Source organism: Equus quagga, chromosome 18 (assembly GCF_021613505.1).
Source record: "Equus quagga isolate Etosha38 chromosome 18, UCLA_HA_Equagga_1.0, whole genome shotgun sequence".
Classification (NCBI taxonomy): domain Eukaryota; kingdom Metazoa; phylum Chordata; class Mammalia; order Perissodactyla; family Equidae; genus Equus; species Equus quagga.
The window spans coordinates 12823172-13111529 of NC_060284.1; the positions used below are offsets into that span (position 1 = coordinate 12823172).

General features: G+C 37.6%; 4 protein-coding genes and 3 non-coding genes across 8 annotated transcripts; 6 read left to right on the forward strand and 1 right to left on the reverse strand.

Annotated features, from left to right (window-relative positions):
- Positions 1-76095: 76095 nt before the first annotated feature.
- ACADM (acyl-CoA dehydrogenase medium chain) lies at positions 76096-106816 on the forward strand. The gene is made up of 12 exons (XM_046645391.1): positions 76096-76246; positions 78736-78823; positions 81375-81472; positions 81588-81657; positions 82305-82405; positions 83038-83118; positions 88511-88641; positions 91161-91269; positions 95343-95483; positions 96255-96350; positions 103811-104059; positions 105800-106816. The coding sequence occupies exons 1-12, from the start codon at positions 76217-76219 to the stop codon at positions 105869-105871; spliced, it is 1266 nt and encodes a 421-aa protein (XP_046501347.1). The 5' UTR covers positions 76096-76216; the 3' UTR covers positions 105872-106816.
- A 10387-nt stretch (positions 106817-117203) lies between these two features.
- Positions 117204-126705, forward strand: RABGGTB (Rab geranylgeranyltransferase subunit beta). 2 transcript variants are annotated; one of them, XM_046645733.1, is made up of 9 exons: positions 117204-117244; positions 118349-118456; positions 119965-120162; positions 120774-120879; positions 121724-121776; positions 121860-121970; positions 122600-122725; positions 125337-125486; positions 126134-126705. In XM_046645733.1, exons 1-9 carry the CDS (start codon positions 117242-117244, stop codon positions 126272-126274), a joined length of 996 nt encoding a protein of 331 aa, XP_046501689.1. In that variant the 5' UTR covers positions 117204-117241; the 3' UTR covers positions 126275-126705. The 2 variants fall into 2 exon arrangements, with proteins under 2 accessions (XP_046501689.1, XP_046501690.1); XM_046645734.1 differs by lacking the exon at positions 117204-117244 and adding an exon at positions 117276-117540.
- LOC124230142 (small nucleolar RNA SNORD45) lies at positions 118081-118159 on the forward strand. Its single transcript, XR_006886082.1, has one exon. It is a non-coding gene; the product is annotated as a small nucleolar RNA SNORD45 (small nucleolar RNA).
- LOC124230140 (small nucleolar RNA SNORD45) lies at positions 118781-118864 on the forward strand. The gene has a single exon (XR_006886080.1). It is a non-coding gene; the product is annotated as a small nucleolar RNA SNORD45 (small nucleolar RNA).
- On the forward strand, positions 120312-120383 carry LOC124230141 (small nucleolar RNA SNORD45). The gene has a single exon (XR_006886081.1). It is a non-coding gene; the product is annotated as a small nucleolar RNA SNORD45 (small nucleolar RNA).
- A 1829-nt stretch (positions 126706-128534) lies between the features above and the next one.
- MSH4 (mutS homolog 4) lies at positions 128535-211189 on the forward strand. Its single transcript, XM_046645116.1, has 20 exons — positions 128535-128772; positions 133962-134144; positions 139809-139969; positions 141512-141622; positions 144343-144458; positions 145579-145752; positions 158237-158409; positions 163706-163773; positions 180651-180725; positions 183485-183549; positions 184666-184835; positions 187231-187367; positions 188357-188460; positions 189540-189664; positions 191553-191753; positions 193327-193445; positions 195048-195176; positions 205747-205921; positions 207327-207415; positions 210998-211189. Exons 1-20 carry the CDS (start codon positions 128535-128537, stop codon positions 211187-211189), a joined length of 2805 nt encoding a protein of 934 aa, XP_046501072.1.
- Positions 211190-218291: 7102 nt separating this feature from the next.
- On the reverse strand, positions 218292-226867 carry ASB17 (ankyrin repeat and SOCS box containing 17). The gene is made up of 3 exons (XM_046645155.1): positions 226467-226867; positions 221070-221349; positions 218292-218498 (listed from the first exon to the last, which is right to left on the reverse strand). The coding sequence occupies exons 1-3, from the start codon at positions 226865-226867 to the stop codon at positions 218292-218294; spliced, it is 888 nt and encodes a 295-aa protein (XP_046501111.1).
- Positions 226868-288358: the final 61491 nt, after the last annotated feature.

A 288358-nucleotide genomic window follows, 5' to 3' on the forward strand; every position in this document is an offset into this window, starting at 1 on the left:
AGTGACGCCACCCACTTTTCTTAGTTGTCTATAATTTTTTTGCTCCTACACTGTGTTCTAGCTATCCTGACATCATGGTAATCCCCAACATGTGAAATAACTCAAGGAACAGTTCACGGGAAAACAGTGCAAAGTTTTTCCAAATATGCTTGTGTGGGGACCTGGAATTGGCCACCCCAAGATATGTCTCTTTGGCATCAGGATTATTTGAGGCTCATTGCTTTTGATAAACTGGGACAGGCAAGGAGGCTCTGAGGAATGGAACTTGCCCTTTGTTAGGACACGTTTACATTTGTAAGGTAAATCTCTATCTGTAAAAGTTGCCTCCCTCTCTGTACCAGAAAGAAGAAAGGCCTTCTCTCTAGAAAGAAGAAAGGCCTTCTCTCTAGAAAATCTTAGTCAATACCAAGGCAAGGACTTAAATCTGCATTTTATTGTGCTTCTCTGGTAACCTCCTGTAACTGACTTCCTTCCCCCTCCCAACATTGGCATCTCCTTAAAGATTAAGCATATTTCTTTAGGCTGGGAACGGATTGCGGCGCTCCTCTGTGACCCCCCACCCCCCAGGCCGAGGCAACACACCTGCCACCCCGCAGCGTTCACTGGGACAGCAGACCTATCTGTCGTTTCCATCAAGTTCTGTGCTGACAGAGCGGCCTTGTGACTATTGTAAAAGGGACATTTCAATCACTTGTGAAACACCCTGTTTGGGGGTATATAACCACTATGTGCACCCCACTTCTTCGGTGATCTTTCGGGAAGAAAGGCCCCGGGCCATGGTTCCTCATAAAGCTTTGTTTAATTTTCTCTTGCTATTCTGTCTCATGTGAATTTAATTCGTTCTCCAGCCAGACGAACCCACATTTGGGAAGAGGAAATGTCTTCCTCCCCTACACTTGTATATTGTATTTCAAATTTTTGTCTGTTTTGAGATTATTTAGTTTGGGTTCCTTTCAACTACTGAAACTTCTGTTTGTTATTTTTCCTCTGCAAAGGACAGTAACTAGATTCTGTGGAATTTGAAATATAGATTATATATATCTTAATATCATTAAGATAGTATAGTTTAGTTTAGCAGAGTATCGTTTTATACAAGAACATTTTGTAAAAGGATGCAAATAAATGAATCCTTGCTTTGGTAGAAAACGAAAAGGATTTTGGGTGTAAATAGAGTTTCATAGTAAAATCTCAGCATAGTTTTTGTGGGAGATGTAAAACTAAGTCAAGCAGTTACTGAGGTTAACAATTTAGGATCAGTTTCCTCACTGACTCAGTAATGCTGAGGAAAAGTATAAGATGATGATGATAAGCGTAGATGAGTATTTTTTAGATGAATGAACATAGCACACTGAACAAGAAGGGGCCTTATTCAGAAACCATTTTCTGTAAAGGAAGTAGTTTATACCTTCTACCTACTCTGAACTCCAAAATCTTGAATGACGTTTTCTACTGTGTCATCCCAGGTCAGACACTATCTTTAATACTATTTGGAAGAATTGTTTTTATATAATGTTTAAAACAATAGCCAAAAAGATTGGTTAAGAATATTTGAACCAATAGTGTAAGATAAATTATATAAACTATATGTATATGTAGCTAAACAAATAATTTAGAGTACGGTTTTATACGAGTCTGAAGGAATTTTAAAATCTCTTCTGCAAGACAAGCCAGGGTCATGGTCTTGGCATCAAATGTAGGAGAAATGGTTATATTTATGTGAACTCATCATCTTAAGAACTGAAAATAACGTAGTTGTTCCATTACATTACATATCAAGGCATTTGACTGTTTCAGTTTTCATACAGGTGTCTGAAAAATCACACAAACGGGTTATGATTTCCAACTCTGTTTCAAATCAAATCGTAAGAACTGTCTTCAGAAAGCTTGACTGGAAAATATTCAAATTGGTAATGAGAACAATAAGAAAAAAACTTGAATTCTACTACTGAAATTTAAATTCTGTACCCTGTAGCATATAGAAAGAAAAAAAAGACTGGTTTCTTACCCTTACCCCTACACGTTTAAATGGTGAAGAAATTATATTAAAAGACACTGGCCATCAAAGACATCAAAATACTGTCCGAGTACACACTGGCTCCTTGTTACCAGATGTAACATGCCAGTCGACTATCTTGACCCAGGAACAGCATGACAAGTATTGTAATCTACTAACACTAAACCCAAAGAAGTAGTACTGACGGCCTCTACAGGAAAACTGGAGCTTTTTCTCCTGTTGGGAGAATTAGTTTCAAATTAACATCTAATTTTATGCAGAAGTGATCCACTTGGGTGGGGGAAGAGCATGCTCGGTTTTCAAGCATCAGTAGGCACTAGCAAAAGCTTATCAATTTGGCTATGAGGATTTTGTAAACGGATCACCTTCTTCTCATAATATCCCCAGGAGGAATTTCAGCATCTGCAAGTGACCTGAAACCATTAATTTTGAGAATGAGAGATTAAACGATTAAAGATTATTTATAAATTATTGCCCATTACATTTATCTGCAGTCTCTACGTCAGGTTAAACCTTAACAAGGTTGCCTACCCATCAGCATGACTAAGCCAGCCCCTTTTCCCAGACCGTAACTGGTGAGGGAGTCTTTCCACCTATTTCCATCTGAATAGTCTCACATTAAATTATGCTGAAAAAAAGCATTCACATTATTGAAAGGATGCAAAACACTGATTAGCTCATCCTCAAAATGTTTAACAAGATCTCAGCAGGAGATTAAGGGAAGTCTAGAGAGAACAATCAAGCTATTGCTAAATAGGAAAATTCACCTAGCCTCAAAAAATTGCCATTAATGTACAAAGTTACAACAGCAGTGATTATGGCCAGTGCTGTACTCTCACGTATGGGAGCAAAAGTCAGAACTAAGATGTATCTACGTCAGAGTGTTTTACATGAGTGGGGTCATTCTGTAAAAGGGTCAACTTTATGTTAATGTTTGCCATAACGAGGTCCAGCACTTTTCATATTAGAACTTGGCAGGACTATCCTTCCAGATGGTCATAGCCATTTCCATTTTCGCTACACACATTTCTTTCTGTTTCACTCCAGGCAGGAAAGTGGAAAGATAGACAGTCTTTGGTGTCAGATCCAGGTTCAAGTCCTTGCTTTGCACTTACTAGTTTGCAAGTCATTTTACCTCTTTGATTGTCAGTTTCCTCCCCTATAAAATGAGGGTAATAATTCCTACCTCCAGGAGCTATTATGAGAATTAAATAATACAACTTACCCAAAGTGTCTGGCACTGGAAAGTCACTAAATAAATACGAGATGCTTTCCCTACCTGGCATGGTTAGTGTTTCATAAGTAGTAAAGTAGCATTTGAGTTTTAAAAAACAAACTCTTAAAATTTCATACAATTCAAATTGGCTTCCAAATTTAATATTGAAGGTGCTATTTTCCACACTGATGCATTATTCAAATATGAAAAAAAAGAAAGAAAATATTGCTGTCTTTAAATAGTATACATTGCATTTCAGGCTATCTGTTCGTGACAATGAACTAGGAATATTACGCAGTAACGAAGCACTTCTGAAAAGAGTGTTTGAGGAGAGAAACAGAATGCCACAGCACCAGAAGTGATTGAGACTCAGTGCCTGATGACTAGAGAACCAACCCACACAAAATTCACAGGGGTAGAAGTTATCCTGGTACTGGTTATAGTATGATAAAATATACATGATAGTCACCTCGAGTCTACTTGTAACAACCAAACTTCTTCTATGAGATTCAGAAATCATTTTGATAGAATCAAATTTTCCACAAAAATGTCTTTATTTTTCAAGGTCTCAGACTGAGTCTATGCAAAAAAGGTCAATTCTAGCTGCAGTTAAAGCAGAATGTGTGTTGTTTTTCTTACCATAAGCAGTCATGTGAAATATATCACTGGCCCCAAGCATGAATACATGTGTATATGTGTGATGTTACATGTGAAATGTGTAAATTATGTTACTAAGTTAGTTTGATACAATACAGAGCACAGCAGAAAGATTGCATTCAGAAAGTTGGATGGACCATGCATCTCTTTGACTAGAGCCAATAAAAAATTTTAGCACAAACTTAAAGAACCAGTCCTTGCGTGTTCTGAAAGTAACAAATAACATCAGTTTACATTTATTTAATTTTTAAGATATTCCAGGTACCTTATGTAATCTCAACAATTCTATGGTATATTATTAACATCCCAAGGGTATTATCCCAAGGGTAGGGTATTATTAACATCCCAAGTTTACTGTTGGGATGATTAAGGCAAAAAGAGGTTAATTAACCTTTCCAAAATCACTTAATGGTAAGTGGAAGAGCTAGATTTCAATGTCTGACTCTGGATCCCACACTTTTAGCTTTTACATTATGTTGCTCCATCTCTACCTCATATTCTCACTGGTCAAGTCCTGGATGGGAATGCTGAGCGGATGCAAAGGTGGAGTCTCAATCTGCAGGATCTCTTTCAGGCTCCTTAGCCTAATGGTTATGTGATCTTGGAAGTGGATGAGTTCAGACAGAGTCACACAACTTCTGCAGGTATTCTCTATCCCTGGTTTCTTCAAGATGTTGCACTGTTTTCCAAAGCTAAATGTGGAACAGAAAAGGCGCTACCTTCTTAAGTACAGCTCCATTCCCTATATGACAACCTCAGAAGTTCCCCAGGAGATGTACGTCCTGCCCTTGTATTAGAACCTTTTGCATAATTTGCTAAGCAGAAATATCTGACAGTAACCTAGCAACAATATTCTAATTATATTATTGTAGATTATAAACAATGATTTATTTGTTAAAAGAATAGGTGAGATTGGAAGAAAAATGTTCTTCGAGTACCTGGGGACTTTTGAGGAATTGCTCATACCAAAATCCTAAGAAGAGAGCAGAATTCCTATGGGGTAGCCTGCATTATTGGATAACAAAAGAAAGGGAAAGAACTTTCAGAGTAAATTACTAATACGTAAAAACATGGAAAACAAGAAGAGTGCGACCCCACTTATACCAGTTGCTAACAGAAGAGACAGTGGGAGGTGACCTTGAAGGGACGTGTGAAATAAAACAAATGCTTAAGATTTAGGGTCTGAAAGAGCAACTAACGTGCTAGAATAATGCTAAATGTTGCTTAATAAGGTTGGAGAAGGGGAGCAATAGCCCATTAAGGGATGATTTAAGCTTTCCCACTTCTCTGAGACTGTTGTTTTCTGAATTAATTTTATTCCATGCAGGTATCCAAGGGAGATGAAAAATAAAACAGAGGCTACTTATTATTGGTGGAGCAATTTCTCTAAAATAGTAGCTCATAACTTATTAATGTGCAGCTACAGCTACCCTATAGCTGCAGTAATGAGTACAGTCTTTCCACCATGTAGTTAAACACATGTAGCTAGACACGGGGTGTCCTTCCCCACTAATAATGCTAACTTATGGATTGGTGCCTGAGAAACTGACATTGTGGGAAAGCAGTAGATTCTGTTTTGTACTTTTTCTCCATCAAGAAGCCTTCACATGGAAATCAGCAAAATAACTGTTGTGACTACAGCAGTAAATCAGTTTTAAATAGGAACTCTAACGTATAATTTGAAGGCTCTAAGAGTCTTCCACTTAAGCTCAAGACTTTATTATCAATGAAGAATGCATTACTTTCTATTTTTTAAAATTGTCCCCATTGAGGGGCTGGCCCCGTGGCCGAGTGGTTGAGTTCGCGCGCTCTGCTGCAGGCGGCCCGGTGTTTCATTGGTTCGGATCCTGGGCGCCGACATGGCACTGCTCATCAGGCCATGTTGAGGCAGCGGCCCACATGCCACAACTGGAAGGACCCACAACTAAGAATATACAACTATGTACCGGGAGGCTTTGGGGAGAAAAAGTAAAAAAACATAAGCTTAAAAAAAAAAATTGTCCCCATTTAAACCTTTAGGGAACTGGTACCAAAAAAATTTTTTTTTCTTTTCAAAATAAACCCAAAGCTTAAGCTTCAATAAGTTTATACAATTCCTCACCATCTCTTCTGGAAGACACAAATGGTTTGAAATGGTGACAGGATAAATAGAAGAAGCAGCAGATTTCCCACCAGAAGCTATCCAGTCCACCTTCTCCATTCTCACTGGTCCACATACAGGTCTTTCTCTTTTTAACTCTCTAGTATCCTAACCACTTTGAGAGACTCCTAAGAGTTGGATGTCTTCTTTTGAGTTTTTTCTTGCTTTCCTGTTTTTCATACTTCTGTCTGCTTTTTCTCCCTTTGGCAATTCAGCTTTTTTTCCTCATATTTCTCAAATTAGCTCTTAGATTCCTCATTCCACAGTCCTCCACAATGATATATATTGAAAAACCGCCACCCACCTGCAAAGCCTCTTCCTCCCCTCCGTTCACTCTACTCCCTGCAAGAATAAGACATTCTCCCTTAAAGATGTTTTTAGTTTCCCTTCACAGAGGAATCTGAGGGCTCCCATTTGTTCCCCACATCAAATCCAAGTTCCTAATTATATAAATAATTATCACCAATCTCCATCAATATTCATGTCTCCCAACAACTTTAATTAGTTCACTAGCTATATATATCTAGAGAGAGAGGTCTGTGTTTTCATATGTACTCATGTTGTTTACAGGACTTTGTCCTCTCTCAGGAAGGGACAGCTTCTCCTGAGTCATCCATTCCACTTCACGTGCCTCTTGATGAGGGTTTGTGTTCATTCTGTTTTCTCCCCTAGGAATGCCCAGCCCTATCATTCTGCTTTCAAATGGGTTTCTTCTTTACCCACCTCAAATCTCACCTCCTCCTGAAGTCATCCCTAATCGCCCATCTGCAAATAACTTCTCACGCTTGCTAAGTCCCGTGACACATGCATCTCAACCTCTCTTAACAACACTTAAAACATTCTACTGTCTGGATTATCTGTTCCGCAGAACAGAAGCTCCTTGCAGGTAGAATTTATGTGTAATTCATTATTCTATCCCCCACCAGTAATGCCTGGCCCATGGTAAATACACAATATAATACTGATTAATCAAGTTCAAATTCAAAATAATAAAAGAAGTGCTCAAAGTTATCTGTTCTTCCACCCAAGATTTCATTAAAATTATAATAAAGGGAAAAAACTAACGCATGATATCTCCATTTAGGTTCCTCAGAAGCAGACTCTAGATATGGATTTGAATACAAACAATTTATGTGAGAGGTAGTCCCAGGAAACTTTAATAGGGGAGAGGGAAAGTGAGTTATAGTATAGAGGAGAGCCAATAGAGGGTGCATTATCAACTGAGATATGATCAGCACTTGGGCTCAATCCTGCTGGCAGCTCTGGAGCCCGTGCAGAACATGCACCTCAGAGTTATCCTAACAGAGGGGCAAGGGAGCTGGGGTATTTACTCACCAACTCTTGTTAGCCATTGGGAGGAGGCTGATGGGAGAGGATCTCATGGGAGGGCAGAGCAAGCTCCTACAGCCAGACAGAAGCCTCATGCTCAGAGATGCAGGTGCTGGCAGTTGAAAGATGGAATGGGTACTGGAAAATTGGAAGCGATGAGAGGATAATACAGGTGCCAATGGCATCTACTACACACAGTGACAAAAAGAACAGGGAGGGAGCCACAAGTGGACATGAATTTTCAACAGCCTCTTAGAAAACAGAAAGCAGATGGAAGGCTAGTACTGAGAAGTCAGAGAAGAAAGAAACAGCCCAGAATACACAGGGAGAAAGGCTAAAGCTCAGGAAAAGTGGCAGGTGGGGGATCCCAGATAGGATTGAAACTCAGAAGTTGAGAGTGAAACATAGGGCTGAAAACAGAGGGATTAACCACAGGTCTGTTTTGCAGGGGTTGGCAAACTACAGCCTATCACCTGTTTTTGCACAGCCAGTGAGCTAAGAATGGTTTCTACATTTTTAAAACATTGTTTAAAGATAAAAAAAAAAAAACTATGTGACAGAAACTGTATGTGGCCCATAAAGCCTAAATATTACTATTGGGCCTTTACAGAAAACGTTTACTGACTCCTGATTTATAAAACAGTTAATAGATGTATGAGCTCCTCCCCCATCCCAGAAAGCCAGGCAGCAACCCTGCAAAAATCTCTGAACTACCTTCTCTAACCATACTAGGAAAAAGTAAGACCGTGAATGTGTTAGTGTGCTGATTCAAGCGTTCCCTGGCCTGGGAATTAAGATTCCCCAGCTTATTGTCTGGTGCCCCAGGCATGAACCAAAAATCAGAGGATGCCAGTTAGGGAGCCATCTTGTCACCCAAAGCCCCCAGTCAGTTTCCTTCTTCTGGATGAACAGCCCACCAAAATCACCAGACATTTGAATAAAACCTTCAATATTAAAGAAGAAAGATATACAGAGGAACTAGCAGAAAAAAAGTGATCCCACAAGAACAGTGATAATCCAGGGGATTTAGGAGAACTTTTAAAAACCTCAAAATACTATTCTCAGAAAATGCCGAATCTGTAAACAGGAAGAAGATACCGGGGGAAAAAATGACAGCAAACAGGAAAGTGCTCTAGATAAAAAATATAATTCAAGAGAAGTATTAGAAGATAAAACCAGGAAATCTCCCAGGACATTGAACAGCAGCACAAAGAAACGGAAAATATGGAATAAGGGAACAAGGAAGATAAATCCAGAAGGCTCAATATCCACTAATAAATTTTGGAGAGAGAAAGAAGAGGACATAGAAGGGAGAAGATTATCAAAGAAATAATATCAGAGACTATCTTAGAGCTAAAAGTAAATACACACATACTTAAATTGTTCCATTGAAACACAAAGGATACAGAAAAGATCCTAAAAGATTTGAGAGGAAAAAAACAGGTAATCAACAAATGAATTAAAATTAGCCCGACATCATATTTTTTCAACTGCAAAACTAAGTATTAGAAAACTGTGAAGCAATGCCTTCAAAGTCCTGTAAGCAAATGATTTTCAACCAAGAATTCTATTTCCAGCCAATGACTGGGTTAATTAAGCATGAAAGTAGAATAAAGACTTACTGGTTTACAAGATCTCATTCATTTTACCTCCTGTATACCTTCCTTAGGAAGTTAACTTGAGGATGTAAGCCAGAAAGAAAATATAAGATCTAAGTAACAGTGCTGTTCAGGGGAGAGTGAAAGTAAGTCTCAGGATGACAGCTTTGCAAAGGCCCCAGAGAGGAGCCACTACAGACCGGACCCAGGGGATGCGGTGTCCCAAGAGGGAGGTCCCCAGGGAAAAAAGGGAATCGTATGGATTGAGAATTCTGATAAAGGTAAGAATATGATAATGTTGAATGGTGGGATGTTTAAATACATAATTTATTGAGATTTGAAGCTAAAAACATTCTCCTCTGAGTGGCAGAGAAATCCCAGCCTTAGACCTGTAGAGAAGGAAGTATAATACCAACACATGATATACGGTTCTACAGTAAAGAATATTCATCTGGTCATATGAATGGGAATATTGTTTATTGACTTGGAAGATTGGCAAGCAGAGGGTGAAAAGAAGTGGAGGAAGGAATTAGAGTTTGTCTCACAAAGTAGGGAGTTAAGAGGTACCATCCATGGTCAATGGAATAAGAAATAAAGAGTTAATTACCTTTTTTAAGTACCAAAGGTAACCTGTATGAAAACAGACTATTGAGATAATTATATGCAGATATAGTGGAATGGGGAGGTGAAGAGCAGTATAAATAAATTCAGGGGCTGGCCCAGTGGTATAGTGGTCAAGTTCACATGCTCTGCTTTAGCGGCCCAGGGTTTGTGGGTTTGGATCCTGGTTGTGGACATACACACCACTCATCAAGCCATGCTGCGGTGGTGTCCTACATGCAAAATAAAGGAAGATTGGCACAGATGTTAGCTCAAGGCCAATCTTCCTCACCAAAAATAAATAAATGAATTCAGTTGTAATGTAGCATATCAAGAAGGAAATTAAAGGTAAATCAAGAAATGGTGGCGTGTTTACATATAAAAATAAAAAGCCACAATATCCAGCCACATCCTTCCCTACCGCAGAGGTGACCAACTTTTAATGGTTTCTGTTTTGATTCTTCTAGTATGAACCACTGTGTCTCTAAGATATTGTGGATTTTTATTATAAATTCTTCTGTATTGCTGGACTTAACCACATGCATTCATTATTTCAATAAAATGTAATGTTTGTTTAATTTATCAACATATGGATAAATGAAAATATTCCTAGGAGTGTCCCCCTTGCAAGTAATATAAAAGGAACATGCTCACATGTCGCTGACTGTGATCCTCACTACTAAAGGTGAAAGTGACTCTACATAAGAGGAGTGACCCTACCCCGAATGAGCCCTACTGCCACAAAATGATGCAGGCGTAGGGGCCAGCCCAGTGGCAGTGTGGTTAAGCTCGTGCACTTCGCTATGGCAGCCAGGGGTTCGTGGGTTCAGATCCCAGGCGCAGACCTACGCACCGCTCATCAAGCCATGCTGTGGCCACATCCACATACAAAACAGAGGAAGATCGGCACAGATGTTAGCTCAGCGACAATCTCCCTCACACACACACAAGAAAAAGATGCAGATTTATTTTACAAAACTAACAGAGGCTGCTCCAATAAATATCATGTAAATTAGAATAAAATGGAGTATCATCCAAGTAATGAAGCCAGAAAAGAGTTTCCTTCGTCTTCCTATGAGAGTGTTCATTGCTTTGAGAAATATGTACAATGTTTTCACCATATTGAGGTTCAAAAATAGTGCTTGTATCTTCTACCTGGGTATAATGTTTATGGCAAAGACAATTATGTACTCCATGCACTGGTGCACCCATTGCATCAACAAATATGACAAATCTAGAGACTGTCAGCAAAAGTCTCAACTCATTTCAGTCTCAGCAGAATAAACTTCATGAGGCAGCATTTGGAAAAAGACAACAAGGGAAGAGAGCAGAAGACATCAAAGCTGACACCTTGAATTGCACCTAGGGGTAAACTGTGGAACTAGAAGACAAAAACAAGTTCTCCCCGTGGCTTAGCCTATTAAGAAATCAGGCCTCGCTCGTTTTCTGAGTTGCATTTTCAAAGTTGCTCCAGGCAGACCGCACTGCAGCGATGGAATCTCAAGGAAGCCTGGACAGAAAACATACATTGATATTGTTTAGCAAAGGATGAAATAGTGCCACCTGGCTTTGGCCTACCTGACTCGAGAAGGAATATCCTAATAGTAAATTATTATCTGTCACTAAACTTGAGATCTTTTCTTCTTCTGTGTCACCTGAAATTTATGCAGTTTTAAATAACAGATAAATCTTCATGAAATACTGAAATGAATAAATATTCCTGATACTAAACTATAACCCAGCAGTGCCGATAAAACAAACTGCTTAATAATATAAGAGAAGAAAGAGATCTGGCTTTTAGGCAAAACTGTGGCGTAAGTAGCCCTCAGTGACCCACCTCTATTGGCGCCTCACTCCCACAAGCTCCCCATAATCCAACACCTGGCCCCCTCGAAATCAGCCCAGTGCCGCTGCTACCCTACAGATCACATCTCTCCTAGACGTGGCTCCGTCCTCTCTTAGGTCCAGTCATTAACAGAAGCATTAAGCCCATATTGTGAGACTCTAAGTAACACAAGCAAATTATTTAAACAATAAAAGATATAGAAGGTGACAGACTGATTTTATGAATATTTATATGTAACATGCTTGAGAACTAATAGGAGTCAAACACAAAAGACCGTAAGTGAATGGCAGCACTACACGCTCCTTCAGGGTGAAAACAAGGACAATGAAGAATGAGGGAAGTCTTAGTGAGGGGACTCTGAAAAGCATAGTCCAGGGAAAAAGGGTGCTATCACTCCTATTTTATAGAGAAAACTTATAACATATTAAAATGCTTACTAAAGTTTACAAAAGTAGAAACTCCAAAAACCATTTCTTTTCCTAAAACTACTTAACTTCTATACCTTCCACCTTTTTTTTTTTTTTGGTGAGGAAGATTGGCCCTGAGGTAACATCTGTTGCCAATCTTCCTCTTTTTGCTTGAGGAAGATTGTCGCTGAGCTAACACCTATGCCAATCTTCCTCTATTTTGTATGTGGGATGCCACCACAGCATGGCTTGATGAGCAGGGTGTAGATCCACACCAGGGTTCCAAGCCTGTGAACCCCAGGCTCCAGAAGCAGAGCGTGTGAACTTAACCACTATGCCACCAGGCCAGCCCGGACCCTTCCATATTCTTAATAGTTAATCAAGCTTCTTAACTGCAAGTCATACATTGCTTTGATGCAGCAGAAGATCAAATTCCCTCAACAAATTACGTTGTTTCACTAAATGCTTCCAGTTACATGTATTATTATTTGTAAGTATGGAATATAATGAGTTCAGACTTTAACACTTTGGTTTAATCATGCAGTGATACAGCATGCAACGTAGGAAGGAAAAAATTTCACTTTTTCAAGTATTGTACTTATTCTGATGAGACCAACCACCAAGTGACAAATGAATCATGTTATTGACTATGCACTACGTTTGTATTGATTTGGTGACTGTATTGCTGAATAGTTAATGGTATGTCTGCCATTCATTTACAAATACATATTTTCAGGGATGTCATGCCAAGATATAAAACTTACAAGCTAGTAGGGAACTTAGTCCAGATCATAAGCAATTTTTTTAACTCCACAATTGTTTGGACATTAATGCTATCCTACTTAATACAAAAGGAGTATATTTAAATTTTAATAATGTGTGTTGCCGAGCTATATAGTGCCCAGTGCAACAAAACTGGGCTGGGCGTGTATGGCGAGATTAAATGACAAAAGGATACCTAAACAGCTGCCATGTGGTAAGTTAAACAATTATAAGTACATTGGGCCAAATGGAAGCATAAGGATACACTAACCCTGAACAATGCCATTAGCTCCAGACTCCTAGGAAACCAGAATGTTGGGTCAACCAACATTTAGGAAGTAATCAGGAAATGCAGGAGCTTCTTTGAAGCTAAGATACTGGAGAGCTTGAGATGAAGGCATAAATACAAACAGTACCAGAAATGTTATAGTGATCAGAATAGGACCTGTTGCCCCAGCTATTTAGAGCCATGTAGTATGGAAAACTTTCCCACTCCAGCTAGACAGGTATGGAGAAGTAGCTCTCTAGGATAAAGGTAAAGAGGGAGAGAAATAGACATAGAGGTAAAGATGGAGTTGGACATGTAGCTAGACATGGACATAGCGCAAATCACTTAAGTTTTCATAAATGGTCCTTTAAAAGGAACCATTTTAATCTAAGCTGCCAGATGCCCTAGATCTGATGGGTAGTAGGACTTTTTCATGCGATAATTATATATAACTCAACATGACCATATTCATTTCTGAATTCCTTAGATGTAGACCCCTCTGTGTTTAAAACCAGGAGCTGTGGAGCTGTGGTACCAGGCTGCCCAGGTTTGAATCCTGCCTCCATTACTTTGTGAGGGAATAAAGAGAACTTTGCCTTTCTGTACTGATACTTGTCTGCACAAGAGGGACAATAATAGTAACCATCTCACAAGTTATAGTGAGGATTCATCTACTTGGATGACTAACAGGCATCTCAAATTCAGAATGTCCAAAACTGGATTCCTCATCTTCCCCTTCTAAATCTGCTCCTTCCACAGTCTTCACATCTCCATCGCAATTTTCTCTTTTCATTGTTCAGGGCAAAATCTTGAGTCATAATTGATTCTTCTCTTGCTCTCAGACACCACATCTTATCGGCTCTACCTTCCAAACATGTCCAGAATCCAACCACTTCTCCCTGAGCTACACAACCCTGTTCCAAGAACCATAATCTCTGCTTAGACTATTCCGCCAGCTTCCTAGTTCATCTCCTCTTCCACTCCTTGCCCCCCCACACAGAGTCTATTCTCAACATGGCAGGTAGAGGAATCCCCTTAGAATGTAAATCAGATTGTGTCACTTCTCTGCTCAAACTCTTCGTTGGCTTTGCGTCTCCCTCAGAATAAAAGTCCAAGTCTACATGATCAAGTCCCTCATTACCTCCTTGACCTCACCTCCTGTTACTCCCTCCTCGCTGCTCGTTCCTGCATCATGGGCTTCTCTGCTGTACCTGGAATGAATGTGTGAAGCTGGTCCTGCCTCAGGGCTTTTGCCCTTGTCCCCTCTTTTTGGGCCTTTCTTCTTCCAGATGTCCAGATGTCTTTAGCACCTATTTCAGATCTTTGCTCAAATGTCACAGTCTTAATGAGGGGGTCCCTGACCAACCTTTTTAAAACTTAAGAACTCCCACATTCACTCACAAATGCTTTCTTCCTTAACTCATTTATTTTTCACCGTAAAACGCACCACCATACAACACACTATGTTTTACTTACTAATTTTGATTATTGTGTGTCTTCTTCCTCTAGAGTATTAATTCCCTGAAGGCAGAGCTTTCTTTGGTATATTATACAGTATACATCCCCCAGAGCCTAAACTATTACCTATCGCAGAGTAGGTACACAATAAACATTTATTAAATAACTGAATTCAATAAGTTAATAAGTACAAAACATTTAAAAGTGTGCCTGACACATACTAAGCGTACCACAAGTGTTGGCTATTGTTTACTCAGGGTATTCTTTTATGTAACCACTTCTAGTTTCTTAAGTCTGCTCAATATATACTTTGATCATAGATTATATGTTTTGAATGGTTTATTATTTCTTAATGTTTTGCTTTTTTGTCTTCATCATGCAATTAATCTAGCATTAAAAACTCATTATTATAAAGCTCCAAAGATGATAAGTTAAAAACTAGTCTTTAATAGCCTTTAAATACATATTTTTATCCTCTTTAAACAGTCCCTAAATACATTTTTCCCTAAGTATATTTTAAGTAAGGAGAATTATAAAAATTCCTAGTGATATATAATTTATATATATTTCTCTATTGATTTTCTATGATTTCTTAAAGGTTATGAGCTAAATGAGTTTAAACAATTAGTTAAAAGAATTTTACTCAAGCTCTGTAATAAATTACTGAAATAGCAAGGAAAAGAATCTAGCATACCATGATCTTCCTCTATTATTCTCTTTATCTCTTTTTAAATTCCATATATAACAGGATCATAAGTCAAAAATATGAACAGTACTCAGGTGGCTGTCAGGAATGCAACATAACCAGAGCTCTCTTAGTCAGCACCTCTCTATATCTACAGCACAGTGATAGCAAATGCTCATAGTAATTATTCTGACTCACTATTAGAAAGCCTTGATTGTTTTGCATAGTTTTAGTGGTGTAGATATTTTATTTCATTATAATTTTTGCCAAATTAGTTATTAATTTATAATGCTTATACAATAATCTTCCAAATATTTTGTTTTCCAAATGCCTCATTCTCCTACCTAACCAATTATATAGGTATATTGTACCACCTGTATTTTTATAGAGTACTTTAAGTTCCCAAGAAAAAAATCATCTATGTTGCCAAATTTCAGCGTTTAAAATATATAAAAGTATTAACATACAAAATCTACCATATGGACTAAAATAGTAGAGATTATTATAAATGTTATAATCAATAATAGTAATATTGATTAAAAACTGGGATCTTCGGTGTTAAACACTCATTATAAACCAAAGAATTAAAATCTACAGTTTATGGGGGTCGGCCCCGTGGCTGAGTGATTAAGTTCGCGCACTCTGCTTCGGTGGCCCAGGGTTTCACCGGTTCGGATCCTAGGTGTGGACATGGCACGAATCGTCAGACCATGCTGAGGTGGCGTCCCACATGCCACAACTAGAAGGACCCACAACTAAAAAAAACACACAACTTTGAACTGGGGGGGCTTTGGGAGAAAAAGGAAAAATAAAATCTTTAAAAAAAAAATCTACACTTTAAATTTCTGAAAGTAGGGGTTTCAGTCAGGAAATGAAATGAACTCTGAACTATGACCATTAATCTACCTGGAAAAAGAGTTGGGTGTAATCGAGAAAGTGTTACATTTAGATGATGGTAGAAAGTAAATCAAAATGAAGGGCAATGCCTGGACCAATCAGCTAGATTTGGCCAGCATACATAAATTTAAGTCTAAGGCTGTAGAGTAAGAATAAATTGTAGGTCCCTAAGCAAAATCTCTTAAAGGGTCTCCTTCACCCACTTCCCTACACTAACATATTCCTCTTCATCATGAATTCTAAATGTGGATACCCTTTTTCACGGACCCAGCGTATTTAAGAGATGTCTTTCCTGCTAATTACACCTCGTCAAGAGTCATATATAGTGGGCTAAGACCCAGGAATGCTTTTGAAATGACAGAAGGTGAAAATAGTTTTCTCAATAGATAGGGTTTGGAGAAGAATGAATATACGAGAACAAATCTGAAATGACTCTATAGACCTTTCTTTAACAAAGAGAAAACGTTGAGAAGCCAAAATTCAATTAGTTATCCACAGTAAAAAAAAAAAAAAAAAAAAAAAACAAAGATAGTCAACCTATCTCAATCTGCTAGCCAGGAGGGAAAAAAGCGGAAGAATTCAAGGAGGTAACACAAAAGGCTAGCTTTTAAGATCTCAAGTCAAGCTTTTGTAAGTTTTAATATTTCAGCTTGTAAGGAGTGAGTATAGCATTTTCCATGTGTATTTTTACTGGTTGAAAATTGGAATCGACCTAGTGAGCATGTTTCTGTGGTTGTACTCACATTATTTAAGCATCTATTGCTAAAAATATTGAAAGTAGAGAGTCGTATTCAGGCACTTCCAGAAAACAAAAAATAACTATCTAAAGAAGAGAGTAAAAAAAATTCTATTTCTAGGGTCAAAAGACGCAAATCTAGGTCCCAGCCATAATACTAGTATTATAAGAAGCAAAAAATGAAAAAGGCAAAATCCTAAATGAAGCCTTAAAGAATATTTATGGACAGTTGTAGGATCTGTGAACCTGGGCAACAAGAAGCAAAATTTGCAGCATCCTGAATGAGGAATTACCATTCTCTAAAACAGAGAGGGTGAGCTTCTCTCATGACCAGTTCTAAAACTTGTGATTTGAGAGTCACATGCAAATATTCGTATTTTCTCGTGTTGTCTTAACCATGTGGTACATAATCTCTTGTCCAGGAGAGGAAATAGACTACAGTCTAGATAACCAGGCTTGTTAGCAGAAAGGGCCATGACACTCTAAAGTTGGTTCTGCTGAAAGATTTGTAGGACCTAGAGAGAATAATGAGTTAGGACCAGTACATTTAGAACATTGCGCAGAGAAAATTCTTTTTTTAAAGCAAAACCTACAAGATAGGATTAGTGCCTATGGAGAGAAAAGAATCTTTCTCAGATAACTCCTATCTATGACCCCTAACTATAAGTACATGTTGAAAAGTTAGAAATCTCCTAAGGCAATGAAATTTTTAGAAACAAATGGTGTTATTCAATTTTGCCCATTTAAAACTCAGGCCAAATCCTGAAGGCTCCTGAAAACGGCCAAATTCAACATATAACAACTCCAATGATTTAATTCTTTCAGTACTGAAAGAGAGTCAAGGACCATTAGTGTTAGTAGATAAGGCTTGAAGAAAAAGAAACTGGAGGGGGCTTGGCACTTATAGGACAATATGTGATCAAGCTTTTTCAAAAACCAAAGCTCATTGTTTAAAAATTGATCATGGAGTCTATCTGTTAAAATGTAAAAATTCTTCCATGGGATCTTGGCTTTAAAGGAATGATGGAGCTAGCTAAATGAACTGGCCTATATTCAAAAGGCTTGGTCCACTGGCATAAAATAATAAAAATGCCAGCTAGTTAATACCACTATTAGAACCAACAATTTAAAAGCTGCATTGTCAGCAACCAAGAGTGTAATTTCAAAAGTATAATGAAAACTCTCATATAATAACTCATAAAAATGATGTATAAGGAATATAACGATATGAGAAAGATAGACAGTATTCCAAAAATAATATTTGAGCCCTGGTTATATACAAAAGCATATTGAGAGCTGACATATTATTCTTGGCCACAAACTACTAAAAAGTCACACATATCCCAAAAAGGTATGGGTTTCTGAAGCCTAAAGTCATCAGGGAAATGATCTAATTTATCCTCCCATTTAAATAAAGCTTTCCTATATAGTACTTTTCTAAACTGTTTATAATTCGAAAAGCAGACTCCTCTCCCATGTTTTTCTTTTCCTTACAACGTATTTGTTAAAGAAGCTGGGAACTTCATTATCCGTTATTGCACGAATTGGATGCAGTGGCAATCAGGAAAGAGCTTCATTTTTCTCCCATCACCGCAACCGAACATTCTCTGTCAGGCCTCCTCCCCTCTGCCCTTGACAACATCTCTTTCCGATTTCTTTTCATAATAGTTTTGCTATCAGGTATTGAAAAGTTCAGTCTTGTCTAAACCGAAGCATTAATCTCATATTCAGTTTGGAGCTTCTCCCCTCCTGCCAGCTCAAGAATGACTGCTGGTTTGTGGGAAGAGGAGAAGCAGCAGGAAGATATACAGGAGGGCTCTATTCTGTTCTCATACGCTCCTTCCTTCCCTCCCCACCCCAACCCATCTTTGCCCTGTGCATTTCTGGATCCTGGGAGATGGCAGGAATCAAAAACAGAAGTCCTATTTATAATTCTCATTTGACTGTTAAATGCACTCTGCGTGGCAGGCTTCCAAATATGGGATCTCACAAGATGCATCTGTGGAGTCTTGGGAGACCCTCGGCAGGGTCCTGTGGCCGACATGTTTCCTATAGTGGACAGTGAGCTCTTCAGCTGCCCTGTTACAGCCAACACCATGCTCTCTCTTTCTGCTTTGCTCCAGTGGGCAGCCCTCTGAGATAGGGTCCACTTGGTCACAAGAACTGTAGTGAAGTGCAGGTTGACAAACTAACCCCTTACCCCTCGCCCTGCAGTCAAGGGCAGCTCTACTGAGCTTTCTGTCCTCAGTCTTTCCCAGAAGAGAAGCAGAGATCTGTTATTATCACACTTTGCTCCAAATTATGGGGTCCACAGTGACAGTTTCTCTCAATAAAATGCTCACACTCTGTGCTAAAGCCACTAGTTTCTGCAGTTTTCCAAGCATCTAGCCAGTGGGCTGAGAAGCCGATCCACCATTCCATAGGTAATGCTAACTTTTACAAGCAGTGCTTTCAGGTTCCCCAACACTTGACTGGCGGGTGAGGGAAGCACCTCTCTTCCCTCCCTGTAAAGGAGAAAAATGCCACAATGCTCTCTACTCCTATGAATTCCCTTCAAAAAGCCTTAAATGAACCTCAGAGGCAAAGAACAGGATTGGTGGTCTGAACAACTTTCAGTAACTCCTGCAGGGCTGTGTCTGGCCCCTCTCTGAAGTGTGGAGGTAACTTTCACCCAATGTCCTCGACTTTGAGGTCTCAAATTTTAAGACAACAGAAGATCTCCCAATCCGTGTGTTGTTATAAAGGTAGAGCGACTTTTGAGTGAGGCTCCTTTAATGAGAGCTTGTCTTTCTGAATTGCCACCCAACTACCCTGAAAGGAGAAATTAAAATAAAGAGCTGAAGGCCCTCACCCTAATTGGTTCCGTCCCTTTAGAAAGAAACTGTCCCTTTATTGAGCTGCTTCTGTGATCCAGCCCAGGTGGAAAGGGCATAAGGCAAAGGTAATCAAAAGGGTCGTGGCATCAAGAGCAGCACAACTCTATCCTCACTGCATTCTTACTGCTATAAATAAGTCCACCTGCGTCAGTCACCGCACTCGCAAACTAGTCCAGGAACCATATCAGACCAGAATATAAAGCCCTATCATAGTAAAATTGGTAAATGCATTCTGAAATAGCAATGAAATAGGACACTTTAGTATATCTATTAGCTAACTAGAAAATCTAGGGGGCCAGTCCGGTGGCGCATCAGTTAAGTTTGCACATTCCACTTCTCAGTGGCCCAGGGATCACTGGTTCTGATCCCGGGTGTGGACGTGGCACCGCTTGGCAAAAGCCATGCTGTGGTAGGCGTCCCATGTATAAAGTAGAGGAAGATGGGCATGGATGTTAGCTCAGGGCCAGTCTTCCTCAGCAAAAAGAGGAGGATTGGCAGTAGTTAGCTCAGGGCTAATCTTCCTCAAAAAAAAGAAAGAAAGAAAAGAAAAGCTAGAGTCTTCATATTTGAAAGATGGATAAGCCACTGACACTTTCTTTAAATTTTAGAAAAATAAAATCCAACCAAAGATGCTATGCTAGTTTTGTTTTGTTTTTATAATTTCTAAGTAAATTTATTCATCAGGAAGGTAATTAATCCTGCAGTTGTCACATAACTAGCTCCCCTAATCTAACTTTATACATAAATTTGCAGTTAAGTAGTAGTGGGAAAAAAGCTGAAATTTAGAGTCAGAAAACCTGGATTCACTCCTGGCCTCAGGACTTGCTGGCTGTATAATTCTAGACAAATTGCTTAATCTTATTCAGCCTTGGTTTCCTAATTGGTAAAATAGCAATGATAATAACACTGCAAGGTTGGTATGCTTTGTAAAGGAACTGTAAATCACTTTGCAAATATTAGCTTTCTCTCTCTTTAAAAAAACATTTTTTTCTGATACATCACATAAGCAGAATTTACCTGAATGATTAGGAGCACAGTCCTTGAAGTCAGACAGCCTCAGTAATCATTCAATGTCAATAAGCATTTGCTGAGCAAATAATGAAAAACACTTGTTCAGCCTCATCCTCTGTCAGAACCCCTAGTCAAATTACGTATTCTCTCCAAAACTCAATTTTCATGTATATAAAATATACAAATAAGAATACCTACTTCTGGGATTCTCAGTCACAGTGCCTATTAGAACCCCTGTAGTTTCGGATTCAGCAGATCCGAGGCAAGGCCTGGATAACTGTGTTTAAGCTCCACAGTACTTGGAAGCTAGCACAGGGCTGAGAACCACGAAGCTCCCTCTGAGGGCTGCTGTGGGATTAGATGAGATCACGTATAAAGGTACTGAGCACATGCTGAATTTATGTAAGTATAGAGATTATATCCTGCCTTTTAAGAACATTAGTTTATATATATTTATTCATAAAAATTATTTTATATAACACATTTAAGAAATAATCAGTGCATTATTAAAGCAGTGGTTCTCCAACTTCAGCATGATCCCAAGGTGGGAGGGGGAGCTTGTGAAAAAGCACAGATTGCTGGGCCCTCCCCCAGAGTTTCCAGTTCAGTATGTCTGAGGTGATGCCCAAGAATTTGCATTTCTAGCATGTTCCCACGTGATGCTGATGCTGCTGGTTCAAAGAAGAGACTTTGAGAACCACTGCATTAGAGGAACATTAATCGTATCTAAAATTTTATGTATGTATAAAATAAAAACAATAGGCAGAAAATACAGTATCAAAATTTTATAGTTTAGATGTCAGTGAGATTGATTTTGTTTGATGACTTGAGATATAGTCTCATATGGTTACTACTTCCTCAGTGAAGCCTTAACTGCCACCTTTGCCCTAGGGTTAATGGGAAGGTCACAGCTTTGCAGCCTCATCCATCTTATATTGACTGAGATATATCATTGCACTTAACAGCTTTGTATGGAGATGAACAGGCATTACTTCCTCCCTTTAGTAGAAAGCAAGTTCCTTGAAGGTAGGGATCAAGTCATACTTATCCATGTACCCCAGAGCCTAGCACAGTGCCAGCAGACATCCAACAAAATGCTTAAAGAATGAATGAAAACTCAATTTGGAATAGAGTAAATTTTGTGATTTTTTTTGTCTCATGGTAACTCCACGGGAAAGTCTAGATGTCTATAGACAATGATCATCCTTTCCTCTCTCCTTCATTAGTGCCGTGGTTTTCAAAAAGGAAGAGGGGGGTACCCCTAGAAGACATCTGGCTCTGTTGGGAGACATTTCTGTCTGTCACAACTGGAAAGGGTCCTACTAGCATTTAGTGGGCAGAGTTCAAGGATGCTGCTAAACATCCTACAAAGCCCAGGACAGCCACCATAGCAAAGAATTTTCCAGCTCAAAATGTCAAAAGTGCCTAGGTTGAGACATTTGGCATTAGAGGCATCCAACCGAGCTAATTAAGCAGGGCTCCTGAACTCTCCCACTACCCTCCTAAACAAGTTTGGTCTTAAACCAAAGAAAGAGTAACAGCAGCAACAATTTACAAGTAATATACAACAGTCTGATTTACAGATACCATTTTACAACCTGAGGTCTCAAGGTCACACAGGTAGTTACTGGTCGATTAGAAATAAAATACAGTCTCTGAGCCAAACACTCCTGAAGACTTTATTAACTCTTGGCCAACTGATCCATCATCTAATCCCACCTCACCAGCAGCTGCTTGACCACTGACTGCTCATGATGGCTCACTTTCTGTGTCTAGGAAAGATCGCCTATGTCAAGAGAGACCTTTCCTTCAGATGTTGTGTTGATAATAATTTAACTTGCTTTGACTATTTTCTTTCATTCAGTTATGGGGCTTCAGACTAAGCCTGTTTTAAATATTAATTCTAATCTTGGATAGAAATATTTTGCAACATAGCCTGATTGAAAGATAATGAAACAGCATCCTTAACAGTCAAGAGCAAGAAAAACAAACAGCTGTGACCTTCCCCTTTTGCTTATTAGCCATCCCTGAATGTCATTCCAAAGACTGTGCTCCTGGAACAACTTTCTGCAATCAACACAACCTCTTGGAGTTTTAGTGCCTCTGGCACTTCCAGATTGCCCTGTGCTCACTCACTCCCTTTTCTGTACCTTGCTATGGAATACTTGTTGACCATCTGGCATATGGCAGAATAATTGGATTTCAGGCAAGCCAACGAGGGAAACAGAAGGTAAACTTGGTCAGTTGTGGGTACAAAAAGGGCAGAGAAAAAGAAGTGTGAAAAAACAGAGGCTGACCTGGAGGAAAGCTGGGCTGGGGGTAATTTACTGGGTAGAGCATCTTTGCTATAAGAAAAAGCCAGCTTTAACCATGATTCTAATTTTCTGTAGTTCTCTCATTTCCAGAAATGGGAAAGTAGGAGAAGAAAGGAAGAAAGAAAGGAAGGAAGGGAGGGAGGGCGGAAAGAAGGAAGGAAGAAAGGAAGGCAGGAAGGAAGGGAGGTAAAGACAGAGGGAGCAGAGAGAAAGAGAGGGAAGGAGGTAGGGAGAAAGGGAAATGAAATGAGCATTTATTCAATACCTACTACACATACGATGGTATGTACTTTGCCATGTGTTCTGTTATTTATTCCTCACACTAGTTCTGTAAGACAGGTAGTAGTCTCCATTTCTCAGATAAGGAAAGTGAAGTTCAAAGAGGTTAAGTAACTTGCCCAAGATCACACAGCTAGGATTCAAACACATGTGTCTGACCTCAAAGTCAAGAAAAAAAGGGGGTTGGCTCCAGGAAGATGTTGTTAAAAATGTTAAGAAAAATCATTTTGAAAACATGTGACCAGACATAATAGGAAACTAAATTGAGATATGGAATTGTTCTTCCTAAAACAGGATATCTGATCCCTATACCTACTCCATGATGTTTTCCTTTTTCAAAAAAGATACTGTTCATTTATTTCCTCAACAAATAATTGTGGAGCACTAAGTGTGAGTAAGGCACTGTGCTTGTAGCCATCAAGGGTACACCTGTAAAAAGGCATGAAACTTATGGTCTAGTAGGTAGGAGAGACAATTATACATGCAGTCAAAATACAGTTTGAAAAGTGCTGTAGCAAGCAAAACCAAAGAAAGTATGGGACACATTAAGTATCGGCAAGGAGGGAGGTCAGACAAAGCTTCAAGTTGAGACTTAAGGTATGGGGCAGCAAAGGTAGCACCTTTCTTTAACTGTTAACACTCAGGTTGGAGGAACCGCAGTGAACACACACACACACAACAATACTCTAATTCCAGGCCATAAATGGAAGACCTCTGTTGCTCCATCAGCCATATCATCCGTAGACAATAGAGTCAATTCCAGAGCACATAGGGAAAAGCAAGATTGGACTAAAAGTAAGGTCTGAATTTTAATTTAGTCTTGTCCAAGTTCTGGCTGTGTAACTTTGGAAAAGTAATTTAACCTCTGTAGCTACCCCTGAGACAGGAAGGGTTAATAATCAATGGAACAGGCTTGCCAAGAAACTGTGAACCAGAGGTGAGAAGGCCGGTCAGCCAATGACGGGTAAGACCTCCTGGGGGAAGCAACCTAAGACAGGCACAGTCGCCTGGGGGCACAGATGGAGACACGATATCCATATCGGGAGCAGGAGGGGCCGTTGCCTAGGAGATCTTGCCTGCTCCAAGATAAAAATATATGAGCACAGCAATAACATGATAATATCCAAACAGAGGCCGAGGGAGGGCTCCTTGAGAAATCACTAAGATTTCTTGGCATTCGCTAATTACATTGTCCAGAACACCTGTGTATGTTTAACAGCTGTAAGCTATGTATTTACTGAAATGCTGGTTATAATAAACTCAGAGTGGCCATCAGCCCTCTCCACATCTATCCTGATGTGTACATTGGATTGTGACACTGACAACCTCCCTGAGTCTAAGTTTACTCATCTGCAAAGGGAGTCAAGCTAAATCATTTGTAAAGTTTCTCTCACTTTTAACACACTCTGGAGTTTTAACTCTAATGACTTCTAACTACCTATCACAGCTTGCTAATCAGAAATTGGTTGAAAACTACCTTTGAACTTCAGACTTCTATAGTGATGACTATTTTAAGTTACATTATTTTAAAAATATGCTGAACCCCAGTCACATGAATTTCACAATCAATATTAAAGAAGGTAAGAAAACTGTCATCATGAATGGAAATATATCAGCTTTTGAAAAACTGAAATGAAAAAATGAAGTTCTAAAAGGGAAAAAAAGAACATGTTTAAATATAGCATAAGCGTCTTCTGAGCCAGGTCCAAATGTCATTAGTGTCTTCAAATGAAATGTTAAAAGATAGAATTTTTCTCATCTTCTATCATAATATCTGACTGCCTACAGAATAGAAAAATAATAAGACTAAAAGTTAGGAAAACTGAATTTCAGTCAATAATATTTCATTCATAGGTAAACCCTTTTAAAAAGTGTCCCTACGTCAAGTGTAGAATGACATTCAAAATTATAATGAAATCATCGAGTGATATGTAAATCGATAGTATGCAACAAAGATTCCATGCTTCCTCATCTTTAACAAAGGGAGAAACAACACCTGCAAATGCTCTCTGCCCCTTGAAGATTAAAGAGTTAACACTTATAAAGTTTTAATACTTTGAAAGAAAGCTAACAGTGCAACAGAAACAGGCAGAAGGAATATGATATCTTTTTTAAAAAAATCATTTCAGTAAAAAAGAAAGATTATTAAACTCATGTTTAATATTAAATACTAATGACTTAAAAATCAAGTTGATTTTTCAAGGCATAATATTTTGCCTCAGATTTTAGTGAAACATATAAGATGGAACACAAATATATAAATTCATTTGACAATCCTTAAAATTATACTTGGTATTATATATCTGCAGTTTTTAATGAAACCATTTTCAATGAATTACTTTTTGTTAACCAGGACTAACCCAAAAGAAGAAAATAATTATAACAAAGGAAGGAAAGTAAGAAGGGAGGGAAGAGAAAATATCTCTACAGGTATTTCAGAAATAATTCTAGAGTAATGAAATTTAGAGTTTCTGAATGAGGAAAAGTCATTTATTAGGACCTAACTGAAGACTATCTCTAGGTGACAGTGATGCAGCCTCTGGAAAAGACACTGCCTACAGGCAGCCTTTCATACTTTATTCACCACCCCCCATCCCATTGTCTACATTTTTAAATCAAAATTTTTCTGTGCAAGCATACCAGATTTCAATGTTTCAAAAACATCTCAAAACCCCTGACCCAGGAGTTACTTATTTTCTGTGGATCATGAAACAAACATTTTTTTACAATAAAAAACTTTTAGACTCAGATGCTACTGGATCTCTTTAACCTAAAGAGTTAGTTCAACACAGTATGCAAACACACACACACACACACACACACACACACACATTTGTTAGTCCATTATATTTGCAGAGAAAATCTAGAAAATTCAGTTAATTGTGCTAGTTATCTTAAAACAATGCAATTGGACATTATCAAACCATTAAAATTAAGATTACAGAGTATATAAAAATACAAAGAAATGTATATGCTTGATTCATTCAATAATATATTCATTTAGTATCTGTGATATGCCCAGAATTATACTGGATATTTTAGATGAAAGGATAAATATCACACAATCAGGACCCTCAAGGAACTCATAGCCTAGAAGTGGGTATCTACGGAGGGACCTAGACAAGTGGAATGCAAACAGGCACCTGGCAAACCTCATGCACTGAGGGAGCAGTCTCCTGTTGCAATCCCATAAACTCAGGTCCAATTCCAAGCTACACAGCCGGGTTTGGTCCAGGAAAACTGATCTGAGACGCAGAAAGATTGGAAGTAGCCCTAGGAAGGTGGAAAGTTTCTAGCTGACTAGCTTGGGAATAGGGCACTGTTCTCTCAGGCACCAAGCACAGACTGGCTGGCCTGAAACTGCCCAATAGCGTCACCAGAACAATAGGAGGCGGGAATAAGCTACAGTGACGCTTTGACCCTAGGATGTTAAACCACTGACTGATTTCCTGCCAGGCTTTTGGTTCCTTTTGCTTCAGGGCAGAGACAGGACTGAAGGACCACAGGAGGACTGAGAAAGGAGATAGAGAGTAAACTCCACATTTTAAATCAATAGAGGAGCACTAAAAGACATATGTACAAGATGTAATGGGAGCAGCAAAGAGGAAGTGCTTAACTGTGCCAGCAGGGATGGGAGCAGTGTGGAGAGTGTCAGAAGGGAAGATGGAGAATGTTTTACATACAAAATAGCGACAGTTGTGATAAGGCTTAAAGGGTAAAAAGGAATTTTCAGCATTACAAAAAGAAAAAAACGGCATCACCAAGGCAAAGAAGCATAAAAGAATGTGTGTGGCCCCCCGTATTAGGATGGTGGGATCATTAAGCTTAGGATGGATGTGGGAAGTGGTGGTAAATAAGCATGAAAGGTAATCATTTGTCAGAACTTAGAGAGTCTTATATACCTTGCTGTGGAATTCTGATTTGTGTCCTGGGTAGTTAATGGAGAGCTACTATTGGGTTTTAGGGGTATAAAGTGATCAAATTTGCCTTTTAGGAGTATCATATTTGCAATAACGTGAAAAATAAATTGAAAGCGATTTAGGCCTAATGCAAGGAGACCTGTCAGTGTGTAAGTGGTTCTAATCCATACTAGAAATGATGAGCACTGAATTATACCTGTGGCCGTGGAGGTAAAGAAAAGTAGATATTTGGGATCAATAGTGGTGACTGACTTAATCAGGGTTGAGCAGAGGCCTGGAAAAGAGAGTCAAGGATAACTCCAGATTCAGCTTGTGCAACCAGGTGGATAAAGACGCCATTAAATAAAATCGCAGCTATGGAAAATTGTACATGAACAAAGACTAGATGGTAACCTGCAAATAAGAATTTGGGTTAGGATGGTAGGATCATTTGTTTCAATGTTCTATTTTATGCAAAAAAAAAAATTGTTTAGGGCTACATCTCAGTTTAAATGCGGGCTCTGCAAATTACTAGTTTATAATTTTGAGTAGATCATTTGATCTCTATGAATTTAGGCTAAGCCAGTATTAATTTGTTTATAATTCATCTTGTTTCAAGAAGATTTAAAGTAGTTTATAAAAATACATAAAATTCAACATAACAAAGTCTATAAAGAAACAATGAGGGGAAAAGAAGAAGAAGGATAGGAAAAATTAAATTAATGCACAAGTGTACGACTTATGAACCCACAGTCTTGTGCAAGAAATGGGCTCAGACGCCATTCCGAGCTTTCTAGCTGTCTACCCACAGTGGGAAACACAGTAAGTGCCGTGATTGACTTTGTCCATTGTTCTGTAGTAACATTTCAGAGAAGCTTCTCCATCAGGTACTTATAACACAGATATTTTGTAAAATGGTGATCAGCACAAGAAATAACATCCTTGAACTTAATACTGTGTTAATTTTCCCAGTGCCGGTCAGTGTTACAATAGCTGAGCACAAATCAGCAAAAGCACTTCTCCCAGAGCCAAATAAAACAAGCTGGATAGAGAGCGCCTCAGGATCTGGCTGATTCCAAAAAAAAAGCTTTAGCATATCTAAAGGAATGAAAAGACTGCATGTTTTGTTCAGAAAATCCCTCATAAAGAGCCCTCCCATAAAGTTACCCAAGGATACCCACTAAGAACCTTCCTGCCCCCAGTGGTCTTCTTAATGGTTACTGAGACACTGGTCTGACAACGGCAGTTTTCAAGATTCTTCAGCCTCAATACACACAAAAACCCAGTTTTCAGAAATACAAGATGCAGCATCAAACCTCACTAAATAGGGCCAACTGAAGGAAAAGAAGTCTAGACACATGAAAATTCTAAATATTCAAAAGATATTCCAGTCCTTTAACATAATATAAACAATCAGCTAAAAATATTGCCCATTAGCATTCCTCAAAGACTTGCTTTCATGAGCTATGTCTTATTAATATGCTTTTCTACCATTTAATCCTGCCAAAAACTTGAAAATGGTTTGGTTCCCAAATAGGTTAAATAGGTCACATGCCTCTTTTGACTCATACAAACTTATGTATAATTAATTTGCTTGCTCTTTGTCCTACCAAAGCCATTAATTTAGAATGAGGTAGCAAGAATTTGTAGAGGTTAAAACATAGGAGTCTTGATCTTAGAATTAGGCACATGAAGCATATGTCCTTTTGTCTTTGTGTTGTTTCCATAGATTACTGAATGGAGTTTATTTATGGGAAGTGTGATAATTATACAGGGCAGAGTTCCCATAAGGTTTTACAAAGTATACATTTTAATGTAAGTCTCTCTTAATGGTTGAGAAGGATGAGGGGAGGGGAGGATCCCAAAGCTATTCTTTGTAACTTCAAGTCTATCCTACCTCACACAGCCGAGATATCCCTGGACATATTTATTTATGACCAAAGATTTTTTTAAACAACATAATGGTCCTTCTTTAGTCACAGATATTCTTTCACTACAGTAAAGGTGTTAAATCAGCAGAATCAATGTCATTGCCATGGGAAAAGAATGTGATAGCATTCTCGTGCAGCCAAACAGAAGAAGTGTGAATAAGAGGATGAGAACAGTGAATAAGAAGAAAAAAGAGCTTAATTCAAAGTGAAAGATACTGTTAATACTAGAATTCATGAAGTATGAATGTCCATTAAGCAGCTTTTACAGTTTTTTTTCCATTTTATGACTTTGAATAGTTTTAAACTATACTTACAAAATATATATAACCATACGCTAACTTTAAAATGACATTTGAAATTTTTGTAAGGCAAATCTGGAGGGATAATAAATTTTTAATAAAATTTTAATGTCAATTTAAAAATCATATTTTTGTCTCTGGATTTGAACATTGAAACACAATCCAGTGAACTATAGAATTTACATAAAGAACTTATCCTTCAAGTTTTTAAAATGCATAAATTTTAAATTTCTTCTTATAAAGCTGGATTTTTAATTTTTGATCCTACAGGAAAATTTTCACTCAACAGGCACTTAGGAGCAGTCCTGACTTTTCTCAGTCTTCCTTATCAGATACAGCACACCTTGAAGGTAGGGTTATTGAGAGTGAAGCTCTCCTCTGAAGTCCTAATGGCTAAAAGAAGCCACAGAAAAGATGGCTAGCAGGCCACCTGTCCTTTCACATTAAAAAGCTGTCAAGCGAAAGCTTAACAATCACCCTGTCCTTGATCCTTTCTTTCACAAAGTCATCAGATGGATGCAGAATAGGAATCAGCCATCGGAAAGTGTGGTTGCTCAATTGAACCAAGGATTTCTTACTTTGACTTTAATATTCCTCTAACATCTTGGGCCCTAGTGGGAAACTACCCAAGTTTATCAAAACTGTAATATATGATGGGAACCAACAGAAAGAAAGAGAAGAGAGGGGGCAAAGAGACAGGAAAGGCCAAAAAAGAAATGTCTTTATTTTGAACACTAATTATTCATTGAAAAGCTGTGCCTCATCTAAAGATAGAACAATGGGTTGGGTAGAGCAGGTTCTTTTGGATTCCTTTTTCAGAGGTAGCTTCCTAGCTTCTCTCTGGAAGAATGGAAAAGTGATGCAGCTCGCCAGAAGTTCTCAACCTTGGCATTACTAACAATTCAAGCCAGAACATTCTTTGTTCTGGGGGGCTGTCCTGGGCATTATAGAATGTTTAGTAGCATCCCTGGTCTCTGCCCACAAGAGGCCAATAGGACCACCCCAGTCATGGCAATCAAAAATGTCTCCAGACACTGTAAACTTGCCTCCGATGGAGAACCATGAGGCAGCCCCTACATGAAATATTTCTTAAGTTTTCTTTCCTTCCTTCTGAGCTTTCCAGCTGAGAGAATGGACTGCTACAGCCAGCAACATGTTGACTGACAGACTTTTCTTTCCTGGCAACTTTCTCCTATTGTGACATATTTTATTAAATATTCTGTCAGGAAGTCCATTTCTACACCTCTTTTAATATTCTATTTAATATTCTTTAAAAGCCAATGTATTTAATGAAATAAAATACAGATTAAAAAAACAGCCTTATAACCAAGTGATATAAAAGTATTCTACACTAATTCCTTACCTCCCTAGGAAACTATCATAAAAAGCTGCCAAAATTTAAAATAGTGAAAGAGAGGATAAAGACCACCTCAAAAAGCAATTAGTAACAAGCATCAAGAAATGAAATCTGCTATTATTTTTCCCATCTTAAAAAAGCAATTTTTTTCTCGACTCCTCCTCCCACTGCCAGCCTCAACACCATTTCTTTGCTCTCTTTGCAACAAAACCCTTCAAAAGAGCCGACTATGCTGTCTCTAATTCTTCTCCTCCCGCTTGCTCTTAACCTACTCCATTCAGACCATGGCTGCCACAGGCTACACGTGCACTGCCCTTGTCAAAGTCTTCAGTGATCTTCACATTAATAAATCCAGTGGTCATTTCTCAGCCCTCATCTCACTTCACCTATTAGCAGCATTTGACACAGCTGATTATTCTTTTCCTCCTAATGCACTTTCTCCCTTGGCTCCAGGACCCCGCACTCTCTTGATTTCCCCCCTTACTCACCAGTTGTTCATTCTCAATCTCCTTTACTGATTTCCTCCTCTTCTTCCCCTTCCTCTTAATAATGCAGTAACCCTGGGCTCAGATCATTTATCTCAGTCCGCCCTCACTTTCTAGTGAGTCATCTGGTCTGCAGCCTCGAATACTACCTATCTGCCAATGACTCCCAAATTCATATCATCAGTCCCAGCCTCTCTCCCAGACTCCAGACGCGTATCGCCAACTTCCTACTTGTAATCTCCACTTGAATATCAAATAAATGTTTCAAACCCAAGTGAGCCCAAAACTGAACTCCTAATCCTTCTCCCTGAACTTGCCCCATCCATAACCTTCCAATACCAGTTGATGACAACTCCACCCTATTAGTTGATCAGGCCAAAAATTGTGGAGTCGTCCATGACTCCTATCTTTCTCTCACTCTCCACATCTTGTTAGTTCAGGAAACCGTATTAGCTCCACCTTCAAAATATATTCAGTACCTTCCATTTCTCATGTCCTCTATTGCCACCACCCTAGTAGATGCCACCATCACCTCTCAACTGAAATATTGCAAAGATTCCTTACAGGTCTTCCAGCTTCTCTCCTTGCCCCTACTCTCAACACAGTAGCCACAGCAATTCTCTTAAAATATAAGTCATATCATATCACTCTTCTATTTGAAATATGCAATGGTACCCCAGTTCACTCAGGATTAAAGCCAAAGTCCTTAAAACTGTCTAAACGGCTAAATATGATCTGGTCTGCCCTCATCTTTCTGACCCCCTTTCCTATTTCTCTTCCCCTCACCAGTCCCACTCAGCATCATTTCTGTTCATCAGCCATGCCAAGTATACTCTCGCCTTAGGGTCTTTGCACTGGCTTTTCTCTTTCTGGAAAATTCTTCCCCTTCCATAAATAACTATTTCACTTCCTTCAATATTACCTTTTTAATTAGGTCTACCTAACCATTCTGTTAATACTTACAGCTGGCCCTCCCCTGTCATCCCATTGCCCGTGCTCCAAATACCCCTAACCGTGCTCCATTTTTTTCTCATAGCACCTTTGAACTTTTAATATCAGTAATGTAAATGTTTATTATGTTATTATTCGTTGTCTGTCCTCCCTATCTAGACTGTAAACCTCACAAAGGCTCCGTTTTGTTCTCCGATGCATCCCGAGTAAACTTAAAATAGTGCCTACCACAGAGTAAGAGTTCAGTTAATCTTTGTCAAATGGATGAAGGAATAAATGAATGAGTGAAATATAATGGACTAACATCGCACCCTGGGATATCTTTCCCTTTATCCTCTTTCTCACTCTCCTGGTTATACATCAAAAGACTAGTTGGGCTGGGAGGGAAAGGGATACTTCAGTATAGAGGAGTAGATAAATATAGTTGGAGAGGCTTTTATTGGAAGATTTTAGGTTTTAAGGGACTTTTTCTCTTTTCAGTTTGGGAAGACTGTGAAGTCCTGGGCTGTTGGGGGATTTTAGGACTTTTGTGGGGTTTTTTCTCTCTCTGATTTTTAGTTTGGTGGGTATCTCTTTGGAAGTTACCTTCTAAACTAAGTGAATAAAAGGGGCTAGGAATGAGGACCAAAAGAGTGGAGGAGGAAATAAGCTGCTAAAAGGAACTCAAGGGAAACAGGAAAAGAGAACTTCAGCCCCTTTCACTCCAACTCACTAAAGTAGGAAAGAGGTCTCAGCTCAAGGACTAGTGATGCAGATTGGGAATTACAGTGTTCCTTCCATTCTCAGGAGCCTGGAAGGGGCAGGCAGGGTGCAGGGGAAACCCTAAAGTAATTGTATAAATAAGTAAATTAATTCCAATATGGGGGGGGCATTAAAAATATTCTTTCACACACAAATTAGTCTCCCCTAATATTTACACACCAATGAGAGGGTCCCTACCTCCCAAGATAGAGGTGCAAAAATAATGAACCACGGATGTATTCATTATCTAATGCTATGTAACAAATTACTCCCAAAATTTAGTGGCTTGAGACAACAGTAACCATTTATCATCTCTCACAGTTTCTGCAATAGAGGAATCTAGAAGCAGCTTGGTTGGGCAGTTCTGGGTCAGGGTTTCTCATGAAGTTCAATCAGATGTTGGCTGAGGCTATGATGACTGAAGGCTTAACTGGGCTGGAGGATCTGTTTCCAAGCTAGGTCACTCCCATGGCTGGCAAGATAGTGCTGGCTCTTAGCAGGAGGCCTCAGTCCCTGCTCAAATGAGCCTCTCCACAGGGATGCTTGAATGTTTTCACAATGTGGCAGCTGGTTTTGCCCAAAGTATGCAGTATAAGAAAGCAAAGGATACACAAGACCAAGGTGGAAGCCACAACGCCTTTTATGTGCGACGTGGCCTACTATTGTACTCTACTGGTCACACAGGACAGCCCGGATTCAGTGTGAGAGGGGAGTATGTAAGGGTGTGAATACCAGTGGGTGAAGAACACTGAGCCCATCCTGAAGGCAGGCTACCACAGCAGTCAAACGGCCTACCACATGAATGGCAAAATAAGCCCAATCCACCTCGGCATTGACCCAGATGCGGCTTTTCCTGCTTATACCAGCTCAAGAAGTGAGAACATTTGTTCCCCTTGTGTTGCCTCCCTATCTCTAGAGAGCCCTGAAACCTCTACACAATATCATCTTAGCAGGTGCGAGCAGTTAGCCTACATTTTGTTAGCAATGTATTTCTAATTTTAAAAGTGGATCACAAACAATAAAATTCTGATACTCCTGATGAAAGTATTAGATATATCATCCTCTGAGTCAACAGGAAAAAAGCTGATGATCTACCTTTCTATGTTAGACTTGATAGACCCTGAGGAGTGAGCGGATATTAGAATATTGGATGTAGACAAGGGGAAAAGAGTCACGGGACTTGGTTAGGCCTCCATTCACAGTACATAATTTATTCTTAGACCTCGAGAAAGTACCTAATATCTCTGTATCTCAATTTCCTCATGTAAAATGCAGATATTACAATGCTCACATGTATAAAGTGTGAAGTCTGAATATAAGTTGGGAGCTGAGCTATATTTTACATATATCAAGATATATCTATATATCGAGTTATATAGAATATGTCTTTACAAATAGTACACTTGACCAAATTCAAGGTATATATATATATATATGTATACATACGTATAAAATCAAGATGTATATCTTCACTTATATAGACTATGTATTTACAAATAATAAACTTGACCAAATTCCTTATCGACATAGACTATTCGTATCTGGCAGCATCACTCACCTCTTACTATATCATTCCTCCAATAACCCTATAAACACTGAGCATTCCTTCTAACTGTAACATACTATGACTCTCAATACCATGAAAAAAAGCTGATGTCATAAACACATTGTGTCACAGTATCACTAAAGGCCAGATCCATTCCTAGTCACATATTCTCTGAGGTATTACCAACCTTGCCAGCCTCAACAGAGACACTTGGAGTACAAAGAAAGAGGGGAGGGTACTCAAGAAAGCCATGAGGCTACAAAAGTTCTCAGTCTGTTTTTCGTTATTAATCCTTGGCAAAGAAGCAGGTTTGGAGGTGAGAGAAGGCAGTGGAGAGCTTTAAAATGATTATTATATGTATCGTCCCTAAATATCATGGCACTTTCTAGTCACAAATGCTTAGGGGGCAGAAAGTCATCCAACAGACCCCACTTCCTTGCTGCCAAAATCTCTACAGTAAGGTCTGAGACCCCCAAGAGCACAATTTCCTTGCTAACTAGCTGTCAAGCAGCTACCTCCAAAATATGGCAGTTTTTCTCTTAATTTTTTCGTGCTATTTTCATCTGTGAGCTCTGTAATCCATACGAACAACCTAATAATGATTAAGTAAAATCAAACAGATCTTTTAAAAACCGGTATGCTTTTATTGCCATAAATGCTTCACAAGTAGATCAGTCAAGAGCATAAAGGTGCCTGATTTGAACTGCCTTTGTGCTTGAACTATAGTGTTTCCGTGGAACACTCTCACATCAGGCTTCTGCTCCTCTTGGCAAAATCTTGAATTGGCTGATGTTGTCTTAGAGGCTTTCCCATGTCCCCTTTCCCAGCATCCTTCTTCTTTCATGGACCCCTTTCCGTTACCTAGGAGCCCCTCTGCTGCCTTCCACATTCCGCCCACTGCACAGTCATGTTCCATTCTCTTTATAGTCCTTCCTTCTAACATTACAGGAGAGGCTTTGAGAGGCTGGCCAGGTGGGTGCCTAACCCCATCACTTTTACTAAAATGTTGAGTTAATCCTCATTCTCTTTAGAATTGTTTTTTAAGGAGAGATTCCTAGAAATGCTATCAACATCTCAGCCCAAAATATTGTAGGTGTTTTGATGAATAGTAAGAGGGGATTCTGAGTATAACTAGACCTTTTAGAAAAGTCAAATCCATTGAGTGGCTTTACTAGGGCTAGGGAGCTGAGGTAGGAAAGCTGCTCTCCCGGAAATCTTCCCCCAGGATAGGAATGTAACCCCAAACATCCAACGAGTATCCAGTTGGCTGCCTATTGCACTTAAAATAAAATCTAAACTCCTTAGGGTCAAAAAGATCTGGCCTCTCCGTATCTGTCTCTACCACACACACTACACTCCAGCCAGACTGGCCTTCCTTCTGTACTTGAATGTGCAAAGCTCCAACCCCACTCTTGCCTTAAAGCCTACAGGCTATATTCCAGTTCTTGCTATGCAAATTACCTCCTCATCATTTGGTTCCCAGCTCAAATGTCACCTCTTCAGACAATCTAAGTAACCCCACAGTCACTTTCTAGCACATCATCCTATTTTGTTTTCTTCATGGTCTTAACCACTGTGAAATTTTCTCATTCCTGTATTTGATTACCTGCTCTTCCCAGGTTCCCTCCTAATGCACCCTTATCATCTATCTTATTCATCACTGCATCCCTACTGCACTGCACATAACCTGGTGTGCTGAATGAATGCATAAATAAATGAATCCAAGCACAGCTTAACCTTTAAACTTAAGTGAGTAAGAAATCCTTGTTGTAATAGTATTGGAAAAGTGGGGGGGGGGGGGGGGGGGGGGGGATTACATCACTATAGTTAACGTAACTAACTTATTGATCATGGACTACAGCATTTTTTCGTGAAAATATTATAAACATTGGATTGATAAATATTCCATCTGCCTTTGAAGAGCTGTCCTTTCGATGTGGTGTCACAAATGAATGCTAGTAACCCTTGAGAAACACTGCCAACTCATCTTACTCTTCTGTCCATATTAAGAAACTGCATCTCCCTTTGGCCAATTTCTAGCTGTTGTAGGTCTGTAGTCTCTGCTGCTAGGACTTCAGAAGCCAATGAGCAACTTGCCTGTCACATGCTCCAACGAATGATCTCTCCCCACACGCTGTGTAGCTAAGCAGAGCAGAGGCTCTCGTAAGAGGATAACCAACACAGCGCGGAATATTGCTAAACCTATGGTTTATTATCCAGCAAAGTTCAGCCTAGCAGCCTGCCAAAAAGAAAAAATAGCTTAGCAATTTAGCAATTTGGTTTTCTACCAAGCGGTCCCAGTCTAGTTGGTAGCAGCTTAGAAGCAGATGTCTGAGAGCAGTTCAGTAAGCCTGCAGTAAGATGATTTTGTAGAGCTCTCCCTTTAAAAGGCAGAATTGAGGCAAGTCAATGGAATACTACTTCTTGAGTTTGCTTTTGTTATCTGTAAAATATCACAAGTAATCCTGCTTTGCTAAAGTGAAACTACAAGGATTAAAAAAAAGATACCATTCCTTCCAAGAAATATTACATAAACTGCTTAAACAAACTGAACATTTGTAAATAGAGAGAGAAAATACATAAGTCAGTAAGAGCTAAATAATATAACTTTCCCTTTAAGAAAAACATGTAGCATGAGAAAACCTTATTTTGAAAGAACTAAAATGAAATTTCTTGAGACCACGTGTCCTAGGAAATCTTGATTATTAACTCTTCCAGAGGAACTGTTAACATTTAAATGACAAAACTCTATTAACTACCATTCTTCAATTATTTCACTATCAAATTTAAGAAAATACATATCCACAATCCCGTTGTGGCATACAAAACAAAAACTTCTTGGTGTTTTTTAAGGGAGTAAAGAGGAGGTGTCTTTTTCATCAAACCTCCTATGCTAGTTCACTTCTCATTAATTTGGTCTCATTTGTCTCTTTCTGTGCTTCTGCCAAGATTAATTTCAAGGGTAAGACTGTCTCCAGCTAGCGTGTACTGTAAAACTGTAAAATTTTTTCCACTCTGCACGGACCATTTACAATCTGCAAGGTTTGGGGTGGGTATGAAGTGTATTCCTGCCAATGGATAGCCACATCAGCAGTGCTGAAAACCAATCCTTCTGTTTCGCTCATCGTGCCATATGGTTCCATAAAAAAGGAGCGAACCAAAAGTGCAGCTAATGCACCTTGCCAATCTCGGTTTAGACTAATTCTTTGATATTATAGCGAGGAAGCTGTTGGTAGATGAATATATTTTCTCCTTCTTTCTCTAGTAGTCTACCACTATAAACAGGTACTAATTCATTGAGAGGGAAAAAATTAGGTTTAAAGCCTCTTCTAATTTATAGGAACTGTAATATTTTTAAGGAAGTACATTACAATAAAATTATTATACATATATGACAGTTTCAAACAGAAGATCTCAGGTGTTTTGTAGTAACGTCTCCAAAAGATTAAGAATCATGGTGTTCAACCCTTTCCAATAAGTGATTTGAGTACCCCAGAGAAATTAAAAAGCAAGCGGAAGCACCGAGATAAAGTTGTGTCCCCCTAGTGACCTCTAGAGTGGAGCTAAGCTCCCACAAGCAGGACTTGGGGAAAAAAGCAAGCACGCCAAAGCCAAGCGCGCTTCTGTAAACCAAGCTGATATATTCAATTATGCACCCCCTCCCATCTCAGAGTCCTGGTCCTATTTTATATAACCACAAGGTGCAAGGAGTCTTCGCCTCCGGGACCGTTAGGCCCATTGGGTCCAAATCCAACTTCAAACGCTGCCCCCTCCTCCTCTCCACAAGGCTCGGGTCCCATTCCGGGCGCTCAGCGTTCCTGCCGGCGCGCGGCGTGGGGTCGGCTCCCACCCCTGCGCAGCGCTGCGGACGGCCTCTTGGCCACCGCTGTTTCCCAGCGGGAGCGCGGGAGCCTGCGAGCCGCGACCTCTGCGAGTCCTCGCTGCAGGCGCCGGCGGCCGGTGCACCTGCTCCCCGCGCGCCCAGCTCTGCGCGTCCTAGGGACGCCCCTAAGCTCCAGGCCGCCCAGGAGGCTCCCTCCTAGACTAGCTCCGGACCACGCAGCGATGCCTCAAGTCACCCCAGCCACAAGCTCTTCCTTGTCCTCCCTGCCACTGCGTCTCCCCCTCCTGAACTTTCCAACTTTGGAAGCCCTTGGTTCCAAAGGAGCAGCGGGGACTGCTCATCTAGAGTCACTGCCCGCCTTCGCAGGTCGGGAATGGGGAAACAGCCTGCATGGACCCGGCCGGCAGCAAGTCCTCTTGGCGATCGGAGAAAAGGAGAGCCCGACAGCTCCTATCTCTTCCTGAGAATGGAGGTTGGGAAAATGGATGCAGAACTTGTCAGCCTAGGGATAAAGAGGCGGAGGGAGGGGGAGGATTGGGAGGAGGGAATAGAAGAGACCACGAAAAACTCTCCTCTCTCTCAAACACACGCGCGCACACAGCCTGATTCCAAAAAGGATGAGACACTAGGAGGCAAGAGTCGCTTCCCTCCGCACTGACCTGCGGGGGGGACGGGAGAAGGGGGCTGGGGGGAGGTGCAACAGATATCCAAGCTCGTGGAGTAGGAAAGGGGTGGGGTGAGAGAAAGAGTCTCCAGGTAACAAAAAAGGGACAAACTCCTGTCAGAGTCTCCCCGGAGGCAAAGGGAGGTGCAGCAGCGCCGAGGTGGCCCCACCTCCCGGAGAAGGCAAACTCTTCCCCTCAGGCAGCCTTCCGCTTGGTCTAGCCTGGATGTAAACAGGCTGGCCCGAGGGGCGGATGGGTGGGAGGTGGGATGCAGCGAGGCGGGAATGGAGCAGCACTCACCCTTGATGCTGGGGGGCTTTCTCTTCTTGGCCATCTTCTGTCCCCTCCCCTCCCCCAGACCCCCCACGCGCTTCCTCCCGCTGCCGCCCAGCTCCGCGAGCCCGCGCCGTGGCTTCCAGGCCAGCTCCCGCCGCGGCTCTCAGCTCAGCGAGCTCTTTGTTGCTGTGATGGCATCTGCGAGGCGGCGGCGGCGGCGGCCCGGCTGCGCGCTCGGCTCCGCTCGGCTCGGCTGGGGCGGGCGCCGCCGCCCCTCTGCTCTCGGCCGCGCCGCGCTGCCAGCCTCGCGCTCGCGCTGCTGCGGCCGCTGTGGCTGTGGCGGCGGCTGTTGATGCTGCTGTGCTGCTCCTGCTGCTGGAGGGGGCAGCGCTGGGTCCCCCGAGCGCCCGCCCAGCGCTGACCTCCCCCTTTCCCACACCCTCCCTCCCCCACTCCCCCACCCCCCGGTGTCCCGTCTGAGCTGCCAGCTCCAATCCAACCAGTGACGGCGCCGTCACCCAGCAGCCGCTGCTGGGGAAGGCGGCGGCGGTGGCGGTGGGGGGCTGCTAGGGGCAGCGTGGAGCCCACGGCCATCTGGGACCGGGGAGGAGAAAGCCAGGCAGCCCGACTCTGGGGGAGCCCGAATTCTGCCTGCCTGCCTGCCTCTGGACCTCCGAAGCCCCCTCCAAGGAGGCAAGTCGCGATGTGGGAGGCAGGGTGGGCCCGCGAAAGGCACCCGTCTCCATATGCCAACAAGAACTCCGCCAACTGCAGGACAGGCACCGGCACTCGCGACCGGGCCCCGCTGCCGTCCTCCCCAAAAAGCCTCCTCCCGGGCACCAAACCCGAATTCCAAGCGGGCGATGAGCCTTGGGGCACGCGGCTTCCTCTGCCCCTCCGGAACCGAGAAGGGAAGAGGGACACTGGAGGCTGGTGGAGAGCAGAGAAATTAAATTCCAGAGGCAGCCCGCCTCCAGACACCTGGAAGAATGACCTAGTTCAGGCCCTAAACCTCTTAATAGCGAAGACGGCACAGCTCCCTTGGGGCTGTGGGAAAAAAGGAAAGCAAGTTCGCGTTCTCAGATGCTGGAGGAACTGGGACGGGGAGGAGTGATTTCTTGCCCCCAGTAGAAACTTTGTTCCAGTGGCCGAGTTCTTTCTTGCTTTGATTGAGGGTTTGAAAGTTTTCATTTTGCTGAAGGAGCTGTCCTCCCCTAGCGTGCTGATCGGAGAAGGAATCTCACCAGTGTCCCAGGACTGCGAGGACATGCAAAAAGTTTAAGACACATCTGAGAACGTAAAGGTAGTCACCGGGCTTTAAAAGAATGGCAGAAGGGGTAGGGTGGGGAGGGGGTTTCCAGTGTGAAGGAAGGATGCAAAATCATTTATTTTCTTTATAGGAGCTGAGGTTTCCCCAAAAACCCACTTTCTAATTCACAGCGATCTCATTAACACCTCTCCTTTCCTCCTCCTATGTTCCCAGCCCAGTCTGATTAATAAACATCCAATGACTCGAAACAGCACCACCAGCCAGAAGTCGCCCCAGTATCAACGTGGCACAGCAGAAAGAACCCCGGAGTCCAAACCCCTGGTATGAGTTCTGGCCCTGCAACTTCATAGCTTTGAGAACTTGCAGAAGTCCTTTAATTCCTCTGTTCTTCTGTTTTCTGGTTTGTATAATATCATCACAAAGATTCCTTCCAACACTAATAAACATCCTGAGTTATTCTAGTGACAAAATCTTCACAAGTTATTTTTTTCACTCTCTAAATTTTTTATATGATGTATTATACTGAAGTAAGTAATCTGAAGAACATGAGAAACCCCCAATTCTTCTCACAATAGAGGTATGCATCAGAAATAAAACACAAAAAGCAAGCTTATTTCAACTAAGAAAATAGGCCCATTCTCAGATGGATGGCCAGAAATCAGACTCGATCAAAATGTTCCTCTTCCAAAAAGCTGTCTCTGATTTAACTCAAAACTACTCTGTCATCTCTTCCAACTCTTAAGGTGTGTAAATATTTGGTTTGTAAATAGTCTATTTTATATGTTCATATTTTATCACTAAGTACTTATTATTGCCTATATTAGGATAATGTCTTACAGTTTATTCATTGCTTTCACTTACTTTATGTCATTTGATCCTGACCACAAGCCTGTGAGTTCAGGGGGCAAGTCCTGTCTTCCATGTTGTATGACGAGGACATAAAGTTCACGGCAGTGCAATGACCTGTGCACAGCTCCCAGGACTTCTGTCCCAAGCAGCTCTTCTAACTCAATACCAGGCTTTTCCCATCAAGCCAGCTGCCTATGACACAGAATATTTCTGCTTCAAATGGGACAGGACAGTTTCCTTTTTTCTATCTATTCCTTCTGCAATGTCAATACTGTTTTCAGCAGAGGAAACTCAAAATTTTAGTTGACAAATTATTTGTATTTTTTTGTACATGGATATGATTAACCAGTTTTTACACCTGCAGTACTTCAAAGTGTTTTCACATGCATTTTCTCAATTGAAGGTCACAGCTATCACAGGAGATCATTAGAAGAGGTTTATTCAGCCCCACTGAACAAATGAGAAAACAGACTCAACGACATGACAGTTACAACCACCCAGGTCCTGGGTTCCCAGGTCTAGTACTTCCTGAGTAGCTCACACTGCATGTTTCTGTTTAAGGGTTGAAAATAGAATGCCTGTAAGGATCAGTAAGCAAAATATATGACACAAGCAATATAAATATGCATGTTGTGCTTGAGTGAAGGGTAGACCCTACCGGGAGCTGGGAATACACCCACCGCTACACAGCCCCAGGTTGCCTTGTGGGAATGGAAACCTAGGGATGTAAGAATTCTGATTTTTCAAAGGGAGTCAATAATCCAAATCTTCAGGCAAAATATCCTTTTTGATTTTGGTTACCACATAAAGCAAAACAAAACAAAGCCAAACATGGCAGGCCTAACAGAACACATCTGCCAGTAATAATGCAGCATATGCGCTGTGTGTCTGCATGTCTGTTTTTACATCCCATCAATTGAGTTTTATCACCACAGAGCAGGGATTGAACTGAATCCTTGAGTATAGTTCTGATTCTGATGCTATCTGTATGCCCTTAGAATTGGGGATTGTCAAGGCTTTGGGTCCAATTATTCACAATTTCTAAAGATAGATTTCCAGAGATTGGTGTCTCTAAATTTCTGGCTTTTCTTGGAGCTACCCATGAGAAAGACCACAGTAAATCGAATGATTTTTAAGTCACATGTGACTCTGCTGGGCTTGAGGAAACTTACACACTTTATTTGATGATGATGACAGAGTATTGATGGTGATGGTGATGACAAGGACAAAATTGGCCAAATCTATTTCTTACGGAAAGGTTCCGAATGAATGCTTTCAAAAAATAGCCATGGTGTTAAAATGGTAACTTTAGCTATGTTTACTCTAATCATTCTTCTTAGATTATGCTAGACCTGTCAGGACTACCTATGGAGTAGAAGATAATCAGAATGGAGAAAAGGAACACATGTTCCTCATGTGGAAGTATCGAGCAAGCTCAAGAGGGAAAATGAACTTGTCATACAAATTATACTAAAGACTAAGTGGAAAATATAATTCAAACTACACAAAGCGTGATTGCCATTAATTGTATGTTACTGCAAATGCAGTAAAAAGGTTGAAAAATATAACCCTCAGAACAGTACTTTTGGTTGAAATATTTTATATTGAATGCCTATTCATAAATCAACTATTGTAGTTTAGAGAAAATGAAAAGAAAAAACAAAAGCCCCACTGATTTTAATCATGTTGATATCAAAGGATGACAAAAGAATCTGAACTTGCTCCCCATTTAAAAAACACCTAGTATTTTAAAATTTTACATGCAAAAACAATCATAATACACAGCTCAGTTGAGTCTTTTAGGGAACCTACAATTTTGTGACTAGAGCCAAAAAAAGATGAAGAGAAATGATGATGGGAAGAGAGTGGGATAGTCAACTAGTACATTAAAAAAAAAATTCCAAGGCCAGACCCATGGCGTAGTGATTAAATTCAGTACACTCCATTTCTTTGTCCAGGTTCACAGTTTGGGTCCAGGTACGGACCTACACCACTCATCAGCCATGCTGTGGTAGCAACCCACATACAAAATAGAGGAAGATTGACACAGACGTTAGCTCAGGGCACATCTTCCTCAACAATGGCAACAAAAATTCCTGCAGCATTTATACTCCAAATCAACATGTGAAGGAGTGGGGAAACTGAGGCTGGCTTCTTCCCCCATCGCACACAGCACTGTGGAGGCATGAGGCCTTCAATAGAACAATAGGCCTTCAATAGAATCTTCCCTTTCTCTCTGATAACCAGGCTGACACAGATATTCATTATTAAAAAATTTCACCTGAATTTATATGGAGGATCCTGGACTGAAAGCTTATAGAAATCTTTGTCTCTTTACCTCCTTCTGATTCTCCCATTGATGACCCTGACCTCAAGGAACGTAATTTCACTTATGTATGTTGGAATTGCACAGAAAGACGTGAAATTTGGAGACATCATTTAGGGGCTAAAATGTAAATTCTAGGTTTCTCAGATAAAACTTCACAAAAGGACTCCTTCACACTTCACTACTTTCAGAGCAAACTTCTCCTACAGAGATGGCTGCCTTACCTGTGCCTCTCCAATCACTGCTAACAATTGAAAATACCATGCTGAATCTGTGCCAAAGAAAATTTTATTTAATTTTGCTAAGTTCAATTTACCAGCTGTCACCTAACTTCTAGAACCATGTTCCTCTAAAAGGGAGTTAATTAACAGGGAACTTTTTTTGCACCCACAATGAAGTGTATACTTATTACAGCTCAACTCCACAGAAATCCAAGAGGAACAGAAGAAGGCAGTTGGGAGGCCCAGAAACCCTAAAGCTAGGCCTTTGCTCAAATTACCCAGAAATTCCCCTGAGGGAAGTGACACAGACCTGGCTGGGTAAGGTGGAGTGTGGATAGAAGGATACATTACATAGAGCTAATCTGCTATGTATGAGCCACAGCTAAACTCTCAAGATTTTGTGGAACATGTATAAACAAATAAAATTGGTTTTTGATACTCCAGTTGGTCTGCTCAAGGATAGAATGTCCAATCTGACCTCTGCTAGCTTCCATTTAATCAGTTTACCCCAAAAATGTTCTCAAACTGTCTGCAGTATCCTCCTTCATTACAATTCTTATTTATCACTTTGTTCCTTTACTCAGTCTACCAATCTACCAACTGATTCCCTCATATGTGAGTGAGCAATTTACATGCAAAATAAATGGCATACCAAACATTTAAATGTTTCTGAGACGTTTTTGACAGTGGACCAACTTGTATCCTCCATCCTTTTCTGCTGTTTTCTATTCCTATTTATTCTACCCAACATTTATTCAACAACTATGTATTGAGTAATAGTATGTACCAGTCTCCTGTTCTAGGTGATGGTTATACAATGGAGAAATAAAATAACACGATATTTACAGTTTTACAGAGGAGACAGAACTAATCTGTAAATTCCTCATGGAAACAGCACATCCTAAGGCCTCCATTAGGAAATTCAGGATTAGAGCAGTGGTTTCCAAATTTTAAACTGATCCGGCATTTCACCAATTAAAAAGAAATTTGCTCACACAACTCCAACTATATTTATTTGGTTATATTTACATTGTGTGTACTATTGTATTAATATATTGTATACATTATAAAATATACACAAAAATTTGAAAGTTTTAAAGGATTAGGTTTTTACAAATGGACCATTTTGGCAACCTCCAGAGACTGTTGTATGAGAGGAACTGAAGGAAAACCTGTGTGGCTGAAGTTTAGCACATAATGATTTTAAGCAGGGAAAATATGATCTAATTTACATTCTAAAATACCACTCTGATTCCTGTATGAGTAGCTGGAATAAGTCTAATAAATTAATTATATAGTTATGGGGTTGGATGAGAGTTAAATTTTCACACTAAGGCTTAGATGTGCTCTGGAGTCCCTCATTGGGCCTAGAAGCAATGCGCTCCATAGCAATGAGCACAACTGGCACCCAGATCTTGGCTTCTAAATGCCACTTTCCACTTAAAAAAGACAGAGATCCTTGGAGAAATGACTCCAGGTCTGTAGCAGCCAAAGTACTAGGGGAACTTGGAACATCTTGATGTGCCAGAAAGCAGTAAAGCACTCAAAGACTAATGAGGTCATGCCAAAAGGAAAAAGGAGTCAGCCTGAAGTGGTTGCCTACTGATCAAATATATGAAGACTTGAGCCTCAAAAAGAATAATGGCGATGATGAATTATAATACATTGGATAAAATAAAATTTATAAATCCACAGTGATAGCCGCGCACAAGAGAATTCGAGCTTTTTTTCCCAGAAGAATTGAGCTAGTAAGTGTAGAATAAATGATAGAATCAAAAAATCATCATTTGGCAACCTCCAATATAATAACTAAGGATCATCAATGGATGCTAAAGCCTTTGCATAAAAGGTTGTTGGGAATATAATATTCATATGGTCTCGAAATATTATCCCATATTTTAGTTATTAATTAAAAAGGGAAAAATGTATCTTTATAGTGGAGAGTTTGTGTGGACACCACCTCAATCAACTAAATGATCAAACTTGCATTACCAATAGTTGAACAATGTGCCACGTGTCTCCTCATAGGACTCAATCAGAAGTATGCAATGTCACCTATGTAGTATTCTTATCAAAACTGTTTAACCTAAATCTAACCATGAGAAAACAAGTCAGATAAATCCAAAATGTGCAATTCTACAAGACATTGGCCTGGACTTTTATCAAAAAAAAAAAGTCAATGTCCCGAAAACAAAGGGACTGTTCTAGACACTAAAGAGTCATAAATACCAAATGCAGTGCATGAACCTCAACTGGATCTTGGGCTGGGGTGGGGAACATGAATCACCTATAAAAGACATTTTGGGCAACTGGAAAAAGTTAAATATGGCCTGTATATTACTGAATTAATGTGAATTTTCTAATGTGTTCGTAGTTGCTGTTGTGGAGGAGAATGTCCTTATTCTTAGAAAATGCATACAGAAGTGTTAAGTTAAACATCCAAAAATCACTACATATCAGCAATTTCATAAGGTTAAATCTAATATTTAGATATGAACTCCATGATGTCTGCAACTTGCATTCAAATAGGCAAAAAATTAACAGATGATACATAAATAGGTAGGTAGGTTGATCAAATAAGATAAAATGTTAAAAACTGATGGATATTGTGAAGGGACATGAATGTTCACTGTAATCTTTCAACTTTTTTGTTGGTCTGAAAATTTTCAAAATTCAAAGTTGAAAAATGGGGGAAAAAGTGGAAAACTCAGGCTTTCCCAATTAAAAGTAAAACAGTTTATTTAGGACAAACTCAGTCTTTTGGGGAGACTAATGCTCAATTTTTCAAGGTTTTTCCCCTCTCATTCTTAGTCTTCCCCTCTCATCTTTTGAGGTCTGGGCACAGAAGAAGTTCATGTAATATCTTAGCAATATAAGTTTGTGTAATATCTTAGCAATAGCACAGTGGGAGTGTTGTCCTTCTCTCCTGGCACCCATATGATGTCTAGTTGATACATAGCTTGCCTCACCTGGGCTCTGGGCACTGGCCTATATACTTACTGTGACCTCTGCTGAAACTGGTGTTGCTGAGTCTGATCCCTTGGCATGGGTAATGCGTGGTGATTGCTCTCAAAAGTCTCAGCCATCTCCTGCTGATCAGGCTGTCTACACTGATTTTCACTGATGCTGCTAATCCTCTGAGACTTAGCAATATCTTCCATCTAGGCCTAAACTTGGAGTTGCCCACTCACAGCTACCACTATGATGTTCCTTTGAACAGAGACCTCTCCTGAGAATTCTCTGCTATGACTCTCTGACAAGTACACTAACGCTTATTTCTAAATTACTGTTTATATTTCTCAAAGTTGCTCAGGAACCTCTACATATCTTCTGTGACATGCACTCGCCATAGGGAGTGAGCTACTGTGGTGCCTAATACACCATGCCACCATTCTTATGCTCCTGTGGCCACCTCATGTTAGCACAGGACTTCTCTCAGAGGCTTCCAACCTCTTGGTCAGTGATGTTCCCAAATTCCCTCCAAAACTACCAACCCACTGAGTTGCACAGTGAATAAAAGACGCTGTCTTACCTTTGCTCACTCGTCTCTCACACACACCTCTTAAGTTTTTCCCCAACACTTTCTATGTTTCACATGGTGGGACTTCTCTTGAATTATATCCTCCATCCTTTCTCTATTGTGGCTCATTGTAAAACTCTATTTTCAAATAACTAACTTTCCTTTTGGTTTGTAAAGAGACAATTTTGGAATTTAGGTGCCTCTTTTTCCTTTCAAAAAGCCTGGATTTCAAGACAATTGTCTTATAAGGGGTTCAAGAGGGTTTGCTCTGAGATTCAAAACTAAGCAAAGATCCCTTTTCTCTAGGAGGATTTTGTCTTCCCGGAAGCGATGAATGCTGCTGCTTCAATGTGCAAGAAGTCACAGGACAAACAGTTCATGAGGAATTAAATATTCATTGGTTTCCTAGGCCAAAAACATTACCTTCATTAGGATTACTGAAGTATATTGAATTAGGAAATCTGAGTTCTAGTCGCAACTTGTCTACTGATACGATTTGTGACTTTGGATAACTCCCATGATAAAAAAAATTACTAGCAACAGCAACAACAGAGCTCCTGTTGTGATGGCCAGTGAAGCTGGGCCATCAGTGATGCTGGGTCTTCTATTTATTCATTTTTTGGTACACCTGTCCCAGTCCCTAAATTGCTATCCTAAGTCTTCACTATTCCCCTCTAGTCTCTGGCCCCAACATTTTTACAAGAATTCTTCTGGTTTAAACCGCTGTTGTGCTTTCCAACATTTGCAGTCACATTCCTAACTGATACGAGGTTGAGGGAGTATAGGTGCAGGTAAGTTTGTAGATACAGTGGCAGAAAGTTGAAAAAGTTCCCGTCTAATGGCTTCTACTTTCTCTTTGAAGTGAGAGATCTGCTGAGTTTGAGCAAGTAGATTGTAGAGAACATCTGAGAAGAACAGAATGGTTTGATTTACCTCCTGTGGAGAATTGGCAAAAGAGGTAACTAAGGAAACACTCAAAGAATCCTGGGCATTGTGGAGGGCAAGATGATGTTGAAGAGTTTGGCTTTATGGTAGAATCAAGCTGGGAATTATTTTATTTTACTCAATGTATAGGACTAGAGAAGGCAGGTGATTGGATTGATCTTTAGTGTATGATTTATAGGTAGGCTTTGAGAGAAGGATAACAAGTTGAAGAGGAAGCAATGTATTATGGAATCTAGCCAGAACAGGGATGGTTGTGACGGAGGGAGGAGGCAGTTCATCTCACTCTTCTGCTAAAATCCCTGCAGTGAAGTTCCACTGCTTATAGACAAACTTCCCAAATCCTCAAGATGGCTGCCCGGGAATGATCTGACCCATGACTACTTCTGGCCTCCTCATGTGTCACTCTTCCCTTTGCTCTCTACACTCAAGCCATGCACAGGTGCACAGGAAGAAAGTAATCCAAGTATAGAGTTTTCAATGAATTCTATTTCCTTTCTTTCCCATGGGCATCCCCTCAGCCTGGCTTTTTAGCCAAATCTTTTTGGCTTCCAGGGGCTTATTTCGTGTTAGCCTCGCCCCTTTTCTCTGTCACTACAACCCCATTGTTGATTTTTCCTCATTTCTTTTATTCTTGAAGCTTATCTGTTCTCTCTGCCTCTGTTCTCTCACCTCTCTAATCCATCTTCATATTCACAGATGCCTTGGTTATCTCCTTATTACACTCAGCAAAGCACATTATTCTTCAACTCTGAAAGCCTATATAATAAGGCACGAGCCCCCTCTGCCATGCAAAGTTCTCCACTATTTGGCCTCAACTTACCTTTCCAGCCTCTTCTCTTCTACTCTTTGCCCTAAACACTCTATGTTCTATTCTAGTCAAACTGGACTCTTCACAATTCCTCACGTATGTCATGTATGTTCATATTTTTGCTTTTATTCACATTGTTTCTTCTACATCAAATGCTCTTCTTCACTTCCCATCTCCACCTTTTAAAGTCCTATTCATCCCTTAAGGCCTGGCACAGATGATATTCACTTCAATCTCCTGCTCTGAATTAACCGCTCCTTTTGTGCATGGCGTAGCATGTTGTTTGTGCCTTTATCATTAATATTTATTTTATTTACCCTATATCCTGGTACACCATGTGGATGTCTGTCTCTCCATTAAACTAGATGGTCCATTAGGGTTGAGATTTTTGTCTTATCCATTATAATGGGAGCTTAGTTCCTAGTTTACTGATAAGTAACTTCGTGGCTACAGCAGTGAGGAACAGGACTGAAAGACAAGATACTTTGAGATCAGGTTAGGGAGTGCCTGAATGTCAAGTTATGAAAAAGAAAGGACATTAGTATATAATAGATATTTAATAAATATTTTTTCATTGAAGAGCTGTTAATAACCCAAATATCTTCCTTTGCATTTGACAGGTTCTAACAGGTTTTTCCCTTTGCATAGGGGAGGAAACTTTTCCTTTATTTTTTAGAACATCATTTATTCATTCAATTTTTCTTGAGGGTACATTATGTTGAATAAGAGTAGTGAGAGTGGGCATCCTTGTGTTGTTCCTGATATCAGAAGAAAAGCTTTCAGCTTTTTACCACTGAATATGATGTTAGCTATGGGTTTGTCATATATGGCCTTTATGATGTTGAGGTATGTTCCTCTTATACCTAATTTGTTGAGTGTTTTTATCATGAAACAAGGTTATATTTTGTCAAAAGCTTTTTCAGCATCTATTGAGAAGATCTGATGATTTTTAGCTTTCATTCTATTAATCTGGTGTATCACATTTATTGATTTGCATACATCAAACCATCCTTGCATCCCAGGGATAAAGCCCACTTGATCCTTGTGTATGATCCTTTTAATGTGTTGTTGAATTTGGTGTGCTAAGATTTTCTTGAGCATTTCATCAGAGATATAATTTTCTTTTCTTGTTGTATCCTTATCTGGCTTTGGTATCAGGGTAATGTTGGCCTCATAAAATGAGTTTGGGAATGTTGCTTTCTCTTCAATTTTTTGGAAAAGTTTGAGAAGCATTGGCATTCATTCTTCTTTAAATGTTTGGTAGAATTCACCAGTGAAGCCATCAGCTCCTAGGCTTTTCTGTGTTGGAAGCTTTTTAATTACTGATTCAATCTCCTTAGTTGTTATTGGTCTGTTCAGATTTTCTATTTTATCATGATTCAGTCACATATGTTGTATGCTTCTAGGAATTTATCCATTTCTTCTAGGTTGTCCAATTTTTGGGCATATAATTATTCATAGTAGTCTCTTATGATTCTATGTATTTCTGTGGTATCAGTTGTATTGTCTCCTCTTTCATTTCTGATTTTATTCATTTGAGTTTTTTCTTAGTTAATCTAGCTAAAGCTTTGTCGATTTTGTTTATTCTCAAAAAACCATCTCTGAGATTCAGTGATTCTTTGTACTGTTTTTCTGGTCTCTGTTTCATTTATTTCCACTCTTATCTCTGTTATCTTCTTCCTTCTGCTAACTTTAGGCTTAATTTGTTCTTCTTTTTCTACTTCCCTGAGGTGTAAAGTTGTGTTGTTTATTTGAAATCTTTCTATTTTATTAACATATGCATTTATCACTATGAACTTTCCTCTCAGAACTGCTTTTGCAGCATCTATAGGTTTTGGTGTGCTGTGTTTCCATTTTCATTTGTTTTGAGGTTTTTTTTAATTTTCCTTTTGATTTCTTTTACACATTGGTTGTTCAGGAGTGTGTTGTTTAGTTTCCACACACTTACAGATTTTCCAGCTTTCCTCTTCTTGTTGATTTCTAGTTTCATACCACTATGGTCAAAAAAGATGCTTGGTATGATTTGAATCTTCTTAAATTTGCTAAGACTTGTCTTGCGGCCTATCATATGCTCTATCCTGGAGAATATTCTGTGTGCAGTTAAGAAGGATACATACTCTGCTGCTGTTGGATGGAATGTTCTATATATGTCCATTAGGTCCATTTGGTCTAATGTATGGTTCAAATCAATGTTTCTTTGTCAATTTTCTGTCTGGATGATCTATCCATTGCTGAAAGTGGGGTATTGAAGGCCCCTATTATTATTGTATTGTTGACTATTTCTCTCTTTAGATCTGTTAATATTTGCTTAATATATCTAGGTGCTCTGATGTCTGGTGTGTATACATTTATGGTTGGTATGTCTTTTTTGATGAATTGATACTTTTATCATTATATAATGATCTTCTTTGTCTCCTGTTATCAATGTTTGGCTTAAAGTCTATTTTCTCTGATATAAGTATAGCTACTCTCACTTACTTTTGGTTTCCACTTGCCTAGAATATCTTTTTCTATCCCTCCATGAGCCAGCTTTCGAGTAAGGGAAGGTGTGGATTTAGCATTCAGAGCATCGGAGGTGCCCGTGGGCCACGTGGGGAGGATCCTTGAGTATCTCCCAGCAGCTCATGGGTGGGCTTCCTGCTAGAGTTCTGAAAGCAGTCCACAGGAACCACATCCCTTTAATGCCCTTTGATATTTTTATCTGCATCTTTCCCCATCTCCTCACTTCCCTAGTCATGCAGACCCTGCCCTAACACTGGGTGCTGCAGGAGAGAAATGAGCTTCTCCAGCAGTTTCTTGCACAGCTGGGTTAGCTGGGCTTTCACTGCTCTCCCTTCCCTGCCAAGGGATAAGTGTCCCCACCCCCAGTGCAGCTCCAAGCTGTGCCCCTTTAGGGGAGGGGCAGCGCTGGCAGAGTCTCTCTTACCCTCTCCAGGACATGCAAACTTCTATTCTTTTGCATTCCAGTGGAGTGCTAGAATCTGTCTTTGGGTGTCACGAACTTCTATAGTCTCCCTCATCCTTGAGTGTCTGCCCAGTCAATACTCTCCTGGTTTTCTCCAACCAGGGTGAGAAGGGCTGTGGCCAGTTCACAAGCTCCTGCTGGTCCCTCAGTGGTACCAAAGTCTGCCTGCCATTACTGGATGCACAATGGGCAAGACTTCTGGGTCCCTTGGCTTATAGTGGTGGATCCTGCAACTCCTTCAGAGGTACTTTTGCTTGTGGATGGATGCCAAATTCATTGTTAAAAAATAAAAAAGATGAGAAGCTTTTCTCCCTTGCATTACTTTCTGACTCAGAGCTTTCCTACTTTAAAACAAAATTCTTACACAATTGAGTGTGTGATAGACAAATTGATGGTACCCTAGAAACCTATGAGGAAAAAGACTCTAATTACTCAATTCAAAACTCTAACATATGAAAGAGGTTCCTCTTTACCTCAGGCCCTCATTGCATTATATCTGATTTTATAAAACCTTCCTAACTTGTTTCACTGCTTTCGTAATTCCCTCTGTGCAAATTCATCCCATATATTTCCATGAGACAACATGCTAGCTTCCAAACCTGAAATGAATGTTTCATTTCATCAGTCACCTATTTAAAAATCTTGACTACTCTCCATTGATTTGTCAATGAAAATAATCCATAACCAAACTATAAATGAAAATTTGGGTGAATTTATTCTGAGCCAAAATGTGAGGCCCATAGCCCAGGACCTTCCTTCTACAAGGAAGGAAGGGCACCAAAGAAGTGGGGTGCACAGAATGGATATATACTCTCAAAGAGGATGTTTCACATATGATTGAAATGTCCCTTTTACAATAGCCATGAGACTGCTCTGCTGGCACAACGATTGATGGACACAGCAGGTAGTAGGTCAAATCTTAACCACCTCCCTGACCACCTTGCGATATGGGAAAGAGATTCAGAGAGACATTGGGTAGCCCTTGAAAGAGACAAAGAATTTTGCAAGAGAGGAAAAGTGCCACCAGAACCACCTTCCTGTCCTACCAGAAAAGGGAAATATTGGGACTCTCTATTTTGGTGTCTTCCACCTGAGAGAAAAATGGAGAGGATAGCAGAATAGTCATAAACACTCAGCATTAATTATCTCCAACAATAGTGATTCAGCAGACAGGAAGAAAGAAGAGAAAATAATTAGAACAAGAGTCTCTAGAAGAGGGAAAGTGGAGAAGAGGTATGCTTAATGCCTGAAGGGAAGCAACCAACGCATGGATTATTGATACAGAGGCAAATCCTTCCATTTATTATTCACCTTTTCCCCAGAGGAGGAAAGAGTTGGAGTTGAGAGGAAGAGAAATTACTGTTGGCGAGAAATGGGTGAATGTGAAAAGGGAAAATCGGTAACATTGAAGCAGAGAATCCTATAAACCAAACAAAATAAAATTTTCGATTGCTTTCTCTAAAGGAAACAAAGAACCCAGGACTCCATGATGATTAGAAGCAATAATCAAAAGCCTTATAATATTCTTAGTGAGATGAAGATGAACTTCAACAGATAGAAAGAGTTTAGCACAGGAAACATTTAATACAATCGCAGGAGCAGAGCACAAGTCCTCCAACCAGGGCTGCGCATGGCAACGCCTGAGCTCTTCCCTTCTCCCTGAACCTAAAGTAACAGAAAAGCAGGGACAATTCACTCACAGAATAGCAGAGGAAACATAAGGTCTAGACAAAGCTGCCCGTATGCAACATAAAAAAAAGATAAAAAGAAAGCGCACAACAACCTTCCAAACACGTATCAGCAAAAATAAATAAATATGAGAGAGGATAGTACAGATGAAGGAACCATTCTGGAAGTAATAAGAGCCCCACAAAGAAAAAAATTCCAGCAAGTACTTCATAATATAGATGTTAACGAGAACAAAAAAAATCAATTCTAAAAGTAAGATATAAAGCAATATTAAAGGGAAAAAGGGGAAATGCAAAGCTAAGAAAACAAACTGAGAACCATAGAGCACTATTATAGACCTGAAAAATTAGAAAGTACAGAAATATAGGTCTGTCAAATATAATTTCAGACTCCAAACCCATTCAAATTTAAATTCCTCCTATCCCCTCACCTATGTGGGGTAAGAGGACAAAATCAGATTTTTTTTCTCTTCCTGGTTCCATCTTCCCAACTTGTTAGTCACTGTTTCTCGTGTCTGGAGGGTGGGAGGGTAGGTGTTGGGGAAATGGGGCACAGTTTTTGTGACAGGTATGGTTGTACTTTTGCGGGATCAGAATTGGCCACCCCAAAATGTGTCTCTTTGGCATGAGGACTGATTTGGGCTGGTTACTTTTAAAAACTGCACACAGGGGAGAAGCACTGAAAAGTAGACTTTAACCCTTTGCAAGAGATGTTTACATTTGTAAGGGAAATCTCCATCAGTAAAGGTATCTATCTCCCTCTCTGTACCAGGAAGAAGGGTGTGCGGATGACATTTCTCTAGAAACTCTTAGCAATGCAGAAGGCAAGGACATAATAACCTTAGTCTTGTTAACTGTGCTTTGCTAGTAATCTCCCATAACTGACCCCCCAACATCCTCCTTTGTTTTTAGCTAAAGATGATACTTAAGATGAGAGCCTCTGCCATTTTGGCGAGTTGCTCAGTTTTCCTGAATCTCTCCCATGTATACATGTTATAAAGATTTGTTTGACTTTCACCTGTTATTCTGTCTCACGTCAATTTAATTCTTAGGCCAGCCAGAAGGACCTAGACTGGGTAGAGGAAACGTCTTCCTCCCCTGCATAATCCACCCGCAGCGCCCTCTAGGTGAAATTCACAACTGCTGCTCTATGGAGTACCTTTGTGGGTTCCTCATGAGTCACCTGTGGTCGCCTGGTCTGCCTCTTTTCTGTCTGGCTACATGACGACTGGGATGGCCCTCTCTTCATGTGCCTCAGGCAGCATATCTGGTTAGGATCATTTCAGCTGGATCCTTCTCAAGTCTCAAAAACATGCACTTTACCCCGCCATGGGAGGAAGTACAGCCCAGACCTAAAGCAGCCACCGATGTATTCTGCCACCAGACAGGGCCATTCTAGCCACAGCACCTCACCTTTAGACAAGTCACTGGCAAGACCCTCGAGTCCCTAGAGACACACATAGAGGTCTCCAAGTGCCCCCTGGAAAGGTCTCTCCTTGACTTGAGAAGAGGGGACACCTACCATATTCTCCCTTTTATTATTATTATATTATTACTATTATTATTGTTATTATTATTATTATTATTTATTACTGGGCTATTTGTCTGGTCCAAGTTCAAAGACAGGTGAAAACATAGCTTGGCCTCTATACAAGGTTGTTTTTATCTCTATTTACTCCCAAAGCAATGAATAAGCTGCTGTTGATAAAAATAAAATAAGAAGGGGATCAATGGATGCAGCCGCCCATGCTTTATGTACATTCCACAGAAACCCATGAAGTTCAGAGGCATTGGCAGCCTGCCCATTCTGCAGGTGAGAGAAAGATGTAGACTCACCGTCTTCCATGCCCCCAGCTACAGCACTACCCAGAAACAACTTAGAGCACCAACGTTACGCAAAACTCTGCTACGCAGGAAGCCATATTCTCCAGGCTCTGAAATTATTGCTGTGCCTGCACTGGAGCAATCTCCTCCTCTCTGAGCAAGCTCTGCAGCACCTAGGAGCTTCCATTTGTTTCTATTAGGGGATTTCTACCATAGGAGAATATATCTTTCTACTTCCCCTTGGAGAAGGATAATAAGGTGGGTGAAATGCAGTATTCTGTCACCACCTCACCAAAGAAACCTCTTTCTCTTCAACCTCAGCTTTGTACATAGGCTGGAGATGGGTGAACAGCTAAAACTGGCAGAAGTAGTTTAGGGCCATCAACGTGGAACGTTCTACATGAATGGTCTGGCACCTCTTGAGAATGAGACACATATATTTTGTTGTCAGCTTTTGAGGCCTCTAATAGAGTGTTCTGTTATTTGCCTACCATATCCTGACATATTACTGCTGAGGGATTTGTGACTTCCTTCAAGCAGGGACTGTGTCACTCATTCGTACTTTCTCTGCAGTGCCAGGGATGGCGCCTTGCTCACTGAAGACAGCTTATAAATGCCTGGGAAATTGAATTTAATTTTCAAGAAAGACCAACTTTCCCCTTCATTTCTACCTATGCACATGCTACTCACCTTTCAGTACTTTCCCATTCCCATTCCATTGCAGCCCCATTAATTTCTCCTTGTATCCGAAATCCTCCACAACTTTGTTAATATGATGTTTTATATCACCATTTACATTTTTATCTATCTTGCCTCTTCAGTGAGACTCTGAGCTCTTTAAGGATACAGATCATCTTACACTTATTTCTTTAGAGAAGTTCTTAAACATTCAATAAATATTGAAATAAATACCATGTTCAATCAGATAAAAATAATCTTATCTATATATATTTGAGAAGGGACCACTCCTTTGTGAAATTCAGACAAGGATAATCGTAGAATGTTAGAGCAAGAAGTGACTCTAGAGATGACCAATTCCCACAGGTTATCCCGTTTTAACGTAGCTGTGCATTACAAACGCTGCCTCCCTCTGCTGACCATTCTAGGAACTGCACCTTCTTGAATCTCATTTCGGAACGACTAAACATTGCTCCCAGTTCCCAAAATTGGCTAAAGCCAGTTTTTTAATGCGCTATATATAATACTGCATGTTCACACTCCAGGAAAATTGCAATTCTATTACCCACGGGTAGTGTTCATTTAGGCACTTGGCTCCTGGAGCCACATTGCTTGTGTTCATCAGCCAGTTCTCCCACTTCATGGCTTGGACAACACCTCTCCCACCCAGTTTCCTGATCTGAAAATGAGAATAATAAGAATAATGACCTTGCAAGGTTGTTGTGAGGCTAAATGAATTAAAGCCTTCAAAACACCTAGTACGGTGCCTAGGAAACAGCAAGTCCTCATCATCCTTGTTTGGTGGTGGTGACAGTTGTGCTGAATAACTTTCCTAACAATGACAAAAGTTTCTTATTTGTTCAGTCTGGTAGACTAAGCTCCTAGAAAAGACACACACACTCCGCTCTATTTATCTTTAAATCCCTAATGCTGTGCACAGTGCCTGGTACATAGCAATCACTCAACAAATGTTTGTTAAATGCAATTTACAAATAATATGATTATTAAGAATATAGGCTCTGGACTCAGACTACCTGAGTTCAAATTCTGACTTTGCCATACACTAGCTCTGAGACTTAATTTTCCGTACCACTATCACATACATAACATGGTGGTGATTACAGCTCCTACTTCATAAGATTGCTGTAAGAATTAAATTATTGTATACATGAAAACACAATAAGATCTGGCACATAGTAGTCAATCAATAAATGTTAGGTTATACTATTCATAAAGATTTCCTGAAGTAATCTTTATAAAGGAATATAACTGGACACGTAGTGCATCTGACAGATCTGAGAGTGAATCTTGACACCACCACTCATTAGAAATCTGATCTTCACCATGTTACTTAGCCTCTAAGACCTAAATCCTGATGTAGAATTCAGATAATACTATCTCCTCTCCTAGGTCTTTTGTAAGGATTAAATGAAATGGAGTGTATAAAATGACTAACACTGTGCCTGAGATATTGTAATTATTTAACAAATAGTGATGTAGCTCTTGTTTTTGCTATTAGTATCTTAGGAATTTAAAGGAATTTAAAATCTAGATAAGAAACTAAGAAATAGATATAAATATAATGCAAAGTAAATGTCATAGAAATTAAAAGTTAACAAATGCTCTGATGATTTATGAGTAGCAGAGGTCAGTGTGGGCTGCCGTGATAATATTTCCTAAAAGAGAGAAAATTTCCATAGGGGAAAATAGGAAATAAGGGGATATTTCAGGCAAAAAGAATTATGACGCAAGAAAAGGTGAACAAAAGCACACAAGCAGGAAGCATGAAACTTATTTGAGTAGCAGAGAAAGAGAGGCGCAGTTGGTACATTTATTATGAAGTTGCTCATCAAATTATTGGGTGTCTGTAATGTTCTAATCTAGACCTGCACAGTCCAATAGTGTAGTCACTAGCCATATGTGGCTATTGAGTTCTTGAAATATGCTTAGTACGACTAAAGAACACAATTTTTAATCGACTTTCATTTTAATTTAAATTAAAAAACTGAAGCATTCCATCTGAGCCAGCAATTCCATTCCCAGATATATACCTAAAAGGGTTAAAAACAAGGACTTGAGGGGCTGGCCCTGTGGCGCAGCAGTTAAGTTTGCACATTCCACTTCAGCAGCCTGGGGTTCACCAGTTTGGATCCCAGGTGCAGACCTATGCACTGCTTATCAAGCCATGCTGTGGCAGGCATCCCACATATAAAATAGAGGAAGATGGGCACGGATGTTAGCTCAGGGCCAATCTTCCCCAGCAAAAAGAGGAGGATTGTCGGCAGATGTTAGCTCAGGGCTAATCTTCCTCAAAAAAAAAAAAAATTGACTGTTAGATTTAGCAAAATGGGAAACATATCTTTAAAAAGTTTTGGTGGAGTGGTGGAGCAAAAGCCTAGGTTGGGAAGGTTTAAGAGAAAACATGAGGACAAGAACTGGAGACGAGTTTTGCTGTAAAGAAGAGAAATGAAATAGGAAAATAGCTGGAGGGGAAAATGTAGTCAAGATTTTTTTTTAAGATGAGAGAGAGAATATCATATTTGTTTGCTAATGGAAATGATCAAGTAAAGAAGGCAAAAGTTAAGATGCAGTTGAGCAAGGCCAGCCCGGTGGCACAGTGGTTAAGTTCACACGTTCTGCTTTGGCAGCCCGGGGTTCGCCGGTTCGGATCCCGGGTGTGGACCTATGCACTGTTTGTCAAGCCATGCTGTGGCAGATGTCCCACATAAAAAAAAATAGTACAGGAAGATGGGCAGGGATGTTAGCTGAGGGCCAGTTTTCCTAAGCAAAAGAGAAGGATTGGCAGCAGATGTTAGCTCAGGGCTAATCTTCCTCAAAAAAATAAATAAATAAATAAAAAGATGCAGAAGAGGAAAATCAGAATTGTTAAAATGATATCTTTGAGAAGGCAATAAGGGATGCTTTCTATTATACAAGCAGAGGATTTGGCCTTCTACCAGAAAAATGGAGAGTTATCTACAAATAACAGCAGAGAAGGCAGGGTATAAAAGTACAGATGGTAGTGGGTGGAAAGAGATGGCAGTGAGAATTTTTGAAAATTCTATTCTTATTGCTTCAATTTTCTCTCTTTTCTGTAGCATCTCCTTGGTAAGCAGGAGAGAGGGAGACATCAGTCCATGTTAATTTCCATTTTTATCAAGATTGTTTTCTTCTTAGCATTATCACCATCTGAAATTATCCTGTCTATTTTTTCTTTGTTTTTCACCTGTAAAACCTATTGAAATGATGGCTCTTGAGCGAGAATACTGTTGGTTTTTTTTTTTTTTTTTTTTTTACTGCTGTGTCCCCATTACTTGGAACAACACCTGACCACATAGCAAGAATTCAGTAAATATTGTTAGATTGATCAAAAAATATACACAAATCAGTGAATAAGAGGAGGATGATGAGAGAGAAGATATAAACAATTCTTTCAAGAAATATGGCTATGAATGAGAACAGAGAAATGGGAACATAGGTCAAGGAAGATATGACATTAAAAGAGGATTTCTTTGAAATGATGGGATAGACTTGAGTAAATTGAAATACTAACAGTCCAAGGAGATGGGCTCTAGAGCACAAGTGGAAGAAATACTCTTGGATAGAAGAATTGAGTCCTCCTATTCTGTTTTTTAAAATGTATTTGTTTTAAAAAATTGTCACCCTGTTGTTGTTGAAGAGCAATGATTCTGTGTAAGAAATATGCTCTTAAACTTACACTATTGCCAAATTGTTATATTATCAAGGGGTTTTTTTGTATTTTCATCCTGGGTTAGAATTAGAAAACATTCTTTTCTATTGTTGATTCTTTTTAAACTTAATTCACGTAGTGGGACAGCCTACTAAAGATCACACTTTTTGTGCTTTTCTCCAGTGAGAGGTGTAGTAATGCAATGGAGACTCACTGAAACTCTCCACTCACCCATCATCCCTCCACTCTAGAAGGATAGGCACAGGCCCTTTGGAATTACCAGCATCTCCTATAGAAGAGTGAGTTACTGCAGATAGCCTCCCTCAAAAGGTAGCTTCCTTTAGTAATGCCTAAAGTTATTGACAGTGTTCTCTCGTAGGAAGACAGGCAATGCACCATTGTCTTGGAAAAGAGAGACAGAATAGATCCTTTGTACTTTGAGAATTTAAAAGAATAAAGTGATTCTTCAGGTTTTAGAATCACAAAATGGTAGACCCAATCAATCCTGAGCAAGCCCAACTCATATATGGGTACAAAAATTGCTAAACATTATTATCGGCAACCTTAAGCCCCAACCATAAGCCACTCTTAACTGAGCTTAGCCTCAAGGGAGTGAGATCATCCTCTGTCAGTGAACTAGAGTAATTGGTGCAGAGATCTGGGCCTGTAAAGAAGAACCACAGAAGAGACCAGCTTTATCTGCTGAATTTTGCTGGAGTAGCATTCAACAGTTACAGTGTGTAGGAATAAGGTAAGAAAATGTCAATGTGACATTAAAACAAATTAGAGTTCACATAAAAACACTGTAGAAATCTTCACTGATAGTGTTACTAAACACAAACACAAGTTTGTTTACCCATCACACAAGAGGGGTCAAAAATTAAAAATTGGAACACCAGGCTTATGGCAAGGAAAGGACCTTTTATTTTCAAAAGGCACCCAGATGAGAGGGTGGGAGCTAAAACTCAGATCCACCTCCTCGAAGAGGAAAAGGTAGGTGTTTTTATCTGGGGTTTTAGGTAGGGGAGGGGGAGCATGTGGTCTTGGAGGTCAGTGCCTCCCCACCTGCCTACCTTTCTGTGAGGCTGCTTGCAGGGAGGGGGATGGTATTTGAATCACTCAGGATGTGCCAGATTATACTGCAGTAAACAGCATTTCCAAAATTTTAGTGGCTTTAGATAATAAAGGTTTATTTCTCACTTAGGATACAGTTGGGTGAGGAACTCTGCTTCACATCTCCTTACTCCAGGACCTAGGTTAATGGAGCCTCCGAAATCTGTAATGCTGTTTCTGTGGCAGTGTGGTACACTGGCTCTTAAAGACTTCAGCCCAAATGAGACATGTCATTTCTCTCATTTCATTGGCCAAAGCAAGAGACAAAGTCATATGGCCACTCATCAAAGAGGTAAAAACGTAGAATTGTACCATATGCCCAAATGAAGAGAACAAGAATATTTGTGAAAGGATCTTATGGCTGCCACAATAGAAGAAAGGTGATTCATAAAGGATAGGAAGTGTTACATCAAGTTATAAGCTGGAATGAGAAATTGCTGATGATGCAGGGACCGGAACATGAAAAAAGCTAGACAAATATCTAAGGTTAGAGTCATCAAATCGGTGCCAACAATCCAGTGGGCCAAGAGGTAGAAGATGATGTTGACTCTCTTAGACTCAGAACGTAAATGTTAGAATCAAAGAGTTATAGTCTTTTATTGTGGTCAAGAGTGTCCAGGTTTCTGAATATCAGAGATAAAAAAGTAGTTAGGGCTTTGGGAGTGATGGAAATATTCCATCTCTTTATTGGGATGCTGTATGCTTTGTCAAAACTCATGGAAATGGTGAGTTTTATTGAATATAAGTTATATCTCAAAAGAGTTGTTTTTTTTAAAGCAGGAAGAGAATTTGTTGAAAATCTTGTTTTTGTGACAAAGGCCACTCTACACACTTAAATACATATATCTTAATTAAACCCCTCAAGAATCCAACAAGTTTATAGACTCTAAGGTTCAGAAGTTTAAATAATTTGTCCAAGAAGACATGATTAGAAGGTATAAGAGCCAGGACATCAACACAGGTATGATTGATTCCCAAGCTGGTGCATAAAGTTAATCAAGGAAAATAGAAAAGCCACACAGATCCAGGATACAAAAAGTCAATTGGCTTGAGGCTATGACTTAGGAAGTTGGTTTGGTAAAATAAGTTTAAGCTAAATACAAAAGGATATTTAGCTTCTGGTGCCTCTTTTTGGGTGTGGATCTACTTTTGTGTGCAGGAGGCAAATAAAATAGAACAGTGATTCTGAGACCCCTTTGATAATCTCCTGAAAGTCAGGGACCAACTACCAGAAAAATGAACATGTGTACACATAAACCTGCCCATGATTTCAGAAATTCATGAACCCCTAAAGGCCAATCATAGAGGAATCCGTGGACGAGAGTATATACTCTAATCTGAATGAAATAGTGACAGAAGCTCTAGGTATGGTGAGTTATTTCAAACCATCAAAAAAAGAATTCCTGGGGCTGGCCCGGTGGCACAGTGGTTAAGGTTGTGTGGTCTGTTCTGGTGGCCCAGTGTTCATGGGTTTGGATCCCGGGCACGGACTTACACACTGCTGATCAAGTCATGCTGTGGTGGCATTCCACATACAAAATAGAGGAAGACTGGAACAGATGCTACCTCAGGGCCAATCTTCCTCACCAAAAATAAAATGAATAAATAAATAAATAGATAAAATTCCTTTAAAAAATTCCTGCTTAAACTAAGTTATAAGTCTGGTAATTTTTTTCTAAAACATCAAATATTTTTGTTCCTTTCAGTTGGCAACAGGCCATATGGGAGCAGCAATTTAGATATATCTCCTTCCATCCCCAAGACAGGGTCAGCAATCCAAAACCAACTTCAAGTTAGTGTGACAAACTCAGGGTTATTTAGGCTGAAGTCAGTGGCCAAAAATTTGGAATCAATGGGAAAATTTAAGACCCTTAGTCAGTCGTCAATTTGATAGATATTCTTGGTATTTATGAAGATGTACAGACATCTTCTCAGATGTCTGCTCAAGTAAAGGGTAAAGAGGAAAAAAGAGAAATTAACCTTTGGGGGAAGGGACTACTAGAAGCTTGGTAGGTGTTATGGACTGGATGTTTGCATATTCTCAAAATTCTCAAAATTTGTATGTGAAAGTCCTAACCCTAAATGTGTTGCTGTTTGGAGGTGGGGCCTTTGGGATATAATTAGATTTAGATGAAGTCATGGAGACCCTCATAATGGGATTAGTATCCTTATAAGGAAAGACTCTCTCCCTGCCCATTGAGAAAAGGTCATTTGAGGATGTAACAAGAAGGTGGTCATCTGCAAGTGAGGAACTTCACCAGAATCCAACCATGCTGGCACCCTGATCTCAGACTTCCCAGCCCCAGAACTGTGAGAAAATAAATGTCTGTTGTTCAAGTCACTCAGTTTGTGGTATTTTATTACAGCAGCCCAAGTTAAAACAACAGGGCTTTCATAGTTCACAGCCATCTAATTGGGCATTAGGGCCGGTCTCTGGTCTTTTCAGGGAACTAAAACACTGAGGGAACGGTCGGACACTAGGATCCAAGCAAAACTGAGAAATTAAGCTCCGGGGACAGAGGAAGACATGTTAGATAAGAATTCTATCCATTCACGATGAAGCAATTAGGAGGCTATACTTCAGTGCTAACCTCTAGACACTCAGAGCAAAGGTACAGATTAGGGCAGCAGATTATTTTTAGACTCCACTATCAGGAGGAGAGATAACTCCAAATATATATCTAGGCTTTGTTCTCTCTAATTCATGGCCTAGGCAAGATTGAATCAGATGCATGGCAGATATCTTAAGGGTAGCTGCGGCAGAGCTCAAGGAAGTAGGGGATAATAAAGACCATTCAGAAAAAAAAAAAAAAAACCCAAGCAGAATGCTATACAAAATGTAAATCACCAGTGTGGCTATGTAATCCATATATCCAACATGAAGACATACTGAAGAATCTGGAAATGCATTCCTCAGAGAGGATGACAGAAGGCATACGGTACATTCATTGTTCAGACGTCTCTGAAGGTCAAGTGCCACACTTGTTCAGTATCAGACCTATCTACTGTGCATGAACTTAACCACTCAGCCCTGGGGCCTGCCCCAATGTATTTTTTATATGCTGCTGAATTTAGTTTGCTTGTCCATAATAATGATACTCTTTTCTTTTCTTTGTTTTTTTTTTTAAAGATTTTATTTTTCCTTTTTCTCCCCAAAGCCCCCCGGTACATAGTTGTGTATTTTCAGCTGTGGGTCCCTCTAGTTGTGGCATGTGATGCCACCTCTGATGAGCAATGCCGTGTCGGAACCCAGGATTCAAACCGGTGAAACCCCAGGCCACTGAAGTGGAGCGCAGGAACTTAACCACTTGACCACGGGCCCGGCACTGATACTCTTTTCTTGAGTTATCCTTGTCTAGTTTTAGCACCAAGGTAATATTACCTTAATAAAAATAGCTCGCTTTTTCCATTCTCTGAAATAGTTTGTATACAATAGGAATTACCTGTCTCTTGAAAGAATATACCTATATCTGGAGCTGGCATCTGAAAGCAATGTGATTGGAGGGTGGTTAATAGTTTATTCAGGTTACTCTTTCTTTCTTCTGAATACAATTTTGATAATTTACATATTTCTAGAAAAATATCTGTTTTGTCTGTTTCTATAAAACTTTTCATCCATTCTCTGATTCTTTAAAATCTAACTAAATCTATAGTTATCCCTTTTATTATTTCTAACACCATACATTTTCTCATCTTTTCCTCAGTCTTGCTAGAGGTATATTCATTTTATTAAAGAATCAGTTTTTGATTTTGTTGATTTTATTACTTGTTTTCTTCTACATTAATTTCTGCTCTTATTTCTACAAGTCCTTTTATTTCATTTGGATTTATTTTGTTCTTTGTCTAGCTTTTTGAATTGAATGCTTCACTTATTCTTGGTCATCTAAAAAATGTTTTGTGTTTTTGAGGAAGATTAGCCCTGAGCTAACATCTGCTGCCAATCCTCTTCTTTTTGCCGAGAAAGACTGGCCCTGAGCTAACATCCATGCCCATCTTCCTCTGCTTTATATGTGGGACACCAGCCAAAGCATGGCGTGCCAAGTGGTGCCATGTCCGTATCCGGGATCCGAACCAACGAACCCCGGGCTGCCGAAGCAGAACATTCGCACTTAACTGCTGCGCCACTGGGCCGGCCCCAAAAATGTTTTTAAGTAGTAAATTTTCCCCTAACTTAGCCCATGGATTTTAATATGTGATTCATTATTAAAGAGTTCAAATATTTTTCTTGATTTCCCCTTATGAGTTATTTGAGTCCATTTTTAAGTTTCCAAATACATGGAAACTTATCAGAGAATATAGCATTAGTTCAAAGAAATTTGTTGAGGTTTCTCTTTTGACCTTGAATACAATTATTGCAAATATTCCTGTGCACTTTAATACAAAAATTTGTTTTCTCTGTTATGCACAAATGTGTATATGATTGCACATGCTAATTTTGTTGTCAATCTATATTATTAATGATTTTCTGATTGAGTTACTAATTTCTGATGGTGGTATGTTAAAATCTCCCAATGAGATTGCAGATTTGTCAGTTTTTCAATATAACTATTATTTTGCTCTTTTTGGGCCCATGCTCTGTTGCTAAGTACATACAAGTATTTTCCATGTCTTTATTTTCATTCTTTCTGTATGATTTTGTCTTCTGCATGTCTCTTGTAACACATATGATAATCTTTCAGCAGGTAATTTTATGATTAGTGATAGATTTATTTAATTTCTGTCCTATTACCTTTGTGTCCTGTTTACCATTTTTTTTTCTCCTTTTTTCCTTCCTCCTCCTTTCAATTAGATGGATAAAATTTTCTGTTTCCTTTTCTTTCCAACTGCTAGTTTGGTGTCCACAGCACATAACACATGTAGAACATTTCTTGTGATTGGCAACCATATAAGCCTCTCACTATATCTCAGTTCCAGCTTTTCTGGGCCATGACTGGCTATATCTTTATAGTGCCTCCTGGGATCCCCTAAAGTAAATTTCATGTTTGCTACCAATTCTATATGTTCAGGTAGACTCTTCCAGACATACCTTCAAATTTTGGTGAGAATCTGTCCAGTCTTTTTCACACCAGATTGTAACAGAAAACTGATCACATTTTAAATATGTATACTATAGAAAATTATGTATATAATAATGAAACTATTTTAAACATAGTTAACAACAAAATAATAAAAGGTCCTTTCTGCTTTGACAAGAGATTTTCACATATTGAGGTATGGGGCAGCTATTCTGGTTCAAAACTTTTATTTTGGCCTGACTTATGACCTATCAAATATACATCGTACATCTGCTTTAACCATTAAAGAATGCACTAAACTTCTCAAAGTAAAAGAATGCGTTCTTCTAAGATAGAATGTATACTTCCTCTCCTATGCCCACCAGCATAGGTAACACCCATACTAGTACTTCTGAAAATAAGTCCCCTTTCCTAGACATCAGGGTCACATTGACATGCTAATTTGAAACTGACTACCTCTTTGAAACTTTGATTAATATTTATCATGAGCATGTTTAATGTATGTTCTTTGTTCTAAAAAGGTATAAAATTGTACTGAAAACCATGCTTCTCTGGTACGCTTTCTTCCTTTGCAGAAACTGCCCTCCTGAGTTATAATCTTCAGCTTGGCTCAAGTAAAAACTCACCTTCCCTCTCTTACCTATAGAATGGTTATTGGTTATTTTGCATCCACAGCTTTAACTTGATAATATTTTCTTCTATGATTTCATTATGAAAACCCTATCCTCTTGCCATTGATTTGAAACCTGAAATGTCCTCGGCATAAAGGGTTTCCAAATATATAACCGGGAGAACAGAAGGGAAATATCAAAAGAAAGATAGCACTCCAGTGGAAAAATATCAAAAGGTTGCATAGATTAATAGACACGGAAGACCAACATAACCATTATCAAAACATGCAAATTAAAACAAGCTATAAATTTGCATCTATTAATTTGTCAAAGACTAAAAATAAGTAAGGTCGGGAAGAAATTGCTATTGATTAAATTTGGTAACTTGTATTTGACATGTGATTGGTGCATAGTAATTATTTAATAGATGTTTGCTATTAGTACTGTTAATAATATTATTTTTGTTGTTTGACAAAACTAGTGGGAATGTAAACTGGTAAAACATTACTAGGTGTTATATGAAAATTCTTAAAAATGTTTACTCCCTTTGACCCAGAAAGTACATGAACTTCAGGAATGTGCCAAGAAAATAATTCAACAGGTGCATAGTGATGGAAGCTTAAAGATGGTTATTACACCACTGCGTATAAAAGTGACAACATTAATCTACATGTCCAACAATATGAAATTGAAAAATTAAACTATGATATTTAATATATAGATTATAGAAACACTAAAAATGGTGACAATTACAAATTCATATGTGTTGAGGATCAAGGCTGCCCCAGGGAGGGAAGTCCGAGGCGTCCTGCCCTACATACAGATCTATCCCATCCTCTGGGAAGCTTAGGACATCCTGACTTGATCTGATCTGATTCCTATTCAAAGACTCCCATGGCAGGTTTCTTTTCCTAAGGCTGGATTGGGATCCTACCCTATTGCTCCTGACTTCATTCCAACTGGGACTCCAGTTCAAGGAAAGTACCAAACTCTAACCTTTGGTTGACTATGGGAACCCCTTTTTGGGGGCATGCCTCCAGAATGCAATTGGGTAGAATGTCCCCCAGACCGGCGGAAAGTTCTTCACTGTTTTTCTCTGTTCTTCTTTTACCTCTGGGACCATTCACCAGGCATCTATTAGGGCCAGGCATAATAGGGAAGGTATACAAGGGATGCAATGCAGGGGGACATCCCCATCACTCCTTGCTATAGGAACCCCACAGGAGAAGCAATGGGTAGGATGTTGCCCTAGGCTCAGGGGGGATTTTCAAGGTAATGGACCCTTTTCTTTCATCTCTCTTAAAGTTATAGTAGCCATTTGGGGCTCCTTTTGAGTTTTGCAACTGAGAAACAAAGAAATCTTTAAAGTGTCAAAGGCTACACCCCTGGGAGCCCCACCTATGGTTTCCAGGCTTGAACATCCAGGCAACCCTAAGTAAGTCACTTGGCAGTTGACTCGTTGAGTATTTTAGTCACCTGCTGAGTTGGTTGTGCAGACAGGAGACCTGTGATTCATTCTGCAAATTGTCCTGCTGGGATTGTGTGTCCCAGCCTGGGAACTGTTGTGTGACCCTTATCTTGATAACCCTCAGGAAGAGGCAATGAAGGTGAGGCCTGATCTCTTCTTCTCATTTCTTTGTCTCATTTCTCACCTCCCCTGTTGTCACCAAGTCAAGATTAAGTTCAAGCTGGACTTGAGCAGAACCTGGACCTTCTGTAAAATCAAAAACTTGAAAACCTTTTGCCAGGGACTTAACTCCCAACCCTGGTGCTGGGAGCCCCAGGCCCTCGCCCAGTCCAGGCCTTTGCCTCCTGCTTCCCTGGCTCACCTTGTCCTGGCTCTGGCACTAAGAGCCCCAGATGAGTGGGACTTCAGTAAATCTTATAATCATATCGACACTCACAGTCAGGCTCTGCACCCTTTCTTCAGCTGCAGTCAGTTAGACATGGGCTTTATCACCATGGGGAACACCCCAAGCATCCCCGGAGACTCACCCCTTGGGTGCCTTTTAACTAATTAGAAACACTTTTAACTGGATGGATTATGCCCCAGAAACTCCATCTTGGAGAAAACTTGAGGGGTTTCTCTGTGCCTTTATGATGTAGTTGGACAGGTAGATCAACCTATAATGTCATTTGAATTACAACCCAATTTCTGAGAAATCAAGAGCAACTGTCCTTGGACAACCCTTGTAAGACTGGAAAAGTAGCTCTAGAGGTGGTTCAGGTTCTACCGATTTCCCTTACCTCAGTGAGCTTTCAAATCCTCTGGGGACTATCTAGCCTATCACTAATTCCTAAAACTGAGGAAAAATAAAAGGGGAAAAAGGAAACAATGACATAAGAGCATGCTTGCCAAAAATCTAGCATCTTGAGTGTCTTCTCTACAAATATTAGTAAAAAGGCTCAAAACAAAATTTGGATTCATAACTGGTGAGTTTTGGCAGTAATTTTTTTTTTTTGAGGAAGATTAGCCCTGAGCTAACATCTGCTGCCAATCCTCCTCTTTTTGCTGAGGAAGACTGGCCCTGAGCTAACATCCATGCCCATCTTCCTCTACTTTATATGTGGGATGCCTACCACAGCATGGCTTGCCAAGCAGTTCCATGTCTGCACCTGGGATCCGAATCGGCGAACCCTGGGCTGCTGAAGTGGAACATGCTCATTTAACTGCTGTGCCACCGGGCTGGCCCCTGGTAGTAATTTTAAAACAATAGTTGTGGAGATTCTGTGTATGTGTGTCTATATGTATGTTATATGTGTGTGGTACTTTACCTGTAGATGGTATGGCCAAAATCAAGAGCTCTGTTTAATTGGCTTAAAGTAAGCACTTACATAAATTTTAAATGTAATAGAAATTAACCCAATGTCTTTCAAGTTAACATGATGTGAATTAACTTTTGGTAAATGAAAGTTTAAGTTTGTTTGATTGAAATAGTCTTGTCCTTAGAGTTGTTGGTATTTGGATATGATGCAGGCATGCAGCCTGGGTTTACTAGTCAAATAAGCCCATGTTGTCTGTTAGAAACTCATCAGCAAAATAATAACTTTAAGTGATAGCTAATTTTGTGTAATATCTCATGAGGTTTTTGTGGGTAATCTGAACATAATTGTTGGAAACAAATGATTTAAATAGACAAAAATGGATAAGAGTTTGAGGGACCAACAATTGTTTTATGGTCTGTATACTTGGGGAAAAAACAGCTTCCAAATTCTTTTTGGCAACAATCTTGAGTTTTGCCAAGACAGGTTAAATGATAAACATCTGTTGAGTATCTGGGTCAATTTTGGAAAGGATGGAACACTGAAACATTATTGCTAAATGTATCTAAGTTATCTGCTTTTGGCTTCTTATTGTAGAAAGGTTAAAAGATGTTTGGGTCTATTAGTAAACATGCCCGTGTTTTATTACTGTGAAGTAACATGTTCCTAGAAATTATAAAAAGTGTTTAGAGCACTGATATAAAAGGTGGTTCATAATTGCTTAGTTTTTTAGTTTTTACAGGGAGTGTTAAGGTTTAAAAATTCTAATTAATATATGTAATTAAAGCAACTGAAATTAATAAGGAAAACAGCTCTGTATTCAAGGAAAGTAAAAATGTGTGTTTTCAGTAAAGAGGGTATAAATAATGGAAGTATTTTTGTTTGTTGGGTTAAGAAAGATAAATTTGTCCTAAAGTACTAGAAGGGAAGAAAGCAAGTATGGGACAAATTCTGAATGTAAAAAGTAAAGTTGTAGAAGGTTTGTGAAAGAGAAATTTAGAAAGGAGTTTTATGCCTGGTCAAGTTGGCTAAGATTAAAGCAAATCCAATTAAGTAAACGAGTTTTAATGTTAAAAATAAGCTGGTGCAGAACTTAAAATTTGGTTTTCTCTCAAAGGATAATTTTCTTGAACTTTTGGCCTGCTCTAAGTCTACCTAAAAGACAGAAAATCTGTTTTCCTAAAATAATTTCCTATGTTCAGGAGGACTGAGCTCTCTCTTAATGTTTTTTGACTGTTTTAACCGCTCTTGACTGTTTCTGTTGCCACTTTGGATAGATATCTGAGCATTGTTTCATAGTGAGCGTTGTTTCCTATTTGAAAAAGTGTTTTAAAATCTTTTGATATTTTCGACAAGTTTCTCCCTCAAAAAAATATTCAAGTCCTGAATAAAGGCTTTCTTTTGGCCTGAAAGAAGTAAGAGGATTTCTCTGAGGATTTTCAGAGGGCCCCTGAGACTTCTCAAAGCAATTTGCTCTCTCTTCCTATAAGGAGGAAAATACTAAATTAATAAGGCTTATTTGGTCTATTAAATTACTTGGGAAGCATTGTCAAATAAGTAATGATAAACTTCCTTAGGTGGTATTATGTGAGTGAATGCTATTGACATAAATGTTTTAAATTATATAACATTCCTAAAATTCTGATCTGTCCTCGTTGTCAGCCATAATTTTAGTTATCTGGAAGTGTTGTATGTCACGGAAGTAGCCAGGTTTCTTTGTCAAGTGCCCTTTTGAGTTTTTTGTCATTTGCAGACAGTTGCTGTTTTACTCTGATGCTTTGTGCTTTTGCAAAATATATTTCATCTTCAGAGAAATTCAGGAAAAGGACTCTGGTGCTTACTCTAGAGCATGGGTTCCTAATAAACTTTCAGATTGTAAAACTGAACTGGGTAAGAAATTACAGAACTCTAACAAAGAAACTGATGACCTCATAAAACTGCTAACAGAAGATTAAGATCAAGAATCGATTATACAGGACAGTAAGAACTGATGAGGATGATGATTTTTTGTGGCTTTTGTTTGAAATATTGTTGAATCTTTATTTTGTTTTGTTTTCTCAGATTTAAGGAAATATCTTCCTCGTTTCTCTTATGCTAACTCTGATTTCTAGCAATTTGGTGAAATTATACTTTTGTGAGCAGAACTCAAACATTTATCTTTTTCTCCCTACCTCATCCCTCCAGAATTTGGAAACTCAGTGAGTGAGTGAGTATGGTTATTTTGCAATTTAGTTATTTGCACAAATTCAATAAGAATTTCTTTTCCTTATAACAGCATACATTGGTTATATTACCAAGGCTTTGACTGGAATGTCATATTTGAGAGAAACATCCAAGCTCAGATATGACAAGACAGCTTTTCAGGAACAAAGATGGGACTTTCTGGAATAAAGTCACTTGGAAATAGTTGCCTGGTACCTTGTTTACAGAGATTCCAGCAATCTTATCCTGTAAGTAATGAAGTTCATTTATCTGGCAGGTAGGGGAAGGGGAGAATGTGACCTTGGGGGCTAAAGTTCTAAGAATCCTCTGCACAGACGTGACTGTCTGTTCTACATGTTGCACATGGTGGATTTTCAGTCTTTGATGTCTAAAGTTTACAATCAGTCATTTCGACTTTCCAATGTTCCTGCAAGATGCTTAGTCAGGCAGGTGGCTGTCAGCAAGTTCCTCCTATCAGCATCTTCCTGCTGTTCTACAAGGCAAACAGAAACTTTGGGTGTTTCCCACGTTAACCTTGTGGGTACAAGGCACAGGGAAAAACTTCCCTAATCCAGGGAAATTTTAACTCCTTCATCTTCAGTTTCATGGTCACCTTGGAAGCTTGCTGAGATCCAGGGTTAACAAAGGTGAGTTTAGCATAGGCAAAGTGACTAAGAACAAGGAAGACAGTGGAAGATAATGGAACGTAGGAGACAGAGGTCTGTAAGAGAGAAAACCTCACCATAAGGATTAGTTCCTGGGATGTAAGCCAAATAGCTACACCTAGTGCTTAAAGTGGGATCAACAATTTTTAAGTATGACCTTTGCTCTAAAAACAGAAGTGTCACTGGATGAGAAACTGGTTTTTCATTGCCAAGGTTGACAAAGACTTAAGCACGCCCAGGGGCAAAGGAATGGAAAAAAAAATCAGGTACCAAAAAGGTTAATGTTGTTTTGCACCAAACATGATGGCTTCTTATTACAACTCTATCAACATTTTTTCTGATTTAACTGACAGAGCAAAAAATACAGATGCTACTGTAGGGGAGGAAGAACCATTCCTCTACCCTCCAGGTCCTTCTGGCTGGTCTAAGAATTAAATTGACATGATTCAGAATAACAGGAGAAAATCAAACAAAGTTTAATAACATGTACACATGGGAGAAACCCAGGAAAACTGAGTAACCCTTCAAAATGGCCAAAGACACTACGTTAAATACTACCTTCAGCTAAAGACAAGAGGATGTTTGGGGGTAGTGGTTTGGGACTTGAAAGGGAAGTAAGGTAATTCACATGGAGATAGGAAAGCAAACATTTGGTAAATAAACGTTCACCAAGCCTTGCAGAGGCAGTGGGACATGGGGAGGGCTAGGTTCCTTCCTGTCTACCACACCTGCTTTATTTTATTATAGCTATCTTACAGTATTAGTTCCTTCCTGAAACAGGCCTTCTATCTTAAATTCTTTTAGGCAGTTAGTGGGAAGGACAAAGTTTCTTTCTGAGTCTTTCATTCTTAAAAATAATCAGGCCGAAGAGACACATTTGGGACGGCAAGTTCTGATCTCCCACACTACCAAGTCTTAACTATGGTCATAATTCTTAATAATTTCAATATCCACAGAGACGATCCTTCCATTAAGCCGGGCTCTCAATTCTTTGACTTTCTTTCTTACAATAACCTTGTCCTCTGCTTTGCTTCAACTACTTACTCCCATGATGATACCCTAGAGCTCATCCTTAATATAACTGCACCTCCTTCACTTGACTACTACCTTCTATCTTTTCAGTTCCTTCTCTAAATATTCTAGTTTCACTAATTTCTCAGACTCACCAGGCATGCCAATGAATTGCACCAACCATCTCTGCACTGCCCCTCACTCCCTCACATCGTCATTCACAGGAAGTTTAAGGAAAGAGGAAATAAGTCTACACTTACAAAATAATTTTTCACTCTTTCCTCGAATTTCCAACATTTCCTCACTCTCTGCTGATAATCTGACTTCCTATTTGAGAAAGAGATCAGAAGAAAACCTCCAACTATGTACTCCCTCCATCACATCTACCAAATAATTGGCATCTGAGGTCATATACTCCTACTTTCCTACCTGTGTGAGGATCTTCTCCCCAGGGATGTATGCATACATACAAAAGTTTTCATTTAATTCCAAAGGAATCTCAGATCTACCTTAAGGTGATTCAGGGGCCTCAGGTTAAGAATCACTAGCCTAAAGAATGGCCTGTCATTTATTTCATACTCCTATGAGTTAGGGGGAGGTGGCAAGGAATGAAGGAACACTGGGGAGATATTTGAATTTCTTCACCTAAAAATGTAGTAAAAGTTTGGTGGAACAGTGCGCAATTAATAAAAAGGTATCTTTTAAGAGTTGATTCCATGTCTACCATGGGGCAAAACTTAGGAGAAAGATTGTTTGACATGATGCCAAATATCGTCCTACAGATTACTTGATCGTAAAAGGAAAGATACACTTTTACCATAGAAAGAACTGCCTGTCTCCACCTTAATCGTAACATCAAATTCATCATTACTAACAGTGGGCCAACCCTGAAATTATACACAATGTGACACAACATGAATTACACAGGACGTATAAAGTATCCTTGCCAAACAGGTTTAATCTGAACTACTCCAGCCTTTAGTAACTTGCAGTTTATAGAAAACACAAGGTCGAGAAGCAAAAATAAATACAATCAGACAACTCAGAACTAGGACATTATTCAGGACAACTGGCTTCGTTTGTTAAAGAAAAAAAAGCAAAGTTATGATAGGGGAGGAAGGTAAAGTGATTAGATTAAAAGTTTTAGATTAAAAGAGACTAAAGTTAAAACTCAACTACGATAGACAATCATTGATAGGATCCTGGTTCAAAAACAAATTACATGCAAACGGCATTTTGGAGACTGAGGAAATCTAAATATCGGCTGAATATTAAACGATATTAGAGAATAATTGTTAATTTCTTAGGTGTGATACAGGTTTTGTGGCTATGTTAAGACTGTCCTCGAAGGAGATGTACAGCTAAAGTATTTAGAGGTGAAGAGTCCTAAAGTCTGGCAACTTATGGTTGTCACAAAACAACCAAATACACACACCCGTATGTGCACACATATGTACACATATATAAATAAAACAAATATGACCAATATTATCACTTTTTTTAGGTGATGGGCATGTGTGTGATTTGTACTTTTTGTTCATCTTTTCTGCGTTTAAAATGTTCAGAACAAGAAACTGAAAAAAAGACACGCATAGCCAAATCCTCTCCATCTTTAAGAGTCCATTTTGTGCTTTCCCTACCTCTTTGAAGGCTTTCTGGCTCACTCCAGAACAAACTTGAGTCCTCGTTTTCCAAATTTCCCTGGTACTTGTACTTTGAATTTAGCACTTAACATTCTGCCTTTTACCCAGTCTGAAAAAATACACTATAAATTCCTAGAGGACAAAGTGGAAGGTTCTTGTGTGTGTGTGTGTGGGGGGGGGGGGTCCAATAACAGGATATAGAAATTAAACAGCTAAATCAGAATGAGATTATGGGCCACCTTTACTGGGCAAAAGTGATTACACAAGTTAGTAGCAAGATTTAGGGGTGAGTGACGAGGGCCAAAACTAAGACGGCAACAATAAAAATGAAAAGTGCTGGGAATTATGAAAAACATGCACACTCCTGGCTTGCATTTAGGCTTTTATTAGCTTTCACAAATACATATCCAAACCAGGACAGCTTTAAAAATTCTCCAATTTTGTAACCTCACAGCTATCATCTCCGAACTCAGGCACTAACTGGAAGGGAGGGTGTCTTTAAGGAGACTTCTTCAGGCAGACATTCACTTCCAACATTCACTCGCTCAGCCAGGAGCTTTAGATAGGCTCCTCTGGCACCCTTATTTCCAAGGACCCTCTCCTCATCCACGCACGTGCACAGTAATAATCTTCGAGAATATTCCAAAAGATGGAATTTACCTAAGTGATTAAATTCCCGTTTAAGTTCTCTGAAGCACAGAACATCCTTTCGCTTTAGGTCCAGCGTTTGAGAGTAAAGTGTACTTTGAATCCTTACAGCAGAAACGATTAGGGCTTCACCGTGCTCGCCGGGTGAAGGTCAACGCAGACGGCCGGAAAGGCGTCTTCCCGCCCGGCCTGGGCCGGAGCCCACACTCTGCCCCAGATTCCCCGCCCTCCCCCTCCCGCCGCGCCGCCGCCCGGAGGCCCCGGGGGTCCCTCTCCGCACCGCTGTGGGCCTCGGCTTCCCCGGAGGGCGCGGCGTCTGAACTCAGAAGACCAGAGGGAAGCGAAGCCTGTTTGGGGACCACCCTCGGGACCAGTGGGGCTCCAGGGGCGCTTCAGAACCGCTCCCAAGGTCGCCCGGACAGCGCTGGCGAGGTCACCGAGTGCTGGGGTCGCTAAACCGCAAACCCCACCCCTCGGCCCCTCCCCCTCCCTGCGTGCCCCTTCCTCCGGCCGTGACCACGCCCTCCCAGGGCCCCGCCCACACCCGCGCGGGGGTCGAGCCCAGGATGTGGGCGGGGCCAGATGCGTCCCCTTCGCCCGGCGCCGGCCGAGCTGCGCAGTTTCAGGGCTGTCCTGCGGGCTGGGGAGTGAGGAGCCGCGGCGGCAGTCAACATGGCAGCCGTGTTGAGGCGAAGCTGCGGGGTGAGGGCAAAGGCAGGGTCGGTGGGCTGCGGGGAGCACGGAAGTTGTGGTGTTGGCCGAGTGTGGGGGTGGGGGGCCCAGCGGGGGACGCCGTGCTGGGGAAGAGCCGCCTCGCCCGGCGCCGTCCGCCTCTGCGCCCCTCGCCGAGCTCGCGCCTCCTCGCCTCCCTGCGGGCTCCGGGGCATCCCCGGCTTTCTCTGTCCATCTTCCTTCCTGCTGCCGCTCCCTGTAGCGGCGGCGCCCACTTTTCAGAATAACCTTTTTCTGTCTCTGGCCCGGGAACCCTCTAAAAATTTCCCCCAGGAATCCCACCCTGTCCGAAGTGCAGCCGTCTCTGAATTGGGCAGGATCTCAGAACCACCGTCCTGTTTTTGCTAAACTGGCATAGTGTCTCTTCGAGAAAACTCTCTATACCGGCTCTCGGTCCTCAGCCCAAGAAGGAAGTCATAAAGTAGATGTCGTTGTGTAATTAATTGTGCGGGATTCAGATAGTCCGATCTTGGGTGCTTCCGAAGTCACGGGATAGGAAAATGGAGCAGGTGCACTTCGGGATACTTAATGTGTTGAATGCGCTTTTGGTTTTGTAATTCGGAGGAGGACGCTCAACGTTGCGTAAGTTAAAAAAAAGTAAAAGAAAAATCTACCGCAGAGTTTTCCTTGACGCTTGTCTCTGTGTTCTAGTGTTGTGACTTAGAGATTCTAAGTTATCTGTCACTAGATGTATTTTGCTATCTTAAATATTATTGATATATTCAAAACTGCCATTTAAATGTCACTTATAATTAATAAAGTTATGTCCTTGATCAGAAAAGTAGTAGTTTTAGAATTCAGTATAATTCTAATATATTGTTGCCCAGTATTTGTCATTGCTATACAAGTTAATGGGCTCTGAAGGCAGAAATTGGGGGATTTTAAAAATGATTTTTAACTTTGACACCAGAAAAAAAGAGGTTTCTTAATTTCTCTAAGGAAGGATATAGGTAAACCCCATTCAGAAAATTTATGCCTCTGTGTTTCTTCTTTGACACTCCCATAAAACTAAGACTCTTATGTTCCTAGGAAATATGCAAAAGTGTTTAATTATAGTTGTGCTGTTATTGCAGAGTTGATGCTTAATTAAAGTTGCTGTCTTTTGGAGATTTGGAATTTCATTGTTCTGGGCAGAGAACTCAAAGTAATAAAGCCAATTTTTATAGGGCATTATGTTTTCAAGACATTATCTTATGTTAATCATCTCAACAAACTGTGTAGTAAGATTAGCCCCATTTTCCAGATTTGAAAAGAAGCTACAATAAGTTTGTAACTATTCCAAGTTCTTAAAAGTAGTTGCGGGGTCAAGACTCAAATTCAGCAATTCTAACTCCAAATAATGTACTATTTCTATCTTCTATGTCTACTGAGCCTCCTCTCTAAATGGCTAACATTTCTACCTAATTAATGGGTTGAAGGGCATTATTCCCTGGCTGTAGCTACCTTTGTACTTTGTTTTACGTAACACGTTTTCCTGTAAAGTCACATGTAAACTGACATTTAAAAATCATTTTAAGTCCACTAATTCCCTATTTAAAGTCTCTCAGCAGACCATTTTACCTGTTTTGTGAGGTCTGGTTTTTGTGCAGTGGTGTCTAAACACACATTTAGGAGGAGTCAAGTTTTTGGCTTGATTTTTGTGTGATGTTTTTCTTCCCTATAGAACCTGATAACCAACTCGGAGACTTAAATTGAAAGAGCAGTATAGCAAGGTGGTTGATGCGTGGGCTCTTGAGAGAAGTTAGAATCCTGGTTCTACTTCCTAATAGAGTGACCTTGGCCAGTTTTCCTTGAACTTACTTTCTTTTCAGTACCTAGTTGTATATTCTAGTTGTAGGTTCTTCTATTCTGCTCTGTGGGAAGCTGCCTCAGCATGGCCTGATGAGCCGTCCATGACCGCACCCAGGATCTGAACCATAGATACCCTGAGCTGCCTAAGCGGAGCGCATGTAATTTTTTTTTTTGAGGAAGATTAGCCCTGAGCTAACATCTGCCGCCAATCCTCTTCTTTTTGCTGAGGAAGACTGGCTCTGAGCTAACATCCATGCCCATCTTCCTCTACTTTATATGTGGGACACCTGCCACAGCGTGGCTTGACAAGTGGTGCATAGGCCCGCACCCGGGATCCGAACCAGCAAACCTGGAAGCGGAACATGCAAACTTAACTGCTGCACCACTGGGCCGGCCCCTAGGAGTGTGTGAACTTAACCACTCAGCCACGGGGCCAGCCCCTCATTGCTTTTTTAAAAAAAAAAACATTATGATCGGTGTTCAAATATCTGTTGCTTATTTAACATAGAAATTAAATTATATTTGAAGGCACTTAAGAAATGACTTTTAAAACTATGCTCTTGAGCATGGTCAAACAAGCTGCTATACTCACTTGTAATTGTCAGCATTCTCTTATTTGATTGATGTTTAATTTATCAAATTTACTTTAATAAAATTGTTCTTTCCAGGTCCTGAGAAGTATTTCTCGTTTTGACTGGAGATTACAACATACAAAAGCTGCCCCACAACGTGAACCAGGATTGGGATTTAATTTTGGTATATGTTTTGTTCTGTCTTTTCACTTTAAACCTATATTTGTTATATATATATGCGCTTCTGTATATGTATTTGTCTGGAATATGTTTATAAGCAAACTTAGTAATGTCTGCCAATGAGTAGAACAAGTCACTCTCCACAGATTTCTCGCAGTTAGTCACACCCATTCTTCCTGATCTCATTTTCTTCTTCTCATTTTCTAGTACCCTACGCACAGATCTGTGTTAGTGGCACACATATATATTCCTGCCCTTTTTCCTAAATACGTTGGCCAAAATAATTAACAGATTTACTGATACATATGAATAGTCTTCACCTTAGAAATTTGAATGCAACAAACTCTTAAGTACATCTTAGATACACAATTCTAGGTGCCTGCTAATAAGCCAAAGCCTGTTTTGGCCTTAATATATCTGCACTGCCGTTTGGGTGTTACTAGGTGTAGTTCTCAGCCCTAGGACCAGGGAGCTGGAGGGTGTTGGAGGGAAAAGGAGTAAGATTTTCCTTCCCTTTTCCCTTCTAAAATGAAGACCCTGGGGAAAAAATTTGAAATAATAATCCCTATCTTTGGCATCCTTTGCCTCCTAACGTGCTTCTTGCCTCAAAATTATTACCTTTTGTCTACTTAAAAACTCAGTTCTCAGTTTCTCAGTTCGCTTCTTCTCAGAAAAATACTTAAAAGGCGCGGAGATAATGAACTCACACCCAGGTATAAATGACAATCTCAAAGCCCTCTAGGGTTATCGTCTTTGTTTTTTATTTTACCTTTTAAGATGGTTAGCTTCTTTATGAAGTTTTTTAAATAGAATTAAATGAAAATTTTCAACCCATGTGAGGATAGCAGTTTGGAGCACTGGATCTTTTTCCTTCCTTACTGAGATATTAGCATTGGTTTGGTACGATTACTGTCCACTTTCAGTTTGTCACATACAGATCCATACTCAGTGCTCAGAGACCAGCAGGAGAAATCTGGTGGTTCCTGAGTGACAGAGGATGAGATAATGTAAGCACTTAGGAGGAGATTGTGAAGCTCAAGTAAAGGAATAGGGGTAACATCTGTGACAGTTGCATCTGCTTTTTTATTATAAAATGGGGGTAATATTTATAATATAAGATTTATTTGAAGGTTAAATTATATGGTGTATGTAAAGTCTATAGTACACAGTTACTGGATCAAAGTAAGTTCTCAGTAAATAATACATAATAGATCCCTACCTTCTCTACCATTTACCTACCCACAACCTTGATATGGACTCTCTCAATTTTAGAAGTAAAGTTGCGATGTACAGAACACTGGACTGGAACTCTAAGTATACCTTTACAACTAATTCATTGTGAAACTATAGGGCTATCATTTCCTCAAGCTGGGCTTTAGTTTCCTTATCTATAAAATGAAAAATTTGGTCTTTAGGCTGTTCGATTAAACATCAAAATCCTAATGTCTTTTATATTTATTCTCACATCCCTATACAAATGATTACTATAGTCTTAAACATTCTTGCACTTTTTTAACCTCTGTGCTTTGGCTCTCATTGTTGCCCAAAATACCCTATACGTCTTTTAAATTTTACCTATCCTTTGATATTGAATGCAACCACATTAAAACCCTATGATAGTGGCCAGCCCTGTGGCCTGATGTTTAAATTCAGTGCACTCTGCTTTAGGGGCCTGGGTTTGGTTCCCTGGCTCAGACCTACACCACTTGTTGGTGGCCATGCTATGGCGGCAACCCACACATAAAATACAGGAAGATTGGCACAGATGTTAGCTCAGAGCTAATCTTCCTCAGCAAAAAAAAAAAAAGAAGAAAAAGAAAACAACCCTATGATAGTGTGGATTTGAAAAAAGTCAATAGTGATTGACTCCTGCCCTCAGTCCAGCCACCATATTGATTTTGTTAATTTTATAATACAACCCTATATCTTATGTAATTGAATTGTTTGGACACCACTTAGTATAGCATTACAGCAGAGTTTTATGTTGTTACTCCCTTTTGGGAAACCTTCCCACCACTTTTACCAATTGCTTTGTGCTAATTTATCAATTTAAATTATCTTGAGTTTAAAGGAGTAAAATTGAAGTTATGGTATTGATATTCTTATATGATATTTTGGAACAAATTATTGGTTTTTATGGTTTATGGTCACTGAGTGTGTTTCATCTCCCTAGTTGGATTGATTCCTAAGATCAGGGCATGTCTTATACATTAGTTTCATTTCAGTATTAGTAAACATTTGATAACTCTGCTTAGGAACTAGTAATAAGTAAAAAAATTTTTTTCCTCACCAATCGGAAGAGAAAAACTCAGGTTTATATCTATTACTCATTTATGAAAGCTAGAAATCTTACCTATCTCCTTTGGTGTTTGTAATTACATAGATTTATTTACATTGTACAGTTAAATCTTGATGAGTACAAAAGCATAGTAGTCTTTGACTTTCTGGTTAATCAAAGGTTGAAGTCTTCATTATAAATTTCCAGATTCTGATTTCCTAGGACTTTTTCCCTCAACTCATTGTCCTATTGATGTTTCCTAATAACTTTCCCTTAGAGTTCACTGAACAGCAGAAAGAATTTCAAGCTACTGCTCGTAAATTTGCCAGGGAGGAAATAGTGCCAGTTGCTGCAGAATATGATAAAACTGGCGAGGTAGGTATATACTCTTTAAAGAGAGAAAAATCTTTTACATTTTTTGTAAGATTGTATAATGAAACTGTCTAGATTTTAAATGTGACTGGCTTTCTTCATCTTTTTTTTCTTTTAGTACCCTGTACCCTTAATTAAAAGAGCCTGGGAACTTGGTTTAATGAATACACACATTCCAGAGAGTTGTGGTAAACTTTCTTCCCATTTTTAATCCTAGAATGCGTATGAACAAGAAAAAAATGTGGAACTCTACTCATTCTTTCAAATATTTGTTGCCATGATATGGCTTGCTACCTTTGTCTCCTTGTTCAGACTTCAGCATTTTCCTGCATTTAGAAGCCTTGTACTCAATGCTTAAATGCATTTTTCCTTGTTTATAGCTGATTCCAACCTTAACTTGATCCTACACCTTGGTAACTTCTCTATCTAGAGTTGATCAATTTGTTGCATTTTAATTCTACCTTGGATTTTACATTTTATTGAGGCCTTTTTTTTCCCTACAAGATTGTCATTCCTTTCCTCAGGTTAAAGGGTCTAAGTTTTTGCAGAGTTGAATCGAGTTTTTACAAAATCAAGTTGAAACAGGAAGATAGGTCCAGGTTAAAAATAGTAAGATAATTTTTTGAAATTTTTAAAACTTATTTTAGAGGGGTATAATTTGTTACTGTGCTAGCCAGAACACTTTGTTAGTTTCTTGTGGTACAGATACTGTATTTGAAAATTTGCTTTTGAAACCAATTAGGTCATATTGGAAGTAATTACAATAGTTCACCTTTATTTCTCTTGAGAAGCATTGCATATTATAATGGGCTCTGAAAACATTTTGACACTGTAGGAGGTCTTGGACTTGGAACTTTTGATGCCTGTTTAATTACTGAAGAATTGGCTTATGGATGTACAGGGGTTCAGACTGCTATTGAAGCAAATTCTCTGGGGGTAAGTTACCTATAGAAAATTAATCGCCTAACTGAGCTGTTGTTAATGAGACAGTTCTTGCTAGGTTAGGTTAGTTGGTGGAACACAGCGTTCTTTAAAAAGGGACACAAGATTCTGTAGCGAAGCCTGGAGTCACTTATTTCAAGAGTTGATCTTTCTGGCCCTGTTGTCTGCAGTACTTGGAGTCCTAGCTGTCCTTGTGGGAAAACTGTATATTTTGGTGCTACTTCAATGGCAGTTCTTAGGTAACAAATGGCAAGGCCAAAAACCAGCATTCAGGAGAAGGATTAGGGTGGCTTGCTGCCACTGCTGGCAGAGCTGAAATTTAGTGAGCGATTCTGAGGAGGCCTGGTCATAGATAATTATCCTAATTTATCCTACGTTTAGTTCTTCAGTTTTGTATTTTGCTACAGTAGATTTTTACATAATACAGATAAATAACTTTATTTTATGTACGTGGATTAAAAGATTTATTTTCTCATGGTTTTGGCTCTAGAAGTAGAATAAAGGCTACTTCTTTGGACTTATCCTTTGGGGGAAAATAATTCTTTTGTTTTGAATTATTGTAACTCTAAATTTACATACCTAATGAAAATATCTTGGTTTTTTTTGATATCCCTTTTCTTTGGTAGCAAATGCCTGTTATTATTGCTGGAAACGATCAACAACAAAAGAAGTATTTGGGGAGGTTGACTGAAGAGCCACTGATGTGTGTGAGTATGTGCAGCTGCTGCTTTATTTCGCACTTAAAGAAGCTAACGAGGGTGTTAGTTCTCCTTTTCAATCTAATGTATACATGGCTATCTCACATTAAGACAAAAGTTAACGTATTTAGGTATAATGATGTTTCTGTGATGAAAAGAAAGAATCATAAAAATCCTCTTGCTTATTTCCAGGAGAAAGATAGATATCTACTTGTGATGTTTCTGTGATGCCAGAACAATGTTATAATAATCTCCTAGCTTATTTTCAGGAGAGAAATATCTGCTTAATGGAGCACTGTGCTCCATTGTTAGAAGTTCAGTGTCGGGAAGTTCAGATTGAATGTATGATAGTAGATGTTTGAACTAGTAGTCTTTTGACCTAATAAACTGACTGAAAAGATATCAGTTTATTTGTCGAATTACCGAGTGACTTGGGAGAATATTTGTAGATTTTATTTAATTCCGTGAGAAATACTCAAATTGGATTTTGGTGCAGTGGTTAAGTTCACATGTTCCGCTTCGGCGGCCTGGGGTTCGCCGGTTCAGATCCTGGGTGTGGACATGGCACCACTTGGCAAGCCATGCTGTGGTAGGCGTCACACATAATAAAGTAGAGGAAGATGGGCACAGATATTAGCTCAGGGCCAGTCTTCCTCAGCAAAAAGAGGAGGATAGGGAGCAGATGTTAGCTAATTTTCCTAAAAAAAAAGATACACAAATACCCTTCCACACATACTAAGGTTCTATTCTGAAAGTGTTTTACATAAGGAGTTTTGCTTTTGTTTATTAGTAGAACAGATTTCAGTTTAGGTTGTTACTGTGATACTGAACTATAGTAAATTATTATTAGTTTTGAGCTAATTGTGAAAATTGGTCTGAAAGAATAGAATGTAATATTTGAAAACAAATGTTTTTTATTTACTTTAGGTACCTAAATTTCAGGCAAACTGGTTAATAAAGACGTTTTTACATATTTCCTAGTTAATTGGTAATTTTTTCCAACAAATAAGAGTGTAGTAGGTTAATTCTCAACATTGTCTAAGAATTGTGTATAACATCTAGATTCTTTTCCTGTAATATATATAATATTAGAAATAGGCTTAAAAATTGTAGCATAGAGATACTTAGGAGAACCTACCTAATACACTGATAAGGATATTTGTAATTATCTTATTAGTTATAAATAGGTATTTCTAAAACATTAGAGTCTTTAAAAGTAGTTTGAGTATTTTAAAGATCTCTTTGGCAGTTTTGTTTATTATTAATACCTTCAGTATATGTAAAAATACATTCACTGTAGTCCCTAAGTTATTCTAACTTCTGAATTAATAAAGGTTTACTATACATTTTCCCCTTCTAGTGCACAAAAGCAATAGATGTACTCAAAATATGAAGCCAAGGGTGAAAGTGAAAATAGTCAGTAGGTATATTAATTGTAAGTCTTGATTAATTTACATTGAGATCAGTTACTTATTTGACTCCTGATAAATATGTGTAAAATTATACCTCATGCAATGTTATTTTACTTAAACTTCTTAAAAAACAATATTTTTTAACTTTTCTGATTGTAAAAATAGTATAGAAGATTTAGAAAGGTATGAAGAACAAAAATGTCTGTAATCCCTCAGATATGAAGTTAACTGGTATTACTATCTTATTGTATTTTCTATCTGATTTTTAAATACATATAAATATATTTTTAACAATTAAGGTCATATTATGTATGCAGTTTTATATCCTTTTTAACATCGTGAGCATTTTCTTATGCTCTACTTCTTTTTAAACACTGCTATTATTACTTTATAATATGCTATCTCATGGATGTAATGTAAATTATGTCACTACTCCCTATTATTGAATATTTAAATTCCTTAAGACTTTTGCTTTTAAAAATAATATCATGGTAAAAATCAATACAGAAAAAGTTGATAGAAGTTTTTGGATTTAACTTTACCGTATAGATATATTGTTATTGTATATTCATAAGACTTAATCTTTTACCAGATCATGTGGTCAAGTATACTCTGACTCAGGAAGCGAGTACAGAGAGACATATGGTCTACACTATAATTGTTGTTATAATTTTTATTGAGGTCATATTGGCTTTTAACATCGTGTAAATTTCAGGTGTACATTATTTTATATTTCAGTTTTTGTATAGATTGCATTGTTTTCATCACCAATAGTCTAGTTTTTATCCATCACCATACACACATAGGATCACGCTATGCTGTGTGGTTTTTTTTTTTTTTTTTTGGTGAGGAAGATTGGCCCTGCGCTAGAACATCTGTTGCCAATCTTCCTCTTTTTGCTTGAGGAAGATTGTCCCTGAGGTAACATCTGTGCCAGTCTTCCTTTATTTTGTATGTGGACGCCACCACAGCATGGCTTGATGAGAGGTGTGTAGGTCTGCCCCAGGATCTGAACCCATGGACCCCAGGCCACCAAAGCAGTGTGTGTGAACTTAACTACTATACTACCAGGCTGACCCCTATAGTTATTTTTTAATACCATTTAGTGCCAAAAAGTTTCCTAAAATCAAAACTAATTATATTATTGCAGATATATATATAAAATATTAAAATAGTAAATTAGAAACCATATTTCATTCTTTAAAGATTAGGTTAAATCTTTTAAAAGTATGTATGTGAAATATATGTAGTATTAAACAATTAGAAATAAGTATTAGATTATTAGGACGAGCTTGTTATGGGCAAGACATTCAGTAAACTCATTTGTCCAGACATGATCTTAGAACCCAGAAGTCTCTGTAAAAAGCCTAATAATGGTGAAAAAAACCTCTTGTCATAAAACTGTGCATTTCCAGTGGAGCTAGGAAGTAGCTGGAATGTTACTGGAACAACACTGGATGTGGGTCCCAAGACCTGGCTTCAAGTCTTAGCTCAGCCATATAATAGCAGTGTGATCTTACATAGTCACTTAACCTCAAAATCTCTTCTGAAAATAGCATAATATCTAAAAGGGATATAGTAAAGATAAAACAAAATGTTTACATTTTTATAGGAATATCTTCACATAGTGTCCCTTTTGCAAAAATATATTCAAGAAATTTCTTTGATACCTAATGACCAGGGGAAACTTTCTCTTTAACTGCTGTTCATTCATTAATTTACTCAATATATAAGTTGCCTGCTCTATGCCAGACTTCAGCTTATGGGCAGTTCATGCTTATAACTTACAAGTTATGCTTATAACTAGTATTTTTTGGTTTTGGAATGTAGGATACATAGAGCCAATTTTATAGTCCACCATTAGTAATTATTTGAACCTCAAAGCATGTCTTGTAGGGTATTATTTTTCTTTCTGGTTTTATTTTTACAGTGTTTGTTAGACGTTTCTTCTTGGGAAGACTTAAATACCTTTAAGTAAATGTGTCCTAAACCAAAGGATTTTCTCCCCACTCTTTAGAACTGCTTCTCTTCTATATTATCCCTTATTGGAAGTTGCCTAAACCACAATATTGAGTCATCATACCATCCTCTTTATCTCCCCAACATCATGTCTTGTGGATTACACACCACAGTTCTCAACTCCATCTTCTCTTCTTCCCTTCTCTCGCTTCTGTCTTAGTTGAATCTTTATTTCTTCCCCTGTGTTATTGCAAAGCCTCCTGAGTTTTGTCCCTAAGTCGAGTCTTATGTAGTTACTTCTGCCACTTACTAGCTCTGTGAACTTGGGCAAATTATTTAACCTCACTGTGCCTCAGTTTCCTTATTTTTAAAATGTCGATGCCAGTGCCTATTTCATAGAGGTTATTGTGAGGTTTAAATGAGTCAAGCACTTAGAAAAGCACCTGGAAGATAGTGAGAGGTTGTTGTTGTTGTTATCTCCCCTTAATAACTATCCTTTATACTTTGTAATAATTAAAAAATGCAAATCTAACTGTGCCACTCTCCTGCATTTACAAAAACATTGAGTGGTTCCATTTCATCTATGGCAATGGTATCTAACATATTTTTTAGTTTGTGAGCCCATTTTAGAATCTGACTTCCTCAGAAAAATGCACCTGCTCCTCACTTTTGCATTCTAAGGGGTTCTGGATTCCCCTGAAGCCCATGTACTTGACTCCTTATGGTTCCGTGGCCCCAGAGTAACTGTTGAGTGAAATTTAGTTGAAAGCATAAAAGTATGCCCTCCTGAGCATGGCGTGTTCCTCAGCCTCCGTGACCAGGCCCCTGCCTGCCTCTTTAGCCTCTGGGGGGCTCTCAGTTTCACACTTTACGCTCCAGTGCTGAACTGCTGGTACCTTCCCCTGTGCAGCTGCCGTTTCATCCTGCCGTGCCTTTGATCTGCTTGCCTCACTCATGTATCCTTCAAAACTTAACCTCTTCCAGTGAATTTTACTTATTACTCTTCTTTTCACTCTCCTTACCACTCATCATCCTCACCCCCTCCAGGTCTAAGTAATCATTTCTAATGTCCTGTGTACCCTTACTTTTAATTAAAATGAACTGTTTTGGACTATGAGTGCCTTAAGGGGAAGAAACTTGTGTCTTCAGGCCTTGTAGCTACAGTACCTGTCGGTAAGTAAGCTTGAATGAACTTTAACTATCTAGTGCTTACCTTCCACCATCCCCTTTATCCATTACTGCTTACATCTTGTCACTCCTCTGTTTAAGAGCCTAAAGAGACTCCCCTCTTGTTACCAGATAAAATTTTAACTTCTTAGTGTGATTTTTAAGGGTTCTTGGTCATCGGTTTCCTTCTCTTTCCAGACTCATTCCGTACCATTCCCTTCGATGCACAGAGTTTACATGTTATGGAACTCTGGTACTTTTGTATTACAAACACAGTAACCCTGCTTCTTATCTCAGTATCATTGCATATGTTATTCTTCCTTTTCCGTACCCCCAAAGAATTCCTTTTTCTTTTTTGAGACTTAATTTAAACATCACCGCTGGGAAGCTTTCTTTAACACCCTAAAGCTAAGCTAGTTTCTCAAGCTCATTGTGTATGACTTACTTACATATATAATTACAATATAGGATTGATCTCCACTGTTACATTGTGAAAATCTTGAGGACAGGGTGTTTTTCATCTCTGGCTTTCCCTTCTCCTCATTCATAACCTGGTACGTAGTAGATACTCAGTAAATGTTTGAATGAATGAGTACGTGTGAAATAGAATTTAACTTGGTTGAAGATATCTAACATTTTAATTTTCAATATGGTTTATTGGTATACTACACCTAGTTTTAAATTATATATTAAATGTTTTTACATTTGAGTAGCTTATTTGATTCTCTAAGAATATTTTATTTTCAGGTGTTTTTAAAATACTTAAAATACTAGATTAAAAAATAAAATACACTCCTGGTTCTAAACGTTCATAATTTAATAATTAACATTTAAATTTTTTCTCTTCTTTCTGTATATTCAAGGCCTACTGTGTAACAGAACCTGGAGCAGGTTCTGATGTAGCTGGTATAAAGACCAAAGCAGAAAAGAAAGGAGATGAATATATTATTAATGGTCAGAAGATGTGGATAACCAATGGAGGAAAAGCTAATTGGTATGTTGTTTAAAACATCTCTGTATATTGCATCTTAATTACTTGATATTCAGAATCTCCCCTCTCTTCTTTCCTTCATTATTAAACCATCACAATTAAGATAAGTTTATTCATGGAACTGGAAGGTCCATAAAAGATCATCAAAATAGTTCAGTGATTTTCAAAAATTATTTTTAAGCCCTGAACTATTTCTTCAAATTAACTCTAAGAAGTTTAATTTGTAAAATTAAATAAAACAGAAACACCTGCTCTGGTTGACTCTGGTTAGGAAAGCTAGAGCTCTATCAACTGGGCTTACTCTTTCCTCTCTCCATACCCGACACCAGCACCTCCTGGAACCGTCCCCCTAAGACTCTGAGGAAAAAGGGAAGCCACTAGTAAAGCACATTTCTCTGATTCTGAGCAATAAGCAAAGGCAGTCTTAAAATTCACATTATCTCTTAGAGAAGACAGAATATAACTTTAATAAAATCTAAAAGGTCCAAATATATAGGTCCAAATAACGTGAAGTTCAACAAAGGATCATAAAATCATTTATATAAATATAAAATGTTGGAGAAAAACATATTTGATAGCATTATTTGTGGAAAAAGATGAAGAAAGATTAATAAGAAACTATAGGTTCAATAGAATCAACAGTGTGATATATGTGCCTTTAAGAAGCTTACGTAATTTCAGGCTGAAGTATAGGACACTCGTGTGCTGTGTGACGTTTCAGTCAACAGCAAGCCACGACAGTGGTCCCATAAGATTAGTATCATATAGCCTAAGTGTGTAGTAAGCTATACTATACCATTTGGTTTGTATAGGTACACTTTGATGGTCCCACATCAGACAGAATCGCCTAACACCACGTTTCTCAGGATGTTTCCCCGTCTTTAAGTGATGCGTGACTGTAGTAGAAGTATACTATCAAACAAGAGGGAAATAATGGTAGCTGTTCTAGGCAACACGTTTTAAGACATGCGTTGACAAAATGGAATCAATTCAGAAAGAAGTGTCTTGCATTAGGAGGAGCCTAGAAAACATGTCCTATGAAGAGTAAAGGAATTAGGTTTGGTTATTTTGGAAGAATTTTGAAATTTTTTAAATCATGTCATACAGAAAGAAGAGCAGGCTTGTACGTTTGCTTCAGGAAGACAGTTTAGAATTAATGGGTGAAAGTTAGAAAAATGTAGAATATAGGTGAACGTAGGGACAAGCTTTCCAACAACAGTGCTGTCCAGTGTGTGTAAAGTTGTCATGGAAAATAACGTATTTACCCAGCACTGCAAGTATATAAATAGAGACTTCCTAGAAGAAGGACTTTCTGATAACTGAAATAGTGAACTAAATGGGGTCTCTTTCCTTGTCTGCACAGATTTTGATTCAGTATGTATATGTGCTCTGCAGTGCAGTTTTCTGGCAAGTGAAGCATTGTTCCTGGGAATAAGCCTACCAGGAAGTCATTAATTGCACACCTGTCTATCAGTCCCTTTATAAGTGTCCAGTATTATGGAGTGCTATATCATTTTCTTTAAGTAAGTCATCATAATATCAGCAAGTGATAAAAAAGTGAAGAAATGATTAAAATTTGACAAGTGGAGAGAAATTTAAGAATGCAGTTAGAAGTTTTCATAATTTTAAAAACTCATTAAATATAGCTCTTCGTGTAGTAAGACAAATTAGGTAATATATGAAACTAGAAAACAATTTTTACTATTTTTTACTATTAAGTAAAACTGTAGAATGAATGATAATTTATTAGTTTTAAGCATAGAAAATAAATTTGTTGTTTAAGGAATTTTTTAAAAATTTTCCTATACCAGGCTAGGTAGAACATGGATTACATGGATATTTGGCCTTTTTTCCTGATGTTTCATTTTAAAATCTTTCTAGGAAAAATTCATCTGGAAGGAATACCCAGCAAATATTCATAGTAATTCAGCTGTAACAAAAACACTGATTTTGCTGTATAAAGAGGACAGTAGTCAGAACATAGGGATCTCTATCTCATATTACTCTTTTTCACAGCCAGCCCTATTTGCCCTCCTTTTCCAGATAGCTTGTTCCTTAAAGAATTAAACTAGTTTTGAGAAAGAAAAAGTGCCACTTCCAACATGCACATACTTTCCTTTTATTTTACATTACCTTTTTTTTTTGAGGAAGATTAGCTCTGAACTAACTGCTGCCAATCCTCCTCTTTTTGCTGAGGAAGACTGGCCCTGAGCTAACATCCGTGCCCATGTTCCTCTACTTTATATGTGGGACGCCTACCACAGCATGGCTTGCCAAGCAGTGCCATGTCGGTACCTGGGATCTGAACCAGCGAACGCTGGGCTGCCAAAGCGGAATGTGTGAACTTAACTGCTGCACCACTGGGCTGGCCCCTTGGCAAGCTTTTAAACCTCTGATTCTTCATTTCCTCATCTGTAAAATGAGGGTAATAATAACTCAGATTGTTGGGAGGATTAACTGAGATAGCAGTCACCATGAATTATCTGCTGATGTCATTATCTTTATCATCATATATATATTAGGTATTTTTTGTTGGCTCGTACTGATCTGGATCCTAAGGCTCCTGCTAATAAAGCCTTTACTGGGTTTATTGTGGAAGCAGATACCCCAGGAGTACAGATTGGAAGAAAGGTAAAGTGTATATTTATCAGTGATGAAACCCTCAAATATTATTTTAACTGTGAATTTCAAAATTACTATTATGTTTCCTTTACTGAAAACATTTTGTTTGTATTAAATTGAAATAAAAATAAAGTTGTGTTTTGATGTTATTATGTGAAATAGTCTGTATATTGCTGAAGATTTTAAGTTGAGAATAGTCATTTCAGATCATTATTTGAGAGTGGCCATTCGTGGTGCCAGTCTATGGAGAATGCTGATAACAATAGTGAGGGATGATGAAGCAGAAATCAAACTGTCATTCCTATGGCCTGCCCAGTAAAAGAGTTTTAGTTACTTCAAAGGCTTTCCCGCTCTTTTTCTTTCCTCACAGCAACCTTTCAGGTAGGGTAAGTGGCATTATGCCCATTCTATGGATTAAAACAATGTGACATAAATTGATTACTCAAGGTAATCAACAACACTAAGAGAAAAATCTGTGCCTGAGAAATGTGTGGAAATGGCAAAGAGCCTATTGAATGTAGGAAGGCAAGAAAAATTTTATTTAAATAGGAAAAGGTAATTTAACATACTTGAAAAGGGTTGTTATCTGAATGTGTGGAGATAATTTAGCAGTAGCATTTGAAGTAGACTAAAGAGAAAAAGAGTTTAAAATTTAACAAATCAAAGAAAGAAAGAAATGAAATGAAGTCATTAAAGTAGTCCTAGTGAGAGCTAGTGAAGCATGGTTTAAGATTATAACTGAGAATAGGAAGAAGAGACTGAATTTTACAGCTGTAAAACTCTTCTTTGCAAAATGGATTTGTAAAAAAGAAAACCTATTAATGATCAGATGATGTCTATATCTAAGGCAAAGGAGAAATTATAGAAGTTACTTAACTAAGATTACTAAACGTTACATCAATATATATTTTTCCTCCCAGATGAGGAAAGGTGCATTATCTGGTCAGATATTAGAGTAAAGGTGGCATAACCTGAACCCGAAAGGCTAATTTGAATGGAGCAAGTTAGGAAAACTTCTAACTAGTCCTGTCTGTTTGTAGAATCTTGTTTTCTTAAGTCATGAGAATCTTTCTGTTGTACCCAAGCTTCTTTAAAATGGAAGCATGTTGCTACAGTATATACGAGGGGTAACCTCTCTTTTAGGTCGTAGAATATTGAAGGTGGAAGACACCCTACACATTATTTATTTCAGTCTGTCTGCTGAATATTGAAACAGAGCCAAGTGTGATTCACTCAAGGTGACATACTGAGAGGCAGAGTTGAGATCAGTACTGAGGTGTCCTGGGAACTTGCCCAATGCAGTTTCTGACACTGTCATTCTTTATTTTCTTTTTAAGAGTAGATATGAAGGATAGATTGCACTTTACAAATATGACTATGACAACATTGTTGTATATAACAAAATATAAGTACTAAGAATGGTTGTGCTTCTTCCAAGCAATTGGTTTATTTATGTTTTATTCATGTTTCCTTTTTAGGGATAGTTGCTAGAAAACTCAGGGCCAAATTTATGGCCATCTCTAGAAAGTGTAAAGGACCTAAAAGCTTATACTTTTTTCAGTAGTAAACCCACTTCTGATTTTATCTTGATGTTTCTAATTTCATTTTTTTTCCCAATTTTCTCACTTTAAAAAAATCTCTAATTCAATAAATATTTATTATTTAGTTCATACTATCTGCTAGGTACTATTCTAGGTATCAGGGATACGTTAATGGTTCAAAACAGACAAAAATCCCTGCCCTTGGGGAGCATAGTTATATTGTCTATATTTAAACTTAACTCCTTCAATCTTTTTTGGAAATATACGGACGTTTATTACAAATTTGTGAAATTCATGCTTTTCAAGATATTTTGTGTTTAGAAATTATATGGCTTGAAATGAGTCCAGGAAGCATTTTGGTTTTGACTGTTGTGGTGTTTGAGGTGAGTCTTGTATAGAGGAAGAGGGAGAATTCCCCCCTCACCTTTCCCTTAAGGTTCTTATGGCTGCTCAAATAATTAGAAAGGCAGGTGAGCAGGAGAAAATAAAACAAAGTTTAACAACATGTCTACATGGGAGAAACCCAGGAAAACTGAGCAACTCGCCACACTGGCCAAAGTTGTCCCCTTAAGTATCATCTCAGCCAAACATAAAGGAGGATGTTGGGGGTAGTGGTTTGGGACTTCAGAGGGGAGGAAGGCAATTCACATGGAGATGGAAAATCAAATGGTTCTTAGATAATGGTTTATTGCACCACCTATAGAGAATGTGGCCCAAGAGACAGAATTTTCATGAGATGGCTTGTTGGTGCATTTTTTTAACACACCTATTTTACATTATACTATAGTTACCTCGTGGTGTTAGCTCCTTCCTGGATCAGGCCTTCTATCTTAAACTCTTAGCCAATTTGGGGGAAGGCCAGATATTCTTCCTGAGTCTTCTGAGCCTTTATTGTCTTCAGCTTGGAAATAATCTGTTCCCAGAGTGGCGCATCTTGGGACAGCCTGCCCTGAACACCACCACTGGGAAACAGAGTAGTGTTTTTGTAAACAGTGTTTTCTGATTATATCTGAGTGAGGGTCTAACGTACTAGAGTTTATCAACTTATAAAGACAAAATAAAGAGATGTTGGTTTCCTTCTGAGTCAAACTATGTATTATTGTCACCAGTTCTTCAAACCTGGAAGCAGACTGTTAATATTAAAGCAAACAAATTGAAGAATTCGTTTACTGCTCTCTCTTCCCATTGCCTTTGCTTCTCAGCCTGCTTATTAAAAATGGGAGCAAAAAATTTCTTTTCCTTAAGGAGAAGAGTTACAATGTCTGCAACTTCCTCTCAAATAATACAGCAAATAATGCTATAGTTACACACACAGAGAAATAAAACAAATGTGGCAAAATGTTGACAGTTGGTGAATCTGGGTAAAGGGTATATAGGTATTCATTATACTACTGTTGAAACTCTTCTGTTGGTTTGAAAATTTTTATAACAAAAAATTGAGGGAATATAGCTACTTTAGCAGTTTCTTATAAAGTTAAACATACAGTTACCACATACCCAGCACTCCTAGATATTTATCCAAGAGAAATGAAAACAAAGACCTATAAACGAATGTTTATAGCACCTTTATTTATGATTGCTAAATGGGGTGGGGGTTGGGGAATGTCCATCCACTGGTGAATGGATAATGGATATATGGTACCCCCATGTAGTGGAATACTACTCAGCAGTAAAAGAAATGAATTACTGGTCAGCAGCAACATGGATGAATCTCAAAAGTACTAAGTGAAAAGTCAGACACAAAAGCCTGGCTTTATTATTCCAGGTATATGACGTTCTACAAAAGGAAAAACTATGGACAGAAATCAGATTAGTAATTGCTTGGGCCTGAAAATAGAGTAAGAGAATTGACTACAAAGGCGTAAGAGGGGAACTTTTTTGAGGTGCCGAAATCTGTATCTTGATTGTGGCAGTGGCTATACACGTATACATTTGTCAAAACTATTACAAAAGTATATGTAAAAAGGGTGAATTTCTCTATATGTAAATTCTACCTCAGTAAACCTAATTTTAAGAAAGAGTTGGAGAAAAACACAAATTCAGCTTTTGCTCATTATATTATTTTGCTAGCTCTATTAGGTAAGCTAAAATTAAACCGTCCCAGATCAGATTACATTTGCTTAATGTTTTTCCTGGCATGGTAAAAAAGCCTTCAAACATCTAATAAAATTTGTCTTTGTAGGTAGTATGTACATGTAGATCTTCAGACTAGTGCTGGTTTCAAAGTTTGTGAAACATTGTTTTAGACTAGGGGTTGACAAATTCTTTTTAGATCCAGACGCTAAATATTTTAGACTTTGAGGACCATATGGTCTCTGTCACAACTACTCTTTTCTGCCATTGTATCAAGAAAGCAGCCATAGATGACAGGTAGAGTAGGTGTGAGTGTATTCCAACAGAGCTTTCTTTACGAAACAGGCATTGCAGGCCATAGTTTGTCGACTCCTGTGTTAGACAATTGCAGAGTCGTAAAACAGTGGTTACAGCAAAAACTCATGCTAGCTCAAAATGTTGCTTAATATATATCGTTTTCCTTATCAGGAATTAAATATGGGCCAGCGATGTTCAGATACAAGAGGAATTGTCTTTGAAGATGTGAAAGTGCCTAAGGAAAATGTTTTAATTGGTGAGGGAGCTGGTTTCAAAATTGCAATGGGAAGTTTTGATAAAACCAGACCTCCAGTAAGTAATATGACTTGGTAATCTTTATAGGATCTTTCATTTATTACATTGAATGATTTTATTTTAACATTATATGATTGGTGTGTATATTCTTTTTAAATATCTGCTGCTTTTATTAAGGATAGAGAGATTGTATTTTTCTTTATTTTTTTAGAATTCTTCAACTCTCCTGCTGCCTGTTAGAGAAAGTATTTTAGCAAATAAAAAACTACTGTAGTCGCTGCTAGATTTACGGAGAGGCAATTCACACTTAATTTAACCATTCCTGCTGATACGTTCTCACTGCCTCTTCCCTCACTCATTAAGAATGTTTCCCACCTCACACCTGCCCCATGGCTTAGAGGTTAAGTTTGGGGGCCCAGGTTCACAGGTTCGGATCCTGAGCATGGACTTGTCAGCCATGCATGCTGTGGTGGTAACTCACATACAAAACACAGGAAGACTGGCACAGATATTAGCTCAGGGCTAATCATCCTTAAAAAAAAAAAAAAAAATGTTTCCCCTAAGAAGCTTTCCTTTGTTAAGGAGAAGGAATGACTTGTCTCTAGGCTGTGATCCTGTGCCTCACAAATGCCTTCCATTAATCTTTAATTCATAAATAATATAAATTTAAGTGCCTGTACCCCCTCCTCCCTTCATTCTATTCTTGCCTTAACCTATAGCTCTTCTCCTCTTTGTATAATCCTTAATTTATAATTTTAGGCAAATATCCATTACTGTGTGTTTTAAAGACAACATGAACTTTTGCTTTGTGAAATGTTGAAAAACTAGGTAGCAGCTGGTGCTGTGGGACTAGCACAAAGAGCTTTGGATGAAGCTACCAAGTATGCCCTGGAGAGGAAAACTTTTGGAAAACTGCTTGTAGAGGTAATTTTAATACTGCATTTGCTTTCTTCAAATGTAAAAACATTCATTTTCATCTAAATATTTGAAAATTATCTTTTAAGTATAAATTAATTTACTTCTGCTTTGAGAGAAGAAGATAATGTGATCTCTCAGGGTGGGTTTCAAGAATAGGTTTTCTGTAGACTCTGCCTCTAAGTATTGTCCACTCGGGATTATGTTATTAAGAAGAAGAAAAACCAGCCAGTAGTAATTGAGTGCCTGTTGAGTGCCTGACACTGTGCTACACATTTTAAGTATATTATCTAATTCTCCCAGGAGTGCCCTTGTTTCAGTAGTACTATAATCTCCATTAAAGATCAGGAAACCGGGGCTCAGAGAAATTAAATAATTTGTCCAAAGTCACACAATTTATAAGTCACAGATCCAAGACTCTATTTCATGCTCTTAATTCATGTTTCTCCCCATATCTTCTTGAGCATCAAATAATTTTAGTACTAAAGAGTCATGTCTTCCATGAATTTCCAGGGAAATTTTTAACTCTTATCTCTTCAAATATTGATGCTTCAAATTATCCATATTCTCCTTCTGTAACTTGCTATACATTGTACAGTGAACACCCCCTATTTCTATCCCCATGTGTCAGTGATTCTCAAACCATCTGTGGTAAAACATCAGTTTGTTTTTAATTTCCAATCCATTGTGGACTGTTATTTTTGTAAAATGTAAGACTCACAACAATATCAAACTGTTATAGAAGTTTCTAAATGCTTGCTGTCACTTTCTATACCATGAACCAGTAACAGTTTGTGGACTGGCACTGATCCACAGATCAACCTGGATTAATATTGCTCTGCGCCCTTTAATCTCAGTTTCATCATTTATCTCTCTGTGCTGTATTCTGGATAGTTTTCTCAGGCTGCTTTCCAGTTCTTTGATCCTGTGCCTAATCTTCTACTTAATCCATCTGTTGAATTTTTTTAAATGACTTTTCATTTCTAGAATTTGTATCCAGTTCTTTTTCAATTCCACCCCTCCTTCTTTTATGGTGTCCTGGTTTTTCAACATAGCTTGTCTTTCTCCCTTTATTTCCTAATTACATAAAAATACTTCATTTATAGTCCCTTTCAAATTTTTTCTGTTATCTCAAGTGCTAACCTTTCAGTCTGTTGCATCTTCTCTCTCTATTGTGGCCAATTATTTCCTCTCAATTTTTGTTTGTAAGCATGTCTGCAGCCGGTATTTTTTTTCAGTGTGTTGTGGAAGCATCCTAGAGATTGGCTTTTATACTTATATCAGGTACTCCAGAGGTTTCACTATTCTAAGAACTTTTTTTACATTAATTTCTCCACTTGGGGAATCCTGACCCACAGCGGCTATACACATTGATTCCACACTTTAATAAGAGACTCATTTCTTTTTTTTCAACCTCCCTGACAGAGTCCTGGGCCAGTGATAAGCTTCATTGCGGCCTTCCTGCCCTGATGAGCAGAGACTTTTAGTTCCCTCTTTGGAATGAGAAGTTCCCGTATGTGGGGAGTGTCAGTTTCAGCCCCTCATCTTGTTCATGCTCACGTCCAAGACTCCTGTTCTTGTGTGTTCTTTAAAACTCCAGCTCCTATCCCATCATTTCTTTTCACTTGGGATTTAAATTCCTTCTTGGAAGCTCATGGAGATTTGCTTCTTTCCTTTGAGCTCTTTTCTTTTTAAGCATTTCTTTGTGTTTGAGCCAAAAAGAAGGGTCTATGTTAGCTCATTCATGTTGCCAGAACTACATATATACAGGTTAGTAAAAAGTATATTATTAAATACTAGTTTAGCTTAATCATAAATAACAACTATAAATATTATTCAGTGCAGATCTGTAATTATTTACTGGCCCTCGTCAGCAAGTATATGATGGTAACTCTTAGCTCTTTTGGCTCTCTTCAACTTAATATGGAATCTTCTTTTGTTCCCTTTCTTACAGGCTCTGAAGATTCTTTTCTGTATTCTTAGCATCTGGACTAGGATATTTTTGTCTCCTGGCCCTTATTATTAAGTATAGAAGGGTCTTAGTCTTTGCTTACTACTTACTCAAAATACAGGGTTTTATCATTTGATTTCTCCTGAAGATTTGCTTCCCTCTTAATTACTCTACAAAATGCTGGCTGCCTATATTTTTAATTAATAGGTATAGTGGTGGGAGGTCATAATTCCCTGTCACCCTTTTGCCAGGTGCCCCTACCCCTTCTGTACTCTTTGCAACTCCAATCTGCTAGAGTCTGTGTTCCCTATATATAACATTATGAATCAGAAAAGTCACTTCATACTGGGCGTCGACACTTTAATAACTGTTTAGCCATTTCATGACTGATACTAGGAATTATACAGGGAAATATCACACACTTATGTTTTCATATAGAAATTTGAAGCTAAAAAATCTAAAATATTTGAATTTTGTATTAGGTGTGGATATGGTATGAATGTGGGAGGGAATGTAAAATGGTAAGTATACAGTGTGTGTTTTTTTTCATTTATTTGTGTAAAGCTTAGTTTAGTACCATATACATTGATTTCTGTCCGTATCAGTCAATATTCCGGACTCATCTATGACATTCTATGTAGTCTACTTTATTTTCTTCCATTTAAAATTGAAATAATAAATTAACACATTAGGACTTAATTACTTTCTAAAAGAAAACTATATTGCAATATACCTGCCTTTTTTTCTCACTCCCAGAATAACCAGCCTTTGCACAGTTCTTAGTTATTTCTCATTCTATATCTATCATTTCTCTGTTTCTTATTCTTATTTTCTGAGTGCATCGGCTGTATTTTATGCTGGAGGCATATGACACCACTGCTCTCCGACTCAGTGATCATTTTTTGACCTGACTTCATAAAGCATCTAGCTAGAGTATTTTTTCCATACAGTCCAAAATGATAAAATTATCCTTTACTATAATTACTTTTTCTTAGTAATGTGGTGAGCATGTTTGTAATTCCAGGATCCCTCACCATTAGTCCTCTTCTTTCTAGGCTAAACAAAGGAAATACTAAGATGCTGATTTATATTCAGCTTTGGTCTGTTATCTCCCAAAAGGAACAATAGAGAGGGTTTTTTTTGGTTTTGTTTTGCTTTAAGAGGCAGTATAGAGTGGTAGTCTAATTATTTCCAATTCAGTACCATGATGATGATTATTGTTATCCTCACTTCTCTTTAAGTGAATGCTACGTCTGCTACTTATCCTCATATTGCTTAACTTGATGTGGTATAGAAAGCTGCCGAAAACAGGGGATGGTACTTTTCCTTACCAATGAGTAAAAGTAGGAACACTGATAACAGATTACTGGATGATAAAACCTCTTAATGGCAGTAATTGCCTGCTCCTTTGTCTTGTCAAAACCCTCCATTTGGGTGAAACTGCAGTGGTGTGGGATGGTGTGAAAGAATCTGTTAAGAATAACTTCTATTTGTATTGATTATTATTGCTTATTAGCAGTAACTTTTCCGTATGATTTCCATTTCTTGATGGGAAAAATGCTATTTGAGACTTGAGACTGAAATGAGATATACTTATGAAGAAATCTCCTTCTTCCTTAGCTATTTTATGTTCAGAATTCTAGTATCTTCTCATCACACTCAGATTAAAATCCAGAGTCCTGGGGCCAGCCCCATGGCGCAGCAGTTAAGTGCGCACTTCCACTTCGGCAGCCTGGGGTTCGCCGGTTCGGATCCCTGGTGCGGACATGGCACCTCTTGGCAAGCCATGCTGTGGCAGGCATCCCACATATAATGTAGAGGAAGATGGGCACAGATCTTAGCTCAGGTCCAGTCTTCCTCAGCAAAAAGAGGAGGATTGGCAGCAGTTAGCTCAGGGCTAATCTTCCTCAAAAAACAAAATCAAAAACAAATAAAATCCAGAGTTCTTACAGTGGTCTTCTGTCAGCCACACTGGCTTTTTGCTCTTGTCTTTACCTTTACTCTTCCCTGCAAAGATCCACTTCCTTGTTCATCTCACTAAAAAATCTACCCCTGATCGCTCTATGAAAAAACACCTCCAACACTATATAGTAATCCTGTTTCTTTTTCCACATAGCTCTTAGCACTAGCCAAGAGTATATCATGTATGTGGTTGTTTATTGTCTCTCCTTACTCCCTCTCTGGAATGTATGCTCCATATAAGCAGTGAATTTCTGTTTTGGGAGCCTTTATACTCCTAGCACTTAGGATGTGTTTTCACTCTGAACTTCTATTTTACTCATTCAACAAATAGTTATTAAACACCTTTTATATTAAAATACTAATAATTGAATGCTTTCTCTGTTCGAGGCACCATTCTAAGTGCTTTACATGTGTTAACTCATTTAATCCTCACAATACTGTAGAGTAGGTTTTATTAGTCTCATGAATTGTATTTAAAAACATTAGGCCCACTTAATAAACAATGGAACCAAGATTTGAACCCAAGTAGTCCCTTATTTAAGAGTCCGTCTTTTTTGTACACAACATGTGCTATTTCCAGGGATAGAAGTTTGATTAGTCTCTGCCCCCAGGAACGTTTAATTTTACTGTGGAGATATGATACATATCATAAAATAAATATTAAGAAACAATATAGAACAATATAAGATTAAGTCCCCAAATGAAAGCTACAGATAGGCTTATAGAAACCAAAAGGAGAGAGACTATCATGGGCTAGATGTGTTACAGGGAATCTGAGCTGGGTTTAGAATAGAGTTTCTCAAAGCATGGGCTGAAAAGCAACTGGATGAGACTCATTGGGAATGTTGGTTAAAAACACATAAACTGGGGCTGGCCCTGTGGTGTAGTGATTAAGTCTGGCATGCTCCATGTCAGCGGTCTGGGTTCATGGGTTTGGATTTTGGGCACAGACCTACACCACTTGTCCAGCGATGCTGTGGCAGTGACCCACATACAAAATAGAGTAGGACTGGCACTGATGTCAGCTCAGAGTTAATCTTCTTCAAGCAAAATAAACAACAACGAGCAAATTGGCAACAGATGTTAGCTCAGAGTGAATCTTTCTCACCAAAAAACATAAAAAAACTGAAAAACCATAAACTGGGCACCACCCCAGATTTTTAAATAAAAATCCCTCAAGAGAAGCATGGGCATCTTATACCAGGTTTATCTGGTGAAATAAATGTAACTTTTATGAACCACATTTTGGAAATATATATCAAAAGTACCCACCTTTGGGCTACATTGCAGTGGTTATCCTACAGCTATATTTCATGATATTTATCTTTCAGATATACTGCCATATGTGTGGTATGACATATGTACTTTCAGCATTGTGTAGAAACAACCAAAATGTTGATCATCCATATAGTGGGATACTTTGCAGCTATAACAAAGTATAAAGAAGTTCTTTATGTACAATCAGCCCTCTGTATCAATAAGTTCTGCATCTGCAGGTTCAACTAACTGTGGATCTAAGGTCTACGATGGTTACATCTGTACTGAACATGTACAGACTTTTTTTTCTTGTCATTATTCCCTAAACAGTACAGTATAACAACTATTTACATAGCATTTACATTGTATTAGGTATTATAGGTAATCTAGAGATGATTTAAAGTATATGAGAGGATGTGCATAGGTTATATACAAATACTATGCCATTTTCTATAAGGGACTTGAGCATCCATGGATTTTGGTATCCTTGAGGTGGGGAATGGGGGTGGGGGTGGGGGTCCTGGAACCAATCCCCCACTGATACTGAGGGATGACTGTATTGATATAGAAAGTGCTCAGATTTATTGATAAGTAAGAAAAGCAAAATGAAGAGCCATCAACATGGTCAGCTAGCATATACGTAAAAAAGGGAGAGACTATAGATGTATTTGCTTATTGCTTATATATGTATATAATATCTCTGGAAGGATGAGAAACCAACTGTTAACCTGGTTACCTCCAGGAAGGGGAACTAAATGGGGTGGGGAACGGCAGGGATGATAGAGAGAAGTAGGAGGAAAACATGAACTTTGAACTAGTGGATGTATTAACCTATTCCAAAAATATAGTGAAAACTAAAACAAAATCTTGAAAGAATCACTGGCTTAGAAGAATGGGCATAGTTCAGGCAGGCAGAAATAAGGATTTTACTTTCCTTGTTCCACGTAGAAATTATTCACATTGCTTAATAATGCCTCCTCTAAGATTTAATTACCATACCAATCTCAAGCAACTTGTCACGTTCTAAAGTAGTGTGACCAGGTTTATGTTACTAAATATAGCAAATATATGAAATGGAACAGCTCAGTTTTTTTTTTTATTTTCTGTGAACTTTGCTTCATATTAGTCCATGCACAGTCTTTGAAAGTCTGGTTTTTATACCCTTTTAGTCTTCAAAACCCATTTTGATGTTGCCTACTACACAAAGCACCTTTATTTATTTATTTTTTTTGAGGAAGATTAGCCCTGAGCTAACTACTGCCAGTCCTCCTCTTTTTGCTGAGGAAGCCTGGTACCCTGAGCTAACATCCATGCCCATCTTCCTCTACTTTATATGTGGGATGCCTACCACAGCATGGCATGCCAAGTGGTGCCCTGTCCACATCCGGGATCCGAACCGCTAAACCCCGGGCCACTGAGAAGCGGAACATGCGAACTTAACCACTGTGCCACCGGGCTGGCCCCCCACAAAGCACCTTTCTAATCATCTTAGTATTCTTGTTTCTGAATGCCTATAGGACTTCTTTTAATGTATATTTTACAGCTTATGTTCCATTTCATGTTTATTGTAGAATAATTTATATGATACAAGTATAATTAAGTAATAAAACTCATCCATAATACCATTGTCCAGAGAAATTACAGTGAACATTTTGCTCTATATAGTAGTCCCCTGTTATGCATGGGGGATATGTCCCAAGACCCCCAGTGGATGCCTGAAACCATGGATAGTACAGAACTCTATATATACTATGTTTTTCCTTGTACATACATACCTCTGATAAAGTTTCATTTATAAATTAGGCATAGTAAGAGATTAACAACAATAACTAATAAGAATAGAACAATGATAACAATATACTATAATGCATAACCTTCCAGTCCTGAGAAAACATCAGACAAAACCAAATTGAGGGATGTTCTACAAAAAATAACCAGTCAGTATTCTTCAAAAGTACCAAAATCATGAAAGATAAGGAAAGACTGAGGAATGCTAATAGCCTGGGATATAACAAATAAATTCAATTGGAATCCTGGATGCGATCCTTCAACAGAAAAAGGACATTAGTGGAAAACTTGGCCAAATGTGAATGAAGTATATTGTAGTTGATACTGTTGTACAATGTTAATGTCCTGTCCTTAATCATTATACTATGGTTTTGTAATATGTTAACATCGGAAGAAGCAGAGTGTAACTTTTTGAGTCTAAAATTAGTTTTAAAAGTTTTTAAAATATTCCAGGGGAAAACTTTTAAATTAGTCAATAGATATCCTTAAACTTTTTTCTTTTTAATTCCAGCACCAAGGAGTATCATTTCTGCTGGCTGAAATGGCAATGAAAGTTGAACTAGCTAGATTGAGTTACCAGAGAGCAGCTTGGGAGATTGATTGTGGTCGCCGAAATACCTATTATGCCTCTATTGCAAAGGCATTTGCTGGAGATATTGCAAATCAGTTAGCTACTGATGCTGTGCAGATTTTCGGAGGCAATGGATTTAATACGGAATATCCTGTAGAAAAACTAATGAGAGATGCCAAGATCTTTCAGGTAAGGTTAAAAATGATTTTTGTTCTTTAGGGAACATAATGTTCGTAAATGACACAGTAGATTTCCCGTTATTTAGGGATTTTATGTCATTAGGAATAATAAATGACTCTCATCGATGGCTGTGAGCCAAAGTTTTTAGAAGTGATTAACACAAAGAAGGTTATCTTTAAGTATATGCCTTAAGAGAGCATAGGCTAACAAAGTAAATGGTACCCATGGGGCCGGCCCCGTGGCCGAGTGGTTAAGTTCTTGCATTCTGCTGCGGCGGCCCAGGGGTTCGCTGGTTCGGATCCTGGGTACGGACATGACACTGCTCGTCAGGCCACACTGAGGTGGCATCCCACATGCCACAACTAGAAGGACCTACAACTAAGATATGCAACTATGTACCAGGGGGGATTTGGGGAGATAAAGCAGAAAAAAAAAAAGTAAATGGTACCCATGTGCAGTATGTCTGCATGAGCCTTCGAGTCATCACATCCTAACTAACTGCAACCCACCCTTTGCTCTCCTAAAAGTATACATATCATTTAAAATTAATTAAATTATTTCATTTTGAATCTTGCCTGACAACTCTGGGATTGAAACCGTATTTGGGAGTAAAAACCAACATGAGGAGAATGATATAGATACATAACTCTGTCTTCTAAATTAAATTTGTGGTTAAAAATACTTAGAGATACTAGTAAGTAAGATTAAAATGCATATGTTCTCCACATGTAGCTTAAGTAATTATAACCCATGCTCCTCAGTATCTTTTCCCTTGTTTCTCTCTACCCATAGTAAATTATTTGACAAATCCGGTCATTTAAAATTGAAAGGTAGAATCATAGAATTCTCTATCAAGAAGGAAATTTAGACATAGCGCACGCAGCCCCCTCAGTTTAGACATGAAAAAACTGAGGACCAGAATTTGTGCTTTATCCAAAGTTACAGGTTTATCTGGTGATACTCTCCCTCTCCTAGAGCCTATAATTATCATAAACCATTTAATTTTTCTCTGCCATGTGAGAAGATGAATTAACAAATCTCTAGGGTTAGAAGTTTACAATAAAAGTGAGGGCTGGCTACTGGAAATATCTAAGTGAATAAAATCACATCTTTCCAACATCTTTTTTCTTTGGCACCTCTGTTCCTCAGGCAGCAAGAGAAAAGTCAGGTTTAAGAGTAAGAATAGAAAATGACTGAAGGTGACAACTAGCTAAAAACAGTTCAGAAAAGTTGGGTAATATTTTAGCAACATTAAACTTTAGATTTCACAAACTTTCTGAAATGTTAATATCCTCTGATTTTTTAAGACTCTCCTCCAAAATTTTGGTAAATAACTTTTTATAATAATTTTAACTAATCTTTAGAGAATTATATATTTTCATGGGTTTCACAAAATAAGGTTTTGGTATCACTGTAGACCACAGAGCCTATACAGTCATGCATTCACTTAACAGTGGGGTTATGTTCTGAGAAATGTGTTGATAGGTGATTTCTTCGTTGTGCAAACATCATAGAGTGTTTTTACATAAACATAGATGGTATAGCCTACTACATAGCTAGGCTACATGGTACTAATCTTATGGGACCATATGAGGTCTGTTATTGACCGAAATGTTATGCAGTACATGACTGTATATGGTTTGATCCAGTTTGGCATTACAGTGGAACTTATACGATTTCCAAAACGTTGAGTAAATAAAAAATACTTATGTAGTGAAGATATTTAACATGTGCATTTTTTTCTTGCAGATTTATGAAGGTACAGCACAAATTCAAAGGCTTATTATAGCCCGTGAACACATTGAGAAGTATAAAAATTAATGAGGTTGCTATAGAAACATGATTAATTGTTGAGTAATTAGAACATGATCCGCTATTTAAGCTCCAGAAAAGAGAAAGGGCTCTAAGGTGTTTTCCTGTGAAAGTTTAAAATAAGAACTTTTACACTAAACCTATGCAACTGATTCTAATAGTTTTCTATTTTTGCTTAACTTTATGACTTGCTTTTTCTAAAATAGATTTGGTTTCATTAAAATTACATGTTTTCCTTAGTACCACTGTACTTGAATTGCATTAACCTAAAAAAATACGTTTTATTATTTTGATCTCTTAAAGAAATTCCGTGGAATTTCAGTATTTTTTCCAATGACAGAAAATCAGGCTTATAAAAATATTCAGAATGTTCCAAAATTTACATTGAGAAAATACTATAGGATTTGGATGCTATCAGATAACTTGCCAGTGACTTTGAATACTTAATGGTATTGTATTAGAGGAGTTCATTTTACTACAATTTGGAAAGCGTTTGTTTTTAGTTTTGTACAGTAATAGTAAAAAATTTTGATTTTCATATTCTTCTATTATACAGTGACCAGAATTACTTGAAAAGTTACTTGTTTAATTCTGAGCCTGCATTTCATTTGCCTTATTTAATATAAATCAATAAAATTTGCCTTAAATTACTTTTATTACTCTATTGGCCTCTGGGTAGCCTTTGGTCTGTTGAACACAATATCATTCATGTACCTGCGTTCTACAAAGAAACTTAAATATAATGATCTGTTCAGTGCTTATCAGTGTATCTGTTTGTATTCTTTCCAGGGAGTTTTAGTACTTCATCCAATAGTGTATACTTGATTTATTTACTATAATGGAAAAAAAGTCACGTTTTGATTTTGAACTGTATAAAGTTACCTGCCTGTTTTTCATTAGATTATATTGTGATACCTCAGAAAATATAAATATAAAATAATGTAAGAACCAGAATTTGTGAATTTAATATTTCTTTGTAATTCTAAACATCAAATACTGCTAAAATATGTTATACTAAATGGTGTTTCTGACACCACTTGTGATTTTCCAATTCTGATACTAACTGGGCATCTATAGTTCAGTCCTGTTCTGACACTAACCAGAATAGTTCGCCTCAGACTCCACAGGTTTAATGGCTCAGTCTTAGAAGACTACCCTCACTTCAGACACCAGTCACAAGTCCTGGGTCCCCAGGCTACCTACACTTCTGTCCAGTTTGGCCACAAATTCAAGTATTCCCATGACCCTGCCCTCAGGTCTGATAATTTGGTAGAATTGCTCACAGAACTCAAGAAAAACACTTTACTTACACTTACTGGTTTATTATACAGGATACAACTAAGGAACAGCCAAATGGAAGAGACATATAGGGCAAGGTATGGGGGGAGACAGAGTTTCCACACCTCCCAATGCACTACCCTCTCAGTACCTCAATGTGTTCACCAACCTGGAAGCTCCTGAATCTCACTGTTCAAGAATTTTTACAGAGAATCTTTAGCTCCCCTCTCTTCCCCAGTGGTCAAGGGTGGGGCTGAGAGTTCCCACCTGTATTGGTCAGCTAGGGATGCCCTAACAAAATGCCACAAACTGAATGGTTTAAACAACAGAAATTTATTTTCTTACAGTTCTGGAGGCTAGAAGTCCAAGATCAAGGTGCCATCTGGGTTGGGTTTTGGTGAGCCTTCTCTTTCCGGCTTGTAGGATACTGCCTTCTCACTGTGTTCGCATATGGCCTCTTGTCTGTGGGCATGCGTGGGGAGAGAGAGCTCTGGTGTCTCTTCCTCTTTTTATAAGGACCCCAGTGTTATTAGATTAGGGCCCTTCCCTTATGACCTCATTTAACCTTAATGACCTCTAAAGGCACTATGTTCAAATACAGCCACATGGGGGAAAGTTTAGGGCTTCATCATAGGAATTTTGGGGGGACACAATTCACTCCATAACACCACCCTCTAATTACTTAGTCTTTCTGGTCACCAGCCCCATCTGAGCCTATCTAAGGGCCCTATCCTAAGTCACCTTAATAGCATAAACTCAGGTGTGATCTTTTGAAAGGGGCTCAAGTTAGGAATAACAACACTCCTATCAAGAAATTTCAAGGGCTTTAGGAGCCCAGACCCAGGGACTGGGGGCAAAGGCTAAATACATTTCCTCTTACAACACTGTAATTTAGAAAAATAAAAACCTAATATTTTACAAAAAATACTTAAATGACTTTTTGCTCAATTATGAAATTCTATTTTAATGGCACAGCAAGAGATTGGTAGGGAGATTTAGAGACTTCCTAATTAAATTGGATATTACATAAGAATTACAAGTTAAATAGAATGTATACATTCCAGATGCAGATTTGAAATTATAATACACAAATCCAAAAATTAACCTACCTGAAGCTTCTAGACATATAAATGTATTCCACAGCCATATGATGAGAATATTTAATAAAGTACTCTTGATAATAAGTATTAAGCAATTATATAAGTATCAGTTAAGACTTTTTAGTCACAAGTAACAAATGAACTTAAGCTACTTTAAACAAAAAAGTGAACAAATGTATTTTAAGTATATTTAAATGCCTCATGGATCTGAAGGCAGGATTAGTCAGTTTAAGGAAGGGACTAGAACCGAAGTAATCCTCTAGAATCCATGAAATAGTATTTTTCTACCTCTCAACTCTACTTCTCCCTGTTTCATTCTTCCTTGTTCTGTAGTCTAGATTTCTCTGCTCCTTTGATCCCGTGATAGAATAGGACCTAATATTTATATATTAGATTTCCCACCATTTATATAAGCCAAGTGGCTAGGGCCAATATAGCCAGGAGGGTTGGTAGAGTCATAGACTACCAATGTGATTGTTAGCTGCCTACATCTGTGAATTGATCGTCCCTGGAGAAGGCATAGTTTTACAAAAGATCTGGTATGTTTATGGCAATTTTAATGAATGTTTAAGGAATCTACCAGAGTCATCAACTTGCAGCAAAGGAGACGATTATTCCAAGACTCCTCTGGATAAAAAAATGGCTGTTTGTATGGCTTCTAGAATAACATCCATTAATTTGAATACACCCACGATCAGACAGTACAAAAGGTCTTTGGTGATTTAAGATTAAATTCTACAGGTAACAGTTTTATTTTTCTTAAAACACATGTTAAAGATTTCATTTAACTCATTAATGAATGAGGGGGCTACTAAGATGTTAAAACTGCTATAAGGGAGAATATGAAGAAGAGATAATAGGCAGTTAGAAATGCTTAAAAGAATTTGCTAATAAATATAAAACTGGTTAATAACCTATAGGGCAGGGGCCTGCCCCATGGCCAAGTGGTTAAAAGTTTGGTGCTCTCCGCTTCGGCGGCCCCGGGTCCAGGGGTTCAGATCCTGGGTGTGGACCTACTGCACTCATCGGCCATGCTCTGGTGGCATCCCACATACAAAGTAGAGAAAGGCTGGCACAGACGTTAGCTCACAGTGAATCTTTCTCGCAAAAAAATAAAAATAACCTATAGGGCAATATAATCTAAAGAGGTCATCTTTTCTACAGAACGGAAATCAGTTGTCGTTTATGGTTCATTTGCATTAGTCTCCATTTTCTACAATTTAACTTCTACAGAGTTGTAAAACATCCTAGCCAATAGAAAGACAATCACAGGGACGTATCCCTCAGAAAATTCCCAGAGGATCCATTGGATAATACCTAGCACTCCACTAAAAGGACACTCAGTGCTTGCTTTTAACCATTTCCAAGTCCTTGACAACGTTTCTTGACAGTCTGTTCCTTGTGATCATAAATAATCTGGTAAGATGATTATTCTTTACAAAAAGGCAGGTTTCATTAGGTTTGGCCTGATTATTTGCCTAGGTACAGTAAGAGTGTTAATTAATTACGCAGCCTTCCTTTAGTTTACCTTGCCAATCTGGAGACATGCAGTACTGAACAATTACTAACGCTGCAAAAGTAACTTCTGTCTGAAAGTTTTCGTAAGGACACTCAAATTGGACTTTTAAAAGCTTCCATAATTTGCTATCTCAAGGCTAGGGAACCAACCCCAAGAAATTCCACCAGATTTCTCCAGTAGGACCTAAGAATTTGGGTGAGTTTCTTTCCTAAGCATCTCCAAAATTTACTAAGGTTCCTGGTTTGCCAAGAAGGGCCCTTCCTTTACTACCTATAAGACTGGAACCCTGTACGCCAGATACTATCCGTTTTACCGGGACAGCTTTGTAGGCATTGACTCTACATACAAAGTCAACTTGTTTTTTAATATTGTGCTTCTTATACCTGATTAAATGAGAATTATTCTCAAATATGACACTCCAGGTATGGCCTAGGTTACATAATCAACTTGTTCAATTATATCCTGGTAAGCAGGAGTACAGATTCCTTTGAATACTGCCATGAAATGTAAGGAGATTCAGTAAACGTTTCTGAATTTTAGGGACTCAGTGAGAATCAGATACCATTTTAAAATTCCAGTTTACAAAAGCAGAGTCTACTAAACTGAAGCCTAGAGATAGCCAAGAACTAAAATGGGCTTCTGTGTCTACCCATAAAAATAGAACATTACAACTACATAAACGATATTCCAAACAGCAACCATGATTAAATTTCCCTCATCAGCTCATTCAGTTCTCTGTAATTGTTCTGCTAGATCTTGGGTCAGTGAACTGCTTTCAAGAGGCTGTCTGCTTCCAGACTAGAGTCTTAGAAATCCTGCCTCAGTCCACTGGTATGGTGTGAAATTTGTCTAAGCTATGTCTTCCTGAAAGTCTGAACCCACGGGACTATTCTTTGAAGGATCTATCAATGGTTCAAATCAGCTGATCCTGTTCTTGAGGCTCTGAGACTGTTCCTTCCTGAATGCACAAACTTGGGCCTGTAGCTTATAGCAGTGCCTTCAAGCTAGCATCAGAGCAAGACCAGAAACTATCTGTAGATGACTGTCTTAGCTCAGGCTGCTGTAACAATACCAGAGACTGAGTGGCTTAAACAATCAACATTTATTTCTTACAGTTCTTGAGACTAGGAAGTCCAAGATCAAGGTGCTGGCCCTCCCCTGGGCTACAAACTACTAACTTCTCCTATCCTCACCTGACAGAAATGGGGTGAGAGAGCTCTCTGGGGGCCCTTTTATAAGGGCACTAATCCCATTCATAAGGACTCCACCCTCATGACCTAATTACCTCGCAAAGGCTCCACTTCCTAATATCATCACCTTGGGGATTAGGATTTTATCAAATGACTTTTGGGGAAACAGAAACATTCAGTCCGTTGCAATGACCAAGATGTTGTTGGTCGTTAATTACTATATCCAATAATATGAGAATGGAAATGAGTAAAAATCTCCATTATAGCCTAGTGCATAACTATTTCACAAGAATTTAACCATTACTTTCCCTGAGGGAAACAGGAACATTGATGAATCTCCAAGGCCTGCTCATAAAGGACACAATTCTGTACATATTTATATTAATTACATTTTACACATACAAATTTAATCTAAGGAAGGCTGCCTAATAAATCAATCAATCTGATTTACTTACCAAGTTTCCCTGTGAAGCTCTCATAATAGTGTTGATAAATAAGAAACATGGAGCACATGAAGCTTCATTATTTCTAATACCTTTCTTTTTATAAGGTGAAAGAACAGATTGTTTTATTTTCCAGGGCTCCTTCAGGAAATTTCAAAGATACATTAAGGTGTAAAATACACCCTGAAATTTTTATTTTTCTAAATTCAAGATTTGACTTTGGGAAGGCAAAATCAAAAGAGATGTCAGAGACAATTTGATAACTTGATTAAGATAGGATTATAGGTGCCTGAGAAAGAACACATTTTGTTATCTATTTAATTAAAGAGACAATAAATAAAAATAAACACAGAAGAATGTAACATGATTATAAGGAACTTTAGATGTTTTTTAAATGAGGAACCTTTGTTCTTTTTTTTTTGGTGAGGAAGACGGGCTTGAGCTAACATCTACTGCCAATCTTCCTCTTTTTGCTTGAGGAAGATTGTCACGGAACTAACATCTGTCCCAATCATCCTCTATTTTGTATGTGGGATGCCACCACAGCATGGCTTGGTGAGCAGCATGTAGGTTCATGCCCCAGATGCAAAACCGTGAACCCGGGCTGCCAAAGTGGAGCACAGGAACCTAACCACTACACCACTGGGTTGGCCCCTTTTGTTCCATTTTTTTTAAAATAAGGATATGAAAAAGTCAATGTATAGAGCACAGGAAATGTATTCTCGTCAGACAAAATCTCTGCTATCTAGGCAGAAGGTAAAGATTAAACTTTTATGTTGTTGGTGAAGGGATTAGTTAGTAAACCAAGGAAGCAAGCCCCTTAAAACTGAGTGAACTTTACCAAAATTGTAGTACATTCCAGTGTTTTTTCAGACTCAGGTATTTAACACCAAGGCAAATAAAATTCACTTTCCTAAAGTTTTCTCCTTCCCTATGTTTTTTTTTTTGAAGATTAGTCCTGAGCTAACACCTGCTGCCAATCCTCCTCTTCTTGCTGAGGAAGACTGGCGCTGAGCTAACATCCATGCCCATCTTTCTCCACTTTATATGTGGGACGCCTACCACAGCATGGCTTGCCAATCGGTGCCATGTCTGCACCCAGGATCCGAACCGGCGAACCCTGGGCCACTGAAGTGGAAGGTGTGCACTTAACCGCTGTGCCACTGGGCTGGTCCCCCGCTTTGTTTTTTTATATTCTGTTTTTTATATTTTATATTTTATATTTTTTTATATTCTGGAACAAACTGATACTTAGGAACAAAATTACTCTTCTTCTCTTGAAAAATAACATACATAGTTGTATTTCTCCATCACTACTGCCATAGTTATACTTATGTGATCATCATTATTATTATGACCTAGTCAAAGAAACTAACTTCTATTTCCCCGAGAAAGCTGGGAGGCAGGTCATTGACAATTGTTTGTCACACACAAACATTTTAGCAGACCAGTAAAGCTCATGAATATTAACACAACTTTATACAATTATACATATCCTTTATACTTTAAAGTGGCAATAAGAAACATATTTATTAACTTGACCCAAAGATATAACTTACTCCATAGCATATCAAAATAAGCAACAAAAGTCTATAAACTTAATACTTAAACTTAGTAATCAATGATTCAACATTCTATCCAAGAAACAATCTAGGCATGCAATGATTATTTATTAAGTAATTCCCTATCAGTCCAAGGTTTTAAATTCCTAAAGATCTTGGAAATTATCTTTAATCTGACACAATTCAAAACATAAGTACTGTCAGAATAAAAAAAGTTTGTTAGAATTATGATTCAATTTTCTGGAACCAAAATTTACATTTTTAAAAATCTTAAACTTTATGTGGGAGTTAGGTAATATTCAGTAAACCAATATAAAAATTTTAGGAAATTCAGATTAACTAGTCTCTTCATTAAAAAATAAACTGTACTTATACCAATGGTACTATACTTGTATTATGCTTAACACTGATAAAGCAGAGGAAAAGATACATAGCTGTTTTTTTTCTTTAACTTAAATTACTAAACTCCTCTGATCTGTCCAAAGATTCATCTTAATTATGTGAACTTAAATTTTTAAAAATGCTTCTGAGCTAGCAGTTTCTATAAGAATGATTGTTTTTCCTTTAAAGTCTAGCTCATTCAAAGTATTAGAAGTTAATTTTTAAACTTTTCTGTTAATTTAGAAACTACTCCATTTATGTAAGTGCTTATTTATCTCTATAAACCAATCAGAACAGACTTCCTTAAAATGAGGCATAATCTAATTTATTAATTTATATTGTTCAGAAGTAGGAAAGTATTTCTTAGCATGTAATGAGAGGTCAACATCTTCCTCAATTATAAACACACACACACACATTGTGAATTTAAAATTTCAAATCTACAACATCTTTAGTCACAGGCCAAAAGTAAATTTACCAGTCCAGATCTCAAACAGCTGTTCTCCTTCTCAGTGGGCATTTAATTCTTAACTGATTAGAGCTCTCACACACACAGACAAGATGAACAAACCAGATTCTCTATCATCTTTCACTCAAGAGAGAATAGATTTCTGTGATCTACAGAGATCACCAAATGGGCCATAAAAACACAGTCTCAATCATTGTCACCAATGAAGACTCATGGGCCATGCTTGAAGCAGAAACAAAAACAAAACACAAAATCAGTAAGGAGGGCAAAACCTACACAAATAGAGTCCAAAAAAGCTAAGGCCTTACTGCCACAAGGAAGTCACTCTGAGAGCCAAGAATAGACGTGCCTAGGCTTAAGTAGCTCTGGAGGCGGTATTCTCAAGCAATGAAGTTTACTTGGCTTTGTGAGTCCACTTGTGTGTCTAGGTAAATGACTTCCAAAACTGCTAAAGCATAATTTTCAAAATGATAAAATCATGATGCATATCAATATAAAATGAACGCATGTCAAAAATTTTATTTAACTCATTAATTAACCAAGGAGAGAACCAATAAGATACTAAAACCAATTTCCAGCAACCAATTTAAACCTTAAAACCTAGATGTCTCAAATATGTTTTTTAAGTTGCTAACCTTCAAAGTCTTTTTTATAGTTCATTATCAAAGGACAGGATTTTATATTTTAAATGTTTTTCATCTCCAACTTTATCTAAAAAGTTTCTTTTAAGTGGCTCCAGAATTCTACTCCTTCTATTCCTGCACCTTACCTTTCCAGAGTTCCTTTTATTACTGATACTACTTAGTTAGGAAGGACTGCAATTCTAAGACTTTACAGAAGATTTCATTTTCTTGAACTGAATCAAAAAATGGAGGGGTAAAGAAATCAGAGATGTCATAAAATACATAGAAAGTAGTATAATCTTACAAGGGGAATATGCAGCATGGAGCATATCATATTCTGCTTCTACATTTGCTATTTCAGAAATAAATGACTCACTATATTTCATTGATTCCAAAATGCATACTTTTTCATATTTAACATCTCAGAAATCCGGATAAGCTTTATGTTAATAGCCATTGGCTATTTTTCTCTACAGTTGTCATCTTTGCAATTGAGATGTGTCTTTTAATCTATGGCATATTAGTTAGGTGAAAATATAGTACTGGCGTCCCCTGGAAATGCTATTTCATATTATAAAGATGTTAAACCAGACTAGAAACCATTTAGATGTTGAACGCTAACAAAACTATGTTCATAGTTGCAGCTGGTCACAACATGGGCTTTGAATAAAATTGTAGGTAAAGAGAAACTTTTTCTTTTACAAAATAATGTTTAAGATATATAATGGTGAACAAAACAGACACAGCTACAGCTTTCATAAAGCTCAGACTAGAGCAGCATTGTCTAACAGAATGTGATCTACATGTGTAATTTTAAATTTTCCAATAGTTACATTAAAAAAGGAAAAAAGCAACAGATTAATTTTACATTTTATTTAACCCAATATATCCAAAAATATCATTTCAACAATCAATACTTTTAAAATGTTAACGAGAAATTCTACTTTATTTTTCCTACTAAGTCTTTGAAATAGGGTGTGTATTTCATACTTACAATACATCTCAATTCAGATTGGCCCAATTTCACGTGCTCCACGTGGCTATATTGGACAGCCGAGGTCTAGAGGCAGAGATGAACTTGTTTTTTACCCAATATTGCGTTTTTGTAGTTACTCTTTTTTGGAGCGGGGATATTTTTATTTTTTGAAGAGCTAAAATACACCAAATTTCAAAAGTATCAGAGTATTCAGTGAAAAGTAAGCCTTCCTTAAATCCTGTTCCCAGTCACTCATTTCTCCTCCTACTGCAGGCAACTGCTTTTAGTAATTCTGTGCATTCACAAATACATCCATATTTTTTTTCCTTTGTTTCCCACACAAATAGTAATGTACTATATAGTTTGGCACTTTCTGTTTTTGTTTTCATTTAATATATTTGAGAGATTTTTCCATAGCAATATATGCAGAACCTCCTCATTCTTTTTTCCCCCCCTTCTTTTTAATGTCTCTATAATGAATACACCACAGTCTATTTAACCTTTTGATGGTTAATTAAAATACTTGTAATCATTTGCTATTACAACGACTGCTGCTATGAATATTTTTGCATATGTGACTTCATACCCAAGGGAGTATATTTGTAGCATAAATACCTAGAAATAGAATTGCTGAATGTATTTACAAGAATTGCTAGAATTTGTAATATTTGCCACATTCTAGGCATCCAATACATATTTGTTGAATGAACATATAAAGTAAGAAGTGAGGCTTACTTTTCATCCTAGCTGTTATTGACTCAATCTGAATGTTGTTTTTTGCATCGGATGCTTGTATTTATTATTATGAGCATTACTTTCCCCAAGAGATCTGACCACTCTCTCTCTCCCTTTTTTCCCTCACTCCACCATATTCCTCCCCCCTAAGATTCAAAGGCAAAAGAAAGCTGGGGAAATTACATTAATATTTAACAAGGCAACTTTTTAAGATCAAAAGTATTAGGGCTAGAGACGGTCACTTAATGATAAAAGGCTCAATCACCAGAAATAGATAATTCTAAACGTACACGCATTTAATAAAGTAGCCTCAAACTATAAATGGGACTATCAGCAGACTTACAGGGAGGAAATAATAAAATCTGTCATCACAGTAGAGTCAACACTCTCAGTTGATAGCCCACCTACGTCACTGCGCCAGGAACCTTTCTCCAAATCGTTTCGGAGTGCAATAAATTTTAAGGGTATGGGGTGCCAATATTTTCTAATGGAAGACCCAATGAAGCACCAATGAAAATAGCTGTAATAACGCATCTAGCAAATCTGAATTCTGTGGAAAGCTCGTAAAAAGCACATGGTGTTTCTTTTTTTGAAAGTCATTTCCAAATATTTCGGCTATGAGCCCTTCCTTGAAGAAATGGGGGAGCGGGTGAGGGAGCCGGACCCCGAATGGACAGGGCAAACAGGAGGGGAATGTGACATTTCATTAACATTCACTCAAAACACCTTTACTGAACACTTACGACGTGCACGAACCCTACCAATCACCAGCCATTTCAGATCTCCAGAGTTCAAAGAGCTTCAAGAACAAATGATTTCTTAAAAGTAATTCAGATATTTAAATATTACTTAAAACTGTTTTCAGACAAATTAAAGCAATCATCAGACGCGAAAACGCGCAGCAGAGCCTCTGGGCGCAGGCAGCGAGGACAGCCTCGAGCACTCGGTGGGGTCCTAGGGCAGCCCTGGAACTGCTCCTTCCTTCAGGCGGGAGTATGGTCAGCTATGCGGGGGCGCGGAGGGGACTTGAGGGCGCTTCTGCGCACGCGCGTGCCGCCTAAATCTGCCCAGGAACCAGCCAAGTCCTCTTTTCGTTCTCAGACATGGTGAGTGAGGGTGTGTTTGGCACTGCTGTCCAGACGGGTCGGGAAGAGACTGGTTAGGATAATGTTGAGCCCTCAGTCACCATACAGTGGTTTGCCAAGTATTGGAGAATGGTTGGGTTAAGACACGGGCTTTGGAAGGTTTCTTGAGGGCTCCGAGAGGACGAAGGGTTACTCAGCGTTTTCTGCAGACTTCGCGGGCCCAGTTGCGGCTTCTCATTTTACCCAGGCTTCCTCCTACCCGGCGGGCCTCGGGATTCAGCAGCCCGATTTCTTAATCCCGCAAAGAAGCCAGGCCGGTTGGTGGTTCTTTTTTCCTTACGTATATATAATTCTTATGGCTCAAAATCCTTAGAATCATTAGAGATGTGATCTTGTTGAACATCTAGTAAATTTTAAATGGGGTCTTAAGGAAATTTACTAGTACGTAGTCCTTTTTGGTAATTGTTGTGACCTACTTAAAGTGAGTGCAATGCAGTCTCCAGCGCAAAGATCTAAATAAATGCGAGAAACAAGGCTTCTGGGGCCTTGTTGCAAATGCGGAAACAGACTAAAGCTGGAGAAGATGAGGCTAAAGGGACTGCTCCCTTGATAAATTGAACAGCTTTGGCGGTGTGTAGAGGTGCTTTGAAACCTGAATTTCTAGGATTAATAAACTTTCATTAAAGAACTTAACTGTAAATTATGGGCTAGCTAGGTTTTTATTTTAATGTTTCAGCTTGCTTTCTGCCACATGTAAACGGTAAGTTACCCTGAGTTGGTAAGCTTTTATAGTTTATGGTGTTTATTTTACTTATCTCTTCAAGTGAACGATAACAGATGAGGGTAATAATTTTTTGGGTCGATGATGAGCCGGCATGTATTCTGAATCTAAAGTTGATTATTACTACTTCAGCTCTAGAATTACTCTGAGACCTGAAAAATACCTGAACCTGTACAAGGGCTTTAGTGCCTTTTAGTCAGATACTTGGCAATTTCTAAACTGAAAGTTTTTGTATAGCAAGATGAAATCAAAGTAAAAAGTTCACATATATATTGAATAGATACTACGGCGTCAAACATTAAAAGATAAACATTGATGAAATCACTACCTTTTTATTTTGAAAGGGTACACCGCAGAAGGATGTTATTATCAAGTCAGATGCACCTGACACCCTGTTATTGGAGAAGCATGCAGACTATATCGCATCGTATGGCTCAAAGAAAGACGATTATGTATGTAAGGTTTTATGTTGAAAAATGTATTTTAAAGGAGTTAGACTATTCTGCATAAGCAGTCAGTGTAGGTCAGTATTTGTGGCCCGTGTTTCTTAAAAATTGTATCCAGCTCCTGCATGCCAAGGACTGAATTTATGTCCTTGAACTTCACTGAGTGTGCCTTTGCATATCTGAGGTTGAGGGTCAGTCAGAATTAACAATGGTCCTTACCAATACTTATTTAGAGGGCTTGACAAAGTAGATTCCCCTCCTGCTCCGATTTGTAAGAGGTTTGAGGTACAGAACAGATTTTTACTGTTGTAGTTGAGGTGGTACTTTCAAGGTCAATGATGTGTTGGCATGTATTATCTGAATTTATGGCTGATGTGTAATGACACTTTAGCTCTAGAATTACGCTGAGACCTTGAAAAAGCTTTGCCTTGAGTTTTAAACTTTGAAGAATAGTTTTCCTCTCTGGGACAGTCTTAGAAAAAGTAATGAACAATTCAACTGAAAGTAACTATTTTCCCCTGTAGTATCGAGACAGCTCAATTATCTACCAGCTTGGAAAACACCTAGTATTGATGAATTCTTGACTTAAATGTGGTAGGTTCCCACAACGTTGTATGGCTTTGTTAGGGCCATGTTTATTTTTTTCCCTGGATGGCTAAAGGGTTAGAGGATGACTTGATTCCTGCCTTTTTTTTTTTTTAAAGATTTTATTTTTCCTTTTTCTCCCCAAAGCCCCCCCAGTACATAGTTGTGTATTTTTAGTTGTGGGTCCTTCTAGTTGTGGCATGTGGGACGCCGCCTCAGCGTGGCTTGATGAGCTGTGCCATGTCCGTGCCTAGGATCCGAACCGGCCAAGACCTGGGCTGCGGACGTGGAGCACCTGAACTTAACCACTTAGCAACCGTACCAGACCCAATTCCTGCTTTTTTATGTAGTGCTCACTTGCTGATTCTTTAAACCCTAAGTTTGGGTTCACAGCAAACTACCAAGACCACCTGTGTGATTCAGAACCTTTAAAAATGCAACACTTTGAAGACTAGCAAAAACTTATTTCTGTACTCTGTTGTGTACCAGTTTTTATGTCTCCTTGATTAGCCACTGTTAGCTATTTGAACCTTTGGCATGCTTTGGCCATTTTGATTTCCAAGTAGTTAGGTCATTTGCTAATAGATAACAGATTTTGTACAGAGTCCGTATATTAAAAGAATGGATGTCTAATAAATACGTTGTACATACTCTAAAAGAAATGTCCTCAAACTTGAAAAGGGTAGATCTTTTATTAGCTTATACTTTGTCTCTTTGGAGAGATTCAAGCCCTATTTGTGTTAATTACAGATGAGTTTATTGTAGGCTTCTCAGATAAATGTTTGACCCCCCCCATCTACAAATCCGAACTTGCTACTGATAGGATCAAGTGAATTAAAAAGTAACAGTATGGCTAGTTAGCTTTCTGTGTTCAATCTCTAACCCTGCATCAGTTCAAACTGGCACATTAAAGTAATTGTGTATTTTAGGAATACTGTATGTCTGAGTATTTGAGAATGAGTGGCATCTATTGGGGTCTGACCGTAATGGATCTCATGGGACAACTACATCGCATGAACAGAGAAGAAATTCTGACGTTTATTAAGTCATGTCAACATGAGTGTGGTGGAATAAGTGCTAGTATCGGACATGATCCTCATCTTTTGTACACTCTTAGTGCTGTTCAGGTAAATAACTAATTAAAATTCAACAGTCTTGGTAGTGTATTCTCTTACCTGAAAGGGGAATTTGAAACCAGGTATTAGGAAGGTCACAAAATCAGTATCTATGTCAAAAAGTTACCCATATCTTTTCAAATGAAGTCTGTATTCTGCAAGGTCAGTGATGTGATGGCATGTATTAACTGAATCCAAAGTTGATGTAAGTTCTAAAATTACACTGAGACCTTGAATGGTAAAATGTTGATCAACAGTATATGTAAATATTTGAAAATCACTAGGTGGCGTTAAATGTTGTAACTTTGGTGTTAATGAAGATCCACAAATAAGGGTTTAAAGTCTTCTTTATGTATATGTAGGGTACTATAAAGATTCTTGGAATGCTAAGTTAAAATTTATATGAGGAAAATAATGCTTTATGGTTAAATGTTTGGGTTTATTGATAATACCTATAATTTTATTGCATGGAAGATAGTCTTCGTGTTTGAGAAAAGTTCATGATGTACGTAAACCAGAGCACTTTGCTTGCCTGACAAGTTAGGAGGTAGTTGAGGGAGAAATAGAACAGACTTAGCAGTATTGAGGTTTTTTTTTTTTAACATGGTCTCTCTTTGTTACAGATTCTTACTCTGTATGATAGTATTAACGTTATTGATGTAAATAAAGTTGTGGAATATGTTCAGAGTCTACAGAAAGAAGATGGTTCTTTTGCTGGAGATACTTGGGGTAATGTCCGTTTAATCCATGCTCCCGAAAGTACCAATGTCCTGTTTGGTGTTTATTGTAGTAATAGGCTTTGTTGCAAATTTTAAAGTACAATGCATCAGAGGTTTTGCTAATAATTTATAAGGAGATTTTTTAAGTTTTTCATTTTTTCAGGTCCCACTAAGCAGCTGGTCTAACTGGAGTTAATGGTCTGCTGGCAGTTCCAGCATGCACTGTGGTAGTTATAGCAGCATACAGGAGCACTGGAACAGAGGGGGCCAGTCTAAAAGATAAGGTAGGTGTCTTTTTTTTCCCCAGTATTTGGTGACTTTGTAAAGTTTTTAAAAAACTGCTTACTGGCAGGGGAAAAATATTCAAAAAACTTTACAAACTTACCGAATATTTGAGTGGAGGGAGGGAATAGTATTTTACTTGATAAATGTAGATAATCTCTGCTTTAGGGCTGAATACAGTGCAGGCCTGGAGAGACCAGCTGCTTCATGGGATGTGAAAATCTACTTTTATATAATAGGGTAAGTTTATGTCAATTAGAAATTGACTATTCCTTTTGGTTCTGTTAGTTAGTTACCTTTTCTTTCTGGGCACTCTGTAAGCAGTTTAAGATAATTTACTGTTATTTTTGACAAAGCATTTTTCTAGTTCTTGGTTTCTTTAGAAGTAAAGTGATTTCACTTCAGATGTGGCTTTCCTTCTGGTGACCTAAAAGTAAATGTTAAACTTTTGAACTCTGGAAATTTAACCATGTTAGTTATACAGTGTTTCTTTTCAGTTAACTTGCACCATTATGATCATAGACCTCTGGTAACACTTAGGTTTTTTTGTTTTGATCCCGTTTTGCTTTTAGGAGAAATTGACACAAGATTCTCTTTTTGTGCGGTGGCAACTTTGGCTCTCTTGGTAAGTTTTGAATATTGTATTGGAATGATGAAGCATCCATGATTACTCTGGAGTTTAATAGGCATATTTTTTTCTGTTTATAGGGGAAACTGGATGCTATTAATGTGGAAAAGGCAATCGAGTTTGTTTTATCATGTATGAACTTTGATGGTGGATTTGGTTGCAGGCCAGGTTCTGAATCCCATGCTGGGCAGGTAATTTATTCATGTAGATTAAAATGTAGTGTCAATTTTGAAAGGGATAACCAATTTAGTAAACTGGGAAAATTAATAGCAATTTCAGTGTCTGTTAAGTTTGAATGAAGTTAATCTGACTGAATGTAATATAATATGGGATGTTACTTAAGAATTGTTTAATTGCTGGTTAAGGAAGGTATTTTTACAATAGTTTGATTTATATGCTTTCCTGCCTTGGCGGAACCCTCTGATCCAGGCAAGCATAAGTAGGTTTGTAATCACCAAAAGTACGTTTTGATTTTCTGTTAATTTTTAACTAAGCAAATGAAAACATTCTCTTCCTGCCTATTCTGAATGCCTATTTGCTAGTGCCAGAGAACATTGTATATATATGATTGTTGAGTAGAATTTGCTTTTATCCCTGAAGAAATTGTGGGAATAGTATTTCATTGCAGAATTGAATGCTAGTAATAGTATACTTGGTTTTGTTCAACTAGTCATGTGATATTTACTTGCTTCCAATTCTAACTGTTCAATTACCAGCAAATTTTTAAACAAACTGGAGTTTTAATAATTTGAGTAGTTTTTATCACTATTTTATTATTGAAAAATTATTATACACATGTACTTTATGTCTGTAATTTTAGATCTATTGTTGCACAGGATTCCTGGCTATTACCAGTCAGTTGCATCAAGTAAATTCTGATTTACTCGGTTGGTGGCTTTGTGAACGACAGTTACCGTCAGGTGGACTGAATGGAAGACCAGAAAAGGTACTGTTTCGTAAGATAAACTGTTCTAATAGCTTTATAACCTGGAGTGAGTACCACTTTGTCTTAGATTTTTCGATGTTGCTCTTGTAAATTGATAATGAGCTTAACTTCCTCCCGTTGCCAATTTTTCCGTTGTACCTCCTTAAAAATGCCCTTGGCAAAAGTAAAACAAGTGGGGTTTAAATGCTTACTAACCCTGGTGTCCATTTAAAAGACACTCTTGAAGAAAAGATGTACATGGTACCTTCGGATACTCTTTTTTTATGACAAAGGTGCCTTTTGGTCTTCCCTGTCCTGAAGTAGACGCATGAGTTATCTGGAGAATACAAAATGGCAAATACTCCAAGGAGGAAGTGTTAGTAGTGTGGCTTCTTTGGCTCCCACTTTGTCTCTAGTCTTAATGGGCTGCACATAACTCAGGATTTCAGTGGTGACCCTGGAGATTTTAGTGGTGACGCCTAAAGCCTAGAAGGAGGAGATCTTCTTGGGCCCATACCAGTGTCCTGGGCTGGCACAGTGACTTCACGTGGGGCAGTGGCACCTAATTGGCCAATAGTATGTCCCTGATCTCAGTGAGGTCCTCCTTGAAGAACATAAAGCCCTCATTCTCCGGAGCTGGATTGTTCTCCAGCTGCCCGCAGATGGCCTCGTGCATCATGGTGTTCTTGCCCATCAGCATTACACACAGCCTTCCTTCAGAAGGACGTGCAGATCTGCTGCAACTGCTTGGAGCTCACACTGTCTGCTCCCATGATGGAGCGTTCTGAATAATCACTCAAAGGTTGGATGATCTTGAGGAAAGTAGTTGGACTTCCAGGTCATGCTGCCTTCCCTGGGCGTCACAGCAGTGTGTCAGGGTTTGCTACAGGGTTTAATGGTGATGTCACTCACACATTAGCTTTAAAATATATTTGTATTCAGACATAATATGAATTCTTATAAGATATTTTTCCCTATGCTTCTGAAGGCCTTGTATTTTTCAGGCATTGAAATAAAGCTATTTCTTCAAAAATCTCTTAATTCTGGACCTATGCCAGGCACTTGATCGTGCTTTAAAAACTTAGTATCTGGCAGCCAAAGACTGTTGTTAAGTGAACACATGCATCTTATACAGGAGTCTCCATGTGTGTTTATGAGTGTGAAAGGACAATGGGTTTGCCCAGAAAAAGATTTTTAAAAATAGGTTACAAAATTTTCATTCAAAATTTTTAGTAATTTTTTAAGGAAAAAGTCAATTTTTGACATTTTGATTTGGAGAAAGGAAATTACATTTTCCTTCACAAGTCCATAGTCCTGTTAAGCTTTCACACATTATGGGTCTTAAGAGCTAGGTAGTAAATATTTTCAGCTTTGTAGGTATATGGTCTTGTTGCAACTACATTAACTTCCCTGAAGAGCAAATGCTGCCATAGACAATAAGGAGTGAATGGGCCTGGTTGTGTTCCAGTACAGTTACTATGAATGCACTTGTATTTTATATGATTTTCCTGTCACAAAACTATGTAAAATGTTTAAGACGATTTGCACATACAAAAAGCTGGTGGGGTCGGCTCAGTGGCACAGCAGTTATGTTCACATGTTCTGCTTCAGCGGCCCAGGGTTCACTGGTTCGGATCCCTGTGTGGACCTAGCACTGCTTGTCAAGCCATGCTGTGACAGGTATCCCACATAGAAAGAAAAGTAGAGGAAGATGGGCATGAATGTTAGCTCAGGACCAGTCTTCCTCAGCAAAAAGAGGAGGATTGGCAGCAGATGTTAGCTCAGGGCTAATCTTCCTCAAAAAAAAGAAAAGCTTCTGTTGTAGTCTAGATTTGACCCAAGGGCTATATAGCTTTTGTTGGGCCCATGACCTAAAATGTCGTAGGGCATGGTGGTGCTTTCATCTGGGTCATTGTATTTTTAACTTTGCTTGCTCAAGATATCCAAGTTAAGGGGGCCATGGTGGGGGTAGGGGGGTGGTGGTAGGTAGGGAAACACCCACAGGTGGTTTCTAGTTAAAGTCTAATGAAAAACCTGGGCAACTTTGAACAATTAGAAAATGGTCCGGGGTGGGGATTGCCAAGAACCTGCACTTAAAATCTAGGGCAGCTTCTAACGTGCCTGTGAATGACCCAGGGATCTTGTTGACATGATTCTTTCTCAGCCTAAGCTGGGATCTTCTGCATTTCTTAAACTCAGGTGGCCATGGTTTAAGGAGCCAGGTTTTAGGTGATTTTTTAAGCAGGTATGTTAAAAAGTGCTGACCTACCTGGACAGCACTTGTTGAAAATGTGCTACCTAGGGAAATCATGTATGTACATCACGGTGGATTTCAACTTTACTTCCAGCCTCTTGGATAAGGGGCTGAGTTAGGCATTCATCGCAGATAGAAATAAAAGCGGATGGATGGTTGTCACTGAGCACTGAAACTCAGACATTTAGCATGGGTTTCTGTGGATTGGAGTGTTTGGTCTTCTCTTTTCAAGTGATTATCTTTATTTCTAAGCAATCATATTTATTAATTTCAGCATTTCAAATTGCATGTCAGTATATCCTTTGATTTCCGCCCCTCCTCCCCAATGTTTAGAGAGTAAAATTGTGGCAACTTTCTGTGGCTTTTTTCTCCTCCTAGTTACCGGATGTATGCTATTCATGGTGGGTCTTGGCTTCCCTAAAGATAATTGGAAGGCTTCATTGGATTGATAGAGAGAAACTGCGGAGTTTCATCTTAGCATGTCAAGATGAAGAAACAGGAGGATTTGCAGACAGGCCAGGAGATATGGCAAGTATATTTCTGACATGTTCATGGAAGTTAGATTTTTGTTGTTGGTTCGTGTTACTTTTATGATTCTAAGCCTTTCCAGACTTAGAAATGGAAAGTATTCCAAGTCTTGCTTTGAAAGCTGGATACTTTCTTTGTAGCTTTTTCTTTTTTCCTGAGGAAAATTCTCCCTGAGCTAACATCCATTGCCAATCCTCCTCTTTTGTATGAGAAAAATTAACTCTGAGCTAACACCTCTGCCAGTCCTCCTCTGTTTTTTTGTACGTGAGCACTGCCACAGCATGACTGGTGGAGTAGGTCTGTGCCTGGAATCTGAACCCATAAACCTTGGGCTGCTGAATCGGAGTGCACAGAACTTTAACCACTCTGCCATGGGGCCGGGCCCAATTTCTTTGTAATTTTTATTTGAGAATCTATGAAGGATATAAAACCAGTTTACAGAAATTTCTCATCACTTACTGCCAAAATTTATTTTATAGTAAAAGTCCTGTGTTAAAAACAACCATAATTTGAAATCGTTTTTCTTTAGAAATCTTTAAGCATGCATTCAAGTAAAGGAAATACAATAGGCTATAAATAATCATTCAGAAGCAGAGTTTTAGAAGTTTACATTTTGTAATACTCTATAAATTCTTATTTTTTAATAGGTAGATCCTTTTCACACTTTGTTTGGAATTGCTGGATTGTCACTTTTGGGAGAAGAACAGATTAAACCTGTTAGTCCTGTTTTCTGTATGCCTGAAGAAGTACTCCGGAGAATGAATGTTCAGCCTGAACTCGTGAGCTAGATTCATTGATGCAAAAGTTGCTTAGTATAGTTTTTGCCATCTTAACATTTCTGTATTTGAAGTGCTTATTAAACTTAAAAATGACTATTATGTTAATATTTTGTATGAATTGTGTTAATTTTAATAAATTATGTAGTTATTATACATATTGTAAAATACAGACCTTTATTGTATCTTCAACTTTAGATTTCCTCCTGGAATGCTATCATTCTGAGTACAGTATTTTATGCATCAATGTATTTGTTATTTGTATGTCTCTGTAACAGCAAACTTTGTTAGCTGAAGAAGTTTTCTGTTCTGCTTGACTTTTCTCATGTGCTCCCTTTATATGTTTTGTAACGATAGTTAATGTAAATTGGTCTGTCAGTGAGAATGTTAACTGAGAAAAATTGATAAATCCCATATATGAATTAAAAGATGCACAAAAATAATGGCTGTTGAAATTTGTGAATATTTCTTAGGTTTATGGTTACTCTGAGTTCGTTACAAAGTAATACAGGTAAATGACAAGTCACTATTTTAGAATAGGATTGTAATCTGAGTTACACTTTGTTCTCATTTTTTAACATTTTGTGTCAGAATGCCAGCTATTTACCCAAGAGACTTACCTTTTTTTCCCCCTCCTAATAAGGAAACAACTTGATACTTGACATCACATTTTTGAACCTGTGTTTTCAAGAAAGACTAAAATGAGCATAACCATTCTCAAACAGTTTTACATTTTTGGTGAAAAAATATTTTAGTGAACGCTTTTCTTGAGATGGAAGTTGAAGTTTTCTCAAGCATGTTTGCTGTACTCTGTAATATGTAATAGTCATTTTAAGAGTAATTTTACACATTGAGTAATGATTCATTTAACATATTGACCAATGTCAACTTTAACATCTTGAAAATCGGTGCTTTTATGAGATTCTTGAAGTGTCTAGCATTTTGACAATTAACTAAAGAGTTTGGGCTGAGTTGCCACTATTTTGTTTTCTGAAAGTTTGGAAGTCATTGGATGGAGCATAATCTTTTTTAATGGTGTCATTGGAAATATTTGAAGAGAGTTTTGAGGACTGCAGTCACTGCATGTGGGTGAACTATGCTGTGAATACCTGATTATTGAGATACTTAAGGGTTGTATGAATTCAGTGATGGTTTAAATGAATGTTTTCTAGTAATAGTATCCAAGTGTACAGTCATGGGCTGCATAATGACTTTTTGGTCAACAATGGACTGCATATGCAGTGGTTATCCTATAAGGTTAGTACCATATAGTCTGGGTGTGTAGTAGGTTATACCATCTAGGTTTGTGTAAGTACACTCTTGATACCTGCACAACGATGAAATTGGCAAATGACATTTGTCAGAACATATCCCCGTCATTAAGAGACGTGACGGTATGCTTCCCAATCCTAGCATCTCTGAAATTGGTACTATTTCCATAATCTAGAGAAGTAAACAGGCACAGAACTTAATTTCCCAAAGGCGGTCATTTGATGCAAAGCTAGTTTGAATTTGTGGTCTGTTCTTATGCATACTCTGGAAATCACAGCACTAGAAATTGAAAGATTGGGAACTGAAACTATCCAAGAGGTCTCATCCATTCTTTGGTTCCTACTTTACTGTGCACACGGCCATGTGCTTGCTGGGTGAAGGGCAATCTTACAGTGATGATGCAGGCTGTGGATATTTAAGCTGTGAGAGGTTAGTGGCTTTTCTGTATTTAGCCAGAAGACCCATGTTAGATGGTTTGCTAATGTGTGAGCATTGAATTTGTTTTCACCATCTTGTAGGCACCCGGTGCATAGATAGTTTCTTATATTTAAAAAGAACATAGTGTGTTTGGGTGTGTATAGGAAATGTTAAGCACCAAACACCCTGCGATAAGGGAAGTAGGGTGCTATGAGAATAATGGTGCCACCAAATCGGATGGTTATTTTATGGACGCTAAAGAATTCCGTTCTGCTGATATCTGAAGGTAAGTCAGGATGAGGAGGGCTGCACCTAAGATGAAGCTCATAACCAGGTACTGTGCGAGGTGGTGGGACTGGGAACGGCTCGGAGTACATTCCTAGCGTGGCTGGGGAAAGGTGAACGGACCCGGCGAGCTGGGGCTCTGCGCCTGCGCTCTGGGAAGCGCCGCGGGCAGGCGTCCTGCGGCTCCGTGCGCCTGCGCGCCATCCTCCCGCCTTTTTCCGCGTTGTCTTTGCCTGTGTGCTCCGCGACGGGACGCTCGCAGGTCTCGTACTTTTGGTGCCTCGGGAGGCCTGTGAGGATGCTGAGGCCTGAGATGTCGTCATCCTCGCCCTCCGTTCCTGTGGTTTCCTCCTCTTCGGCAGGGGCTCGGTCACAGGGTCCCCGCTACAGTTTCGGATTCCGGGAGACCTCTGGGAGCCGCTCTTCGGCCCCGGCCTTCTCTGCGCCCACCCCTCCCGGCACGTCTGGGGCCGCAGGCGACCGGAGCAGCAGCAGCAGTCTCCCTCGCCTCCCGCCGAGCGCCGGGCCTGCTCGAGGCAAGTGGGGGGCGGAGGGGGCGGTCCCCGTGGGCCGGGATCCGGGATACGGGGAGCGGGTGGCGCTTGCCAGAGGACTCAGCCGTGCTTCGGCTGGAGGGTGAGCACCGGTGCTCTGGGAATTCGAGGGACCGTCCCGCTCTGAGGCCGGCTCGAGTGCCTTCCGGCGTGCTGGCCCTCTCCCCGCCCCTCCGCGGGCCTGTGACAAAGGACGTGTGGGGATAGGACCGGCGAACCTCTTGGCTGCTGAACTTAAGTCTCCAGGTCCTTCTTGGACGGGATGAGAGTAGATTAAATTTAACATTTCATCTTATTCAGGTGATTAATATGTTTACTGTTAAAAAACGTATGTTCTTCAGGGCGAGTTCAACTCGTTTATTTTATATTCGGCCGCTCCAGTCATGGCGAAACCGTCACACAACGTTTTCACATGACGCTGCGGCTCAGCGGTAAAGTAACGAGTGCCCAACCTGGTGGTCGCTTTTCAGTTCGTCCCTGGGACGTTCCTGCGGTATTTGATGTTCTTGACCAGCATTCCCTTGAACTCTTTTCTTTTTTAAGATTTTATTTTTATTTTTCCTTTTTCTCCCCAAATTCCCCCGGTACATAGTTGTATATTTGAGTTGTGGGTCCTTCTAGTTGTGGCACGGGGGACGCCGCCTCAGCGTGGCCTGACGAGGGTGCCATGTCTGCGCCCAGGATCTGAAGCAGCGAAACCCAGGCGGCTGCAGCGGAGCCGCCAACTCAACCGCTCGGCCCCAGGCGGGCCCTTCTGGAACTCTCTTACTTTGATTTCCACTCTGCCGTGTTTTTCGCCTGCCTCCCAGACAACTGCTATACTCACCCTTGTTAGTCCCAAACGAGTGTTTTGTCCTTAGAGTTTTTTTCTAGGCCACTTCTACCTGGATGTGATTATCACCACAGCTCAGATGCCGTCTGTGCTCCAGATTCCTGTGTCAGACTGTCTTGTGGAGTTTCTAGTGAGAGACCCAAGGTCGCCTCAGGCTCACTGTGTGATTAATTGAATTCATCTCTCTGCAGCTCCTCCTTGTTTCTTTTATCTCAGTCATTGGGTTTTCTAAATCTTAAACCTAGAAGACTTCAGTAATTCAAGTATTCCCTCACTCACAACATCAAATAGTTAACAAGTCTTGTCTTTTTCTTTTAAACGATTCTGTCCCTTTCTCTCTCTGTGCCATGACAGACCCTCATAATTTTATGTCTGAATTATTTCATCAAACTGCTAAGGATTCCTTCTTGCCAGCTTACTTACAGTGTCACCAGAGTCATATGGAAAATGAAAATCTTATGTCCCTTGCCGATTAGCATAAATCAGTGGCTCTGTATCTGCAATTAAAAAATCAAACTCTTTAGAGGATATCCAAGGCCATTTGGAATCTATTTCCAATCTTTACAGCCTTATTGCCCGTTGCTTCTTAATATTTACCTTATTTTCTAACCTAACTAAGCTACTTGTGTTCCTCCAAGGCAACATGCGTGTTTACATTGTCAATATAATCCCCTCTTCATGAAATGTTTCGTCACTCATTTATTTTCAACAATGTTAATAACATCCACTAATTAATGAGCACTCCTCTGTTCTACCGTCTTACTGGGCATTTGGTATCTCTGATCCTCACAAAAATTCTGCACAGTAGATTTTACTTTTGTCCCCATTTTACAGAGGGAGCCAAGGCCAAAATAGATTAAATAGTTATGTTAGGAGCTGAGGATAAGAATGTTCTGTGCTCTCAAAGAACTTATGGTTCAGTAGGGAAAATCAATAAGTACGCTTTAAAAAGGTAAGTATATTTGAGGTATTTACAGATTTTTCAGGTATTTCTAAGTAGGAGAACAAAAGTGGCAAAAGAAATTCTGCAGAGGAAGTTCAGCTTGAGTTGATATTGAAGGATAAGTAAGACAAAGAATGTCAGCTAAAGGGAAGGAGGAGAAAAGAAACTAGAGAGCATTCTTTTTTTTTTACATTGGCACCTGAGCTAACATCTGTTGCCAATCCTTGTTTTTTTTCTTTCCTTCTCCCCGAGGCCCCCCCCCCCCCCCCCCCCAGTACATAGTTGTGTATTCTGGTTGTGAGCACCTCTGATTGTGCTATGTGGGATGCCGCTACAACATGGCCTGACGAGCGGTGCCATGTCCCTGTACTGAGGATCCGAACCAGTGACACCCTGTGCCACCGAAGCAGGGCGCACGAACTTAACCATTCAGCCACAGGAATGGCCCCTAGAGAGCATTCTTAAGAAAGAGAAATATGTGCAAAGACACAAAAGATGTATGATATAGTATTTCACGCTTGTAGACTGCAAATAATTTTGTTTGGCTAGAGCAGGAAGGGTGATCTGATATAGATAAACTTGGAGTGCTTGTAGAAATTCCATCTGGGAGGCAAAAAGGTTTTGTCTGCCATGCCAACAACAGGTCTCTCTGGCTTTGGTGATTGGAGAGATGGTAATACTATTTCCTGATAAAAGGAATTTTGTAGGAGAAGCGTTAGAGGGAAAAGCATGTCTATTCTGTTATAGACATGTTGAGTGTGAAGAAACCTCTGGGATGTCCATATTCATATTAAGGCAATTGAATATATGGATCTAGGGCTAAGAAGAGAAACTTGAGAGAGAAGATTTGAAGTTACCCAATATTTGAGCCCAGAGTGGAGAAGATAAAGAAGATACAGCAAAATAGAGATCAAGGAAACTGGAGGAGAACTAAGAGAAGTTTGAAGAAGGGCCTTAGAGTCTAAAAGTAACCTGAGGGGCCGGCCCTGTGGCTGAGTGGTTAAGTTCTCATGCTCCGCTTTGGCAGCCCAGGGTTTCGCCGGTTTGGATCCTGCGCGCAGACATGGCACTGCTCATCAGGCCATAGTGAAGTGGTGTCCCACATGCCACAACTAGAAGGACCCACAACTAGAATACACAACTACATACTGGGGGCTTTGGAGAGAAGAAGGAAAAAAAAAACTTAAAAGTAATCTGAGAACAAGAAACAGCACTTTCATTGTCTCCAGTTTCTGGTAACCACTCCTTTCCTCAGCTCCTTTAAGCCTAGGGATGGTAAAGGAGCACACTGTATGTTGGTTCTACACACTTCTTTGTGATGATATCCTTACATCCTCTCTACACCTTTGTAAATATTTCTTTTATCAAACTCCCCTTAAATTATCCTAGTTTGAATGTGTCATCTGATTCCTGCTGGGACTCATACAGAGAAGTTAGATTTTATCTGATAGTGGATATGGGGAGACACTGAGGAACTGTAAGAAAGGAGAAATTTCTTTTTCAGAAAGATCACTGGTTATGAGATGAAGAATGGATTAGAGAGGCATAATATTGAAGGCAAGGAGAACAATTAGGAGACTTAAAAAAGGCCTGAAGAAGCTATGAGCTTAAAATGGGCTGGTAGGAGTAGAGATGGGGAGAAATTTTAGTGATATTAAAAAAAAGAATTACATGACTTGGTCACTGATTGAGTGTTAGAACTGATGAACTAGGAGTTAAGAATGACTCCTAAGTTTATGACTTGGGTGACGGGGTACAAAATGGTACAACTGACCATGACTGGTAATAAAGAATAAATTTTGAGGGAAAGATAATGAGTTCACTTTTGGATATTTAGAAGTTCTGGAACAAATCTAAAGGTTTATATCCAAAAGGGAGTTAGATATAGGGACCTAGAGCCGCATTATCTGATATAACTTTCTGTGATGATAGAAATATTCCATATTTGAGGTGTCTAATATGGTAGCCGCTTTTGAGCATTTGAAATCTGGCTAGTCTGACTAAGGAACTGAATTTTTTATTTTATTTAATTTTGCTTTATTTACTTGGAGTAGCCACATAGGAGTAGCTACTGTATTGAACAATGCAGGTATAGACCTAAGAATGGTTTTTGTATTTTTAAAGGACTGAAAAAGTAAAAATAATTTTTATTTTATTTTATTATTTTTTAAAAAATGTTTCCTTCTTCTCCCCAAAGCCCCCCATTACATAGTTGTGTATTTCAGTTGTGGGTCCTTCTACTTGTGCTGTGTGGGATGCCACCTTGGCATGGCTTGATAAGCAGTGCTAGGTCGGTGCCCAGGATCCGAACCAGTGAAACCCTGGGCCGCTGAAGCAGATTGTGAAAGCTTAAGCACTCAGCCAAGGGGCTTGCCCCAGAATAATATTTTTGACATGTGAAAATTATATGAAATTCAAATTTCAGTATCCAGAAATAAAGTTTTATTGTAACACAGCCATGCTCATTCATTTACATATTGTTTATAGCTGCTTTCCTGTGATAGTTATGGTGTCAGAGCTGAGTAATTGTGACAGACCATATGGCCCACAAAGCCTAAAATATTTACCATTTAGCCCTTTATTAAAAAGTTTGCTGACCCACGGTTTACAAGGTAGGAGAGGAGTTATATAAGGGTTTTGGAGGTGTCGGGAAATAGATATTAATAGAAACCAAGATAATAGATGAGATGCCCAGAGAAATGTATAATGGTTATTTGTGAGAAAAGGTGAAAAAGTATGGAACTCTGGGAAGCCAACAGAAAAGAAACAGACAGAGGAAAAAGGATCTGGCATAGGAAACTAAAAGCAAATGATGTAAGGAGAATCAAGATAGAGTGTTGTCATAGAAGTCAAGGGGAATAGGAGAAAAGAGCCCCAATGTATATTTTTAAGAACTTCTATGTTCCAAGACACTATGCTAGGCTGTTTATGCATGCTCTTTCAAATTTTATGACACCCTGTAAAATAGGTAATATATCAATAGGTAAGTACCTAAACAAGGAACTGAATCCAAGTGAGTATAAAACTCTCTTTATACCAATTGTATGGGAGGAGAGAGTTTGAATGAAGAAGTCAACAGAGGAAAAGAGGTCTCATAATTACTATACAAAGTAAATGTATCTGGTGTATTGAAGATTAGAAGGTAGTTTATGATTTCAGCAAGGGTAGTCTCAGTGAATTTGTAGAAGCCAAAGCCATATTAACATGCACTTTTCCTTATATTTTAGTACAAGATTGTTTATCAATAATGTCATTAAATTTGTCGTAATTAGTTATATTTTAAAAAATCATCGATGAAATTTTATAGAAAGTGAATATGATATAAATTATAGGGATTAATACATCATTGCATAATTCTGAATCTTTAAGAACTGATATTTAATTTTTTGAATTTAGGTTCATTCTTTGGAAACAAAAGATCTTATGCAGAAAACACATTTGCATCAAACTTTACTTTTGGTACAAGCTCATCTTCTGTACGAGATAGTAATTATCCTCAAATGCTAAAAACTCCATTGTCTGTTGGAAATCCCCAGGGATCAGGTTATAAAAGTTGGACACCGCAAGTGGGATATTCAGGTAAAATGAGTGTAATATTGACCTAGATGACCTTTTGAAACTTTTAAAGTTTTGTAAATTGTAAATTAAGGTGGTTAAGTTCATTTGAAGTTATTTGTAACTGATATAGATGACTGAAAGATAAATACATCAGTTTACCCATATCCATAATTGAGGCTAGGTTAATAAGTCTACATAGTGTCTGATATTGTTTGTTAAATGCACATCTACATTATTTTAACCGTTCTGACAAAACAGCACAAGAAAGAGAAAGCTCTCCTTTTTGTACATGATATTTATTTAAATCTAGAAGTTTATCCTGATAATACTATTGACTGTTTTTTTTAATACTTAAATTTTAGTTTTTCTCTAAAACTACTAGATTTTCTTGAGGAAAAATGAGTGAAATAGGTCTACATATGTAAGCATTTTCTAAAGTACATATAGTGGTATTTCTTGGTTACAGGGTATGTGAATGTGTACATTTACAAGATAATGACAAATTATTTTTCTAACTATTCTACCAACACATACTCTTAGTAGCAATGTATGAGAATTCTTGATCTACATCCTCTCCAACATTTATTATTGTCAGACTTCTTAATCTTTACCGGTCTAGCAGTTGTAAAATACTACCTAATTGTAGTCCTAATTTGTATTTTTCCGGTTATTAAGAGGTTGGTGTTTTTTTTTTTTAATTGTCTCTCTTCTCTGCTGTACTATAAACTCCATGAAGGCAGAGATTGTAGCAGTCTGGATCCAGTCTGAAGTAGAACCATACAGTGATTTAAATGGGAGAGACTTAATGTAAAGAATTAATTAAACCATGATTAAAGAATACCTATAAGATATAGAAAAGTCTATAAGCCACTGTAGGGCTGAGGGGACTCCCAAGACAAGTCCCTCTCTGGGACCCATCTTCAAGGCTGGGGTACAGATCTCACTGGAGAAGGTGAAGTTGAACCTGTTGAATGACAGATTGAGTAATGCCTACAGATTTGCCAGGCCCAGTACTGGTTCACTGTCCAGGGCAAACAGGAAACAGGCAGGGTGGGAGAACTGTAGCCAGTGGCTGCCACATGGATGAACAATGGGAGTGGGCTCTGGTGTGGGCAGGAGGCCTGGGGCATGCAATCTCCTGTTTGGGAGGGTGGTGGCATCCAGAGGACTGTGGAAGACAAACTTGAAGAGAGAGTGAAAAGAGCAGAGGGAATCAGTATGCGCAGGAGGCCTGGAGTGCAGGATATCTTTGTCAAGAGGGCTGTGGGAAGTCTATTACCATGTCATGCTGGGACTGTGAGATTGTCAACAGACAGCACATTCTGTGTGGCTGGGGCACATCACCACCAGACATCCTCATACTTACACTGCTGACCCACCATGCTGCAGTGGAAACTGCCTGAGAACGTTTCCTCGTACAAGGTCCCTCTAGTGCCCTCTACTGAGAAACTTGACATTATGCACACGTAAAGGAGAAATGCTTATAGGAATTCTGTCCATTATTTCAGAGCTTATATTGAAGGGTGAATTGGGAACTGAGCGACAATAAATTAACTGGCATAACTCTTTTGTCTACTCAACTGCCAAATATATCCTTCTACACACATTTGGACTCCTTTACAACAGAAAAAATGACTCTGTATTTCTACCTAGTGATACATCTGTCCTTGCAAGTGAGGGAGTTCTCACTCTTTCCCAAAATGAGGGGACTTATAGTCCCAACAGTCATTGTATATTAATTATCTCAAATTAATATCGAATATTAATTATCCACTGAATATTCTGTTACCTAAAGACTAAATTGTAAAGTTAACCTCCGTTAACTTATGTATAAAACTTTTTAAAATTGAAAAGAGAGAGAAAAAATTGGTTAGTTTATACAAATAAATACATGCATGTAACAAAGCATAGAGAAAATATCCAAAGCTACTACAGTTTTTATTTCTGTAATTGTTCATGAGCTTGTAGTTGATATCTAGGGCATCCTTCTTCCACTACCCATTCCATATTTCTCTTACTCTCAGCAATAAGGGTGGAATGACCCAAACCTTCATTCCTGAAGCATCTGAGTCCTTAGTCACCCTGCCTTTTTTTGGTTGCTGTAGTTTTTCATTAACCGTTACTATTGGAAATACTCAGAGGTATCTCAGAGAATCCCCTGGGTTCCGTACACAGTCCTCTTTGCCTCCATTGTGTATAGCAACATGATATCCCCTTGGTAATCAGGATTGACTACTCCATCCATAGATAACCCCCTCCCCGCTTTTTCTTTGCCATTTGATTCAGTAGCGTGAATAAGGAGCACACATGGCGAAATGGCCAGGTGGCAGTCTCATCTTCCAGTTTAGTGGATCCATTCTTGTGTCACCTGGTAGAACCAGTAACCTTGTGGAGACTAAGATCTCCAAACCAGCAGAGCTCAAAGTTACCAGAATGGGACTTGAAAATTCTTCGGGTAGGTTAGTAGGTTTGATAGTGAGAATAGCCCCTCCCACTTCCACCCCTTGATCCCTCGACCCATGTATTCTGGCTATGAGGAACACAGCATCATGTAATGGTCTGTGATTCATACTATAGAGTGTATCCCGTATGACAGAACTCCATTTTTTCAGGGTGTTGTCTCCCAATTGGCACCGTAATTGAGTCTTCAGTAAGTCATTCTGCCTTTGGAGTAAGCCACACATTTCTGAGTTTTGGGGTTTGTGGTAAGACGTGTTGATTGAATGAGCATGAGCCCCTTGATGTACTTCCTTTGCTGTGAAATGAGTTCCTTGATCAGAGGCAATACTGTGTAGAATGCCATGATGATGGTGATGCTATAGAAGCATTGTGGGCAAGGAAGGCAAATCCATATCTAGAATATGTGTTTATTCCAGTGAGAACAAATATCTGCCTCCTCCATGAGGGAAGAAATCCAGCATAATCAACCTACCATCAGGTGATGGGCCGTCCTCGGGGGAGTGGTGCTATTTCGGGCATTTAATGTTCATCTCTGCAGTTGGCAGGTTAGGCACTCAGCGGTATGGTTAATCAGGTCAGCCTTCGTAAGAAGAAGTTCATGCTGTTGAGCCCATGCATAGTCTCTATCCTTGCTACCATAGCCACTTTGTTCATGGGTCTATTGAGGAAGCGCTGAGATGGCTGGGAAAAGAGGCTAATTGACATCCACAGAGCATATCATTTGTCCACCTGATTATTAAGAGTCTCCTCTACAGTGGATGCCCTTTCGTGGGCATTCACATGAGACACAAATATTCTCAAAGTTTCTGCCCATTCTAAGCGATCCACCCACATACTTCTTCCCCAACATTTCTTGTCGTCATCTTCCAATCCTATTCCATCTAAATCCCTGACCATCCAGCTAAACCATTAGCAACTGCCCACGATTGAGTCTAAATCTGTACTTCTGGTCATCTCTCATTCCAGACATGGTGGAGAACCAATTGTATTGCTCAAAGTTCTTCACAGATGAAAGATCAAAATGAACAAAACAATTCAAATAGTTGGAAGAAAATAGTAATGCATATCAAATATCAAATAACTCAAGGAAGGAGGAGTTACTTAGCAGAAAAGCAATGGAAGAAACTGTAAAGAAAAAGATTATCTATACAAAAGCAGAAGTCTTTGAGATATCAAAAAATCAAGATTGGTAGCAACTATAAATTATTGTCATTGATTTACAAAATTCTCAGAAAAACAGATTGAAGGACATTAAGAGCTAATAAAAATTGTATGAAAAGGGTATAAACATCTCAAAAGAAAATATAGAATACAAATGGATAGACTAAATGATGTTCAATTTTGATAGTAATTTTTGAAAATATAAATATAGGCACCAGTCCATTAAATTATCCAAGGATAATAATAGTAATAACAGTAATAGTGATACATTTCAGAAATTAGTAACAAGAAGGATACATTGATTGGTTTTTCTCATATACTGCTGATGGAATAAAAATTAGTATACTTCTGAAAAGAGATTTGGCAATATATATGAGATCTGTAAAAAATGATTTTCCACTGTTCCAGTAATTTGACTTCTAAGGATCTACTTTAAGGAAATAATAAGAGACCTAGAAGAAAGCTTTATCCACTAGGATACTCCTTATAGTATTATTTATAGCAGAGAGATTAACAGTATAAATGTTCTTTTAGAAGTTTAAGAGAGGTGTCTTCTGAGTGCACTGAATTTCCATTGAAACTTGGTATTTATTTTCCAAATAAGCATAAGAAGATCATATTCTGTTGCAGAACTTAAACTGACTTCTGTAGATCTAATATAAACTCAGTCACCATGTATAACATGGCTGTCATGATGAAAGGGTTCTGAGATGTAGACACAATAGATTTTTAAGTGAACTCTTAAGTTGACTTCTGACTAAGCATAAATATACAAGTAATTTTGTAGGTATTATAATAAAAGAATTGAAAAGAAAAACAGAAGCTAGGTTAAGGAGAAAAAGGAGAGAAGACAGGGGGTATATTGAGAGGTTGACAAGGGAATAAAAGATAATTTAGCTTTTTTAAAAATAAAATTATAGGTGTTTTTAGTGTGACTTTTTTTATTCCTTCATTAATAATGCCCTATATTTAAATAATTTCATATACTTTAGAAAACACTTCTATATTATTGCATTTAATTCTTAGAACAACTTTGTGCAAAAGGTTTGGTATTTCTAGTTTACAGATGAAGAAATGGTAGTTTTAGAAAAGTTAAACACCTTACTTGAATATTCATGGTTTATAAGGCACAGATCTCAAAATCAGTAATATATGTAATGGTTAGGAGCACCAGCTGTGGAATCAAGCTAACTGAGTGCAAATTCTGACTCTACCGGTTCCATCCATGCCTCTCTCCTTATCAGTAAATAGAGAAAATAATGATGTCTCTTTGAGAAAGTTGTGACAATTAAATGAGTTGATCCAAGTAAAGAACTTAGAAAATTCTTTGCACATTCATAAAATATCCAACATTCCACAGATGTCTCAAAATTGGAGTTTGTAGTTGTATACTTTTATACTTTATGAAATGCATTCATATATATAATTCCACGTGATCTTTTCAGCCAGCTTTTGAGTTAGGCAGAGGAGTTATTACATTATATTTTTTGATTTATGATAATTTATTATGAAATAATTTGCTCAAATTCATATAGCTTTTTTTTTTTTTTTTTTTTTTGCTGAGGAAGATTTGCCCTGAGCTAACATCTGTGCCAGTCTTCCTCTATTTTGTGTGTGGGTTGCTGCTACAGCATGACTGCCGATGAGTCATGTAGGTCCACACCCAGGAACCAAACCTGGGCCACCAAAGCAGAGTGTGCGAAGTTCAACCACTAGGCCGTGGGGCTGGCCCTCGTTTAGCTTTCAATTACAGAATAAGATAAATAATTTAGATTTTCTGATCCCAAATTCAATATTCCTTTCATAGCCCTATTCCAATAAAATGCAAAATAAGACAATGTATAAACTTATTATTTCTAAATATGAAGTTAAGTTTTGACAGAATACTTTGAGAGTTAACATTTTTATTTGGTCTGGATATGAAAAGCTATGGTTTGATGCTGAAAAAATGATTATCCTTGGATATTAACAGCCATGTCCTAGACTCAGTGCTTTGGGATCTTATAAGAAAGAACTAGAAATTATTAATGTTTATACTTTTTCTTTTTAAAATTTTTTTAACAGCTACATCCTCATCTGCAGTTTCTGCACACTCCTCATCAGTTATTGTAGCTGTTGTAGAAGGGAGAGGACTTGCCAGAGGTGAAATAGGAATGGCAAGTATTGATTTAAAAAGCCCACAAATTATATTATCTCAGTTTGCAGACAACACAACTTATGCAAAGGTAAGTATTTATAATCCTATAAAATGGTTGATCTAGAGGGCAGTATGCAGATTTTTAAGTCAGTGCTTTCTTAATTAGTTTACTTTTTGGTAGAATAAAGGTTATTTACAATTGCACTAATGTAGGTTACTTTGAATTAAAATAATTGTTTTTCATCTTAACTTTTTGAATATATTTTGTCCTAAAAATAATGTTTTGCTGTTATTTGAACATTTCAAATTACTGTTAATATTAGTTTCTAAAATTAATATCTTCAAATTAATAATTCCTGGACTCATTCCAAAGATAATAAGTATCTAATAATGTTATCTCCAAAGGGTTGTTTCTACTGATCTGTATTTGAATTTTATTTTCCAGAATTAAAAGAAACTGATGTCTTAGATCAGTCATAATTTAATCTCTTAACTTCTTGCCTTCACTTCCTATCATTCATCAGTTTGGGCTGCTGGCCTCTTGTTGTGAGAATTTGTGTGACTTACCAGATAGAGCTAGTATACTCCTAATCTCTATATTCTAAAAAGTTATCATTAAAAAATATGATATACTATGTTATCTTTGGTGTTTTATTTTTCTTTATTCATTTACCTAATTCCCTTTTCTGATTCCCTAGAATGTAGGCTTCCTTTTCATACCTAATAATTAATTTTTTAAAAAGATTTTGTTTTTTTTGCTTTTTCTCCCAAAGTCTCCCGGTACATACTTGTGTATTTTTTAGTTCTGGGTCCTTCTAGTTGTGGCATGTGGGACACCACCTCAACATGGTTTGATGAGCAGTGCCATTTCCGTGCCCAGGATTCAGACTGGTGAAACCCTGGGCTGCTGAAGCAGAGCAAGTGAACTTAACCACTCGGCCACGGGGCTGGCCCCCTAATAATTAATTTTTTAATATACCTAACAACTTAAATGATATTAGTAATGCATGCTAACTTCGTCTCTGGGTATTTCACATTTTTATGAAATTTAAAAAGAGTAGGCAAAAAGTTTTTTTAATACAGGAATGTTAGGCAAATTAATTAAGAATTTCTGTGTCTAGAGTAGTTCTAAGAAATGTACCTTATATTGTGAAAAACATAGCTCATAAAGCAGATGTTTATCATCTGCGTTTCTTTACTTTTCAGCTCCTAAGATATACCAGTGTGGCCATATTGATTTTATCACCGTAGTTAGGCTATTGAATGTGAATGTGTTTGTTTTTCATGGAGATGGATAAAATACTGAGTAGAAGAATTTATTTTCTCTTATTTTAGGAATACATATTTGATAAGTTCAAATTAATTTTGGGGTTTTGAACTGTTGTAAACTATTACGAGTAAAATATAGCCTATGTTTATAATATTTTATATTTGTAATTATATAGGTTATATGTTTAATATATAACCATTAGAAATATATTTTAATTAAAATATATACTTAGGACAGTTGTAATTTTGTATATCTATGAACTACTTTTAAATACTTATCTCTCCGAAAAATACAAAACTTTTTTTGTTTTAGAGAATCCTAAGCTTACATTTAAGAAATTGTTTATTCAAATGATTTTAGGTAATCACTAAACTCAAAATTTTATCACCTTTGGAAATAATTATGTCAAATACTGCTTGTGTTGTGGGGAATTCAACCAAGTTGTTTACTCTGATCACAGAAAATTTCAAGGTAAAAGTGATTTTTATTCTCAGTAGTAACATTCAGTATCTTCTTGATTAAAAATCCATCTTGTAATATCATTGTAAAGACCAATAATTTGAGTAACTTTATATTTAGTAACCTAAAGTAATCACTAAATTTAAGCCCTAATCTAGGAACTATTAATACATGTAATAAAAGTGATAGGATATCCACTTATTTGATTGACACCCTTAATCTACTTTAAACAAAACGAAAAATGTTTTAGGTAATAAGGAGGTTTCTCAGAGTATACAGGAGGCAGACCCTTAGAGAAAGCATGGATTTCCTTAGGTATAGCTTCCTGGAAACTAGTTATTGTGCTGCAAGACTAGTTGAAATTGAGGTTCTTATTCTTCTAGGGGAAGAGTCTATCAGCAAGTGCTTTTTCTTTTGGAGAATTTGATCTATATCACAGAATTGTTTCAGCTCTGCCTGATACGATGTACTGCCTCACAGTTAGCCTCCGTCTGTGGGACGGTGATGAATAAGTGCTCTGGAACCTTATACAACCAGTGCTCTCCCTTTCAGTAAGGGCCTTTCCGCTGTGTAGTTTATCTCTTCCCTCTAGCAAATCTCCGTGTTTTGTGGAACAGGGGCTGTGGTTCTGAACCAAGTAGGCAGCATTGCAGTTGGAATAATTCCTGAAGAGTGCAAATTATTTTCAGAATATGTTATATTTTGTTATGTTTGTACACCTATCTTTAACACGTTTGGAACCAAGCTGATTTAGGGTCTAATGAGTTCTTTATTGTTCTTAATATTCACCTGCAGTCATATAAGATTTCTTATGATGCTCTTAGAGATCCTATGTGGCTCAGCTGTCTGACTCATTGCCAGAGATGGTCCCTATTATAAATTTATTGTTGCTATTAGACAAGTCTCTTTATCTATCTCTTTGATTTATTGCTTCAGACTTTTTTTATCACCCTTATTTAATATATACCTTTCCAACTTTTGCCATTTTGTTTGACTTAAGCATTCTAACTTTCTTGGTTGTAGATAACTGAAATTCAACTTAAACTTGGCTAAATAAAAAAGGAAATTTATTGGTTTACTTAACTGGGAAGCCAAATGGTTGGATAGATCTTACCTCTATTCTCCTCCCCACCACCATCTTTTCTTTTCTTTTCTTTTTTTTTTTTACCACAGATAGGTTACCTCCATGAGGTTTAAGAAGATGATTGCTGATGGCTCCAGGCTGATGTCATCTCAGCTTAGCCAACTCAGAGAAGAAATAACTTCTTTCTTCCTCTGTCCACATATGAATTCCAGGGAAGGACCCTGACTGGTCCTGCTTTTGTTTGTGTTCCCACGTTAGACCAATCATTATTTAGTGGTGGGGTAGAAGCATTATGACTGATTAATCCCAGTTCATTTGCTTTTTGCTATGGAGCATAGAGACTGTAATTGACCGTCCTACCGGAACCATATGGAATGTGGTAGATAAGTCCTCCAAGGCAAAAAAACAACATATATTCACTACATGTGGGATGTGAGGTAGTATAGCAAAGTGCTTCAGAATGGAGGAGTCAGACTGTGCTGGTTTCAAATCCTAATTCTAAGTGATCTTGTGCAAGTGGAGTTACTTAACCTCTTTAAGCTTCAGTTTTTTTCATCAGTAAAATAGGGATAATAATAATATCTACCTCCTAGAGAATTGATATTTTATGTAGGGTAATCAGAAATGGCCTCATTGATAAGGTTACATTTGAGCTAAGTCCTGAAGGGAGTGAGGGAGAGAGCCATAGAGGTATTTGGGGAAAAAGTTTTATAAGCAGAGGCAAAAATCAATATTATTATTATCATTATTATCATACTTACCATAAAATGACCTTCGTTAATTAAGAAACAATATGAAGTAGAAGGAACATGGACAAAGAAATCTAAATTCAAGTATCACCTCTGGCACATATTAGGTGTATGATATTAGAAAAATTACTTTTCAGAATTTTACTTAGAGGAAAATTATAGTTAATGCAAGACTCATATCATAGGATTGTTGTGAAGATTAATTGAGATGACTTTAAAACAGTCTTGCCATGTAACAAATTCCCTACCTGCTTCTTACTGTTTTTTCCATCTTACAGTTCTTTCACAGTACATTGTTATTGGACCTTTCTTACCTATTATTTCTATTCAAAGTAGGTGAACTTTTTACTCTACAGCTTCTCTTGCTCTTTTTTAAAAGTTCCATCATCTCCTTTTCTTTATTCTAAATAAATTGAATTCACCTCATGTAGATAGTATTTCATAGATTTCACAGCTGGAAGTGGTATTTTCGTCTTCCTCAACTAGTATATTACAAGGATCTACCCTCTCTCAATTATGGTAGAGTATATAAGGCTGAATGTAAAATCTGTGTGATGTTGTTGCTGTAGAATAAAATTACTAGAAGCTAATAAAATTACTAGAAGGTAGAGGTTTATTTTTTGTTATTGTACCTAACATATTCGGTTAAATTTCATGTGAGTATGGTCTAATAAGAGCTACAGAGTCTTATAATTCACTTAGCAAGGCAGATAATCATTCTCTTTTTGTAAATAACTAAGAACACTTATTATTTAATTCTGAAAAATAATAAATAATCAAACAAAAACTTTGTAGAATATTTAAGCCACTTACCCATGTACCAGCATGTATTTAAGAAAACAGTTATGGGTGAGCACATGAAACTTAAAATTTATGTTGAAATTAAATTCTTTTTTCAGAATGTTAATTTCACTACTATACAAAGGAAATACTTCAATGAAACAAAAGGATTAGAGTATATTGAACAGTTATGCATAGCAGAATTCAGCACTGTCCTAATGGAGGTTCAGTCCAAGTAAGTTATAATCTCAGGAAAGTAATAAATCTCTAGTATGAGTTCCATGAGGACAAGTTCTTTTGTCTCTTTTGTTTTCTGCTATATTCTTACCACCTAGAAAAATGCCTGACTCATAATGCGTGCTCAGTACTTATTGAAATAGTAAAATAGTTAACTGAAATTTATACACAAGACGTATCTGCTAACTTAATTTATATAGAATTTCTTCAAATTAGTCGTGATCTGTTGTCCTGATGGTTGCTGCTCACCTCACTTTGGAGTGAAAACTCAAGCAGCTACAGTAAACTAGAAATGTGAAGGTACAGAAGGGGAATGCAGTTAAAGCTGTGGTCCTGTCACTTCTTACCTTTTCTCCTAAAAGATTCAGCATGAAATAGGGAGTGATATTTTTGGAATGGATATTTCTTAGAACATGCAAAATAGATGCTTTTTTTTTTTTTAAAGATTTTATTTTCCCTTTTTCTCCCCAAGGCCCCCCAGTACGTAGTTGTGTATTTTCAGTTATGGGTCCTTCTAGTTGTGGCATGTGGTACACCGCCTCAGCATGGCCTGATGAGCGGTGCCATGGCCACACCCAGGATCCGACCAGCAAAACTCTGGGTCGCGGAGGTGGAGCACGCAAACTTAACCACTTGGCCACGGGGCCGGCCCCCATAGATACTTTCTTTGAGCCAGCTTGGACCACTTGTTTACTCAGTTAATCATAATAACTGCCCTCACTGAGATCATAACATACTTTCCCACATTGGAACTTCCTGACTGCTCCTTTAAAGCCCTCAGACTTTTTCAGCATCACTTGAATATTTAGAATGGTACATCAAAAATTGACATGAATTACCAGTGAGTATTGTCTTTTAACATGTGATTTATTGGAGTCTGATATCCCTTAAGTGTTAGACTTCAGAAAACTGTCTATTTTTATCAACTTTTACGTTTTAGAGACCAGAGCTAGTTTTCAAAAATAAGGAACACTTGGTGTGCTTTTTTCCTTTAAATTTAAGCAATGCTATGCAAATATTTGTAATTTTCTTAATATTAAAGTAAAATAAATGTTTCCTTTTATAGCAATAATTTTTTTTAATTTAAAGATTTATAGTGATCATTGGTAACCTTACAGGTATTACTGCCTTGCAGCTGTTGCAGCTTTATTAAAATATGTTGAGTTTATTCAAAATTCAGTTTATGCACCAAAATCTCTGAAGATTTGTTTCCAGGGTAGTGAACAGACAGCCATGATAGATTCATCATCAGCCCAAAACCTTGAATTACTAATTAATAATCAAGACTGTAGGTAAGATCATGCAATTTTTTTCTTACAAAATATATCAGTATATTTTACTATGTCATATTTTCTATGAATAGTTATTTTATGTTTCTTTAAATTGTTTGATGGAGAAATATTGACTAAACATGCTTTTACCATTGTGCCATTGTTGCTGAACTGCTCAGGTGTTTCACCAAAATCAGGTTTTAAAAAAATATGTGTACTAAATTACAAAAAAACCCCAACTCATTCAAAACTGGGCGAAGGATTTGAACAGGTATTTCTCCAAAGAAGGTATACAAATGGCCTATAAGCACATGAGAAGATGCTCAACATCACTGGTCATTAGGGAAATGCAAATCAAAACTACAATTACCACTTCATACCCATTAGGATGGTTATTATCAAGTAAATGGAAAATAAGAATTGGTGAGGATGTGGAGAAATTGGAACCCTGGTACAATTATGGTGTGAATGTAAAATGGTGCAGTCACTTTAGGAAACAGTATGCTGTTTCCTCAAAAAGTTAAACATCGAATTATCATGTGATCCAGCAATTCTACTTCTAGGTATATACCCAAAAGAGTTGAGAGCAGGGACTCCAACAGATACTTGCATACATGTGTTCATAGCAGCATTATTCATAGTAGCCAAAAGGTAGAAACAAACCAAATGTCCATCAACAAATGACTGAGTGGATAAAGAAAATAAGATATATATATACAATGAAATATCATCAGCCTTTGGTGGCTGGCCCTGTGACCTAGTGGTTAAGTTCAGCATGCTCTGCTTTGGTGGCCTGGGTTTGATTCCCAGGTGCAGACCTACACCTCTCATCCCTGACCATGTTGTGGCAGTGACCCACATACAAAATGGGGGAAGATTGGCAGCGGATGTTAGCTCAGGGTGAATCTTACTCAAACAACAAAAGGAGGAAGATTGATGACAGATGTTAGTTCAGGGTGAATCTTCCTCAGTAAAAAATTAAATAATTAAAATAAAATCATTCAGCCTTAAAAAGAAGTGAAATTCTGATACATGCCACCAGATATATGAACTTTGAAAACATTATGCTAAGTGACATAAGCCAGACACAAAAGGAAAAATATTTTATGATTCCACTTACATGAAGTAGAGACTGAAAATAGAGGTTACCACAGGTTGTGGGAAATGGGGAAGTGGGGAATAGGGAGTTATTTAATGGATTCCAAGTTTCTGTTTTTGATGATGGAAATGGATAGCGGTAATGGTTGCACAATATTTCGAGTATACCTAGTGACACTGAATTTTGTGGTTAAAATGGTAAAATTTATGTTATGTATGTTTTACCGCAGTAAAAAAGGACCTATTGTGTCTAGAATACTACAAAATTAAAATAACCAGTTTTAAAAGCATCAAATACAGGAAATTCAAGGGGCCTCTGTAATCATTTGAGAAGGTAAAAATAGTTGGATCAATCTGGTCTATGGTGTGTGACTAGATTGCTGGTTTTATTCGTTTATTGTTACCTTTAGTTAGAATACCAGGAATATTGATGGTGAGCATGAAAGAGAGAGAGGGAGAGATGCGTGCACGCACGTGCACACACACACACACACACATACACACATACACAGTTTATAGATTTCATAGTGAGTCACCTAAACTAGAATTAAAATGTTATTAGAACGTGATATAATCAACCTGTGGTGTTGTTTATAGCAGGGATGTATTAATATGGGTTCAGTTTGGTGGAAAGCATTAGTAAGTCATGGTTTTTCTCTTTGAGGAATAACACTCTAGAGGAGGAGACACATAGGCAGTATCATTAACATGTACTAAGTACAGTGATAGGAAAATCTGCATAAAAAATGATGGGATCATAGCAGAGACAGAGAGTTACTTGTTCTTGGTTAAGGGGTAAAGAGGAGTATTTAGGAAAGGCTTTCTAGAGGAGATATACCTATTGAAGTATAAATAGAAGTTATCCAGGTGAAGAAATAGAAAAGGTGGTAAGACTGTGAAAAACGAAGTCTTGAAAGCATGATTTTCAATATAACGATATGACAAGTGCAAGGAAACTGTAAGCTATTTAGTATTACTGATTGGTAAAGTGCAAGGTGGGAGTAAGTAAGCTTAGAGTAATTAAATCTCAGCTTTCAGTAATTAAATATAACTTCAAACATCAATGAAAGGGATAAACTTAAAATTATTATGAATTTTAGTATTAAGAGTATTGGAAAGAATAAAGAGTACCTTAGACAACTGAAACCTTAAGGTACTCAGTGCCAATTTAGAGCCATAGTTGTTTAAATGTCTCTATCACTTTGTGCATTCTTATCTTGGCTTCACTTTCCATGATGTGAAATCTCCAGACATTATTTACTGTTGCAAACTTAGAAACGTAGGCTATCTAATTTTATTATTTATTTTAATCAGCAAAAACAGTTTAGCCCTATCTAGATACTGTTGGTACGACTTTTAGTAAAAGTAAGAGTAGTACTGTATATACCACTTTAGTTATCCATCAGTATAGTGGCCTCAGCACCTTTGCAGTCCATTAAATAATGTTGGTCTAAAATGATAGCCTTTTTTAGGAGGTTATAGTTAATTGTAGTTATTATTCCTTTTCAGCTTAGTGAAAAAGTAATATTTTTCCTATTGCTAGGTAAAAAGGGTTAAAATAATATTATCTGGAAAAATTACTCTGTCATTGACTTTCTGTGTTACAACAACGTAGAGTAACATAGAAGGTCATTGACCGAGGCTGGTAATTATTGTAAAGTGTTTCATACTCAGTTTTACTTTGTCTTATTTCATAGTTCATCATTCTTTATCATTATCATTGTTAAACATTGCTTGAGTTCCTGCTATGTATTTTTTTTTATTGAGGTAACATTGGTTTATAACATTATATAAATTTCAGGTGTACATCATTATATTTCAGTTCCTGTGTAGATTACATCAAGTTCACCACGTAAAGACTACAATCTATCACCACACACATGTGCCTAAACACCCCTTTCGCCCTCCTCCCTCCTCTCTTCCCCTCTGGTAACCACCAGTCCAGTCTCTGTCTCTATGTGATTGTGTGTTGTTGTTTTTATCTTCTATTTATGAGTGAGATCATACAGTATTTGACTTTCTCCCTCTGACTTATTTTGCTTAGCATAATACCCTCAAGGTCCATCCATGTTGTCACAAATGGCTGGATGTGACCATTTCTTATGGCTGAGTAGTATTCCATTGTGTATATACCACATCTTCTTTATCAGTTTGTCCCTTGATGGGCACCTAGGTTGCTTACAAGTCTGGACTGTTGTGAATAGTGCTGCAATGAACATAGGGGTGCATGTATCTTTATGCGTTTATGTTTTCGTGTTCTTTGGATAAATACCCAGCAGTGGAATAACTGGATTGTATGGTAGTTCTATTCTTAAGTTTTGAGGAATCTCCATACTGTTTTCCATGGTGGCTGCACCAGTTTGCACTCCCACCAGCAGTGTACGAGGGTTCCCTTCTCTCTACATCCTCTCTAACACTTGTTTTCTGTCTTGTTAATTATAGCCATTCTGGCAAGAGTGAGGTGATATCTCATTGTAGCTTTAATTTGCATTTCCCTGATAGTTGATGATGTTGAACATCGTTTCATGTGCCTGTTGGCCATCTGTATATCTTCTTTGGAGAAATGTCTGTTCAGATGTTTTGCCCATTTTTTTTTAAACTTTTTATTAAGATTATGATAGTTTACAACCTTGTGAAATTTCAGTTGTGCATTATTGTTAGTCATGTTGTAGGTGCACCACTTCACCCTTTGTGCTCTCCCCTCACCCCCCACCCCCCTTTCCCCTGGTAACCACCAATCAGTTCTCTTTGTCTGTATGTTTAACTTCCACCTATGAGTGGAGTCATACAGAGTTTGTCTTTCTCTATCAGGCTTATTTCACTTAACATAGTACCCTCAAGGTCCATCCATGTTGTTGTGAATGGGACGATTTTATCCTTTTTTACAGCTGAGTAGTATTCCATTTTATATATATACCATATCTTCTTTATCCACTCATCAGTTGATGGGCACTTAGGTTGCTTCCGTGTCTTGGTTATTGTAAATAATGCTGCGATGAACATAGGGGTGCATGGGACTTTTGGAATTGCTGATTTCAAGTTCTTTGGATAGATACCCAGTATTGGGATGGCTGGGTCATAAGGTATTTCTATTTTTAATTTTTTGAGAAATCTCTATACTGTTTTCCATATTGGCTGCACCAGGTTGCATTCCCACCAACAGTGTTTGAGGGTTCCTTTTTCTCCACAACCTCTCCAACGTTTGTCACTTTTTGTTTTGAATATTTTTGCCATTCTAACAGATGTAAGGTGATATCTTAGTGTAGTTTTGATTTGCGTTTCCCTGATGATTAGTGATGATGAGCATCTTTTCATGCGTCTGTTGGCCATCCTTATATCTTCTTTGGAGACATGTCTGTTCAGATCTTTGCCCATTTTTTAATGGGGTGTTGGTTTTATTGTTGTTGAGTTATATGAGTTCTTTATATATTTTGGACATTAACTCCTTATCAGATATATGGTTTGCAAACATCTTCTCCCAATGGTTAGGTTGTCTTTTCGTTTTGTTGTTGGTTTCCTTTGCTGTGCAGAAGCTTTTTAGTTTGATGTAGTCCCATTTGTTTGTTTTTTCTTTTGTTTCCCTTGGTCGGTCAGACATGGTACTTGAAAATATGCTGCTAAGATCGATGTCAAAGAGCATACTACCTATGTTTTCTTCTAGAAGTTTCATGGTTTCAGGTCTTACATTCAAGTCTTTAATCCATTTTGAGTTAATTTTTGTGTATGGTGAAAGATAATGGCCTACTTTCATTCTTTTGCTGTGGCTGTCCAGTTCTCCCAACACCATTAATTACGGAGACTTTCCTTTCTCCATTGTATGTTCCTGGCACCCTTATCGAAAATTAGCTGTCCATAGATGTGTGGGTTTATTTCTGGTCTCTTGATTCTGTTCCATTGATCTGTGTGTCTGTTTTTGTGCCAGTACCATGCTGTTTTGGTTACTATAGCTTTGTAGTATATTGAAATCACAGAGTGTGATACCTCCAGCTTTGTTCTTTTTTCTCAGGGTTCCTTTTGCTATTCAAGTTCTTTTGTTGTTCCATATAAACTTTAGGATTCTTTCTTCTATTTCTCCGAAAAATGTTGTTGCAACTTTGATAGGGATTGCATTGAATCTGTAGATTGCTTTAGGAAGTATGGACATTTCAGCTATGTTAATTCTTCCAATCTAAGAGCACAGAATATCTTTCCTTTTCTTTGTGTCTTCAGTTTCTTTCAACAATGTTTTATAGTTTTCACCGTACAGATCTTTCACCTCTTTGGTTAAATTTATTCCCAGGTATTTTATTCTTTTTGATGCAATTGTAAATGGGATTGTATTCTTAATTTCTCTTTCTGCTACTTTGTTGTTAGTGTATAGAAAGGCAACTGGTTTTGTATCCTGCAATTTCACTGTATCAATTTATCATTTCTGAAAGTTTTTTGGTGGATTCTTTAGAGTTTTCTATATATAAAATGATGTCATCTGCAAATAGTGACAGTTTCACTTCTTCCTTTCCACTTTGGATCCTTTTTATTTCCTTTACTTGCTTGATTACTCTGGCTAGGTCTTCCAATACTATATTAAATAAGAGTGGCGAAAGTGGGCATCCTTTTCTGGTTCCTGTTCCTGAAGGATAGCTTCCAGTTTTTCTCCATTGAGAATGATATTAGCTGTGGGTTTGTCATATATGGCCTTTATTATGTTGAGGTACTTTACTTCTCTATCCAGAATTTTCAGAGTTTTTATCATAAATGGATGCTGTATCTTGTTAAATGCTCTCTGCATCTATTGAGATGATTATGTGATTTTTATTCTTCATTTTGTTAATGTGTTGTATCATCTTGATTGACTTGTGGATGTTGAACCATCCCTGCATCCCTGGAATGAAACCCAGTTGATCATGATGTATGATCTTTTTAATGTATTGTTGTATTTTATTTGCTAGTATTGGTTGAGGATTTTGCATCAATGTTCATCAGTGATACTGGCCTGTAATTTTCTTTTTTTGTGTTGTTCTTGTCTAGTTTTGCTATCAGGGTGATGTTGGCTTCCTAGAATGAGTTAGGAAGCTTCCCCTCCTCTTCAGTTTTTTGGAAGAGTTTGAGAAGGATAGGTATTAATTCTTCTGTGAATCTTTGGTAGAATTCACCAGGGAAGCTGTCTGCTCCTGGACTCTTATTTTTTGGGAGGTGTTTGGTTACTATTTAGATCTCCTTACTGGTGATTGGTGTGTTCAGATTCTCTATGTGTTCTTGATTCAGTTTTGGAAGGTTGTATGATTCTAAGAATTTATCTATTTCTTCTAGATTATCCAATTTGTTGGTGTATAGCTTTCATAGCATTCTCATATAATCTTTTGTATTTCTGAGGTGTCTGTTGAAATTTCTCTTCTTTCGTTTCTGATTTTGTTTATTTGAGCCATCTCTCTTTTTTGGTTCATGAATCTAGCTAAAGGTTTGTCAATTTTGTTTATCTTTTCAAAGAGCCAGCTCTTGGTTTCGTTGATTTTTTTCTATTGTTTTTTTAGTCTCTATTTCATTTATTTCTCTCTGATTTTTATTATTTCCTTCCTTCTACTGATTTTAGGCTTTGTTTGTTCTTGTTTTTCCAGTTTCTTTAGCTGCACTTTAGATGGTTTATTTGTGATTTTTCTTGTTTGTTGAGGTAGGCCTGTATTGCTATAAACTTCCCTCTTATGACCACTTTCTCTGTATCCTATAAATTTTGACATGTCATATTTTCATTTGTCTCCAGTTATTTTTTTATTTCTCCTTTGATTTCTTTATTGACCCATTTGTTGTTCAGTAGCATTTTGTTTATTCTCCACATATTTGTAGCTTTTCTGATTTTCTTCCTGTAGTTGATTTCTAGTTTCATACCTTTGTGGTCAGAAAAGATGCTTGGTATTATTTCAGTCTTCTTCAATTTATTGAGACTTGTTTTGTGATCAGTCCTGGAGACTCTTCCATGTGCATTTGAAAAGAATGTGTATTCTGTGGTTTTTGGGTGGAATGTTTCTATATATATGCACTAAGTCTGTCTGGTCTAAAATGCCTTTTTAAAGCCAATGTTTCTTTATTGATCTTCTGTTTGGATGATCTATCCATTGGTGTAAGTGGAGTGTTCAAGTCCTCTACTGTTATTGTGTTACTCTTTCTCTTTTTATGTCTCTTAATACTTGCTTTATATATTTAGGTGCTCCTATGTTGGGTGCATAGATATTTGCAAGTGTTATATCCTCTTGTTGGATTGTTCCCTTTATCATTCTGTAGTGCCCTTCTTTGTCTCTTGTTGCAGTTTTCGTTTTAAAGTTTATTTTGTCTGATATAAGTACTGCTACCTCAACTTTCTTTTCATTGCCATTGGCGTGGAGTATCTTTTTCCATCCCTTTACTTTCAGTTTGTGAGTGTCTTTAGGTCTGAAGTGTGTTTCTTGTAAATGGGTCTTGTTTGTTGTATCCAGTCAGCCACCCTGTGCCTTTTGATTGTAGCATTTAGTCTGTTGACATTTAAAGTAGCTATTGATAAGTATGTGTGTATTGCCATTTTGTTACTTTTTTTTCTGGGTGTTTTAGTAGTTCTTCTCTGTTCCTGTCTTCTTCTCTTGCTCTCTTCCCTTGTGTTTTGAAGGTTTTCTTTGGTATTATGTTTAGGTTCCTTTCTCTTAATTTTTTGTGTATTTAATATAAGTTTCTGGTTTTTATTACCAGGAGGTTCATATATAATAACCTACGTATATAGCAAGCTATGTTACGTTGATAGTCTGTTCAGTTTGACCTCTTTTTAAAAGCTGTACTCTTTTTTCTCCCCTCCTCCCACATTTTATGTTTTTGATATCATATCTAATCACTTTTTTTGTTTGTTGTATCTATTACCCTCTTATAGAAATAGGTAATTTTAGTACTTTTGTCTTTTGACCTTCATATTATCTTCATAGGTGGTTGATCTGCTACCTTTACTGTATATTTGCCTTTACCAGTGATTTTATTGCTTTTTTGTTTTGTGGATAATTTTCTTATTCCTATTTGTGGTCTTCTCTTTTCCACCTAAATAAATCCCTCTTGTATTTCTAGTAAGACTAGTTTCTTGGTGATAAACTCCTTTATTTTTTGCTTGTCTGGGAAACTCTTTATCTCTTCTTCTATTCTGAATGATAAACTTGCGGGTAGAGTATTCTTGGCTGAAGGTTTTTTCCTTTCAGCTCTTTAAGTGTATTGTGCCACTCCCTTCTAGCCCATAAGATTTCTGCTGGGAAGTCAGCTGATAGCCTTCTGGGGTTTCCTTTGTATGTGACTTGTTGTATTTCTCTTGCAGCTTTTAGGATTCTCTCTTTATCTTTAATTCTTGACATTTTAATTATAATATGTCTTGGTGTGGGCCTCTTTGTGTTTATCTTGTTTGGTGCTCTCTGTACTTCCTATACCGGAATGTCTGTTTCCTTACTTAGGTTAGGAAAGTTTTCAGCTATTATTTCTTCAAATAGATTCTCTGCCCTTTTGTCTCTCTCTTCTTCTGGGACACCTATAATATGAATGTTAGTGTGCTTGATGTTGTCCCGGATGTCCCTTAGACTATGCTCATTCTTTTTAGTTCTTTTTTCTTTTATCTGTTCAGCTTCAGTGATTTCCTCTAGTCTTTTCTCCAGCTTGCTGATCCATTCATCTGTATTATCTACTTGCTATTGAGTCCGTTTAGTGAATTTTTCATTTCCAGTATTATATTCTTCATTTCTGATTGGTTCTTTTTTATATTTTCCAGTTCTTTGTTGATGTTTTCACCGTGTTCATTCATTCTTCTCCCAAGATCAGTGAGCATCCTTATGACTTTTTGTTTGAACTCTTAGTCGTGTAGATTGTTTATTTCTATATCATTTAGGTTTTTTTGGGGTTTTGTCCTGTTCCCTTACTTGAAACATATTCATTTGCCTCATTGTTTTGCTTCTTTCTCTGTCCTTATATCTGTGTATTAGGTGGGTCGGCTACATCTTCTGATCTTGGAGAGGTGGGCTTATGTAAGAGATGCCTTATGAGGTCCAGCTGTGTGCTTCCCTCTAGTCGCTAGTTCCAAATGTTCCGGGAGTGCCTCCTGTGTAGGTTTTGTGTGTCCTTCTGTTGTGGCAGTGTTGCTGTTGTTGCAGGTGCCCAGCGTGGCTAGGCTGTCACCTTGCCCGGCTGGTTGTAACTCTCTGCTGCATGTGGCTGCTATGAACCCTTTAGTCACTTAATTTGGCTTGGGGACATTAATAGCACATTCCTCTTGCAGTTTTTCTGTTAAGTGAATAGGCCCCCTACGTCTCTGGTTGCTAGACTCCAGGGCTTAACAAATGTTGTAGGCCTCTGGCCCCAAGGCTGTTGTCAGCTCTCTCAGGATTTCACCTGAGTGGGGCTGGCCCCAGGCATGGGAGCACTCAATTGTTTAGGCTTTGGAAGGTGGGATGATCTCCTATGTGGCTGTTTGAGAACCACCAGTCTTCTGCAGCTGACAAGTTCCATTGCCCACAGGGCCATACACACCATCAACACAGTCCTGCCCTGTGTGCGCATTCTGACCCCATGAAGTGGACCCATTTGCCCCACCGCAGAGGACCCACACACTCCACCAACACCCCACACACTCTACCTGCTCTTCATGGATGCCCTGCCCTGCAGAAGTGGTCCCACTCACCTGGCTGCTGAGGATCCAGACACCCAGCCTATGCAGCCCACATGTTGCCCGAGGGCTTACTGTTGGGTGGGACCAGTCCCTAGGGCAGGCTGCCTGCCCTGGCTGAGCTGGATTAAATCAGTGCTCTAGTGGATGGGGCAGATCCTGGGCTAACAGGCCAGGGGAAGACCTCCAATGGCATCTGCCAGCCTCTGTGTCAGCATGCCTTTACTATTGTGACTGTAGGTCACAATAATGGCTGCTGCCAATGTCTCAGTCCCTGGAGAGGTCTCACCTCTTACTGAGATGCACCCAGAGCCTATCAGGTGAGTTTCTTTTCACCAAAGAACAGTGCACCTTTCTTTCTGGTGATTTTTGGTTGCTTTCCAAAATGGGTGAATTTCTGTGTTGGCCCTTTAAGAGCTGGCTTTTTTTGTCCCCTTAAGTCTGATAGCTTTTCTGGGGGTGCTCCCCGTGGTTGTTAATAGCCAGCTAAGACAGATATGATGACACTTGTGTCAGTTGTAGTGAGTACAAAGGATGCTTACAGCGGTAACACTCCCCTCTCAGGTTCCCACTTTTTCAGGGAAGGCTGCATACCTTAGGATTACTCCCAGCCAGCCATGAAGCACCGTGGCTTGTGAAGGTGGCTTTTTTCTCTCCAGAAAGGAATTTCTGCCTCTTCCACCTCACTCAGGACTGTCCCTTGTTGTGGGGGCTCTTTTTATCCAGTTTTCCGTTCTGTCTCGGGTAATTGTTCCATAAGTGGTTGTAAATTGGTTGTGTCCGTGGGAGAAGGTGACTTCAGAGTCTGCCTGTGCTGCCATCTTCCCAATCCTTCACTGCTGTATATTAAATCATAGGATATTTGACTTCCAGGAGTTCATATTGTAGTTGAAAAGGAGAAATTGAGAAGTCTTTTCACAGACTTCAACTGAAGAATATCAGGTTAAAAGATAGATATTCTACCTACTGAACTATCTGAATCACTGTAATGCTTGTATAGACTTGCCACCTGTTGAGCACACTGTTTCATTTCTTGATTTCTATAGCAAATGGCAGTTTGGGTATGCTCCTCACTTCCTTTGTTTCTGCAGAAACCAAATTCTCAAAAGTAAAAAAATTGTGCCTATAATGTGCCTCCAATGAAGCTCCCCAACCAGGACTTGATTTGAGTAATTCTCTAAAAATTTGTTTAAATTGATATACCAAAAACCTGGTAGTTCAAGGACTTAAACTGAGTCGTTCTTGTTTCCTCTCCTCTTTCAACCCAGATTCAATCCATCCATAAATCCTGTTGACATACTAATTCTGGATCATGTCTTACCATTTCCAAGGCTACAACCCTAACCTATGTCTTCATCATTTAGCCTTGATTACTAAAATAGTCCCTAACTTGTCTCTTTGCTTTCTTCTTACCCTCTTACAGTTAGTCTGTTCTCGACCTAGTGGCCAAAGTGTGATCCTTTTAAACCAGAAATCAGATTTTGGAACTCTCCCTCCTTAAAGTCTTCCAGTGGCTCCCTTTCGTTTAGAAATAGAATCCAGACTCTTTACCGTGGCCTGAAAGGACTTCTCTTTGCTGGCCTCTGTCAACTTCTTTATTCATTTCCCTCCATTTTTTTTTTTAAAGACTTTATTTTTCCTTTTGCTCCCCAACACCTCCCAGTACATAGTTGTATATTTTTAGTTGTGGGTACTTCTAGTTCTGGCATGTGGGATGCTGTCTCAGCACGGCTTGATGAGCGGTGCCGTGTCCGTGCCCAGGATCTGAACCGGCAAAACCCTGGGCCGCCGAAGCGGAACGCGCACACTTAACCACTCAACAACAGGGCCGGCCCCCCATCTCCCTGCATTCTTACCCTTACTTGCAAAACACCACCAACCTTGATCTTCTTTCTAGTTCTGGACCCAGATCGACTTCCTGGGCTTAAATTACTGTTCTGCTCAATTTTAACTAGTAACTCTTTTTCTTGTTGTTCACTTACTTGGAAACCTTACAAGTTACTTAATTTCTTTATGCTTTTGTTCCTTCCCTTGTAAAATTGTTTAGTAATAGCATCTACTTCATACTGTAGTTGTTAGAATTAAATAATGCCTGGCACATGCTTAGTGTTCAAAAAATGTTAGCTATTCTCACCATTATTGTCATCATCATCCCCATCCCGTCATCGTCTTCGCATGGATGCCTTCTTACTTCAACTGCCCAATAGATATACAGGTCTTTCTCAAGCAACCTTACTAAAGCAACCTTCCTGGTCATTCTCTATATATTCCTGTGTTGTTTGTTTTTTAATCTGAAATTATTTTCTTTCTCTCTCTCTTTTACTTATAATTCTCTAACTTCTTAAATTAGAACAAAGTGATTATATTAAATACTCATTTTATCAAAGTAAAAATTCTTCCCCCTCTTAAGGATATATTGTTAATATCTTGCTATTATTGACAGAATGCCATAGACTAGAACATTTTATATTAGTCTGAATATTATAACTGATCTATGAAAAAAAGTCATTAACTAAATGCCAAAAGATACTGTTGATCCTTGTTAATCAAAGTGTGGTTCATTGACTGACAGCATACTTGGGAGCTTATTTGAAATGTAGATTCTCAGGCCTTATCCTAGACCTACTGAATCAGAATCCCTGTGTGATTGGTGCTCAGATTAAAGTTTGAGAAGCACTACTGTCTGTTATAGGATTATTTAGAAAGTTAAATTGCAGTGTTCTTGAGTTTTCCTTTGTATACTTAATGAAATCTTTCTAACCTGTGTTTTCAAAGGAATAATCACACACTCTTTGGTGTCCTAAATTATACTAAGACTCCTGGAGGAAGTCGAAGACTTCGTTCCAATATATTAGAACCTCTAGTTGATATTGAAACCATTAACATGAGACTAGATTGTGTTCAAGAACTACTTCATGATGAGGAACTCTTTTTTGGACTTCAGTCAGGTAAATGAATATCATCTAATTTTGTAAATACTAATTATTTAAAAAATACAGTGTCTTCTTATAAGGATACCAGTTATATTGGATAAGGCTCATTCTAATGATTTTATCTTCACTTGATTACACCTGCAAAGATCCAATTTCCAAATAAGATCACATTCATATTCCAGGGTTTAGGACTTCAAAATATCTTTTTGGGGGACACAATTTAACCCATAACATGAAGTAAGAGAATTACTCTTGGCGCCTGTTTGTTCACTGGCATGGCAATGTAATTTTCTTCTTAAATCTATAGGTGGAAGGACAGTTTATATGCACCACTTCTAGTCCAATTCCTGGTTTCTAGCAGCTTGGGCTGTCTTCCACACCCCAGCTCCCCTAACCTCTCCACCTGGTGTTCTGGTAGTTTAAACTGAAGTGGTACTGGAAAATCTAGAAGGCATTTACAGCCTAAATAGGTTTCACTCAGTCCAGTTCCAAATACCTTTTAATTCGTATAATTCCTTCAAAATTCTGGCATTATATTGACTGTGACTCTGCATTTCCAGTATTTTTGAATCCATTCATTTTTTTCCATATATTCCTGTGTATTTAGTGAGACTTTGGGAATGGTACAAAGAGGCCGTTTTTAACTGGTACCCTTTTTTTTTGTTCACAGCAACATTTTGTTGGCCTACTTGTACCTGGCATTTCATATCATAATAAGTTTCAGGAATATGAAAAGTTATTTAATCATGTAGTGTTAGTTAAACTCCAAACATTGTCATCTTTTTAAACTTTCTGCTACTAAATATGCACTTGTACTCATCCATTTTCCCTTCCCTTTGTTTAAGCTGGAAGTGGTATTCCTGCTCCTCTTTATAGCTAATTCCTCCACCTTTGTTCTGGATCCCATCCTTACACTTGATTGTCTCCTGTATCTTTCCTGTATCTCTCTTCCTTAAGTCTTTACCATCTTTGTGAAAAATCTCCCTGGACTTCATCTTCTCCAGTTACCACCTATCTCTCTTCTATTCATAGCTAAACTTGTTGAAAAACAAATTTTCTGCACTCACTATCTTCTCTTCACTACGCCTCAGTCTGCTGCAGTCTTGTTTACCTGCCTGCTACTGCACTGAGACTGCTCTTGTCAAGGTCACTGTAGCAAATATTGTTGGTTCTCTGTCCAGATTCTCTTGGGTCTTTTATTTTTATCTGTGCCCCTTTCCCTGCTCTGTGTGGTTTTGCTTCTAGTGGCCCACACCTAGACTCTCTTTGGAGGCCTGCCCTCAGGCTCTTAGAGCACTTGGCTCTCAAGCAGCATGCCAGAAGTGCCTTGCAGCCCCTAAGTGACTGACTAGTGTGGGAGCATGAAAGCCCAGCTGTAGCACATTGATTTGGCCAAAACCCTGAGGGTAACTTAAAGTCCAGAATTCTTCTACAGGATAAGTTGATGTTACCTTCCACAGGACTTCACCTGAAATTGTACTTTTGCTTGGCTTTTTCCCCTTCCCTGTCCGTCTTCTTTCCTTTACTGCTTTCTCTTGGAAGCACTTTCTTAATCACTTGCACATGAATCCTGATCTCAAGATCTGCTTCTGGAGAACCCAGCCTAAAACAGTCACCCATAGGCTCACTGTTGTTAAATATAATGGACACTTATTAGTTCCCTATTTGAACTCCAACTTATATGGTGCTGCTAAATATCTCTCCTTATTGAATTACTTCCTTTCTTTGCTTCTGTGACTACACAATCGTCTGATTTTCTTCCTACTTCTTTGGGATTTCCTTCTTTTTTTTTTTTCAAGCTCTATCACTCATTTATTTGAAAAGTTTATGTGAAAATCCAGTCAAAACCTACAGATTGTCTCTCTTGAAATGTTGTCTACATGGATTTCCAAATAGACCGTAGGATTGTATACTGTCTTGGAAGGTCCTTAGAAAGCTCCGTCATTGATCAGATAACAGGATAAAAACCCTAGAGTCCTTTCTTTCAAATGTAAGAGGGAAGGACTTCTGAGTCTTTTTTATAGGCTTCTTTTCCTTTGCTTATTCCCTAAGTCCTATGGCTCTTCAACATATGTCCTAGGATGCCTTTTTACCCTGTATATTCTTATTATATCACTTACCCACCTTCCTGGTTTTATAGTTATCTTTCAAAATTCATGACTTCCAAATTAGCATCTCCTGCCCAGATTGCTCTACAGACCTTCAGCCCCATATATCTTATTGCCTACTGAGCCCTTGTTAGATGTTCCTCAGTCACCTCAAATTTAGTGTGTCCAGACCGTGCCATCTTTCCTTCTAAATCAGTGGATAGCTCTACATCCAATCTCTTTACCAAACCAGATACCTGGAAGTCATTCTTGACTCTTCCTTTCCCTGAAATCAATCATCAAATTCAGCAGTCTCCTTCCTATATATGTCTTGAATGTATCGGCTTCTATTCCCAATGCTGCTGCTTCAGCCCAGGCTACCATTTATCTATAATCTGATTTATTGCAATAGCCTCCTATTTGGTCTCCCCTCTCTGATCTTGCTATTTACAGTCTCTTCTCCACATTGCAGACTGAGTGATCATTTGAAAATATAAATCTGAGTGTGTCAGTCTGTATTAGTTTCCACTGCTGGTGTAACAAATTACCACAAATTTAGTGGCTTAATACAACAGGAATTTATTACCTTATAGTTCTGGAAATCAGAAATAAGTTTTACTGGGGTAAAATCAGTATTAACAGGTCCACATTCCTTCTGGAGTCTCCAGAGGTGAATGTTGCCTTGCCTTTTCATTTCTAGAGGCCGTTTGCATTCCTTGGCTCATGTCCTGTTCTCCATCTTTAAAGCCAGCAGTATAGTATCTTCTCTACTTTCTGACCTCTGCTTTTGTCCTTATATCTTCTCTCTCTGACTGATCCTCCTGAATTCCTCTTATAAGAACCCTTCTGATTACTTTGGGACCAAAAACTAATCCAGAATAATCTCTCCATTTCAAGATGCTTAATTTAATCCCCTCTTCAAAGTCCCTTTTACCAGGTAACATATTAGCAGGTTCTAGGGATTAGGATGTGGACATCTTTGGAGGGCTACTCCATACCCACTTGCATAAAATCCTTTAGTCTCTTCTCATTACTTGTAGGATAAGATCCGAACTCTTCTATATGGCTCTTTTTTTGTCATCTCCCACAGCATCTCTTGCAACTCTTCAGTTTCCACTCTTCCTTGTAGTATAATTGAACTTCTTTTAGTTGCTTGAACATGTCCTCTCTCATGTTCTGGCCTTTGCACTCTGTAGTATTTGCCTACAATCTTTCCTCCTTTCCTCCTTACCTTCCTTCCAAGCTTCTCTTTGGCTACCTGCAGTTCATGCTTTACCATTCCAATTTAGATATCACTTCTGCTGGAAGCCTCTTTGACTTCGCAAGTCTGTGTGAGGGATCTTTTCTACATGTTTCCTATAGTGTTTTCTTATGATACTTATTTTATTGTACTGTGAGTGCATGTTCTTGGATGATTCTCATACGAGGCTAGAACATAATGGGTGTTCATATTTATTAAACTATTGATTTATTGTTGAATTTAGAGATTTACTGTTGAAAATTGTATTCTGTTGTTCCTAAGATTATAGTGTTTTATATGATGAGATTTTAATGGAAAACATGGATTTTCCTTGAAACTTTAATTTTGATATACTTTAAGTTTTATAATTTCTTATAACTGAAAGTTTTAAATTGGCATTTACAAATGTTAAACATTTCTGTTTTCTATATCTTGACAGTCTATAATTTATCTTAACGTGTAATGAAGATGCTTATGGGGTAACAAAAATGTTTTTTGGGTGTGGTGGCTGGGATAAAGATCTGGTATGAGTGTTGTTGGCTGTGCTCCTGAATAGTCGTTACTTTCTAGGGTGCACTTGTGTTTCTGGGAAGTTGGGGAAGGTAAAGTTAACATAAGCTTCTGCAGTTATACTTACATTGATATAAAAGAGCTTGCTGTATTTAAGGCGTGGCTAGTGGTTATTTATGACTTGAAGCCTTGGGGAATGGCAGGAAATGAGGATTGGGGTTAACTTATGAAGGGCCTTTATATAATGATAAGAAATTTGGATTTTATCCTGCAGGCAGTAGGGAGCTAAAGATTCTACACCAACAGAGTAATATGATGAAATACTTATTTTAGAAACATTCTGGTTGCTATAATAGATTTGGGAAAGGAAGAAGAAAGAGACTAAAAAAGAGAAAAGCCTGTTTAACTGAGGGCTTAAGAGAGTCTGACTAGTGGAATCACATGTAAAATGTCATAATAGTATTCTGTCATATTGAACAGTTTAACAGTAGTGTATTCAGCCTATTTACTCTAATGTTTTTAAACACAGTTTTAACATAATTAATTACCCTAGAAGTGGCAAAATAGAAAGGGGCACAGTTCTATAGGTAGGCAAACTGAAAACTATCAAAAAATACCTGTTGGTGTGAATAAGAAGCAAGTAACAATTTTTTTTTTTTTGACAGATAAGTTGGGGCTACTTTGTGAAAGTATAAATAAGTCTACACAAAAACTTCTGAGGTCATACATTACAATGGTGATAATAACCATGAGTCATAAGAAGAAGTTACTGTCATTTACTGTATTTTAAGTATGGGGAAATGAGTGTACTCTTAAAAGATCTGTATCTTAAATTGTTAAGGTAAAAAAAAAGCATCCAGGGATATTTAAAAGGGATAGATTACAATTATTCATAAATTTTCTTTTATAGAATACTTTAGGCAGGAAAATGAGTTGAGAAGAATAAAATAACAGTTTTGAGCTCTGGTATGTGCAAGCTACTTTACAGGTATTATTTTACTTAATCTTCACAACAAACCTAGGACGTGGATGTTATCCACATTTAAAAGATGAGAAGTAAAGTTAAGAGAAGTTAGGTAACTTCCAGAAGGTTACATGGTTAGTGGTTGAACTGTGCTTTTAAACTAATCTCATAGAATTCTTTAAGTATCAGGAAGAAAAGTTAGAGATCAAAAGGGTAAGAAGAAAATTATGATAAGCAATATCTAAAAGCCAGAGAAGTAGAATTTCAAGGAGGAAGGGGGTGATCAACATTGTCAAATTTTGAAGATGGATTGTGAATAATCAAAATTAAGAAAAGACTATTAAAATTTGTTTTATTCCAGGAACATGTAAGATAGATAAAGACAATTAAAACAAGTAATATTTACAGGTAGAATTGTTCTATTTTATTATTCAAGGATAATATTTTACAAAGTCTGTATTTTAAACTGTAACATAAAGTTTAAATGCTTTTACTTTTTGTTTGTTTCAGTTATATCAAGATTTCTTGATACAGAGCAGCTTCTTTCTGTTTTAATCCAAATCCCAAAGCAAGACACGGTATGTTTATGTATATACATATGTTATATTATTATGTATTATGTGATATAACTTGTCTTAAAGTGATGTAACAATTGGAAAATATCAAAATGTTTTGGAAAGGTACTTCATTATTAATATCTGGAGTATTTCTTATGCCTTTTTTTTTCTTTTTGTGACGAAGATTGGCCTTGAGCTAACATGTGTTGCCAATTTTCCTCTTTTTGCTGAGGAAGATTAGCCCTGAGCTAACATCTGTGCCCATCTTCCTCTATTTTGTATATGAGATGCCGCCACAGTATGGCTTGATGAGTGGTGTGTAAGTCTGCGCTAGGGATCTACACCTCTGAACCCCAGACCACCAAAGCACAGTGTGCAAACTTAACCACTATGATACTGGGCCAGCCCCATATGCTTTTTTAAAGGATTCTTCCCCCACCATGTGTTATCCTATATGTTATAGTAAAATTAAAAGTTTCTCAGTTGTGGAATTGGTATATTTTGATTAATTAAATATTTACTTAAAGACTTTATATATAATTTTCAAAAAACTTAAACTGTATAACATATGCTTAGTAAATAACTAGATAACTAAATTATATTAGATCCAAAGATGAGATGTGCTTCTTAAAAGTGATCATTATGTGAAGTTTGATTAGTTTTCAAATATGCTTAACCTTTAAGAATAAAACAGCATCTTTGGATATTTTTCAAATTTAAATGCTGCTTATAGGCACATCCTGTAAAAAAGTTAGTTTTTTTCCAAAATTGAAAAATGTGTAGTGAAATACTTGTATATTTTTGCTCATATACTTAAAAAGAAAAGAAGTCTTATACATCAGTGAAATTTGATTTAAAATTTGATTACCTTGCAAATCCACTGAAGACAAATCTGTGTTTTAGAAGTCTTTCCATATTGTGGAGATAACACTCTTAAGATTCATTTATAAAAAAATATCATTGGAAAAGTTTTGGCTGTTGAGCAGGTACAGAACTAGAAATTTCCTTAAATAATTGAAACACCTTGTAATTCAATATATACAAGTGGGAGGTAACCTAAAACAACTTATGTCTGGAAAAAAATTAGGTGCTTTCATAAAATGAGTTTGGAAGTATTCCTTCCTCTTCAGTTTTCTGGTAAAGTTTGTCTATAACTGGTATTATTTCTTCCTTAAATGTTTGCTAGAATTCACAAATAAAGGCATTAAAATTTTCTTTGTAGGAAGATTTTTGACTATAAATTCAACTTCTTAAATAGATGTGGTACTGTTCAGGTTACCTGTTTCTTCTTGAATGAGCTTTGGTAGATTGTCTGTTTCAAAGAATTTGTCATTTCACCGAACTTGTCCAATTTTTTGGCATGATGTTGTTCATAATATCCTTCTTATTATACTTTGTATATTTGTAAGGTTTTTGGTAATGTACTTCTCTCATTCTTGAAATTGGTAACTTGAATATTATTCTTTATACTTAGTCAGTCTGGCCAGAGGTTATGAGTTTTGTTGGTCTTCTCAAGAAACCAGCTTTTGATTTCATTGATTTTTCTATCTTTTTTTTCCCTTTTCTTCATTTCGTTGATTTCTGCTTGTATCAATTTTATTTCCTTTCTTCTGCTTACTCTGTGCTTAGTTTGCTGTTATTTTTTGAGGTTGTGAAGGTTGAAGCTGAGGGCATTGATTTGAGACCTTTTTTCTTTTCTGATATAAGCATTCAGTAGTACTTTAGCTATATTTCACAATTTTTGATGTTGTGTTTTCTTTTTCATTCAAAAAAGTTAAAAGTACTTTCTAATTTCCTTTTTGATTTCTTCTTTGATGTATGGGCTGTGTAGAAATGTGTTATTTAGTTTCCAGTATTTGGGAACTTTCCAGATATCTTTCTGTTATTGATTTCTGATTTAATCCCATAGTGGTCAGAGAACATATGTTATATGATATGGATCCTTTTAATTTAATTTAATTGCTTTTTTTTTTTTTTGGTGAGGAAGATTGGCCCTGAGCTAGCATCTGTTGCCAATCTTCCTCTTTTTTTTTTCTTTTCCTCTCCCCAAAGCCTCAGTACATAGTTGTATATCCTAGTTGTAGGTCATTCTAGCTCTTCTATGTGGGATGCCGCCACAGTATGACTTAATGAGCAGTGTGTAGGTCCGCACCCAGGATCTGAACCAATGAATCCCAGGCTGCTGAAGTGGAGTGCGTGAACTTAACCATTCAGCCACAGGGCCAGCCCCTGGATCCTTTTAATTTTAATGACACTTGATTTTATGGCCCAATGATCTCTTGGTAAATGTTCCATGTGTACTTGAAAACAATGTGCATTTTGCTGTTCTTGCATGGAGTATTCCATAAACGTCAGTTAATTCAATTTGATTGATAGTGTTCTTCAAGTCTTCTATATCCTTATTTTTTTTTTCTATTCCATCAATTCTTGAGAGAGACATGTTAATATCTCCAACTATAATTGTGGATTTGTTTGTTTTTCCTTGAAGTTCTATCAGTTTTCATCTAATGTATTTTGGAGCTCTGGTATTAGGTACATAATCACTTAATATTGGTGCTCTTGGTGAATTGATCCCTTTATCATTATAAATTGACCTTCTTTTTTCCCCAGTAATATTTTTGATCTGAAATCTTTTGTGTTTAATATTAATATAGCCACTCTAGCTTCCTTTTGATATGTTAGCATCATATAACTTTTACCATCCTTATGCTTTTTTTTTTGGCTGAGGAAGATTTGCTGCGAGCTAGCATCTTTTATATGTGAACCACCGTCACAGCATGGCCACTGATAGATGCATGGTGCAGGTCTGCACCCAGGAACTGAACCCAGGCCACTGAAGCGAAGAATGCCAAACTTAACCACTAAGCCACCAGGGCTGGCCCCACTGTACTTATGCTTTTAACTTATTTGTGTCTTTGTATTTAAATTGGGTTTCTTGTAGACAACATATATTTACGTCTTGCTTTTTTATGTACAAATCAGAGAATATCTTACTTTTAATTGCGGTGTTTATTCCATTTACGCTTATTGGTATGTTTCTATTTAAGTGTGCCATCATGTTACGTTTATTTCTATTTATCTCATCTATTTGCTTCCTTTTCCCTTTGTTTTTGCCTTCTTTTGGATTAATTATTTTTTATGATCCCATTTTATCTCTTTTGTTGATTTATAAGCTAGAACTGATTGTTTTATTTTAATGGTTGCTTTAGAGTTTATAGAATACATCTTTAGCTGAATTCAGTCCACCTTCAAATAATATTACATCACTTTACATACGATATAAGAACCTTACAGAAGGGGCAACAAAAGCAAAAATAAACAAGTGAGACTGCATCAAACTAAAAAGCTTCTGCACAACAAAAGAAACAATCAGCAAAATGATAAGGCAGCTATGGAATTGGAGAAAATATTTGCAAGTCTTATATCTTATAAGGCGTCAATATTCAAAATATATGAAGAACTCATACAACTCAATGGCAAGAAAACACACAATCCCATTAAAAATGGTCACAGGAATTAAATGAGCATTTTTCCAAAGAACATATACAGATGGCCAAGAGGCATATGAAAAGGGGCCCAACGTCACTAATTATCAGGGAAATGCAAATCAAAACCACAGTGAGATAGCACCTCACACTTCTTAGAATGACTGTCATCAAAAAAACAAGAGATAAAAAGTGTTGGCAAGGATGTGACGAAAAGGAACCTTTGTGCATTGTTGGCAGGAATGTAAATTAATGCAGTCACTATGGAAAAGCCAGCCCTGTGGTCTAGTGGTTAAGATTCAACACTCACTGCCATGGCCTGGGTTCATTTCCTAGTTAGCATGACCATCTGTCAGTGGTCATGCTATGGTGGCTGTGTGCTGCTGGGATGCTGAAAGCTAGTATTTCAAATGCTAGCATGGTCACCCATGGCGGGCAGGTTTCAGCAGAGCTTTCAGACTAAGACAGACTAGGAAGAAGGACCTGGCCACCCATTTCTGAAAAAATTGGTCATCAGAACCCTATGAATATCAGCAGAACATTGTCTGATACAATGCTGGAAGATGAGAGGATGATGCATAAAGACCTGGCAGGGTGCTGCTCTGCTGTATATAGGGTCATTAGGAGTCAGAATCGCCTCGACAGCATTAACAACACTATGGAAAACAGCATGGAGGTTTCTCAAAAAATTAAAAATAGAACTACCATGTGATCCAGCAATGCCACTTCTAGGTATATATCCAAGGAAATGAAAACAGAATATCAGAAGAGATATCTGCACTCCCATGTTCATTGCAACATTATTCACAATAGCCAATATACAGAAACAACAAATCTCCATCAGTAGGTGAATGGATCAAGAAAATGTGACACACACACACACCCCCACACCCACATATATATACATATATACAATCAAATATTATGCAGTCATGAGAAAGAAGGAAATCCTGCCATTTGCAACAACATGGGTGGAACTTGAGGGCATTATGCTCAGTGAAATAGGACAGACAGAAAAAGATAAATACTGTATGTTGTCACTTATATATAAAGCCTAAAAAAAAAAGCAAATTCATAAAAACAGAGAGTAGAAAAGTGGTTGCTAGGAGCTAGGAGTTGGGAGAAATAGGGAAAAGTTGGTAAAAGGGCACAAAGTTCATCTATAAAATGAATAAGGTCTGAGGGTCTAATGTAAAACATCGTGGCTATAGTTGATAACCCTGTATTATATAGTTGAAATTTGGTAAGAGAGTAGAACTTAAAAGTTCTCACCAAACAAACAAACCAACCAACAAAGGATAAATATTTGAGGTGATGAATGTGTTAATTAACTAGATAAGGAGACTCCTTTTGCAATGTATATGTATATCAAATCACCACGATGTACACTTTAAATATCTTACAATTTTTTATGTCAGTTATAACTCAGTAAAGCTGAAATAAAGGGAAAAGGACATTACAGTAGGATGCTGTCATCCCTCCCTTCCCTTCCCTTGTGGTATTGTTGTCATGTGTTTTACTTCTTTTTTTTTTTATTTTCCTTTGTTCCCCCCAAAGCCCCCCAGTACATAGTTGTATATCTTTAGTTGTGGGTCCTTCTAGTTGTGGCATGTGGGACGCCACCTCAGCATGGCTTGATGAGCGGTGCCCTGTCCGCACCCAGGGTCTGAACTGGCGAAACCCTGGGCCTCTGCAGTGGAGTGTGTGAACTTAACTGCTCGGCTACGTGCTGGCCCCTATTTTACTTCTATATATATCTCACAGTTCATTGTTTTCTTAATATGTTCTATCGAGGTAGAATTCACAAAGCATACACTTCACCCATTTAAGTGTTCAATTCCATCATTTTTAGTGTATTTACAGAGTTTTATAACAATCACTACAGTCAATTTTAGAACATGTTCATCACCCCAAAAAGCAACCCTGTCCCCATTAGCAATCACTTCCCATTCCTCCCAACCCTCTTCCCCCAAGTTCTTGGCATTTACTAATCTTTCATCTGTCCCTATAGATTTGCCTGTTCTGGACATTTCATGTAAATGGAAGCATACAATATGTAGTCTTTTGTGACTAACTTTTTTCACTTAGCATAATGTTTTCAGGTTAATTCATATTGTAGCATATAACAATACTTGATTTTTCTTATTGGAAAATAATATTCCATTGTGTAGATATAGCACATTTTGTTTAAGTGTTCATCAGTTGATGAACATTTGAGTTGTTTCCACTTTTGATTTTTATGAATAGTTCTGCTATGAATATTCATGTACAAGTTTTTGTGTGGACGTAAGTTTTCATTTATCTTGAGTATGTACCTAGGAGTAGAATTACTGTGTTTTATGATAACTCTATGTTTAATTGTTTGAAGAACTGCCAGACTGTTTTCCAAAGTGACTGTGTCATTTTACATTCCCATCAGCAGTCTACGAGGGTTCCAATTTCTCCAGTCCTTGTCAACACTTGTTATTATCTGACTTTTTGATTCTAGCCATCCTTGTGGGTGTGAAGTGGTATCTCCTGGTTTTTATGTGCATTTCCATGATAACTAACAATTTTGAGGTCTTTTCATGTGCTTTTTGGCCATTTGTCTATCTTCCTTGGAGAAATGTTTATGCATGTCCTTTGCCCATTTTTATTTGGGTTATTTGTCTTTTTATTATTGAGTTGTAAGAGTTCTTTATATATTCTGGATGTAAGTTGGATATATGATTTGCAAATATTTTCTACTGTTATTTGGGTTGTCTTTTCACTTCCTTAATGATATCCTCTGACAATATATGTTAATTCTGTACCAGAAGGATAAATATTTAACTCTTTCTCTTTTTTTGAGGTAATACTGGTTTATAAGATTATATAAATTTCAGTTGTACATCATTATGTTTCAATTTCTGTGTAGATTACTTCATGTTTACCACCCAAAGAGTAATTATCCTTCATCACTGTACACATGTGCCCTTTTACTCCCTTTGCCCGCCTCCTCCCTCCTGCCGCTCTGGTAACCACCGATCTAATTGCATATCTATGTGTTTGTTTGTTCTTGTTCTTATCTTCCACTTATGAGTGAAGTCATATAGTGTTTGGCTTTCTCCATCTGACTTATTTCGCTTAGCATAATACCTTCCAGGTACATCCATGTTGTCACAAATGGCAAGATTTCATCTTTTTTTGTAGCTGAGTAGTATTCCATTGTGTATATATACCACATCTTTATCCATTCATCTGTTGGGCACTTAGGTTGTTTCCAAGTCTTAGCTATTGTGAATGCTGCTGCAATAAATATAGAGGTGCAAATATCTTTTTGAATTAGTGTTCTTGTGTTCCTTGGATAAATACTCAGAAGTAGAATAGCTGGATCGTACAGTAGTTCTATTCTTAATTTTTTGAGGAATCTCCATACTGTTTTCCATAACATCTGTACCAGTTTGCATTCCCACCAGCAGTGTATGAGGGTTCCCTTTTCTCCACGTCCTCTGCAGCACTTGTTATTTCTTCTCTTGTTAATTATAGCCATTCTGATGGGCATGAGGTGATATTTCATTGTAGTTTTGATTTGCATTTCCTTAATAATTAGTGATGTTGAAGATCTTTTCCTGTGCCTGTTGGCCATCTGTATATCGTCTTTGGAAAAATGTCTGTTCAGATCCTTTGTCCATTTTTTAATTGGGTTGTTAGTTTTTTTCATTGTTGAGTTGTATAAGTTCTTTATATATTTTAGATATTAACCCTTGATAGGATATATGATTTGCAGATATCTTCTCCTAATTGTTAGATTGTCTTTTCATTTCGTTGATGTTTTCCTTTGCTGTGAAGAAGCTTTTTAGTCTGATGTAGTCCCATTTGTTTATTGTTTCTTTTGTTTCCCTTGCCTGGGGAGACATGGTATTCAAAAAGATGCTGCTGCGACCAATGTCAAAAAGTTACTGCCTATGTTTTCTTCTAGGAGTTTTATGGTTTCAGATCTTACATTCAGGTCTTTAATCCATTTTGAGTTAATTTTTGTGTGTGGTGTAAGATAATGGTCTACTTTCATTCTTTTGCATGTGACTGTCTTTTACCAACACCATTTATTGAAGAGACTTTCCTTTCTCCATTGTGTGTTCTTGGCTCCCTTGTCAAAAATTAGCTGTCCATAGTTGTGTGGGTTTGTTTCTGGTCTCTCAATTCTGTTCCATTGATCTATGTGTCTGTTTTTGTGCCAGTACCATGCTATTTTGGTTACTATAACTTTGTAGTATATTTTGAAATCAGGGAGTGTGATTAGCTCTCTTTCCTTTCCCTTCTTTTATAAACTCGGACACTTCCCTACCTCCCATCACCCAGAAGGGTTATTAACATAATTTTAGTTAGAGCAAAATTATGACTGTTCATGCTACACAGAGCTGAGCTTGCACAATTTTCTGTATTTTTTTCCCTGGAATTAATAACCATTTTTCTATTTGTTTGGTTTACTATGTACTTTCACTAATTCAGACATAGATATTTCCAACAATTGTCTAAATATCCTCTCAGTATATTCATTCACCACAGATAATCAATTTAAACCTCTGGAAGATATTTCTCCCATAACTTCTGACCTGTTCCAGTCTGGACAGCTTGTCTCTCTTTCTCTGGTATGCAGCTGTGACTCCAAGTCCTCTCTTCAACATCATTCTTTGTCTCTCCTATGTTGGAGCTCCTGTTTTTTGTGTCTCAAGTCTTCCTCTGTTTTGGCTTACTCTCTCCTTTTCGTGGAGCATGTTCTTTAGTAAATTTCTGAGAAAGAGTGAGAGTTTGCATGTCTGAAACATTTTATTTTTCCCTCATAATTTATTGATAGTTTATCTGAAAATAGAATTCTAGTCAAGAAGTAATCTTCTTTCAGAATTTTGGAGGCATTCCTCCACTGTCTTGTAGGCTTCTAATTTTCCTGTTGAGAAGCTGAAACCATTGTGATTCCTCGATTTTGGATATGACTGACTTTTTTCTTCCTTCCCTTCTCTGGAAGCATGTAAGACCTTTTGATTTCAACATTTTACAAAGGTGAAAATAAAAATTAAATAAAATCTCAAACCTTCAGAAGATTTGCAAGTACATTACAAAGGACTTACCTCCTGAAACTTTTAAGAGTAAGTTGTTGACATGATGCTCTATCACTCCCACATATATTAGTATTCCTTAAAAACAAGGATATTCTCCTATTCAACCACAGTAAACCTTCAAAATAAAGAAATTAATAATGATAATACATTTAATCTTGAAATCTCACTCAAGTTTAGCCAATTTTACTGATAACGTCCTTTATAGAAAAAGGATTCAGTTAAGAATCAAGGATTGCCTTTAGTTTTTGTGTCTATTTTATCTTCAGTCATGACCTCAACACTTGGAAATTACAGCTGTTATTTTCCCTCAATTCGAGTTGTCTGATGCTTCCTCATCCTTAGATTCAGATTATGTACCTTTGGCAGGAATATCACAGAAATGAGGTGTTCTCGTAATTTATCAGATGGCTCACGATTTTGATTTGTCCCATTATGATGTTAACTTTGTGCACTTGATTGAGGTGGTGTCCACCAGGCTTCTCCACTGTAAAATTACTATTTTCCTTATGTAATTAATAAGTATTCTGTGGGGAGGTACTTTGAGACCGTGTCAATATCCTGTTCCTTATCAAACTTTCAGTTTATCTATTTAATCTCTGTGGACTCATGGTTTCATATTTTATTCAATTGGTTATAATCCCTTACTATCAATATTTATCTTGACTCTGAAATTGTCTCAGATTGGCCAGTGCAAACCCCTGCTACTTGGTGTCTATGTCCTTTGGAAATGCTCCCATCATTCTTTGAGCACTTTATCACTTTCTGGCTCAAGAAAATGAACCAGGCTTTTCTCGTACTTTCCCTCCTCGAGCCTTTGAATCAACCATTTCTCCCAGGAGTCTTGGTTCCTTTTAGTGGGGTTTGGTATTTAGAAATCAAGATCTGGGTACTAGGTGTACTCTTTGCTATTGTGGTACCATTGCTCTGAAGCCCTCTCATGGCTAGGGAATGAGTATATGTATATGAATAAATATATAAATATGTAAATATTTACCTCTGTATTTATTTCTATATCCATCTATACAATTGAAAACCATGAGTTCACACAAATACCTCCAGTTTCGAGCCAACATTTCAGGGTTCATGCTTGTTTTCTCCCTTTCTGTATTATTAATTCCCTTCTCTGACAGTGAGAAACCTAGCTCCTATTATCCTTAATATATTACCATGTTTGACCTATGCTCCTGTATGTGACTAATCTCCGACAACTGCCACTCCTTCCCTCATGCAATACCACCCCATTCTGCCTGTGCTCCAGTACTCCCTACTAAACCGTCTTCCTATGCAGAAATCCTCACTCTCTCAGGCTCTGATACTCTGCATTAAGCTGTCCTCTTATGCAGAGACTTTCTTCAGCCTACTTGGGATCCAAAACCTATGCCTGCTGCCTCGCCTTCCCTTGCCTGGATACCCTCTTGACCTTGTTCAGGCTCATATACTCTGTGCTGGTAGCCCTCCAATATGGCACCCTCCGTGTCCTCCTGTGCTGTGCACCTCTCTGTTCTCACCCTGTTCTGGCTTTACTTTCCCCACACCAAAGATGCTCTCTTCTTGTTTGGATCCTGATAACTAATATTAAATCATAGTGTTCATATTAAAACAAAATTATTTCTGAATATATATGGAGCATTATTTAGTTTTGGATACACTGTTGCTAGTGTGTATCATTAACTGTTTTTACTTTCTATTTGTTGACCAATGTTTTGGGGTCTGTTGAATATCTTAGGACTTTCAGAGACTTAGAAATGAATCATCAATTATAAATATAGACACACAAAGCATTACAGTTAGCTTTCATGACCTTTTGCCAAATGCCACTGCTTTGAACGATATTTCCAAATGAAAAATAATTTAAATAACTTAAGGAGCAGTTTTACTTATGAGTGACATGTTTTACACAGAAAAATGCAATGTGGTGTAGGAACAGGAACTGTCTACTCTATACTGATAAAATTAGTATGTGTATTAGTTCACTAGGGCTGATGAAACAAAATACGGCACACCGCGTGGCTTAAAACAGCAGAAATTTATTGTCTCACAGTTCTGGAAGCTAGCAGTCTGAACTCGAGATGTTGGCAGGGCCATGTTCCCTTTGAAACCTGTAGGGGAATCCTTTCTGGCCTCTTCCTAGATTTGGGTGGTTTATTGGTAATCTTTGGTGTTCCTTGACTTGCTGCTGCATAACTTAAATCTTTCCTTTCCTTGTCACGTGGCAATCTCCCTGTATGTCGTGTCTTCACATGGCTGTCTTTTATATGACACCAGTCATTGAATTAGGAGCTCGTCCTACTACGGTATGACGTCATCTTAACTAATTACCTCTGTAATGACCCTATTTCCAAATAAGATCACATTTTGAGGTACTGAGTGTTTAGACTTCACCATATCTTTTTTTCAGGGACACAATTCAACCCTTAACAGTATGTAAGTAAAGGCTTTATTTCAATTTTATTTTGGAAAGAATTTAATCATCAGATTATACCTGAGAGCCTTCTCTTTGTTGTGAACTGTAATGTATAGTATTATATAGTCATATAGCTTCGTATTTTGGTGTCACCAGCTATAGGAATTAGTAATACACATGTTTTTGCATTAGACTATTTCTGATTATTTTAAGAAGGGAATATCAGTTTGACCAACTAGCTCTCTGAGAAGTATCTGTAACTAGCCAGCCAGCTTCTATAATCAATTTGACTGTCAGATTTTAGAGAAGTCCTCTGGGCTACGTTTAAGGTGATTCTGTAAGCTGAGAATCTGGAATCTCTTTTCCTGTCTAGAAAAGGCAATCTATAACTAGCTCCATAAGCTTTTTAAGGGTCAGTGTTACTTCCCATCTTTTTTAGTTTTGGGAAGATCAGTCGTAGCTGTAAATTTTTTCCTAACTAGCACATCTGTCCTTTGTGGAGGCTTTTTAAAATACTTTTCAGATGAGATTTACTAACTTTTAAGGAAACTTAAGCAATATATTGACTTCATACATGATTCATGAATTCCATATTCCTTATACTGTTTCTCAGTTGATGTTTTCTTAACCATCTGGAGATATATTTTAGATGAGCCTCTTTCTTCACTTAATATAAACATGTATCTCTTAATTTAACACAATATTTACTAAATTAGTTCAGACTTGTGCTAGTTAAATTGCATGATTTGCTAAAACTTGTGAATGAACTAAATGTTCTGTTGGCTCAATTATATAATTTGTTTAAACTTCTGAATGAACTAAATGTTCTCTGAAAATTTCCGGTGTAAAATTGTTTGCCTAAGATGAGTTCTTGTACTTTTCCCTTAACAATATTGATTTTAGGGGTTGGCCTGGTGGCGCAGCGGTTAAGTTCGCATATTCTGCTTCAGCGCCCCGGGGTTCGCCGGTTCAGATCCCAGGTGCAGGCCTATGCACTGCTTATCAAGCCATGCTGTGGCAGGCATCCCACATATAAAGTAGAGAAAGATGGGAACGGATGTTAGCTCAGGACCAGTCTTCCTCAGCAAAAAGAAGAGGATTGGTGGCAGATGTTAGCTCGGGGCTAATCTTCCTCAAAAACAAAAATAGAATACTGATTTTAGAAAATGCATGTTTTCTGATCATAAATATTCACTGAGAATAAAGCTTAAATTTCTTATTTTAATTAACCTAAATGTCTTTTCTTTCTATACAATATTAATTACCTTACTATTTAATGTATTGCATTAAGAACGTTTGTTTATTGCATTAAGAAAGATCCAAAATATTTCTTTCGGCATTTGAAAAGTTTGATATTAAACAAATTTTTTCAAATTTTTACTCAAGTTTCTTTGCTTCATTTTGAATAACTTTTATTTTTTTTTTTTAATTGATTTCAGACTGCCAAATAGAGTATCTGTAGTCCATGGCTCCTTCTTTAATTCATTCAACAAGTAATTTATTTTACCAAGCATTGTGATAAGTTCTAGGGATACAATAAAAAGTAAGTCTCTTATCCAAAGAAATTTAAAGTCCAATGTGAGGTTTGAGTAAAAAAATAGGCAATTACAGTATACTATTATCAAGAACTGTAAGGGATCTTATATTCTACCCTACTTGCAAGCTAACAAGTTAGCCTGTCACAGTTTCATGGATGCTGGCAGAAGTCACAAGACTCCTGGGTCAGAAAGAAGGGACTTCAGTACTCACAACAGTAGCAGTAGCCAGAGTATCAGCATTTTCTTGCGCTGGTTCCCAAGCTCCATTTCCCACAGGGTGATGTGAAGAGAGCCACATGACACCTGCACATGCCGTGTGTTACAGGTGAAAATAGCTGAGCTTAGGGGACCTGGATCTTTTTTAATGGGCAGTAAGCATGCTTGCCTGCTATTCTGGAGGGAGACACAATCTTTATCTTCTAAGACTTGTAGGTAAACCTGCCCTTTGCTTTAGAAGGAGGAACTATAGTTTTCAAGGCTATTCACTATATAAACATTCTGGAAAAGACTGTCCAACATAAAGGCAAGTGAGTGCCTCTGCTCACAAGATAATGCAGAAATACAAAAGGCCAGTAGAGAATTGTCTCCCAGTTCTCTATGGAGAGACTCTCTCTCTAGCTGGCTTTGAAGAAGCAAGCTGCAAAGAGACTCTGTATTAGTTTTCTATTGCTGCATAACAAATGACCAGCCATAGCAGCTTAAAACTACCATATTAATTATGTCATGATTTCTTTGGATCAGGAGTCTATGTACATCTTAGGTTGGTCCTCTGCTTAGAGTCTCACAAGCTGCAGTTAAGGTGTCGTCCAGGGCTGTATACTTATCTGGAGTACTCTACTATGGAAGGATCTACCTTTCCTCTCATGTGGTGTTGGCAACATTTAGTTCCTTGCAACTGTAGGATTCATAGTAGCTTACTTCTTCAAAGCCAACAAGGTAGGGAGAGATTGGAGAGGGAGACAGAGAAAGAACAAACAGGGAGGAAATCATCAGTGATATACGAAGTTAGGAGAATGCCTGTGTGCCTGTAGTTGGAGAACGCCTCTACAGCAGGATTTCTCAACCTTGGCATTATTGACATTTGGGGCTGGATACTTCTTTTACTGTCCTGTGCATTCTAGGATGTTCAGCAGCAACCTTGACTTCTACCCACTCGATGCCAGTAGAATCTTCCCCGATTGTAACAACCAAAAATGTCTTCAGGCATTGCCAAAATGAACATCCATGTAATGATCACACAAGAAAAGAAATAGATATTGCCAGTACTTCAAAAGCTCCCCTTCTGCCCCGTCCTATTCATTATTCTCTACTTCCCTCCAAAAAGAAATCACTTTTTTAGTTATCACTTTCTTGTTTTTCTTTATAATTTAGTTTTACTTGTTCTTTTTAATACTTTACATGTCAGGAATCATTCAGTGTATATTTTTTATACCTCACTTCTTCTAGCCAACATTATGTTTGTGAGATTTAATCGTGTTGTTGCATGTAGCTGTAGCTCATTTGTTTCCATTTCTGTATAATATTCCACTGTATGAATATGCTGTTACTCATTTCACTGTTGTTGGCCTTTTGAGTTTTTGACACTTTTTGACAATTAAAAATAATACTGCTAAACAATTTTATACCTGTTTCTTACTACAATTGTATACATAATTTTATTTGGTACATAATCAGAAGTGGAATTTCTGAGTCATAGGGTATGCATATCTCCAACTTTAGTAGATAATGACAAAATGTTTGCCAAAATATTTTTCAAAACAGTTGTACTGATTTACACTCCTATCAGCAGTATATGAGAATTCCCATTGCTCTTCCCCAAAACCTGTTATAGTCAGTTTAAAAATTTTAGCCATAGTGGTTGGTAGATAGTGGTATTTCATTGTGATTTTAATTTGCGTTTTCCTCTTAATGAGATTGAACACCTTTTCATCTGTATGTTGACCATTTGAATATCTTCTTTTGTGAAAGTCTTGTTCAACTCTCTTGCCCATTTTTCCATTGGATTATCTTCTTTTTTATTTGTAGAGCTTCTTTTCATGTAAGCCATTTGTTGGTTCTGTGTATTGCAAATAATTTTTTCCTCTGTGTAGTTGGCTTTCTTACTTAGTATTGTGGCATAGATTCTGTTGGTGTGCCACCCACATTGCCTTAGCATTTGCTTTTGTACAGGGAAGGCTTCTTTCTGCAAGCAGCTGAAACTCAGTACCTCAGGGCTTTCTCTGGCTACAGGAGAGACCAGAGAGTAATCAGGAGTTGTTGCCCTAGCAATAGGTCTTAACCAATACTGAATAGGAGTTGATGAATAAATACCCCGTTTCCCTTACCTTTGGAAATAGCTTCCAAAGCTTACTCTACACCATCTCTGAGAGGTCTCCAGCGGGACTGAGCCACAGTACCATGCAGTGGTAACCTGATCATCAGTGCATCCTGTATTACTGTGCTTGCCCTCTCTTCTTACTTTCCTACTCCCTTGCCTGTGCTTATTGGAATTACTTTTCAAGTAAATTATTTGCCTTCAAATTCTAGTTTCTCAAAGTTGGCTTTTGGAGAACATTTCCTGGGTCAGTGGTGGCTTTTGATGAATAGAAATTCCTAATTTAAGTTTAGTGTAGTTTACGTTTTTCCTTTATAGTGTTTGTTGTATCCTGCTTAATCAGTCTTTACCTACCCCAATGTCTTGATTGTACCCATGGGATTTTAATTTGTGAAAGTGACTGAGTGATGACATGGAGAGGGTACTGCCATTAAAAGAAGATTTTTATTACTTACAATTCCTGAGAGTAAGGAGCACAGCACAAAGGATCATGGGGAAGAACCAGAGTTGGTCAGGAGGTGGAAGGAATGAAAGGAAAACATTGCAAAAGCCTTTATTACTACAATAGCAGGAAGTTGTTAGGTGGGAACATCTCCTGTTAGGTAGGAAGCAAAACACATGTTGGAGTTTGTGGTTGGAGGGATTGTAATATAGTCTTTGTGCACCAGCTAAAGCCAGACCATGGGGGAGATGTAAACAACTTTGGCCGTTCGTTTGGCCCTGTGATTAATGGATGCCAAATAATCAATTATGAAATTTATAAAAGTTGTTAGAATACCCAAGGTAATGATGATATTCTTCTTTGTTATATTCTAGATGTTTTATTGTTTTACTTATTTAGATCTACAATCCACCTGGAATTGATATTTGGATGTGGTGTGAGAAAGGGATCACATTTCATTTTTTTCTTATATAGATTCATAATCGTATTGGCACCATTTATGGAAAAGACTGTCCTTTTCCCACTGCTCTGCAGTCAGTCTTTGTCATAAATCAAGTGTCCATATGTGACTGGGTCTATTTCTAGACTCTTTATTCTGTTCCATTGGTCTCTCTGTCTGCCCTTATGCAGATACCACAGTGTCTTAATTTAACTTTAGTATACGTTGGTATTTGTTAGAGTTGGTCCTTCCACCTTGTTCTTCTTCAAGATTATCTTGGCCATTTTTGGAAGATGTTCTCCTTTGGTAATAGCGATGATACTTGTCTTCTGTTTGGTGAATTTTACTTATTTTTAATCTTCCAGTTAGTTTCAGAGATCCATTGTAAGAGAGCATGAGATAATTTGTTTTGGGGCTAACAACATTCATTTTGGTGTTTTTCCTAAATTGACCCATATAGTGACAGAACAGTCCAGATATTGTACAATGGGGGTATAGATTAGGGGGCTTCAAAAAGAACCAGTGCCATATGGAATACATAATGTCATAATTGTAATATGCTACAACTCCTTGTCAGTATTGGTAAATTACTCCATCCAAAGATCATCCTCATTTCCCCAGGTTTAGTACCAGTGCTCGGCTCTAGAGATAGTGCAATTTAACTTATCAAAGGGTTATTTATAAAATTTAGAATGTTGATGTTGCTTTATTTTGAAAAACTAATTAATTTGTACCACTGGAATTATGAAAATTGTTTTACTTGCACAAACAGGAACCAATGAGGGAAATTTGTGTTATTCTGTAACTATCTGGGATATTCAGTTGCAGCTTTTCAAATAGCATCTATCCACAAATATCCTTTGTGCCTTTTGCAATTCATCTTAGTTTTTTGGTGCTGCTCAGGATTGAACTGTATCTCCTGTCACTATTGTGGATTAAGCTGTACTCAAAGGGCTGAAATAGAAATGAAATTTGGATACGATGAGGTGAACTCTTTTCATTGTCAGACTTTCAGGAGACTAGTGCATTAGTCTTACTATGATGGGGCAGTAATTTCTAACCATTGATTAGGCTGGCATCCTAGCTAGGTTGATATGTAAAAATGTACGGAATATGATAAGCATAAAATCTTTAAGAGGAAAACCCATTCTTGTATTAAATATTTATGGTTTCCACATTTGTATTTTTTTCTTAATAGGTTAATGTAGCTGAATCAAAGATAACAAATTTAATATACCTAAAACATACCTTGGAACTTGTAGATCCTTTAAAGGTAATTTACATGTTTGTATGTCTTCCAAAACGTGTCTAGCATCAGTTTTTTTTTTAACTTTTTATTTTGAAGAAATTTAAGACTTAGAGAAAGTTGCAAGAATGAGTGAATTCCCATATTCTTTCTCTTTATACACACAGCACACAGACACGTTATTATCCTTATTATTACTCTTACTGAATCGTTTGAGAATAAGTTGCAGTACCTAAATGCTAAAGTATATATCTCCTAAGAATAAGCATGTTCTCTTACATAACCACAATATAATTATAAAATTCAGAATATTTAACATGGTATAATACTATTATATAATGTATAGTCCATATTCAAATTTTTCCAGTTGTCTTAATGATGTTCTTTATGGATTTATTTTTTCTTGATACAGGGTCTAGTCCAGGACCACGCATTGTGTTTAATGTTATATTTCTTCATATTCCTTTAAACTGAAAAGTTTCTCAGTTTTTCTTTGTCTTTCATGATATTGACATCTTGAAGAGTAAGGATCTGTTGTTTTAGAGGATATTCCTCAATTTGTGTGATTTTTTTTCTCATGATTAATTTCAGTTTATGCGTATTTGGCAGTAATACTCTATGAGCAATGTTGTATCTTTCTCAGAACAGCACATCAGTAGGCATATGATATCATTTCCCTGTTCGAGTGCTAACATCTGTTGCCAGTCTTTTTTTTTTTCCTTCTTCTCCCCACAGTCCCCCAGTACATAGTTCTGTATTCTAGTTGCAGGTCCTTCTGGTTGTGCTGATCAATTTCTTCACTGTAAAGTTATAAGTAATCTGTAGAGGGATACTTTGAGAGTGTATAAATATCCTGTTTCTCATCAAACTTTCATCCATTGATTTTAGTATTTCTTGATGAGTCTCACTTGAAGTACTTGTTACTCTGATGGTTACAAATGGGTGATTTTCTCTTCAATTTTTAAATACTCTCCTGTGCAAAACATTTTTTAAATTAAAGTGACACAAAAGAACTGCTTTTTAACATGAAAAATGTGGAAGAATTTTGTTGTAGAGTTCATTCTAATAAATATATACAATGAAAGCAATTTGGCAAAAGTGTTGTCTTTTTTAGAATAAAAGAAGTATAATAAACCTTCCCCCTAAATTGATAGATTTGATGAAACACAAATATCAAACTTTGATATGTCAAAGGCAAGGTAAAAGCCAAAGAAAGGAAAAATTTATAACAAATGACAGACAAATATTAATTTCTGTCATCATAAAACTTGTGTAATTTCATAAGAAAATACTGAAATGCCAGTGGAAATATGGAAAATGACCACAAAACGAGAAATCAAAGTGATTAATAAATCCAACAAAAATGTTCAACCTCAGCATTAGTCAAAGAAATGCAAATTAAAAATCATAGTTTTTATCTATTAAAAAAGCAGTTTTTTTGCTTAATGGATGCAACTTACTGCTAATGAGAGAACAGTGAGACAGGCAACCTCTTAGACAACTGGTAGGAGTACAAATTGTACATACTTTATAGGAGAGTTTTGCAATTTATATCATTCTACTTCTAGAAATCTGTCTGAAAGAACTAGTAAGAAATGTTGATCAAAATTTATGCCCACTGATGGTCATTGCAGCTTTATTTATATTAGTGAGAAATTATAAGTAGCACAGAACTCCAATAATTAGAGAAAGAGACTATTTTCCTTAGGGTGGATTTTTTTTTTTTTTTTAAGGAAGATTGGCCCTGAGCTAACATCTGTTGCCAATCTGCCTCTTTTTGCTTGATGAAGATCATCCCTGAGCTAACATCCATGCCAGTATTCCTCTATTTTATATTTGAGGTGCTACCACAGCATGGCTTGATGAGCAGTGTGTCGGTCTGCACCTGGGATCCCAACTCTCAAACCCTGGTCCACCAAAGTGGAATGTACAAACTTAACCACTATGCCACTGGGCCAGCCCCCTCCACAGAGTGGAATATTATGCATTATTTTTTGCTGTGAAAAGTTTCTAATGCTTATGATATAGTATTAAGCAGGGGAGAAAAAGCATACAATGATACAAAATCTTTGATTTAAAGAAGTGACAGGAAATATGCCATAATATTTAGAGTATTTATCTTTGGAAGGGTGGTAGAAATATGAGTGATTTAAATGTTTTTATGTTTTTGTGAATTTTCTAGTTTTTATCAATATGTAAATATTTTTCTATTCATAAGCAAAAAGTGTTCTTATTGCCATTGTCTCATAGCAAACTAAAATAGGAGGTAAAATCAGGTTAACTACGTTTTCTCCTCCTCTTTTATGTTTATTCAAATAGTGACCACTCATAGTTTCCATTAAGCAAAATAAAATCCCTACTTTTGCCATGTAAGAATGGAGAAATTGCTCTATTTATAAATAACAAAGCACTTTTTAAATGTATATTTAATCCAAATTTTGGAATGATATGTAGAGTACTCTAGATGTACAATGATAGCTATTTAAGTACCTATCTCTAATAAGTAGTTGAATGTTAACAGTTAGTTGAGAGACAAGAAAAATAAAAGTCATAATAGTAAAGCACTGGATGCCACTTACTAGCCATGTGCTCTTTATTGGGAAAATGGGAAAGATACCATCTGTCCTCACGTAAATACCTAAAATACTTTTTATGAGTATATAAATGAGAAGATGAGGCAAGAAAGCACTTGCTAAACTGTAAAGTATTAAACAAATGTAAAGGGCTATATTTGAATAATGTCATAATTTATTATCCTTAACTATCTTTATTTTATTCTTTAATAGATTGCTCTGAAGAACTGTGACACACCTTTATTAAGAGCTTACTACGGTTCCTTGGAAGATAAGAGGTCTTTGTCACTCAACTGTTAATAAAATATCAGATTATTCCTTTCTTCCTGAGCATAACTGATTTTAAGCACTCTAATTGTATTCTATAGAACAATTACTTGAGCCTTAGTTAATAGAAGCTTTAAACTATTTCAGACTTATAATTATGCATTTCATCTTATAAATACCAATAAATAGGGTAACAGCACATTGAGTATTTGTGTTAATGGACAATTAAAATAGCATTAAAAATTGAAATCATATGCAATTTTAATACTTCTTTTTTAGCCATTCTCCATGGAAAGACTTGCAAATATAAAAATATATTCTTCTCTTTTGTTAAATCATGAAGGGCCTAATGTAACCAAAAAATAGTATATATGAATACTGAATAAGACCTAAATACAGTTTAATTTTAATATTTGTTTTTAGCAGTGGCACCTTGGTTCTTGGCCAAAAAGTCTTGTGGTACTTAAGAACTGTTATTTTATTGATTCAAGATTCACACCTTGTATGAGGCCACAAATTAAGGTTAATAATAAAAAAAGACTAATTACAAATAAAATATAGAACAGAATAAAACGAAAGTATAGAAAAATAGGTGTTTCCAGACTTCTGATTTCGTGATCACTGCACTAATCACTGCTAATTGTGAGGTCCTTGTTGCACTGTTTCACCATCTGTGTTTAGTCTCCTTACCCCACCTGAGGGCAAGGACTATGTGTTAATCCTTCCTTGAATCCTTGCACCTAACACAGTGATTGACACATGGGATAAGAAAATGTTTATTGAGTCAATGAGCATGAAGCCAGCATTCTTATAACAGGTCTTCAAGGATATATTTTATACTCACAGGCACAGTCAGTATGTATAACTTCAGGTATCTGTTTATTAGCAGTTGTAAAATTCTTCTTGATGGCCTCATGTTGGTTTGGGAAACTAGTCCTGGCTGACAAAATAATTTATGATTGACATCATCACAGTTCTAACCTATGTAAATTTACATTGCTTAATTATGTATTTTCAAAATAATTTTTACCAATGATTTCAAGAAAATATGCTATTTCCTATCAATAACTATGATGAATTACGAATTAAAATAACTTTGATTTATTGCCTATAATCTTCTTTTTTAGGTTTGGAATTATCCTTGAAAAGATTAAAACAGTAATTAATGATGATGCAAGATACATGAAAGGATGCTTGAACATGAGGACACAGAAGTGCTATGCAGTGAGATCTAACATAAATGAATTTCTTGACATCGCTAGAAGAACATATACAGAGATTGTGGATGACATAGCAGGTAATTTAATGACTTGAACATATTTTTCTGGTTTTTAGAAATAAACGTTTTTAGGACATTCTGTGCTTTTTTGCTGGTGATAACTAGCCATGTGTATTTTAAATTTATTTTGTTGTTAGCAAAACAGATAAAGTTGGACTGGCCTGGTGGCATAGTGGTTAAGTTCATGCACTCCACTTTGGTGGCCTGGGGTTCGTGGGTTCCAATCCCGGGTGCAGACCTCCACACTGCTCATCAAGCCATGTTGTGGTGGCATCCCACATACAAAGTAGAGGTGGATTGGCACAGATGTTAGCTCAGGGACAATCTTCCTCACCAAAAAGAAAAAACAACGAGATAAAGTTAACATATATTATCATTTAAAGAAACTTAAAAAAAAATAAAGATCTCAGAGTGTTATAATATGTCTGTTCTTTTTTCCAAACTTAAATATAGTTACGTTCATATAACATTGTGTATAAATTACATGAAAAATGCAGGCTATCAGTACTAAAGAGTTTCACTGGAGGGAGAGGGATCATTTTTGTCTAGTAGAGGTGGCGTTTGAGCCAGTACAGTAATTCATTTAACAAATATTGAGCTCCTAGTAAATGTGGACACTGTTCTAGGTACTGAAAATACATAGTGATTAAGACAAAGTCCCTGTCCTCGTGGAGCTTATGTTATAGTAGGGGAGACAGACAAGACACAAAGACACACACACATGTGTATGTATATCAATGTTGATATATATCAATCACATATATCACATAATTTCATATGGACATAAGATATGAAGAAAACTGTTGCAGGCTGGAGGGGTCAGGAGGGACTGGGTGTGGAGGCAGAGAGGATGGGAGTGTTTTTAGTAGATAAAATAGCCTAGAAAGGAATTCCACCCATTGGCAGTGGTATAAACCTCAGCACAAAGGCACAAAGAAACCTCAAAGCATGAGTGAGAAAATTTGCTAGGATAGAACAGAGGTTTTCCCTTGCAGAACTTGTAAGAGATAAGATCAAAGATGTAGACTGGGATCCAGAATTTAGTCTTTGAAGGCCAGGAGTTTGGGTTTTTCCCAAGGAGAATGAAGAGGCATTGAGATGTTTTTGCTGTCTGTAGTGAAACTGATCAAGAAGATATGTTGAATTAATTTGAGTGGAACAATGGAGACAGGGAGACCATTTTAAACTATTACAAGTTAACAGTGTTATTTAGGGTGATAGCAGTGTATATGAGAAAAGAGAAATGCAAAAGTTGGAGGAAGAATTGGTAAGAGTTGGTAATTGAGTAGATATATGTGGCCATGATGAAGGAAAATGTAGCCGTTGGTGCTAATTGAGATTTGTTTAGTGTGTTAATGCTCATCAAGTAAAAAATATAAATTGAGAACTCTGTGGTCAATTTGAGGTTGATAGATTTGGATTTTCCAGGAATTTTATCTAATGAGTCATATATTTCCTTTTTTGAATATTTTATTTTTAAAATGTGTTTTGTAGAGGGAATTTCTTATTCTGAATTAATGATTACAATAATTTCTGTGATGATTCTTTTTCGAAGAATCATCTGTTTCTTCCTTTTCAAAAAAGTAGAATGAATAACAAACTGATATTCCTAATACAGAGAGTATAAAATAGTATGGGCTTCATTTATTTATTTATTTTTTACTTTTATTATTATGTTTTGCTGAGGAAGGTTAGCCCTGAGCTAACATCTGTGCCTGTCTTCCTCTATTTTATATGTGGGTCACTGCCACAGCATGGCTGACGAATGGTGTATGTCCGTGCCCAGGATCCAAACCTGTGAACTGAGGCCACTGAAGTGGAGCACGCCAAACTTAACCACTAGGCCATGGCACTGGTCCCTCGGCTTTATTTTTTAATTTTAATTTTTACAGTTTCTTTTATTTTCAAAATACCTATCAGAATGACTACCTTTCTACTACAATCTTTTTTTCTTAAAAGAATACTTAACCGTATATTTTAGACATTAAAAATCTTTAGAGGGGCCACTCCAGTGTCGTAATGGTTAAGCTTGTATGCTCTGCTTTGGTGGCGTGGGGTTTGCAGGTTCAGATCCTGAGTGTGGACGTACACATGGCTCGTCAAGCTGTGCTGTGGTGGCATTCCAGATACAAAGTAGAGGAAGATTGGCCTGGATGTTAGCTCAGGGACACTCTTCCTCAAGCAAAAAGAGGAAGATGGGCAACAGATGTTAGCTCAGGACCATTCTTGCTCACCAAAAAACTAACAAAAAAGAGAAAAATTAAATCTGTGGAGATTAAAAGAGTAACAAGACCTTCCTATTTATATGTAAAATAACAAGAAAAAAATCTTGTGATTTTTTAAAATAGAAAGCATGATTTTCTCATTGAAATTTTTTTGTTTTCTTTTTGTTTTTCTTATTTCTGGTCATTAGGAATGATATCGCAGCTTGCAGAAAAATATAGTCTTCCTTTAAGAACAAGTTTTAGCTCTGCTCGAGGATTTTTCATCCAGATGACTACAGATTGTACAGCCCTACCTGATGATCAGCTTCCTTCAGAGTTTATTAAGGTTCATTCTAGAGTTTTGGTTAGGAAATTATTGTTTCTGATTTTGCAGAATTACATTTACATTCTTCAGGCACTCCTTGAGTTTTACATGCCAAATTTCTGAATGTTCTGTATATGTATTGCTTCTCCACCTAACCACCCACCTAACAGCTATACTAATCTGAGTGATTTAGAAGCTTTTTTTTTTTTTTTTGAAATATTAAGCACAGTGCTTCCCACAGTTCTGGAAGCTCGGTATGTGTAAAAAAGGAAAATAAAGTCTAAAAGATGAAAGAAATTTGGAAAATACTGCGCCATCTCCTGTGTTAGGTACTTCTCAATACACATTTGCCTATTAAAGGTTTAAAAGTCCTGAAGTAAAAAAATCCGCTTAACCATTGTAATCCAATATTGCCAAACAGTTGGACCAGGGAAATATTTTTTCCTATGTACATATTAACTCCTCCACAATATACCAGTTTGGGAAAGTCTAACCCATCCTAATCTTTGCTTTTTCTGCTCCAAGGTGGTACTTTTTGATAAAAACATGCCATTTAACTTTCAGAGTTTTAAAACCTATACTGTATACCAAGTAATGAAGGATGGATGAAGTAAAAAATGGGTGGAGACTTAGTAATGGGGTTAGATTGAGTGAGGTTCAGATATGGGGTAAGGGTTAAGACAAGGGTCAGAGGTGGAGTGAGGATTAGTGATATTTATCATGCATATTACTTGGTAATAAGATATTGTGTTTTAACATTTCTATATGGCCATTTTAAGACCTGTAAAAATAGTCATGTCAGATGAACCAGGGTAAAAAAATTCTGCTTTAACCTTAGAAGTGATCTTCCTTTTCTCTTTCACTAACATTATTCAGGACTTTGTGATACTGTATTTCAGAAATTAAAGTGATTAACCTAAATACCTATATTTCTATTCTTTAAAATTTGTGTGTTTTACTTCATAGGAGGGTACACATATCTTGACATTTGTTTTGTAATTTCCCAGCAGATTTCTAAAGTGAAAAATTCTTATAGCTTTACATCAGCAGATTTAATTAAAATGAATGAAAGATGCCAAGAGTCTTTGAGAGAAATCTATCACATGACTTACATGTAAGAACATTTGAAATTTTTGAATATTGAATTAAATTGGTTTAATTTGAGGCACAATAATAAATTTCATTAATTGACTTTTTGTCTGATTGCAGAAAAATGTAAAATTATGAGTGTTAGCAATGAAAGAACATTTCCTGGAAGAACAGTTAAAACTTTTAGTCTGTCATTGTGATGGGGATCAGTGAACCTCACAGAAGATTCAGGGCAAATCTAATTGCAAAAAACCCCATTATAACTAATACTTCTATAGTATGCATTCCACCATGATGTAGAACTTGGTACATCATGGGCTTATCTTGGGCTTCATTCCGTTTATTCTTTTTCTATGGTATGTAACCTCAACTTCTCATGCCTTAATACTTACATAGCGACATCACAATAGTGCCCAGTCTTTTGCTGTTCATGAAACAGCAGCAGTTCAGCTAGAAATAAGAAATAGAACACTCAGAGTTGGTGAGCTGAGATGATAAAGAGAAATGTTGGGCTTTCAAAGCAATTTCAGGGTATGGACCACAAAGATTAGAAGATACCGTAAGTTTTGGGAACATATTTATCCTTGTAAAGGAAAAGCTTTTATATTATGTCACAATATGATAACTCTACCACATAAAAGCTTAAATAATTATGTTGTTAGGATATATGTGTGTTTGTGAGAGAGAGAGAATGAGTGAGGGAAAAATAATAATAGCTTTTGTGTTGAACTTAACATCTGCTAAAAGACAAAATTATTAGCAGCTGGGATCTGCTGAAGTGTAGTGAAGGCTTGATTTGACCCATATAAAAATATTTTATAAAAAAATTTATTTTATTAATATTTAATCAAAGCAGTCATTTCATAAACATGGTGTTAACACACCAGAAGATAGATTATTTGCTAATAAGTAGCTGTGACCTTGAGTGTGAACTTCAATTTCATCTCTAAAATGAGACAATAGAACGATGGACTTTATCTGTAGTGTACAACTCAACTTTGAGTGTTATTTTAGCTCAGGCACTGAATTTAATATTGTTTTACAATTGCACTCTATGTTTCTCTTTAAAAATCATTACTTGTCATACTAAACATGTACTTTCAGGATAGTGTGCAAACTGCTCAGTGAGATTTATGAACATATTCATTGCTTATATAAACTATCTGACACTGTGTCGATGCTGGATATGCTACTGTCATTTGCTCATGCCTGCACTCTTTCTGACTATGGTAAGTTGCTTTCTTTGGAATAAATATGTTGCATACTGAAATTTTTAGTCCATTCAAGCAATTTTATATAACAATTATGAATATTTTACATTTTTTATGTGAAATATAGTTTCTTGCCTTTGGTCCTGGACTAAGACTCAAAATAGAGAAAGTAAAATTACCTTTAAAATTTTCTTTTAAAAGTAAAAAAATTATGTACTGAGAAATTGACAAATCAGAAGGAAAAACTGCAAGAAAGTTTAAAGGTTCCCCAAATAAGAAAGACTGCAGAGCTGTCTCCTTGGTGAAAATGACAATGATCCAAATTTATAAAGTTCAAATGTGAAAACTCATTAGAAGCAGTATGATACTAATACTAATAGATACAAGAGAAATGAGCCTCTAAAGTGAGCATTTTCTAAACTAGCTCCTTAGATGTGAGCATCCCAAGATCAGGAATTATATCATTTATTTTCATATCCCAAGTCTGTACACAGGCCTTGATTATAAATGTTAAGTAATTTTCTAATGTTAAATGAATACTTCAAGTTAGCCCCTTGAAATTTCTTATCCAACTTGTCAGCAATAACCATACTCCAGTATGCAAATTTACAGAACTAGTATGTGAATAATTAAGGTTGAATAATTGTGGGATTAATAACATTAAAATTTCTAGTTAAAATCAGCTGTAATGTTTCCAAATATTATGTTCATTTATTTTTATAATGAGAAATAACTATCTTACAAAGATTTTTTTTCATATTTCCATATTTAGTATGGAAATTTTAACTTTTTCAATTGGTATTTTATAGACCAAAGCTTTTCAATCTTTTATATCTCCTTTGGGGTCAGAACCTTATTTTAGGGATCAATTATTTTAATAGTAGTTTGGTTTTTTATTAGTTTTTTTTTTGCGTGGGTGAAGAAGATTGTCCCTGAACTGACATCTATGCCAGTCTTCCTCTATTTTGTATGTGGGATGCTGCCACAGCATGGCTTGATGAGCAGTGTGTAGGTCCATGCCTGGGATCCGAACCTGCAAATGCCAACCCCTAAAGTGGAGCACATGAACTTAACCACTATGCCACCAGGCCAGCTCCAGCAGTAGTTACAACTATTAAAAGTTTGATGTTGCTCCAATTTAATTTGAGAGGGGCCATCCTGAAACTCTAAACCTATAAATAATGAATTTTTGCTGTTAAAAATGATTTTAAAATAGTTTAAAATTTTTCTTCTAATCAACATTTTATAATGAATGCTTTCAAGTTACCCATGTGTTTCATCTAGAGGCATGTAGCATTTTAATTTTTGCTGGTCCTCCCACCTTTTTACTCCTCCCTTCACCTCAGGAAGTATCCATAGAGACCTGATCATTCTTTATTTCTATAAATTAACATTATCTTTTGTGTCTGGTTTTTCTATCCTCTAGTTTTTTTTTAGACAAAGTTTCTGTGAAATTTTGGACATAAAGTTATTTTTTTATTTGGTTTTACTGTATAGTCATACCTCATTTGAAAAGCTAAGTATGCCAAATTTGAAATAATCCTTAACGTGGGGATTAAGTCAGCATGCAATTTTGGAGTACTGGTAATTAATTATTTTAAAAGTATTATTAATGGCTATTTGATTTTTTCTAATCTATACATATCTGAAAATGTTATGAACTGTTTTGGAGCCCAAGAGAATCATAGAGAACTAAACCCTAGATTTCTCTGCAAGTGAATAAAAGTTGTGATGGTGATTAGAGTGCGTCAATGATAATTTAGAGGATTTGGGATAAAATAATACCTTACTGTTATTGTTCCAAATTGACCCTCATGAGATCATTAAGGTATACACAATATGTGCACACCCCAAGAATTTTAAATATAAATATATTAATTTTTCAAAACCATTCTATTTTTTTTAGTTCGGCCAGAATTTACTGATACTTTAGCAATCAAACAGGGATGGCATCCTATTCTTGAAAAAATATCTGTGGAAAAACCTGTTGCCAACAATACTTATATTACAGAAGGGAGTAATTTTTTGATCATAACTGGACCAAATATGAGTGGGAAATCCACATACTTAAAACAGATTGCTCTTTGTCAGATTATGGCCCAGATTGGTAAGTTATAGCTTTACTTTATAGTTACCAATTCTGCTCCCCATTTAAAATGTTTTGTGCCTGATATTTTAGATCTAGTTGCTTAATTAACCCAAGAAGCAGTTGGAGTAGATTTTCTTACCTAAAAAGTGTAGTAGTGTCTAGTATGTAGACCATAACTTTTACTATTTGGTATTTATTAAGTTCCATCCAATTTGCATTGCATTGTAGTAAAAAATTTGTGGGATATAACAGAAGTAGAAACATTCTTACTATAACTATTAATGTTGTATCAATTATTCCTAAACTGAATCGTATAATTCTCTCAGATTCGAAACCAAACTTCATTGTGAGAAAAAGTGAAATAAGTAGGATAAGCTGCTGCCTTTTATAACCTATGTAAGATTTTTCCAAAACTATGACATTGGGCAGAGAAACATTTCCCTTACTTAATTTAAGGGGTACCAATACCTTGGCAACAGCAATGGATATATTATACACACATGTTTGCAGACACACACATATAAATGCCTGTCACTGGCCCAACAGTGTCACATATTTCTTGGTGTAGAGACACAACTTGCCTCTTATCTCTGAAAACTGGGTTTCCCTGAGGACTATGTGAATCAGAGGTGAGATGGTTGATCCTAGTGCAGTAGTTCTTAACTGGGGAGATCGTTACAATAACTATTGTTATTATTATTAATTTTATTTTTATTAGTGTCATCCTGACTTTTGCTTTCTTTTCCTGCTAGTCCTTGTTCCTCAGAGGTGCATCCTATTCTTCATCTTTACCTTTGTTTTAAATCCTGGAATAGTCTGAAATTGTTTCATTGCTCCCATTATTTCACCATTTTGTCTATACAGAGTTCAGTATACTTGAAACTTTCCCTATTCAACTATTTGTAGATTTTTATTTTCTTTGATTTTAGAATGCCTTTTATGTCCTGTTCTGTATAGCAGTAGGTACATTAATCAGATTGATTTGTTTTCAAAAGATGAATATTTTAGATTAGTTAGCCTGATAACTTCTCGGGCAGAAATAATCTTGTGGATGAAAATTCACCTTTTTTTAATTAAATGTTTTGCTTTCATTCTGATTGTGGGTATTTTTGTACATTTCTATTAATAGATATTGCCTAATATATCTTCTATAATGATTTTATCAACTTGAGCTTCATAAGCTCAGATGTTATGTTCATAAGCATTTTTTTCAGATTTTCATATTTTGAATGTTCTTTGTCATCTAACTATATTATTTAAAGTTTTTATCAAGTTTATAACATATCTTTCTAATGTATTTGAATATATACTATCTGATTTGAATTCCCAAATAACTTTTTACAATAGGTAGAGCAAGTGTTTCCATTTTAGATATGAGAAAGATGAGACTGGGAGAGTTTAAGTGCTGTCCAAAGTTATACAGCAAGTGATAGAGCTGGGGCCATGTCTTCTAACTCCATATCCAGTGATCTTTCTAGCACATCATCCTTAGATAGGCTAGTAAATAATCTGAGTTGATGGAAAGTACAAAAACGTTAGTACTTATATTTTATAAAAGCATTTCAGGTTACTTTGACTTTATATTTTATAGGATCGTATGTTCCAGCAGAATATTCTTCCTTTAGAATTGCTGAACAGATTTTTACAAGAATCAGCACTGATGATGATATAGAAACAAATTCATCAACATTTATGAAGGAAATGAAAGAGGTACCCAAACTAAACTTTCTTACATTAAAAACATATTAAATTCTTCCACCAATAGTCAATTATCATGTAAAAAAGTATTCTTATTCTGAAACATGTAGATGTGCTTATATTCCTCTACAAGAGCCAGAGGGCAGTCAAAGACAGCTTCCTAATTTCTGTCATATGTGGAAATGGAGTGAATGTTTTATTGAAAATTGCAGTTTTAAAGAAAAAGCTGGTGTTATTGAATGATAAAAACATGCTTTCATGTTTTTATATGAAACATATAAAAGACTTTTCAGAAAACGATGACCTGTTCAGGACCATTTTGCATAGTATCTATTGTTCCTGTTAGGCTTGATTTTAAGATAAAAGATCACTGTGTTAGAAGACTTTAAAAAATCATCCTCTTCTGTGCTCTTATAGAATTTTCACTTCCTGTATCAAAGTATGTATCATCACCTGTTTCTGATCTGAGCAAACATCAAGTAGGGTCGAAGGGCTAAAGGAATTTAGTATAGCTCTTGGGCTATTTTTAGTAGGTAGGAATTATTGGATCACTATACAGTTGCTAATTTTCTGTAGATGGAGGGGGAATAAAATTATTTGCCCACAGCATATGACATTTATATAATTATTTAGTATGTATTGCATATCTATGGGAGAATGTAGCAATATACTACATGCTTGAGGTGTACTTTTAAATGGTACTGGCTCTCAAGAAGCTTAGTCCCATAGTAAGGTAAAATAGCCTTGAAGGTTACTATTGTGTCATGACATAATAAGGGCGGAACTCTATTTTTTTCTTCTTTTTTTTTGGTGAGGAAGATTGGCCCTGAGCTATTGTCTGTTGCCAATCCTCCTGTTTTTGCTGGGGAAGATTGGCCCTGAGCTAACATCTGTGCTAATCTTCCTCTATTTTGTATATGGGACACCACCACAAGGTGGCTTGATGAGCAGCGCATAGGTCTGTGCCTGGGATCTGGACCTGTGAACCCCAGGCCACCGAGGTGGAGTGCTCAAACTAAACCCCTATGTCACTGGGCCGGCCCCTGGAATTCTGTTAAGTTAATAATCTTCACTGGAGAAGGAGCATTTCTGTCAATTAAAGTCTTGTCTTTGTTGGGCATGGATTTAAATTTATGTGTTTAACCAGGAATCAATGGATTTGGATGCTTTTTCCTAATTTTTCTTTCCATTTTTACTGGATGTGGAGATGTTAAAATAAATTTGAGAGATAGCCTTGAGTATTTTATGTCAACAATTGATTAGTCATTTATGGCAAAGAAAATGACTATCTTTGTGCTTTATTTAAACATTTAATTCATTGCTTTGTTTCATTTCACTGTATCTAAAACATTAATATTTTAGATAATGGTTGTTTACTCTATCTCATACACAAATGCATATGTCTATTTATATACATATCAGCTGTTCTATTGGAATCATTAGTCATGAGATTTTTAGAAAGAAAAGCAATGTGTTAGTTTCTGCTCAGCAGGATTTCTCTATAAAAATATATTTCAGATGAACTAATAAAGAGACTGGATTTCTCCTCATTTTTCTGTATGATAGTGACAGCTGTTTGGTTACAATGAATAATATTAAAATTATATTTTTCAGATAGCTTATATTCTACATAATGCTAATGACAAATCACTCATATTAATTGATGAACTTGGCAGAGGTACTAATACAGAAGAAGGTATTGGTATTTGTTATGCTGTTTGTGAACATCTGCTGAGCTTAAAGGTATTCTTCTCTATTTTAAGTATACTAATTTTGAGTCTTTTTTTGATGTATGCTTTATATATTTATCATGATTGGATTTTACAGGCACCTACAAATATCTCTTTAAACAATTTTAGGTAATAAAAACATACCATAGCATTTATATTTTTGTTACTTCATTTCTGATAGAAGCAGGAGCAGTTAGTATGATAGTCATGATGTAGACAAGGAAAGGAGGAAATCAAGAAATACACGTAAAGTCAAAACTAGTCACTTGGCTTTGATTTGATCAAATTAAATAGCAAAACATGAAAGCATTTCAATAATTGTCTCCACATGTCATGACATTGACTGAGCTGTCACAACATGAAGTAGAACTGGGCATCTGAGATCACTTTATGGAATTATTTATTTTACTTGCCTAAGATTTCATTCTTTTAAAGAAAACATTTTTTCACAATCAACTATGTAAAACAAACTATGATTTTTGCTCTATTATTAAGCTAATTTGTAAAATATCTTTTTAGATGATCACTGAAAGTATAGGAACAGATATGAAAAAACTTAAATAAAAATATTTTTCATATTTAAATTACCTTAAGACATCCCTAAAATGAGGTTCTTTACCTTAAATGAGAGTCCATAATGATTTACTATATAGAATGAGAAAAATCTTATTTTATACTTAAAGAAAAGTATGTGATAAATCAAAAGTAATGTTAATAGATAACATTAGTCTTTGTAATTCTGAATCTATGTCAGTTGAGCAGAGTTTCTCATATAAATAAGATGCATGTATTACTTGTTAGGCTTAAAAGCTAATTAGTGTCTATGATGATTAATTTTACATGTCAACTTGATTGTGCTATGGAGTACCCAGAGATCTAGTCAAACATTATTCTGGGTCTATCTGTGAGGGTGTTTCTGGATGAGATTGGTATTTGAATTGTTAGAATGAGTAAAGCAGACTGCTCTCCCTAATGTGGGTGGGCCCCATCCAGTCAGTTTTGAGTGGGGCCGAGTTGAAGTCCTGAGTAAAACTAAAAGGCTGACCCTGCTGGGAGTAAGAGGAGACTCCTCCTGCCTGATTGCCTTCAATCTGGGACATCAGTTCTTTCCTGCCTTTGAACTCAAACTGAAACATCAGCTCTTTCTGGGCCTTGAGGCTGCCAACATTTGGACTGGAACTACACCATCGGCTCTCCTGGTTCCCGGGCCTTTGGACTTAGACTGGAACTACACCATCAGCTGTCTTGGGTCTCCAGCTTGCTGATTGCAGATTTGGGGACTCGTCAGTCTCCATAACCACATGAGCCAATTCCTTATATTAAATCTCTACACACACACACACACACACACACACACACCCCCACACACACATACACATATCCTATTAATTGTTTTTCTTTAGAGAACCCTAAATCAGATTTTTGTATCAAGAGTTGTTCTAGAGGAACAGAATTTTAAAGATAAATTGTCAAATTTGTTCTAGGGTTTCTGGAATTGACTCTCTAATCTAATTAGATTGAAAGATACTAATGATTCTATTTCCAGTAGTAAAGAAAGCACTGGTAGTCCATAGTGTGATCTGGCAATGGAAATACACAAATCACCGTTCACCATTGGATACTCTTAATTATCCACTTATAAGCAGCACAGAGCTGGATGACTATGTGTATGATGTTTTCAAATATTTTTGGCAACCTAATGAATATAATGAGATGGGCTAGTTGCTCCTAATGTCACTGGACAAAAAGTGGGGAAAAAGGATGAGTTCTGGAATTCGAATCGCTGCATAAATTACCTGAAAGCTTTGATGTGTGCCCTGAAGGAGACTCTTATCTTTTGTAGCCATAGACCTGAGATTACTGAAAATTAAACCCAGAATCTCATCCTGTGACTGGCTGAATTACAATGCAAGTTGAACTCCCAGCCATATAGTAGCAACTCTATTATTAAAGTGAAAGCACTGGTTTGAGAAGGAATGGAGTTCTGAAAATTGGAATGGGGATATGTGAGAAGACTCTGATGAAGTTGGGGACATTGAGCCTCTAGATTCTGGTGAGCCTTCTTTGCCAGCGGAAGAGGCCTCTCTGCTCTCAGTGGGAGTGACTTCGCCATCCCATCTGAAGGAATGAACTCTGTGTTGCCTGAAGAAACTGTAATAGCCTGCCCTGAGACAGTTGCCATGTACTACAGTGCTGATTCTCCTCAGGATCCATCTCTGCCACTCTTTTTTGCTTCTACACCTATATCTAGACTCAGGTCCCAGGAAGCCTTTAAAGGTGAGGTACAAAGTGTGGCCCATGAGGAGGTACAGTATGCTTCAAAAGAACTACGTGAGTTTTCTAATTTATGCAGCTGGAAATCTGGGGAACATGTGGAACTGGATATTAAGGATATAGGATAATGATGGAAGGAACATGAAGTTGGATCAGGCCAAATTTATTGATGTGGACTCACTAAGCAGAGATTTTGCATTTAATGTTGCAGGTCAGATGTTTGGTTGAACCAAAAAGTAGCCCACAGGGGCTGGCCCTGTGGCCGAGTGGTTAAGTTCGCGCGCTCCACTGCAGGCGGCCCAGTGTTTCGTCGGTTCGAATCCTGGGCGCGGACATGGCATTGCTCGTCAGACCACGCTGAGGCAGCGTCCCACATGCCACAACTAGAAGAACCCACAACGAAGAATACACAACTATGTACCGGGGGGGCTTTGGGGAGAAAAAGGAAAAAAAAAAAAAAAGTAGCCCACAGTGAGTAAGTTGGAAATGCTGAACTTGCCTTGGTTTAATGTAGAAGAAAGGATTCAAAGAATTAAAGAGATTGGAATGTTATTATGGATGTGTCATTTAAGAACTACTCTCCCACCCTGATGGGGTCCAGAAGACATACCTTTCACCATGACTTGGAGAAATAAATTTGTGAAGAGAGCCCCAACATCCTAGAAGAGCTCTGTGATCACTCTTCTCTGTAGGCCAGAACTTACAGAGAAAACTGCAGTCACTCAATTGGGAAACCTAAATACAATAGGAGTAACTGGATCTTGTGGTGGCACGAGTCAGCTAGTGGCACTCAACCGACAAAGGCAAGGTGGACATGGTTACCAAAATGGACAGCAGAGTCAAAGCATCAATCAGAATAGTCTTCACTTGGGCAGAACTTTGGGGTTGGCTAATTGATCATGGTGTTTCTAGAAGTGAAATAGATAGGAAACTTATTAAATTCTTACTTGATCTGCATAAGCAGAAAAGTTCTAGGTCAAGTGAACACAAATCTAGCCTAGATCATAAAAACAGAGAATGACATGGGCTGGCCCAGTGGTGCAGCAGTTAAGTTCGCACGTTCTGCTTCTTGGCAGTCCGGGGTTTGGGGTTCACTGGCTCGGATCCCGGGTGCGGATATGGCACCGCTTGGCAAAAGCCATGCTGTGGTAGGCATCCCACGTATAAAGTAGAGGAAGATGGGCACGGATGTTAGCTCAGGGCCAGTATTCCTCAGCAAAAAGAGGAGAATTGGCAGTAGTTAGCTCAGGGTTACTCTTCCTCAAAAAAAAAAAAAACCACAAAAACAAAAACAGAGAGTCACTGTCCCTCAGTGAATTTCTAGACTTGAGCCAGTTTACAGACCTAGAACCTCTTGAATGAAAGGGAGGGTAGGTCCCCTTGAGGAAGGGCTCTGGCACACTGCCAAAAATTTATGTGTTAATCTTTCTCCCACCCTTCTCCAAAGGGACTTATAGCCTTTTACCAGAGTAAGTGTGCATTTGGAAAAAGGAAATAACCAGAACTTTTGAGGACTACTGGATGCTGGCTCTGAACTGATTCTAACTCCAGGAGACCCAAAACATCATTCTGGTCCACCAGTCTGAGGGGCTTATGGAGGTTAGGTGATTAATGGAGTTTTAGCTCAGGTCCATCTCACAGTGGGCCCAGTGGATCCCCAACCATCCTGTGATTATTTCTCCAGTTCTAGCATGCATAATTGGGATAGATGTACTCAAAAGCTGGCAGAATCCTCACGTTGATTCCCTGACCTTTGGGGAGTGAGGACTATTACAGTAGGAAAGACCAAATCAAAGCCACTAGAACTACTTCTACCTAGGAAAATAGCAAACCAGAAGCAATACTGCCTTCCTGGAGGGTTGTAGAGATTAGTGCCACCATCAAGGCCTTGAAAAATCATCAAGGCTGATTCCCACCACATTCCCATTCAACTCACCTATTTGGCTGGTATAGGAGACAGGTAAATCTTAGAGAATGACAGTGGATTTTTGTAACCTTAACTGAGTGGTGACTGCAATTGCAGCTGCTGTACCAGATGAGATTTCATTGCTTGAGCAAATTAACACATCCCCTGGTACCTGGTATGCAGCTAATTGATCTAGCCAATGCTTTTTTCTCCCTGCCTGTCAATAAAGACAACCAGAAGCAGTTTGCTTTGAGCTGGCAAGGACAGCAGTACATCTTCACTGTCCAACTTCAAGGATATATCAACTCTGTAGTTCTGTGTCTTAAATTAGTTTGCAAGGATCTTGAGCACTTTCCTTCACACTGGTCCGTTACATTGATAACATTATGCTGATTCACCTAGTGAGCAAGAAGTAGCAACTGCTCTAGACTTGTTGGTAAGACATCTGTGTGTCAGAGGGAGAAATAAATCTGACACAAGTACAGGGGCCTTCTACCACAGTGAAATTTCTCAGGGTCCAGTGGTGTGGGGCGTATTGAGATACTCTCTAAGGTGAAGGATAAGTTGTTACATCTGGCTCCTCCTACAACCAAAAAGAGACAAAATGCATAGTGGGTCTTTTTGGATTTTGGAGGCAACATATTACTCATTTAGATGGGTTACTCCAGCCCATTTACCAAGTGACCTGAAAACTGCTAGGCTGAGTGGGGCCCAGAAAAAGAGAAGGCTCTGCAACAGGTTCAGCCATGCAACCTGCTCTGCTGGCTAGGCCATATGATCAAGCAGATCCGATAGTGCTCGAAGTGGCAGTGGCAGATAGAGATGCTGCTTGGAACCCTTGGCAGGCGCCTGTAGGTGAATTGCAGCACAGGGCTTTAGGATTTTGGAGAAAATCCCTGCTATCCTCTGTGGATAACTACTCTCCCCTTGAGAAACAGCTCTTGGTGTGCTACTGTGCCTTAGTAGAGACTGAATGATTAACTGTAGACCACCGTTACCATGTGACTTAAGCTGCACATCATGAACTGGGTGTTATCTGACCCACCAACTATAAAGTTGGTGTGCATGACAGCACTCCATCATCAAACAGAAGTGGTATATACATGATTGGGTCCAAGCAGGCACTGAAGGCACTAGTAAGTTACATGAAGAAATGGCCCAAATGCTCATGGTCCCCACTCCTGCTACACTACTCTCTCTCAGCCTGCACCTGTGGCCTCATGGAGAATTCTGTAGGATCAGTTGACAGAAGAAGGGAAGGATTGCCTGGTTTCTGGATGGTTTTGCATGATATTCAGGCACCACCTGAAAGTGGACAGCTGTGGCAATACAGCCCCTTTCTGGGACATCCCCAAAGGACAGTGATGAGGGGAATTGTCCGAGTGGGCAGAACTTCAAGCAATGTACCTAGTTATTCATTTTGCTTAGAAGGAGAAATGGCCAGATGTATGATTATTATATACCAATTCCTGGGCTCTGGCGAGTGGTCTGACTGTGACTTGGAGGGAACATGATTGGAAAATTGGTAATAAGGAAATTTGGGGAAGAGGTATGTGGATAAATCACTTTGAGTGGGCAAAAAATGTGAAGGTATTTGTATTCCATGTGAATACTTACCAAATGGTGGCCTCAGCAGAGGAAGATTTTAATAATCTAGTGGATAGGATGAAATGTTCTGTGGATGCCAGTAGGCGTCTCTCCCCAGCCACCCCTACCATCACCCCATGAACTCATGAACAAAATGGCTGTGGTGGCATGGTTGGAGGTTATACATGGGCTCAGCAACAGATTTCCACTCACTTTCTATGGCTGACCTGGCTACAGCCACCACTGAGTGCCCAGTCTTTCAGCAGCAAAGACCAACACTGAGCCTCTGATATGGCACCATTCCCTGAGGTGATCAACCAGCTGCCTGGTGGCAGGTTGACTACATTGGACCTCTTCCATCATGAAAGGGGCAGCAATTTGTTCTTACTAGACTAGACACTTACTCTGGGTACAGATTTGCCTTTACTGAATGTATTGCTTCTGCCAAAACTACCAACCATGAACTTAACAGAATGCTTTATCCACCGTTGTGGTATTCCATACAGAATTGCTTCTGATTGAGCAATTCACTTCATAGCAAATGAAGTGCAGCTTTGGCCCCTGCTCATGGAATTCACAGGTCTTATCATGTTTCCCAGCATCCTGAAGCAGCTCGCTTGATAGAATGGTCAACGCCTTTTGAAGACTCAGTTACACTGCCAGTTAGATGGCAATATCTTGCAGGGCTGGGACAAAGTTCTCCATAAATCTGTATTAGTGTTCAGTATATGGTACTGTTTCTCTCATAGCCAGGATTCATGGGTCTAGGGATCAAGAAGTGGAAATGGGGGTAGCACACTACCACTGGTTATTACCTCTAGTGACCCACTAGCAAAATTTTTGCTTCCTGTTCCCATGACCTTATGCTCTACTGGCCTAGAGCTCTTAGTTCCAAAGGGAGAAATGCATCCACCAAGAGACACAATAATGATTCCATTAAACTGGAAGTTAAGACTACCACCCAGCCACTTTGGGTTCTTATGCCTCTGAATCAACAAGCAAAGAAGGGATTACTATGCTGACTGTAGTGATTGATCCTGGCTACCAAGGGGAAATCGGATTACTACTCCACAATGGTGGCAAGGAAGACTGTATCTGGAATACAGGAGATCCCTTAAGGTGTCTCTTAGTATTACCATGCCTTGAGATTAAGGTCAGTTGAAAACTACAGCAACCCAATCCAGGCATGATTACTAATGGCCCAGACCCTTCAGGAATTAAGGTTTGGGTCACTCTACCAAGTAAAGAACCACGACCAACTGAGATGCTTGCTGAAGGCAAAGGGAATATGACATGGCTAGTGGAAGAAGGTAGTTATAAATACCAGCTATGACCGTGTGACCGGTTACAGATGAGGATTGTAATTGTCAAGAGTAGTGTATATCTTTTCCTTATTTTGTTATCAATATGTTTTGTGTATGTATACATCTTTGTTTTCTTTCTTCTCTTATTTCCTTATCATGTAACATAAGATGTGTTGACTTTATATCATAGTTTAAGTATTATTAATTTTATATCATAGTATTTGAGTTACAGGATATCAAGGAGAAGAGTAAACATCGCTCGAGGAGTTTATGTCCTCTTCTGGGAAAGAGATTAGTACATTCTTGATTGTATCCAGGATGGTTGTATCATGTTAGGTAGAATTATGACCTTGTTGTTGTCTTTATTTGGAGATTAAGTATGGTTTTAAGAGATGTGTAATGGGTGCCAAGTTGACAAGGGTTGAACTTGTGATGGTTAATTTGATGTCTTAACTTGACTGGGCGTCAGAGTACCCGGACATTTGGTCAAACATTATTCTGATACATCTGTGAGGATGTTTCTGGATGAAATTACTATTTGAATTGTTAGAATGAGTAAAGCAGATTGGCTTTCCTAGCTTCGAGTGGGGCCCAGTTTAAGTCCTCAGTAGAACAAAAAGGCTAACCCTCCTGGGAGTGAGAGTGAATTACTCCTGCCTGACTTCCTTTGATCTGGCATATCACTTCTTTCCTGCCTTGGGACTTGAACTGAAACATCAGCTCTTTCAGCGTCTTGAGCCTGCTGGTGTTTAGACAGGAGCTATACCATCAGCTCTCCTGGGTTTATAGCTTGCTGACTGTAGATCTTGGAATTTGTCAGCCTCCATAACTGCATGAGCAAATTCCTTATAATAAATCTCTTTGTATGTATCTGTCTGTTCTATATATTCTCTATACCTCTCTATATCTCATTTATATATGTTTGTTTCTATATATAATAGGAGATATATGTCTCTCCTATTGGTTCTGTTTCTTGGGAGAACCCTAAGTATACAGTATCCAATTCTGAGGTATTCTGTAATAGCTGAGAATATTGCTTTTAGTAGTACTTTTGAATATCTGTCTTAGTCAGTTTGGACTACTATAACACAATACCATAGACTGGGTGACTTATAAACAACAGAAATTTATTTCTCACAGTTCTGGAGGCCGAAAGTCCGAGATCAGGGTTCCAGTATGGTGGAATTCTGGTGAGGACCCTCTTCTAGGTTGTAGACATAGCCTCACAGAGAGGGCAAGGAAGCTCTGTGGGGTCTCTTTTATGATAGCGCTAATCCCACTCAGGAGGGTTCCACTGTCATAACTTAATCACCTCCCAAAGGTCCTACCTCCTAATACCAGAACCCTGGGAGTTATGATTTCAACATTTGAATTTGGGGAGGATGTAAACACTCAGTCCATAGCAATGTCCTTTTCTAGTATAAATAACTTAGTCAAAATATAGTTGTAGTATCTTTAGCGCTTAGCATAATCCTTGCAATATTTAGGTCCTGAATAATTATTTGTTAAATTGAATTAACCTGAAATAGAGTTTACAAAATTACTATAATAGATTGGTTTGATATATAAATTTTGAGGGCATTATGGTTATTATGAACATGGTCCCAAGCTTCTCAATAGTTTACTGAATTTCTAAATATTTTCTTGTGGCTTTGTAAATTTGGTTGTTTTATACCCCTTTTTGATTTGTTGAGTAGATAGTTGAGATTTTTCTGTCATATGGCAAACTATTCCTTCTCTTGTCACTCCCCTTCCATAATTGATAGCCATTTGCCAGTCAAATATATTTTTTAATGTCTTAATATTTTAATTTTCCACTAATTGCCTATTTACTTTCTCACTGGTAAAGTCTTAAAACATAACCAATTATTCAAATCTCTAACTGCTTTAGTAACTCTGGGCAGGAAAGCATGTGGTAGTGGTTGTCGACGAAAATAATCCATATCCAATCTATAAATGAAAATTTGGGTGAGTTTATTCTGAGCTTAAATCTGAGGATTATAACCCCGGAGAGTCTTTCCACAAAGGAACAGAGCACTCCAAAGAAGTGGTGGTATAAGGGTGGTTATATACCCTCAAGAGGATGTTTCACATAGGATTGAAATGTCCCTTTTACAATAGTCGCGAGACTGCTCTGTCCCTTTTACAATAGTCGCGAGACTGCTCTGTCGGCACAGCGATTGATGGAAATAGCAGGTAGATCTTCTGTCTCTGTGAACACAGCAGGGTGGCAGTCTGTTGTCTCCAGCTGGGTGGTCACAGGTGAGCTGGGAGGTGAGTGCAGCAATCAGTACCTAGCCTAAGGAAAAATGCTTATCCCTAAGGAAATGCTAATGTGGGGGGAAGTTGCACCTTTATCTCAAGGGCCTTTGTTCTGGCCATAGGAAATGTCTAAGCAGATATGCAATGCGTGCTCAATAGCCACAGTCAGGCCCTTTTGAAAAAATAAAAAGTCAGGCCGAATTAGGTTTATACCAAATGGCTTCCTCATATACTCCAATATATCCTATTGCTTGCCATTTTTATTTGTCATGGTCATAAGTCACTTGAACCACCTCCGTCAAAATCACCTACAGTACTTAGGGAGAATACAGTTCGCTGGGGCCCCACATTAAAGCCACTGATTGAGAATTTGGGGAGATAAGCACCAAGAATTTGTATCTTTTTTTTTTTGAGGAAGATTAGCCCTGAGCTAACTGCTGCCAATCCTCCTCTTTTTGCTGAGGAAGACTGGCCCTAAGCTAACATCCATGCCCATCTTCCTCCACTTTATATGTGGGACGCCTACCACAGCATGGCATGCCAAGCGGTGCCATGTCTGCACCCAGGATCTGAACCAGAGAACCCCAGGCTGCCGAAACGGAATGTGCACACTTAACCGCTGTGTGACCGGGCCAGCCCCCAAGAATTTGTATCTTTGACAAGCTCCCCAGGGGATTACCAGAGTTTGAGAATCATTGACGTATGCAGTGTTTCCAATATTTTTTTCCCCTAGAAGTACCTAACCCAAACACAGTGCAAATGTAAACACTAAAAATCTTTGCAATTTCAAATACCTAATACATTGATTCCACTTTTCAAAAACTGCTTATATGGAGGGAAGCTACTTTTAGAGTAAAGTTTTTCAAAAGTTGAGGGAAGTATTATGATTTTGTTTGTGGATTACTTCTGTAATAAATGTTTACCTCAGTTAATAGCTTTATTTCTGGTAAACGTCATCTTTCCAATATCTTCAGAGTTTTTTAGGATTTAATTTTTGGATTTATTCTCTTTCCAATAATGTAACATACATGTGTATATGTAAACATAATAACCATGTTTCCTTCATTGAATATAAATTCTCAAAACGTTTAAAAATGAATTGACCTTGTTAGGCTCACAATTATCAGTTTCACTCCTACATTTCTGCCAAGCTACTTGGAAAACTAAACTAAACTTTTATGTTTAAATCGTTAAAATAGAATTATCTAGTTTATTTAAAAACTACTAATATTCATTATTATATATTCTAGGCATTTACACTGTTTGCTACACATTTCCTGGAACTATGCCATATAGATGTCCTGTATCCTAATGTAGAAAACATGCATTTTGAAGTTCAACATGTAAAGAACACCTCAAGAAACAAAGAAGCAATCTTGTATACTTACAAACTTTCTAAGGGACTCACAGAAGAAAAAAATTATGGTATTGCATATAAAAATTATATCTATACACTGAAGCACACGCATTCTCATAAGATAAACTTTGTATTCCCCTTTACTTGGCTGTTAATCTAAGCAGTTTTCCCTCTCATTCTTTTGAGTGCTTATGTGCTGTAGGACTATATTTTCTATGTCAAACTCACATTTTATATATACTAAGCTTATTTTTAAATTTATATTAACCAGTAACTGTGTAGGCTTACGTAGACTTAGAACACATGAAAGCCCTGGAAGTGTTCATTTCTGTCTTAGAAAAGTGTAATTTAGTTTGTATTTGCAAATTATATAATGAATTAAAAATTGTGTATTTCTTACACCGTCTTTCAGTAACAGGGTCCTTGCTTGTTTTCTTCAGATTCAGGGAATTTGATAATTAAATTTAAAGTCTTAAAATGGAATGTACTACGAAACCATATGTTATTCCTAAACTTGATTAGATATTTTCTACCTAAATCATTATGTGACGTGTAAAGTCTCTTGGATTCAGATATTTTTCAATTGACCTATACATGTAAAGTTCCAAAAATTATTTTAGCCATGTATGTGACCCTTGTGAGAGGAAAAAAAAGTATCTTTGTTTTACTATTTGAAATGGGAAGTCAAATGGATAACTTAATTTGTATCAGATATTTAATCTTTATAAGCCTCAATTTCGTCTATTAAATGGGGATAATTAGCCATATATGTGGGCTTGTGAAGATTAAGTGAATTAACAAATACAAACTGTCTAGCATAGTGCCTAGCAATTAGCGTCACGTAAATAAAAGTCAGTCTTGATTCCATTCCCTCTAAAGCAATAAATACAATAAACTGTCAGCACAGTATAAACAGTAGAAAGCCTATATGGCATTTATACAATAAATTAAACTCTGAAAGCATAAGAATACTAGTTGGTACTTTAAATTTGCATGAATTTGAATTTGAATTCATTATATCTTCTGAGAAATTCCTCCCTCATTGATCTGCTAAATAGATGAATATTTAGCTGTCAGATTATCTCTGTGACTAAACTTTTCCCCTGCAGAACCCATTTATCCTTTGACTTTCTATAACCAACTGTATATATAGTTGGAATTTCAATATTATTACTATTATTCAATTTTCTAATTACCTCTTTTCCTTTCCCTATCATGTTTTCCTGCTGAGAGGTTTCTTGAGAGGTAATTGATATTCTAATTTGTCTTATATGTCTTGGACAGGTAATTAAATCTAATAATTGGTAGATTGTCATCCAGAACTTTGGAAAACTTAATTTTGGGTATCATTAAGTAGTTCAGAAATGCCTGAGAAGGGAAGTTTAAATCTGTGAAGACAAGATGAATACTGCCTAAGACAAACATGACTATACCAGCAATAATGATATTGAAGCCCCATTGTTGTAATTTTAGGGTTAAAAGCTGCAGAGGTGTCATCACTCCCACCATCAATTGTCTTGGATGCCAAAGAAATCACAACTCAAATTACCAGACAAATCTTGGTAAGAAAGTTTTAGCAATAAGAATTGCTTTTCAAATTCCCGAAAATACTTTTAGTGTACATGTTTATTATGACCTTGGATCTAAGTATATAATAATTAATAATAATTAAAATATTTGAAATAAAAACCTAATTCCTAAATAAGGAAAATCCTTTTTACTTCTCAATACTTTTTTGGTTTGGTCTGTTATAACCTTTCCCAGCAAATCAACTAATAAGATAGAAGACAAAGGTTAAACAGTTTAGTTCCTAGAATACTTATTCCTACACTAACTTTATGATAAGGAAATAAATGTATATAAAGTAAGCATTAAAAATAGATAATCACGATGTACATTTTCATATCTTTTTATAGTTTTCAAAGCTCTTCTATTTATTCTAATATATAAGCCTCATACTTCATAAAGCAGTTAGATTTTTCTACTAAAAGATAACATAGGTATTATTTTTACTTACATTTTTACAGCTGAGGTTCACAGAGGTTAAGAGATTTGCTAAAGAGCAGTAGATCCAATACTGAATTCACATCTGTTGACTCAAAATTTGGAAATCTTTTTTTATTTTTTTACATCAGTTTTTATATTGTTTTAAGAATCCAGTGTGTTCAGTAAACTAAGCCAGGTGCAGTATGAAAGGTTCTTTAGTGGTAACAGTGTCCTATGTCTTTCATTCTTTCTTAACGTGCCTTCATATTTTATTGCATTTCTTCAGCTTTTGAGCTCCTAGACTGTCTTTATGACGTCACTTGCCTAATTACCCCCCTTGAATCCCTTCGTCAGTGATTTTGGCAGTTCTCTTCTGAAGAACTTCTCATTACCTAGTTCTTCAGAGCCAGTCTTCCTCACAAAAAAACCAAACAAAAACACTTCTGTTCTTCCTGAGCCCTCAATCCCCTCACTCTCTATAGAAATTTCACCTCTTTTACTTTTTGAGACACTTGAGGTCATCTTGATGAGTCCTTGAACCTTTCCTCCTTCAAAGTTCTACTTTGGAATTTGTATTTTCTCTTCCCTCCTATCTCAGAGGAAGAGATTACCTTTCAATCTATTTAAGGTTAAATTTTCTACTTTCTTTCCATCCTCCATTAAGATATTACTTCGTCAGTTTCCTTTCTTCTCTTTGCATCCTTAGTGTTTTTTTCACTGGCTTTTCTTTTTTTATGAATATGCTTAGGTTTTTCCCAAGAAATCCTTCTTTTTTACCTTACTTCTCAAACTATTTCTCTTCTTTCTACTGCCAGTTTCTCAAAAGTAATCTATACTTGCTTCTTCCATTTCCCATGTGCAAACTGGATCTTGTCACTTTACTGAAACTTCACTCTTAAATACCAGCTAATCATAAAAGCGTATGGCCTTTTCTTCACTTCTCATCTTCCCTAGTCTCTCTTGATATTTGACACTACCCTTCTTTCCCTTTTCATAATTCTTCCCCCTCTTGGTTACTGTAACTGTCCTCTCCTAGGTGTTTTCTCCTCTTTCTTTGATTACTCCTTCTTTCCTTTCTTCACCGGTGCTTGTTATCATCCCTGTTACAAAATAGAAGTGTTCCTATGATTTTGCCCTCGTTTCTTTGTTTAGAACTCTATACTCCTCACCTTTACTTTTCATTTCTTTTTGACTCTGAATCTATATATTTTTCTCCATAAACCATAGGGGTTCTTGAAACCCTAATTTATGTTTTCACTCTTCAGTAGGTCCAAAATTAAATTTATCTTCTGAAAAATCTTCTCATCTCTTCACTTTCTAATCTCCCAGTGACCCATTAGAGTCTATGAATCCTTCTTCTTGATCACCTCTCATTAGGACTCTGCAGTAGGTTCTCTTTTCAATCCATCCTACATACTTCTATGAGATTATCTCCTAAAACATAGCTCTTATCATGTTGTTTCCCTGCTCAGAAACTTTTAGTTGTTTCTTACCAAATAAGAGTCGAACACCTTCGCTTAGTGTTAAAAGTCTTCTATGATTATTTCTCAAAATGCAATCTTAGGATTACCTACATTAGAATCACCTGGAATACTGAGTACCATTGCAGATTTTTAAGGGTGTCCTGTGGTTTAGGAATTGACATTTTAACCAGTCTTCAGATGATTCTTAAACACACTGTTAACTACTTTATGATCTCCCTTTGTTTACTACCCCAACCTTACATAATGTTACTCAATTTAATAATAACCTACATTTTTGCCACATTGAAATTACTTGTCATTTCATCATTTTAACCTTGATTGTGTACCATGCTTTCTAATGTGTCTGCTCTAGCTGTTTCCTCCATCTGGAATGCCCTCGGTCAAGATTCATTCCAAGTACTCTGTCCTATTTAAGCTTTTCTTGACCTGATCTGAAAGTGATCTTTCCTTCCTCTCAGCATTTTATGTTTCTCTTATGAGACTTTTCATAATTACCTTTATCACTTACTTATAAACATGTCTTTTGTACTGTAAGACTCAACTTCTTGAGTTCCATTGTCATGTTAGGTAGACATTTTTATATCCTCCATAGAAATAAACTCCTCCATACAAAACGTATGTGGCCTGGTAAAATATAGGTGATAATAGATATTCAGTAGCTTTTTTTTAAAATGATAAACTGATATAATTATCAAGCAATATATCAGATAGCTGGGTGAATATATGATAATCTTATTCTACGTCATGGAATCATATTCATTTTTTCTATAATGAAAGTAGAAAAATATCTGGAATTGCTTGCTGTTGAGAAAGAGTTGAAGGGATTATATTTCCCTTAGTGAAGGAAAACTCACTAAGACTTTCCATAAACAATTAAGTTTGAAAATGCTGATTCTCCTATCTAGCTCAGGCAGAGATGAATAAAAAATTTTCCAGCTATACTCCCAACACTTAAGTACTGTTCAGAGACTGAATATCTAAAAGCTTTCCAAAGTATTAGAAGATTCTTGTTTTAAACATTATTTCTTGGATATCCTAAGTATAGTTTGTTAAGAATTGAGGCATAATTTCAAGTAGCTATTTATGTTGCTTATTTTACAAATGTATTTTACCTCTCAGACAGTATTCTCTCTTAGGCTTTAGCAATTTCTATATGTGAACTCTCTTGAGAGACAAGCAGTTTACTGATGACCATTCTGCCTCCCAGTTTATCTGTTGGGGAATTAAAGTAGGAGACAGTAGAGTAGTACTCTTGGGTGACATTTAAAATTATGAATACCCCACAGCAATGAGAAGTTCTGTTTTCCCATACCTTTTTAATGAGACAGTGTTTCTAGCACATAACTCTGGTGGATTTTCTATTACTTTTTAGTATTGTGTTGAGAAATTTGACATATTTAGCACATTGCAGATTTTTTCATTGAAGAGTGATTTTCAAGGAATATAAGGTTTTGTCATAAAGCAGTAAATGCTCATGATAAATTTTATTCTCCAAAATAATATTTATTTCTTCTGGTATATTCTTTGCTAGTTGGATGGAACTGACTTATCCAAAGGGATTGGTTAACCCTTGAATTCTTATTTCTAGGAAAGGAGATAGAATATTGCTGAAAATTTAAAATAAAAATCATTGTATTCATATTTTAATCTTTATTTATGTTTTTTCAATAACAGCAAAACCAAAAGAGTACCCCTGAGATGGAAAGACAGAGAGCTGTGTACCATCTAGCTACTAGGCTTGTTCAAACTGCTCGAAACTCTCAATTGGATGCAGACAGTTTACGAACATATTTAAGTAATCTCAAAAAGAAGTATGAAGCAGATTTTCCCAAGAGTGAACAAGTTTCAGGAGAGACTGAACAATAATAACAATTCACATCTTGTACTAATGAAATAATATATCTTAATATGAGGAAACTAGAATTCATTTTTCCCAAAGGCAAAAGAAAATAAAATTTGCTAAATTTTATATTTTAATTGAAAATTACATTATGTTAACCTCAGAGTTATCATCTATATATTCTATGTAAGAAAATATTTGTTGTTATAACTTAAATGAGATCTATTTAAAGGACTGATTTTTATGTTAGGAAAAAGTCTAATGTGACACATTTCTCATTTATGAAAATTGATTTTATTACGTCTTAAGTTTATATATACTTAAAAGGTATGGTTTAAAATGTTATTGTAAATACTTTAGTTAAAAAAACCTTTCCTTTTAGGCCTGGGAACTTATGTGAGTTTTTCTTTATATTCTATTCTGAAGCAATAATACCCTATGAGTCAGTTTCTTAATTAGTACCCTCAAACTCCAACATAGGATGCTTCTGCAGTTCATTAGAATGATATTAGGAATTTTAAAGTTTTTTAATGCCATTCAGTATAGTCCTAACGCATGAAAAGAAACAGCTAGACATTTTGTAATGCACAGAGTACTTCTGAAAGGGGCGTCACCAGCACCGATCCTTTCAGTTTTCCAAAGAGCCAGGCATTCAGTTTTCTGCTCACCAACCTCTCCTTTCCAAGTTCTCATTTTTGGCCATCTTTTTGAGGTGGTAACCAAGGCAGCAGAAAGGTAATATTGATTTGTTTGCCTCCGTTGTTAGTTCACAAGGGAGCATTTTATAGAACCGTTTTTCCGTCGACGTGTGGCTTACACCACCATTTCAGAGTTTACCCAAAGGTCATTCTTGTTTCATAAGTGGACAAAAGAAAATGGAAGACCATCAGTTGTTCAGTAACTGTAAAAAGCTGTCGTCTTCTCAAACACCTTATTTCTAAAATTCCATCACAGTAGATGACTTATTCATATAATTTCAGACCAAAGACCTAAGATAGGAAAGTTATTCTTTTCTTGGAGCACTAAGTATCTGGAACTCAGGGTATGTATTCAATAAGCCACAATATTCATAGAAACTTAGCCAAAAGAAATTATTCACAGACTGGTTAGGGCCCTTTTTTGGGTAATATATGCATATTTTATTTTACAAAATTTAATATTAATACTTTGACTTTATTAAACTCAGCATTCTAAATACATGTTAGTAGCCAGATATATTGGAAAAAGTTATAATTTGAATGACATCCTTTTTTGGAAAAGTAAATGTAGATTAGTATTAGTATTTACATTTGATATATATTAAATGTTCTTTTAGACTACTTATATTCCCTATGTCATGTTTTAGAAAGAGAGTACCACAGTATTTGAATTTGACCATTTTCCATGTTTTAATTCACAGCCTTTGAAATGAATTATATTTTATGTGGTCATTTCCAAAAGCAGTTAGATTATTTAGGCTTGCAGCAAATTTCTAGAAGGCACTTAGGAGAAGAGGGCATGGCATATTGTTTGGGAGGGCAGGAAAGAAAAGGGAGGAAGCAATAAAAAGCAGAAGGGGAGCAGGCAGTAGAAGAAAAACGGGCAAGCAGAGACAGGTGCAAAGTATTAAATATGCCGAGTATCATTTCCTCAAATGTATTAACTTCCTTTTAGATGTAACCCCCAGTATTAGATTCCATCAGACTTTTAAGAAATTTTTTTTATCATTTAGAGCTTTTGATGCAAAAACTGCAGCCAACTGATTAATCCCTTTTATTTTAGATTTGGAATACTGAAATAAAAATAGGTTTATCTCTTCTTAAAATTAAATTACTTTTTCTTCAATCATTTCATGTGTGGCAGAAACATACAAAAAAGCAAATCAGATGAAGATATAATTATTGTGTCATGGTACTGTATAATAGAGGTGAATACTAGAGAGACAATCCATTCTTTAATTTTAAGGTCTATTTGCTCTTCTCTTCACTACCTCTTCGCCTTTGCCTTTCTCTAAAATTATAGACCATTATCTCATAATCCAGCCTTTTAAGGTAAATGTCCATAATGTTTTAGCAAACTCCTTTTATTTCCACCTCAAAGCCATTCTCTTAGTCTGTTTCGCTTTTCTCCTCACGTAAAGTAGTCTTTTTTGGATCTAGGGGTAAGATATGCGGCAGTAGAGGAAAAGGGCAGCTTATCCTCATGCCTAGGGAAGTAATGTATTTGTTTAGTTTTAAATTTACATACAGTAAAATTAACTCTTTGTTGGTGTACAGTTTTATGAGTTTTAGCACATTTATGGATTCATAGAACCACTACCACAATCAGGATACAGAATAGTTCCATCACCCCCAGATGATTCCCTTAGTACTGTCCCTTTGTAGTTAAATCCTCTGACCCCTAACTTTAACCCAGCAATCACTGGGAATGATTAAGTATTCCTCCCCTGTTGTTTTTTTCAGAATGTCCAACAAATGGAATCATATAGCATGTAAGCTTTTGAGACTGGTTTCTTTTACTCAGAAAAGTGCATTTTAGAATTTATCCATGTTATTGTGCCTTTTTGCTGTTGACTAGTTTTCCATTGTTTATATGTACCACCATTTATCCATTCACACAGTCAAGGACATTGGGTTTCCAGTTTTGGCAGTTATGAATAAAGCTGTTATGAATATTTGTGTGTAGATTTTTGTGTGAGTGTTAAGTTTTAATTTATCTAGGTCAAAAAGTAGTGGAATGGCAACATTATATTATAAATGTATGTGTAACTTCATAAGAAGCTACCAGCCTTTTTCTAGAGTGGCTATACTGTTTTGCATTCCCATCAGCCATGTATGAGAGTTCCAGTTGTCCCATATGTTCTGTAGCACTTGGTATTGTCAGTTTTTTAAAAAAAATTTTAGCCATTCTAATAGGTATTAGTGAGTAATGCATTTTTAAAATTTTAAATTTCAGCTATTCTGATAAAGCAGTGATTTTTTTTTCCTTTTGTTCTAAATTATTTTTTAGCTGCTTTTTTAGCTTAACTTCTCTGGTAGCATATTTTTAAATCTTTCCCTTGAAGCAAAAGCTTTAGAATAGGTCTCACCCTTTTTTTTTTTCAAGATTGGCACCTGAGGTAACATCTGTTGCCAATCTTCTCGCTTTTTTTTTTCTTCTTCTCCCCAAAGTCCCCAGTACATAGTTGTATATTCTAGTTGTAGATCCTTCTGGTTGTGCTATGTGGGATGCTGCCTCAGCATGGCTTGATGAGTGGTGCCATGTCTGTGCCCAGGATCCAAATGGCAAAACCCTGGGCCACCAAAGCAGAGTATGCGAACTTAACCAGTAGGCCATGGGGCTGGCCCCAGAATAGATCTCACTCTTTAAAAACTACACAAAAAAATCAAATTCAGTAATATTTACAACAGACAACATGGAACAGGCAACATACTAGGTGCTAGGAATACAAAAGATGTCACCTTGAGGCATACCTTTCAGGTGTAGTAAAGAAGAAAACACATATTGTAGGGTTGGAACACCATGTGATAAGTACCATAATAGAGGAATATATTAAGAAGGATAGTGACACAAAAAAATGTACAATTCCTTGTGGGTCAAGGGAGTTTAGAGGATAGTAAAATATGTCAAGTGTTCAGGAAGGGAAGAATATTTTATATAGAAGGATCAGCATGTGTAAAAGCAAAGAGATGTGAAACAGTAAGCACTTTGGTTTAGCTGGAGGATAGAGTGCATACGAGAGTGGTAAAGAGATAAAGCTAGGTGTTTTGTACCAATTTCTCCTGTAGACCACTGAAGAGTTTTAAGGTGTGTTTGTTGTTAGAGGGTGGTGGTGGTAGTGGAGGGATAATGTGATTAGATTTTCATTTTAGAAAGATCATCTGGGTGGTTTCATGAATGGTTTGGGATGGGTGGTTGAAACCAGAGTCAAGGAAACCAGATAGCTTAAGAGACTATTTCAGTAGTGCAGTAGAGAGTTGATGATAAAAGGTAGGAACAATGAGAAGGCAACAGATGTGTGTGTGTGTGTGTGTGTGTGTGTGTGTGTGTGAGGAGAGGAGGAGAATGGAGAGGGTGGAATGGCTGGTAGGGGAGAGAAGACATTGATTTGAAAGATACTAAGGAGATTAGTGACTGATTTAACCAGATTTAGTGACTTATCCAATTTTTTAGTGAGGGAAGGTGTTATGGGTTGAATTGTGTCCCCCTCGAAAAGATATGTGAAGTCCTAACCCCCTGCACCTCAGAGTGTGACCTTATCTGGAAATAGGACAATTTCAAATGCAATTAGTTAAGATGAGGTCATATGGGAGCAGGGTGGGCCCCTAATCCAATATGGCTGGTGTCCTTATAAGAAGCTTGCCATATGAAGACATGAACACACAGAGAGAACACCATGTGAAGACAGAGGATTGGAGTGATACATCTTCAAGTCAAGGAATGCCAAAGATTGCTGGAAAACCACCAGAAGCGAGAAAGAGGCGAGGGAGGATTCCCCTATAGGTTTCAGAGGGAGCATTGCTCTGCTGACACCTTAATTTTGGACTTCTAGGCTCCAGAACTGAGACAATACGTTTGTATTGTTTTAAGCCACCCAACTTGTATTACTTTTTTATGGCAGCCCTAGCAAACCAATACAGAAGGGAAGAGTTAAACATGATTCTAGGGAGTGATGCCATCAACCATTTTGAGAAATATGGAAGCAGTAAGAATTTCAGTAGGAAGAAGTTCCAGAAATTTAGATGCTGCTTGTTGACCACTCTCTAGCTTGGGAATGAGCCATGTGTAATAAAAGTGATGACTAGACTAAATTCATTAAGCTCTCTTCTATTTGAAGATGTAAGAAGTGGAAGGAAGAAAAGGATGGAAATTAGAGAATAGATGTAAAAAGATTTGCTGAAATATTTTACCAGACAAATCATCTGAATCTGTGATCTAGTGTTTCTTTATAAAAGCTAGAGTAAGGGTAGTTTTTTTTTACTTTCTTCATATTAACACATATTTTCAACCAAAACATATAACTATCTTATGTGCTACTGTAAAAAAATATTAAAATGTTAATATATTGCTTGTAGTATGAACTTCCTGTATACTTATTCATAAGCCTAAAATATGCTCAATTATAATTAAATGTAGTTTAATTAAGTGTTTATAAACATTTCTATAATTCAATCCTATAATGCGTTTGTACCTCATGGGATTGAAAGTAGAAGGAAGAAAAGCAAGTGATCTAGTTATATTACTACTTTGCTATTTCCATTCTGTTTTTTTAGATACTTAAATCACACAGTTGTTTATCTTAATATAGGATCAGAATGAATACCCTTTTCATATGAATTGTCAAAGTTTTGATAGTCTCCAGATGGCAATTGTGAAACAGTTGAACAGAGACAGTGAAAATGGCTTCTATCTGCTGTAATCTACTAAAATGGATCCTAAAATACAGTGATGAGCTGGGAAACAGATTCTCATTGTCAGGAACTGGGAAAGGTCTGAGATGTTTCCCTTACTTGCAAACTAGTAGTTTAGCTTGCCACAGTTTCATGTTTGCTATCATAAGACAAAAGACTCCTGGGTCAGAAACAAAGAACTTTATGACTAATGGCACAGCATGCAGCATGAGCTTCATGTTTATGTTGGTTCCACATACCCACTTCCTCTAAGACACTAAATGGTCCAGGTGGATGTACACACAGTGGATTTGTGTTACAGTTGAGGAGCTCCAAGCTTGGGAAACTCCAATCTTTTATAATGAGCTTCAAGCAAATCTGCCAGACCTTTTCCCCAGAGGAGGACATTACCTTTATTATGGTAGACATTGAGCAAAGCTTTCCTCTACTCAGACGGAGACATGCTGTCTTCCAAGGCTGCTCACTGTACATACATCCTTAAAAAGATACTCTGGAATAAGGTAGTCAGTGCCTCTTCTCGTAAGACAGACAGAAACATGAGAGACCCATAGAGAATTGTCTCCCAGTTATCATTTTTGTGTTGCAACAGTTTCACCGTATGCTTATAAACTCTAGTACCCCAGATATTCAAAAAGAAAAGAGCTAAAAAATTGTCATAGAATAAATTTTATGTTTTGAAAGGTAAATTTCTTTGTAACTAAAGAACACACAGATTTAACTGATAGTATTTTCATTGTGATGTAATTTTGCATCACAATTGTTCTTTCTTTGTATCAAAATGCATGTAATTTGAGGGTGGGCAAAATGAGTGAAGGAGGACAAAAGGTACAAACTTCCAGTTGTAAAATTAATAAGTCCTGGGGATGTAATGTACAGCATGGTGACTGCAGTTAATAATACTGTATTTTGTATTTGAAAGTTGCTAAGAGAGTAAAAAAGTTTTCATTACAAGAAAAAAAATTTGTACCTGTGTATGGTGATGGATGTTAAATAGACTTATTGTAGTGATCATTTCACTACAATATGTATACATAGAATTATTATGTTATACACCTGAAACAAATGTAATGTTATATGTCAATTATATCTTAGTTAAATTTACTACTGGGCTAGTATTTAGAGGTATGACATACCAAACACCAAAGCTCCATATTGTGATTTAAGGCTAATTATTGCCAATATAATCCATTTCTGACATCCTATTCCCAACCCCCACCCTTTCGTTGACTAATTCTTCACCTTGTATTTTTGGTGACTATGGCTGCTACGGAATTGTAAATTGTTCTCAAGGAATGGATCACATCTTAATTTCCTTGATTTTTCTCTACTACCAAGCACAATATTTTATTTGCAAACAAACTCAATAAATATTTGTTAATATGGATATACAATATAAAATAATATTTACCTAGCTTAGAATGTACTAATAATAAGGGGTCAGAGTTCAGAACATTAATATGACCAAAATTTTCACAATAACAAGAATGCTCTCAGACAAAAACAGCTATTAAGAACAGATAAAAAGGGTAAATCTAAAATATAAACAGGCGCGTATGATTTGTTCTACTGTTTAGAAAGGTAGTGGGCAGAGCCGTATGTTGATTTGAAAGTGATTCATTTAGGATGTCATGTGAAAATATATTTCAATGCAGTAAAATTTGCATGAAGTTAATAGTTTATTAACTTGTAAACTACCCAATGGTGAGCATCCTTAAAGAATTCAGGAAAAAGACGCATATTAGCTTTCTAAATTCAGATAGTTCTGTAGACGAACAGGAATTAGAAGTGAAAATATTCCATTTGGGAGCATATTGTTGGTCAATAGTTGAGCCCTGATGGTTATTCTGCAAAGATGTAATAGTTCACATGGATCTTTGTATCTTGTTGATGGAATGTAGTCCAACCAATTCGAAATAATTGGACATCTTCCTAAACTTAGCTGCGTCTGAAGAAAAGGGAAATATTTTAATTTGGTAATATTAATCATTAGATTAGTCCAAATTAGCATTTTTGCTTTATATTTAAATTCAGAAAATAGATCTTAAATTTATATAACCCTTATATTTTTTTCCAAAGCATTTTCACCTGAGGCAAGTATTTTTATTCCCATTTTATTCTCACAATGATCCATAAAGTTTAAATATGTTTAAAGACACAAAACTTTATTTCTTACAACTATGAATCTGTATGTTTTTAATTTTAGACAAATCAAACACTGATTTTTTTTAGCTTCTCCTTCTAGAGTACTGTTGTCATCTTGGCTATACACTAGAATTATGTAGGGAACTTTAAAAATTACCGCTGCTGCGGTCCCACTCCAGAAGTTCTGATTCAATTGGTCTGGGGTTGGGCACAGACAACGTAAATCCTAAAACTTCCCCCAGGTGATTCTAACCATTGTAGAGTAAAATTTTATAGTGCAGAGCCACGAGAAAACTTGACAGGAGGCCTGTCTATATGAAAAGATAACTTTTTAAGTTTTATTTAAGATACTCTTTTTTTTTTTTTTTTTTTTTGAGAAAGATTGTCCCTGAGCTAACATCTGTGCCAATTTTCCTCTATTTTTTTGTATGTGAGACACGGCTACAGCATGGCTTGATGAGCAGTGTGTGGTCTGCACTTGGGATCCAAACCTAGGAACCCTGGGCTGCGGAAGTGGAGCGTGTGAAGTTAACCACTATGTCACCGGGCTGGCCCCAGTTAAGATACCCTTTTAAAGATTTAACTCTAGAAGCCACATGTTATTAGGTTGACTTAGGAGTAAAAGACATTGCTGTATTACAGAGATACTTTTCCAGCAGAACCTATGTTCTTGTAGACTACATGACACTTTTACTTAAATGATATATAATTTTTCATTATTTGGTAAACAGCTATTTAAAGAATATCTACTATATGCTCAGTCTTGAGCTCGGTACTTGGGATAATTAGTAGCGTACGCAAAATAGACATGGTCTTTGGGATCACAGGACCGTGGTCTAGAGGTAAGATATCTAAATATATATTTACAATAAAATTTATGAACTACAATAGAGGAAACTACTGGGAAGTGTGGAATGTAAAGCAGGTGCATTTAAAGTGTTGTTTAAGCTGGTTTTTATGCCATCCTTCACCTTCTTGCTTGATGCTACTTTACTTTAGCTTATTAAACTGCAATTGACTGGAACCCACCTGTAAATTTTTTGCTACTCAGGCAGGTGATTTTGATCAACTCACTCTATACTAGTACTTTTCTATTATGATTGTACCTCAGGAATAGCTTTCAGGGAACTGGTTGAGAATGTCCTATAAAAATTGTGCAGGACTAACACTGGAGAAGGACAAGCAAATTACTGAAGATGCAAAATTTTTAATATTTTTTTGTTTTACAAATTGGTAGCCAAAATAATTTGACCAATTTGCTTTCCTTACAGTTGGCGCAGGCATGATTGATTGATATGCATTGTTGAGGTTTAAAAAAAAAAAAACTCAGCAGAGTTTTATCTTGATAGGAGTTTATTTCTGAAGTCGTACTTTAAGGGAAACTGCTAGATTCCTTGGGGATTTGACTGGTTTAAATTTGTAGGGGTAGCTTTCTTTCCCTTAAGCACACTTATTTTTTGCTTGTAGTCGACATGATACAATTTGATGCTGAAACTTGCAGTTCATTTTGACAGGGTGAACATGCCCTCCATATGGTTGATTTTTTTTCTCTAAACCTAGTTTATTCCAGAAACTGGATCAAGAAGAAGCCCTCCACGTTTCTGAGGGATAGATATTGTCAATTGAACAAATATTTTGTCTTTATGTATATTTTCATGCTTAAAATTGTTTTGCGATTTTGAAAATAAAAATCTGTTTCTTGCAGGGCCAGCCGGTGGTGTAGCAAAGTTCGTGTGCTCTGCTTCAGTGGCCTGGGGTTTGCCGGTTCTGATCCTGGAGGCAGACCCACGCACCGCTTACCAAGCCATTCTGTGACAGGCATCTCAAATATAAAATAGAGGAAGATGGGCACAGATGTTAGCTCAGGGTCAGTCTTCCTCAGCAAAAAGAGGAGGATTCATGGTGGATGTTAGCTCAGAGCTAATCTTCATCAAAAAAAAAAATCGTTTCTTGCTTGGTATGTGATTGTATTTGTGAGGAAAAATGTAACTCTCATTTAAAAATATTCTATTGGAAAAGAAACCTGTTAAATTTTTAATTTATTGTGTTTTTAAGAGACTTAGAAATCCTAATAAACACAGGTTACTATGTAATTAGAATATAATAACAACATACATCTACTTAATAACTACTAAAGTAAACTATAGACTTTTAACATTCTTTCAAATTTACAAGACATAAAATTATAAAATAAAGGACTAATGTTAAGATAATTTGGATTTCACCTATTTTTAATGTATAAGCACGTACTCAATGACTAGTTTTCACTGGATGTAATCCAAAGATTAAAAATTAACTTCATTCTTCCCTCACAGTTTTATCTTAAAATTGATCAATATTTGAGCCCAAACCCAAAGAACAATATTTTGCTTACCTCTATTTCCATGACTGAAATGACAGAAAGCACTCTGGAACATAGCGCTAAACATGTTTTGGCATCTTCTTGGATGTCTACCAGTGTGTGATCAAACATTATTTTCACTCTTAAAGGGTAGAGCAGTATTGTTAACACAACGTTGATAGGGTTTTTTTCTCTTTCTAAGATTCCATATTGCAGGAGTATTTTTAAGATATTGGATTGCCTCGTCTGAGCTACGTAAAGTAAAGGTGTGATGCCACTTAATGGGCTTGGGCAGTATACTGGTGTGAAAGTTCTGTGAATTAAACAAACAAAACCTCATTGAATATAGAATTAAGAAAGGTGGTAAACATTTTGTCTGAACAGTAATGGGAAAATAATATTAATCTTAAATATTAAATGTCTTAAATAACTTTTAATATAACTTTACCTTTATATATAATATATCTTAAAAAGAGTTTTCCACTTTATGAATCTAGACGAAACTAAAGGTTAAAAAATGAAACTCTGAGCCTGCCTGATGACACAGTGGTTAAGTTCGTCATGCTCTGCTTTGGTGGCCTGGGGTTCACAGGTTCAGATCCCAGTCATGGACCTATGCCACTCATCAAGCCATGCTGTGGCAGCATCCCACACACAAAATAGAGGAAGATTGGCACAGATTTTAGCTCAGGAGCCCTCTTCCTCAAGCAAAAAGAGGAAGATTGGCAACAGATGTTAGCTTGGAGCCAATTTTCCTCACAAAAAAAGGAAAGAAAAGGAAACTCCTACTACACATTTAAACCCCTTTACATTTGTAAAAACAAACAAAAAAAGATTTACAATGTGTGGAAAGTTGCTGTTTTTGTTTTTTGTGGGGTTTTTTTGCAGGGAAAGATTTGGTCTGAGCTAACGTCTGTTGCCAATCTTCCTCTTTTTTTTCTTCTTTTTTTTCCCCAAAGCCCCAGTGCATGGTTGTATATCATAGTTGTAAGTCCTTCTAGTTCTTCTACGTGAGCCGCTGCCACAGCATGGCTACTGACAGACAAGTGGTGTGGTTCTGCACCCAGGAACCGAAACATTGCCTGTATGTTATCCTGGAGCTAAGACTTGAAGGATTACTAGGTTTTTGCCGATTAAAAATTGGAAAGAATGTTTCATTTACAAACAGAAACTAACATTGGAGGAGTGTTATACCTGAACTAGCTATATCAAATGAATGTTTTGTATTACATACGTTCTCTCCTTGAAGTGTATTTGGGAGTTCTAGAGACCTCCCCTGTGGTGATTCCCTTGTCAGGAGCTCTAAAACATAACAGTTTGAAAATCGCTAGACCAATTAGTTTATCTCCAAAGCTTCATTGAGCTCTGAAATGTCAAGATTTTGTGATAAAAAAAAATAGTGTGGTGTAGTGCATAGTAGTATTTTAGACATGAAGGAGTGGATTTTTGTCATAACCCTGCCAGTGGTACTGTATGTATCCTTTCAAGTTCTTCATATAAATGTATATACCCTTTCCTGGAATCATCTCCAGATCAATATTGTCCTGGACATCTTATCTTTTTCACAAATACTTCTAACACATATCCAAAATTGAACTCCTAAATTACTTCTTCTGTATTCCCTATCCTGCTTATTGGTGTTCATTTTCCCAAATCACTTCATCAGACTCTTTCACGTTCCCTCAATTTGTATATGTTCTTCCCGTCCCTTTTCAATTCTGGGGCAAGTCTTGCTCATTGTATAAGACCCTAACAAGCCCTTTTCTTTTCTTTCTTTTTTTTGAGGAAGATTGGCCCTGAGCTAACATCCGCTGCCAGTCCTCCTCTTTTTGCAGAGGAAGATTGGCCCTGAGCTAACATCTGTGCCCATCTTCCTCTACTTTATATGTGGAATGCCTGCCACAGCATGGCTTGATAAGCAGTATGTACGTCTGCGCCAGGGATCCAAACCGGTGAACTCCGGGCCGCAGAAGCAGAGCACACAATCTGCTATGCCACTGAGCCAGCCCTCCTAATTTCTTTTATGAAGTATTCTTTGATTATCTGACTTTCCTCTTACTCTTCATAGCACTTTGTACATACCTCCATTAAGCCCTTATCATTTTAGACAGCTTGCTTAAATGTCTCTAATCTTTCATTTTCTCATCTTCAAAATAAATGAATGAGCAAGACAAACTATAAAAATTTAAGCTTTACAAGGGCAGTAATTTTGTCTGTTTAGTCCACTATTATATCCCTAAATGCCTAGAACAACGCTTGGCCCATAGCAGATACTCAAATATATCTTTTCCTTTTTAACTTTTTTTTTAAAAGATTGGCACCTGAGCTAACAACTGTTGCTAATCTTTTATTTTTTTTCCTGCTTTTTTCTTCCCAAATCCCCCCAGTACATAGTGGTATATTTTAGTTGTGGCTTCTAGCTGTGGCATGTGGGACACTGCCTCAGCATGGCCTGATGAGCAGTGCCATGTCCACTCCCAGGATGCAAACCAGCAAAACCCTGGGCCACTGAAGCGGAGCCCATGAACTTAACCACTCGGCCACGGGGCCAGCCCCTCAAATATTTTTTAATTGATTTTTTTTTTACTATTATCCTCAAAAGATATTTCTGTGCAGTCATGCATCACTTAATGATGGAGATCCATTCTGAGAAGTGCATCATTAGGCAATTTCATCCTTGTGCGTACATCATAGAGTGTACTTACAAAACCTAGATGGTACAGCCTCCTACACACCTAGGCTACGTGGTACTAATCTTATGGGACCACCATCCCATATGCAGTCCGTTGTTGACCAAAATGTCATTATGTGGCATGTGACTATATATATTCCTTAAACTTACAGCTTCTTAACTTAAACTTGCAGCTTCTGGGCCTAACAAGATTTTAGTGAAATGCAATCATTTAAATTTTCCAAAAGTCTAATTTATTCATCTTGATAAAACTTAAGAAGATATTCGACTTAAGAGTCTTACAAGTATGGGAAATTCAGTGGATTTAGAGGACAAAAAAATACCTCAAGTGGCCCTTGTTAAGATTTAGAGATATGGTTGATTTTAAGATACTAAGATTGACATTACTTTTAGAAGATATTTTGGACCAAAAAATGTTGAAAATATAAATAAAACTCAAATTGGTTTAAAATGAGATTTAAAAGTCTAATCTGTACCCAAATGACATATGATTAATCCTCATGTTTAAAGAGCATGTTACGGTAAACCAAAATTTTTTTAATCTGTACTGACAGTTAATTAGAACAGTACTTATATGGATGAAGTGAGGCAGGCAAAGCAAGAATCAGTTTTTAAATGTAAGGTTAATGAACTGAACCCTCTGTATCTGAAAACCTGTTATATACACTTATGAAATGGGACATATTTCCATATAGACAGGCAGAGAATGATTCAGTTTTGTAGCTATAATAATTATTTCTAAATTTTTTCTACGATTTCTCCTTTGGTTTCTAGCTGCCAGATTCAATAGCTGTTTCTCCATAATAATTTTATCTCTGATATTTAAACACAGTTGACTTTCTTGAAGCCATGGTTTTCCCTTGACTTAATGGGACCATTCTCTCCAAGTTATGCGTCTACTTCTTTGACTATTTCTTCTCAACCGTCTTCCACTGGTTCTTCTTCCTCTTCCATCAACATCTAAGTAAAGTAGATGTGGCCTTTTGACTAATTTTCATTTAACTAATTGTTCTCGGGCAATTTTACCTATAAGTGAAACCTCAACTTCTGTCTATTAATTTATTCAACAAACATTTGTTGAAAGCATACTATTACGCCAGGCACTGTTTTAGATACTTGGGATACTTGAGTGAACAAAACAAAGATGTCTACTTTCTTGCTTATATTGTAGTGAGGGGTAACTGATAGTACAGAATGAACGTAGCAAATAAGCAAATTTTATAATATGCTACAAGGTTTGATAATTGCTCTAGGAAAAAGAAAAAGTAGAGCAGATAAGGGAAATGGAAATGCCAGGGGGTTTTTGGAAAATGAGGGCATTTTCCAATTTTAAACAGGACAACAGGAGAGGACATTACTGAATGGTGATGTTTGGATAAAGAAGAAGATAGGCATTTGGATACTTAAGGACCCTAAAGCAGGAGATAGTGAAGGAGGAGTAAGTGTGGCTGAAAGAGTGAAAAGAGTGGGGAGTAGTAGGAAATGAGGACATAGGTAATGGGACGCTGCATCATGTAGAGCCTTGTAGATCGCTGTAAGAAATTCATCTTTTACTCTAAATGGAATAGAGGAGCCACTGGAGATTTTGAGTAGAAAAGCAAACAGGATCTTGCCTTTGTTGACAATTTGTTATGGGACATAAGGAGGGAAATCACTTAGCTTGGTACAGGGTGATTAACAGTGGAAGTGGTCAAATTCTGTATATGGTTTGAAAGTAGAACCAGCAGATATCCCGACTGATGAGATGTGGAATGTAAGAGAAAGAGAGACATCAAGATGACACTGTCTAGCCACCTACTGCACATCTCTACCTGGATATCCCTTAGGCAATGCAAACTCATATGCAAAGTCTAAACTGACTTTGTAGGTCTCTTGTAATCATCTTGATAGGTTTGTCGCATGACCATTGTGGTAGGCTGAATAATGTCCCTCAGTATGACAGAAGAGATTTTGTAGATATAATTAAGATAAGAATGTTGAGATGGGAGATTATCCAGGGTGGGCCCAATGTAGTTACTACAGTCCTTATAATAAATATCAGAGAAAGATAGAAGCAGAGACAGTGAAGGAGATATGACTCTACAATGCTGGCTTTGAAGGTGGAGAAAGAGTCCATGCACCAAGGAATGCAAGTGGCCTCCAGAAGTTGGCAAAGGCAAGGAAACAGAAACCCCCCTAGAGCCTCTGGAAGGAACCAGCCCTGCTGACATCTTGATTCTAGCCCTGTAGCCTCAGCTGAATCAGGTATTTAACTCGATTCTGAAGAATTTGGAGTCAAATTTATCAATATTTAACATGCAAATAGGGAATTATTATGTTTAATATTGCTAAATGAATATGTTTGTATATTCTGAATTATACTTTGAAAGTCAATTTATATACATACCATAAATATACATTCTCAGTATTCTCAAAAAAGATATCACAGTGTTACACAAAACAATGTCTTTGTCTAGTTAGAAAAATTTAAATTGTCTAATGTATTACCTTGAGCACTAACATGTAAGCTTTACGGAGCAGAACCAGTAGTAATTTATTGGTACATAATGTACATATAGGTAAAAATTCATTGAATAAGTAATCAAGGAATGAAGGAGTGAATAAATAAATGAGCAGTCAAATTAGGATTCCTCATTCATATATAGCCACTATGCATATTCATTTAACAAAAAAGTAATGGTATAATCTCCTAAAGAGAAATTTTCTCCTTTTATGGTGAAAATATTTGAGATTCTTACCTCCATATCAGTGCCAGGTTACAGCTTCTGTCTTGAATATAGTCTTTTGTCTTCTTGAGAAGCAATTCCACAAAGTCAGGATTACTTTTTCTGACGAAAACCCAGTACAGAATTATATTCACACATATTTCAGTAAATTCAAGATTAAAATTTAGTTCGAAACGGTATCCTGATTTTTCCACAAATGCAATATAATCTGTGAGTAGTACGTCAAAGCCATCCAAGTCCATGTACCTCAGAATTTTTGCCAGTGTTCTATAAATCTTAGGTTCATAGCAGTGATATCCCCACTGACCCAAAAACTGCAAGGATGGTCTTTTAGCAATTTTGTCAATGAGATTGCAGAATATGTTGCTTCTTGGACAAGAAGTCTTATGACACAATTTAGAAGACTTTCTCATTGCTCCTTAAGGCAACAATATAGAAATAAAATCATAGGAAGGCATTCTGTAGTCCTTTGGCTACATATTTTGATAATGTGGTAGGCTTCACTCCACAAACAGGAAGATCCATTTCAACTGTAGCCAGAAAAAGTATCATATGAAATATTACCATAAAGAACTGGATGACATCACAATAGGTGGAGATCTGTCATCAGCATATGTCAGAAATGTGGGATATTATATGTAATGAGTGACATTTGAGAATATATATTGGACAATAATGGCATGTGTAAGAGCTAAGATATAATATTTTTAAATTCCTAGGAATTCAGCTCAAGCTGGTATGTATGTTTATCAAGTACTCAAAGCACAGTCTATACATTAGACAAAATGATATTAATAATTAGATTGTTTATTCTTTTTAGGCTATCATATAAACAAAGAGATGATAGTGAGATTGAAAAATTTCAAGTACTATTGGTCTCATGTTCTGCATGTTCTCATTCAATCCTCATAGGATATTTTCCCTGATTCATAGTTGAGGGCACTAAGGCTTAGTAGGTTAAGTAACCCACCAATAGCCACTGTATTAATTCTCAAAAAAGATGTCATACGATATTAAATAAAATTTGGAAACTTTGTTTTAGAGTTTTAAATTTTGTAGGGATTATTCCTTCTATAAACTAGGCAAAGTATATACAATATGGGCATTAAAGGTACCTCAAACTCGATATGGCATCCTTGCCACAGTAAAATAAAGGAGAAATATGATCGTTTTTATCATTGTTTAGTAGTTTATGCTTTAGCCACCTTTCTGTGAGATTTCTGTTAAACCTTGGGTGTATTTATTAGCAATTTTAAAGGTACTTAAATGTTTTCTTTTTCCTTTTTCGTATTTTTCTTTAAATCACATGAATGATGTCTTTTTAGTAAGGGGAAATTATGACTTTGGGTATACTATAATACAATTCCACTAATATTGCATTTAATTTTATAAACTCCAAACTCTCTTTTCCTGGGATAGCATGAAAACCTAATTAACTGTTGTCATCTTTCTGTTAGTTTTTTTTCTGGGTGTTTTAGTAATTCTTTGCTGTTCCTTTCTTCTTCTCTTGCTCTCTTCCCTTGTGGTTTCATGGCTTTCTTTACTAATATATTTGATTTCTTTCCTCTTATTTATTTGTTTGCTTATTATAGGTTTCTGGTTTGTGATTACCATGAGGTTTCTATGTAATATTCTACGTGTATAGCAATCTATATTGAGTTGATATTCTCTTTAGCTTGACCTTTTTCTAAAAGCTCTTCCCTTTTAATCCCCTCCTCCCACATTTTATGTTTTTGAAATCATATCTAATCTCTGGATTTGTGCATGTCTATCCATTACCATCTTATCATTGTAATAGGTAATTTTAGCAGTTTTGTCTTTTAACCTATATATCATCTTCATAGGTGGTTGATCTGCTACCTTTACTGTATTTTTGCCTTTACCAGTGATTTTGTTGCCTTTTTTTTTTTTTGATAATTTTCTTATCCCTGTTTGTGGTCTTCTCTTTTCCACTTAAATAAGTCACTTCAGCATTTCTTGTAGAACTAGTGTCTTGGTGATAAACTCCTTTAATTTTTGCTTGTTTGGGAAGCTCTTTATCTCTCCTTCCATTCTGAATGATAACCTTACTGTATATAGTATTCTTGGCTGTAGGTTTTTTCCTTTCAGCACTTTAAATAAGTCACACCACTGTCTTCTAGCCTGTAGGGTTTCAGCTGAGAAGTCCGCCGATAGCCTTATGGACTTTCCTTTGTATGTCACTTGTTGCCTTTCTCTTGCCACTTTTAGGATTGTCTCTTTATCTTTAATTTGGGACATTTTAATTATAATGTGTCTTGGTGTGGCCTCTTGGTGTTCATCTTGTTTGGTGCTCTCTGTGTTTCCTGTACTTGGATGTCTGTTTCCTTCCTTAGGTTAGGAAAGTTTTCAGCTATTATTTCTTCAAATAGATTCTCTGCCCCTTTGTCTTTCTCTTCTCCTTCTGGGACACCTATAATACGAATGTTAGTGCACTTGATATTGTCCCAGAGTTCCCTTAGACTGTTCTCATTCTGTCTAATTCTTTTTTATTTGTTCAACTTGTTTTCCTCTAGTCTTTCTTCCGCTTCACTGATCCATTCTTCTGTATCATCTACTCTGCTATTGAGTCCCTCTAGTGAATTTCTCATTTCCAGTATTGTATTATTCATTTATGATTGGTTCTTTTTTATATTTTCCAATTATTTGTTGACGTTCTCACTCTGTTCATCCAGTCTTCTCCTAATATCATTAAGCATCCCTATAAGTTTTTGTTTGAACTCTTTGTCAGGTAAATTGCTTATTTCTGTTTCATTTAGTTCTTTTTCTTAGGTTTTGTCCTGTTCTCTTGCTTAGAATGTATTCCTTTGCCTCCTCATTATGCCTCTTTCTCTGTGCTTATATCTATGTATTAGGTGAGTCAGCTATGTCTCCTGAGCTTAGAGAAGTGGCCTTATGTAAGAGATGTCTTTTGAAGCTCAGCAGTGTGCTTCCCTCTCGTCACCAGTCCAAATGATCCAAGAGTGACCCCTGTTTGGGCTACTTGTGTCTTTCTGCTGTGGCAGGGTTGCTCTTACTGCAGGTACCCAGGAAGTCTACTCTTTCCCTCCCTGGCGGCTGTTTGTAAATTGGGCTTCAGGAGCCCTATCACCTCTGGCTGCAACATCTAATAGCACACTTCTGTTGCAGTTTTCCTGTTAATTGAGTATGTACCCAGTGTAGCTGGTTGCTAGGCTCAGGTCAACTGTCTTAGGGTTGCAGCTGAGTGGGGCTGGCCCTATGTGTGGGAGCACCTAGTTGTTTCAGGCTTTGGAAGGTGGGGTCAATCTTCTTTGTGGCTGATTGTGAAGCACAGGTATTCTGCTGATAAGCCCCACCCCCCACAGGTCCACACACACTGTCAACACATCCCTGGTCTGTGCACACTTCCTGACCCCCTGGAGCATACCCAGTTGCCCAACTACAGAGGCCCCCACCTCTCCACCAATGCCCCCCACAGTTCACCTGGTTCTCACATAGGCCCTTCTCCCCAGAGGTGGACACACTCCCCTGCCTGTAGAGGATCAAGCACCCAGTCTATGCAGGCCGACAAGTAGTCTGAGGGCTTGCTGCTGGGTGGGGCTGGTCTCTAGGGTGGGCTTCCTGCCCTGGCTGAACTGGATGAAATCTGTGCTCTAGTGGGTGTGGCACAGCCCTGGGCTATCAGGCCAGGGGAAGAACTTCAATGGTGTCTGCCAGCCTCTGTGTCAGCATGCCTGTAATAGGTCACAACAATGGCTGCCACCAAAGTTTCAGTCTCTGGAGAGGTCTCACCTCTCATCGAGATGCATCCAGAGCCTACCAGGTGAGTCTCTTTTCACCAAAGGACTGTGCAGCTGTCTTTTTGGTGACTTTAGGTTGCTCTTTGAGATGGGTGAACCTGTGTGTGGAACCTTTAAGATCCAGGTTTTTTCAGCTTTCCTCTGATAGTTTTTCTGGGGACATTCCCCATTGCAGTTAATAGCGACGCCAGATAGTAGGACACTTGTCTCACTTGTGCTGAGTCTGAAGGATGCTTATATTGCTAAAGGGCCCCCACTAAGGTCCCCACTTTTCCAGGGAGGGCTGCATACTTTAGGGTGTCTCCTGCCCGGCCAGTTGTGAAGCTCCATGGCTCGCAAAGGTGGCTTTTTTCTCTCCAGAAGGAATTTCTGCCTTTTCAGTCAGGACTGTCCCTTGTTGTGGGAGTTCTTTTTATCCAGTTTTCAGTTTTCTCTCTGGGGTGATATTTCCAATAGTTGTAACCTGGTCGTGTTTGTGAGAGGAGGTGAGTTCAGTGTCTGCCTATGCCACCATCTTGACGAGATCCCCCGTCATCTTTTTGGAAACCAAGAATTTTGTTGTTTTATTCTACTTTCTTTCTCTTATTTTCTCCACCTCAAAAAATACATTTTTAAATTGAACTATTTTTATTGATTTCTTAGTAATACTATATATAAAGATTGTAAAAAATTGAAACATTATAGAGCCAGTGAAAATTCCTCTGTGAGATAATCACAGAAGCTTTATGGATAGCCTTTCAAATATTTTATGTTTATATATATAAATAGATATATACTTTGTTCTCTTTATACAAATGGGATAATATTGTATGTAGCTGGTTCCTTGAGCTGCTTTTTATTTATATAACAATATATCATAGGTATAGTCATATGACCATATATAATAATAAACTCCTATGTACTGCTTACTATGTACCAGGAACTGTTTAAAGTACTTTACATAACTCCTTTAATCCTTAAAACAACTCTGCTTCACAGATGAGGAAGCTGAGATGCAGAGCTTAAGTGACTTGCCCAAGATGGTATGTCTAGTAAGTGGCAAAGCTGGGGTTTGAACCCAGGCAGGATGGTACTAGGGGTTTCACGTCTACCCTCTCCTGCTTCTCTAAAAAGAAAGAGCTACCTTTCCATTTTTATGGCTAGCTTATGAATAGAAGTCATGAAATAAGAGCTCTACAATTATATTCAAAAAACAGAAGTACATAGATAGTAGATTAATCCTGCTTTTGGAAAGAAGTGTTATTAAAGTAATAAGAATATATATCTCTACATGTATACATTTTTCCTTCATAATTTTCTTTATGATTTGAATGTCAGTGAGTATATATTTTTTGTAATCAGAAAAAAACAATGAAGTCATTTTCATTTTGAATATAATAAGCAGAGCATAAGTTAAAATTGGTGCTGCATTAGTTCTTTAAAAGTTTTTTTTTTAAATTATAGCGCTTACTAATGATAAACATCAAAAACATATTTAGTAGACAGTCTATGATTAGCAATAAATTGCTAGCATATATTGAGTTCTTATGTACTTAGACTGTACTAGACAAATGCTTAATATGAATTTTCTCATTTAATCCTCATAATTCTCTACTATTATCTCCATTTTATGGTTGAAGAAGCTGAGGTTTAGATTTGTTAAAACACTTACCAGAGCTCATACAGCTGGTGAGTAGCAGTGATTTGATCCAAGGCTGAGTCCATAGTCGATGTCCTTTGTCTCTGTGCTCCACTGCCTTCAGACTTTTGTATAACTGTAACATCTGTGCCAGACTGTTGCTTACACATCTCATGTTCATGGAAAGCTGTCAATAAAATCATTAGAAATCTACTTGCACTGAAAATGTGTTCAACAGCTTTCCTAAATGTCCTGATTTAAAGAAAAATGTTCCATACATTATATACTAGTGATTGAGAAGTTGTGAGTTTCAAGTAAATATCTTACTATTCTTTTCAGTACTTGAGATTGAATAACCTACACGTAGATTGCATGTTGACCTCTATGTCTTGTGAGTAAGCCAAAAGCTATATAGGTTCCAAGTGCTGCCTGAAATTCCTACTCAATTGTTCCTTTAGGTTAGGGCATTTCAGGCCTAGCTGTTATCTGGAAGGCTTACTCTTGAAACCATTACCACTTATTAATCCTTTAAGTAAATTTGTTTGTATTTGATGCTTAAACCTGTAATCTGGCTGGGCCCAGTACAGCTACATTTTGTTAAAGGGGAAGCATATCAGGAAAATCCTAGAGCAATGGCTTAAGGATCGGGAAGTACAAAGGATGTAGCATGATGGTACTGGAAACTGAGAGGTGCCAAGGACAAGCTGGGCCTGCTAAGCAGTTTCACCAGAGATGAGTTCTACAGTAAAGTCCTAGGTGAGCAATGTGTTTGTGTACAATCTCAGTAAACTGTAAAACAAATGTCAGTAGATAAGAATGTCCTTTTGATGGACTGAATTGTACAGTTTCTACGTAATTCTTGTTATGTGCTATCAAGTCAGCTCTGACTCCTGGCAACCCTATGAATGAGTGATGTCTTCAGTGTTCTGTACTCAACAGTCCTACTCAGCTTCTGTAGACTCATGCCTATGGCTTCCTTTATGGAGTCGATCCATCTCATATTTGGTCTTCCTCTTCTCTTGCTGTCTTCTACTTTTCCCAGCATTATTGTCTTTTTCAAAGAATCCTGCCTTCTCATGATGTGCCCAAAGCGGGACAGGCTCAGTTCTATCATTTTTGCCTCCAGCAATAGTTCAGGCTTAATTTGCTCTAGGACCTACTTGTTCGTCTTTCTGGCAGTGCAGGGTATCCGTAGAGCTCTCCTCTAACACCATATTTCAAATGAATCAATTTTTTTCCATCATCTTTCTTCATAGTTCAGCTTTTGCACCCATTCCTAATAATTGGGAATATGAGGATGTGGATAGTCTTGCCATGGTCTCTTATGACACTTCCTTACACTTAGTGGTCTCTCCTAATTCTTTCATTGCTGCCCTTGTGAGTCTCAGTCTTCTCTTGATTTCTTGGCTGCAGTCTCCCTTTAAACTGATGACTGAACCAAGGTAAACAAAGTCTTTGACAATTTGAATGTCTTCATTATCTATGTTAAAGTTGTGTAGTTCTTCTATAGTGATGATTTTTGTCTTCTTGATGTTCAAATGCAGTCCTGCTTTGGCACTTTCTTCGGAAGTTGTTTCAAGTTACTGCTGCTTTCTGCCAGTAAGATGGTGTCATCTACATATCTTAGATTGTTGATATTTCTTCCACCAGTTTTCTCTCCTCCTTCATCTGAGTCTAGCCCAGTTTTTCATATGATAAATTCTGCGTACAGATTAAACAGGGAGATAAAATGCACCCTCGTCTGATACCTTTGCCTGTAGGAAACCATCTGTCTCTCCATATCCTGTGCTGACAGTGGCTTCTTGTCCACCATACAGGTTATGCATCAGGACAATCAAGTGCTGAGGCACGCCCAGTTCTTTCGGAGCAGCCCACAGCTTTCCATGATCCATGCAGTCAAAGGCTTTACTCTGGTCTACAAAATATAGACTAACCTTCTTCTGACATTCTTTGGAGCACTGCAGTAATTGGTAGATAATTTCAATTAGATCGTGTGCCTCTTTCTTTTCAAAGTCTGGGGTGGACATCAGGCATTTCTGCTCCGTATGAGGTAACAGCCTTTGTTGCAGCACTTTGAGCATCACTTTACTTGCATGGGAGATTAGAGCAATGGTCCTAGAGTTACTGCGCTCCTTGGCAAAGCATTCCGATGAATTTAAAGTCCACCTAAAAAACAGATTTACATTGTTCAACTTAATTGACTGAGAACCAGAACTATGGACTGAAACCGGAAATACTACTAAGGAAGAATGCGAAAAGACAATACCTGAAGTACAAAGAAAAGAAAAATCGAGATGGATGACAAATGAAACACTAAAAATTGTTAAGGACAGGCAAGAAGCCAAAGTAAAAGGTGACAAAAGTAAGGTTAGAATCCTGAATGCAGTTTTTCAGTGACTGTCACAGAGATAAAGAGAACTATTATAATGGCCAATGCAAAGACACAGAAGAAAACAACAAAAAAGGGAGAACAAGAGGTTTCTTCCGGAAGACTCAAGAAATCAAAGGGAAATTTAAACCCAGATTAGGAATGCTGAATGACCAGCAGGGAAGCACATTATCTGATCAGGAGAAAATAAAGGTTAAGGTGAAAACAGCACACTGAAGATCTGTACAGAAGAGACAAAAGGATGACAAATGCCTTTGAGGGAGAACCTGTGATTTTAGAAAGTGAAGTAAAAGCTGCCCTGAGAGTATTGGGAAGAAATACATCAGCAGGGGTCGATGGGAGATCCATAGAATTACTTCTACATAATTATTATAAAATTATTTTTTGTAAAAATTCTATCTACACTGTAAAGTTTATATTAGCCCTTTTGCCAGACTTTGCCATTCCCAATACCATTCATCTTGAATATTGATTTACATATTTAAAGGAAGATAAAAAGTAAAACCAGAATTGAGAGAAGAGAGATTTCCTAACTTTGAAGTATGGGTAGGAGTAGTGTGTATTTCTAAAGGCAGAATGAAAGTACATATATATTTTATATGATGCTTTAAATGTATATTTAATAGCTCCATGTGAGTTTTAAAGGGTATCTTAAAATACATGGCAAACTGAATTTTTCTCATCTATTCATGAATTGAGACAACGTTCCAGAAACACTTAGACTCATAATTCTCCCTCAGAACTTTGGCTTGCACAGAGCCACAGTTGGTCAGACCCTCTACTTCGTGGCATCCACTCAAATTTTTAAAGTCAATTTTTAACTCAAATTCTTGAGCTAGGCTATTTTACATCATAGATCCCTGGCCAACTTATATGTGAGTTGTCCTTGGGACTATGTCTATCTCTCAGGCTAGTCATTTGTGGCTGGAGGAGGCAGACACCACAAAATATCTAGTATTACAATGAAAATCTTGAAATAAACATACAGATGGTTTATATATATTAAGCATACTAGAAATATGATTACTTACAGAAGGATATAAGCACATATATGACATTTTTAACTTTTAAAAACCAAGTCTCATGTCTAATCCCTCTAATTTATACTTAAAAGTTTAACACGATAGGTATTCTGGGATTATGAAGACCTGAGGACTGCTAACAGACTCTTATCTGTCATTCTTCTGTCATGTTACATAAGGCTCTTTCAGATGAACATATCTAATAGAAGGTATCATCAAAAGTACATTAAAATCCACACTTCTCTTTTCTGTGTGGAAATCATGTGGCCTTTCACTCGATGAGACTATAAGGTTCTTAACTTCCCTCTTCTGCAACAGAATGTCACCTCTGCCACTTCTCTGTCTTTTTATTTTTAGTTGTGGTTTAAAGAAAAACACTTAATATGAAATCTACTCTCTTAACAAACTTTTAAGTGTACAATATAGTGTTGTTGGTTATATGCCAATTGTTGTACAGCAGATGTCTAGAACTTTTTCATCTTGCATGACTAAAACTCCATGCCCATCGAACAATCAACTCCCCTTTCCCCTTCCCACAGGCCCTGGCAACCACCATCTTACTTTCTGGTTCTATGAATTTGACTACTTTAGCTCACATGTCATTTAAGTGGAATCATGTAGTATTTGTCCTTCTGTGACTGGCTTATTTCACTTAGCACAATGTCCTCAACGTTCATCCGTGTTGTCACACATTGCAGGATTCAGCCTTCTTTTCTAAGACTGAATAATATTCCATTGTATGTATATACCACAATATATTTATCTGTTAATTTGCTGATGGACAGTTAGGTTGTTTCTACCTCTTGGCTATTGTGGATAATGCAGCAATGGATATAGGAGTGTAAATATCTCAAGATCTTGTTTTCAGTTCTTTTGGATAAATACCCAGGATTGCTAGATCACATGAGAGTTCTATTTTTAATTTTTTGAGGAACCTCTATAGTGTTTTCTATAATGGCTGCACCATTTTACATTCCCAACATCATATAAGTGTTTCAGTCTCTCCACATCTTTGCTAGCATTTGTTGTTTTCTGTTGTTTTGATAATTCCCATCCTAACAGGTGTGAGATGATATCCCATCGTAGTTTTGTCTTGCATATTCCTGATAATTAGTGATGTTGAGCATCTTTTCATATACCTGTTGGCCATTTTTATGCATTCTTTAGAGAAATGTCTGTTCAAGTCCTTTCTCCCTCTCTTTTTGGGGGGGGGGAGCGATGAGGAAGATTGGCCCTGAGCCAACATCTGTTGCAAATCTTTCTCTTTTTGCTTGAGGAAGATTGTCCCTGAGCTAACATCTGTGCCAGTCTTCATCTATTCTGTGTGTGGGTAGCCAGCCACAGCATGGCTTAATGAGCTGTGTGTAGGTCTATGCCCAGGATCCAAACCCATGAACCCTGGGCTGCTGAAGCGGAGCGTGCAAACTTAACCACTATGCCACCAAGCCGGTCCCATCTTTGCCCCATTTTTTAATCAGGTTATTTGTTTTTTTGTTATTTTGTTGTGTTAATGTAACATATGTATTTTGAATGTAAACTTATCAGATATATGGTTCGCAGATATTTTCATTGTGTAGTGTGCCTTTTTACTCTGTTGACTGTTTCCTTTCCTGCACAGAAGCTTTCAATTTTGATGTAGTTGCAATTATCTGTTTTTGCTTTTGTTGCCTATGCTTTTACTGTCAAATCCAAGAAATAATTGTCAAGACCAATGTTTTAAGGCCAGCCATGGTGGCCTAGTGCTTAAGTTCAGCATGCTCCGCTTTGGTGGCCTGGGTTTGTTTCCCAGTGTGGTCCTACACTGTTCTGTTAGCAGCCACGCTGTGCTGGTGGCCCACATGCTAAAAAATAGAGGACAATTGGCTTGGATGTTAGCTCAGGGCGAATCTTCCTCAGCAAAAAAAAAAAAAAAATAATTAAAATAATAATGTTTCAAAGTCGTTCCTTTATATTTTTTTCTAGGAGTTTTATAGTTTCAGGTCTTAGATTTAAGTCTTTGATCTATTTTGAGATGATTTTTGTGTGTAGTATAAGATAAGGGTTCAATCTTTTTTTGTGTGTGGGGATATCCAGTTTTCCCAACACCATCTCTTGAAGAAACTATCCTTCCCCATTGTGTAGTCCTAGCACTCTGTTGAAGATTGTTGGACCATATATGCAGCGTTTATTTCTGGGCTCTCTATCTGTTCCATTCATCTGTATTTCTGTCTTTATTCCAGTACCATTCTGTTTTGAGTACTGTAACATTGTAATATGTTTTGAAGTCAGAAAATGTGAAGCCTCCAGCTTTATTCTTCTTTCTCAAGATTGTTTTGGCTGTTCAAGGTACTTTGTGGTTCTATATGAATTTTACGATTGTTTTTTCTATTTCTGTAAAAAAAATGGCATTGGTATTTTGATAGTGATTGCATTGAATCTGTAGATTGCTTCTGGTACCATGGACATTTTAACAATATTAAATAAGTCCTCCAATCCATGAACACAAGATATTTTTTTCATTTATTTATGCCATCTTTAGTTTCTTTCAGCAGTGTTGTATAGTTTTCATCGTAGAAGTCTTTCACCTCCTTAAGTTTATTCCTAAGTAGTTCATTCTTTTTTTAAATTATTTTATTGGGCTCACATTGGTTTATAACATCATGTAAATTTCAGGTGTATGTTATTATATTTCAGCTTTTGTATAGAATGCATTGTATTTACCACCAATAGTCTAGTTTTTATGTCACCATACATGTATGCCCCTTTATCCCTTTCACACTCCCCCCACCCCTTTCCCCTCTGATAACCACCAATCCATATTCTTTATCTATGTTTTTGTTTATCTTCCACATATGAGTGAAATCATACAATATTTGTCTTTCCCTGACTGACTTATTTAGCTTAGCATAATACCCTCAAGGTCCATCCATGTTGTGGCAAATGGCACGATTTTGTCTTTTTTTTATGGCTGGGTGGTGTTCCATTGTATGTGTATACCACATCTTCTTTATCCATTCACCCATTGATGGGCACTTGGGTTGCTTCCAAGTCTTGGCTATTGTGAATAATGCTGCAATGAACATAGGGGTGTATATATCTTTTTGAATTAGTGTTTTCTTGTTCTTTGGATAAATACCCAGAAGTATTGGGTATTTATATGGGACCATATGGGATCATATGGTATTTATATTTTTAATTTCTTGAGAAATCTCCATACCGTTTTCCATAGTGGCTGCACCATTTTGCATTCCCACCGGCAGTGTATGAGTGTTCCCTTTTTTATCAATGGAACAGAATTGAGAGCTCATAAATAAAACCACACATCCTTGGACAGCTAATCTTCGACAAAGGAGCCAAGAACATACAGTAGAGAAAGAAAAGTTTCTTCAATAAATGGTATTTATTCTTTTTGATGCTATCATAAATAGATTTGTTTTCTTAATTTCCTTTTTGGATTATTCATTGTTAATATATAGAAACACAAGTGAGTTTGCGTGTTGATTTTGTATCCTGCAACTTCACTGAATTTGTTTATTATTTCTGACTTTTTTGTGTGGAATCTTTAGCGTTTTCTACATATAAGATTATGTCATCTGCAAGTAGATATCATTTTACTTCTTCCTTTCCAATTTTGATGCCTTTTCTTTCTTTTTCTTTCCTATTTGTTTTAGCTAGGATTATGGTACTATGTTGAACAGTAGTGATGATAGCAAGCATTCTTGCCTTGTTCCTGATCTTAGAGGAAATGCTTTTAGTTTTTTGCCACTGAGTATGATGTTAACCGTGGGCTGGTCATATACAGTCTGTATTATGTGGAGGTAATTTCCTTGCATTCCTAGTTTATTATTTTTTTTTAATCATGAAATGGTGTTGAATCTTTCTAAATACTTTCTCTTCATCTTTTGAGATGATTCTGTGATTTTCTCTCCTTTGTTCTGTTAATGTGGGGACTTACATTAATTGATTTTTCTTTTTCTAAAGATTGGCACCTGAGCTAACAACTATTGCCAATCATTTTTTTTTTGCTTCTTCTTCTTCTTCCCAAAGCCCCCTAGTACATAGCTGTATATTCTAGTTGTGAGTGCCTCTGGTTGTGCTATGTGGGATGTTTCCTCAGTGTGGCCTGATGCGCGGTGCCATGTCTGCGCCCAGGATCTGAACTGGCAAAAGCCTGGGCTACCAAAGCAGAGCACTTGAACTTTACCACTCGGCCACAGGGCCAGCCCCAACATTGATTGATTTTTGTATGTTGAACCATCCTTGTATCCCAGGGATAAATTCCACTTGGTCATGGTGTCTAGTCCTTTTAATGTGCTTTGGATCCAGTTTGCTAGTATTTTGTTGAGGAGTTTTGCATCTATATTCATCAGGGATATTGGTCTATGGTTTTATTTTCTTGTCTTTGTTTGGCTTTGGTATCATGGTAATGCTGACCTCATAAACTGGGATTGGAAGTGTGCTCTCTGAGTCGGACCAGACAGAAACCAGTCCCTTGGGCAGTCCCCTGAAAAGCTAGAATGTTGGACACATGCTCCAATTTTTTCCCTCCACCAAGAGAATCTGGGAGTTGGGAGTTTCCTCCAAATCATGCTGTGCTGGGGGAGGGGCTCTGGAGAGTGAGTGCCATGAATTTTCCTATTGACCTCAAAGCAGCTGCTTTCACACTTGCCTTTGGGGCAGGAGGCTCTTAACTGGTTTCTGGATTTCTCATAAAGGGAATTGGTCTGTGTATTATTGTTAATTTGATGTCTCAGTGGGGGAAGGAGAGTCTTATGCTTCCTATTCTACCATCTTTCTGACATCACCCCCTCATTCTGTGTCTTATATCAAGCATTTACCATAAGGAATCAGCATATTAGAGAATTCAAACATGGAATTATTGGGATCTAAGATTTAACCAGTAGTCAATTGAGAGCTAATTATTTAAAAGAGAAAAATCTAAGGGACAAATTATTGATGTATTTCTCTAAGTTATCCTAACATTATTCCTGCATTCTTAGATTGTCAGAAATTAAAGTTTCCAGATCTTTTATAAGCCGCTTTCATGTGGCTCCTATTGATAATGGACACTAAATAGTATAATGAGCAATTTTTTTATATATATAATTCATATGCCATAATATTTACTTTTTAAAAGTGTAATGGATGGTGTTTTTGGCTAGAGTTTTATAAAAATCCCAAACTTTTTAATGGATATTTCTCCTATTATTCCATTCTCTTTCATCCCCTATAAGAAAAGGGTATGATATTTATTAATAATTTAATAAAGACATTTCTGTAACAAGCTTAGACAACATTATCCAAGTACTTTTTTGCAATGAAACTGAATAACTTGGAAATATTGACAGTTATCGAGAATTACTTTGGGACTCAGAACATTTTTTATAGCCTTTATGTTTCTGTGTCAGTAATACAATTGATTTTAAGTGTTAAAATGTCTTTTAAAGCATTACCCCTCTATTTGAACTATTGTTTTACCATTCTGTTCTATTTCAATACATGAATCTTCAGTTCGAGCGTTGTATCCTATAGAAAGGGATTTAGAATTCAGTAAGTCAAAGGAAGTGTGTGGTTTACATTTTCATTCTTTAATTTATCATCATTCTCCTTTTGGTTTCAAGTTCTGATAAGATTTTAAATATATGTAATTATATACTATATATATATATTTCTCATTTAACTGATGATAGTCTGACATATCCAAAACACAAACATGAAGTAAAAAGGTCTTTGAGTATCAAAGGAGAAAAAGGCGAGCAGCTTATAAAGCTGGTGTACTTTAAAATAGTCAGAGGCCAGATAACTTATCATATATAATGTTAAGGCTAGTGACTTAACAAACTTGGTTGTTTGCTGTTCTCAGTTAACTTTCATGATTTACATGTTTCCTAAAATTGGAAATGAGATTAAGGAGTAGTAGGTGGAGAACAGCCAACTGTCACTGGAAGGTTCTGCTTACACAGGTGGAGCTAATATAAACAAGTCTACAATGATTAGAGAGGCTGGGATTGTTTATCGTGGAGGAAAACACAATTATATAATACCTTGGGGCTATTTTACAGTGTATAATAACTGATACTAATATTTATGAATATAATTATATTGCATATGGTCTTTTTGGCAAGTAGGTATGTATATAATTATTTATTTTATACATTTATAACTCTTGTTGAGTATGAAATTAGTCTCTATCAAAGTGTAAAGTAACGGAAAATCACCTGTAATTCTGCCACCCAGAGATAACCGTAAACGTTTTGAAAATAATCAGATCTTTTAAAAAATTGGTATTGTGCTATTGACGTGTAGTGTAAGTGCCTGACAATAAGTTTTTTTGATTGTAATGTAAGTACGTGACTTTAAGCTTTTGATTTCCCAGGCATCCATTTCAAAGACATCAATCTCCAATAAACTTATTGCCAGCTGTATGACACATCTACTAGCTAAAGAACTAGATAAGGAACCAGGCTGCCTCCACCCAAGAAGTTCCCCTTTTAGAAAGCCCTTGTTAACCTAGATAACTGACCACTGAGTGACCCCTCTTTTCCTTTCCTGCACCCTAATTCTTGCTCTTATGTTTTGAATTTGCCCATAAAGACTAAACCCTTGAAACCCTAGGCACCTTACCCTCAGCCCCCAATAAAAACAGAGCCCCAGGTCTGCGCTTTCTGCCTCTCTCTGCCCACAATGGCCCTGTGTGGCCCTCGGGCGTGCTATACACCCTCCAAGACCTATGAGTAATAAACCTTGTCTTTTCAAAGTTCCCTGATGGTGGTTGCTGAGGTGCATCTTGCAGTCATAATAAGAACCACTAGCACAAGTCCCAGTCATGGAAACGGCTGTGGGCTCACCACAAAAAGTATAGGCCCAGGTGAGTGTTCCAGGCATTCCTAGCCAATAGCATTACTATTGATAGCCTGAGATTGACATGAAATAATGTAGTTTTGTAAACTGTCTTAAAAAAGGACTTATCATGGTAATGTTCCCACTTCTCTGGATGTTTTTCCAGCAGCTGATTTGTGACTGCTGTGTTGTGTTTTTTGTTGAGGATATGGGATCATTTAATAAGGTCCCTTGTTTTGACACATAAGTAGTTTCCAACTTTTTACTACTATAAAAAAATGCTGCAGTGAATGTACTTTTAATTAGCTATTTGTATTCTCTCTGATAGCTTCTTTAGGAACAGTTCCCAGAAGTTGAATTGCTGTCCGAGAGTGGGTATAATTTTAAAGTTATCCAATTACTCTTGTATAAGTTTCCTATTGCTGCTGTAACAAATTACAACAAACTTGGTTTAAAACAAGGAAAATGTATTATCTTATAGTTCTGGATGTCAAAAGTCCTAAATTCAACGTGTGTGCAGGGCTGCGTTCCTACTGGAGGCTTAGGGGAGAATCTGTTTCTTTGCCTTTTCTAGCTTCTAGAAGCCATCCACATTCTTTGGCTTGTGGCCCCTTCTTCCATCTTCAAAGCCAACGATATAGCATCTTCAAATCTTTTTCTTTCTCTCTGACCTCTGCTTCCTCCATCATCCTATCTTCTCTGACTCTGACTCAACCACCTTCATCTTTCCCTTATAAGGATCCTTGTGATTACATTGAGCCCACACAGATAATCCAGGATAATCTCCCCATCTCAAGATCCTTAACTTAATCACACCTCCCAAGTCCTCTCTGACATGGAAGGTTACATGTTCACAGGTTGTGGAGATTGAGACGTGGGTATTTTGGAGGGCCGTTACTCTGCCTACCACAGCCTTCACAAAGGTTTTACCAATATGTATTCCTATTAGCAGCAGATGAAGGTTCCTGTCACACAGACGTTGAACCAACTCTTGGCATTAAAATTTTTTTAATACTTCACCAATTTGATATTCCCTATCAAATTTCTCTTTTTTAGCATTAATTTGAGTTACAGCAAGACAGTATTTTTCATATGTTTATTGACAATTGGAATTTATTATTTTGTGAATTGCCTACTCATACCCTTCCCTTTTTTTGTTGGGGTATTTGTCTTTTTATTTTTTAAACTGACTTGTAAGGAAGTATATTTTTTGTTAGTCGTATATTATAAAATTTCAAAGTTGTTTCATTTTTAAAAATCTTTTGAGATATTTGGAATTGTTAAGATGTTCTGAAGTTTGATCTGTGTTCTCTGTAGCATTTCTTTTTTTAAGCGTAGAGAATCCGTTCCCCACATGTCTCAAGATTATATGACTATTTATATGGCCTCCTAGATTTGATATGTTTTCATTTCACATAGTTATTTTCAATGCTTTTGGAATTAATTTTTGGTTTTGCATGAAGTAGATATCTAATTTTATTTCCAACAAATTAACCTTTGTCATCCTTTCATCAATAAGACACTGCCTTTATCATGTACCTTATGTATGGGTCTCATGAATGAATGTTTCTGGACTTCCTATTCCATTAGATTCATCTATTTGTGTATTTTCTGGTCAATATCTCACAAAAAAGCTTTCTAATTTTGTGACATTTTTAATAATTGGTAGTTCAAGTTTCTCCTGTTTCTATGATTAATATTTTAAAATTGTTTTATAATGTGATCAAGTTCTCCTATATTTGATAGGAATTGCACTTGATACATGAATTAATGTAGGGAGAATAAACATCGTTTTAATATTGAGTCATTTCATCTAGAAACTTGAAATAGCCATTCATTTATTCAAGTCTCCTTTTTAGGTCACTCAATAAAATTTCATTGTATTCTGCATATAAGACCTTCATAATTTCATAATACATTTATCCCTATGAATTTTATATTTTTAGTTTGTATTCTGAATGGGATATTTCCATTATATTCTCTCTTTTTTTAATAAATTGTTCATTTATTTACAAAGAATGTAAAGTACAAATGTCTTTATGTGAATTTTATATGAATTATAAAATTATATTTTTAGCATTTTATATGAATTTATATTATGGAGAAGCACACAGTAAGTTGTAAAATATCAGTATTCAACAATCAAGACAACTGTTTATTTATTTATTTAGCCTTGAATAAAAGCTTTTGTTTTTTTAATTCTTTTTGTTGTGGTAACACTGGTTTATAACATTAAATAAATTTTATGTGTGCATCATTATATTTTGATTTCTGTGTAGACTACATCATGTTTGCCATTCAAAGACTATCCATCACCAAACACATGTGCCTAATCATTCCTTTCACCCTCCTACTTCCTCCCTTCCCCTCTGGTAACCACAAATCCAATCTCTGTCTGCATGTACTTGTTTGTTGTTGTTTTTATCTTCTACTTATGAGTGAGATCATGTGGTATTTGACTTTCTCCCTCTGACTTATTTTCCTTAGGATGATGCCCTCAAAGTCCATCCAAGTTGTCACAAGTGGCAAGATTTCATCCTTTTTTTGGCTAAGTAGTATTCTATTGTGTATATATACCACATATTCTTTATCCATTTGTCCCTTGAGGGGCACCTAGATTGCTTCCAAGTCTTGACTATTGTGAATAATGCTGAAATGAACACAGGGGTGCATATATCTTTACGCATTCATGTTTTCATGTTCTTTGGATAAATACCCAGCAGTGGAATAGCTGGATCATATGGTTGTTCTATTCTTAAGTTTTTGAGGAATCTCCATACTGTTTTCCATAGTGGCTGCACTAGTTTGCACTCCCACCAGCAGTGTGTGAGGGTTCCCTTCTCTCCACATCCTCTCCATCAGTTGTTTTTTTCCTGACTTTTTAATTATAGCCATTCTGATGGGAGTGCGGTGATATCTCATTGTAGTTTTGATTTGCATTTAACTGATAGTTAAGGATGTTGAAGATCTTTTCATGTGTCTTTTGGTCATCTGTATATCTTCTTTGGAGAATGTCTGTTCAGATCTTTTGCCAATTTTTTAAATTGGGATGTTAGTTTTTTTGTTGTTGAGATGTATGAGTTCTTTATTTATTTTTAACATTAACCCCGTATCAGATATATGTTTTGCAGATATCTTCTCCCAATTGCTAGGTTATCTTTTCATTTTGTTGATGGTTTCCTTTGCTGTGCTGAAGCTTTTTAGTTTGATGTAGTCCTATTTGTTTATTTGTTCAACTGTTTCCCTTGACTGGTCAGACGTAGTACTTGAAAATATGCTGCTAAGACCTAATGAGAAGAGCATACTGCCTAGGTTTTCTTCTAGAAGTTTCATGGTTTCAGGTCTTACATACAAGTCTTTCATCCATTTTGAGTTAATTTTTGTGTATGGTGAAAGGTAATGGCCTACTTGCATTCTTTTGCCTGTGGCTCTCCAGTTTTCCCAACATCATTGATTATAGAGACTTTCCTTTCTCCATTATATGTTCTTGGCTCCCTTGTCAGAATTTAGCTGTCCATAGATTTCTGGGTTTATTTCTGGGCTCTCAATTTTGTTCCATTGATCTCTGTGTCTGTTTTTGTGCCAGTACCATGCTGCTTTGGTTGTTATAGCTGTGTAGTATATTTTGAAATCAGGGAGTGTGATATCTCCAGCTTTGTTCTTTTTTCTCAGAATTCCTTTGGCTTTTCAGGGTCTTTTGTTGTTCCATATAAATTTTAGGATTCTTTGTTCTATTTCTGTGAATAACCTTTGAACTTTGATAGGGATTGCATTGACTCTGTAGATTGCTTTAGGAAGCGTGGAAATTTCAGCTATATTAATTCTTCCAATCCAAGAGCACAGAATATCTTTCCTTTGTGTCTTCTTCAATTTCTTTCAACAATGTTTTATAGTTTTCAGTGTACAGATCTTTCACCTCTTTGGTTAAGTTTATTCCTAGGTAATTTAGTCTACTTGTTACAATTGTGAATGGTATTATATTCTTAATTTCTCTTTCTGCTACTTCATTGTTAGTGTATAGAAATGCAACTGATTTTTTATGTTGATCTTGTATCCTGTGACTTAACTGTATTTATTTATCATTTCTAAAAGTTTTTTAGTAGATTCTTTAGGGTTTTCTATATATAAATCATGTCATCTGCAAATAGTGACAGGTTCACTTCTTCTTTTCCAATTTGGATCCCTTTTATTTCTTTTTCTTTCCTGAAGCTCCGGGTAAGACTTCCAATACTATATTAAATAAGAGTGGTGAAAGTGGGCATCCTTGTCTGGTTCCTGTGCTTAGAGGGATAGCTTTCAGTTTTTCTCCATTGAGAATGGTATTAGCTGTGGGTTTGTTATATATGACCTTTATTATGTTGAGGTACTTTCCATCTATCCCATTTTATTCAGAGTTTTTATCATAAATGGATGCTGTTTCCTGTCAAATGCTTTCTCTTCATCTATTGAGGTGATCATGTGATTTTTATTCTCCTTTTGTTAATGTGGTGTATCATGTTGATTGATTTGTGGATGTTGAACCACCCCTGCACCCCTGGAATAAATCTCACTTGATCATGGTGTATCATCCTGTAATATATTGTATTCAGTTTGCCGGTATTTTACTGAGGATTTTTGCATTGATGTTCTTCAGTGATATTGGCCTATGATGTTCTTTTTTTTTTAAAGTATGCTTTTCAGTGAAGAACATTGGTCCTGTGCTAACATCTGTTGCCAACATTCCTCTTTTCCCCACCCCCCTCCGCCAAAGCCCCATTACATAGTTGTAGGTCATTCTAGTTCTATTTGGGGTGCTGCCACAGCATGGCTTGATGAGTGGTGTGTAGGCCTGTGTGCAGGATCTGAACCAGCAAACCCCCGGTTGCTGAAGCAGAGCATGTGAACTTAACCACTCCACAATGGGGCCTGCCCCCCGTAATTTTCTTTTTGGGTTGTCCTTGTCTGGTTTTGGTATCAGGGTAATGTTGGCTTTGTAGCATGAGTTTGGAAGCTTCCCTTCCTCCTGAATATTTTCAAAGAGTTGGAAAAGTATCAATATTAAGTCTTCTTTGAATGTTTGGTAGAATTCACCAGGGAAGCTGTGTGGTCCTGGACATTTTTTTTTTTTTGGAAGTTTTTGATTATTGTTTTGGTCTCCTTCCTGGTGATTGGTGTATTTTAATTCTCTATTCCTTATTTTTTTTAAGATTTTATTTTTCCTTTTTCTCCCCAAAGCCCCCCAATACATAGTTGTGTATTTTCTGTTGTGGGTCCCTCTAACTGTGGCATGAGGGATGCCACCTCAGCATGACCTGATGAGTGGTGCCATGTCCACGCCCAGGTTCTGAACTGGTGAAACCCTGGGCTGCCAAAGCAGAGTGCACAAACTGTACCACTTGGCCATGGGTCTGGCCCCTCTGTTTCTTCTTGATTCAGTTTTGGAATGTTGTATGATTTTAAGAATGTATCCATTTCTTCTGGGTTATCCAATTTGTTGGATATAGCTTTTCGTAATATTCTCTTATAATCTTTTGTATTTCTGAGGTGTTGTAATTTCTCCTTTCATCTCTGATTTTATTTATTTGAGCATTCTCTTTTTTTCTTGATGAATCTAGCTAGATGTTTGTCAATTATGTTTATCTTTCCAAAGGAGCAGCTCTTCATTTGATTGATTTTTTCTGTTGTTCTTTTAGTCTCTATACCATTTATTTCTACTGTGATTTTTATTGTTTCCTTCCTTCTACTGATTTTGGGCTTTGTTTGTTCTTCTTTTTCTGGTTTCTTTAGGTGCTCTGTAGGATTGTTTATTTGAGACTATTCTTGTTTGCTGAAGTAGGCCGATATTGCTATAAGCTTCCATCTTAGAACCACTTTTGCTGTATCCCATAAATTTTGGCATGTTATATTTTCATTTTCATTTGTCTCCAGGCATTTTTTGATTTCTCCTTTGATTTATTCATTGACCCAATCATTGTTCAGTAGCATTTTGTTTAATCTTCACATGTGTGTGGTTTTTCCGATTTTCTTCCTGTAGTTGATTTTTAGTTTCATACTGTTGTGGTCAGAAAAGATGCTTGGTATTATTTTAGTTTTCTTAAATTTATTGAGAGTTGTTTTGTGGCCTAATATGTGACCAGTCTTGGAGAATGTTCCATGTGTATTCGAAAAGAATGTATATTCTGTAGTTTTGGGATGGAATGGTCTAATGTGTCATTTAAGGCCAATCTTCCCTTATTGATCTTCTGTTTAGATGATCTATCCATTGGTTTAAGTGGAGTATTAAAGTCACCTACTATCATTGTGTTGCTGTCTATTTCTCCTTTTATGTCTGTTAATAATTGCTTTAAATATTTAGGTGCTTATATGTTGGGTGTATAAATATTTTTACAAGTATTATATCTTCTTGTTGGATTGCTTCCTTTATCATTATGTAGTCCCCTTCTTTGTCTCTTGATAAAGTTTTTCTTTTAAAGTCTATTTTGTCTGATATAGGTATTGCTACCCCAGCTTTCTTTTCTTTGCCATTTGCATGGAGTATCTTTTTCTATCCCTTCACTTTCAATTTATGAGTGCCTTTAGGTCTGAAGTGTGTCTCTTCTATGCAGCATGTATACGGGTCTTGTAATTTTTATCCATTTGGCCAACTTATACCCTTTGATTGGAGCATTTAGTCCATTGACATTTAAAGTGGCTATTGATAACAGTGTACTTATTGGTATTTTATTACTTTTTTTCTGGGTGTTTTAGTAGTTCTTCCCTGTTCCTTTCTCCTTCTCTTGCTAACTTCCCTTGTGGTTTGATGGCTTTCTTTAGTATTATCTTTGTGTATATTTATCTTAATTTTTTGTGTATTTATTATAGAGTTCTGGTTTGTGATTACCATGAGGGTCATATATAAAAACTGACGTATATAACAATCTGTACTAAGTTGATGGTCTCTTAAGTTTGGCCTCTTGCTAAAAGCTCTACTCTTTTCCTCTCCTCCCACATTTTATATTTTTGATTTCGTATCCTAACTTCTTTTTTGGTGTGTGTGTATCTGTTACCCTCTTGTCATGGAAATAGATAATTTTAGTATTTTGTCTTTTGACCTTCATATTAACTTCGTAGGTGGTTGATCTGCTACTTTTACTGTATATTTGCCTTTACCAGTGATTTTATTGAATTTTTAAAAATAATTTTCTTATTCCTATTTGTGGTTTTCTCTTTTCTACTTAAGTAAGTCCCTTTTATGTTTCTTATAAGGCTGGTTTCTTGGTGATAAACACCTCGAGCTTTGCCTGCCTGGAAAACTCTTTATCTCTCCTTCCATTCTGAATGATAACCTTGCTGGGTAGAGTATTCTTGGCTGTAGGTTTTTTCCTTTCAGCACATTAAATATAGGATGCCACTTTCTTCTAGCCTGTAAGATTTCTGCTGAGGAGTCAGCTGATAGCCTTATGGGGTTTCCTTTGTATGTAACTTGTTGTCTTTCTCTTGCAGTTTTTAAGATTCTCTCTTTATCTTTAACTCCTGACATTTTAATAATGATGTGTCTTGTGTGGGCCTCTTTGGGTTTGTCTTATTTGGTGCTCTCTGTGCTTCCTGTACCTGGATGTCTGTTTCCTTCCTTCAGTTAGGAAAGTTTTCAGCTATTATTTCTTCAAATAGATTCTCTGCCCCTTTGTCTCTCTCCTCCTTCTGACATCCTATAATATGGATGTTAGTGTGTTTGATGTTTTCCCAGAGTTCTCTTAGACTGTCCTCATTCTTTTTAATTCATTATCTGTTCAGCTTGGGTGATTTCCTCTAGTTCTTTGATCCAGCTCACTGATCTGTTCTTCTGTATCATCTACTGTGCTATCGAGTCTCTCTTTTTCCAGTATTGTATTCTTCATTTCTGATTGGTTCCTTTATTTTTTTTTAATTTTCCAATTCCTTATTGAAGTTCTCACTGAATTCATCCACTCTTCTCCCAACATCAGTGAGCATCCTTATGACTATTAGTTTTTACTCTTTGTCAGGTAGATTGTTTATCTTTGTTTTGTTCAGTTCTTTCTCTGAGGATTTATCGTGTTCCCTATTTGGAACATATTCCTTTGTCTCTTCATTTTTCCTCCTTCTCTGTGCTTATATCCATGTATTAGGTGGGTCAGCTATGTCTCCAGATCTTGGAGAGGTGGGCTTATTTAAGAGATGCCTTATGAGAACAAGAGGTGTGCTTCCCTCTGGTCACTTGTTCCAAATGTTCCAGGAGTGTCCCTTGTTTGGGCTAGGTGTGTCCTTCTGTTGTGGCAGGGTTGCTGTTGCTGCAGGTGCCCAGGGAGGCTAGGCTGTCTCCCTGGCTGGCTGCTTGTAATACTCAGCTGGATGTGGCTGCTGTGGACCTTCAATCACTTTATCGGGCATGGGGAGCCCTAGCCCAGATGTCTGCAAGGTCCTATAGCACATTCCTGTTACAGTTTTTCTGTTAAGTGAGTAGGCCCCTTGCATGGCTGGTTGCTAAGATGAGGGGCTTACAATTGCTGTAGGCCTCTGGGCTGCAGGACTGTTATCAGCTCTCTCAGGAGTGTAACTGAGTGGGGCCAACCCCAGGCATGGGAGCACCCAATTATTTCAGGCTTTGGAAGCTGGGGCTGATCCCTTATGTGGCTGTTTGATAAGCACAAGTCTGCTGCAGCTGACAAGCCCTACTGCCTGCAGGGCCACACACCCTGTCAACACAGTCCTGCACCATGCACACCCCACCACTTACTGCAGCAGACGCATTTGCCCCACTGCAGAGGCCCCACACCCTCCACCAATGCAGGCCTGTCCCTCATGCATGCACTGCCCTTCAGAGGCAGCCCTACTGGCCTGGCTGCAGAGGTGGGCCGTGCTGCATAGGCACCCTGCCTTTGTGGGCCCAAAGGTTTGTCTGAGGGCTTGCTGTTGAGTGCGGTCAGTCGCTAGGGCTGTCTACTTGCCCAGCTGAGCTGGATTAAATCAGTGCTCTAGGGGGTGGGGCAGTTCCTGTGCTAACAGGCCAGAGGAAGAACTCCAATGGTGTCTGCCAGTGCCTGTGTCAGCATGTCTGTAATTGGTCACAATAATGGTTGCCCCCAATGTCTCAGTCCCTGGAGAGGTGGTCCCAGTCTGGGGAGGTCTCACCTCTCACCAAGTTGCACCCAGAGCCTATCAAGTGAGTCTCTTTTCACCAAAGGACTGTGCACCTTTCTTTCTGGTGATTTTAGGTTGCTTTCCAAGATGGGTGAATTTATGCGTAGGCCCTTTAAGAGCAAGCTTTTTTTCCACTTAAATCCAATAGCTTTCCTGGGGCTATTCCTATTGTTGTTAATAGCCAGCAAAGCCAGATATTATGACACTTGTCTCAGTTGTCCTGAGTCTGAAGGATGCTTATTGTGGTGACGCTCCCCCACTCAGGTACCCTGCTCCTCCAGGAAAGGCTTCATACCTTAAGATTTTTCCTGATTGGCCATGAGGCACCATGGCTAGAAGGTGGCTTTTTCTCTCCAGAAAGGAATTTCTACCTCTTCCACCTCAGTCAGCACTGTCCCTTGTTGTTGGGGTTCTTTTTATCCAGTTTTCATATCTCTCTCAGGGGTAATTGTTCCAAGAGTAGTTGTAAATTTGTTGTGTCCCTAGGAGAAGGTGAGATCAGAGTCCTATGCCACCATCTTGACACTGACTCTTCCATTATGTTTTCTAATTGGTTATTGCAGGCATACAGGAAAACTCTTGAATTTTTCATCCTTATTTTGTTACCACATATCTTACTGAACCCTCTTATTAGTTTTAATCTTTTCTTTTTCAGTTTTTTCTCTTCCATTTTTAGTTGGAACAGTATCATCTGAAATAATTTTGACTCTGTGTATAATAGTTATATATCATATTTTGGTTTCCTGCCTTATTTATTGTACTGGCTTGAAATCTCAAGTCTGTGTTAAGTAATTGTTACTAGTGGTCTTCCTTGCCTTCCTACTGACTTTAAAGGAATTGTCTTGGTGCACCAGGGAGGACTTTTTTATGCTTCAGGCATTCTAGTCTCTTTTAGTTTCCTTTCTTCTGTCTCAGGGTATTTTCATAAGCTGTTTCCTCAACTTGGAATCCATCTGCCTCTTCTTTTCAACTAAATAACACTAATTCTTTCACAATCTCAGTTTAAACATTACTTATTCAGACAGGTTTCCTTGACTCCCATGTGGATTGGTCATGGCACTGTTTCCTGCTGAGCCTGGAAGGAACTTAAAATTCTTCTTCACTAGTACTTTAGGCAGGCACTACTAGTTGGTTGGACATGACATGGATGGTAAGACCTCTCTACGCCATCCTCTCCTCTTGTTCTGTTTTACTGCTAAGTATTCCTATTTAACGAAATATTTTTGTTAGGAATATATACTAGATTTTATCAAATGTCCTTTTCTGTGTGTCTATTGATATCATCATATGGTTTTTCTCCTTTGGCCTATTGATATTATATTACTATATTTCTTAAATCTTCTACCTTTTTTGCCTTTCTGAGATAAATCCTACTTGGTCAGGGAACATTATTTTTTTAATATTTTCTTATAGTTGTGTTGATAGAATGCCACTTAATATTTTTACTGCTATGTTGATAATTGACAGTGGTTTGCTAATCAATCACTGTATTTTTTGTACCATCTGCCTCTTCTTTTCAACTAAATAACACTAATTCTTGTTGTTGTATCTAGTTTATAAAGCTAGATTACAGGCCAGCCCTGGTGGCCTAGTGGTTAAGTTCAGCACATTCCGCTTTGGTGGCCCAGGTTCAGTTCCTGGGCATGGACCTACACCACTTGTCTGTCAGTGGCCACGCTGTGATGGCAGCTCACATACAAAAAGAGGAATATTGGCAATAGATGTTAGCTCAGGGCAAATCTTCCTCAGGAAAAAAAAAAATTAAAAATAAAAAAATGAAAAAGTTAGATTATGCTGGCTTTACAAACTTATATTTGTTCTTTGTAAATTTCAGGAAACCTTTATAGAGATTATATTTGAAAAACTTTAAAATTTTTCCCTGGCTGTTGGATTATTTTTTCCTTGGTCATTTTTTTATCATTTGTATATTTCCAGGAAATTATTGATTTAATTGAGACTTTAAAATGTTTGCATAGGCTTACACAGTGTTCTCTGACAGCTTATAAAGTCTCCTTAGCATCTGTTCTTTCCTATTCCCATTTTTAATTTTGTGTATTTGTGGTTCTTTTTTACTTTTGGATTCAAATTTCTGGAAAATTGTATATTTAGTTGTATTTTCCCCCTAGACTACTTCTTCCATTCATTCACTCATGCACTCATTCAACACAGATGTTTCAGGCCACATTATGTGAAGATCACTATTTTGGGCACTAGAGGTTCAGTGGTGAAATGGTCAGATATGGTACCCACCCTTGTGGACTCTATAATCTGGTGAGGGAGATGGGCAGTGAACAAGTAATCATAAGTGTATTAAGGGCTAGGGTGTATGGATGCATCTATGAGGAGTTAACCCATATGGGTGTCAAGGAAACCTCTCTGAAGATCTAATGTTTAAACTGAGATCTCTAAAGAACTATTAAGTGTTCCTTAGGTGAAAAGAAGAGACAGATATCATTCTAGGTTGAGGAAACTTTAGGAAAATTCCCTAAAAGGGCAGAAAAAGGAAACTGAAAGAGATCGGTATGGCTGGAGCCTAAAAAAGTCCTACTATTTTCTTTCACTAATTTTTTTAAAAGATTTTATTTTTTCTTTTTTCTCCCCAAAGCCCCTCAGTACATAGTTGTATATTCTTCGTTGTGGGTTCTTCTAGTTGTGGCATGTGGGACGCTGCCTCAGCGTGGTTTGATGAGCAGTGCCATGTCCGCGCCCAGGATTCGAACTAACGAAACACTGGGCCACCTGCAGTGGAGCGCGTGAACTTAACCACTCGGCCATGGGGCCAGGCCCACTTTCACTAATAATTTGATGTCTGCTTTTATTAATATTATTCTATTTTCCTCAGTTTTTAAAAATAGCTTCCTGATTATTAATTTTTATTCTTTTGTTATCTCTTCAGTTGACTGAAAATATTTAAGGTTATACATTTTCCTTTGGGTATCACTTAGGCTGCAATCATAATTTTTAATTTAATGCATTCTTGTTATTTTCTAAGTTGTCTCTATTTGTATTCTTGATTTCCTTTTTGGACTAACAAATATTTAGCAAATAATTTAAAATAATATATGTGTATAAAGAATTTGCGTTGAGAAAATATTACTGACCTAACCTGGGTATGTTTTGTGGCTCTTTAGCTGGATCTCCCTACAATAGGAGAGATCCTCTTTTTAAAACTATTTTGTCTAGATGGCTTCAATCGATTTCACAGATTTATGCTTCTAGACTTCACAAAGCTTTTGTTTTATATCCCTTAGATAATCATTAACTACAAATCTTCATTGCTGCTAGCAGAAATAGCTACTGAACTAGTTTTTCATATGTATATTTTTATCACATTAATTCATATATATACCAATATTATACCAAATTATATAAATTATTGGATAGCTTATATGTTTTTAGATTTTTCAGAGAAAAACTGTCATTATATAATATGGTAAACCTAGTGGACTGTTACGTATATATGAACCATTGTTCCTATAAGTCATACAAAAATTCTTTTCCTTTCTCTACTACAGATGAAAAGAGATGACTTCAGTGACTTTCTATTATAATTCAGTGTGAAGCTGGCTTTAAGCTATGTTTAAATACAACTCAGTGTGATGTGCCTGCCTGAGGCAAATGACATTTCAAATTGTGATTCTTTTTGCCCCAAAAGCAAGAAGGTCTGCTCTTTCCTGTAGTTGAAGCTATTTAAATGAAGTTAATTTAAGAGGTCAGAATCCAACTTGTGACTTCTCAGATTCTTTCATTTGCATTACAAATCATTTGAAGAGAATGAAGCAATTGACTAAACAGTATTGAAGACAGACTAGAGTAAAACGTTATTAATTTCAACTTTATTATTTTTGAACATCTGATCATCTAGGTAGAGAGAATGAAAGACATTGGAGAAAATAATTTACAATGGAAATCAATAAGATTTTACAGGGGAGATTAAACTATTCACTAGAACAAATTTTTCAATCACTGTCAGTACCTGAGAAATAGGTATCAGTAACATGATGCCTAAATCACATTATGATCCACAACTCCTTGTTTTCCAGGACAGGGAGTAAAAGAAGTGAAGCTAGTGAGTCTTGGTCATTTGGTCTCAAGCAATCATTCTGTTGGTCAGCAACACTGGTTGAACAGAGACTTAAAACCAAATATTGCATGTTACCTAGCCTCAATCAAACATAAAAATTCTGTAGCTAAACTTATTTCCAAACCAAAATATTGTATTTTGTTAAAATAATCTCCATGTTCACATAGTCTTCTCCCCTCTGTGTCTGTGTGTCTATGACCAAATTTGCATCATTTTATAAGAACATCAGTCATTGGATTAGGGCCCCCTAATCCAGTATGACCTCATTTTAACTTGATTACATCTGTAAAGACCCTATTTCCAAATAATGTCACATTCACAGGAACAAGGGTGTAGGTCTCGAACATATGTATTTTTAGGAACACATCTCAATCCATAATAGCACCCATCCTTACCTTTTGTTTTTTTAACCTCCCCATAACCTTCCTGTTTAAGGATATTCCTCTCAAATTTGTCCTCTTCTTTCTTCTTAGTGACCTTATTCCAAGGATTATTTTCCTCTCGTGTGTCTTCAAACTTTATCTCTTTTCTGGCTGTTTCTCAGTGTTGGAGAGAGGGAAATTTCCCCCTATACCACTCTTGAGTTCTTATGGCTGGACTAATAAAATTAATACAAGATCAGATTAATAGGAGAAAAAACAATTTAATAGTATGTATTGGAGATCATAAACCTGATGCTTTCCAAGTGAACAAAGCAGGCAGTTTATATATCTTTTCACACAAAGAAACAATAAATTTGTAAAGAAATGACAGGACAAAGAAACTTAGGTTTGGGGTATGTAATTAGGAATTTAAACAGTTTTTAGACTTGAGGCAGTAAATTAGGAAAAGTAACAAAGTTTGTTTATACAGGCCTCTCAGCCCTGAATTCCCTGGCTCTGGTGATAAGCATGCCTCTGTCTCCTGGTGTGGAAGGGCACCGTTCACATGAGGACGTATTTCCTGCTTTCAGGGGGAAGAGAGAGGTGAGGGTCAAAACTTTAAGTCAAAACAAGTAACTTTAACTCACAATAATCAATATGCCAGTGTGGGATATTTTAGAGTGGCGTGCCCTGGGCCCCAACATCGGCACATAAGCATATTCGAGTCTCCTTCATCTCAAAAGCAACAACAAATCCTACCTATCTCAACCCTACATTTCTTTTAATCTCCTACCCCTTCTCCTTTCTGCATCCCTGGAAGTGTGTCTTATATTCATGCTTACACTGTCTCCTCTTCAACTCATTCCTCATTGACTGCGGTCTGGCGTCTGCACCACCACTGAGACTGCCCTTGTCATGATTTTTAATGCTCCCTTCATTGTTAAATCAATGGGCACTTCTTAATTCTTCTATTATAAAACTTAATACCTCATTGGATTTCTTTTGATCACTCCCATCTTCTTCAAATCAGCCCCTTCAAAGTGAGTCTCTTGGTTTCCATGGTATTTCACTTTCCAGATGTTTCTTATCTCTCTGATAGGCTTTTCTTCCTTGACTCACTCTATAAATTTTGTTCTCCCCCTAGGATTAATTTATCTTTCTCTTCTCACTCTCTAGACTTTTTTGGGTTAGTCTTATCTCCTTGCATGTCTTCCATCACCTATATGGTACTGACCTCCCAGAATGTATCTCTCCAGCCCACATTTCTTTTCTGAACTCCAGTCATATATGTGCAACTGCCAGTTATACATCATCTCTTGGATGGCTCACAAGCACTTAAGATGCAACAAAATTGTACTCACCTGTTCTCACTCCTGAACTTTTTACTCTTCTGTATTATTTTCCTTCCTAGCGAGTGGCACTGCCACCTAGCCAGTTATCCTAGTGAGAAACCTTAGAGTCATCCATAACTCTTCCATTTTCTTCACCCCCATATCCAGTTTTCCCATATACTATGTCTCTTTGTAGTGTCTTCCAAATTAGTCCTCTTTTCTCCAACATTGCTTGAACCGGTTTAGAATAGGCCCCCATATTTTCTTCCTGGATTCTTCAATTATTATATCTTGTCCAATCCAAACCATTTTCCACGCTGTTGCCAGTTTGATTTTCCAAAATGTAATCTGATGATACCATTCCACTGAAAATCTTTTTGAGCCTCACCTTGGCCTTCAAGATAAGTCCCAAACTCTTATATGTCCCTTGTTTAGACACATCTCTCACTATTTCATCCCTGTGAACCTCATCCGTGCTGAAATATTTGCCCCTGCTTGACTGTGCCATGCTGCTCCCTCTTCCTGGAAAACCTTCCCTCCTACTCTTCACCCACTAATTCCTATTCTTCTCTTGCTCTCTTAAGGCAGAAAGTCTTCCCTGACCCTAAACTCCTTTATAGGATTTGGATTTTGTGCCCCCTGATGAAGCTTTTATATATTCCTGTAGAGTTATGTGTTTACCTCTATGCAGCAACATAGATGAGATCTTACTTTTTAAAATATCTCCAGAAATTGGCACAGTATTTGTTACATAAAATCCACTCAAACATTTTTTGAATGAAGGAAGGCATGGATATGGACCAGATTGACCTGAACATGAAGTAACAAGAGAAGGTGACAAAGATTGGATCCTTAGGGGAAGACAAACATTTAAGAGATAGACAGAGGGAGAGACTGGATGATAGAGATCAAAAAGTGGTCAAAGGTTCTCCAAAAAGAGCAGAACCAGGAGAGAGTGGTAGGACTTGCTCATATATGCCAGTTTATCGAGGACAGTGCTGAATCGTGCCAGCCATGCTGGACCCCTGTCCAGTTTAGCATTGTTCCAGATTTTTCTTTGTTTTTTTTTTTAGGAAGATTGGCCCTGAGCTAACATCTGCTGCCAATCCTCCTCTTTTTGCTGGGGATGCCCACCACGGCATGGCTTTTGCCAAGCGGTGCCATGTCCTCACCCGGGATCCAAACCAGTGAACCCCGGGCTGCTGAAGCAGAGCATGTGCACTTAACTGCTGTGCCACTGGGCCGGCCCCAGGGTTTTTCATTTTTAATGAGGAATTTTTATGGATAGTTTCATTAAGATAAGCTGAGATGTGTTTGGAGAAGTAGTAGATGCTGAGGTATGCTGCCCCGATTCCTCCAAAGACTGAAGCGCCCATTTCTTTGTAGCTGCTGGGAGTGGTTGGCAGCTGACAGCTCTCAACCGAATTCCTCTCTAAATGCTTAAAATATAAAATCTGTTAACTTAATTCCAAGACTTGTCCTCAGAGAGCCACCTTGGCAATGAATGATAAATGTGATCCCACATTAGATACAACATCCAGTGACTGATAAATACAGGGATAGAAAGTCCTGTCCTCTCCCAATTTTGGAGAATCATGAGCCATCCCACCTCCAGAGCTCCTCATGGAATCAGCCAGGGCCTTTCTTGTGACTGTATTGCTGCTCAATTCTCCCTCTGCCTAATTCTACTTCTTTTTTTTTTTTTTTTAAGATTTTATTTTTCCTTTTTCTCCCCAAAGCTCTCCAGTATACAGTTGTATATTCTAGTTGTGAGTGCCTCTGGTTGTGCTATGTGGGATGCTGCCTCAGCGTGGCCTGATGAGCAGTGTCATGTCTGTGCCCAGGATCCGAACCGACGAAAGGCTGGGCTACCGCAGCAGAGTGCATGAACTTAACCAGTCGGCCACGGGGGTGGCCCCCCAATTCTACTTCTTTTGCCATGTGTTTTGATGCCAAGAACATATAAACTTCCTGTGTACCAGTCTCCATCTCTGCTTCATGGGCAACCTGATCAGTGACAGTAGATCTCCACTTTTCACCTCCAGCTACTGCCATAGTCTTTTCTAGTAGTGTTTGAGGTGTATGTGTAGTTAACAGATTTCTCACTTTCATACGTGGTGAAATCTGAAAGATGACCAGAGATAACTTGAATCCGGGTTTTGACCCTTCCAGGTGCTGCAAACCAATACCTCCCTTTCAAAGACAACATAATGGTGCTCACTGATAAAATGAAGCATTTCAACACATGGTTAAATATTTTTACCTGTAGGCTAGACATAGCTATTGTAACTCTTTCTGACCACAGGTGGTGGTAGAAGTATTCAGTGATGATGCCCCTAACAGCGCCTGGTGTTGCAGCCATTTGTGATGTGGCTTGTGGGACAACATGCAAGATCAGTTAAAGCCACCAGGCCTTAGTAGGCAGAATCAGTGAGAAACATGGGAAATTATCGGTTGGGTGTGCATGAAATATGTGCAGAAAATAGAGGCTGAACAGTCCTGTTCTAGAGCACATAGGATATACTGAAAACACTTTTCACTACTGTCATTTATGGTATAAGGAAATTACTTTATAGTTTGATTAACAGATTGTGTTTTCCAATGCACTCTTTCAGCAGTAATGATATAAAGAAAGTACATGCTTTATTTAATAAAGAATTAAGTACAGAATTTCTTTTCTCAAAGAAATTGATGATGAGCAGATTGTATTTTGCACAAAATGTTTGTCAGTATTATAACCCACATGGGGGCCATGTCTGGTCACTTGAAAACCAAGAGACCCAAATCTGCTGAAGAAGCAGTATCATCTATTTCAAAAGTGAGTAGTTATTTGAAGAATATTGTATCCAAAGTTGATGATTTTATACCTACACTTTCAGAATGTGCATTTATACATTACCCTAGAAAGCATGATTTTTGCATCTAGATCAAAACATGATTTTTCCAAAGTAATTTTTTTCTTTTATTTTCATGCGTAGATATGAAAAGTGAAGTGATAGTTAATTTTATCAGTGTATAGTGTTGGAGACAGATAAGTGAGAAACTATTAAAGAATGTGAACATGTTAGCTTCATTAGCAGAACTTCACAAATAGCCAAATGTTGCCAGTTTTATATTAATGTCATCAAATGATTCAAATGTAAAACCAGTTAAATTAATTCCAGTGATGGTTCACTTTTTCGTCTATTTCATGGAATACAAATATGCTAGGAATTGGTTGTGAAATACACATAAAGTGCAATTGCATCCAAACAGAGCTCTCATATTCTACCAATCTAAGTAGAAGCTTTGGTTGTCAAAATGTAGACATACATGTTTTCACAGGGCAATTAACTTACAAAGTTTTTACAATGAAGTGTATGTTGAATTATTAAACACACTTCAGAAAGTATACACTTTCTCTCTTTACCCATCATCAGTCAAACTTTAGAAATGTTTGAACCTTTAAAGAACTATTGTGAATCAACCTGAGCGACCACAATCGTATGGGACTATTTTGGAAACTGGTCCTTCAAATTTTCGTTCCATTTATTCAAAATCAGTTTGAGATCTTTAATCAAAGTATTCAGTGAATGGAGAACCCAAACCTCCAGTTTTTGAAACTTTTGGAAAAGTGCAATTATTAAATCACACGATGTACCATAGAAGATGTTGAACTTTATCCTCACAAGCAAGGGAAGTACTGAACAAATTAAATAAGGACAAGTCCCTGTATGAGCTTTGATTTCCAGATTCTCTAATTCTGCTGTGTAGAATTCAACTTGTAGGAACTTTTAAGTGGATGAATTTATATTATGCCAGGAATGAGTAAAATTTAGAAGGCAGTTTTGCAGCATCTAAATTTGGTGAAACATTGAAAAGAATCATAGGCAGCTGATTTGACGATTGTGGTAGAAAAATACTCTGAATGGTGGCAAAAAGATAGTGCTTGTGGAGATGTTTGGACTGAGATATTTACACATTTGAGGTGGCCGTGAGATATGCCGACAACTCTCCAGTCACAGCCTAGGTCTCTTCTATCCAACTTCCTTCTTCTCCCCTTCACTCAGAGTTAGACTTCCATCGCAATCTGACAACTCTCCCAGCCATCTCCAGATCCCTCCCATTTTCTCTCACAGTATTCCCTTACAAAATCCTCCCACATTTAATGTCATATTGGCATCTGCTTCCCAGAGAACTGGAACTAACCCAACAGTTTATTTTAAAAAATAGAATTGACAATTTAGTGTAATTTGCTTTTGCTCTGAGCTCATCAGATACTTCAGCACTCTTATTTTTTCAATTCATAATGTTTTGGCTTGTATAAAAGATCAACTGAAGGTGTCAACACTTCAAATTTCTTAACCATAAAATGCAAACTTATTATCCTAGTCAGGAAACATTTGAGAGTGAAAGGAAGTGATAAAAATTTATAGAAACTTTGAGCTATTCATTTGTTGATAAACAGGGTTCTGTTCTAAAACTTTTTTTGAAAAGTTAAGTTCTTCCTAAAAATACAGGAGTAACACATATTCATGTACATGAAAACAAAATTGTATTGTAAAAATCCTTTATATTGATTTTTTTGGTTTTATTGAGGTATAATTGATATGCAAAAAATTTCACATATTTAATGTATACATCCTGATGAGATTGGACATATACATCCACCTGTGATACCATCACCACAGCCAAGGTATACTAAACATATCCATCACCTCCAAAAAATGTTGTTTTTTGGTAAGAACTTTTAACATGACATCTATCGTCTTATATCTTAAAGTGCACAATACCATACTGCTAACTATGTTGTGCAGCAGATTTCTAGGACTTACTCATCTTGCATAACTGAATCTTTATATCCATTGAAAAACAATTGCCCAATCCTCCCTCCTCCCAGCCCCTGGCAGTCACCATTCTAGTCTCTGCTTCTGTGAGTTTGACTATTTTGGATTCCCATGTAGTTGGAATCATGCAATATTTCTCCTTCTGTGACTGGCTTATTTCACTTAGCATAATGTCCTCTGAGTTCATCCATGTTGTCACAAGTGGCAGGATTTCCTTCTTTGTTAAGGCAAAATAATATTCCATTATATGCATATACCACATTTTCTTTATCTGTTTGTTGTCAATGGACATTTGGGTTGTTTCCGTATCTTGGATACTGTAGATAGTGCTGCAGTGAATGTAGGGGTGCAGATATCTGTTCAGGATCCTGATTTCAAGTCTTTTGGATATATACCCAGAAGTGGGATCTCTGGATTAAAACCACAATAAGATATTACCTCATACCTGTTAGGGTGGCTATTATTAAAAAAAAAAAGATAAATGTTGGCAAGGATGTGGAGAAATTTGAACCCTTATACACTGTTGGTGAGAATGTAGAATGGTGCGACCACTATGGAAAACAGCATGGAAGTTCCTTAAAAAATTAAAAATAGAACTACCGTATATTAAAATTTGAACATTAAAAAATAAAAGCAGAACAATATATTCATATTCTTTAATAGTTGCTGAGACTCATCTGTTGCTGATACTATGTCACTGATAAGTGTTTAATCACACATTTTTGTTCAATACCTGCTCCCCAGAGCCCTGGTAGTTGTGGTTCAAGGGTCACCACAGGGTGAAGCAGAGGCCAACCAGGGCTTCAACTGCTCACTTGGGCGTGGGCTGAAGCAGCCCGCTTCATGTGTTTTATGTGTTGGTATTGTACAAACATTTCCTTTTGCAAATTAAATGCTCCTAAAAATATTTGAAAACTACTGGCCTTGTGTTCTCTTGTACTTTAAAGAGAAAAACCAGTGTCTAAAAATATTCTACCATTTATTTTCAACTCTTGTAAGGTAGCTTGGTTTTTTTGATTCCTCCCTTCTTCTCTTTAATCTAAATTAGTTTTATTGTATGCTTTTTGTACCTACCTAAATAAGGTGGGGAGAGACGGTTTTGAAATGGCTTTATTAGGGCAGAGATTTTTCTTTTTTAAATAGTAATGTGTATTTTAAAATGAGAATGTAGTGATAATGAAAAGAAAATATGTCCCCGTGAAAATTAGTATACAGAGATTTCTGGTGATATTATGTTACATTTGGAGAAAATGGCAATACTGAAAAGAACATAGACTTTTCTATTTTAAAATTCTGACAAATTCTAACTGCCAGAACATGTTTAGAACAAGAGATGACCTCTACATATAGCAATATTTAATCAAGAGAGGAATGTAATCACAATTAGAATTTTAAAGGGTGACAGGAACCAATGTGAGATTATAGTAGTTTTGGCCGTAACGTTTATAAAGATCTCTGCTACATAAATTATACCCTAGTTATAACCTAAATCTCTGTATTAAAGGTATTTGTAATATGACATTCTCAAAAATAATAGTTTTGTAAAAAAATTAATCTTGATTATTTATAGAGTAGCATTTGAATTTTAAAAAATCATACCACATGCTTTTAAGAAAACAATATATATAGTCTAATCTATATTTTTAAAAATATGTGTGTGCATATATATGAATAGAAATAATTGCTAAGGTATATATCTTAAAATGTTAATGCTTAAAATTTCTTTCTAATGTGGTTAATGGTGATTTTAATTTTCTTTTTCATTTTCTTTGCTTTAGAAATATTTGCCCAATGCACATGTGTTTCTTTTGTATCAGGTAAGCAAAACCATATTAATCTTGTTTTTGAAATCAGTATTGTGACTTTTTGATCATATTGTAGTATATAAACAAATAGAGCTGTTGATGAAATGATTGACACTGGTGTGTAGGCCAGGTTAGAAGGAAGAAAGGTCAGGAAAGGATGGGGCTGGGAGAAAACGGGACTGAATTTCTCCGTGGCCAAAGACTAGGTGAAGCAGAAGCAAAGGTATGAGAGATCTGCAGGTTAGGAAGTTGTGGTCAGAGAGTGCAATATAAAAGTTTAATATCTCTGAGGTGGAAAAGTTGTATTGAAGACAAGATCCACACTAGAGCCTGGAAATAGAGTTAAGGTTACTGCAGTTCAAGAGTCCAGCAACTGGAGCTGGGCTTGTGGCCGAGTGGTTAATTTCACATGCTCTGCTTCGCCGGTTCAGATCCTGGGCATGGACATACACGCTGCTTATCAAACCATGCTGTGGTGGCATCCCACATGGAAGAACTAGAATAACTTACAGCTAGGATATACAACTACGTACTGGGGCTTTGGGGAGAGAAAATTTGAAAAAGGAAGATTGGCAACAGATGTTAGCTCAGGGCCAATCTTCCTCACCAAACAGCAACAACAACAAAAAGCATACCTTAAAAGAAAAGGCTAGCAATTTTATAACTAGGCCATTATATGAGTTGTCCATGTTGATGTTGTTATGAAGATTGCAAAAGTTAGAGCAGATAAAGAATGTGAATAAAATTCTAAAATCTTCATTAATAAGGAGGAGTGGCAATGAGGACTAAAGAGTGTTGTAGTGGAATGGCTTGAATTTTAGATAAGAGTGAATTGTCATGATTTATATATTTTTTTATCAGTAAATCTCATTTATTTATTTATATAGCAATTCATAAAATACGAACTGTCACTATGGATTGTACTTGGTGCAAAGCATTAAGGAAAATAAGGCTGATTATTTTGAAATTTAAACTAATCAAACCAACATATTATGAGTACTACAAAATATCTCTTAGGTCCTTGGAGAACAATTATTTTACTTGATTGTTGCTTAATCAGTGATTTTAATACATATTTTAAAACTTTATCAAAAGGATATACGCAGTATATTAAAAAGCAGGCTTTTCAGAAACATGTTAGCAATTGTGCACTTTTTCTAGAGTTTAGTTGAATCTGAATTACATGAGCATCAAGTTCTCTGGAGTCTTTCTCTGCTATGGGGAGGAACTTTTCATCAGATTTCATCAGACTCTGTCCCATGCATAAATCCTTTCTTTGCTCTAATTTCATGCTAAGCAATCAATCTTCAAACTACTAACTGTTCTTTCTCTTTTTTTCAGTTATTTTATTGAAATCATAAAAGTTTATGAAATTGTGTAATTTCAAGTGTACATTATTTATCAATTTCTGTATAGACCACATTGTGCTCACTACCGGTAGTCTAAATGTTATCCATCACCATACATACCTGCCCTTTTACCCCTTTCACCCACTCCCCAGTCTCTTTCCCCTCTGGTAACCATTAATCTCTTCTCCTTATCCGTGTGTTTATCTTCCACATATGAGTGAAATCATGCAGTATTTGTCTTTCTCTGGCTGGCTTATTTTGCTTAACGTCATACCTTCAAGGTCCATCCATGTTGTTGCAAATGGGATGATTTTGTCTTTTTTTATGGCTGAGTAGTATTCTACTGTATATATATACCACATCTTCTTTATCTATTCATCTGTAGAAGGGCACTTGGTTTGCTTCCACATCTTGGCTGTTGTGAATAATGCTGCAATAAACATAGGGGTGCGTAAATTTCTTTGGATTGTTGATTTCAAGTTCTTTGGATAAATACCCAGTAGTGGGATAGCTGGATCGTTTAGTATTCCTATTTTTAATTTTTTGAAAAATTTCCATACTTTTTTCCACAGTGGCTTCACCAGTTTGCATTCCCACCAGCAGTGTATGAGGGTTCCCTTTTCCCCACAACCTCTCCAACATTTGTTATTTTTTGTCTAGGTAATTATAGCCATTCTGACATGTGTAAGGTGATATCCCATTGCAGTTTTGATTTGCACTTCTCTAATAATTAGTGATGTTGAACATAGTTTCATGTGCCTGTTGACCATCTGTATATCTTATTTGGAGAAATGTCATTCATATCCTCTGCCCATTTTTTGATCAGGTTGTTTGTCAAACTACTAATTGTTCCTTCAAGTAGTCAATTCTGATGCAATGCCTCATTTAAACATGTAAAGGTATTCCAACACAACTGATATATTAAGGAACCAATTGAACTTAATGTGAATTATGAATTTCACACTTGTGTGTCATTTTATCCATGAGAAACAATAGATCCATCCTTGGTCACTTTCTGGTCACAATTCACATCCCTCTCATGTGTAACATTTGCTCATCCTCTCCCTTAGGATCTCCTCAAATCTTATCTCATTACATCAGCTTAAAGTCATGGATCTTGTTTGGGGTGTAGATGAGGCTCCTTGGATGTGGTTCCTTGAGTACTGTTCCCTCTGGAGATCTGTAAATTAGTGCGATTATATCTCCTCTATATGCTTAACATGTGATGGTGGGACAGACATAGGAGAACTCTTTATAGATAAGGAGGAAAACAGAAGGTACACAGCAGTCGCTGGTCCATAGCTATTCTGAATCCCAGCCAGGCACACATCCCGGTTCCTTGAATAGATCTCAGCCCTCTTCCTGGAATTTGTTTTCCATGACTCTTGGCTCTGCCCCTGGAGTCATGGCCCCATTCTCTCTGCCTTTTGAGTCATCCTTCCATTGCCATAAGAAGTTTTCTGTGTTTGCACCTGAGTAAACTTAGCCTACATCTTCTCATAGTAGTTCAAACACCTCTTTATTTCTCACTGTCTGTTTCTCTTTTGATCAAAGCTGGTAAATTCTTTTAAAAACATTGTGGGCTTTTATGTATCAATATATAATCTGCTTCTTCAGATAAAAGCCACAAACAAATCATTTTGAGATAACCGCTTTTCTCCTTTGGGGTCCTGTGAGATTGTTATGAGAAAAGCCTGTAAGATTTTTGGAAGCCCTTAAGATCTTTAGAAGCCTTTTCTCTGTTGAAAGATTCTGTGAGATATGGCCTGGGATTTTTCTGAGGTCTTAACAAAGGTCTCTCAAACCTACTCTGGATTTGACCTTTGCTTGGAAGTTACTAGGGTGAGAGGGAGTTTTATTTTTGAACCCAGTGAGCCCTAGATCCTTTACATATATCAGCTTATTCTTTAACTCATTTCCCTCCTTCCATATTTTATCATAGACAGAGAGAAGAAACCAGGTGGTACTTTTAAAATTCTGCCTGGAAATCTCCTTAGCTATATCATTAAATTTTTCACATACATTTTCTATTTTCTATGCTACCACACTTTCCAACACTACATAAAAAGATTTCCCTTTCCTCCGTATTCCAGTAGCATTTCCCTTACTATTTTCCTTCCTTACTTCGAGCACTTGTTAAAAGCCTCTTCAAAGCCCTTTAGTCTCCTACTAACACTCTCCTCAAAGCCATCAGCTTTTGCCTGGTCCCAAAGTCAAGGCCGCATGTTTTAGATTTTTTTGTATGGAAATCTCCACCTCCAGATTTCAAATGTTGTTCTATTGTCTATTACTGTGTAATAAACCACCCTGAACTTAATGGTATAAAACATTTTATTATACTGATGGGTCCTGTGGATCAGGAATTTAGATAGATCACAAGCTATTTTAGATAGAGAGATCACTGCTATAAAGATAACAGATATGGCCTTTCTCTGCTCCTCAATGTCTGGGGCCTCATCTAGGAAAACTTAAAGCCTGAGAGTGTCTTGATGGTTGGGGAATGGAGTCATCTAGATGTGTCTTCACTCACATGTCCAGCCTTTGATGCTGGCTGTTGGTTGGTAAATCTACACATGATTTCTCCTTATGGCCTGGGCTTTCTCACAGCCTAGTGGCCTCAGCCCTCTTACCTGGTTGCTGAGGGCTCCAAAAGCCTAACAGGCCTTTGTCCTAACAGGACAAGTTGAGAGTGTATGTCATTTTTATGATTTAGCTTGTGAAGTCAAATTTTATCACTTTTGTTGTACTTAGCTCATCAAAGCAGTCACAAAGCCTTCCCAAGTTTGAAAGGAGGGGACATAGACCCATCATTTGATGGGAAAAGTGTCAAGGTAATATTGTAAGAAAAGCACGTGGGGGGGCCAAGCCTGGTAGCTCAGAGGTTGTTTGCACATTCCACTTTGACGGCCCTGCGGTTTGCTGGTTCAGATCCAAGGTGTGTACCCATGCACTGCTTATCAAGCCATGCTGTGGCAGGCATCCCACATAAAATAGAGGAAGATGGGCACAGATGTTAGCTCACGGCCAGTCTTCCTCAGCAAAAAGAGGAGTATTGGCAGCAGATGTTAGCTCAGGGCTAATCTTCCTCACAAAACAAAAATAAAAAAAATAAAGGTCCATTCATTTATCTCTTTCCCAGACTTCCTTATTGTTAATCTTCAATCCTATTCTTTCCAAGTCCCTGACAATAAAACCAAACAATTAGGCACTTGCCCATGAATCAGTGAGGATCTGTATGTATGGCAATTTCTTAATCTGGATTAAGTGGATGATAAACATACTACTCAAAGTTTTAGCTCACTGGAAGGATCTCCCTTCACCACTGTGCTTCCAGAACATTCCCAGTTGGGCATGTACTATTCAGCAGTCTACCTTTTGTTAGTGCCAGCATTATTATGCAGAATCATCTATAAACCAGACGAGGTTTTTTTCTTCGTCGTTCAAGTGGTCATAAGGAGCATACCATGAGGACATGGATGTTGTCAAAGGATGGTGAGAGCATTATTTAATATGTGGAATAAAAAGGCAAAGCTGAATTGATGGCTTACAATAATTAGAGAGAGCTTTGCTGGTCAGACAGTCTGAGTAGGGCTGACTGCTGATCTCATATAGAGTTGTTTGAATCATAGAGTTCAGGGATTGGTGGACTTTCACAGGTGTAAATGAATTGACATCATCTGTAGAAGTCCGGTGACTTTGATAAGGTTGCTGTTGACTGATTGGCACTCAGAGGCAGATTTATTGGAATGAATCTATTTCTGAGTGGCTGAATTCCAAAATCAAGGGGTTGTCCATGATTGGCTATATGCCTCCATGGCTACAGAACAATCAATCTTTTCCTGAAAGCTTGGAAATTATTTATTCTCCGTCCCTTTTTTTGGTCCTCATTCAGCCAAAGCTGCAGGAAAGACCAGCAGGGATTGTCCAGAGCTTTACCACTGTTATTGATTCTCCAGATAATTCTTTGTTATGTGGGACTATCCTGTGCATTGTAGAATGTTTAGCAGCATCCCTGGCCTTGACCTACAGTGTCCGAGTTGTGACAATCAAAATGCATCCAGACATTGCCGGATGTCCCCTGGGGGGCAAAATCATCCCAATTGAGAGCCACTGATACAGACAAATCCATTACAAACAAGAAAGGAAGGCATTATGATTAGTCCGATTGTATACTTTTGAATGTTGTCTCAAGTTCTCCAACCAAGAAGAGGCTAGAAAGAGGCTGAACTGTTGACAGCCTGACTATCATAGACCCCAGAATATGGACTAAACAAAGTGATCTACTTTCACAAATGAACAAGACAGGTTTTGAAGAGAATCCAATGAAAATATTGACCAATCATCGTTTCACAAATTGATTGCCAATCTAAAGGACCTCCACAAGACTAGCTTCATGGGTGTGAGACCTGGGCAGTCCCACAAGGACCCATGCTTAGAGGGACCTTGCATTTGCTTTAATTTTCTGCTGTTGCTATCTTGAAATGCTTAACAATTTTTAAACTTTTTCTCTGGGCTCACAAATTATTTAGTTGGTTCTGGACCTCCATCTGTTAGTAGTCAGGGTCTGCTTGCATTATACTGGAGACCTATCAGGCCTATATCTCCACTCATTCGCTATCAAACACTCCCTTATACACTTAACAGAAGCAAGACAATCTAGGACAAAACAAAAACATGAAACAAGACCCCTGTACATATAGAGAAACAAACTCCAAAAGAAAAGAAAATTAAGAAAGAAAGAAAAAATCAAGCAGTGGAAAAATCAGCAGGAAAATGACAAATATTTATCAAATGATATATCTTTACAGCAAAAGGTCTAATTATGTTATACAAAGACATAGTCCTAATTCCTTTATTCAAATCTGGTTACAAATCCTAAAATGAGAAAATTCAACAACAAGAGCTTAATGAAATTAGAGCTCATATCATTGTTGACTCACCAGACAGCAGATGGCAAAACAGTTTGGGAACAAGGGGCCCAGTGAGTATTCCTGTTGGTTCAAGGGTCCCCTGGAATGCTGCCAAGTGAGGGTCTTCAAAATGTTCTTGAGGGGACCTCAAGTAATGTTAAATGATGAGGATGCCAGCAATAAAACCTGAATGAAAAGAGAAAGCTGAATTTCTTGCTTATGATGTGAGAGCTATGCTGGTCAGACACAGGTCTCTGAATAGAGCAGACCACTGATCTCATATAGAGCTTTTGGGGAAGCTTGGAGTTCAGGGACTGATGAACTTTGGGAAGTGTCAATGAGCTGGCATCATCTGTAGAAGCATGGTTTCTTGGGTGAGACTGTTAATTGCTTGGCACTCGGAGATGGTTTATTAGAATGAGTCTGTTCCTGACTAGATGATTTTCAGAAGCAAGCAGTTCCTACTGATTGGCTTGCAAAAACATTTTCACTGAGGCATATTGCCATTGATCCATTGAAAAAGCTTAAACTGGTTCTGGTGGCTGCTTGTTACTTTCTGCCTGATGATCTATTTAGCCATTCGCCTGAGGTCCAAGTCTATTTCCTACAAATTCTGAATTCCTCCAATTTCATTAGTAAGATTTATCGGTAATTTGCCTCAAAGCTTTCACCACTTTACACAAATGGATAGGCAGCTATCTTGACATCAAATCCTAGTCTGTAATCTAATATAACACAAAGGACTAAGTCATCAAGTCAGACTCACATGAATCGAGATCTTGCCCAGTATCAAGCTTAACTAATAATTTCAAGGACAGGCAATCAAGAAGTAGGAAGAGGTCTGAGACATGGAGGTTGTCTGCCATTCTGTAAGCTCTTCACCCAACCTCGTGGCTGACCTCTTCTGTGGCAAAGAATTGAATGTCTGCTACAGGAAGAATGAATTTGGGGAACCATCCCCACCTATATGGTTTTGCTTCTTTGACTTATTAGTATGGAAAATATTTGAGTAAATTCCTAATGGTTGAACCATCCTTGCTTTGTGATGGTATTTTAGTATTTTTTTTTTTTCCGAGAAAGATTAGCCCTGAGCTGACATCTGTGTCAGCTTCCACAACTTTATATGTGGGTCACTATCACAGCATGGCTGACAAATGGTGTAGGTCTGCGCCAGGATCCTAACCTGCAAACCCAGGCTGCCAAAGCAGAGCATGCTGGACCTAACCACCATGCCACAGGGCCAGCCCTGGTATTTTAATATTTCTAAGTGTTTCAAATTTTTGAACTAAAAGAATTATTTCTGGATTTATTGTATACTTGTTTGAGAATATGATTCATTTAGTTTTTGCTTTTGAAACGTCTTTAGGTTCTCTTATTGGCCAATATATTAGCAATATTCTATCGACTTCCTTACTTTATGTTATAACGTACTATTTTAGATTCACATTATTGTTATTTCTATTATGTATGTATGTATTATCAATGTTATGCAACAATTTTATTTTTACATTTGTTCTCTAAATCATTACTTCATTACTTTAGACTTTTTTATGCTTTACTATCATATTTTCAACAACAATTTAGACAATATATATTCAAATGCTTTCAATGCTCTCTGGAGTCTTTTCATATTCTCTCAATCTTGATTTCTTTATTTTAATCTTCCTCTCAACCCCTTAACTAAACTTTCGAGTAAATATTTTCAAGAAGGTAACTTTAGGGGTATATGTTCTGAATCTTTGTATAACTGAAAATACCTTTCTCTTTGTACACAAACAGCAATTTGGTTGTATATTACATAATCTTTTTCTCTCAAAGTTTGGTGAATGCTATTTGGTGAAGACTGTTGTCTGTTGATATTACTTTTGTGGAAATATTTTAGGTCACATTTTTTTTTTAATTTTGTATTTTAGTTTTCTAAATGCTTGTGGGATTTCTTTCTTTATCTTTGAAGTTTAAAATGCCATTGAATCGTGTAGACTGTGGTCTTTTTTCAATAGTTACCTGCTACCTGGTAACTTTTTTTTTTTTTGGTGAGGAAGATTGTTTCTGAGCTAACATCTGTGCCAATCTTCCTCTATTTTGTACATGGGAAGCCCCCACAGCATGGCTTGATGAGCAGTGTGTAGGTCCACCCCCAGGATCCAAGCCCACAAACTCTGGGCTGCTGAAGTGGAGCATGCAAACTTAACCACTGCAGTACTGGGCTGGCCCCCTGGTAAGCTTTGTTAGATCTGCAGAATCACATCAATTAAAAAATTCTTCTATTATTACTTCTCTGTGAATTTATTTCTGGTTTCTTAACAAAGTCTCTATCACGTCTCCCTTTTTTTCTACAATTTTCTTTTGCTTTAGATGTCAGGAATCTTCTTAAATGTGCCCTTCTCTTCATTTTTTTGTTCGACCAGTATGTATTGAGTGCCACCCATTTTTCAGACAATAAACTAGGCTTTGAGAATAAAATGAGTAAAACAGATATGGTTCCCCTTTCTTGGATTTTCACTCTGGAGAGAGGAAGTGCAGAGATATGCAGAGACACTCCTTCCTTAACATCTTCAAAGCTTCCATGTCCTTCTCATCATCAAGGATACCATTTTTTGTTGGAACACAAAAGTGGAATTGGGTGTGATTATTTTATAATGTTCTTGCTTATTCAGTTCTTGTGCCTCAGGACCCCATCTGCATTTTGCTTTATGAAAATTCTTCTTGGGTTCCAGCAGATCATAAAGCATCACTATCTTTTTCATTATTACGTCAAATCAGTTACGTCTAGCTAGGTCTCGACTTTATACCTAAACTTCCTCTTTCTCCAGAATAATGAGACTTTACTATATTTTAATTCTGTCACCCAGTGTTCCTCTATGGCTATTTGATAATTGATATTTTTCATCTCAATAATAAAACTGAGAACAACTATGATTTGACTTAACATATTAATTAGTCTTTATACCTTGGACTCAATCATAACATGAGAGGTTAGATCAGAGGAAAGACTTCTGAGACAAATGAGAAGTTTAAATATTTGCATATCTATAACTAACCCTTCCGAGAGTTGGTTATAAAACTTGTATGTTATTCAGGCTTTTTGTTTTCTCTTTTCTGTTTCTCTAGGTCACCTTTCAGAAATGCCAATATTATTGACTAGGGAGTATCTAGCAGAGCACATAAACGAAAATCAATATGTTTGGATACTTTTTTAAAGCTAATTTTGTTTTAAAAATAAAATATTTGGCCAAAAAGTGTATTGAAATGAAAAACTTCTTTTGTTGTGGAATATTACTGAATTTTGTCAATTCTTGTCATTTTAGTGCATAAATGAGAATTGATCATATGTATGTATTTCTAACAATTATTTTCTAAATAAATGGAAGAACAAAAGCTTTCTCTCTCTTTCAAAACAAGCAAGCAAGTAAACAAAAATACCAGCCAGTAACTAACAAACAAGCATAGCCACAGCTCTAGTCAGCTCTTTTATAACACGAAAGAGAATTTTGTTAATTGTGATAGGGTTTTTTTGGGTTTTTTTGCCTACCTCTGTTTGGGTAAGTATTGTATTGTGGGAATGTATTCATCTACAAATGATCATGCTTCTCTCAGTACTGAAAAGAACTGAATATCAGCTGTGGAGGGAGATAGAGACAATAATTGACCCAAATCACAAAAGTTGTAGGCTGTGGGTTATTGTACATCTTTGTTCTTGTTCCAGCATTTCATTACACTTGTATTTCTCTGGGAGGCAGCATACAATTTTAAAATTAAGAGGAACAAGATAGAATCCTTTGTGCTTTCTGCCATGCTTTCTTTTGTGGCTTAATTGTTGGACTGGTAGGGAAAAAGAAGTCTTTTAATTTAATTCTAAAGGATTGAAAAGGCAGTGAGCAATACAAGGACGGCAAAAAAGATTGGGGCTGGAGATGCTTCTCACTAAGGGGAGAACAAGTTAGCCCTTCATCCAGAAAAGTGATAAACCCCATTGTAAAAGACATCCAAGAAGCACCATTGCTTTCCTTATTTCCTGTATGGTTAGTTACTTTTGTTTTCTTCTACAATAGGCATTATTTATACAAATAGCATCTGTCTCTATTTGTGTAAAGAAAATTGTACTAGGAAAGAGAAAACTTGAATTTAAACTTGATCTATGCTTAATTATCTGCATAATTTTGGACAAGTTGCTTGTAAACTCCCTGGGCCTTAGTCTCCTCTCTGTAAAGTGAATATGTGATACCATGTAATTTCTAAGCTCTTCTTCAGCTCCTCTCCAAATCATCTGATATCTAGTCTACATGCAAATTTCTCCGAGTCCTAAAATACATTTTTATAGCTTTTTAAAAAAACATGAATCCAATAGAAATGCATACATTGCATTTAATTTTTGTCATTTTGGACTTTGGAACAAGTTCTCCAACTCCTTCTTTCATGCTGTTTCCATGATGATTATAGACTATCCCACATTCTGGATTTGTCTAAATTGTTTGCTCCTACTGAGATTTAACTTCTTTGTCTTTATATTTTCTATAATCTAACTTCTTTAGATTCAGTATAAGCATTTTGAGAAGATTTCTTCCCAAGTAATACTGGAGTATGTTTCACATCATATCAGAAGGTACACTATGTCAGAATGTCCTGCTGTTAGTGTTATAAAGTTTGATCCTTGATTAAAATGGTGGCTACCACATCACTCCATTTCTTCCTTCCAGCTCTTATTTAAAATTTATATTTCTTGGGGCCGGCCTGGTGGTGTAGCAGTTAAGTTCATGTGCCTGTTTCAGCTGCCGTGGTTCACCAGTTCGGATCCCAGGAGCAGACCTACAGACCCTTTGTCAAGTCCTGCTGTGGCAGGCATCCCACATGTAACATAGAGGAAGATTGGCACAGATGTTAGCTCAGGGCCAATCTTCAACAGCAAAAAGAGGAGGATTTGTGGTGGATGTTAGCTCAGGGCTAATCTTCCTCAAAAATAAATAAATAAATAAAGATAAAAACATATTTCTTTGATTTTCAATGTCTTTACAGGACTTTTTATTACTATACTCTTGGATTTCCTACATGTACATTCATCCTATCAATAGCTGCCAGATAAGTCTTCTAATCATTTTCATTAGCTCCTTGGATCAGGTATTTCCAAGTGCTTGATAGTATCTAAAATCCTTAACCAAGTAGTCTAAAAAACGCATTTTATTTTGCGGTCTCACAAGCCCCTTTCTGCTCCACCTAAGTTCATTTGATGTTTATCTTCTACCTATGATCTTGTCATTCCTATGCTTTGCCTTCAATATCCTATTTCCTTCCTCTGGAATCCCTCGTATGATTCCCCCTGGCTTATGTTTATCACCCTTTATGATTTATCCCACATCACTAAAATCATTCTTTTGGTGATCACATATTCAACTTATGACATATGCTTGCGTAATTTTCAATACAATGTGCATGTGGGTTTTTTTTTTAACTAGAAGTGATAGATTTTCAATATGGGGGTTATGCTGATTCAAAGTTATAGTCATTGAAAAAGTTGAAAAAAGTTTTAAACATGGGATAAACTTGTTAAATAATAGCTTTCTCTTTTTATGCCCATGGTCAACATCTATTAGATGAGAAAATGAGTCAGTACAGTAATGATGACTGAAAGTACTCCTCTTTATCAAGTCAAAGGAAGACACCCTGTGAGACCGGCCTATCGTTCAGCAGTGCTCTGAGGTTTCCTTCCTAGTTTCAGGTAGGGTATGGTTTTTATGTGGCCTGTATTTCTGAAATTGGGCAGTTTGTTCCAGGTGAAGCTTTTATGGCTCTGGTTTCCTGGGAAATACTGCTGTGCTTACAGATCATTCATTCACTGATAAACTGAATTGACTTTCCCATGTATTTAACTCAGTTTTTCATTGTGATGTAGTGAGCAAGTGCTGGGTTTGGAGTCAGAAGACTGGGTTAAAGTATTGGCTCTGCCACTTAGCTTATGTGTGACCTTAGGCCAATCCTTTAACCTCTCTGAACTTTAATTACCTTATCTGCAAATGAAAAAACTGCTGCTATGCCTACTTCATAGGATTGTTGCAAAAGATAGATTGGATAACATGTGAAAACTCCCATGTGATTTATAAAGCACCATCCACTGTAAGGGATTATTATTCATATTTTTAACTTATTAAGAAGATAAATAGCCTCTTTTGTGGAAAATTTTCTATCTTCTAACTCAAAATCGTATAATATACATTTTTTTTTAACTAGGAAAAAAGATGTGATTGAGCTTTTCTTTTAAGCAATAAGATTGGAAATGAAGAGAAAAAAGAGAATTCATTTTTCTCTGAATTCCTTTCAAGCCATATATTTTGCTCCTTTTGTCTGTTGTCCTCATTACTCCTACATTATGGTATCGTGTCTTTTTGGAAATGTTCAATAACATCTTGCTAATTTTTTTTCACACTGATCCAGCTCTTGGCTTTAGTGCTAGCTTTACCCAGTTGAACAAAACTCTCTATTCTTACATTCTTTATTCTTTTTAACATTTATTCTGTAAATCATGTTTAGTCAATCAGTCAGTTTTGCAAGCAATATTTATGGCATATCTGCTATATAAAAGTCATTCTTATGTTATTTATTTAAAATTTAAAAATGTGTAATATCTGTTCTGGATTTCATTTTGGAGGGTAATAAACAATTTTAATTACCTACTATATGCAAGTTACTATGGTCATTTAGAAATTCTCAAGAAGACTTCATATTAGTCTGGGTGGCAAATATAGAAACAATCTCAACACTAAAATTGTGGGCATAGAGAGAAGAAATGAAGAATTTACAGAGGATGGATCATTTATGAGTTGTCCCAAATGAAGAGAGAGACTATTCATTGTAAAATGTGGTGATTTCAATTATACCAGATTCTGATTTTTATTTACAGAGTATTTAGGAATAGCATTAGGACACTAATTGGGGAGTGCTCTATTCATTAATGGGATTCATTATCTATTGCTGTGTAACAAATTACCCCGGTATGTAGTAAAAGTCATACTTTATCTCTTTTGCCATATTCCGTTGATGAGAAGTGGGTCACTAAGCCCAGCCCACATAGAAAGGGAGGGGAGTTAGGTTTTACATTTTGAAGAGAGGAGTATTATAGAATTTGCATCATAGCTTGCCCTCTAGCCAAAAATTATTTACATTCTTCACATTTGCAACATATGCTCAGTCATTCCCAAGATTCTCCGCACAAAGTCTTATCCTTTACAGCATCAGCTTAAAGTCTAGGATCGTGGCATCTATATTAGATTCAGGTGTGGATGAGGCTCCTCTAGTCTTCCTTAAGCACACTTGCTCAAATACGGTTTCTGTTGACCTGAAGACCTATTAACAAAAGAGACGAGTCATTTGCCCCACAAATACTCAACGCACAATGGTAGGACAGACATTGGATAAGTGCTATAGATACTACTATTCAAAAAGGGTAAAAACAGGAGGCTTACAAGAGCCACAGGTCCATAGAAATTCCATGATATAGCAGAGCACTAGTTGGTAGTTTCTTGACTGGGAATCAAAGCCTAGGAATAATCCTCCATACCTTTTGGCCTTGCACCCAGATCTCTTGGCTTCACCTTCTGAGTCATCCTTCCCTTTTTATGAAGGGTAGCCAATGCTTGTTCTTGAGTAGTCTTATAAGCCTGCTTCCTGCCTGTAGAAGTTTGGGAACCCAAACATCTTTTTTCATTTTGTACCACACTGTTCCTTTCATTCCAAGCTCATGGTATTTCTGCCATGAAATTGTCTTTAAAACTTGTGGGTTTCCTATGACTCTTATTGAGGGTTCTTGCCATTAGACAAAAGCCACACCCATGAATATTTTTGAGATATGCCCTTCTCTATTTGGGCTTCTGATGAGACTGCTGAGAGAAGAGACTCTAAGCTTCTTAGAAGCTTTATTTCTCAACTAAAAGCTCTCTGGGGCACCTCTATACATTTTTCTGAAATCTAATCAAAGGGTTTTACAGGTACTTCCTCAGCTTCATTTTTACAAATTTTTCTGATAGTGCCCTGGGTTTGCTGTCTATGTAAGACCACTTCTTAATTTTAGCATGGTTGGCCATCTGGAGAGGTTGGGAATTTTGAAAACCAGCAAATCCTGGATCCTTTATGTTTAATAGTCTTTTCTTTAGCTTATCTCTCTTCTCTCACATTTGATTATAATCCGTTCAGAAAAAACCAGGTGGCACCATCAACACTTTTCGGAAATCACCTTAGCTAGATAATCCACTTCATTAGTACATTTTCTCCTTGCCATGTAACTGCAGGTAACAGTGTCTCTAATCTTTCTCCCTCTATGTAACACGGGTTTCCTGTCCTCTAATTTCCAATAACATTTTTCTTACTTTCCTGTAAGGCTTCACCAGTAGGCTCCTCGAAGGCCATCAACACTTTCCTCAAAGTCTTGTCAGCTTCCTCTCGCTTCTTGGTTCCAAAACCTCTCCCACATTTTAGGTTTATCTTAGAGCATCGTATCATATCATTTCCAGTACTAAAATCATCATTAGTTATCTATTGCTGTGTAACAAATTGCCCAATATGTAGTAGCTTAAACAATATTAAACATTTATTATCATCACAATTTCTGTGGGTTAGGAATTCAGGAGTGGCTTAGCTAGGCAGTTCTGGCTCAGGGTCTCTCATGAGGCTGCAATCAAGATGTTGGCCAGAGCCACATTCATGTGAAGGCTTGACTTGGGCTGGAGAGTCTCTTTCTAAGGCGGTTCCCTCACAGGGCTGGCAAGTTGATGCTGGTTACTGGTGGGAGGCTTCAGTTCCTTCCCATGTGAGCCTGTCCACAGGCTGCTTGAGTGTCCTCATGACCTGATGTCTGACCTCCTCCAGAATGGGCAATCCATGAAAGCAAGGTGGAAGTGACAAGCATTTTATGACTCTGTATCAGAAGTCACAAACCATCACTTCTGGCATATTCTATTCATTAGAAGCAAGTCACTATGTCCAATACACAATCAAAGAGAGGGGAATTAGTCTCCATCTTTTGAAGGGAGGAGTGTCCAAGAATTTACAGCATTCTTTAAAAACACCACAAGCTTAATCCTGCTCTTGACCAGTAACTCCTCCAAAAAGATCCCCAAGAGAATGTGTACACACAGACACACAGACACACACACACACACACAAACAAAGAAGCAAGGCAAAGCTGGAGTTTGACCTCAAACCTCTGTAAATAACCCCAGGTTTGTGGAAATATTTTTAACTGAAGCCAGACAGGCCCAAATGACATAATACAAAAGCAGGCCAAAAGGCTCTCAGGAATGATGCTTTCCAAAACTCACACTCCAGTGGGAGTGAAGCGGCAGAGGCACCTATGATAGAAGAGAGAGGAGAGCAGAGAGAGCAGACAGACAAGCAGATCTCCCTTAATGCCTAGGGTTGCTTGTCTCCAGTTTTTCTCAACAAGGTAGTAGTTCCAGGCCTGCTTCTGTTAGAGAAAAAAATCTGGAAAAAGAGAAAGAGATGATGAAAGCTTTTTAGGGCCCCTATAGCATTCTTATCACACCAGGCCTGTGAAAGAGAAGAGAAGAGGAGTGGCCCAACATATGCATCCTGTGCTGTTTAATTAGCAAAGTGACTCTGCCCAGTAGTACAGTGGTCAGTATAATGCCCTTAAAGTTGACCAGATCACAGCAGCAGACATCTCCCCCTTCAAAGCACAGCAACTTGGGGGTGTAGGATTAGCACTTCCCCATTTTGGGGGTTTTATCCTATTAATCTAGTGGACTTAACAGCCCTAGTAATGGTCAACCTGCAGTGTGATTGTGGCTCTTGCCGGGGAGGGATTGCCAGCACACTAGCTAAGTCCCATTTGTTCCTTTTGCAGGACTCCTTTAGCCATTTCTGTGACTGTAACAATTGAGAGCTAATAATAGGGCAGTCTAGGCCCAAGTTCCTTTATGAATGTCTCTCAAAGTTGCCCCTAGAAGTTTCTGAGATGGATTAAGTCTGGAGATGAAGTTTATCTTGTGGCCACCATATGCACTAGGCTGAGATTTCATTCCTCAGTGAAATCGTTCATTCAATCTTACCATCTCAAAGCAGCTCAACTGCATTACCTAGTGACACAGGGTGACTAAAATGAGCACCATGTAAAGGCATGGTCCCAAACACAGTTACACAATACAAAAATGCTCCAAATGTATTGCCACCATGTTAAATTTTAAAAATCCCTTCTCCTGAGCCAGCCTTGATGGCCTAGTGGTTAATTGCAGTGTGCTCCACTTCTGTGTCCCAGGTTCGGTTCCCATGTACAGAACCACACCACTCGTCTGTCAGTAGCCATACTGTGGTGGCAGCTCACATAGAAGAACTAGAAGGACTTACATCTAGAATATACAACTATGTACTGGGGCTTTGGGGAGAAAAGAAAAAATTTCTTGTCCTAATCAGTTACTGATTATTATGTTGCACAGGACCTGTTTTGAGGGGCATCTGCCCTGACCCACAGAAGAAGCTCCAGCCCCAAATCCCCACTAGCCACTAGCAATGGTCAAGACAAACCTCAAGTGGCATGTTTGAGACCCTAAGATACAATAGGTAACCAGCAGGTTTAGTAAGTAGCTTTCCTATTGTATTACAGGATTGACAACTTCCCAGCTGGAGCCAAGCGGAGGCCTCCCTGCCCACAGCTCTCGTTGATTGAGCCAATCCCACACCTTAGGGTCTGTCATTTGCAACGCCCACTTCCAAGTACTTCTTTTCATATTAATCATGACTCCTGGTTGCAATTCAGAAACCCAGGTTACTAGGTGGGAGAAGAAAAGGGGAAGAGAACAGACTTGCCAGTTAATTATATCTCAGTCCCAGCACAGTGATCGGGAGTCTAAGCTTGCTGTTAAGATCTTAGTCTCATCTCAGGTAAATTTTCTATCCCTGCCTTCTGAGTAGGGTCAGAGAAAGACACCAAATGATGTGGCCTCCTCTCCCTCCATCTTTTTCCTTCCTGTCCCATGCGCTTGTGCCCCTCAGGGCATAAATGTGGGTGGGGTAGGGAGAGAGAGCAGTCCCCTTGGGCAGCTGTCCACACCTTGAAGATAAGGAGGTGAGCCCCTTTCTCTTGGCTAATTTTGCTTCTCCATCAGACACTGGTGACGTATAGAATTGCTCATGTCTGCAGATCATATCTCCACCTGGCTACAGCAGGAAGCAGGCTCCCCATCATTCGAGTGGTCTTAGAAGGGTGATGTGCCCTCTCATCCTTGCTCCCCTCACCCAGCTCCAGGCCAGGGGAAGCCCCAGAGGAGGATGCTCTCATCTCTCTTCAGCCCCCCTTCAGGAGAGTATACCATATGCCCTCTCAGGTGTGTTTTCTGGCTTGGTGGGCAGCTTCTGCAGGCAGCCTGACATCTCTCCAAACTCCTGCAACTCCTTAGCACCAAGGAGCATGATAACATGTTTCTCCTTGTGGCCACAGAATACCCTGCATGCTTTGCCTCAGCTCTAAAATCAGCCAGCTGTCAGCAACTCCAGGCAAGAAACAGGCCCTTGCCCCACATCCTAGAGTGATCCTCACGCCCTGACTGGTGGTTCTCCTGGGACTTCCAGCTTTCTCCAGGGTGTGAGAGGAAGGCAAGGGGGACATCTTCACCTTTCTCACACTCCCCTCCACCATCAGGGAAACGGCAAAATGGAGAAAAGACCAAATATCAAACTGTATTCCCTCCTCAATTCTCTTTTTTTCTTTCTCCATTTCTAGTTCTTTTTATTCAAACGATAAAGGACTGTTATCAAGTAGATTCTGCTAGAAGACCGCAATGTAGCAAATTATGTGGTGCAGAGTCTAGCACTAATAGGCTAGTGAACTTGAAAGGAGACAGAAGCGTCTTTTGTTCTTAGCAATGAGGTGCTACCAAAGTACTTTATACCATCGTGCTGGATTAATACAAATGATTTATGTGACCTAAATAAATTCCTGTGTGTAACATTGAAGACCCTCCACAACCTGAGCACCGTCTACCGCGTCTGTGCTCCTCCCCCCATCCCCTGAGTCCTGAGAAGGCTCCGTCTGCTGCCCACACATCCTGCTCTTTCCATGCTTTGCTGTCTTTTGAATGTGCTTGTCCTCTCCCTAAGACCACTCATCCTTCTTCGTCTCCTTTTCTCTCCATCATCGTGACCATATTGTTCTCTACTCTCTCCTTATCTCCCAGGCTGAGCTGACCAATTCTTCCTCATATCCTCATTAAACTCTTTACATTGAATGTAACCTGGACTGTGATTTGAGGGCAGAGAGTGTGTCTCACTCCCCTTTATATGTCTAGGACCAAGCACAGTGCCTGGCACAAAGTAAGTGTGGAATGAGTAGTGAACTAGATTGAGGCTCGGAAGGGAATTTACCATATCCAATTTGTACATTGCTCTTGTGAGGAATCCTATATCTACTCTTCTATTTTTACTTGGAAGATTCATTTGAGGAATAGGTCATTTAAAACAACGTACATCGCGTTCTCTCTGTATGCCCTGATTGCAAACCTTTCACAAGAATATTTTATAGACAGTAATTCTCCTGTCAGTCTTATGATATAGGTTAGTATCACTGTATTGATTGAATAGCTTATTTATTGAACTGCTATTTTTCTCAGAGGCTCTCTTTCTTTCAGAAAAATACAGCTTTAAAAGATGAAAGACCTAAAATGTCTATACATGAGAAAAGTCAAGAAAAAACAGTTAGTTGGCTTCTAAATTCCTGACACTGTAATAAGCTAACTTTGATAGCATTGATTTAATAACTAACCCAAGATAGATCTTAAAATCACCCAATCTGTAGTTTCTTTAAAACAAATAATACAACCAACAAAGGCACATGAAATGAATGATAAGCAAGGATGATCAATACTATTGTATTTGTTCTGTGTTTTGAGTCCAAGAGAACAACCCTGGGATATTTTCACTTAATAAAAAGGCTAAAACACTTCATGTGTTATGACTATTATGAGAGAGGCAGTTGCATAATAGTTTGTGCTACTATAGTTGTGCTGCTAGGCACTGCACTCAGTAGATACTTTATTTCATTGCCTCATTTAACCTTACTCCTTTTGTATTAGTCAAGGTTCTCCAGAGAAATGTAACCAATAATATATATATATTTGTATCTTATATTTATATCTGTATCTATATCTATGTCTGTGCCTGTGTCTATGTCCATATCTCTATCTGTCTGTCTGTCTGTCTATCTATCTATCTATCTATCTATCTATCTATCTACCTATCTATCTATCTATTTATCTGTCTATCTATTGAGAGAGATTATAAGGAATTGGCTCACTTGATTAAGGAGGCTGACAAGCATTAAGATCAGCAGGGTGAGTCAGCTGGAGAACCAATGTTTCAATTGGAGTCTGAAGGCAGGAAAAAAGCCAATATCCCAGTTCAGAGGCAGCCAGGCAGGAGGAATTCTCTCTTAGAGGAGGGTCAGCTTTTTTGTTCTGTTCAGGTCTTCAACTGGTTGGGGTGAGACCCACCCACATTATGTAGAGCAATCTGCTTTACACAGGCTACCAATTCAAATGTTAATTTTATCCAGAAACACCCTCCCAGACACACCCAGAATAATGTTTGACCAAATATCTGGGCACCCTGTGGCCCAGTCAAGTTGACACGTAAAACTAACCATCACACCTATGGAGTAAGTTCTATGACTTCTCCTGCTTTTTAGATGAGGAAAAACAGAGAAGTGATGAAACTCCCTTGTCATACACAACCAGTAAATAGCAGAGACTCTGCTCCAACCCAGCTCTGACTAACAAAAGCACAGTGTTTAAAATAGAGGACAAGGTTTGGAATTTAGACAGACTTGGGCTTTTCGTGAGAATTAAATTTTTAAAAAATGAATATAAAAGAATGTGTCACTGTGCTTGGCACATAGACTTATTATAGTGAACACTGTTTGTATTACTAGTCGTCCCGGTCTTATTATTAAAAGGATTATTATTAGTTTGTTAACAAAAACCTTTGTCTTTTTAGAATACTTGATAGTGAGAATGCCAGAATGGACTTTAAATGAAAATATATTTGGTGAATATTATTCTCTATTCTTTTCCTTGGTTTTGTGATATGAAGATAAAAAACTGTAAATCACTAGATAGTTAATTTCTCCAACATGTCCTCTTGCAAAAATAATATTACCTTTGGCAGACATATACCTTGTTCCTGCTGATGTCATTAGAAAATGGCAAGGTCAACCAAAATGAGAAATTGACAGCATCTCTGTCTTTCCAGTTTTTAATAAGTATTGTCAAAAGAAATAATAATTAGATTGGAACTTGTTTGTCCTTGAAGTGCCTTTTTTTTTTTTAAAGCCTCCTAGCAAATCTAATGTAAGATCAAAAGCAGTTGAGAAAAAGTAGAAATCACTTAAGTATGCGTTCTTACTCTTTGTGATAGAAATAAAATACTTGTTCACTTTCAATGACTCTTGCTCTGGGGTATTTGCCTCCTTTTCCTAGGGTGTAGGAGAATATTGGTAAAGGGAGCTCTAATGAATTAATAAAGCAAATTTTCCAATATGTAAATAAAGTACAGCTTTCTAGGGAATAAATGGTTTTAAAGACTTCATCCCATATACCCCCAGCCTCATTTCTAGGGCAAGACTCGAGGAAAAATGGTGAAATTAGTATACATATTTTTTTATTCTTCTTCTGCCATTGAGTCTCCCATCTTCCATCCCAAATCCTAATGTTCTTTCATCTCTATATTTTGTGTTCTAAGCAAAGGATGTGTAAATTCATAGCCATTAAGATACAATGACTTAAAAGAATTATTGTGCTCTTTTTGCCAATCCCCTTTGTAATTTAAGAAGCTTTATAATTTAAAAAGCTTTCATTTTAGGCATCAATGGGATTGAGGAGGCATTTGCTACAATCAGAAGGCCCTTGCTGAAATTGCTGAAATCACAACATGTGGAAAATAGGTTCTCTCTGCTTTCTTAGACATTAAGGGCAGCCTTGCTGTTTCCTCATCTTCTAACACAGGCTCTAATTCCGGTCACACTGATCCCAGTGCTACTCACTCTTACCTGATTCATACTCATGCCGTCTTCGTCTAGTCTCGTACAGTGTATCAATGCTGTGGTGTCCACTCAGAATGCCTTCTGCTTCCCTCTCAGGCTGTCCTTACTTCAGATGAGCCCAGCTTAATCAAAATTCTTCTTCACTCGAGATGTATGGTTTAACTGAGGAAATGAACCATCTTCCAAAGAAGGAACTGTGAAAGAATACGAGATAACATACAACCATAGCCATTTGCACATGGGCTGGTTGTAGATTCATGAGTGAAACATCATCTTGACCCCCAAGGAGCTTACCTTCCTTAGGGACACAGGGACACAGACAGATAAACTGAAAACTGTAATGCAGTGCAGAGGATACAATGGCAGCCACAGACACAGGGTGTTATGGGGGCAGAAAGGAGGGATACCCTTCTGTGAGGGTGCATTGTTGTCACCTTAGAAACTGCATCAGTCTGGATTTGTGCCACACAATTTAGTTTCTCTAACTTTGTCAAGTAATCACTGCATCACAGTTACAAAAGAAAACAATTTAGTGTAGTAGAACCAGTGAAAACATATGTCAGAAGGAGCGTTTTTCCTGCAAAGGACAGTAATCAGACCATGAGCACCATTAGATGCTGGTTGCTCTTCCTCTCAGTGTCTCACACTCAGTGATGAAGGAGCTACTGGGTCACTTCTGATCATACGCATCCCGGCTTCTTCACCCTGGTGTGGAAAGGTGCTCACTGAAGATCCTTTCTTGCTAGTGAGCCAAGTCCTCACAACCACACCATCAAGCTGTATTTCAGTGTGTCTGCCTACAGCAACAACCATGTGAAGGGTGTTTAAATTCCTGAGGCACTGGGAGATATGGAGAACAGTGATTAAGAACCAGCCTGCTTAGGTTTGAGTCCAGGCTCCATCACTTACTAGTGGTTTGACCGTGGGATAGAGGCTAAAACTCTTCATGCCTTGGCTTGCTAGTCTATACAATGGGAATAGTAATAAGAGCATTACCTCATAGGACTGACGTGAGAATTAAATGAGATAATAAAGTGAAAGTTCCTCATGCTGCATCTGAAACCTAGCATGTTAGTTTCCCAGGGCTGCTCTAACAAATTGCTACAAGCTGGGTGGCTTAAAACTACAATGATTTGTTTTCTGACAGTTTTGGAGGCTAGAAGTCAGAAATTAAGGTGTCAGGAGAACCGTGCTCCCTCTGAAGGCTCTAGGGAAGAGACAATCCTTACCTCTTAGCATCTGGTGGTTGCTGGCAATCCTTGGTGTTCCTTGGTTTGTAGACACATCACTTCAATCTCTGTCTCTGTCATTACACGTTGTTCTCCTTATGTGTCTCTCTGTGACTTCACATGGCCCTCTTAGAAAGACAAAGGTCATTGAATTTAGAACCCACCTTAATTTAGTATGACCTTATCTTAATATAACTAATTATACCTGCAAAGACCCTATTTCCAAATAAGTCACATTCACAGGTGGACGTGATTTTCGGGAGAACGCTATTCAACCCAGTGTATCTAGTAGGCACACCATAAATGTTAGTTAAAACACACTCACCCATTTTGCCATACACACACACAAACACAAAACAAAAAACACTCACTCACCTACACACACAGAGGGAATTGTGGGAAGATGGTGGCTTCAATATGACCTTATTCCTCTCTGTTTCCACTCCCATCTGTCCATTTCTGAGGCAAGTAGCCACTGGGGCTCCCAGAAGAAGGCGCTGAGGGTGAGTGTGAGGCTGCTGGTGCAGGAACATGTTTGCTCTGGGTCCGTCTCAGGGGAAAGTTGCTCAGAGCACACAGTTTCCCTGGACCCCGAGGAGTTGAGCAGCAGCCAAACAGGTGGGCTGAGTCCCCTCTATTCCAGAAAATGAGCAAATGGGAGGAAGCTGGGTGAAGAGATGACAGATGGGGCCTGACAGCCTGCCTGCTGCTATAGCGCCCGCCCCAAAGGGCAGAGACCTGTGTGTCTTCTTCCATTTTCAGGCCTTTGGCCATGTAAGGGGCCCCAGCCCCATCTGAGCCCCGATAAACAGGCCAAGGAAAATAACAAGGCAGGGGCCCAGATAGAGAGAGGAAGACTGAGCATGACTCTTGGAAAGGACTCCTATTGAAATGTAGCTGCTGGAGAAGATAAAGGATACCTTGAGTAAAACAATGAAAAGAGCACTTTAGGATACACAAGGAGAGAACAAAACAGACTGTCTGGAACTAAAAACATGATTTATAAATGAAAATGTTCAGTATATGAAGAAAAAGCATTGTTGCAGTCAGGAACTGTGTACTGATCTGAAAGATGAAATTTATCAAGACGCAGAGCAAACTTTCAAGAGGTGGAAATCATGATGCAACAGAGAGCAGACATGGAGGAAAGATCTATGAAGAACTAAACATAGGAATTATAGGAACTCCAACTAAAGAAAAAGAAGCAGAGGGATGAGCGAGCTGAAGAAAGGCGTGCCTACAGATTGAAAGTGTATTCCATGTTCCAGGAAAGACTGAGGAGAAATGACTTCTCTAGGCAAATCCTAGTAAAATTCCTGAATTCCAGGATAAAGAAAAACCTCACAACTCCAAGCAGAAGGAAAAAGGTGGTTACAAAGGCAAAAGAATCAGACTGGCTTTGAACTCCAGCAGTATTTGAAGCAGTAAAATGAGTTAGAGAAAAGGACTAAAACCTAAGGATTTAATGCAGAGCTGACATCTGATTCACAGGTCCGGAGAGAGGAGAGGCTACACCCCACCTGAAGAAATGCATGAGAAAGGACACAATGAAGCCAAGGAACTGGAACAGAGACTTCAATATGAGGGAAGACGAGGAAGGGAGAACAGTTTTTAGAAATAAGGAAGGAGGCCTCCCTGGAGATACAAAAGAGACCACAGATACGATAGAGAATACTATGTGCAACTTTTGTCAATAAATTTGAAAACCTGGAGAAAATAGATGTTTTCCTAGTCAAATACAAATGATCAAAGTTGGCATAAGAGGAAGTGGAAAAGTTGAATAGACCAGTGCCTATAGCAGATACTGGAAATATGACTAAAGATCAACTGTTTAAGAAGGACAGAAGAATCACAAAGTTTCTCAGCTGAATTTCACCTAAATTTTAAGGAACAGATTATTCCAGTGTTTTTAAACTGTTCCAGACATAGAAGAACATAGAAAGTGCCCAAATTTATTTTGTAAACCCAATTCATTTTGTAAGTCCAGTGTAGTTTTAGTACTTAAACCTGAAAAAAATAGTAAAAGAAGAAAATTATAGCCAATTTCAATTATGAATAGAAAAGTTGCTACTATGAGGGTCAGGAAAAGAAGCATAAGGAAGTCTGAGGGTATCAAATCCTGTAAATAATAGTACCTTCTTTCTGCACTTTGTCAGACAGAAGTAGATTTGATGACAGTATATGACAAAACAGTTAAGATAATAGTGGCATAAACATGATAGAATTTTAA

Bases quoted from the DNA above. Each gene is read 5' to 3' on its own strand.
- ACADM (XM_046645391.1), top strand. From the start codon at position 76,217: ATGGCAGCCGTGTTGAGGCGAAGCTGCGGG. The intron at 81,658-82,304 runs GTAAACTTTCTT...TTGACACTGTAG, and splicing joins ACACATTCCAGAGAGTTGTG to GAGGTCTTGGACTTGGAACT. The intron at 91,270-95,342 runs GTAAAGTGTATA...TTTCCTTATCAG, and splicing joins GAGTACAGATTGGAAGAAAG to GAATTAAATATGGGCCAGCG.
- RABGGTB (XM_046645733.1), top strand. The intron at 120,163-120,773 runs GTAAATAACTAA...TCTTTGTTACAG, and splicing joins ACACTCTTAGTGCTGTTCAG to ATTCTTACTCTGTATGATAG. The intron at 120,880-121,723 runs GTAATGTCCGTT...TTTTGCTTTTAG, and splicing joins TTTTGCTGGAGATACTTGGG to GAGAAATTGACACAAGATTC.
- MSH4 (XM_046645116.1), top strand. From the start codon at position 128,535: ATGCTGAGGCCTGAGATGTCGTCATCCTCGCCCTCCGTTCCTGTGGTT. The intron at 145,753-158,236 runs GTAAGATCATGC...GTGTTTTCAAAG, and splicing joins ATTAATAATCAAGACTGTAG to GAATAATCACACACTCTTTG. The intron at 188,461-189,539 runs GTAAGAACATTT...ATGTACTTTCAG, and splicing joins ATCTATCACATGACTTACAT to GATAGTGTGCAAACTGCTCA.
- ASB17 (XM_046645155.1), bottom strand. From the start codon at position 226,867: ATGAGAAAGTCTTCTAAATTGTGTCATAAGACTTCTTGTCCAAGAAGC. The intron at 221,350-226,466 runs GTAAGAATCTCA...TTTAATTCACAG, and splicing joins AACCTGGCACTGATATGGAG to AACTTTCACACCAGTATACT. The intron at 218,499-221,069 runs GTAAGCAAAATA...CCTTTTCTTCAG, and splicing joins TTTCAGTCATGGAAATAGAG to ACGCAGCTAAGTTTAGGAAG.